This window comes from Oreochromis niloticus, linkage group LG23 (genome assembly GCF_001858045.2).
Source record: "Oreochromis niloticus isolate F11D_XX linkage group LG23, O_niloticus_UMD_NMBU, whole genome shotgun sequence".
In the NCBI taxonomy this organism is placed as follows: Eukaryota; Metazoa; Chordata; class Actinopteri; order Cichliformes; family Cichlidae; genus Oreochromis; species Oreochromis niloticus.
Window position 1 is genome coordinate 24651381 of NC_031986.2, and position 288358 is coordinate 24939738.

Genomic DNA, 288358 nt, shown 5'->3' on the forward strand with positions numbered 1-288358 from the left:
CATTGACTGGATGGGCTATTGCCCAAGTGTCAGATATAAATATTTTTATTGGGGCAAAATGTGACCCATACTTTGATGAGAATTTAAGGTGGATTCCTGAAAGATGGGGTTTATTACCTTTAACGGTACATATTCCCCCAAAAAAGAGTAGAATTTGGTTGAGCTGCTAGTTTATGTTGTACAGATTCTGCTGGTGATGAAAATTTCAACTACAGAATGTATTTTTTAAGTTCAGAGCTTCAAAACCCAAAAAGAAAGGGAAGGCATTTGGTTGACTCAATCAAAGTCTTTAGAAGAGGTCAAAAATTAAGTTTGCATAAACGTATGACACTTTGAGTGTTACTTAAGTGCTAATTAAGTATAAACATTAATTAGACAAGCTACTAACCCATTTCTTTTTTATCTACAGATTCTACTGGGTAAAATAATTTTCAAATCAAAATGTTTGATCAGCACTAAAGATGATGGAAAACTGCGAAGAAATGCATATCAGAAACATGGCCTCTAAACAGATATTCCATTGAATATCAGTTGTGACATCTCACAAGAGTTCTACCTTTATTTTGGATAATTATTGAATGGTTTTGGAGTAATAAAAACTTTGTTAAAAAGGTTACTGGAATATAGAATATGTTTCCATTCATTTCAAAAATCTGTTTCTGGAATTTGCGAGTCTTATTGTGGAACAAACTTTTATCAAGGCCAGAAGTGCCAGAAGTGCTGTACGGTCCAAGCCAGAAGTGCTGTATGTTGGTGTAGCTTGAGTGGTGTGAAGACATTTTCAGTGTTTGTCCAAAGTATTCTTGAAAGAGGCATAGCAGAATCACCCCCCAACCTTCATTGTTACTCATGTAAAGCTCCTTTTACCTCCTCTGGAGACAGCATTTTAACATTCAAGGTTGGGTTTATGTTCTACTCATGAAGAGTTTCAAGTGGCACCTACGCTAAATACTTGAGTGATAGCAGAAAATGACATCAGATGATGCTGCTTTGTAAAGGCTAGTAGGTTAAGTAAGTCTTGCACAATTTAGCAAACCAGATCCTCATTATCTTAGAGATAATTAATGAAGAACTTCCGATATTGATTGTTTTCCAAGTGGATTTTTAAAGATTTGGAAGAGAACTCTTCATTTCTGTCTGCAGGAGACTAAGTCTTCAACCACATATTATGAATATATCAACAAACATAAATATATATACAAGTTTTTGTGCAGGAATATATGAGGGTGTGTAGATATGTGTGGATGAGGTTGTGCGTGCACGTTTTTTCCGTCGTCCATAAATATTCTTATATTTAATTTTTTTGTAATATTGTGAATCTGTTTAGTTCTTCAGTTCCACTTTAAGTAAACAGGAAAAAACATACTCAAGCACAGCCACACTCGTCCACGATCATGTTTGGAACGTCGCGCTTGACGATGTTGTATTCGTCGTCAAAGTAGAGCATGGACATGGTACTAAGCTTTGTGGGGATGCAGCAGGAATTCATGGAGCCCGGACTCATCCCCCGCAAGCGGTACTGGTTCACCACTGCTGTGTGAAAGGATGAAGCTGAACCGGGGACACCGGCCATGTAAGCCGGACAATTCCCCTCACAGTAGTTCCCGTAGTAGCCTGACGGTGCAATGATCCAGTCGCTCCAACCGATGAGTCGGAAGTCTATGTAGAATTGCTGCCGGCAGCACAGGTTGCTGCTGCCGTCACACTCCAGACCTCGCTTCCGGATCCGGTGTTTGCTGTCAGCCTGCCTCGCCTGTACCACCAGGAAGGGCCGGTGGGACTCATCATTGACATTGAGCAAAATGGGCAAGACACCCTCTGCCTCACAGCCCTCACAGCGGATATCCAGGTTCTGTCGCCTGTCACCTTTCTCGAACACCAACCGGACAGCATCAGTCAGCATAAAGGTGTGCCAGCCACTGCGTTTCAGCTCCACTCGTTTTTCCACCAGGTTCCATTTGCTGCCAAGGCCAGGCTCCTGGTAGTACACCTTCACCGTAACCTTCCGCCTGGCACGCACCTCCAAAGGTGCCGGCAGCACCTTAAAGTAGAGCCATAGGGTGGCTTGCGCCACATACAGGTTCTGGTTCCCCTCGCTGGAGATCAGGAAAAACAGGCTGGACTGGGATGTCACCAGATCATCTAAGGAGCAAAAACACATCAGAGGTATTAACAATGATGTCAAGTAACTGTTCAGAATACGCCATCTGGAAAGACCACTGACGACTGAAAATAAAGTGACAACCAGCTCATGGGTAAATGTTTATATTAAGATATAACTCTTTTGCCCCATAAAGGCAACATCTGATGACCTCCCTTGTACCCTTAATGATCAGTTTTGACACTTCAGTATATATCAATAAAGAAGCACGAGAATAGGTTCTGGGTTTTTCCAAGGTTAGCCCTAGTAAGCTGTATAGGCAGATAACTTCTGATAAACTTCTGAAGCAGTCCTGAAGATGACAGAAGCTGCTCAGTTCAGAAAAGAGAAACAAGTGTTTCCCCTGGATAACAAGTATTATCCAAGGGGAAAAGAGTTAGGGTAAGTAGCACAGATAATTCGGACTGTGACTGGAATGGTCTAGATATAGAAAGGAGAGGGATAAGTTAGTTTGGGACCTAAAAAAGCACCTCACAAAAGCAAAGGCTGAAAATAAAATCATATGTTACTAATTTAGAAAATAAAATCATATGAAGCCTGACTGTCCTTACAATGAGGCCTGAGAGAGCAATACACGTCTATGAAGCCTCAGGAGACACAAGAAAGACTATCTCCATGGCATTAGCTTATTCTCAGAGACTGTGCAGACACTGCACATGGACACAGGTTTAAGGACTATTAGCTCATTTGAAGAACTGCGACTGAGAAATACAAATCCTCAAATCCCCTCAAACCCAGTGATACCTCTAGACAGATTAATACCACCGTGTTGCCCTTAGAAGTATTCCAAGTACTTAAACTACAACAAAATGCCAAGATTGTTTGGTCTGGGCTGCTTTGTATGGATTGCAATCCATCTCATTTATTTCTCTTGTGGGATTTATTCTGCAAGCAAGTTTGCCCATTAACGAAGGATAAAGTTTTGATCTGGAGCAGAGACGTGTAAATATCCTTTAAGTACTCTTGAGTAATTGATGGTGGAGTGAAACAGTACTCCACACTCTCACGACTAGAAGAAACGGTCTAATCAATCTACTGTGTTTTACATTTTTGGGTCATTTATCTTGAGATGCTTATGAAGCTTTCAGTGGCTGTTTCAAACCTAGAACTTGCAGCTTTGCTTTTATTTTAAATGCCCCAATGAGAAGCTGATTGACGGATGTCAGGTGAAGAAGCTTAGTGCCATTAATCAGGTCTGAACCTCCTGAACTCTGAGTGCAGCTGACCAGGATGAATTGAGACTGACAGCATTTAGGAGGCCACAGACTTCAGTGAATGAACCTCGAGAGCTTTAACCAGAAAAAAATAGAAGACCAACCAAATACCATGAAAGCTTCCCTGAACTGGATACAAGGCTTGTGGGTACACAAAACATAAATCTGAAACAGTGTCAAAGATGTTCTAACTCTACAAGCTTCGCCTCATCCATCTTGAGGCAAGGATATCTCTGAGTCAGCAACTTGGCTGTTACATCAAACACTGCCCACAGATTAGACTGCTGCTGTCACCATAAAAATCAAGGATGATAAAAGTGAAGTTTCTACAAAAGGATAACAAAGGTTAAGTTGAGCTCCAGGCGCAGATTTCACAGGTGGTGCATGTTCGTCTGTCACCACATATTCTATCAAGATGCTAAAACCCTCGGCTTGCTCACTTATTCTAAACTGTAGAGATCAAAGCGACAGCTAAAATGCCTGTGATGCAGATATAAACAAGCACTCAGTGGCAGGAGGGGTCTGAAGGGGCTGGCGTTGGTTTGGGGATGAGATCTACAAGCATTGTTAGATGAGCCAGCTGCGTTGTCTTTGATGGGACCGAGGAAGTCGTGGATTCTTCTGGACAAGATAAACCCAGAGATTAAAGGACTCTGGTATCAATACCAAGCTCGGCTTGATGGTAAATGCTTTGAAAGTGTCCAAACAGACTTATTTTAATAAACTGCTCATCATGCGCTGGAAAAGAAAGACGGCAACTGGCTCGGTGTTACATCTGGCAAATATTTATCATTTATTTATCTTACTTTCTCTGTGGTCAGAGCCACAAATGTTTAGTCAGGATTAAGAGACAGATGAATAAACCATGCTGTGATGTGGCAGTGGCCCAACTGTGCAAATTTCCAAAAAGAATTTCTAATGCGGTAACTAAAACTTCAATTCAAGCTAAAATAAGCCGACGTGACGGCATGTAACCACTTTCATTTGAATTCACTTATCTGCTGTTTTCCTGTCAAACATTTGTTGACACTGGACATTTTCTGAATGGTCTTTCATTTGAAATCTGCGGCTACAAGAAATGCTGACCCGCTTGTGGTTATGAGATCAGTGGCGCCAAAATGAAAAGAGGAAGATAAGTAAATCATATTCTTGGCGTCAAAGTGGTCAAACAACAGAGGTCTGTTAAAACTCAGTTACTTCTCCTTTTTTTAAAACAATGAATGACCCTTTGTGATTTATTATATAAAAATACTAAATGATCCAGATCCTAAAGTAGAAATTTTGAGCTTGTGCTTTTTCTGGAAACTCGTGTGTTTCAGCAACATGAAGTTTGTGCTTTAACAAAATTACACAAAATAAGATGTTGAAGGTTGATTACAAAATATTTTACTCCAAATATGTAAAAATGAGAAAAACATGGGCAAAAATGCACCATCCAGTACAGCAATTTTATTCATGTTTGAGGGGAAAAACTGTCAAATAAACACTATTTTACACATTGCTATTTTATGGAGGTCATTTGATATGATCCTCAGGTCCTCATAATGTACTAAAATGACCATCAGGCAAGACTTTTTGGTGCTAAATGTGTCAGAATTGAATTGAGTAGATGGGAAGGTAACATCTTGTATTTTGTAGCATGTGGTTAGAAATGCAACTCTATGTCTGCCACCAGCCTGAGGACTAGAACCGGCCCACAGACCATCTAAATCTACTAACAATGTCCTGAAAACAACCCATGAAAAACCAACCACAGACAGCATTGTGCCAAAGAATCTTAAAGCAAATGACTGCAGAGTCTCAACTGCCATTTACTTCAGTTCAATTCAAACCAGATTTATTCATATAGAACAAAATCGCAGCAGCAGTCACTTTAAGGCATTTTATATTGTAAGGTAAAGGCTCTACAGTATTGTAGAGAAACCCCAACAATGTGACGACCCACAGAGAAGAAACACTTGGTGACAGTGGGAAGGAAAAACTCCCCTTATGGGATTTCCAGGCTCAGGGAGGGGCAGCCGTCTCCCACGACCAGGTGGAGGTGAGGGGAGGAAAACAGGACTTGATTCCAGTCCAGCCTGTTTTATCACTAACCTGTTCAGTCATGCACGTCATCCAAATGGCAATATGTGAGATAATTTAAATGCTCATGCAGCATTTTGGAGAATGTTTTTGTTAGCGTTATTTGCTTGTGCAGTGAACAACTATTTGGTCTTTTGCTTTTTCTAAGTCAATATGACCTTCTAGAGTCGCCAACCCCTCCTCTGGTTGGATGTTAAGAGGTTAACAGTGACTAGGTTGCAAGAGTAGGAGCTGAGTTTGTTTTTTATTTTATACACATGCAGAAGAAAAACTTTAAAACTTCCATAAAGTAGAAGATGTTGAACTTCAAACAAAGTCTTTTTGGTGTTTTTCTGTTAAAAGCTTTTTTATTTGGGTGAATATTAACCTTTACCTTTACCCCAGTGACCTGGTGGACATAAAGAAGTGCAAATCTGTACTACAAAGTTGCCCCGAGATCCAACCATCAAGCTTAAGAGGTACATTGGTGCACCTGCAGGGGCAGCTATTGATTTTTACAGGACCCCTTGTTTCTGAGAGTGACCCAAATGTCAGCAGTGAGCTCATAAATACAGCAGCAAGTGAAGGCATCGCCACTAACCGAGCTCACACTCACAGAAAGTTAGCCTGAAAGTCAGAATCCAAACTGTGTGTCACTGTGACGCAGCAGCTAACAAACCAGCACCATGCACTCGGGTCCCTGTGTTTTTAGAGGCTGCAGTTAGATCTCACACACACACACACACACACACGGAATGATTTTTAATGGGGTGCCAGGCTGCAGGATTCAGCCCGTCAATCTGCATTCAGGCTGCACGACAACCAGCACAAAAGCTCTGACCTTATACTGAGAAGACTGATTCAACACAGGCCTGCTGTGTCACACACACACACATATAAACACACAGTATCCTGGATGCAGACACATGTGCATGCAGGCACTCACAGAAAAGCTGGACAAAAGCTCAAATCCTCCAAAACAGGCAGGGATAAATGACACTCAAACACATGATATAATCAATACACACACACACACACAGACACATGCACACAAACACAGAGACACTCTGAGTGGTGACTTGTTGATGTAGAAAGCAGATGTTTTGGAGAAGCGATGGCGAGCGCGCTGAGAGACACACGTGGGCGAAGCAGGTGGTGTCGTTGATCATTTTCAGCCCTGCTCCTTTCAAATAAAGCAAAACTGTTCCTGTGGGCCTTGTCGTCGTGCCATTTCCCCGCTGGCAGCCGCTCAGCGCCGCTCAATGCCAGCCAACTGGCAAGCGGGTGACGCCGAGGTGGAAGGTCTGCAACACAGCGGCCACAGAGAGAAACATCTGAGAGCATAAAAGCCTCTCAGCGGGGAGTGAAACCTCCGCCGACACCGAGCAGAGTTTACACTTGGTTTATTTTTTACAGGGAAGTGAATACAGCACTCAGATTTGGATTGTCCCCACTTTCTGTCACTCACATGAACGCAACAGCCACCAAACTCCATTCAAAATGTGCCTGATTTGTAATTTATCTGCCTAAAGAATCACAAAACTTTACTTAAAGTGTGCAGAAAATGCATGAAATGAGTTTTTAGATCTGGCAAAACCAGCATTTCTTTTGGTTTACTTTGAGACTGTCTACAGTGGAAACAGCCAACATGTGATGACAGCTTAACTGGGGTCAAAAACAGTCCCAAACTATCCCCAGGGGTTGATTCTAGAAAGAAATCAAGCTTCCCGATTCACAGAACAACTTCAGGTAGCAGCTACAGCTGGCCCCTCTGCTTTTATTTTGGCGGGGTTTTCAGGTCCTAGCACCAACATCTGTTCAACATCAGCATGTTCTCTGGGTTGTTTCTCACTCAGTCAGTATATAAAGACACACGCACACTTTAAACACACACACAGAGCAGCAGAGTTGGAGGAAGTTCAGTGTGTGTGTGTGTGTGTGTGTGTGTCTCCTGATCCTCTCTGCATACATCAAATATCAGCTCACATCCTGAATTTTAGGAGAACAAGTGTCCTGCCTCCTTTATATAAACCTGCAGCCATAAAGGTTCATCAAAATCTATTTTTTAAAGGTTTTTAAAACTTGGTGCTTTTTGTTGATAAATTTCTGCTATTTTCACACCTGCGTACTTTTAAAAAGTGTTAAAAAGAGTTAGTTTTTATAGGGAAATGTTTTAGTTTTAGGGTTAAAATCACGTTTTGTGTCATCTTTAAAAAAAAAACGTGTTGGATTTCACCTTGAACTTATTTTCTGCATAGAAACAAAAGCACAGATCCACCTCGGAGAGAAAAATCAAAGTGTTCTCTTTTTTCATAACTAAATAAAACAGGTGATCTAATTGGTTTTAATTAGTTTCAATTAAAAAAAAAATTTAAAAAAGCAAAAAAAACGACTTTATGATGAGAACAGTGAGGCGTGAGTGACTCCTCACCTTTCTCCGCGAAGCTGATGATCTCCGAGCTCTCCTCCAGCACCTCGTTGCTCATCGGATGCCCGTCCAGGTTGGGGATCTCCACCCTCCCGTCCTCTCGCAGCTTCCCGGCGTGCAGCTTCCGCAGGGCTGTCACCATGGCCGCCTTGGGGACCGGGTGCGTGATGTTGGGCCTCTCCCGCATCTGCAACCTGCTTAAGATGTGCCTCTTCACCGCCTCTAAGAAGTCCCCGTCGAGCCGCCCGGACTCCGGCTCCTCCGGCCGAGCGCCGGCGCCGCAGGACGCGCAGGTGTCCCGGGACGCCGTGCGCGCCTCCGCCTCAGTCCCAGGCGCAGCGGTGCAGCGGATGGAGAGGACGCAAGCCACGAGGAGTGCCAGTCTGAGGAGACAGCTACTCATTTTCTGTCTGAGGAGGAGCAGAAAAAACTTTTCTCCCTCTTTTTTTTTGTCACAGTTCAGATCATAAAGTTCAAAAAGGAAGACTGAAACGCGCTCCTTAAGCGCAGAGCAGCCTCCGCGCGTAACGGCAGCCCGCTCGGCTCTGATCACTGGGAGGTGTGTGCGCAGGAGACCTTTCTATCACATCGCTACCAGCAGCCTGTCATCAGTGCGGAGCTCAGTCCTCGGTAATCCGTTTATTTGGGGCAGTTTTTTTGTTTGTTTGTTTGTTTGTTTGTTTTTTTGGAGCTTCACCCGAAAAGCATCACGGTAATCAGCATCAGCCCCGCAGGAAGTTCCACGTATTCCACAGAGAGCGGAGAAGACGCGCAGAGTCCTCCACGAGCATCTTCAAAGTTCAGTCCGTCAGCATCACCATCATCATCATCCTCACTGTCTACATGCAGCCCTGCTCGTGACCCCCGCTGTGCTGCTGCTGCCGGAGTGCCGACGCGCAATTAAGAAGATTAAAAAGAGGAAGAGGAAGATGAGAGTGAGGCGTGCCAGTGAGCGCACCGAGCAGCGTTTCCATTCTGCCGTGTGAGCTTGCAGTCACCCAAAAGTTCTTATATACAGGAGAGGGGGTTGGGATGGGGGATCGTGTGGGCGGGGCTAATGAGGAGTCAGAGAAGCGCCAGGGGTGCTCACTGCTGAAAAACTCCCTGTGGGGAAATTAGCCCTAAAGGGAGGCAGACTCTAAAAACCCGAGCTGTTTACAGGTTTACACCACCCCTCTGCCCTCCTCCGCCCACAGAAAGCCACAGGATTCCTCGGTTGCTGAAGTAATCTGATTACCTGAAACAGCTGTGGGAAGGGCTGAATTGTGCAGAATTCTGAAGAAATGTGCTCTACATATGCCAAAAACTAAAAAAAAAAAAAAAAAAAAAAAAGCAGCTGAAGTTTATGGTGCTCACTTTATTTGATGTAAATGTAATAAAATGTAACAAAAATGTAAATGATGTATAATAAACTTATTGCACCTTACAAAAGGTGAGTTACAGTAAATTTGCTTAATGAGGAGATATCACATCAAGTTACAGTAGAGCAAAAGAAAATCTCAGCTACACTCAGTTTAGCCACTTTTATGTTTTATAAACATCGATTATTTCTATTCTATTTTTAGAACATTTTTGATATTTATATTATGTGTTTAAAAAATCTATTTTGTCACCATCGCGTGGCCCATACGCCACACATTTACAGGAACATGAATGGGACTGCAGGAGGCTTGGTGGCCTTATTATATCTAAATCTTTACACAGCCACACTTCTAAAAGTCCAAACACAATATACCTGAAATAATTAGCACAGAATTGCTAAATTAAGGTTATAAAGTTGCACATTGGTGGTCTTTGCCATTTCTCAAGTATTTAAAACTGTGTATGCAGATAAAAAGTATAGATAAATTAATAAGAAAGTGAACTTCAGGAACTGGAGATCAAAATGAATTAAGTTAAATGCCCTAATTTAATTAAAGAAGGGACCATATTAGTAAGTAGTTATTTGGATTAAATAGTTAAAACTTTTATTTTATTTTATGAAAGTTGTACTTTGTTTCAGTCGCCATGTGTCACTTTCTCTCTTTTTGAGTGATTTATTTTTCAATGATCATCACAAATTGTATTTGATCTGCTTGAGTTCAGCTCATTTATTTACTACTTTAAACACAAATGTTCAAATTGGTTACTTAGCTGGATTTGGTAAAAAGGATCTACTTACTTGGAGAATTTTCTTGTTATTGATAACCTCCTCTTTATGTTCTGGTGCAGGAACAATAGCATCTGTCAGTACTTTAATTGTAATCAAATGTTATTTATTGCATGTAGTCATATTATTTCAGTTCTGAAAACATTCCACTGCTAAATTTATAAATAAAACAACTTTTTTGCATGCTCATGTAGAGTTTAGATGTGCAGTATGACTGATTGAGTAACAGCTGCAATATTTATTCTGCAATGTAGTGGACTCAGAAAATGGAAATACTCAAAATGAAAGTACGTCAAAGTACTCAAGTACTTTGACGTACCTTTGTTTACATATAAAATACTTGTTGTTTGAAGAGTAAGAACATTCAGTGGACTTCGGTGTTACCCTTTCCTCTCTTCTAATACCACTTGTAATGCTTTTGTTTATTTGTCTATGCATCCTGTAGTCCGGTAGTGCTTCACCTCACGTGGACTTTTAAGACGTCACATCACAGAAGATTCCGCTAAAACACGACTACAGTTTGGTTTAATCATCCAGGAGCACACTTTAAAATAAATAAAACAGGGAAAACACTTTAACTTTGGGGAGGGTGTTTGCAGTCAGATGAGTACAAGGAAGAGGAAAAACAAGGGAAAATCACATAAAACATCAAGACCCAGCAAAACATAAAGTCTGGATTAAACTGTAATCTTAATAAGAGTGACAGAAGCCTGTGTTTAATACTCTCATACTAACTTTTAAAGTTTTTCTGGTGCATAAAAGGAAATTTGTAGTCTTTGCTTTTGTTTTATATCCTTTAAGATCCTTAAATCTGGCCTTTTCCAAAGGAAGTTTGTTATAAGCTGAACTCGAATCAATGCTCAGCCTTCAGAAAGACAACATAACACAGATATGTAATATGGTAATCAGTTTATATAACATTACCTTACAACTGGATAGAAAAATGTGACCAAAAGTATGGAAATACCACCATTTCAGTCGTACCATATGTTGTAGCTTTAATATAAAGCCTGGATTACCTTTTAATGTACACCAAATAAATTCCTACTCAAGTAGGAATTTATTAAATGTTAATGGTCCATAAAAGTGACTTTGTAGACACTTTGTTGTTTTGTGTCCTTTAGCTTCTTTAAAACGGTTGATTTTCAAGTTGAGTCAGTGACCAGCAGGCAAAAAACAACATAGATGGAAAAATGTTGACTTACCCTGATATTTCCTCTCAGTTGTATAGAAAAAGACTGATTTTATTCTTCATGTGTTATTGTTTCAAACTAAGATGTGACCACATACTTTTGGAAATTCAAACAAATGTTGCCACATGTATTAAAATAAACACCTGGGGTTATTGCAAGTGGATAAACTTTGACGTGAACGCCCTGAAGCACCATGGGAGCTCAAACCACAGCGTTACATTTTCAGCCAAGCTCATTTCGATAAGCCCTAAAAGAACATTCAAATAATCTGAGCGCCTCGCTCTTTGTAGTCAAATGGAACATGATCCGCAACAGCTCGTCCTAATGACACGGCAGGAAGTCCGGACAACAACATTTGTTAGTAAAACTGAGAACCAAATGAGCTCGTCACACCCCTTTACAGCCAGCACCAGCGAGATAGGCAGAGAGGCTGGGCTCAGTGACCTTTGACCTTTCAGCTGGTGATTATAACGAGGCAAAACAACCTGAAGAGCAGACACAGGTCCAATCTGCTTTTCCCTTTTTATCCTCACAGATAATGACCGCATGGATCATAATTTCTAATTAATATGAACTCTTAAATGTATTCTATTTTATATATCATAAATATGATCAAATAAAAGGTTAAAAACAGGTTTTACTAAACTTTGGAGCTCCATAAAGGACCAGTTTAATAAAGGTTGGCACTTAAGTCACTGATCTCCGCTCCTCCTTGTCATGGGTGAGGAAAGTAATGAAATGGCGCCATCTTTGTTCCAAACACTGAAACTACATCATGTATAAAATCTTTCAATCATTCTATAGTTTTGCACCGCAAGAAAATGTTCAAGCTTTCCACGTGGGTATGATTTTGAAATTTTGCAGCAGAAACCTCAAAAGTGGGATCTACTCTAGTGAAAAGAGGACAAAAGTTAAACAGTTAACATAAAATTGATGAGGCTGTGAAGGAAATTATTCTCTTTGTTCACAGACTGATTCACAGACTCACAGACTCCTCATTGTGCTTCTGGTTCTGGTTTGACATGTGAAAATCAAACATAGGCCAAACCTCTGATCATCACACAGGAAAAAAAATTATGTTTCCTTTGTGTTTTCATTTTGCTTTTCTGATTGTTTGTCTGCAGCTTTACTTTCCAGATGGAGTCTATCCCAGCTGTTACTGTCTGAAGATGGAGCACACCTGGACAGGTCTCCAAGCTAATCCAAGAAACAAAGAACATTTTTAGAGAAAAATGTGTTTCTATAACCTTTCCAAAGGACTTTATCCTACAGAGTTTAACCAAATGGATTCTGCTTTGGTCCTGAAGATTGATTGGTGGATGGGTGATCATTTGGCTTAGCCTATAAAACTGCATCTGATGCTATAAGTTAATGCTGCAGCATTAAATCATATAAAAGTTTTAAAGATGTGACTTTTAAAACGTTATATTCCTGTTGGTTTTATTTTGTAACATATTGTTAAAAAAAATTTTGCCCTCATAGTGTAGTGATTCAGTGCTGGGAGGAGACATAAATCCCCTGGAAGGGGCTGAAACAGGAAGAGCATCCGACATAAAACCTACTGTGGCCCGTGTGAATCAGGGAGCAGCTGAAAGTAGCTTTCTGCTTGCGATAATTGATCGTTGCAGTACCTCCACAGTCCAGCAGAGGGCCATGGCACACACTAGGAGAAATTCAGAAACTGAACTTTTTTTTGTTTAAAACCGGGGTCACTGATTTTAAATCTATTCTGTTTTTCCTCTGCAGGAGACGTCTGATGGTATCATAAGCATAAACTAAAATCCTGAAGCAAAGCAGGCCACAGTCCTCTTAGTTTACAGAATAGTCAGAATTGTTAGTCCTGTCTGGGCTGCTCATTGTTCTTCTTTTTTTGGTTTAGAAACAAACTCCACACTGCTGTAAAGACCTTCACATCATATTTGTCCCTGTAGGTCAAGGGGTGTTGGGAGATTTGAAAAATATAAAATATAAAGTCATCAGAGGTGAAGGGAACTGAAAGAAAGCAGCTTTTCTTCATGAGTTGTGGACATGGTCCCAAAAGAAAAAAATGTGAGGTTATCCAGCTTAATGATTACTAGATTGTTTTTATTTATTTATTTATTTTCTATTTTTAAAATTATTCTAATTTCATCATTTGTTCCCCTCCTGTATGGATCACAGTTAGTTCACTGCAGTGATCTAAGAAGGGAACAAAACAGTCATCATATTTATTTGCCTTTTTAAATTTCTGTCTCCCCTTTCTTCAAGTTCAAAGGTCACAAATTTTAGTCAACTGTATGTAGAACAAAATTAATGAAATTTAAAAAAAAATAAAATAAAATAAAATAAAGGAAAATGTAAAGTAGCTCAAAGGCAGTAAATCACAAAAAAAAGGTTAAAAAAAAGTTAAATATGATATATGACATTTAAGTAATAGCAAACACAAAAACTAAATAATAAAATGATCTAAAGCAGATTTATGGAAGCGCTTTAATGTAATTCCCATATTTAGCGCTTCAAAAGTTGTATGTAAAAATAAATCAAACTAAATACAAATATATATATATATATATATATATATATAGTAGTAAATAAAGTGAAGTGTCAAAGTGGCCTATAAAAATGTTACTGAATGAACTTTTGTGGATTCCTTTTTTCTTTCAGTATCAATAAAGACAGGGAATTCCGTGACGTCACATCCTGTAGAGGACAGGAGGGTAAAGGTAGGAGGTGTCACTCTGTGTCTGTTTCCGGGTTTCTCTGCTAGAAATAACAGGGACAGACATTTTGTGGACATTCTTTGAATCGTATAACCTTCAAAGATGATTAATAACATGTGTTGGTGTTTGTTTAGCGGGTACAGTGGTGAATCAGTCGCCCTGGTAATATTTGCGCGTGCGCTGAGCGGCCGCCTGCGTTTAGCTGAAAGAGTGGGTCGTCCTCGCGAACACAGACGATCTTCGCCGAGTCCGTGTACAAGGTGGGGCGCACACTCTGCTGGAGAACTTGTAAAAGTTGTGCGTGAAGCGGATTTCTGAGTGAACGGCAGGAAAACACCTAAGCAGGTGAGTGAGTGGAGTCCGACCGTGCTGTTAACCCCGCCACGGTCCGCCTCTGCCCCGCAGGCAGCGTTTTAAAGGCGGATTCTCGCTCAGCTTCCCCCTGTGGAGGAACAGAAATCGTTATCTGTCGCTGCTTTACGGGCAGCAGTGAGTGGCAGCGCGACCGACCAATCACAAGAGGCCTGGCCGCGCCTGAGGCCAATCAGAGATGACGTTTGAGGGCCGGGGGCAGAAATCGGGAAGAGCAGAAGTGTCTGTTTAGTGTCTTGTTTAGACTTGTTTCCAGCTGTTTAGGGCAGAGAGGAAGCTGAAGTTGAGTGTTGACAGGAGCACACATAGTTCCTCTTTGAGCTCAGCCAGCCGTGTTATTAATCTATGGCTAATTTCGGATCTTATTTACAGCTCCAGCTTATCTCTGCCCGCATGTCGAGCAACTGGAAAGGTCACTGGCGAGAGGGTTTTTCCACATACCTCCCATACTTATCACTCACGCAGGGTGTACAGACCTGTATCACTCACACCTGAAGCTAACGACCCTTTTCCACTGCAGGAACTTTCCCCATGAACTTCTAAGGAACTGGCCCTGCTCTCCTCCTAGTACTTTCCAGCAGTGCAGACACTTTCAGGGCTGGATTTTTAGCCCTCGGTGTGCTTAAGGGGGCTCTACTTTCTGTCTGATGTTAGAGCTGATGTGACGTTGTCACCGATCACAAATGTTGATCACTTATTTGTCCAATCCTGAATCAGAAACTTGGATCTCATATCGGTGACAATCAGTCGATCTGTTGAGTTCAGTTCTGCGATTTTTCTGTGTTTACAACACCACAAAGCTGTCACAGTGTGAACAGCAGACTTTGTAAGAAGCAGAGCTTTGTATAGGGGTGTCAAACATAAGGCACTGAGGGCTAGAATTGGCCTGGCAAAGGCTCTAATTCAGCCCCACTGAACATCTTTTGGAACAAGTGAAGAAGGGCATAAATGTTGGACTTGTACCTGTATTTTCACAGGTTTTACAGCTTTTCCCACTGATAAAGACCTCCTCGTAGCCATTCACGTGACACCAGAGTAAATAAGTTACAAATAAACAGTTAAATGTCAGAATTTCAGATTTCTTTCAACACTTCTTTATGTAGAAAAACTGAGACATGTTGTTGAAATTGCACTTCTTGTTTCTTAAATTAAGATATCTCTAGGATTAAATGTGTGCTTCAGCTTATTTAAACTGACAAAAAGGGGGAGTTTCTCTGAGCCGGCACACTTAAGAGCCACTGTAAAAATGAGTTTGACATTCCTGGTCTAGAAGAACGCGCGTTCGATGTTAAGCTGCGTCCACTCAAGCCGCTACCAGTAAAGGCGAAGGAGACCACTGATTGATTGGGGGTCTCCTTGATTAATTTAAAACTAACCCATGAGTATGTTGTTGTTGGCTATATGCGCAGATATCTTGGGTCATTTCTGATTGATGACCAGGAGTTTTGCGTCAGAAAAAGAGCGAGAATATGTGAAACAATAGACACTGCGTATTTAAAGCCGGGTTCACATGTGCTGTATGAGGTGCAGACTAACGGCAGTTTGCATTTCAATCGATTTAGACTCTGACATTTCTGACATGGATACCTGGAGACCCAATGGTTTGAAGTCCATCGCCCGGTGCCGATGTGTTGTGGGTGCATTCTAATGTAAGGTCTTCATCGATGAGTCCACATGGTGACTAAAAACAGGATTGTACGAGGACCTCTGCATGGATCCTCGCACTTAACTGCGAAGACGAGGACCTCGATGTTAAAATGTCTGTGAAAACTGTAGCATGAACAAACCAGGAGATTTTTCTTATTGAAGAGTTCTTGAAACGTCTTCATTGCTACCAAACCATATCGTCTTTGTGTCAGTGCCTCGAACGTAAACTGAAGCACAAGAGGAACGCAGCAAGGCCAATATCTCTCAGAAAGATAAATATGTGATTATCTCAATCAGCTGAAGAATGGAAAGCATCCTGTTGTTTCCTCTGTCTGCTCATTTGTTTGGCACCTGAAAAACTCGCATTACTCACAGTAAGGTTCTTATTTTTAGAAGACACTTTGTTAGAAGACGTAGCTCCATAATCACAACAAACCAAATGGCAAAATATTCAGATATTACCGCCCCGCCACACCAAATCTGTAGTCTTCACTAAATTAGGTGTAAATGCAGCTTCAGCTCACATAGTGATCGAAGTACATTTATCACATATGTGTCTAAGCACACACAGAAGCACCCAGACTTTAATTTTCAAAATAAAAGCATTAACCTCTGTATAAAACCAACAGAGGATAAGCATTAAATTAACCTTGAGAAAATATACGCCTCGTGTTTGTAGCAAGCTAACATGTAAAGCCTTCAAACTGCTGACTTAAACCACAGACTGTCCGTCTGTGAGGATATGAAACAGAAAAGCGGAGTCACTCTGTACCAGTTTATCTTTGGATCTTAGAGGAAAGCATAAAAACTCAGCTCTGTGTTTGAATTTTTCTGAATCCTCTAGAGCAGAGGCGTCAAATTAACCATAGATCCTGGTCCACAAACAGCCCAATTTGACCTAAAGTGGGCTAGACCAGTGAAACCACTGCGTAACAACCTGCATTTAAAGGGAAAACCTCAAAATCTTTCCATGTTCAAACGTGTAAACACTGCAATAGTTACACCCTTTTTGCACACGCTCTTTTCTACTCTGTAATATTCTTGTCAATATTCTTGATATTCTTGATATATATGTTAATCTATATGTTAATATATGTTATATATGTTAATCCTTGATATTTTTAATTGAGTGATTTATGTATATTAGTGCTATTTCATAAATTTGTAAAATCTGTAACATATTGTATTATTTAAATAGTTTAGTCTGTTACTTCTTGATGCATTCTCAATCATCCAGGAAAGTAAACCTCCAAAAGTTGAATCTGTTCATCTGGACGTAGCGTTTTGTGGGAGAAACGTTTCGTCACTCATCCAAGTGACTTCAGTCACTTGGATGAGTGACGAAACATTTCTCCCACAAAACGCTACGTCCAGATGAACAGATTCAACTTTTGGAGATTAGTCTGTTACTGTTACTGACTTGGAGCAACTGTAAGACACATTCTGATTCTGATAATAACAAAGTAAAATATACTGGTTTATGCCACTGCTTTAAAGCTGTTAAAGCTGATTTTATAAGTGAGTTTGTCATAAAACAGATGATGAACAGTATAAACTAAAACTAAGCTCAATCTTCAACAACATGTCTACATATTCATGACTTTGTACTGTTATTATACATTTATTACAGTCTGCAGGTCACAGTGGAGAAGCCTTAAACGTTCACATGTAGAGCAGGACTGTAATTAAAGCAATAATGCTCTCATTTTTGCCTTTATGCACATTTCATTACTTCCCCATCCTTAAAAGGTTGAAATCACAACTTCACAGTGATTAATTTCTTTAATTTTTTTTTATCTGAATTATATTTGAAGATTCCAGGAAATCCCCTTTATTAAAAATATACTTTCTTTTGACTTTTTGCCAAGTCTTTCCTGATAAATCATATTAAATCATGATCCCAATATTTGCCAAAATAATTATTTAAGCACCGTGTCCAGGTCTTAGAAATAGTAGGTTCCTGGTAGTCTTAGGCATTTGTGCTGAAGAGAACTTGGCTTCTTTTTTTTAAGGTTCTTGAACATGGTTTTCATCTCATTGAGAGGTTTCATCTGCTTTAAAAGCTGATTGGGAGTTCCAGGTGTTCACCCTACAGTGGAGTCATCTTGGAGGTTGTCCTATGAGTTGTTGACCCATCCTGTTGTCATCATATGAGTTACTAAGGCGTGAGTGGTAGTTGAATCACCTGGTAAAGAATCTCAAGACCGCGTCACACCTTAATTATACTTTTGTATTGAATCTATGTAGATCCTGTGATGCTGCCTGTGCACGTGGCCAACATCATCTTTGCATTTATATTTGTGTCAGCGTGTAGTTGCATATCTAGGAAGGTGTACATCATATAGTGGCTTATAGTGTTGTGGTTAACAAGTTTGCCTGACACATGAGAGATTCCCAGTTCAAGTTCAGGAGGAGACGCAAAGCGCTGTGACGATTGTGTCAGGAAGGGCATCCAGCATAAAACACTGTGCCGAACCAAACATGGGGGGGTTTTTGTAAGTCCCAAAATGAATGTGTGAATCTTTTCATGTCCTTTCCTGCTGACCTCTGCTGGTCTCTACAGGTCATCAGAACTCAAGAGCAGAGCTGTGAGCCACCTGACCTAGACCAGAGTCATGGCCTCTGGTAAGAACAAAAACCAGAGCTCTCTGGTTCTCCACAAGGTGATCATGGTGGGCAGCGGCGGTGTAGGGAAGTCAGCCCTAACCCTGCAGTTCATGTATGACGAGGTGAGACTAGAACTACATTTTCCATCAGCCCTTCCCTCTGTGCTGTTTCTTCTCCTCAGTCACTCGACCCTTGTTTTTGCTCGCAGTTCGTGGAGGACTACGAGCCCACCAAAGCCGACAGCTACAGGAAGAAGGTGGTGCTGGACGGCGAGGACGTGCAGATTGACATTTTGGACACGGCGGGTCAAGAAGACTACGCAGCCATCAGGGATAACTATTTCCGCAGTGGCGAGGGCTTCCTGCTCGTCTTCTCCATCACAGAGCACGAGTCATTCACAGCAACGTCGGAGTTCAGGTCAGTGTGTGAGTCTTCTTAACAAGTCTAGCCACGGGCTTTTAAAAGCAGAGGTACATTTTAATAGTTTTATGTCGAGTAAAATCTCCACAATAATACACAACAAGGCAGTGAAAATTACTGTTTAAAACATTTTTAAAAATTCAGCCTTGGGAAAAAAAAAATCATTCACATTTACATGTTGACACGAAAACTGAGCTGTTAAACTCAAAGGAACCACACACAGATCGCTTTTAAGTCAACAAATTCCTCCCATTCCTTCCCATAAAGGCTGGACTTTAGATTAAGCGCAGCAGACAGCTAGCAGCTACAGTAAAGAACTGTTGACAGCTTTCAATAAAAACTAGAAAGGCAAACTTTAAGTCGTAATACAAGTTTAAACAGGTGAGTGATTAAAAAAGAGGAAATCACTGCTGTACAGCTGTTGTGACGGGGAAATGAGAGAACAAAAGGTGTTTGTTGTTTTGCTTGCTTGCTTTTTTTGGAGAAAGCTGTAAACATGTTTATTTCTGTTGTAAATTCAGACATTTTAACGTGGGAATCTGTGGAGATCAGTGTTGGTCAAGTTACTTGAAAAAAGTAACTAGTTACTAATTACTGATTACATTTCCAAAACAGTAATCCCGTAACTTTACTGATTACTTATTTTCAAAAGTAATTAGTTACTTAGTTACTTTTCAAAAACATGATTTACAACCTGAATACGTAATAAAGCAACAGACCTTTCAGCCCAATTCTACTTTTTCTGCATAATCCATCATATAAAATCTAATCAAATGAAAAAGCCTCTCTTTAAAACTTGTTTTAATCTTTTAACTTTATACACATTGCTTCAAGCAAAAATTAAATTATATGCAACAGTCTTTGACTTGAAGACATTTGTTTAACATTTAAAACTATTTTCTGCAAATTCCAGCGTGTAAAATAAAATAATGTTTTGTGTTTACACTCTTTCAAATAGACGCACGTAAAACACAGCAAAAAATAAATAAAATGAAAGATTCAGCGGCACTAAGTCCTGTCGCTCTTAAATCTATTGTCGCCTGTTTAGCAGGAGTGGGGCGGGTGGAGGGTGGCATGGTGCCGCAGTGGTCATGTCAGCAGGGGGATCCGGGGCTTTCTCTGTGAATTTCACATTCCTGTGGCGGCTCGCTCAGATTTGTTTAATTTTAATTTTTAAAAAGTTTAATTTTTCACTGCCATGGGCGTCGCACGCGCTTAATGACGTAAGCGCGACAGTTTAGTAACGCGGTAACGCAGCTTGCTTACTGGAAAGTAACAGTAATCTAACTACTTTTTTGCAATAGTAATCTTTTGTATTACTCGTTACTTGAAAAAAGTAATTAGATTACACTAACGTGTTACTTGTAATGCGTTACTGCGCATCTCTAGTGGAGATTGACTCACTGTTGGACCCAGCCTCTTGTTGACATTCTAAGAACTGCAGCTTCATTTTCTACCACCGATAAAATGAGAATATTTACTTAAACAGACTAATGAGGGCATCAATATTTAATAGTCTTTGAGGAGCATTAATGTAGAGTGAAAATCTCTCTGGTATTTTCAGGGAGCAGATCCTGCGGGTGAAAGAAGAGGAGGCCATCCCTCTCCTTCTGGTGGGGAACAAGTCAGATCTGGAGGATCGGCGGCAGGTTTCTGCTGAAGAGGCCACGGCAAAGGCAAGCGAGTGGGGCGTCCAATATGTGGAGACCTCAGCCAAGACGAGAGCCAATGTGGACAAGGTAGAGAAGAAAAGAAACAAAACGAGCTCTGGCCTTTGAGACAGTGCTTTGACCAACAGTTAATCCATGTAATCTGTCTGCAGGTGTTCTTTGACCTCATGAGGGAGGTCCGCAAGAAGAAAATGTCTGAGAGCAAAGACAATGGGCCGAGTGGCAAGAAGAAGAAGAAGCACTGCTGCGTACTCTGAGCTCAGCGGCAAAGCGACGGTGTGCCAAAAACCAAAGAAAAGGAAAAATTCTCTGAGAGAGACTGAAGCAGCTTCAGATGAGCAGCTGCAAAGGCACTCGATGCGTTCACTCCTCACTTGCCAAACACAGAGCACAACACTCTTATTTCTCTTCTTCTTTGGCGTCTGCTTGTTCTCCACATGATACTACTTACTCTTTGTGCACAGCTGTAAATGGCCCAAAGTATGTGGACACGTCTGCTATATGTCGGGCATTAACGTGCTGCTAATGTCAGCATCCGAGGGCTGTGGGGCAGATTGAAATCGTGCTTTATCTACACAACAATCAGATTACTTTAAATCTCCTCACTGCCAGCTGTGTCCACAAACATATGGCACATGTAGAAGACCACAAGTATTTTTTTTTTTTTTTCAATAACAGAAGCAGGTCCGTCAATTGTTTGTAAAACTGGAGTTCACAGGAAGCACACAGTCTTTTTATGTGGAGAACAAACAGGTCCGTACACTTCAGAGTGCTGTTCTTTCTCTCAAATCTGAATTTTGTTACTTAAACTGTGTTCTGTACTCCCACTTGTTTTAAAACCTAATTTTTCTCGTTATTTAGCTCCTTTGTATGTCTGTTTTCAGTATTACAGTATCAGACATTCCTCATATCTGATTATACCACTTCCAGACACTCCTTTTGTAATAAGCTTTCACTTCCTTTATGAATAAAGTCATAATTTATAATCAAAGTTTCAAAGGGAATCAGCTCTTTAAATCATTGTATCATCTGCATATACTCTAATTAATTACACGTTTAGCTCGATTAAAGCTGGAATGTGTTTGTTGCTGTCGGCTTGTAGATAAACTCTTCTTAATGTGATAATAAAACAAATAATAAAATTTACAGTGTTTCCTTTATTAAAAAAAGAGATTAGCATAATCATAGCTCCACGTGTAGCACACGGTTATATGTCAAAAGTCACTGATATTTAGTTTTCAGTCTTTGTTTCTGTCCAAAATGGTAGCAGAACTGTACAACTTTGCTTGTTTGTTTCTTTTAAAGAAATGCTTAAGTCAGAATAGAAAATAAATAGAAATATTTTCATCTCAATCAGTTAGTAATCAGGTATTTCATGGATACCTGGATGTTAAACTTTATTGTAACACCGGGGAGAATGACCACATCGGTCATTTCATTCGAGCTGAATGAGTCTGGACAGGTTTTGCCTCTCAGTGTTTGTTTGATTTTGGAAACTGAAGGAGCATTTGGACCTGAAAACATAAGAGTCAAGCTGTGACGTTGACTTTTTAAGATAATCTAGGCAGTGTGTGGTTAATGTGATCAAGGTTGAAGCATATAGGAGTGACACCCAACTGTTGGTAACAGTGAGTGCAGTGAAAGAAGAGGAAGATAAGATTTAGAAAGGTTGCACTGCCCTCACTAATGACTTTTACATTCTCCACAATGTTCTGAAGTGCTTGAGTTGAGGGAAACTGAACTGTGACCGTGTAAAATGAATGTATAAACAGAATGAAAGGATCTAGAAAGCTCTGTTTTTATGTTGTTCACATTAAAACATAGAAAACAAATCGAATGTTTAGACACACTTTGGACTGAAGAGGATAGCATCATTAGGCTTGTTATTAACACTTAGTTCAAAGCCTACATCTCTATATGAAGGTGCATCAGTGCTTATGGAACTGGCAGGTTGCTCATCTGGAAAGGCACCATCAATGCTGAAAGGTGTGTATATATGTTTTAGAGTGGCGTACGTCCGAAACAGTGAGCCGCTGCGTCTATGCGCACCGCATTCTTGTTAATTAAATTAAATCTACTTCATTGCTCACAGTCATTTAAGTGAAGACAGAGCGGCTCAGCTGTAGATTCACATATGGGAAGTTTGTCAAAAAGCCAAAGTATATGCATCATGTCTTGATGCATTCTCAATCATCCAGGAAAGTAAATCTCCAAAAATTGAATCTGTTCACAAAACGCTACGTCCAGATGAATATATGCATCATGGCATACATACAAGGCGTGGCGTCTTGGTCAGTGGGAAAAAATCTTAAACAGAAGTCTCAATAACATTAAGATTAATGTGATTTACATTAGGCCGTGGACAGCTACAGATACCTTGGTGTTCATCTGAACAATAAACTGGACTGGACTCACAATTCAGATGTTCTCTACAGGAAAGTGCAGAGCAGACTGTACCTGATGTGGAAACTCAGGTCTTTTGGAGTGGAGGGCCCACTCCTGAAGACCTTCTATGACTCTGTGGTGGCCTCAGCCATCTTTTACGGTGTGGTCTGCTGGGGTGGCAGCATCTCTGCTGGGGACAGGAAGAGACTGAACAGGCTGATCCGGTGGGACTGTTCTGGGATGCCCTCTGGACCCAATGGAGGTGGTGAGTGACAGGAGAATGGTGGCTAAGCTGTCATCCCTGTTGGACAACATCTCCCACCCCATGCAGGAGACTCTGACAGCACTGAGCAGCTCCTTCAGTGGCAGGCTGTGGCACCCATGATGTGGGACGGAGAGATTTCACAGGTCTTTCTTCCAAATGCTGTCAGACTCTACAATATGGTTTCAGCAGATGACCACACACGTGCAGACAGACACACACATCCCATACACAACTGTAACTGCCTCATTGATGTGCAATATTACCAAGTGCAATTCTTTCCTACTATAACAAAGCATTTCATTCTGTTTTGTACAGTATTTTGTTCTTTTTTGTATAGTACTTTATTCTATTGTATATAGTATTTTATTCTTGTTGTATAGTATGTTATTCTATTTTATTCTTTTCATCTTATCTTATCTTATCTTATCTTATCTTATCTTATCTTATCCTGGAGGTGAGAGAGCCAGTTAGCTTCTGTAGTTTCAATGTTCAGCCACTAGATGGCACCCTGACGTCATTTTTTGATCAACACAACAATCTGAAGCAAAAAAGAAAAAAAAAAAGCATCATCTTCATTCTAACTGGAGTCTAACGTGTTGAAAATAAAAGTGGACAAAGGCTCAGAAATCAGCTTTAAACGTCCCTTTGCTCTTAAAGTGAAAGAACAGAAAGGAGTAACCATCTACCTCATGATATTAAAGATTTTCTGGTGATAGATTTCTGGTTTCAGGATAAAAATCGTGTTTGTTTTGTGTTGAAAGCAAATAGACATATTGTGACTGCCCAGGCATTTATTTAAAGTGCTGCCTTTAGTCACCACGTTTCTGTCCTCAAATCTTCAGCAGGTTAAAATTATAAACAATTTTGGTGATTTTCAGTCACTTTATGATCTGACTGAGCCTCGCTCAGACCTTTTAAACTCATAAGAGAGTCACTTGCACTTAGTGCAGGCTTCTTGTTTTACACCTTTTTTACATCTGACTGATGCATTTAGAAACAGCAGAGAACACCAGCCTCTTTGAAGAACATTGAAGTGGACATTAATTAAGATTATTTCTCTGTAAATTCTTCAGATCATGAAATCAGAGGATGGCTCTTAAAATCCAGTGCAAATTAATTAGATATTCTTTTTAATTAAGGAAAATAAGCAATAAAATTATTTTAAAGAATTTGCGTATTTCAATATTTTTGCTTCATTTGAGCAAAGACTACATGAAATCAGAGGGTGATTCCTAATACAGAAAAGATATTCAGGTTTCAGAAGAAGGAAAAATCAGGAATAAATGTGGTTTAAATAACATTACATTTATCAAATTTATTTAACTGAATTTGAACAAATAAGTTTAGTTTAAATTTGTTAAAGATGCTTAAAGCCAGATTTTTTTTCCTCTTAAAAATGCTCCCTCCAAAAAACACAAAAAGTAGGTTAATAAGATACATTTTAAACTAAGTAAAAATACAATCATAAATTTTTAAAAAGTGTAAAATTTAGCAGAGAAAAAATGTTCACAAGTCTCTTAGTGTCCAACCACAGCTTTTGAATCATGTTGAAGCTTTGAGTCGTTTTCATTGTCCCGACTGCTTGTTGCCTTCAGACTCTCTAGGTTGTCATTTTTACTGAGGTTATTGAGTAGTTCAGAATTAAACCAACATTTCTGTAAACTTTGGTATCAGTCTTAAATTTTTGATGGTGCTTTTGATCGAGGTTATAACATAACTGGGGGCTCGTCCGGGTTGTTTTGGACTCTTTTAGTGAGAAGTTTATTTGAGGTTCATTTGATCTCCATTGAAGCACTTGTTTGTCTTGTGTTGTTGTTTTAGTTCATGGGTTTGGCTATCTTGGGTGGAGGTAAACTTTCACAATAAACTACAGCTCACAAGTTCAGTTTTTAAGCCTGGTACACCACTGAGGACTGGGTAAATGAAGTTAGTTTAACTGTTTTTAGGTGTCTTGGGTTGAGATTTGCTCAAAGTTAAAGCAGTGATACTGAATTTTATTGGAAATTCTGAGAGCAGTTTGAGATCATTTGATAGTTATGGTCTTGTGGTTGCATCAGGGAGACCTTCAGCTGAACTAAAGTGGGCTTTAGTTACAGCTTTGTGGTGAGGTGAGTGTTTTTGTACCACAATCTTTAGTGTTTAGGAGAGGTTGGTGACTCCTGATGCTGCTCCTGCTCCACTTGCTGCCTGGGTGATGGCAGTAACTGTGCTTTGTGTGCGCTGAGTCACACTTGTGAAGACCATTGAATGGGCATGGTTCCACATTTTGTGGTTGGCCACTAGGACATTTGCGTCACTGAATTTTGTTGATATGGTAACTTGTTGCGGTACAGGACAATGGGTGACTACTGTTACTATCAGTGTTGGGACTAACGCGTTATTAAGTAACGCGTTACAGTAACTACGTTATTATTGTGGTAACGAGCACGGTAACTAGTTATTATGCCAAAACCAGGAACGCGTTACTCGTTACTGGGATTTAGATAGGCTCGTTACTCGTTACTTCGTGTGGTGGATATCGCGGAGCTTCCACAGATTCAGTAACATTAGCAAGTGGTGGAGGCCAGCAGGTGGATGAAGGAAAAGGGAGGCAAGAGGAGAGACCCGAAGCGGCCGCTGGTCCGCGTGTCAGGTGAACTGAACTTCAGGTAAGAAGTTATGACCTGCAGTCTATCTGGGTCAGATATAAACCAAGTTTAGGTGGAGTTTGTTTTCGGTATGCTGACATTTTCGTACTGCGTGCTAGCTAGCATGACGGAGTTTCTATACAGGTGGGTGGGTGCTATGTTACTGATGTTGAACTTTATTTTGTTCATACGGTTAATTATTAGAGTTGCCAACCGTCCCGTAAAAAACAGAATTGTCTCGTATTCAGAGAAAATATTACGCGTTTCGTACTGAGGTGAAAAGGAACACAGTTTGTCCCGGACTTCAGCTACAATGAAAAAGACACAAAGCTGAAGCTGCACAGCTGCCTCTTCTTCTCTCATTCTCTCCCGTTTCTACTTCAATCATGAAACTGATCAATGATTAGCTGATCGGCTTTTCTCTCTTGTTTATTTATCGCCCACTTTGCGCCAGAAAGAGGAAACCAGCGGATGTCGCGTTAAACAACAGCAGCACGTTTAAGCTTGATCAGCTGTTGTTAGAATTTATTTAATATTAATTTCTAGTATCAGCTGATGTTTGCTGGAGCCACAGCTGTAAAGCTGCTGGTCATGATATCGGTTTGGTTATCTGGTGAGAGGGAAACATGCAGATGAAACCAGGAGATGTCCTTACTGAATCATCAGAGCTGAACAGGTGATGGAGAAACAGGTTTACCTTTTAGGTCACATGAATGAGTTGAAGGGAAGTTATGAACTGTTTCTGAGAGACAAATAACACCAGCATCCTTTTCTACGTAGCTGACAGCTGGTAACTGTGCAGGGGCGGGTCTAGCAAAGTGTTGCCAGGGGGCCAGGTAGGGCATTAACAGGGAAAGGGGGGCACAAAGAAATACTTTTCTTTATTATTCTCATTTAAAATGTCTCGCTTTTAAAAAAATAATTATCTGAGTCTTACAACAAACAATTGATAAATTGATACATATATACCATCAGAACAGTGTACATCACTGTCACAACAGTGTTTGTTTTCATTCAAAGGCTTTATGATTTTTCCTATAATGGTGGGCCGGTCTGTAGTCAAAATGCCCGGGACGATTTTTTTGTCCCAGTCCAGCCCTGGATGCAGCTCATCTGCAGTCTGGTGTTACCTACATCTTCCTATTCAGAAGGCAGAATTTCCAAGTTCTGAGTACAATCAAAAGCACCACGACTGCAGTTTTTGTGTTGGATGTAAAAAGCAGGCTAGAATCATGGCGGCGGTCAACGACGGTCCAGGCGTGGGATTTCTCTCGTGGAAATGTGCACATTATTTTTTCCTTTCTGTTGGTAGGTGGCACAGTGCACTTGTGGCAAGTAAGCAAGCTAGAAGACTGACAATCTTGCTGGGTATCCAGTTACGGAAGCAACACATTAACAAGAGAATTCTGAGTAAAATCAAAGTTACTTTCCCTAGTAACTAGTTACTTTGAAAGTAACGAATAACTTGAAGTAACTGAGTTACTTTTTTAGAGAAGTAACTAGTAATGTAACTAAGTTACTAATTTAAAGTAACTTACCCAACACTGGTTACTATTGTGTGATCCTCATGTATGTTTAGTGAAGTTTGAGACTCTTGGTTTTGCTGTGTGCTCCTCAGACATGCTCAAGGATGACCTGCTTCGGTGTCTTAGGCTTCTTTCCAGGGTTACAACATGTTGTCCCTGTTGCTCTTTCAGGTGACTCAAGAGTGGCTTTTCCTTCATTTCTTTAGGACTCCTGGGGGAACCTTTTTTGAGGGGAAGGTGTTATGCTCCTCTGCAACACCTACTTTACACCTGACAAAGTGTGGATCTCGTCATGTGGTCTTTTATCTTTTGCTTAGGCAGTTAAATCCTTCAAAATTAAACCGTTTCTTCACCTTATGTTGGGGCGTTTGAACTGGGACGTAACACTTCTTCTGAAAATAAATAAAAGCGGGTTTAAAAGTCTCTGCTTTTAACATTTTTTGTCTTAAATGACCAAAATAAATCCAAGTTAAAGCTTAAAGTGAGTTTTTTTGTCTTTGAAGTCACAAAGACTTGTTACAGTCGTAAAACATGTTTAGATGTGTTACAATTTCAACATGTGTAGCACCGCATGAATGAAGGAATTTAGGTTAAAGACGATCATGATAAGATTTTTTACCTTTAAAGTAAACGTGTGACACCTGACAGGTGAAATGCAGCTGTCAGACCTGTTTCCTGTAGGTTCGCTGTGACAGCTCAAAATCGTGGCTCCGTCTAAAAGCTGGGTACTTTGACAGCAGCGTGTCTCTAGTTTGCGTTTTGTAAAAGTGAAAGTAGTTTTCCCACCGTGGGATTGATCCTTGTTTCCTTCTTTGTGGTGTTTTTGGTTGAAGATTCATCTTCATTTAAAACACTTTTACCTTAATTCTTAAATAACCAAGACAATAGTTGACAGAAGAGTTTGGATCTCTGCTCTTATCACGCGCCGACTAAAGCTGCACAACAACAATGAAGGACGAACTCGTCCAACCTGAAACTCTCCTCCTCCTCATCATCATCATTAGTCATTCTGCTCCCTGACCTCTTTCGTTTTCTTTGGGGTTTATTTAACGTTTGTCTTGTTGTTTCTGCTCATTTCATGCAGCTCAGGTTGTCAGGTTATGTTAAGAAGCTTCCTCATTCAGGCTGCATACATCGAACATCTCCAAAAAAACAGAAAACCCTCAGTTTATCCTGTCGTATGCACTCTTATCATTATAAATGGTTAATAACATGTATCTGACAGGTTAATTTGACAGCTCAAAGCCACAAAATATTTAAATCTGGGTTAAGAAGGTGAAAAGTAACGAAAACCTTGATATAATCAGCAGATTTGAATTAAATTAATTACTTAATTTAAGTCATTTTAAATGTAAAAAAAAGTTGCATATAATCACTGCATATAATCACATAATATAATCTCTGTTTCAATATCTCTGTCATATGTCATGCAGATTTTTTTTGTAATGTTTTTACCATGTGAAGTGGCATTTTAAAGCAATCAGAAACATCTCTGAGTCACTTACAGGGTTAGATTAGATAGAAAGATAAGATCTAGGCAATGTTTGGGGTTAAATCTGAGCAAAGGTCATCCCTTTCTTTTTTGTTTTTCTTTGTGCTTTGTCCTCATTTCTTTTTGTCCTCGTGTCTTGTCTTTAAATTAAGTTAAACACAAGATAAAAACAGAAATATTAAAGAGCATCAAACTGCCTGAGCTCTGAGAGAGAGAGGTGAAATAAATCAGAGCTGTGACTGACAGGCGTCCTCGCACATGCATCAGTTTTTAATCACTTCCTTCCCCTCTGTGTGACTGAGTTTCACTGTAGCGTGTTTTTGGCTGCGGCTCAGATATGAGAAACATTAAAGCACAAAGAGATCCAGAAAACAAAGACACAATAGAAGCTTTGTGTGAGTCAGCGCCAGGACGAGCCGGCAGAGCTGCTTTCTGCTTTAAAACTCTGAGACTGGAGTCTGAGCTGCAGATACAGATAAAGTCTAAACATATAATCAATACAGATAAAATTGTAGAATCTGGGCAGCTCAAAACATTTCAAACACCGTGTGCTGTAAATCCCTGTGAAATGTGACTTGGGAAGAGAATCTAATAATAAAAAGATGAAAATATGGAATGAAAGAATGAGAACAAAATGCTGAAACCGGAGAAGGGAGGAGTTTGGGATTGATAAGAGAACCAAAACATTTTGCTGAACATGCTGTTTATATCTTAAATATGACCCGGTATGTTCATTAGGGATATCCTCTCTGTCTATGACAATTTAAAAATAGATAAATAAATAAAATGGTTCCTCTAAAGGTTTCTAGTTAGTGGCGTAGGTTCCTAAAATCAAACATACCAAGTTCCTCTAAAGGTTTCTAGTTCCTAGCAAAAGGTCCTACAGTCCAAACATACTGAGTTCCTCGAAAGGCTCCTAGTTGCTGGGGTAGGTTCATATAATCAAAACAATCCAAGCTGTTCTAAAGGTTTCCAGTTTGTAGGAAAAGTTCCTGCACTTTCTCTAAAGTTCTCTGATTCCTAGGAACTATTCCAAAAGTCAGAACATATCGAGTTCATCTACAGGTAAAATGGTCCTGCAGTCAAAATGCATCTTTATATCAGTTCCCACTGAGTCATAATAAACATGGTGCTTGCTGTACTCACTCCAGAGGAAACAGCTCTGAAACAGGTTCTACAGGTGAGGTCTGTGTGAAGATGCAGCCCACCCCAAAATTGACTGATAACTCCTAAGTAGAGGGTAGCCACTAATCTAGTATAGGCTTATTCAGGTTTGAGGGCTTGTTGGATTAATCAGTTAAATGACAGACAAATTAATGGCAACAGTCAATGCCTCATTACAAGCTCAAGCTTCTTAAAGGTGAATATTGGCTGGATTTCTAAAAGGGGCAGCTTCAGGAAACAATTGTTGAACTTTTAAAGCCCCAGCTAGCATTTCTGCTGTCTCAAGCCAGCCTGAGATAAAACCAGAGCCTGTCCTAATTGTCTGTGGCAGTATAGAGTGAGCTCACATCCATAATCCTCTTACAGTAATTCACCTGCTGCTGAGCCGACACCACAGCCGAGCAGGCAGAGCTGCGTGGGACGGACGGTCCTCACTTCCACAGATGGTTTTCCAGCTGATTTTGTGACTGTTTCTGGACATCCAGGACCAGATCCCGAGGTCAGGCAGAGATGTTAGGCGGAGATGTGGTGGCCGTGTGGGAGGTGGCTTTGAGCGACGGTGTTTATAGGATCGAGTTCGCTCATGGCACCACCACTGGAAAAAGGATTGTTTTTGTCAATGGAAAGGTGAGATCTTGCTTCTTTCTGTTTCTGGGAGAGCATAGTGGGGGGTTCCCAGTGTGTTTTGGCCCCTGACCAAATTTTTCCCCTAGGTTGTAAGCCAGTTTGTGCATTTTGTCACCCCTCATGGTGATTGATTTGAGAACTACAATTTTATCAGCTTAATCTAAAATAATTTTAAAGCCCATGCTGACTTTAAATGTAAAAAATAATATGTTTTAAACAAGTATTTAATACAGTTACTTAATGAAGCCGGAAATACTACAGTTTAAAATACTTTAAAATGATTTAACATTTGACTAAACTGGCTACAAAAGATACTGAAAGTACCAGTTATTATAGATTAACAGTTGTCAGTAGGGCTGCCACAAACGATTATTTTGATAGTCGACTAGTCACCGATTATTTTTGCGATTAGTCGACTAATCAGATCATGCATCCATTGAACGTAAAACGTACAGCTTATTGCACCAGCATGCATCTGCTCTTATATAACTATCATTAGCTTACAACTTTAAGTGTTTAAGGTATGTGCTAACTAAAAATGAAGACAAGATGATAGTTTATTAAATTTAAATGAAATTTGCAGATTGTTTTGGTGGAGTTTAATAAACGCAGCCGTCTGCTCCTTGCTATCTAAAATATAACAGGACACCGGAGTATATTCTGGAGCATCTCACACTTCTGATAATCAGGTGTCTGCTTGACGTTTATTCAGCTGTGTAAAAACTATAACTTTCAGCCAAACCGATTTACTCATGAACAAATAAAATACTGAAAAAAGCCAAACAATAACATTTTTAAGTTATCTAAGTGGCTTATATATCATGTTTAACCTGAGTAGCGAAAGATTTGCCGGGAGTCCGGTGTTCTCACCGGCTCTAGTGAGCCTTGCCCCCGGCTAGCTATGGAGCTAGTGGGTAACAGACGTCTCCGAAAACGTCGGAGCGCTTTTGCAAATATGTGGTGTCTTGATAAACTGAGCAGATATTTGAAGTTTACACAGTTACATTCTCGCCTGAAAATATGTTAAACGTTTATTTTGTGACCCAGAAAGAATAATAACAGTAACATTAAAACTAACTAGCTGCCGCCATTGTTGGAAACTGAGCTGAGCTGCGCTATGAATTCTGGGACAGTTTCTTCTTCTTCGGGGTTTAACGGCAGCTGGCATCCTTGTACATGCAGTGCTGCCATCTTCTGTTTCAGTCCGTTATTACACTCTTAAATCCTACTACTTATTCCTGCATCTTTTGGGATCTTACAAAGCTTCAAACGACGCGTCGACTATTAAATTAGTCGTCGACGATTTTGATAGTCAACGTAATCGTGACTAGTCGACTAATCGTGGCAGCCCTAGTTGTCAGTAGTATATACTTCACCTGGTTAACTGTAACTGGACCAAACAAAGGTCATTTTCTTCTTTTTTTTTATTGGTGCATTTTATTCTGACAGTTTTACTATAACTGTTTTATTCTACTTTGCCAAACAAATGCGATGAAATTTGTGAAAATGCAGTTCAACAAATGACCACTAAAGGCAGCAGTGAGAAAGATCTGATTGTATTAAAGACAAATTTGGAAAGGTCCAACTTTAAATAAAATGGAACATGATACATGTATATATATATATATATATATATATGTATATATATATATATACATATATATATATATATATATATGTATATATATATATATATATATATATATATATATATATATATATCTTCTTTTAACACATAGCCATCAAACATGCAACCTGTGGGGACTGAACTGGTTCTATACATGATCCAGTCCAACCCTCTGAACAGCTGTGAAAAGTGTGAAAATTTCAGTAAATCATTAATATCTTTGGTTCATCGATAAAATGTATTGCTATTCCAGCAGGGGGCGGGCAGGAAAATTGGTCATATCATTCATATTTTTGTGCCTCCAAAGGTGCTTGAAAAACAGTGAGATCTGAATCTTCCAAATCCTGATGTTATCGCGTCATTTGAAGAAGTGAGGCGTGAGTTTAATCTACAGAGAAAGCTTTTTCAACAGCACATCAGCATAATTGAATTAGTATTTCAAATGCTTGTTAAAATAATGACTCCAAAGGATTGTTTAAGGCCTCCAGCTGATAAGCCAATCTTATCTGAATCAGTACTTTTAGTACTTTAAGCACATTTCATGCTGATGCATGTAGTACTTGTTTTTTGTGTCACTGTGGTAATAGGCTTAATACTTCAGTGAAAGGCCTTCCATGATCATTTTGTCTGTATTAACTTGCCCAAAAAAAGTGAGTGTATGAAAGCAGAGCAGCAGGTGTTCATTGAAAGCAGCCATGTCTCCTTAACAGGAAGTCATCAGAAAAGACTGGATGTTCAAGCTGGTTGGAAAGGAAACCTTCATGGTGGGAGGTGCGAACACCAAAGCCACCATCAACATCGAGGCCGTGAGCGGTTTTGCATACGAGTACTCGCTGAACATCGCCGGGAAAAGTCTGCAGAAGTTCATCGACAACAGAGCCAAGACCACCAAGACCTGGCTGCTCAAAGTGGGCGGAGAGGACTACAGGGTCGTCCTCGGTGAGCTCACCCTCTCAGGTTTTTACATGCAGCTGCATGCTGTAGTCCGGTGTTTGCAGGAGGAAATGTAGGTGAGGACGGGCAGTCTAATCTGCTCAGGGTGAGGTCAGTGTAGCTATCTTTGGAAAGGAAGCAACCAGCATCAGCCTAGTTAGACTACCAAAACGTAACGGGTGGATTAAAGAAGACCTCAAATGGAAACAGAGAACCTGACGGTAACTTAGGAAAATAATCCATAAAGTCCAACAAACATGGAAATGAGATGGATTACATCCAAAGGAAAATACGTTAAACTAAATGATACAGAAAAGTACTGTAAATTATTATTCATTATTAGACACACAAAAACCGACCAAAGAAAAATAGATGCAAAATGACCAAAACTCTCAAAATGAACCCCAAAATGACCAAACGAAAGATCAAAATCAACCATTTATGATCTAAAATGACTAAAATCGAACACAAATGGAAATGCATCATGAGCAGAAGGACACCAAAAAAGATGCCAATCTGTCAGAAATAATGCAGAACAACCCAAACTAAATGTCAAATACCTCAAACGAGATTCACAGCTGTAAAAATGAGACATAAAAGAATCAACATAGTACAGCACAAACTGACCTTGAGAAGACACAATGAAATAAAATGCAATCCAAAATGGCTAAAATGAAACTTGTGGAAAATGACCAGAAGCAGCAGTAGGTTTAAAAGAAAAGCAAAACTATCAAAATTACACAAGAACATTTGATTAAAACAACAAAAATGAAATGCAAAAAGACTCAAGAGGCCCAAAATGTCCAAGATTAGATGTCAAATTACCACCAAAAGACCAAAAATAGCCCAAAATGACCAAATTTAAAGGAAAATGACCACACTGCTGAGAAACACTGCTGCGACCACAGTTTGGTGTCTCTTCTGCAGGAATGATGGGGAGCCTTTTACATATCTGTGCCAACTGCTTCATAACTTGATCTCAGACATTGATCAGCTGCGTGTTATTTTAAAGAGGAAGACCAGCCACTGGTGTAGCTAAAACAAACTAACCATCTATGTTTGTTCTTTCTCACAGAAAAGGACACCATGGACGTTTGGTGTAACGGGCAGAAGATGGAAACCATGGTGAGTGCCACTGGTGAATACTCCGAGACACAATTTCCTGAAAATAAACGTAATCATATGATGTAACTGCTGATTTCAATAAAGGAGTGGGAAACTGTGCTGTCAGGTTTGAGGCTACAAAGAAAACCAGGGAGGGAACATTAGTCTACATGGCAGGGGTAACTCGGAGATCTGTGAGGGCCCCACTAATGCTGAACAATATCTACATGTGTAGGAGCAATACCTGCTGCCAGATACACCTGTTTCAGGGGAAACAGGTGTATATGTGTGTATGCCATGATGAGTTGGTTAGCTGTGTGGCTAAAAGAAGAAGTGAACGTGTTCCTGTATCAACTTCTCAGAAACATTAGGTCGAAAAAGAGCGGGTGCTTTTCAAAATAAAATACATTTTAAAGAGATTTGTGATCCTGTAGAAGTTGATGAGAAAACAGCCCTCGCGTTCCCTTTACTTATGACCCCAGGAAACACTTTCCTGATGCTGTTTGGAGGTGATGTTATCGCTCTCACCATCACAGCTCATTAGCCAATGAGAGCACTATTTATTTAATTTTCAAAGTAGGAGACAAAAAAAGCAATAAAGTTATTGTTTTTCTTTATGTTGTTGTGATAATCTCCTGATTTTTCAAACTAAAACTCCTAGCGCCTTTTTAAAGCTATGAATGCTGACAAAATAAAAGACTCCACTGTTTCTCATGTCCTGTCCTCAGGGAGAGTTTGTAGACGACGGCACAGAGACGCACTTCATTGTCGGCGGGCACGAGTGCTGCATCAAGGCAGCGAGCGGCGGGCAGAAGAAGAGCGGCATTGTGCACTATTTACTGCTGGATGGCGAGAGAGTGGCAGCGTCCACGCAATAGAGCTCCTCTTTCAGACGCTCTTTGTGCTTGAATGCAGCGGCACAGGATGGAGACCTTCTCCTGACAAACTTAGAAGCAGATCTGTTCCTGGAGATGTGAAGAATAAACTCCGGCATGCGCAGCTCGAGCTTCATGGAGGGTTCTGGTGACGCTTTTATTTTGAAGGAGTGGCTCTTGTTGCGCAGCCTCCACGCATCAACTACCTTCCTCAATGCGTGAAGCACGCGGCAGTTGAGTCATAGGAAACTGGAACAAATATGTTTCGAAGTTCAAAATAAAAGTGTAACAAAAAAAGGTTTGTCTTATTTTTATTATCTAAAGGTAGTCTGTAATATCAATATCAGTGCACTAAAGATTAAGGAAACTTCAACTGAAGGAAATGCAAATAATGATTTTAATGTCTCAGTTTGATGTCAGCGACAGGCAGAAATTTTAACTAATTTTAAATATTTAACTTTGTGTAATGAGTTTTCTTTACGAGATATAAAAATCTTTGTAAATAAGCGAAACAAAAACAAAAACCCTCACAATTTATGGTTTGTAAAATGTGACGACGTTTCAAATATGCAGGTGTATCTTTCTAATTTGTCCTACAATTGAGATTTGGACTGAAATAACTTTAATGTTTTGGTCATTTTTTTATTTTTTTCTGATAAAAGAATGAATGTATTTGTTGGGAAAGCAGCTGTTAGACTCACAGACAGTAAGAGAAGTCATAGAGCAACAGCTCTGTAATCTTTATTTTTGTATTTTTTTTCTTTTTGGTGAGAAACAATAAACCCTCAATAAACACATGTGACTGAGCTGAAATCCCTGTAAATGAAATGTGAATAGATTCTGCAAACTTTGTAAAAGTTTGGGAAACCCTGGTTTGTATAACATGTAATTGAACTGTTAAAGGATGTTTGAAAGCTGGGGAAGTCCTGAAGGTGTTTCAGAATCATCAAGTCTGATGTAAGGAGGACAACCACCCCAAATGAAAGATGGCAGTTGTTGGCCTACCTCCAAAGAGCCAACCGAAGTCACCAAACTTTTCAAACAGATTTTGATAGTGCCCCTGTGACTGTTCAAGTCAAAGCTACAGCTCCCTGTGCAATGATACAGAGAGGACTACCCAAATAACTGCCTGCAGGTATTCCCCAGATGTCAGCTGACTGGTAAGACTCACTTATAGAAGAGCCTTTTCTACAAAAAGTAATGTTAGATCCAATATGTGACTACAAATGTCAGTTATATCTATATGGCACATTTAATTACATGTAAACTCAATGTGCTTACCATAAAAGATTAAAAAAAAAAATGATGCAGGAAAAAAATGGACGACTGACAATTTTAACAGAAGATCTTCTAAACTTTTTTTTTAAATATCTGCCTGGGTGTTTTGAGAAAAATAAAATAAAAGAGAAGAATGAAAAAAGCAAAAATGATAGAGATCAATATTAAAAAAAATTGAAATTATATCCCATTAAGTAAACTCTTGCTGGTGTATTGAGGTCACTGATGAATAAGAAAAACGTAATTTTTCTCATACTTTACAGAAAGAAGAGAAAAAAACAATTTCTGAAAAAATAAAATTGAAATTTACAAGAAAATGATTAATTTAATGGAACAAACTAAAGTGTTTATGAGAAAAAAGTGTCATCTTCGGACTGTATTGTTATAGCTTTTAAAAAAAATTAAATAATGATTATTATATTTGGTTATTATTTACAGTTTTTACAATAAAAAATAATAGTCATAAAGAAAAGACAGAAAAAAAAACTAAATTAAAATTAAATTAAAGAACAAAAAGGAACAGAAATTAATGACTTAAAATCCCTCAGCTACACTTTTTACACTAATATACGGTTTCTGCCTGTTTTATAAGAGAAAAAACTGTAAAACGTTTTAAAAGTGTCGCGTTTTATTTTGAAAGTATCGCCAGAACTCCGCTGCGCGGCGCGTACAGCCTGACGCTCCGGGAGGAAGCTCTCCGGCCGGGATACCGCAGCTCCAGTCTATACGGGATGGACCTCACCGCCACACGGACAGGGGGCACGGCTGAGTGTTTGGGCGCCGCGTGCGGGACATACTTGAGAGATACCTGCTGTTCACACACCTGGATTAACTTTAGAGGCGCGCAAGCTCCTGTGGAGTCCAGCTGTTGGGGGTTTAATCCGGACAGGTGGACGTTATTCAGCCAAGACAAAAAAACAACAGACGGACCGGAGCAGGCATCCTAACTACCCCCACCTAACTGTTTACCAGCCGGGTACCTGCTCTGATCTTGCCTGCTTCTGAAACCTCCTCTCACGGCCTCCGACCCCCCTCTGAGTTGGTGAATAAAGCCGACCTTCACACTTGGAAATCGGTTACTTTTTCCTTACCTCCCGCTCTCTAAAGCTTGGAAGCTAGTTAGCTTTAGCCGGCTAGCCTAGCCACCTAGCATCAAGGCCGTTTTCTTTTTTTATCCTCCTGCTCCTCTCTGATTAATAATCCTTTTTTAAAGTTTAATCTAGCAACACCGGGGCGAGTGTCGTTTTAATCCCGCACGGACTGCGGGGGGATATGGGGAAGCGGCGCTCAGCCTGTCGCACATCTGTCACCGCAACGGAATCTGGAAGCGGGACACCCCGAGAAACGGCTGCCTTCACCGGACAGTAGGAGCAGCGTGTCCGGTCCCCTCCTCTGGAAGCTGCTCTGGAAGCAGCACTTCCATGAATTTCTCCAGGCATGTAGAAGAGTTTCATCCCTCCCTGCTGGCATAAACCTTGCACCCACACTGTGATTTAAATTCCCCGCACCTCTGGAGGTAAACAGCTGGACTATGAGTGTGCTCTGAGGCTGCTGGAGGTCACAGATTTCACCTTCTTCTTCTTCCTCTGCTGCTTCAGCCATGAACTACCAGCAACACCTTGCCAACTCGGCCGCTATCCGAAATGAGATCCAGAGGTTCGAGTCCGTGCACCCCAACATCTACTCTATTTACGAGCTGCTGGAGCGGGTGGAGGAGCCGCTGCTGCAGAACCAGATCCGGGAGCATGTCATCGCCATTGAAGGTAGGACAGGACCCGGGGGATGGAGGAGGATGGATGGATGCTGGTAGTATGTGGGTGGGTTGGTGAAAGATGGGTGACAACAGACTACATTTCCAGCCCGGAGATGGTCTGTTAGATGTTGCACAATCCTCCTGAATTGTTGGTGGGAAAGTTTATTTAATGTTCCCACAGTCTTTTTTTCTTCTCAGGAAATCGTGTTCAGGCTGTGAAAGCTGTCATGTTTGAGTCCCCCACATTTCAAGGGGAAAACAAAGCAGTTATCACACCCTGAGACACTCATTAAAGAGTCCTTATGAACACAGAGTAACACTCTTTAAAGAAGATCCTGTATGGTTCTAGAAAACCTTGTTAATAGTAACACCTGTGGGTGTGGATTGAATTACAGGTGGCGTTTTGTTGCTAGTGTTTGGTCTTCACTAACAACAAATATAGTTTTTTTTACTGTTGGATGTATGTTGTACGACATCCAACATATTTTGTCTAGATTCTTTAGTGGAGGGGATGTGTCACCATGGCAACCAAGAAAACTGAGGTCTAAAACCAGTCCAAACTATTTTATTTTAAACAGCGAAAGTTTGTTTCTGCCAGTAAAATAGGGAAAATGGCCAGGGAGATAACTCAAAATTTTGAGCTACTATCACAAAATCCTAAGTAAGTTATCGTAGAATGTTACTGATAAAAAAGTTGGAATGTTATTATCTCAAAATTTTGTGTTTTATCTCCAAATTCAGAATTATTATTGCAACACTTTAAGTTCAGAATCAGAATCAGAGAAATTTTATTAATCCCAGAGGGAAATTGAGTTGTCATAGCAGCAAATATACAACAAACATTAAGAACTCATATAAAATGAGTGTAGAAACAGATATTGATAGAAGTTGTTTTCAAATTTTGTACTTATTGTCTCAAAACTTCAGGTTTTTATCGTTTTTGTCTGAGATATCTCAAAATTCCAAATTACTTTCAAGTAAATTGAAATTTAGTTATTATTAAAAAATGTTTTTATCAACAAAGTTTGAGTTATCACAGAATTTTAAGTTGTAATATCAAAATTTAGAATTAAAAACTGAGCATCTCAACATTGTGAGTTATTCTCTTAAGGTTTTAAGTATCTAAAAATTAGGGGTTACTTCTAAGCTAGGATTTTGAGTTATCTCAAAATGTTGGACTTTTATCATAAAATTTCTGGGTTCAATCTTAAAGTTTTGAATTACTTATGTTGATATTTCAAGTTACTTAAGTAAGTCAAAATTTACATACATACTTGAAAATCAAACGTTAGTGATTCCCTTGACCATGAATCCCTTCAGCGTCCAAATGTGGACATTTTCACCCTTTAAAAGTAGAAAATACTAAGAAGAAGAGGAAAATTGGGGGAGGGACTTTATGAATTTGGGGGTGGAGTTACATTAGAGTTACATTAGTTTACAGCTGCTAAATTGTAAATGATCAGTTGAATGGAGAAAATTAAAGTGATTTGGTGGTTTTTGTACCTTAGGCTTTTGCCAGTGATTCAGTGGGTTTTGTCCCAACTGAACTAGTTATCGAAAAGACGTTATTGATAACAAAGCCTTTTGTTTACATCTTCTTTGTGTTTTTAGTGTTATTATCATAGTCTGAACACAAACCTGACTCGGGTGATAAATAAACTTGCTAGCAGTGATCAAAGAAAGTGATAACCTTCGAGGCGTTCTTGATGGATCTGGTAGTTTGGGAACAGATTGATTCCTCGTAATTCACAACATCACCGGAATTACACTTTTACATAACGGCTTCATAACCTAATCCCTCTGTCAGATTAGCAGAAGACCAAAACAAATGTCCCCTGTGCTGAACAGCTGTTTCAGCCTCCATAAGTACAAGTGTCTCAGCATTGATTTATTGATCGATATTGATGGGGAAGCAGCAACAATCTGACATGATCCTTTCTCCTTTAAACACAAGAGATGGTAAGAGCCAGATGGCTGCTGTTTGGTGGTTAATCCAGTGAATTAACCACACATTGGTGCAGAAATCCTGTAATTCCAGCTCAAACATAAGCAGATATTACATGGAAACAGAAACGATCTGATCAGAGAGAAGCAGCTGGAATTCAGAGATGTTACAGCTGGAAGTGAAACTCTTTCAGACCTGAGAAGTGGAGTTTCTGCTTGCTCCTTTGGGCCACATGATGAAGGAAATGATGCTGAGGATGACGATATGAAGCTACAGTCATTTCAAGGAAAACAAACTGATGAAATGTGAAAGTAAGAATAACGATGGAATCTGCTATTGCAAGTAAGATGATAAGATCTGACGCACTAAATAAAATAACAACAAAAACAAATTGCAACAATAGTAGCGATAGTCATAGCAATATTAATAAATAATCTGTAATGACATACATTAAGCAGAAAGGAACTAATGATGTAAAAAAAAAAAAAGGTAAATAATTGAAAAAGAGGATTTACAGCTGGTTAAGTGTTTTTCAGTGTGATTTTAAAGGATCCTGGCAGAGTAAAGGGATTACATCACTCATGACATTTAAAGATAATAACTGTGCTGTGATTTCAGGTGATTTATGGGTAAAATAATCACTGACAGGGACGTTAGAAGCAGCAGAAAACCTCCCGCGGTTTCCTCTCAGACAGTTACTGCTGCTTGTTCTTCTAATGAACACAGCAGAGAGCTCAAGAAACAGCAGCCATGTTTAAAATGCGTTCAAAATTTATTCATCTAATTAAAATTCACTATTTGCGTTGATGGTCAATAAGGCAAACCGATGATCACGTACATTTACACGTGTGGTACAGATTTCTGTTTCTCACGTCTTTCATGTTTTTGCCTTAAAATGAAAATATTTGTGTTGGATATACGTCTTTCGCTAGCTGCCTTAAAGGCAGAATTACAGCGCGTGAATGTATGGCTGATACAACATACATGCGCAGTGAGGATAATTCTGATCTATTCCGATTTGTTTCTCAGTAGTTTCTTTAGATCATGTTGTCATGTGTTGCGTTTTGAGATCTTTAAGCCTACTGAACTTTGTCAGGTTCTATTTTAATGATTTATTGATTCAGCCGCTCTGACAGTAGTCAGGCTAGTGAAATTGAACTTGAAATTGAGCTGTTTAAAAATGTGACTGTTAATTAATTATAACATGGAGGGCCACTATGTTTTCACATAGGGCCGGGTAGGTTTTATGCTTTTTTTGGATGATTGTCTTTGTCGACCCACCCGAATCTGGCTCATTTGTTTAGGGTACATCACTTTGTTTTGTGGGCTGTTTTGCTTTTCTAGGGCCCTGACTTCTTATGACATGTTTTTGCATTTATCGTTTATGATCCATTTAACTTTTGGCCTACTCACTTTTTAGCTTTTTAGGATTTTTATTTTTATTTTTGTAACCTTACCTTATTTTGGGCTTTATTTCTTTGCCAGTCTTGATTTTAAGCCCCACCTTCTTTTGGGGGTTTCCCTTTTTTCTTGACCCTGCCCACTTTTGGGACTACTTTCCAAATAGACTGTTAATGTGTATGCATCCAAAACCCAGTCAGGCATTACTCTTACTAAAGAGTATTATTTCCAGCACCAAAAAAATCTGTCCTTTCCCACAGTCACTGATATCTGTATATATTGAATACTCAGAGGGTGAAAAATACTTTTTCTTTGCACGCTGTCTATCTGTTGAGGCTTCAAAAATGTGTAACCCTGATCTGTAATGTTCTGGTAGTTTGATCTGAACCACAAGAAGAGGAATGTGAGATGTTCTCCAGCAGAAAATGTAACAGAATTTGAAATAAAGAATATGTTGAACTTCTCTAGGCTTCATTGTGTTTTGAAAGCTTACCATTGATGTGTTTTCTAACAGAATGTTTGACGTTACAGTCCAGCTGTGCTGGTAATAGTTCAGGATGTCAAATCAATATTGTCACTTACAGAAACGTGCAGTAATTGTCTTATTTCTTTCTTAGGCTTGTTATTTCTCATAAACCTGGCCTAAAATAAATGGGCTTTAGTTTTTGCATTTCTTGTGTATATTGGAGGATTTTGAGTCAGATTTGAGTCTGAATTGAATCATTTAACATCTGCTGCGGCCTTTATAGTCAGCAGCATGGGTGGTTTGGGGATGCTAATAGTTCAGCAAGTCAAATTAGTATTGTTGAAATAAAAGTATCGTAATTATGCCTTATTTCTTCCTGAGTATAGTTGTTTTTGTTAAATTTGGCGTAAAATGAATGGGGTTTGGTGTGTTTTTAGAGGATTTTGAGTCAGATTTGAGTCTTAATTGAATCATTTGACATCTGGACCAGCTGAAGTCCTTATAGTCGGCAGCACAGGGCTGGGGGTGGAGGCATTCAGCGGCCTCGCAGCTGTCAGCTGAGTAGTCCAAGCGCTGACTCGCTCCTGCTCTGTTCACTTCCATTTTGCCTGAATTCACACGGTGACTCATGCTGGAAATAACCCAAAACAGCAGCAGCAGCACTGTCATCCTCTGTCTCTGCCTCTCGGTGCACATCTGGACGTGTCGCTCAGATTCATGTCGGGTTACATAAGCTCTCGGCTCCGGAGGCTGCTGTCCTCGCCGCTCCCGTGGGCCGTGACTCGGCCCAGTTACGGCGCTCTGACTGCACGCCTCTGCGGGGGCTCATTTGCATGTGAGGTGTGTGTGAGGATGGATGGGCAATGCCCTGCCAGCCAGGTGACACTGACCCACTTTCTGTGTTTGGCCTCGCAGCTATGGATGCATGAAATGAAACCAAACCCACGCTGTGAACATCCTTCACTTCATCCTCCCACAGCAGGAGAGCCAGCGTGGAGTGGAGGTTAACCAGCATCAGAGGCTTTACAGAGTCCCACTTAAAAGCTGTAAAAGAGCTAATTAAGAGCAGAGAGACACAGAAACTACAACAAAGAAGAGAATAAAGACTTCTTTGTAATCTTTGAGTGTTTACGTGAACCTGTGCAGGTTAAAGTCCTGCATCAGATTCAAACAGTGATTCATATATTGTGGAATTTACCTGTCGAAGGTGAGCAGAACAGTTGCGTGGAGGAGTTCAACAAGCCTTTTATTTAATCACTCCTGCTCCTTTGTCTGAGTGCTTCTCCAGTAACACCGGCGTCTACTTTCTGCCTCGGGCTTTTGTCTCACTCCACCAGCCTGCGGTCAGCGAATGCACCGTGTGACCCAGTTAGCCTCACCACGGTGTGTTTGCTCTGTGTTTTCTCTCTTCAGTTATTACGATTGTGCCCACGCAGCACTCATTCTCATGTTTCAGCCATTAGGACCGACTGTGACGCAACGCCCATCCCGCTCAGGGACGAGCGGAGATAAAGAGGCGAGCAGGGTTTGGGACTCAGCTAAAAGAAATCTCGCAGGGCTGCCAGGGGGTGAAACTGACACCAAGCTGAACCTAAGCATTGTTTTTAGTCACCTGCTGCCAGGATGGCTGCAGATGATGATGGTCATTTTGGTCTTTGTCTGTCATCAAGCTGAGAACATTTTCCTACAGTTTAGCTTTTAGCATAGTTTAGCTTAATTTGACCTTTTATTAAAAGATTAAAATCACTTTAGGCTAAAATGGCAGCACAGTAATGAGCCAGCAAGGACACTGTATGCTAAAACCAGAGGGAGATGAAGAAAGAAATGTGAATCACATGTTCTGTAATGTAAATAAATCACGGTTTAAAGCTAAAAAACAGACTGCAGCAGGAAATCCAAACGGTAGAGTAGCTGGAAAACTTCCAAATATCAGCACAAGGTCTGAGAGACACTTTCAGCTTTTTTTTGTTTTTTTTTTTACTGCATGTGGAAATTTTTTGGTGCCCCTCAAAGAGGGTTTAGAAAGTGACCAATAAAAAAGAAAAATTATATAAATACAGCTTCAGATCACCTTTTAGACAACGACTGGGCAATTCATTTTGTCAAAGGGGCCACGTGAGAAGCTGGAACTATTGTAGAGGGCCACACCAGTCCCAGCTTCTTATAGGGACCATTGGGAAAATGATTTGACCACCTGTGTTATAGGGTGCTTTTGGTTGATGATAATGACAACCAGTGCAACTAGTAGTTGATAAATTTTTTTGCTGGCAGAATATTAATGGGTAATCATTATGAAAATCAAATAACTGATTATATTTGAGTAACAAAAGGTCAAAGGTTTTTCTCTCATGTTATTTTTTTGGTGTGCTTCTTCATTGGTAAGTTTTAAAGAACCCCACCCTTTTTTAAATATAAAGAGGCATTTTTGCAAGCCTGCCTTATTTAAGGATGTTTATGGTCCCACCTTCTTTTGGGGGTTGGCCTTTGTCTTGATCCCGCCCAATTTTGGGTCTACTTCTTCTTATATTACAATTGGACCTCTTATTTTCTGGCTGCTTCTGTTTTACTGGGGTCCCACTTTCTTACGATGTTTGTTTTTCTTTTATGACCACACATTCTTTTTGGGCTACTCCTCCTTTTTGAAGAATTCCACCCTTTTTATTCTTATTCTTGGATTAAAAACAATGTGAAGCATCACCTTAAATACATACAGAAACACTTGACAATAATACAGGGCTGTTTTAAGCCACCATATGCTCATAAAAAAATTAAATGATTGATCTTCACCTTCAGACTACTTACTAAGGTATTTTTGTATGATACTGATGGCAGAAATACAACAGTTATTTGATTTATAATTATATAATTAGTTTATTTCCCGAATTTTAACAGGGAACCATTTAGATGATTAAGTAGTTGTTTTTAAGATAAAATGGAGAAGAGTTTTTAGAGTCTGTCATGTAAAGATTTGATGATTAATGCTATATCAAACTTCTGTTCTGTGTTTTCTTACATTTTCTAGAGAAATTATCTGTTAGGTGACTGATTGTAAAGTAATCTCCAAAGTGAGGGTATGTGCGTCGGTTGTTTCCTTGTTTGTTGACGGTAGCACTTTTCTGTAAAGCTCAGTGAGCGTAACTCTGGCAGATGGTCGATCACAGAGTGGCGTTGATTGTGATGTAATACTGTGGCTGATTGACGGCCACTAATAACTGTAATAAGGAGTCACGGGATGCTTTTAAACGAGGCTTTTAGCCATTGCATAACTGTGCCCGCTGACCGCCGCTGAAGTCTGTCTTGAGATATTACGCCTCAGATCTGTGCACCTTTTGTCCCCCCCTCATAGCTCTGGCTCCACCCCTGCTGACTCTACCAGATTAGGGCCAACTGCTGACATTATGTTCTTGTTTCTTTTTTACCCACATTCATTTGTTTTCCTGCTTTTCATTAGGATTAATGCTTGAGGTGAGTCATCATCAGTGGAGTGGAGCAAGCGCTCTCAGTGGAGGTGGGCGGGCACTCAGGCAGCACAAACTGATAATGTGCAGCCATCGGGAGCATTTAAAGCGATCGATACGACACCTGAGGAGAGATTTTTAAAGGTTTGATCCCCCCCTTTCATACGTGGAGCGATCATGAAGGATTATCTCAGCAGTTGTGGGGGTTTATTTCTACTCTTGAGCCTCCATCTGCTGAGATCAAACTCAATCCAACCTGAGGATAGAAGCTTTGCCCACCCTCTTCCAACAATCACACAGACATCTGTACTGTGTGTTATGTAAAAACAACAACAGCAAAAAAATCCAGCTGCAGATTCAGACTCTGACAGGTGGAGCTGCAGATTTAAACTCCCTGCCAGATAAATAAAACTGGACATCATGTAAAAGATTTATTTGACTGTAGAACAGCAGATCTCTAACATTGTCCTGCTTTGGTTCTGTAGTTTAGCTGTGCTTTTATTTCAATGCAGCCAAAACAAGCTCAACATTACTGCTCAGTCCCACTCATACTGGCTCTTACTCCCCCTCTCCAAAGCAGGTCATCCACCTCAAATATAGTACTCTTGCCTGAAAAACATACCTGTTCAGATAGTTTCAGTTTTAATGCACAGTGTCAGTTACCCAACCTTACCATTAAAATATTTATTTATTTATTTATTTTTTTAAAGATGTAGTTATATAAATTTCCTTCTTTTAGTAAACATCTTATTTCTGGATCCCTCTAATTTTCTAATTCTTTGTCTACAGTATAGTTTTTATTAGTGACAAGATTCACAGATTTATTAATTTTTTTTGTTTGTTTTGTAACTTTGTTTCCCTCTGGTCCATTACGGCCCCACCTTCTTTTGGATGTTGCTTGTTTTTTTGGGGGTTTTTTTGTTGTTGTTGTTTTTGTTTTGTTTTTTTACTCCACTCAGTTTTGGCCTTGTTTAGGGTATACCACCTTATTTAGGGTTAGGGTGTTTTGCTTTTCTAGGTCCCACTTTATGGTGTTTTTTTCCCCTTTTTTCCTTTTATGACTTCAACTAACTTTAGTACACTTCCTTTTTAGCTGTTCAGCTTTTAAAACCACCCAAACATGGTTGTTCAACACTAGGCTTACCACAAAATATAGAAGTTTCCTACACCACAATAAAAGCAAAATAATAAAACTTCTACTTCTTTCACCAAAGTGCTTTTATTTAGGGCTACCCCAACCTCATTTCTCCTTTTTTCTGGAGATTTGTTTTGCCTGTATCCTATTTTTTTTCTTTTACTTTTTAAAAGTTTTTATAGAGAATAATTTGTTTAGGCTCCACCCTCTTTTGGGAATGTCCTTTTTCTCTTCCACACCTAATTTGGGGAGTAACTGTTTTGTTAGAACTCCAGTGGCCTGTTTGCTGACTTAAAGCTAACGATATCCAAATACAAAACCAATTTCAGATTATTTTGTGTGTATTGTTTATATTAAGTCCTGATAATGTAACATGGATTTAGTTGATGGCAAGGCTTCCTGAATTCACCTGTGTAGCATAAGAGTGTGCCAATAAACATCAGAAAATGTGGCTGTTAACTTTATCTTTTTGAAAACTTAAACTCTTTTGAACATTTTGTCTTGAAGATGTTGTTTTTTTAGGGGCCAGTTTCACCAAATGTGCAACATGTAAGCTGCAATAAGTCATTTAAAATTATTTCCTCTCACTTTTGCTGACCTGATTTCCAAAAACAGGGACCATTGTCGTGACCTGTGCTATATCTACTTTATCTTAAAATGAAGCCAGGTATAAATAGGCGGTTGACACTGAAATGCTGGAACAAACACAAATGTTTATCCCGCACCGATTCGTGCTGTGTTTTAAGATAAACAAGTTAACCAGGAACCCCTAGCAGGTCCTCATGGTCATTAAGCCCGGAGGATGCTCTTATTGATCGGTCTGCAGAGGAAGCATCTCAGGGAGGCGGGGAGTGGAGGGGGGGATATCGACTCGGGAGAAAATGTCAGAGCCGTGCCGTGGTCTGCATCCTACTGTCAGAGATGGATTAACACGCATTAGGAAGATAAATATCAGTTCAAATGAGCTGCCAGTCCAGCTGAGTCCAGACCTCCCTGTAGCTGGCCTGCTCTGATTTGAACCCTCTGCAAAGATAAACAAGATAAATTACGAGGGAAGCTCCTGTTGCAGCTGATTAATCTGGCTTTGAAGATGTAATTTCATCTTGTTTCGAGTCATTTTTAATGTCTTTATGAAGAACAAATGATTTAGTTATGGGGTTGTGAAAACTTCAGTGTCGTTATAGCCGATGATTCCCCCTGCAGGAATCGTGGGTAGTTCGGCTGGATTTAGCCGAGCTGTTTGAATGCGTACACAGGGGATTCCCTTGGGTTTTTTTTACTGTGGAGGTTTTATAACCTTCACAGTGTTTCAGTTTGGTTTTCAGTATCACAGTTAAATGGAAGCTGCTTTTCTCTGGATTATGGTGATGTTAGCGTAAAGTTTATATGATCACATCGCTAAATTTGCAGCGCTAAGATTCATGACAGACCTTAAAGCACTTACCTGCCGCTTCACATCGTGTGCTTGGCTTGTATTATTCTTATTTACTGGACCATTGTTACCATGTCCTCACATTATTTCCTGACCTCCATCTGTCAGAAAAGTGTGGGAAGTTATTTTCTTCTGTGCCAAGATTTGTTCCTTCTGTCTGTCCTGAAAGCTCACGCTGGATTTGGAGAAAGGGCGTTAAATTGTGCAGCTTCCTCCTCCTCAGTTTAAAGTAAATCTTCAGCAGATGGTCTCACTGATTGAATTTAAGGCTGAAAATATTCTGCCTGAGACACTCGCTTATTCTGATGATTTAGGTTCTCACATCTTTATCATTGTTTGTTTATTTTTCCCACTTCATCTTCTTCACGTTTGAAGACTTAATTATTTGTGCTGGCTGTACTCATGCCTGTCTGTCTTATGTAAAGTTGGCTATTGATGTCTGAAACTTTGCACAGCTTTGGACGACAGGATGGAAATGTGCGTGGAGATTATTCACCGGTCTGCTGTAAATCACGTTCAAGTTATTGCGGCTTAAATGCAGATGAGGTCTAAAAAGGCCAGTTTTTCTGTTCCGAGTGTTTCCATTTAGATGAAAATCCAATAAAAACTGTTGGACGGTAACAGGTTAAACATCCAGACGGTGGCGTCTCTCCTCATTTGCTGTAATTGGGCTCAGCTGAGGGAGGGTCACCTGTTAGCGATGCTAAAAATACCCCCACTGTCGTTCTGCCTGCCTGCCTGCAGGGCCCCATTAGGGTGTGTGCTTATCATCCATCCCTCAGTGTGTGTGATATCCAAACACATGACTGCACTCGAATGCAGCGGTGCTTTACGTCAGCTGTACGATAATCCGCCACTGTTGTTGTGTTTTAAAGGCAGGAGAGGCTCTAAGTTGTGTAATGAGAGAGCCCCGAGGAGCTACAGCCTTTTATTATACAACAGGACAGATTTAGGTTCAGGAGAACCGACTTAAAGATAAAGTTTGAGAATATTTGATTGAACATTTGCTCTATAAAAAGGAAAGTCAAATTAGAGGTTTGTGCAGTTATAAATCAGTCAGATCTGAACACAAACACATGAAACACATTCTTAGCTTCAGTTTGACTCACACTTTTAGAGGAAACCTCCACAGAAGTCAGAGAAAAACCTTCCTGATATTATCTGTTTTGCAACTTCAGGCCAATATTGACTGTTGATTAGATATAAACCTCATCATGAAGGTTTCATTAAAATCGTGCTTGCTCTGTATTCTAATAGATCTGATTTGTATAATGCTTGTTTTTACTGTAATAGAACAATGACATATAAAACAGTTAGTTCAGAATCTTCCAGTATTACAGCACTTAAATGCTAGCTGTCTGTACATGTGTAGATGTAGACTGCTAAAGATGACTCTCTCTTGCTTGTATATGACCCCAGAATAAAACTGGCTACACCCAGGGCGAGAAAATCCCAAACCAGAAAGATGGATGGGTTAATCTCAGAAATCCAAGACTAGCTGCTTACCATCACTTCCATTCTTTATGCTAAGCTACGCTGACTATCTGTTTCCAGCTTTGTACTTAAGGTTGCCCAGGCGAGCAGATTTTGACTGTTCAAGCCTAAAAACAAACAGATGATAACAAAAAGAAAAGTTTTACATTTCAGTGTTGTGGCTTTTTATAATAACAAATTAGAATCATTTCATAACTTATGCAAAAACTCTGTACAACCCAACACATCTGTCCAGCAGAGAAACATCTGTTCTCTCACGTCAGCAGTTTATTTCAACCTAAAAGTGTCAAGTCTGTTTTATCTATAAAGGTCAACATCACATGTTAGAGCTAGAGTGAAAACAGGATGGCTACCTCCTTGCAACTAGGAAAAACCTGTGCTTTCATGGTGATTGCATTCATTTTTTTTTTTGCATCTAGTGACAGATTGAAAGTAGCTGCACTGACCAACTGGTTGCCCAGAGGTTGAGTGTGCACCACCCTCAACCACGTCTAATTGCAAGGCGATTCCACAGGTCACCTCAAGTGAGGCAACCTGTCTCTAGACAACTGCAGCTAGATTCAGATTGAATCACTCTCAGACAGATTGGCAAATGTTTGCAAATAACTGCCGTCTAATTGATAAAAGCAGACAGATTGCCAATATGATGCGGTCAGTCTGAGTCAATCTGCAGTGATGATCATAATTAGTCTGCAACAGAGGTCTCAGCTCTACTGTTTGCCGGCTGGTTGTGTCATTTTTCAGTTAAATTGTTGTCCCGCTGTGACTGCATGACTATTTGTGTAGGAATCTGAACTTCTCTTTCAGATTGATCAGGCTGGATTCTGAATATAAGCAGTCAGTGTGAATTTCTGTGTATGCAGATGACAATAGATTTGCAGTTTCCAATGATTTGTCAAAGCTGACACAAACAGATTGCATGTAATTGCCAACCTGACCTCATTTAGTTACAGACTGATTGCAGACGGATTTTGTGTTGTTGCTGTTTTACCAAAGTTGCTCTGAAGATGCCAGCTGACTGCAAGTGGTTGCAGACCATGTCCTCATCTTTGAGCAACCATGTCAAAGTCAGCGAGATTGTCTGACTGTAGCGTAAAGGTTCAAAGTTCATCACAGGCATAAAACATGAAGAAAAATGTCTGTATATTTAAACAGACACTCAGAAATAAGACCTAACACTCTGTTTGTAATGCTGAAACACTTTAATGTTATCTGACGTTTGCTGTGCTGGTTTTTACTACGTCCTGTTTTACCCTGTGGAGCCATTTTAACGTGGTGTTTATTGCATTTTATTTATTGATTTATTTTTATTTTCATATTTTTGGTGCAGTAATAAAAACCTGTAACCCTGTGGCGTGCGAGCTGATATAGGACAATTTTAATGGCACGTTAAATCTGTGGTGGTGACTGATGTGGGAGGTTTCTGACAAACATGAAACTGCACTGGAGGATTCCCCCCCAAAAACACTGAGCTGTTTCTTTACAGTGAAAACACTCGAGTTGATTCTTTTCAGATGGGAACAAATACAGTTTTTATTTTCAGCCGAGCTCGTGGGGAACACACAGAAAGAAACAGGAAGCAGAGAGATGAGTGTTCAGGGACAGACTCTTCTCTGTGAGTCCCTTCATCACTTTGAGTCTTGACCTTTTCTCTGCCTTTAATCACAGCCTCTCTGCTCAGCCACAAAGCACTGCGAACACGCCGAGCCGTGGCTGGTTACTCGATGTTTTCAGGTGGAAATCTGAGTACGACGCTTCAGAGCTGCTAAAAATGTGCAGATATCTGTTGAAATTTGAGGGGAGGCCGAGCTGCGACTCACCTTTTTGTCTGAGCTTTTCAAACCTGATGTTTGTTTGTTTGTGTCCTATTGGAGATGTTTTGGCTGATCGCCGTTGGCTCGTTGTCCCTTCTCTTTGTGTAATCTGTGTCGTCTCATGGGGACCCCCCACCGAGACACCACTGTTTGTTTCCTATTAATCCTTCTGCTTGGTCGAATCAGAGCCTCCGTCCACAGACTTTCCCCCTCTGACCCCCCTTTTGTCCAGACCAAACAGTTCAGGGGATGAAGGGTTAAACCAAGCAGAGCTGCAGCGCATCGCTGTTTCTGAAGATTTCTGTTTACAGCCTTTAAGCATGTAAAAAGGTTATTAATTTCTTTCTCTAGGATGATGATAAACAGGTTTTTCTGTCAGTTTTCTGCACATAAATCAGCTGCACGCAGAGTCTTACAGGTGGGCCTATGGAGTGTTTACCTTTATAGCCATTTATCTAATAGCATATATTAGTATCTGTGCTCCTCTGTCAGTCGGTCTCCCTCCTCTTCACTCACAGAAACAGTTTTAATGGGTCATTGTGTCTGAATAATGCAGAGCTCGGGGCTTTGCTGCTAAATTTGGTTCAGCATCTCCTCTGTGATAGGCTGATCTATATCTCCCAGTGCCTTTCGTCTTTCTTTCTTTAAAAAAAATCCATTACCCCTCCTTCAGTCTTTTTTTTTCTTTACATTTTGTCCTCCAAAAATGCTTCCTGCTCTGCTCAGTGTGAGGTCAGAGGTTGCTCTGAGTCACGGCTCAGTCACTATGCAAGCAAACATCAGAGGCCGGGTGTCACCGCCTGGAGAAATCCTCCGTGTTCAGACATTAAAGTTGAGATTTGGATGCGTTTATCTGTGCAGAGCTGCTTTTTCTGTGGTTGGGAGATGATTTGTGCCTGTAGAGCTGCATAACAATGAGTTCAACACAAACCCACTCATCTCTGCACTGCTCAGAGGGTTTGGAAATTTGCATGTGTTGCGCTGATGACTCGGACACAAATTGTAACCGGAGGAGGAGGAGCTCTCCGTCTGACCTGCATTAGGTCGTAGAGCGGTGTCTGACCTGTCCATCCTGCTCCTTTCCTCCCTCGGGAGTTGTGGTAATGAAACCGTGCCTAATCTCTGTGTGACCCTCACAGGTCAGTTTGAACAGGTATTAGAGGAAGATTTTCTTTCATGGTAATCAAACGTCATGTTCAGCAGCATTAAAGACTCACCAGAGAGCAGGCCCCAACTTTTTTATTAAGGGACATGAACAAAATAACCGTCACGCCTTGTGAAGTGTCCCCATTTCTTTTCTCATTTAGCTGTCACACTTTGGGCAGCCCATTTATGGCATTCAGAGCTACGCTGATACCTCACACAGTTCAACAAAAGGGCCTCGCTGCCTCTGGTTTGTTCTAGAAGGTATGTTTGATTTCATCTCCTCCCATCAGATGATGCAATCAAGTCCAGGCTTTGTCCTGCTTGTTGTCCTATTTGCTGACAATCTGCCTCAAATGTGTTTGGTTCTCATAATTCCTGCCATCAACTGCTCAAACAAGCTTCAAGAACAAGTCACCAAGTCATTAATAATGTTTTGTGTAGTTTTATATTGTAGTGTTCATTTACCGTAGCCATAAAATCCCAATGCACACTTGGAGTTGCTTGTTGGTGCATCTTTAGGGAACCACAAAAGGTGTGTCATGTGTTCTGATTTGTTGCTTAGGATCTTTGGGTTCATGAACTAAGTGATTCACAGAGAAAATGTGTTAGATATCTAACATTAAGTCAGGCAGGCTGTCTCAATGAGAGACTGAAAAACCTGCAGGTGAGAGGCAGATGCACGAGTGTTTTGCTTTCATGAATAGATGAATGCTCCAAATTTGTAGCTGCTTCTTGTAATTTCCTTCTCACCTGCATCCGATCTATCATTTTAAGGCCTCTTTGAACTCCCTTGAAACCTATCTGCTTGGCAAAAGGTAAGGCAGGAATTTCTTTCTGCAGAAATAAAAGTCAAAGACAAACTCTGAGTCAAAGATAAGCTCTTAACACCTTTTGAAATCAGTTAGATGAATGCAGGAGAACATGATTTGTTTGATTTATCCTGCTGAACTGAAAGCAGCTTCTGTTACCATCACCATAAAACCGGAGCCTCAGTCTGATTTTTTTTTTTTTTTTTTTTTTGCATCCCCCATCATTCCCATGAGGAACTGCTCACTTCTCTAACAGTTCATAAAAAAACCCACAGACAAGGTTTACGGCTCGTCTCACGGAGCTTCCTCATTATGATCCAAACTCACCACAAATCAGACAGGAAGTCCCCGCATGAAACCATTGGCTCAGACTGATTTGATGGCATCTAAAATCACTCATATCCTCCAATAGGTGTTAAATGTCACCACAGTGTCCTAAAGATGGATTTCATGTGTAAAACAAACACTGATTTTACACTGGCACTGATTGTTTATTTTGAAGGCCTACCAACAAATGTATGCTGGCTAAGCAATTACAGCTGGAAACGTATGCTTTTGGTATTAGTAGCAGCAGAAATATGTAGTTTTTGAAGGTACCATCAGCTTTGAGCCATGTCTCTCATGGAAAGTAGATTTTTAATCTCAATGTGACTTTTACCTGGATAATAAATCTTTTCATTGTACTGATTTAATTTGATAAACAATACAGTGTTTGTATTTTAATTGAACAAAACCAGGAAATTGAAAGGAACTGAATGAAGAAATTGGATGAAGGAATAAAAGATGGATGTAATCACCGTGTCCTTGGTCGGTGCCATTTTGGTGTTTTGAAATTTAGAGCTAAAGAGCCATAGTTAAATGCTTTTTGTCTTTTTTGACTCTCGTGGGACAAGAAATTACACAATACACATCAGATATTGCTCAGGAAGACTAGAAATTCAAGTCAATGCAATTTTATTTATATAGTGCTAATTTGCAACAACAGTTTCCTTAAGGCACTATATATTGTATGGTAAAGACCCTACAATAATACAAAGAAAACAGGAGAAATCCCAACAATCATATGAGCCCCTATGGGCAAGCGCTTTGGTGACAGTGGGAAGAAAAAACTACCTTTTAACAGGAAGAAACCTCCAGCAGAACCAGGCTCGGGGAGGGGCGGCCATCTGCTGTGGCCGGTTGGGGATGAAAACTGGCAACTGAAACCGTAAACTCATCAGCAAAGTGCTAATTGAGGTAAAAGTTGAAGTACGATGCTGAGTAACCCCGTGCTGGCCATTAGAAAGACTGTAGGTTCACTTTTAAGATCTGGAAAATAAAATCTTTGCCTAAAAGTTCTTAAAGCAACACCAACAGTCTTCTAGGTTATAAAGATTAAGTCTAGCAAAAATGTGATCACGTAGTAAGTTCAGAAGTGTCCTAAAATCTGATGAAGTTTTTCTTTTTGAAGGAAAGCTTAGAGACTTATAACAGGATTCCTACTGGTTAGGGCGAGTTAGGCTTGTTGCTCTGAATATAATTAAAACCAACTGAATTAAAAGCCACAAAAGCAACAAAAACCCCCAAAGTAATGCACAAACTACTTAGAATCAGGGATGAGGTCATAGATCATGTTTGGGAAGGTTCTGTTAAAGTCAGTCGACGTTAGTTTTTAGTTACCTGTGGAAATAAATAATAAAGTAAAATCATTGTTAACATGTTTTTAGTCTGGGCCTTCTTTAGAGATTAATCCAACTGGTTGTTGCACATTTATTGTTTAAGCTTGTTTTTGGTTGTGATGCTACTCTGGATCCATATTTATTCCCAGATATAAAGTTAGTTAATTAACGCTGATTACCTTGGGGCCGTCTTTGGTGGTGAATCTGTCCTTGACTTGTCATTTTATGGATTCTTGATGAGTTCCTTTGTGGTTACAATGCTGTTTCAAGTCTATGTTGTTTGTTTAATAACTGGTTACTGACGAATGCAGGAAAGTAGGTCGAACACTGGATCTGTGGCTGGCAGGGTTAATGTTTGTCTTTGTACGGTGTGAACAATAACCGTCTAGCTTTCTGTACGTCTATGATGCGGAAGCAGCAACTTGTATCTGTGCAGCTGTGGCGTCCAGCTGCAGCGGGCCTCTATACTATGAAGGAAGCTACAGACACTGACCTGGCCAAAACAATGGCCAAGCCGAGGCCAGGTATAAAAATAGGCTGCCTGTTCATGGGCTTCCTGTCCTCTGCTTAACAATGCTCTGCACATTTTTAAGCCTTGTTGGCATGAAGCAGTGACTTTAAAATGAGACTCCTGACATTATAAACTGCTCCCCGCGAGAAAAAAAACTCAGTAAAGCTCATTAAAATCAGAGAATACTGAGTTACAGAGCGAATCAGAGCAAGTAGACGAGGAAGATGTGGATGAGCGGACACAGCAATCCATCTCTACCCAATTCCCAGGGGTGGGTGATGTCACTTCCTGCTACATCGATCTCTTCTGGTAAGGCGCAGTGCTCTGGAGACCGAGTGTCGGCGTGAGGCTTTGATTTTTTTTTTTTTTTTTGGTCCTGCATGATTCTGAGGCGTGCAGCAGATGCTTGGGAGACCCTCGGGGCCTTGCTATGTTCACCGATAAATGATTTATTGCCTAATTAATCTGACTCCTCCACCACTGCCATCATCCAGCCTAATTAGACCCTTGTACTGTCCCTATGAAGGCTGAAGGTATCCAAGAGGTGCTGATAAGACCTTCTTAATTACCTTTATTTGAGTAGTATCATATTTATCTTAAATGTACCCATTTGTTATTAAATGCCAATATTTTCTACTAGTTTTGCTTAAAAATGTATAAACTGGAGACCAAATAAAGTATTTCATGACATTTTTGGAACATTACATAAATGTAAATTATGTAATATGTTTTAGACATTAAGCCATCTAAAAAGAAACGTTAAAAATAAGGACACTATGTTTACATTTCTCTAAATCTGGCTTTTTATTGTTGACTTAAAAAGCTGGATATGATCTCAGGCCAATATAAAATATGGATGTAACTTCCAGTGCTGGCAGGGTTAATGTTTGTTTGTAAAGTGACCTGATCTGATTATACTGAAGTGTATAAGGAAATAATACTAATTTGGACTTGATTGCACAGTAAACACTCTCAGTTTCAAGTTTCAAGTCTTTTTGGCTAAAGTTGAGTTCATTTTGTTAGTCCAGACTTGTTATGACTGGTTTGAAAAGGTTAAGCTGATGGTGACCAAAGCGTTGAGCTCAAGGTTTCAAAAATGGACATTTTAAAACCCGTGGTTGACATCATGGTGACGTGGTATGTCTTTTGTATAGCCTGCTGTAACATTTAGGCTTGACTTCTTGGCTGTCTGTTCAAACCAAATTCAGCCACAACAACAAGTCTTTGACATGACATTAATTAGTTTGGAGTCCACTCTATCGTTAATAACAGCTAGACATAGTTGTTGTTGTTAAGTTGAAGGAGTTGAAAGCTGTGGAAATGGTTTTGACCTTGACTCACTGACTCAACCAGTGAATGAGAACTTATTTGGATGGGAGCGTATCGACCTTAAGACTTCATCTCTACTGTATTCTTAGTCGGTTAATGAAAAAAATTGAGCGTTCTGCTTTCAATTTCATCTAGAAATTTTTACTAAAACTGTCACGATAAAATGGGATTGCCATCGACTCTGCAAAGCTTCATTACCATATGTGCATTGAACGAGAGTTCTGTTTTCTGATTGCTTTTGTTAGGAAAAATGGCAGAACAATGCACGCAGAAGATTAGCTCAGACAGCACAATAGGTTTTACAGTCCCCTCTGATTGCTCATATTATTTAAAAATAGGATAAAGTCAGCATGATGATCAGACCTGCAGCACAGTGGTGACATTGAAGCTGAGAATGCCTGAATCATCTTTTCTAAGGGTGGGTCATGGTGTCCTTCAAAGGGATGTAAACCTGACACAAAGAACAGAAAGTGATTTTACAGAGTCTTCCCCATCTGTCCTTCATCCAGAAAAATCAATCGTTCCCTCAGTGTCTTCAGAGCACGCTGCCTTTGTGCGAGGTCACCATCTGGCAGGAGTGGCTTCTCTGCTCTGAGAGGCTGAGTGGATCGTAAAACCTTCATAGAACAGGTGGATCCAGTTTGGTACTTCCTGTGTGCTGAGTTTGCCTTTTCAATGCCGGTTTTACTCTTTTAACCTAAAAGCCTGTGAGAGCAAACATGCCATCAGCCGAAGATATCCTGTCGCTGACCTCTGACCTCCCTGTGCTGCTGAGGAAGCATATGTCCCATCACTGATCAATAACAATCTCATCAGGAGACTGTTGTTCCTCTTGTACCAGTATTTACGACTGCACTCATTCATGTAGACGCAGACAGGTGCATTGTTTTCCTTGGATTGTATTTAAATCTGAATAGTCAGTAACAGTGGTGCGTAATACTTTAAAGAGAATCAAAGTAAAGATATGAAGCAAGAGAACTCTAACAAACTCTAAATACAGTTAATCAAGGATATCCAGATATGAGATGTAAATCACTTAGAACAGGAACCAAAAGAATCGCTTTCATAATAGTAAAAAGAAACATTTTTGACATTTCTGTAGAAGTAAATCAAGTTTTATCATTGTTTCAGAAGAAGAATATTTATAGATTGCCACAGCCATGTTGTTTTTTTTAATTGACTGGCATGTAGGTTAAAATCGATTTAAAAACCCAGCAGAAATCATGGATTTATGGATTAGCACCAAAAATATCTCTTTTAAAGTTTGTTTGTTTCAGCAAGAAAACCTTCACAAATCAGTTTCTATTCCTTCAGCACTGTTCAAAATATCTGAATTTTGAAGTTTATCATCCATCAGTATTTGGAGGTATATTCTAAATCATCATATTTGATCCATGAACAGCAGAAATATTTAAATTATGTGACTGTCTGTTTCCCTGAAACCAACTTAGATCAAGTACAAGTTTGAATTGAATGTTCCAGGTTTTACATGGCCAGTAGATGAGACTCTTCAGCACAGTATAGTAGTGTATCATCTACATCAGGGGTAGGCAACTCCAGGCCTCGAGAGCTGGTGTCCCTGCAGGTTTTAGATGTGTCCTTGATCCAATCACAGCTGATTTAAATGATTAAATTACTTCCTCAACATGTCTTGAAGTTCTCCAGAGGCCTGGTAATGAACTAATCATTTGATTCAGGTGTGTTGACCCAGGGTGAGATCTAAAACCTGCGGGACACCGGCCCCCGAGGCCTGGAGTTGCCCACCCCTGATCTACATATAAACATATGTAACAAGTAAGGCTACGTTCACACTGCAGGTCTTAATGCTCAATTTCGATTTTTTGATCAAATCTGATTTTTTTTGTCTGCTTGTTCACACTGCAAATAAAATGTGACAGCAAACGCGCTCTAGTGTGAACCCTCAAAGCGGCCCGCATGCACAAAAGAAGACGTCACACACAACGCGCTCTGTTTAGACCCAGACCAAACAGTATTGTTTGACTGATGGCCCTTAATATAAAGACTTGTTTTGGACTTTACCTTTCCCAATTTTGCTTTAAGTTGTAAAGTTATTTTGTTATTTACATAATAATGTAAATAACAAAATAATGGTCCTTATTGCTGTTTTAGAGAGGAGCGGTGTTTCAAAGGATAGTTGCAGACTTCTGTCAGAATCTGCAGATTATACAGTACAAATAAAATGTTCACGTTTCTCCAACGTTGTCTTCCCAACAGTTTCACTGACATCTACACTGGATGGCCAGGAAGCGTTCCGATGTCTTATCGGGTGCTTCTCCGGAGCTGATAATTGGCGTCTGTCTTGTGTCAGTGACGTAAAAGACGGATTTAATGCGACATGACCGTTCAAACAGCAGTCGCTTTCTAAAACATCGGATATGTATCGGATTCAGTACCACATACGAAAGTGACCCAGGACGGATTTGAAAATATCGGATTTGTGCTGTTCAACCTGAACATGATCGGATATGGGTCGCATAGGGTCAAAAAAGTCGGATTTGATGCGCTTTCGCCTGCAGTGTGAACATAGCCTAGTTTACAATGAAACACTGTAATTAATATAAGTGGTAAAAAGAAATGTCCTAAAACAGAACCTTGTGGAAGACGAGTAGTTATCAGTTAAGTATTTGAATGAATAATTCACTGATAACGTTTGAATTAAAACCAATGTATTTAAATTTTGTGTCAGTTTTGATTTTTAAGAAATCCACAAAAAACCCAGCACAGTGTTACTTTTCTTATCCAATGCACTGTTCAGAGCCAAAGTCATTGCAGAATCAGGACAGTAGTTCTTATTGGGCTCAGAATGTGATGCTAACACTCAGGTAAACAATACTATTTGGAAATTGTTTTGTATTAATGAAGGTTTCTGTTTTTATTATTAGCCATATACTTTCCAGTAAACTATAATTTCATTAACTGAGCAGTTTGAGTCAAAGAGGAAGCAACATTGCAGAATATAGTATCCAACTGTGAGGTTTTGAACGTACTGTATTCCAATTTTTCATACTCGATGCTAATGTATGTCATGTTTGCAGATGGATGTTAGAAGCCTGGGTCAGCTGTTTACCCACCACAATAACCTTGTTTTTTATGAGAGCATTCGGGATGTAAAGCAGCATGTGTGCATATTCTTGACTCCTAACCCAGAATGTGGTGTCAGCATCCTGCAGCACTTTTAAATGCCACCATATCATGGTCTAATTCATTGTGACAACGCAGTTTAATTAGCTTTACGTAACCTTAGACCGCAGCTTTATTTATTCAAGAAGCTAAATATGCCTTAAGTGCTGTAAGTGAGCAGATTTTGCTTTGTTGTTTCCACATACATGAAGACGGAGAGATGGTAGGTCTCACAGTCGTTCTTGGCCCTGGTGCTGCAGTTCCATACCCGTTTGAAACTGCAGACTTCTCATCACATTCAGCATGCGAGCCACATGAATGGTTTCATTTTAAGTGAGGGATTATGAATCTGCCTCTGCTGTAGCTGGACAGGAGCTCTGACCCCTGCAGCACCACAGGGCCTCAGTTTTTGGCAGTGTCACAGAGCTTCTGGCTCACTGAGGCTGTTAATGCTGTAAGCTGGTTTACATGCAGTCATTGATAGAGGTTTGGACAGAGGCAGAGACCAAAAAAGACCAAAGTGAGGCATATGGATGACTTTAAACCCCTCAAAACTCAGTTTGAAGCACTGTAAAATGTATTGCTGACCTCTGACACTTTCACCCTTGATCTGTGTTGCTGTTTGGATGATGTGTGTGGCGTCTCTGGATAAAAATAACTCGCAGTGATCATAATGCCGGCAGCTGAAGGTTTGACAAAGTGTGAGTCATCCTGAGAGCTGCAGGGCGGCCGAGCTTCGATGAGCAGAGAGAGAGAGTGTTTCTTCAGCCATCAGAACACCGATGCACTCGTCTTTACTTCCTCCCCTTCCCTTGTCTCTCCTTGTGTCCTTCATTGCTTCCTCTAATCGTTTCTCTTCATTTCGCCATTTCCTCCAATTTTCCTCCAATATTTCCTCTCCCTTATCCCTCTCCTTGTTTCCTTTGTTTCCTCTCCTCCTTTCATTAATTATTTCCTTTTATATTCATATTTTTCTTTATTTCTTTTAGTTGTTTCCTTCATAATTTTTTATTTCCTTTTCTATCCTTTTTAATTTGTTTTCTTGTTTCTTTTTCTTGTGCCTTTGTTTCCTTCATTCTCTTCCTCAGCTTGTTTCCTTTATTTCCTCTTTCCCCTTTCCTTCATTATTACACCTCCTTTTCTTGTAGTCTTCATTACTTCCTGGATATTTCTTCTCCTTGTTCTCTTTGCTGTTTCCTCTTCCCTATTTCCTCATATTCTTGAGGAATATTCAGGAATATTCTTGTCTTTTCCTCCCTTTTCTTTCTTTTTGGCATCTTTTGTTATTTGCTCTCTCTTTTCTGTCCCCTTTTTGTGTTCTCTTGTTTTCTCTCCTTGTTCCTTCTCCTTGCTTTCCTTATTTGTTTCCTTTCTCCTTTCCTCTGCCCTTATTTCCTCATCTCCTGTTTCCTTCATCGTGGAGACAGTGTAGGGTTGTGATGAAGAAATGTGAGGATGAGGAGTTAAAGCTGTGAGTTGAACACGTCTTGTTTTGTGGTTTTATTGATGACGTGGAGCTGCGTCACTCCATAAGAGCTGTTTCCTCTCTGAGCTCCTCCAGGAGCCTCCTCTGTCCTTGAGGAAACATTTGAAGATGCTGAAAGGATGCTTCATGATTTCCTGTCCTCGCTCTTCATCGCTCTCCTCTGTGATTTTATGATGACTCAGCCTCCGGCTCTCTGTCAGTCTTTTATGGATGAAGCAGTTTTTCAGCAGAAATTCCCGCTGCGTCACACCGCCCCCCCAAAAAATGTTTCTGCATGGGAACCAAAAAAAGAAAAAATATTCATGAGATCAAACGACTGCAGGAAATCTGAATTCAACCTGACTTTTCATCTCCTTCATCTGACAGGAAGTAAAAGAAACACCTTGCCATATTTCCTTTGTTTCCTCTTCATGTCTCCATAGATATATCCTTTCCTCATTCCCATCATTTACTTTCTCTCCTCTTCTTTTGTTTCTTTGTTTTTTACTCTTGTTTGTGTCCTCACCTTTTCTTGTGTCCTTTACTTCCTCTCTTTATTTCCTTTGTCATTTCCTTTTACTGTACCCTAAGTTGTTCCTCTGCTTTCTTTCTGTGTCCATTTCCTCTCCTTTTTCCTTTGTTGTTTCCTCTCCATGGATCCTTAGTTAATTGCTTTCCTTATTTCCTCTCCTATTTGTTTTTACTTGTCATTTCCTATCCCCGTCTTTCTCTTTCTCTTCTTTCCTTTTCCTTTTCCTGTTCTTGTTTCCCATGTTGTTTCCTCTCCTCATTTTGTTTCTTTTGCCATTTCCTCTTCTCTCCTTGTCATTTAAATTGTTTCCTTTCATTTTAGTTCTTGTCCTTGTGTCCTTTGCTGTTTCTTCTCCTCACTTTGTTTCCTTTGTTTTTTTCTTTCCTCACTTTGTTGTTTCCTCTCCTTCATTTCTCTTTCTACTCTATTTCATCTCTTTTCTTTATTTCCTTCATTTTTTCCTCTGTTTCCTCTTCTTATATCCTTATATTCTTATTTTGTTTTCTTGATTCCTCTCCTCTCCTTTGTAGTTTTCTCTCCTTGTTTCTTCGTCTCTTTTAATTTCCTCTGCTGTTTTCTGGTTTCCTCCTCGCCAGGTTTAGCTTCTTTTAAGCGGCTATGAAAGGCTGTAAAGTTTATTTTCTTTAAAAATCTTCATAATCGTTTAGAGTCAGGAATTAAATATTGACGAATGGTGTTTGTGTGAGCGTGGGAACGAATCAGCCGTCGCCTGAAACTCAGAGAGATGTCTGTGACAGAAAGCTGAAAGTTTGCCTCTGCTGAAGAGGAGCAGAGGTCTGACATGAAGAGGGGATGAGGAGGACGTGAAACAACAAGGCATTCTGGGAGAAAATAGGCCTTGTGTGAAAGGCAGCTTGTGTGGGAAGCCCCGAATTCCTAAGTTGACTCGAGAGGAGGAAAACCAGCATCTGAGGACGGCCACACAGACTCCGTAGGACTGGAGGCATCTTGAGAAAAGCAGAGTCTGTCAGAGTGAGTCCATAAAATATTTAGGGACAGATGTTTTGATCAGAAAACAGCAGCTGCCTTAGAGGAACATCCACCTGCCAGCGAGCGCTGGAAGGAAACTCAGTTCACAGCTCCGACTTTCTGATGGGAGAAGCCAAACTGAACAGCTGATTTAACAGCGACAGACATGATAAAAAAACCCACGGAAACAACCGCAGACAGGAAACGCGTATCCAGCTGCTGGTTCTGTTTGAACTGCAGAAAAAATATGGCCAACATAAAGGAATCCCACACTGACCTCCTGGGCGAGTTTACCGTTTCACAATAGAGAATACTTATAGTACCTTATAAACCAGTGGGTGGATCTCTAATAGTCTATAGAGAAAAAAACAAACAAGAAATTGTCAGAAAACATCAAACTGGGCCCACACTAACAGGCCAGGGTAAAGGTAGTCACTTCAGTCATTCACACCAAAGCTGAGAGAAGTACATGCCCACTTTCTGATCTCTGGGAGCCTCATCCCTGCTCGTCTCTTCTTACGCCTCGTTTCTACCAGCATCTACTTGTTTTGCTTCTGTACCATCTCAACGTGGGTGTGATTGTTATAGTAAGGCAGCCCGAAAGTCCTGTGGCATCATTTTTAAACGACACAAACACAACACAACAATGGAGGACATCGAGGCGATGCTGTACCTGTCACAGAAACGACCTTGTCGCTCGATCAGTGTTGGTTTGTGTGTGCAGTCATTTTCCTCATTGTGTGGTTCAAAAATGGCGGCTTTGATTCTTGTGAAGGAGTTGCTCTCATGACTCGTCCAGAGACATCACTTCCCGCCCAGTCAGATTTCTCCAGTCTGTTGATGTCACGTTGTTATCGCGACTCGCTTGCTTGGAACTCCATCCGTGTAGGGACTAACAATGTCTGGTACCACCTAATAGAAAACCTAAAAAGTGAGTTGAGTAAAGTCGAGTAGGTGCTAGTGGAAAAGGCAATAGATGGTCAATGGTTTAGTAACTTATACAATGCTTGTCTACTCAGTTTGAGTACTCAAAGTACTTTCTTACTACAAGTAGAAGACGACTACTTGTAGTAAGAAGACCCGCTGTAGATTATTTCCTCTATGATTGGCTTTAATATGAAGCTGCTTGTCTCTTCTTGGATGGTCAGTGGTTTGGTACTTATAGTTCTTGTCTACTCAATTTGAGCTCTCAAGGTGCTTTCTTACTAGACATAGTAGTAGTACTAGTGATGCTATGTCTGAGAAAATTGGCGTAGTTGCCTTCTAAGTCGCCCTCAGGGTCTCACCCTTGTACATGTAAGAATATAGGACCACATACTTCTACATGAAGGTTTTATCGCTCCCAGTGACCCCTCACGTTATGCTTAACTATCATCCCTAAAACTCTGAGCCTCTGTGCTGATATGAGCTTAAATGTCACTGAAAGTTCAGTTTTATGCATTAAATATGTTTAAAAATATCCAAATGTAACCTTACAGATTTATCTGTCAAAATTAGCAGTAATTATAACTAGCACGCAGAGTTTATTGCTGCTTTAGGCTGAAAACTTTTCATCATTATAGTTTCATAACACTGCAGAGAGCGAGAGTGACTTTTGACCTAGGCAGACATCAGCCAGTTGAGTTTGTGCCTCGAACCTTTGAGCCAAACAGACCCTCGATTCTTCTCTGCAGAGTCATTTCAGGAATGATGAGCAGAGCTGCAAGAATCTTTCCAAAAACCTCTTTTGGTCACCACGAACGAAGAAAAGACTGAATGTTGATCTCAGAGTCAGAGGAGCCCTCCGGCATCTAAATGTTCCCAATAACATTCCAAAATACGGAATTCATAATTAATGAAAGGGGCGTAAGCTTCCAGAATATCCTTAGAGAGGGACCAGGATTACTCTGTTATCGATACGAGGACTTGTTTTTTGGGGGAAGTGCTTTGTGAATTTTTATGACTCGGTGACCAATATTTCCACCACGACGGACGACACTTTGAACCTCTGAGGGAGCAACGGGTCGTCTGGAATGGGTGCTACAGTGGCGTACTGAGGCAGAATTAAAATGAAAATAAATACAGAGCACAGAGAAAACTTGTGGGAATAAATCATGTGTTTATGAGATTGAAGTCGTAAATTTACCAGAAAAATACTTGAATATTAAGGCCTCAATTTGGGGGGGAAACATCCTCACGATTCTCTGAGATTAGAGTTGTAAATTTATTAGAATAAATTTGAATATTCAACAAAATTAAAGTCCTAAATTACAAAAAAGTAATATTTTCTATGAAATTTTTTTTTTTTACAGTTGTAAACTTGTGAATAAAAATGCGAGTCCGCTCTGAGTTTAAGGCTGAAAATTTCTAGGGAAAAAAAGCCGTTAAACAGCTTGTAGAGTCAACTGTAAACACTTTCTGATCACCTGTTTGCTCAGGTATCGAGTGGACGAGCAGAAACAGGTGTGCATTTGTGATTCATGAGAGTGTGCGTTTGAGGTCGGCCTTTCATGTTTGAGTGTTTCTATTTGTTTCATTGTGTGTGTGTTTGTGTGTTTGGCTCAAGGCTGTTACTGTGATTCTGTATCTGTCGCTCTGCATTTGCACTTATTCCTTTCTCTGTGCGTGTGTGTGTGCGTGTGTGTATGCATATGTGCTTGGGTTTGTTCTTTTCTCTGTCACTTGTGATTCACTCTTTACAGAACAAGCCTTATCCTGCTTCACCCTTTTTTCCCTTTTTATAGCAAATGTTGTAACTCCTGTTTTCACTAAAAGAAAAAATTTCCACCTTAAAAAAAAGAACACTCTTTGGGTATAGATGACTCGCTCTGATTGATTCACATTATCCTGTTGAACTAAATTATAAGGCTATAATCAGGTTTGGACTGTTGTGGACCTGTCCTAATTCACACCAAAATCCCATTCAAAACCTCCACTGAAAATCTACAGTTTTAACTCACAGATACAAATATTGTCCAGTTTGGCCTGTGAGATGATGCCATAGCTAAACATACTATTATTTGGAGTCATTCAGTGGAATCATGGGACATGCATGAGGCCATGGGAGGTTTGTAAATAGTGGCACCTGTCTGCTTTGTTCATGCATGATTCAGTGATTGTAATGAGTGGGCTGGTTTCACTAGTCTTCACTAGAAATCTGTCACACATAGGAAGTATTGCTTAGTTTGGACTACAAAATGACAGGATATCTACAACTATGTATTCTTTGAGTTGTTGAGTGGACTTCTGGGAGATGTAGGAAGTCAACAGATGAAAGGTTTGAAGGTAAATATATCTGCTGAGTTCCTTTTGCTTGATTGAGCGATCATACAAAATCTATTTTAACACCTCCACCAACACCATCGGTCCTTTTAACTGTCATATGGAACTGTTGCCCAGTTTGGACTACAAAATGATGTAAATAGGCTAGAGTAATCTTTGGGTTGTTCTGTGGAATTCTGGGAGTTGTAGGCAGTGACCAAGTGATTTGGCACAATGATAGGATTGTTCATACTTGATTCAGTATTGTGCAGTTATGCCTGGGATAGTTCAAAACCTCCTTTGGTAATCTGCTGTTTTTACAAACAAATACAAATATTGTTAATTTTGGAAGAGGAGAAGAATTCCTAACCAGAGCACACTATTCTTTGGGTTAATAAAGGGAATTTTGGGATTTGTGGGCATTAACTAGGCGATGCAAAGGAATGATACACCTCTCATTGTTTTTCTCCTTTGTGAGGTGTTTGTTGCTGTGAATTGGCACTATATAACTAACATTAAATTGAATTCATACATGGTTTAGGACAGATGATGAATGAGCTGATTTCACAAAATCCCATTCAAACCCTCCAATGGAAATCTGCTGTTTTAACTCACTGATACACATACTCTTCATTTTAGCCTGTGAAATGATGTCATGGTTACACATACTATTATTTAGGTCATTCTGTGGAATTCTGGGACATGTAGGAGGTAATGGGAGGTTTGTAGATAATTGTACCTGTCAGTTTCTCCTTTGTTCAAGCATGATTCAATAAGTGGGCCGATTTCAAACAAAATCCAGCTCAAAAGCCTCCATGGACTAAGAGAAGATGCCGTAACTAGACTACAGCATTCGTTGAGCTGTTGAGTGGAATTCTGGGAGCTGTAGGAGGTCAGCTGGTGTTAACAGGCACATAAAGCGGGCACATTTTAAAGCTTTACAGCCTCGTGAAACCGTCAGTGCCTGTTTAATGAGACACATGCTGGTGCTGAGTGCTGGAGGACACTTTGACCCGGTGCAGGATAAATATTCCTACATCTTCTTTCCCACCAAAAGCTTTTAATGATTAACCAGCACAGAGGAGCCTGACCCAGTAAATCAGAGCAGAGTCACGGCGCCCTCTGCAGGCCACAGCATCCAACTTCCACCTTACAGCTTTGTCTTATGGGAAAAAAAGTGTCATGCTTGACCGTGCGGTATCACTTTAAAATAATTGATTACAGTATTGAGCAGACATTTTATGGTTTACCGCCGATATTGACAGTTTATTTACATTTTTGTGGTGTTTTCACCCTGAAATAGTGTAAAATGTCCTGTAAATAGACTTAAAACATCCACATTTTCTGTCTGGGTGTAAGTTTTGGGCTGCTTCAGAATCTAAACATCATATTTTTCATATTTGACTTATTTAGTTTCATATTTTTAATCCCTTTCAATCCAAAATCTGGTGTTATTTAAGCAAAGTCCTTATTGGATGTGATTCTTGTGGAAGTTTATAGCCAATATTTTTAACACATTGAGTTATTGTGACTATTAATGCCATAATCTCACTTCTTTACTTATTTCAAGACTTTAAGATGTGTTTTTTTTCATATTTCACAATAATTTCATCCTTCTTGTGAGAAAAAACAGCTTTAATCATATATAAACTACAAGATACACAGTGTAGTGTTTTCACAGTGCAGCAGCGCCCCCTGCTGTCAAAAAAGCTCACGTCTTCTTCCTCTCACAGCAGATTTCAGGCTCTGTCTGCTTCTGTGGATTTCTTTGGTGTCACGGCTGTCGGCTCGTGTTTTCCTCGCCGTCACTCACAGCTTTTGTCAGCCCTGAAAGACGATAAAGAGTTTCCAAAGAGGGCACGGCTGCGTTTTTGAGGAGGAGAGCCCTTACTGAGCATGCCCGGGATTTGCTTAATTTATTTTTAAGTAAGTCACAAGAAAAGGGAAAGAAGTTAGAAAAGAAAGCTGGAGCTGGAGGCAGTCTGATGTGAGAGGTTCTCAGAGCGTCTCTGATGATGAAAAGAAGGTCTGAGAGGCCTGAAAGAGGAGCCACTGAGAGCAGAGCCACAATAATAAGACACACAGCACAGCCGAGGGCAGAGAAATAAAACAACCAATGTTAGAGACTAAAGTGATGAAGTGGGTTCAGTATATTTTATATAGGAATATTTTTTTGTCATACTTACAGGGTCTCCTTTATCTGTGACAGATGTTCTTAAATGTTCTGATGTCATTAAGGAAAGTTATCAAAAATTTTCATGAAAAAACAATAAAAAAAAAAGATGATGTGAACAAAATGACTTTTATTTACACAGTCCCTGTCTGTTACTTCTTGCAAAACACGTCCCTATCTTACAGCATGATTTTAACACAATTACACTCACCGAACGACTGAGTGATGGTAAAGAGTTTCCAAAAAGGGCACGGGCGAATGTTAGATGAGGAGAGCTCACCGAGCATGCCCGAGAATTGCTTTCTTTTCTTTTCTTTTCTTTCTTTTTGTTTTTAAATAAATCACAAGAAGGGGAAAAGGTCGAAAAGGAAACGAAAGCTAGCCATATATATGGCTTATTCACACCAGCCACTTTATTAGGTACACATGCTAGTACACCAAGGCGGGCCTCTTTTGCCTTTAGGCCTTCTTTAATTCTTCATGGCATAGTATCGCACAACTGCTGCACATCCCAAAGGTGCTCTGCTGGATTGAGATTTGAATACAGAGAACTAATTGTCAAGTTCAAGAAACCTGTTTGAGAGGCTTAGGTGTGTTGTCCTGCTGGAGAAGCTATAAGCAGATGGATACAACTGTGAGCATGAACGAGTGGACATCGTCAGGCACAATACTCACGCAGGCTGAGGTTAAACGATGCTCAGTTGATGCTAAACCTTTCATACAGGGCACGAGGGAGCCATTCTTTCATGTTGAATATCGCACATCAAGACCAAGTAATGTTTGTCCACTCCAATGTTGGTGAGTCTGTGTGAATTGTAGCCTCAGTTTCCTTTAAAAGGAGTGGCGCACATTGTGGTCTTCTGCTGCAGTAGCCCATCTGCTTCAAGGTTAGATGCTCTTCTGCATACCTTGTTGTAACAAAGAGTTACTTGACTGCTATCTGGGATCAATAAGCCATTTTCACTCAGAGAACTGACACAACACTGAGATGGTTGTGTGGGAAAATCCCATCAGATCAGCAATTTCAAACATGCCAAGTTCAGAGTCACTTAAATCGCCTTTCTTTATAGTTTTGATGCTCAGTTTGAACTTTAGCAGTTCGCCTTGATTGTCTACATGCTCATATATATTGAGTTGCTGCCATGTGATTGGCTGATGGCATAATTGGATTAACGAGTTGATGGTGTAACTAAGAAACCGATCGCCACCAATTTACAATTAGGTCCTGACAGTCAAACAGTTTTTGATCTTTTTTTTTGTTTTTTGTTTTTTTTTGTACTTCCTAGCTGCTGTTTCACGTTAAATCTGACGTGTAGATGTTTGATCTTTCACATACTTTGTGCTGAAGCATCCAAATTATTTAGATTACTGAAGTGTCTGAAACTATATATATTGCCTACACCTTGAAGTCAACACCAAGCCTGTAGTGTTAAAAACTATGTAATTACAGCACACTACTTTCTATTCTCTTCAACACACCAATCGACCAGTTCCTGTAAAACTGATGAAACGCAGCAGGAGAAGTAGCTTTCATGACAAATTCATGTTTACGATTAAAAATACCACAGCGGCTCGGTCACTTAAAGGTTAAGGGAGGTTTTCAGGAGGGATCACTTCCTGAAAATGACATTTGAAACCAGGCAACAGACACAAACATTTAAATATGTAACGGGTGATTAGCTGTAATGCAAAAACTTAAGAAATATGACTCATCCTGGTTTTTCAGCTCTGATGAACTACAAATGTTACTTCATTAAGGTACCACCTCGTATTCTTTTATGGGCGAACTGTAAGACCCGAAGAGCCCGAGAGCTGGGCTTAAACATCTGCACAACATCATCTGCAGATGTCGTGCATCGTCCAGCGGCGCGACCACCAGGAATCAGCTTGTCACATGTCGTGAATGAAGTTCGGCAGAGAATCAAAGGAAGTCGAGATTTCCTCACTTCCTCTCTGTGCTTCATTCAGGGAAGTGGTGTCTGTTACCATGATAATAAACTACAATTGCCGTGACAACCGCAATGTTTCACCACAACAAGTTTCAGTGAGCGACCGCAGAGTCACGACTGAGTTTTATTGACATGCTGGCCGAGTTTATTAGAGCAGAATCTGACACAGGAGCAGAAAGTGGAGCTTTATGGACCAATAAAATAATAAAGACATTAAAACAGCTCAGCAGCCTCTGTTTACATAAATCAAGCAGTTTTTGAGTGGACCCTGGCACAGTGACCTGAGAGCTGTGCTGATAAAACAGCAAAGATCAGTCAGTTGAAAGCTGGACAGCAGGTGGCAGTAGTGAGCTGCGGTGCGTTCGGTATGGGAGGAATGCTGGGAATTTTCTGTGTGTGTGTGTGTTTGGGTGGATGTGTGTGGGCACAGAGTGTGTAGATACTGAGAGTTTAACAGACACCCAGAAATCAAAGGTTGAAGTCCTCAAGTACTCTTATATTTCTGGTATTTAAAGTATTTTATTACTGAAAAATATGTCACTGTACTCAAAGAAAGGATGTTTTAGTTTTGCTGTACTTTACAGAGTTGGGATATTTTCCTACAGGGATACTTTAATAAAGATCTAAGGGTTATTTTGATTGGCTAAGACAGAACAAAACAAGACATCTGATCAGGCCCAGCAAGACCTGATCAGATGTCTTGTTTTGTCCTAAATCCAAAATGCTTTAATTCTCAATTTCTTTTGTGTAAAACTAATAAAAATGCAAACATTTCATATCTAAAAACCTGTAAAGATAAAAGTTTGATGAATTGTTTTTGCTTATATTAATGTTTAATTGAGTCAGGGTTCCTGTACAAAAGACTTGTGGGCCAAAAGGCTTTAGTTGGTTTTAAATAAATGGGAAGTAGGACTTTCCCTGTTACTTTGTCAGACATTGCAGTGTAAATCTGAAAATAAGGTGGCCTGGATGCTCAGATCAGATGTACCAAATGTGAGTGCAGTGCTTATGAAGCATGGTAAATTTTGTACAGACAGTTTTTCAAACATTGAATGGGAATCCAAGGCTCGCAAAATTTCAAAATCTCTGGTAGCCCTTCGGGCAGGCCCTCTTCAGTTTTTGGTAGCCCAAAATAAATTTAAGTAGCCCGAATAAAAAAGAGAGCAATTTTTTTAATGTTTTGTTTCCTTTACAATATTATACATTAAAGTATAATATTGTAACGGAAACAAAAATTAATCAGAAAGTTGTTAAAATACAAATCACAACAACTGTATAAAAATCACAGTCATCAACTCAAATACTTGTTTCTAATTGAACAGAAATTTCTATGAACTTGTAAGAACTGTGTAGAACATGAATCAGTCTGTGTCAGATCCTGAATCTGAAATTTCCACTGAAGTCAAGGGTAAGGGGTGAGTGGAACCAAGATCGAGGCCATTTGCTTTTTGAAGTTTGCAAAGACTGCTAAATTTTGACAATGGTGGTTCACTCTTTGCAACATAGTACGCTTTTGAAAGATTTTTCAGGACTTCTGCTTGTGCTTGGTTTATTTTTAGTATGTTTTTTGCAATTGCTGTTTGTTCTGGGAAAGATATTGCAGACTGAGCAATAATGCATTTCTTGCATTTCTCATGGGTTCTGATGGGGTCTTTCTTAAAATTACTGGTCCCAGTAACAAAGGCGCTTGTCGACTCAAATGAAATGAAACTCACAACACACCTGGCAGAACATGATGTTATTTAGCTCGTCATATTCCAACCACAGAAATTCTTTTGTCCATGAAACCAAAAAAGCTGAGCTTTCTTTTTGCCTCATAGTCTGATTTGTCATAACTTTTCCGTTTTGTGGTAGGCTTTTCATTGGCTGCCCCTTCTTCACCCTGACCTGTCTTATTTGGCTCAGCAGAACTAAAATACCTGCATAAATCCTGCTGCTTTTACACACGTACTTACATAACGGTCAGCGATTCTCTGCGCAATCAACCTCTTACATGTTTAAGCTTGCTGTGGGAGATTTCACTTGTCACGTTTGAATAGTAGCTAATGAGTGATAAGACGATGTCAGAGGAATTGGTGCGCAATTAATCGTCACTCACCAATCAGTGCTGCCGCTCTCTACACACCGTTCGCGCGATCGCAAAGTGAAAGTGAAAGCAAAAAACAAGCGCAAATTCAAACGCGATTTCAATATGTCGTATATTGACAGTGGCTCATCGATGCCAATGACATAATTACTCAGCTACATTTGCGAAAGAATGCAAAAGCATTGACACATATTTTCCCTTCCTATGATAGCCCGACGGGCAGGGCTGAGATAGATTTTGGTAGCCCGACTGGAAAAATCGCTAGCCCCGGGACGTCGGGCTAGCGATTTTGCGAGCCCTGGAATCAGTTCACTGCAGTCCTAAACAATGGTCCAGACCTCTGAAAATGTTCATGTTTGAATGCAAAGTTCCAGTGAGTTAGCCTACCCAGAACACATGCTACCAAGGACCTGTTTGTTTTAATGTTCAACTGGAGAAACAAACCAGTCCCTAATTAACAGTTGTCTTTGTTCAGTCGTTGCTTTCATGAAGTTGGTTTTACATTTTCACTCCAAGTGGAATCTGCACCGAGCTTTGGGGATCCTAAAGTTTAAAGAAAGAAAAAAGTTAGAATGTGCATTAAATAACATTCCTGTTATATTTTTGTAGTAGTTTTCTGATAATGCTCATGCATCAACTTTTCAGGGCAAACAGGGTAAATTCATGTATTAATACTTTGATGTTTAGGTCATTGGTGTTGTGATCTTTTGATACTTCTGAGCAGAATTTTATGAAATTTGGTGGAAAGGTGGAGGAAGATCCCATTAAAATTTAGAGTGGATACAGATTAGATTCTTTAAATTTGCAAAATAGTCCACTGGCTTTTGTAAATTATCCCTGTCTACTAATTAGTATTGTGTATGTGTATGTATTTTTGTAACTCTTTCCACACAAGAGTAAAAAATACTAACTGTGAACAGCCCTGTGTGTATTTGATGTCTGCAGGGAAACTATCTGACTGTCTAATTATGTAAAAATGTTGTCACCAGGCAGCAATGTTGCTCTAAAAGTTGCTGAATTAATCAACTTTTCTGCTGCTGTTAACCTGACCAGATCACAGTTTTCTGATGCACGGTGCTCTGTGATTGGTGGGAACCAATTAGCTGCCTGTGATCCCTGTCACTAACACACACACACACACACACACACACACACACACACACACACACACACACACACACACACACACACACGGGACTATTCACAGGCTCTGAATAATTAATGGATCCCCCTCTCTGCTTTCTAATGATGTCTCTAGGGCATTTATTACATATGTATGTGCATGTGTGCATGTTATGTATGTGCCTCATGATGCACAGCACGCACTCACACACACACACTTCCTGTGTGACATTTTCTCAGAGAATCCCGAGCACGTCTCCAGAGTCTCTGCTGAGTTTCTGCAGCACACACTCGCAGCGTGATGAAGAAATGATCTCTTCTCTTATTTGTCTCATGGTGTGTGTTTGTAACTTATCTAACTTATCAGATCAATCAAGAGTTAAATGTTAGGTGTTTGAAAGGGGCAACAATGAACAGAAACAACTTTTTCACCGTTTAAATAGTTCAGCTTTCTAATTGTAGCGTTACTTTCAGTCTCAAAACCTTTAGCTTACATTTTAAATATCGGACTTCCCACTTTAAATGTTTTCTTTTTTAACATTTCAACATTTTCAACTCAAAATATTTAAACTTTTACCTCGTAAAATGTGAGGACATTTCTTTTATGATATTTAAGCTTTTTTCCCCCAAATAATTATATTTTTCTCTCTGAAATGTTTTGATGCTCATGTAAATATGTCATCATTAATAAAAAGAAAACACTTTTGATAGATCGCACATGGATTTCTGGAGGCTCTTAACTCAAACCAGTTCTTCATTCCCATCCCAAACCTCAACGTAAAGAAAGAAACCACCAAATCTTATTCTTTGGGAACTTTTCACATTTTAACTTAAAAAAAGAATATCAAAATACTTGCAAGCTTGTCAATTAGCAGGACGGAGCTTTTCATGTATTTTATAATATTTTATTGGTTGTTGTAGCTGTTTTTGTATTCATTTGTCATTCAGACATGTCTTTAATCTAAGAAAATGATTCAGAGGACATCACTTTGGTTCTTTTTTGTCATTTTGAGTTATTGTTGTGGACCAATGGATCATCAATAAATAGTGGTTACAGCTTTTCTCAATAGCTAAAGATATTTTCCACTTCTTATGCCAGTTTCCACCTGCTCCTCTTCTCTTTATCTGGGATTAGTGCTGTTATCACTTCACCCCCAGCTGCCCCCTTCTCCTCCTCATCGTCGCCCTCTTTCCTGGTCTGCCTCCTCCTCCTCCTACTCTTTGCTTCCTGGCCATGAACCAATCACCAGCCTCGTTGTAATGCAGCATAACATCAGCCCAGTGTCTGGTTGAGCAGCTATTGTAACCAGATTAAAACACATTATGTGCGCACTCAAACCTCTCGTGGGATTATTGGACATCAGCTGTCTGCGGCCCCCGATCACTCCCTCACACTTACACACACTTGAAGGTGTGTGTTTCAGTTGTGATCTTTAGTTGTTTTCAGATATTCATGAATTCATAATCAGCTGGGCTCCATCTGTGCTGCAGCAGCATCCCGTTTCACTGCCAGTTTTATGCCGTTTATTGTTTTGTTTTTCCACAAACATCTGCTGGTCATATCTGATGCGTTTTTCTCATTGTTTTCCATCTCTTTAATGTTCATTTTGCTCTTCTGTTTATAAGAAGTTGGAAAATTCCTCAAAAACAAACCATAATCAAGCCAGTTTTTCTTCTTTCTTTTTTTTTAAATTGTGAGTTATTTTTTAAGCTTTAAATACTATTAAACTAAAGTATTGGTCTGTCGTTATTCTATAGCCTCTTGTCAAAAAAGGCTATATTTTAACTTAAAAGTGATTAAGTAGTCAATTTCACCCAATTTTGTAAATTCAGAGTAATTCATTTTACAGCACTACTTTCTGTTATTATAATGTTACTTGTTGTCGTCTTTGTATCCCACCAAAGTTGAAGCTTAATGTGGACTTGACCACACATACTCTTAAGTCCAGTTTTGAACCTTCTGTAGCTTTATAGCCACCACCATGTTTCCTTTGTGGAGCCACAAGTGACCATATATGTGTAGGACTAAACTGTCACATAACTTAAACTAGCCTATTTAGGATGCTGCATCCGGAGCACAGACTTATTGGACTGTCTGTTAGTATAATTAACCGCACAGTAAGCCAAATTACTTGTTAGACAACTGGATTCAAAAGTGCTCCAGAAGGGACAGACCGAGCATACACTTTGACGTTACGCTGATGACATGATTCAGTTTATTACCAAATCCCACAAATCGGTTCAAACGTGGTCCAGGTCTATTTCTGTAAGTCAAGGAGGCCACGCCCCTAATAATACAAACTGTTAACCTTAATACAGTTATAAAAAACTTCACTCTCGATATAGTTGTTATGAAGGGGAAAATTATGGAGACCAGCCTCTAAACATGTTTGTTGGACATTTTAATTTCTGTGGGGACACACTCACCATTGGAGCTAGCCTCTTGTGGACATTAGAGGAACTGCAGTTTTTGTCTTTTTAATGAGAAACATTTGAGTAAAAGCACAGGGATAAAGAAAGCTTGTGTATACGATTTGACGTCAGAGACCACCGTAGCTTTTTAATGGTTTGAGGTTGGTAACCACATGATCCCCATGTCTCTTGGAGAGAAGCTGCCCTGTGTGTCTGCACATGCTCAGTGAGCAAACACACACACACACACACACACACACACACACACACACACACACACACACACACACACACACACACACACACCCCTTTCAGGTGCCAAGCCAGCCGTGCATCGCCCGGCCCCATCCCATCCCCTCTCATTGCCCCTCCATTTGCATCTCCATGGCAACAGACTGGGCGTCTGGAGCGTGGGGTGGGGCAGGTTTCTCTTCTCTCTCCTCGTCTCCACATTTACTCCATCTCCATTTTTGATTTGCATAAATCTGTTCAAGGTCACCTGTGAGATGGGAGTCTGTGTGTTTGGTTTCCTAATGATGTGGGAACCAAAGAAAGGAAATCCCCACGCATCATTAAAGCTGAGAGGGCAGGGTCTACACACAAGTGCCTGATAATGTCATACATCATATTTAAAAGCAGTTGGTGTTCAGAATCATTTTGTTTCAGAGTCAAAACTGTTTCCTCTCAGCTGAGGACGCCCCGTTTCTTTGGAGTGAGGTCAGAATCTGAGCCACTGTCTGTGTGTTATGTGCAGTAGGTGGCGCTAGAGTAAGCCTCCAAGGAGCACTGGTCTGGCATCTTAAAAAAAATCAATATCCTTAAGTGGATGCTCTGTTTTGATCATTTTCACCAATTTCTTTGCTCTTTCTGACAAGAAAGTGAAGCCGCTCCTCTCCACCAGACTCCATTCACAAAAACAGGAATTTTACCTCACAACAGAATTTGTTTGCCTACTTTTGCCTTGATTGTTTAGTTAGCTAAATTATGTGAACTTGGGGTTTTAAGGAGATAGTTTAGATCTGAATAAATGGGTCAAAAACAAAAATGACAGCAGCTTCTGTTTTCTTTGAGGAAAAATCAGTTTTTGTGAATGAAGTCTGGTAGGTATGAATAGCATGATTTTTTTTTTTTTCTCATTGTGTGTTATTTGTGTGAACTTGTGTGTAGCTTAATGTATACCTCCACAGTTGTTCTTATTATTCAAACCTATTGTTATTATTAACATTTAAACTTAATGAAAGAAAACTGGAATCTGCAACACAACACGCTGGGCTGATTTATTTCTCCAGATGTCTCCACATGCGCAAAACTTCATTGTAATTTGTCTGATTAAAATTACTAATGCAGTTTATCCCTGTTTGCAGAAGCATGTTGTGACTGTTTCTCTTCTCTTCTCTCTCCTCATGTCCTCCTGATGTTGGCTCACCTGTCCACCTCCTCCAATCACAGGTAAGAGAAGTAACACTGCGTTTAGTTGTTGGACGTCTCTGTAGCCTAAAACAGGACTATGTCTCCTTTATTTGCTGTTTGACCTTTGACCTCTGTGCTGTTGAGTCATTAAGATTTTAGCTGTTGAAGCTGAGTTGGCTTCTTTAAGTGAAGCATGCTTATGAGTGTGCAGATGTGCAGCACCTCCTTTTCCTCCTCCTTCCTCCCACCAGAGGGGGACACTCCCTGCCTGCTCCCCCCTTTCTCTCCCTTCTCCTCCGCCCCCCTCTGCTAACTGACCCATTTTCCCCCGTCTCCAGGGGTTGAGGGAGAACGTGAGGCAGTAAGTGGAAGGGAGGGCGTTGTACCTCCCGCTGCTCCCTAAGTCTTTGATGCAGAAGAAAAACCCTGAACTCCTGCAGGATGAGGAAGATGAGCGTGTGTGTGTGTGTGTGTGTGTGTGTGTGTGTGTGTGTGTGTGTCATGTTTGATTAGAGTGCTCCCCGCTGGGTGTTTGCTAAACATGATTGTCACAGGAGCTTGTCTTTAACCTGTTGTCAGGAAGTGTAAAACTAATGTTCTTTTACTGGCTTTTTCACACAAATACAAATAGACCAGCGATTTTCCCCATCATTGCACACCTGATTGTTTGCGTTAAAGGTATAGTGAAATATATTTTAAGATTAATTAACAGGAAGAAAAAAAGGATACTGTACTCATAAATGTCCTGTACTGTACTCAGTGGTATCAACAGCAGCCTTACTTTGGGATATCCTCACTAACGTGACTAATGGCTGTCATCAGTCAGATGATCTTCTCTGGCTAATTGACCTGCGCCAGACTTCTTTTACAAAGTTTACTCCCTCTTTCAGACTAAATAAAGGCAGAGGCTCTTACCTCAGCTGTCAATGCTGGGTGAAGTTATGGTGTACAGTCTAAATTTAATATTTTTGGGTGATGTTTTGTCCCACAGCGGCAGGAAGAGTAAGAAAACAGAACTGCAAGCGATCGTCTATAGACTGTAACTTTAGCAGGTTTCTATCCAACTGGAACCTATGTGTACCTACAAACTCCTAGTTATTATTATTATTATTGTTATAAAGCATACTCAAGAGTTATTGTTGAAAACTTTTGACACTGTGCCCATTTTTGTTTAAATTTTCACTCTGTAGGCTTTAGGGGGCTGAAGGCACCCTGGTCTAAATTAAATTGTACGTACAGGAACTTTGGGGGCGGGCCTTGCAGCTCTGAATATTAGTTGTGAGCATTCAAAGATGTTCATCAGCCTTTTATAGAATGCCAGATGTTTTCTTGGAGACAAAAAAATACAATGATGAAAAAATTAAAACTGAATGCAGATTGAATTTAAACAGCTATGTTATTGATTTTCATTCATGGTAAACAGTTTTTATACACCGCCTCTGCTTTATCAGCTCTTCTCTGACAGTTTAAAATGATTCGTCAAGCTGAAATCCTCCACCACAGTTCAACATATATTTGCAGTTTGATGAGATCTGTCTAGCGTTCCGTATCGAGTAAACGTCTCCGGCTGTTTGAGTCATTTTAACACGTTTTAAGGGCCGAGCAGTTAATCCCAGAGACGGCCGACTCGACTTGAGATACAGAGGTGTGTGTTTCTCCCTCGTGGAGGTGCGGCGTGTCAGACATGCTTTGGCAGTGTCTGCAGAGCTGCATACATATTTCATGTGATGCAGCCAGAGCGTGCCGACACAGCAGATGGATGCTGGGATGGTCAGTGAGCAGATACACACCACCTCTCTGTCTCTTAGTTTACCTCTGAGCTTGTCTGTTCCTGATGTATTGATCAGTATCAGTGCTTTAAAATGAGCCTTGTTTTATAACTTTATGATTTATGCATCTGTACTCATGTAACGCTCGCTGAGACCCAAAGTGACTGAAGTGACTGGCTGGTAGATCAGAGTCTCTTAGTACATTCAAATGACTGCTATTAGTGTTAAACTATATTATTAAGACTTCTTCACACTAGATTCTAGTGTGTTTATATAAAACCAATAAAATAAATGGCCTGATTCTGCATCTGTGGGTGTTTATGTCATTTCAGGATCAAGAATTGGAATTATGATCCATAGAAAGATTCATTCTTCCTAAGTGTTGCTTAATCGTCTCTATTAAAGGGCGTCTGCATGCATTTAGAATTGAAACATCTAAATGTAACTAAATCTAAAACTAATATAGCTTGAAAGGACACCAGCAGGGTGTAGCTTTGGCCTTTATTAAACTGTAAATAGTTGCAGGATATCAGTGAGTAGTATTTTCCCAATAATCCCAATAATCATGAGGGCAGTTGCTCAAAATCCCTTGTTAGAGAGCGAGGTTGGACGGCACTTTAGAGCGGATTACATCGGCACTCACTGCGTCTCCAGAGACCTCAGAGAAAACTAAACATGTGTAAAGTCTATATTAAATATAACCTATAGCTGTCATCCTGTTTCTAAGCCACTAAAATAAAGAAAATAAAGTGAAATTTGCCTTGAAGAAAGAGGCGTTTCCCCAAAGGTGCTCCAAAACCATAAGGAAGATATGAATTCAAGATCTGTTGAAAACCCAGGAAAAAGACGTGTGTGTAGTGTCATAGGAGCAGTAAAGTGTTTCTGAAGAGGTGATTTCTATTCATTCAAGGCTTCAAACGTTATTTTAAAGCTTTTCCTTTGCCTTAAATGCAGCAGCAGAGCTGTTTCCAGACACTTCTTGGTAATCCCATTTAACAGCCATGTCTCCATCTTTTCCTCCATCGGTTTTCAGTCTCCACCTGCCGGCTGCAGTTGACCCCCGGTTAATCCCGCTGTGCTCGCAGATCACCATTTCAAATATCCAGCTGCTTTGTGTCTCCTTCTATAAACCTCGCCGCAGTGACCCTCTCTGATGTGGCGGTGTTTGTCCGCGCTCTTGCCGGGGTTGGGTGCTGCAGGGCCCGATAAGGGCAGTGGCGGCGGCGGGGTCCCCAGAGAGCCAAGGACAGATTAAAGCCCTGCAGACCTCTGCGGACGCTCAGATTCCAACTTTACTGCAAACAGCCTGCACCAGGAAGCTTAAACTCACAGGAAAATGAGAAATAACCTTCCTGAAAGTGTGCCGGCTATAAATCCCTCTCACTGGTATCTGTCAGAGGTCAGGACCCCACACGGGGTCACCAGATAAATCTGGGAGGTCACGAGATGATTAACGAGAGGAAAGAGAAGACAAATCCTCACACACACACAAAAAACTAACAGCTCATTTTGGAGGACGTCGAGATAAAGCAGCCTCTTACCGCAGACAGCTCTGATCTGTTTCTGATCGAGCTGATCGATTGGAATTAACACAGCGCTGACTTTGACGAGACCTTGTCATCGTCCTGACCAAAAGCACCCACCATCTAAGTGCCCTTGAGCACTCTTTTACCTGCAGAGGGTAGAAATAGATGGTTCCCCCCCCCATAATTTCAGTCTTTGTTTGCTTTCTGCTGCAGACTTTACCTTTTAAGAGGGAGGGCACCCTCAAAGGGAGAGCGCCTCACTGTGTTTGTACCAGTTATTGAGCCAGCAACCTAAAGCCTTTAAAACCTATTAATTTGAAAGCTGCATTAGTTTCTGGACTTGATTTTCTTCCTCATTAAAGTCTTAGAAACTCACGTTAGTGTTCTGGGGTTAGAAAATGATATTATGGAAGAAAAACTGATGAGTTAGGTTTGGGTTAAAATGCATCGGTTGCCACATCTTTTAAAGATTGGTTGCCATGGGGACCCCTCCAAAGACGTTATATTCTGCGCACAAAATATCTGAATATCTGGATTAAGGTTGTGAAGCATCAGTCTAAATGGAGAAGCTCAATTCTACTGCTTGTATCCGCGACCTGATGGGCGAGGGAATGACTGTAGATTGACCAAAGTCGACAGATTCAGCTCCATCTTCACCACAACAGATTACTACACAAATATACTTACTGTTGAAATACACTGCTTATACAGCTGTGCTCATGGACCCAAAAAACGTGACATTTTGTGTCCATGAACCGAAGCTCTCATGTCCAGACCAAGGTCTGACCTCATGGTTGCCCGATTGAACGAATAAATTGATTGCAGGTGTTGAGCTGAGTTGTACACAGACTGTCCCTCAGGACAGGTTGCTGTTTTTTTTCCGGTTTGAGAACCAAACCTTCAGAAACACGAGGACTCGCTGGTTGTTGGACTAATGGAGGTGCTGACCATCTTGACCGTCATGTCCATTGCGTCAGGTTAACAGATTAGTCTGTGTCGTGATGTTTGTGGCGGTGTGGCATCCAACTTCCGCCTGCTCGGTGACAAACCTGCAGAAGACGGTTTTCATGTCTCCACCTGCTGTGACAGACTTCCCCGCCAGAGTCAGGAGCCGCATTGGTGGCTGCGACATCACTCGAGTTATCTCACATCTGAGTCCGAGGCTGCGGCGGGATGAAAGGCTGCGAGGTGTGTTTGATGTCATGGAGGTGCAGCGTGCGTTGGCGTGTAATTTGCCATCTCGGCGTGGAGTTTGTTTCCACCTTCCCCCTCCTCACCTTGATGCATGATGTTTCCAGCTTCGTGTGACGACTTTACCCATCTCCGTCCAGCTGTTTCCACCTGTGCTTGAGCAACGGCGACCCTCTGTGTCCATCTGTCGTCAGGTGGAGGTGCGTTTGATGTTCGGTGTCTCGTTAGAGGGGGGAGGGGGCACATTAACCACCTTTATGTGCTTCCCAACCGAAAAGTGGAAGGAGAAAGTTGCCCTCGGCTGCTCGTCTAATCTCGATTAATCCCACTAATCATCCACCCGGCGTCAGAGGCTGAGGCCTGACGGTGAGGAAGAGGAGGGTGAGTTAATCCTCCCCCGCACTCCTCCTCCTTGGAGATGAAGGGAGGCACTTCAGAGATGAGAAGTCGTGATGAAAGAAAGCGCTGAGAGAACGAGTTTCCACTCAGGATTTCGCTTTAATTTAGAAACTGATCAAAGAAGTGCAGGTCACGTGACAAACAGCAACTGCAGACCCACTTCTCACTTCCACCTTAAATATTTCAAAGTTGGAGCGGTGATGGAGCTGCACATGCTCATAGTGTCCCTGGGTCTAAACACAGGAGGACCCCCTAAACACAGCATATGTGTAATCTTTGCTGTGGGGTACCTGAAGGTAAACAGTGTTTTTAAGGAGGATTTATTCTTTCAGTCTGCTCTTTTAACAGCCCAGAAGCCCGCACCTTCATATTTTTCCAGTGTGCAGATCTATGGAAGCCACTTCTCCATCTTTTTCGTTTCCTCATAACTTCATAGGTTGGGGATATATCCAACCTAAAGGCAGAATCACTTCCTCAACTCCACTAAGGCTGAACTCCTTAGTGTGTTATTACTGCGATCATCAACACGAGCCCGGTGTTTCAGGGACTGTAAAACAGGAGGGAGAAACTCAGATCTATGTTGGAATTTAGTGGTTCCTCTGGAGATGGAGACCTCTTTCAGACTTTTCAGTTTCTGCGTCTTTATTTTTATGTTTCTTGCTTACTGTTTGGGATTAAATCAGTGTACTCTCAGGTTCAATTAAACATCACTTAAATGTTTGTGTGTATTCCACCGTCAGAAGCTCCTCTTTCTGCTGCTTCTTCCACCTCAAATTTGATTTTGTGCCCCTCTGGGTGCAGCTTTTGCCTCCATGGCTGCCTGGAGGCTTCAAAGAGCTTGACAGGCAGAGAGGAGAAAGAGGAGGCTCCACCCCTGCTTTAGAGGAGGCGGTGCAGACGGTAAAACCAGAGCTGGAGTTTGCTCTCGCGTGACCCCGCTACTGCCCCGCTGACCTACATGTAGATCAGAGCAGGAAGTAAAGCCACAGTTTAGGGTCATCAGGTCCTCAGCATTTATTTTAGGAAAGTTTCCAGCCTGCTGCAGGGAGAACATGACAGAAACCCGCTCCAGAATATAAAATCCATGCTTCAGTAGCCAAAGTATGGAAGACTGAAACTGCCAGAAAAAGAAAAAAAAAGTCAATTATCAAAATAATAATAAATAATAATGTTGCTTAATAAAAATAGATAATTAAAAAACAAAATAATTGCAAGTATGGTGTCATATTTGATATTTAGTTGAATTTGCATATACATATACATATATATATATATATATATATATATATATATATACACACATGTATGTAGTTTTTTTCTAACTCATTATTGCAAAAAGGGCACTCTACTTCAAAGGGTTATGTAAATAAAAGAAAAAAGGGAAGAAAATCCAAATTTAAACAGGAAGGTAAATAAATGCAAGTAATATTTAAAATGAAACGCATACAGAAGCAAACCAAATCGGAAGCATTCATTTATGTGAAATTTGATAAATTAATGAATAGCCATGAATGTTTTTTAATTTTTTGTTGTTGTTGCATTTATATTTGTTATTTATATATTCATTAACACATTTATTTTTTATTTTAGTACTTTTGGTCCTCCATAAGAAAATCTTAATGCCATCCTATTTGTTTTTCATATTTCAGGACAAAAGAATTGTATTACAAAAATAGAGATAAACAAGCTTCAATGGACAAACCAATAAAATAAACACATAAACAAAATAGTGAATAAGTGAATTGAAGCCTAAAATGTCAATTAGTATATTTTTTATGAATAAGCTGTTGCATATATATATTTTATTACTTCATTCTTTCTTTCTAATTTGGGATTTTCAGTCCTCCTTAAATGTGTTTGAATGGGTGAATAAATAAACTGTTTGTACTTAAATTTTCTTTTAATTGGAATTTATTTTAATTTAATTGAATTTTTTTTTTTTTATTTGGGGGGGGGGGGGGGGTTGTTTTTATTTTGGCAGCTTCAGGTCTCCATAGGTTTTAAGCCATAGTGAGGAGAAAATTGTCCTGCTCTGTGTTGGTGCCGCTAACAGAGCCTCTAAAATAGCCCAGGCTCTGCTGTAAGAGTAAATAATAAACACGTGGTTTAACACTCCGGTTCCTGTGAGTATTCCGCTCCATGTTTTCCCATCATCCTTTGCTGCTGCCGCTGGCCGGTGTTGAGTGTGTGTCTGTGTGTGTGTGTGGAGCGGAGATCGCTCAGAGTGCAGCGGCGGACGGTGCGGTGGCTGTCCAGTCCGGTGTTTACTGTCAGCGGATTAAAGTGTGAGCGGAGGTCCGGGTCCGGATCTTCAGCTGGAAATTCAGCGGCATTTGGAGCACAAGTGAAGCCGGTTTGAGGAGCGAGAGGCCCGGCTGGCTGCTGCGCGTCGCTGCGGGGGATGTGCGTACACAATGGGAGACGGTCCGGGACTCGAACAGCGTCTCCCCGCCCGGTTTGGTTTGTAAAGACACCGCAGCTGGAGGCGGGACTCAGCGCGGAGTGAGGACCTCCTCTGACCGGGCAGGACGCCTAAGACGCCGGGCTGAGCTCAGCTGTGAGCCCCGTGGGAGCCGCGGAGGACGCGCCTGCGTGTCGTCAATCCCGCTGGGATGAACCCCGAGTGTCTCCTGCGTTCTAAACCGCTGTTTACACATCTGGATGAAGAGGAAAGCCTGGGTTTGGAGCTGGTTTATGGAGTTAATGCATGTTAGTTTACTGGATTTACCCGCAGACCCATCAGCAGCCTGCAGAGGTTAGTGCTCAGAGGATAAAACGAAAGGAGCAGTTCACAGTTTCCCTTTGAATCCGAATATTTTAAAGTAAAGGAGCAGTTCACAGTTTCTCACATGAGCTTTGAAGGAGGCGATGTACCTGCTGGACAGTAGCAGCTCTGAGAGGATGGAGAGAGGAGCTCCTCAGAGAAAGACTGTGTACCGGATCTCCCTCACGCTGGTGAAGAGGGAGAGCTTAGAGGATGAGGGGTCGGTGCCCCGGCGGGCAGAGAACCCAAAGGTGGGCGCCTTCAGGCGTGAGGGGTCGGCAGAGGTGCAGCGGGGCGGTCTGCTGGAGCAGCTGAAGGAGGTGGAGGACGAGTCGGAGGACTTTTCTTCTTCCCACGGCTACATGCGGAACTTTAGGACGTTCAGCACGGGCCAGCTGGAGCTCGGCAGGCTGAAGATCTGCAGGAAGCAGCTGCTGCAGCGGGGCGCCAAGGCCACCAGTCCGCTGGCGGAGCCTGGGCAGGAGGAGGGCGGCGAGCGGGAGGTGGAGGAAGCACCACAGGCGCTGGTGGAGAACGGTTGCGTTGGCGAGCAGAAGAAGAAGCTCCTGAAGGCGAAGAGCGTTGAGGAGCAGAGCTCGGAGCCCATGAGCAGCGTCGGGAAGCTGACCCACTCTAAAAGTAACGGGACGCCGTCCACAGAAGGCCCCCCGGAGACTCCACCTCCTCTGAAGCGCCCGCCCGGCCTGCTGCGCCGCAGCTTCAGCTTCAGGCACTGGAGCGGTGGTGAGCTGCTGCGCCTGCGGGCGCTCTCCAAAGACAAACACCACAGCAGCTCCGGCTGCATCGGCCAGGACGCCGCAAAGGATGCCGAACCGGCTGCGCCGCTCCCCTCAGCCCGCCTCCTCGACCCCACCAGAGAGAAGAGCAGGACACTGGAGGTCGGCGCCGTCCTCAACAAGACGGACTCCATGTCCGAGCTGAGCCGCTGGGAGAGGGCGCAAGGCAGCAAGAACCGCACACTGGACAACAGCGACCTGCTGCGGCTGGCGGCAGAGAAGGACGCTGCCGGGGCAGCAGGTGGAGGCTTCTTGCTGCGGGGAGGTGGGGGACGCTCCAGCGAGCGGCGCCTGGTTCGCTTCTTCAGCGGGATCTTCTCCAGGAGGGACGGTGCTTCCACATCCACACCGGTGGGGAGCCCTAGCACCAACAGGTCGCTGCGCCGCAGCCGGAGGATGGCGCTGTCACAGTCCAGCACGGAGAGCATGAACGGAGGCAGCACTGACGGTAAACACACATCAGCTGGGTCACCTGACCACAAGGGTTTGAGTGTGTGGATGTTTGAGTGTGAAGTGTGTGTTTGTTTTAAACAGCAGGGTGGTGTTTGGTTGAGACTCTGCTGCTGTTTGTCTTTCATTACTGGGAGCTCAGTGAAATCAACACGAGGCAGAGCGCCATCACCTCCATCCAAAGGATGGTGAGACAGAAGCCAATGAAGGGTTAAAAATGTCAGACAGGAAGTAGGAACAGGGAGCAGTTTGACTTTTATCTGCAGCATCCTCTTTCCATGGAGAGGGGACGAGTGGAAAACATGACAGATGAGAGGAAGTGCATTAGTTGTTGTTCTCACAGATGGATGTTTTCTCCATCAGCCTCTGTCCTCTGTAGAGGAACCTTAAAGGCTCCATAAATGAGTCCGTGCAAGACCACACAGACTAAACACAGAAACAAACACATAAAGCAGAAATCATTTGTAGCTGTCTCGGTTTGTTTAGAGGCTTTTATTCTGAAGGAGCTCTGTTTTGTCCTGCTCTTAGGGTCTCTGTGGCCTTTCCTCAGGCGGGGGGTTCTGCAGGTCTCTCAGAGGTAGACTAACAGGTTTAGAGTCTGATCACACAGAGGAGGTGGGGGTGGGTGGATGGTTGTGGTGGTGGAGGGCATGGCTTCACATGTTTGAGATTCCTGAGGCGTTAACCCCCCAACCCAGAGAGCTGCCAGATGACGGCGTCTGGCAGGTAAGCTGTTGTTTCTGCAGACGACCTGTTTGTCCTGAGAGACGTCCTGAAACCGGGGGGGGGGCTGAAGTGTGGCTGTTCACACCTTCAGCAGTGTGGGAAAACCTTTCAAATTAAAATAACTAAAGGCAGCAGAACAATTAAATGCTGCTTTTCTCATTGTTCCCTCACATTTTGCAGATTAATCAAGAAAATATCTGTCAGCCCAATTTCTTACTTTGTTACTTTTTCTCTTTCATGTTCACACTGACCAAGAAAACCTCAGCAGGGAGGCCTTTATTTTGAAGTTCAACATTCAACTTCTGTTTCTTTTGGTTTTTGAATGACTTGATTCTCTCTGCTGGCAGCGTGTTCAAAGGTTTATGCCTCCGCAAGGCGAAGGCAAGCCAGGCTTTTAACTCCTAGTTTGAAGGCACAAAGCATCGTGTTTAAAACGCTGCGGAGCATTTTAACAACGGCTCCTCACCGCAGAGCGCACACACTCTTACGGCTTGTGTTTAACATGCTGCGCTCGGCTTTCAGGCCAGCGTTCTGTCAGTTTTGAAGTTTAAAAAAAAAAAGGGCTCAGTGTTCCTATCAGAAACACCGGCGTGCTCTGGTGCTCATATTGGTTGTTTAGCATGCTGTGCTACACAGTAATATTAACAATTTAATTTTATTTATATAGCGCCAAATCACAACAACAGTTTCCTCAAGGCGCTTTATATTGTAGGTAAAGACCATTCAATAATAATAGAGAAAACTCCAACAATCATATAACCACCTATGAGTAAGTGCTTTGGCAACTGTAGGAAGGAAAAACTCCCTTCTAACAGGAAGAAACCTCCAGCAGAACCAGCTTCAGAGAGTGGCCGATGATGATGATGATACTAATAATAATAATAATAATAACCAGGAACAGTGCATTTAAAGAAAATAATCCGTGTTGTTTAATTTGGCTAGACTCTTAGGTCTAAATGAGCCTCTAGCATCGACGTACGTGCTTCTTGTTGGGTGTTTGGCTTCATTAGCTCCACATTAATCATAATAACCAGAAATGCTGTAAATGATTTAGAAAATAATGACGAGTTGTTGGGCTCTGCATTCTTTTAGTCTGAGGTATGAAATGTGGTGTAATGTTAACTTCACAAGCTCATGTTACCTTTTTTTAAGATTCCATGTTCTCCGTAGTAATAATTTTAATAAGAACAATAACTGTAATTAGTGTTTAATAGTTAGGAAATAATGTGTTTGGACGCTGTGAGCGACAGCTTCCTCGTCTTGCTCTGACGTGCCACTCTAATCTCTGTCGATCAGTTTTGCTTGTCGTTTGACTCGACACCTGTATGCGCTTACCTCATCCTGCTGCTGCGTCCTGATTGGCTGATTTCAGAGCACCTATGTTATTACTCATCAGTGTACAGAGGGGAACTTTTTTTTAAATTTTTTTCCGTCCGAGGCGAGGGATTGTTGTCTGATAAAGACGGCCCCTGACCTCGCTGTCTTAATGGACTCGACTGGTGTGTGTGTCTGTTGGGAGTAAATGTAGGGGAATGTGTGTGTGTGTGCGTGCGTGCGTGTGTGTGTGTGTGTGTGTGTGTGTGTGTTTGACCTACATCCGCAGCCATGCAGAAGTAATATGGGCTGTAAAAATGCACACACACAGTCTTGGATGCCAATTACTGCGTCTACGTTTGCATCAATTTATCTGCTTTTTCTCAGAGACTCTTCTTCTCTTTCTTTATCTTCCCAACACACACACACGGCTGCACACATACAGACACACACTCGTGATTCTTCAGCAGCTGAAGCTCCTCCAGATGAATCGAGCTGTTTCTCAGTTATAGCTTTGATCCTCCTCTCTGCTTTGCCTCCATACATAAACCTCACACACACACACACACACACACACACACACACACACACACACACTACAATGGGTATAATAGGGAGAAAATCCTATTAGAGGAAATGCTGCAGGGAGCAGAGATGGAGGGATGATGGAGAGACGACCCTTCTCCTTCCTTACTTCCTTCTCCTCATTTCTCCTTTTATTTTTATTTTTTTCCTTGCTCGTCTCCTTCTCTTTATTTGACATCATTTTCTGTTTCCTTCCTTAAAGTGTCACCTGTCCGCTGTCCTAACTTTGCCTTGTTTGTTCTTCATTTCTTCATTCCCTCACCTTTCCATCCATCCTTGTTTCCTTCTGCCCTTGCTTGTTAGTCTTGTGTCCTCCTAATTTAATTCTTTCTTGTTTCCTTAACTCCTCCTTGAATCTTTTTCTTGTTTCCCTTTTATCAGTCTTCCCTTCATTGGGTCCTTATTTCCTTCTCTTTTCACCTCATGTTTTTCATTCCTTTATCCCTCCATTTGTCTTTCCTTGACTCCTTTTTCCCACCTAGCTTTCTTTCTTCGCTTGCCCAGTTTTTTCCTTTTTTCTTTTAATTTCTTTCCTCAACTTTTTTTTCATGTCCTTTTTTTCTCCATCCTCTGGTCTGCTTGTTTCCTTCTCACTGCCTAATTTCCTTCATCTGCTCCTCTTTCCTTTCTTTGACTCCGTTTTCTTTCCTTCTTTCCTTTCTTCTATTTATTGTGTCCTTGCTTTATTTTCTTTCCTTGCTTCCTTCCTTATGTTCCTCTCCTTGATGAGTTTAGTGAACTCCAGACAGAAAGAAGATGTTAGATTTGATCCCGAAAGCTCCATTTACTTCATTTGTCCATGCTGAGGTCAGTTCACAGGCCATTCAGTCTTTAAAGTTGGCTCAGTTTCTTCTCACTCAGGTCCAATAAAGAGCAGTATAGTCCATGACACAGCTACACAGAGCAGGTTTAGTTTGAGTTTGTTCTGCAGAGCCGAGGAAGCAGAAGTGGGCCAGATGCTGTCCTGGTTCTGGGTCTCCGGCGGGGACTCTGGCTGTATCATTACTGCAGGCGGGTCAGGCCAGCGGAGCGTGGTGTGTTAAAATAACCGGACCTGAGTGTGACTTCAGACCGCGGCCTGGAAACCATCAGCCTTCTTTATTTTTAACAGCACTCGCACCAGAGTCTGTGAGGAAAACTGTGCATTTAACAGACAGGACTCTCTCGGTTTCACAGCTGCAGAGACGAACTCTTCCCTCTTTTCTCTGCAGTGTTTTTAAATAACTGCATAAGCATGTGACAGAGCTGTTCGCTCATTAAAGAGCTCGGAGATGCGTCGATGTTGTAACCTCGGAGTTTTCACTGCTAACCCTTCAGTGTTAGAGCAGCGACGCCTCGGCCTTCTGCCGCTCCCTCCTCGCTGGCAGCTTATTAGCTGGCTGCTGTGTCGCCTCAGTGCTGGAGGTTGTTCAGGGGTCAAAGAGCATGTGTGGGAGGTCAGTGTGTGTGCCTCCTCCTGCTTCTCCTCCTCCTCACTTCCTCTTCAGAGCCAAGTCGGCCCGTGTGGCGAGGCTTTGTGGCCTCTGTGAACAGAGCCGTGAAGCAGCACGGTCCACCTGTGTGCAATGAAAACCATCGATCACAGAGCTGACAGCTGATTTGCTGTTCAAGTCATTGATCGTGTTAGTTTAAACCAGACGTGACCTGAAGGTCCTGTTGATGTTGACCATGTTTGCCTGGGTCAATATCAGCCTGGTCTTTTCCTCACTGAGCAATATGACCTATTAACTTATTATCGGCATGGGATCAGCAGATACCAAAAGCTGAGGTGTTAGAGATGGAAAAAATCGGAGCTTTGCATCCCTAACTTAAGCATATAAAGCCTCAAATGGTCCTGGGCCCGGTCACACTGCAGTCTTTATAAAATCTCGGTTTATCTCTTACTAAATTTAACGTGGCCTTCGTCACTTTAATGGTCAATATAATAAACGTCTAGACTCTAAATGGTTAATAAAAGATCAGTAACGGTTTTCAAATGGACCAAAATCCAAAGGTCATGGTGCTTGGTGTGTTCCTAATATTTTGACTCTCTAGTATTTTAATAGATGATCATTTTGTGTTAGACTGCACACTCCTCAGGCTTCTTCATATCAGTTACTGGCTGAGTGAGCTTAGCTTGTTTGTGTCCTGTAGTCCACGACTGGCCCAGTGACATTGGCATGCCGGTTGGAGTCCCGCCCCTCCCCTCCCTGCAGCTTACAGCTCTTACATAAGGCTCAAATCCATCCGAGGACGCTCGCTGTTATGCTCTGAATCACCCCTCTGATACGCAGCATCAGCAGCAGAGCGAGCCAAAGTTGAGATGCGCCCGGGACGGCGGTAGCGCCTGATGTAACCACACTGAAACAAACGCCGCCTCCTCCTCCTCCTCCTCCTCCTCCGTTCTTTAGAGAACAAAGGGAGCAGAGCAGCCGAACTGATGAGCTAAAGATGCTAATAAACCTGGAATCAGTTTACAGACTGATCTGTGACTCAGACCAGCTCTTTACTTCACCTCTCCCTCCAATGCTTTTTGTCTTGAGTTAAATTTGGACATTTTTTTGTCTTAGCACTAAAACAAAGAAAGTAAATAAAACAGTTTGTGTTCCTTTTCATTAGTCTTCTATCTTCCTGTCAGAACACACCCAAAAATGTTGTTTCCTAAATTCAGTACAGCCTTAACAAACTGAAGTGGTTTCTGGAAGGATTCTTGTCAAACATTAATAAGCGAACAGATTTTTATTCTGTAGTCTGAGCCCTCACGTGAGTTTAAAGTTTAGTGTCTGTATCCGATTGTTGCCTCCCCTTGGTCGATGGGATCAGGAGTGTGTTGGGTGTGTAGTTTTCAGTAGCTAAAAATAAGAAAAGCCTAAAGATGAGTCATTTTGTAGACAGACAAGTGGATGTCGAGAGGGAAGCAGATTCACACATAAAGATGGAAACGTGGCTTTTTTGGCAGAGTGCAGAGTGTTTTGACCTCTGTACAGAGTGACTCCTGCATGTGGATTTCACTGATTGTTGCTGTGGATGATTGCTGATGGTTATTTGTGTGTTTCATCCTTTGGCTTTTCATTTTTGTGACAGATCCAGGAGAGAAGGACAACTGCTGCCTAAGCGAAAACCTGTAGTGATCCCGTATGTGTCAGGAGTATAGGAACAGTTGAGACGCATTTTCTCTAAACACCGTATGAGTTGATAGTCTAAATATTTTGTGGACATAAATGTAGTCACTGATGATGAAAGCATGAACAAGATCATGACTGCGTCTCCTAAAGTCTGCATTCCTGTACATCTAAACAGCGTGACCTTGGCCTAGATTACTTGAGTTTAGTCACCAATGGCGAACCCTTCCACACCTTTTTGAATGAATGAAGACCTACTCAGAGTTGGTAGGAGCAGGTCGGGGTGGATGACGTGCGTGTTCAAAACACAATAACTCTCACCAGAGACCAGAGCCTAAATCCTGGTGTCTTTTCTGAGGTCCGGGCTGTAAAAGTGTCTCTGTGAAGGTTTGGAAAAGGCAACGCTTTCATCGTAACCTATTTGCAGTCCCATCAAGAGGATATTTTGGGGGGAAATGTAGCCTGATGCTTTTTTTGAGGAGATAGAGGTGAAGGAGGAGGACGTGAGGAGGCAGTGGGAAAAATCTGAGTGTAAGAACATGTCAAAGTGTGTCAGAGTGAGAGTTAGATGAAGGCTGTTTGTTTCCAGGTGGAGTTCCTTCCCGCCTACACTTCTGTCTTTATTCTGCAGCCTCCGCCTGCAGTCTGGCTGATGGGGGTGAAGGTATTATGTTTGCTCTGACAGCCCTTCAGTTAAAGAGCTGTTTCACTGTAGAGAGCATTTCATTACAATGAGAACACTGATGCACTTCAGCCGTTTAATACCTGCTGTAATCCTCGACTGTTAGACAAACATGTGGTGTGTTAATAGGCTTGAGTTACGTCTTTCCAGTCCTTATGTAAAGATTATTCAGGTAAACTGAAGCTACTGTAGAGTGTAAGCTCAAACTGCTACTTCCCTTATTTAATGAGCAGCTTTTGTTAATGTAAGAGCGAACACTCGGAGCCTTTTACAGCCTCTCAGACGTGTTTGTTTCTGTTTTTGGGTCTAAATGAGACATTTGAAGCCGCCACTTAGGACAAAACTTCATGATCAGATTGAAGAGACATTAATGGATGTAATTATTGATATTTCACTGGGACCTTAAAGGGTGGTCTGGGTTTATTTCAGCCTGATGTTTCGCCTTTTAATGAGGGAAAAGTTGATGCAGAGCATGCTTCTTTGTTGTGGAAATCCAGGGAAATGAGGAGTCGTACAAAGCGCTGTATCTTTGGGCTGAAAGCATAAGAAACCTGCATGCTATCCTGAGCCAAAGTGGTCTCATGTAAGTAAAATACTCACAATTATCTGCAACGTGCAGCAAAATCAAGTTTTTCCAGGTTCAAACAATGAAAATAGGATAGATTTGGAGACATGAATCATGCCAAAAACGACACATCGACACCTCAAAAATCCAATATTTTTACACTCTGCATCACACACAACCCTCTGAAAACCCAAAGTCAACGGGCAGCAGCCAAAATCATGTTTGTATTAAAATATTTCCAAAGTTTGTCGAGCCACAAATTTGACTTAAACCTTAAAAATCCTTTTTTTCTTCTTTTTTTTGCCTACAAAATGTTGCATTACAAAAACCATCTGCCAAAAATAAACTGTATGGAGTAACCAGATCATGTAAAAAAAAAAAAATAAAAAAAAATCTCTGGGCTCTTCAGCTTAACTGAGGAACCATGATTGGTCGAGCTGTGACCTACAGTCATGTGACTATAATTCTCTAAAAACTCTGTTAGCTCTTTGCTTTATTCAGACAGACACAAGGAGAATCTGAGTGATGTTGCTGTGACCTCACAAACGCCGGCGTCCTGCACAGACGCAGCATCATCACTCTGATTAAATGGACTCCTGACCGAGTGTGTTTCAGAGTGTGTGTGCAGCAGTTTGTAGCCGGCGGTGTGACGGCGGTTTTATTTGATTTGAGATGAGGATGAGAGCGGCCGGCGTGCTGCCAGCCAACCAGCACTGTGTGTGTGTGTGTGTGTGTGTGTGTGTGTGTGTGTGTGTGTGTGTGTGTGTGTGTGTGTGTGTGTGTGTGTGTGTGTGTGTGTGTGTGTGTGTGTGTGTGTGTTGGGGGATGGTTGTGTTGGGCTGATTAAAAGGCTGATATTTGGGTCAGTGTGTGTTTGTGTTAAGCCGGTGACGGTGAGTCTGACGAACACTGCTTATTGATATTGAGTCTATTAATGGACTCTGTTCATCGATTAGGACTTCATTTCATCGTTGATCGGCTCACCGATGACACAGCTCTGCCTCACAGCTCACTTTCACTGTGTAAAGTTACTTTTTAAATAATTAATTCACTTATATTCATGTAATAATTCTCCACAGTGGGTCTCTTGGTGATTTCCGAGGTTTCATGTTGGACATCTTCAGATTTTTGAGGCCCAAGCTGACATTTATATTAAAATCAACCAACATACGATGGTCTTCCATATCCTGTCTGATCTAAATGAATGGCGAGAGAGCCTAACCTTCATTTCAGTGGTCACTGAGACATAAAAACTGCATTTATAGCACCAGAAAGCTTTAAAAATATCATCAGTCAGCCCTGAAAACAGCTGCTGGAGGCTTCTCTCCTTTAAATAATGCCTTTGTCCAACGAGACGTTCCAAGACGTTATTTTGGACGCAATCTGGGCACCTGAAGGTCAGATTGGAGAGAAGCCACATTTGTACCTGTAATTACTGACGTTTCATTGTTTCAAATCATTTCAGTTGATTTCAACCTTGTGTTTCTCCCAGTAACGAGTCTAAACTGGAACGCAAACCTCTGCCGTGAAAGTTCAGAGAAACTAGGAGTGGTACAAATGTTTGTCAGCACAACATCCCAAGATTTATACTTATATTCCTGGACGTGACGCCCCTCCCCTCTTTTATCAGCAATTTCCATCAGTCTGGGCTCATATCTACTAGAAATGGAAGATTTTCCAGGTTTAAAGCATGAAAAAGTCTAAATTTATACACAGAAGTTTCTTTTTCTGGCACACCTGAATCCCAGGACCCACCAGCAGGAGCTAGAGGCACATTTTGTTTTATAGCCACAAGCTTTCCAACCTGCACAAACCTTCTGTGTGACCTGCAGCAATCAGATTTAACCTTTTAACCAAAATGAAATTGCTCGACACGCCTTATTTAAAAATCTGCCCTAAATAAACCATCAGCTGTAAAAAGATCCTGCAAAAAAGAAAGAATTTTGTGGACTTCGGTGCAGCTGAGAAGTCATGACTGACAGCCAAGACCAACTGTCACATGACAAAAAATCCGTGAATTTTCTGTGCACCAGGCTGTGTTTACACACTGTATTTTAAGGAGGTATTCAGAGGACGTGGAAGTGAGAACAGAGCAACTAAAACACCTTTTCCCCTTATTTGTTTGCATGAGCAACACTTTTTATCAATGAACTGTAGTTCTTCCAGTTTAGAGGGTGAAAAGTTCACATTTGGAGGCTTAAGAGCCAATGAACTCCTTCATGGAGTCTAAGCTGAGGGTCCGGGTTGTCCAAGTATCTTTGCTCTAGCAGTGAAGGAAGTGCAGCAGGTGAACATCTGTCTGTCTGTGGCTCACATGCAAAGGTTCGTAAGCATGTGATCAAACCACAAAGAGTCCGTTGGACAGTTTTGCATAATTTCCCTGCTGCCTCCTCTGAGCGCAGGTCAGAGGAGACCCTTCACAGTGTCGCTGTGCTCCTCCAGGAGCGGCTCCGGTGATTAGCTCGCTCTGCGTCTCCATTTCTCAGGCGTGAACACAGCTGCCCTGTCAGAAAGAAACGCACCTGCAGGCGCTGCATCTCTGAGACTCGTTTCACTCCAAAGCCTCGCCGTTGGGTCCCCGTGCCAGCAGCTCCGCTATCGCCGTGGTGACTTCCTCTTTGCCCTCCTGTGGCCTCGGGGAACAGCTGAGTGAGTGGTTCACACACAAAGCTCTCTGTTGTCCGAGGCTCTGCAGGTTTCCGTGCCCTGAGTGGAAACCTCGGTGTTTTAAACCCAGCCTCTCTGCGATGGATCTGCAGACCCCCAACCCCCTCCCCATCCCCGCCATTTCAAAGCCACTAATAACACCCCCAATGCAGCATTGGTACACAGAACTGAGCAGCTTTGACAGGTCTGAGGTCAGTGGAGGAGGCCGGGCTGTAAGTGTAGATGATAATGATGATGTTGGAGGACAAACTGCTCGTATGTCAGCATATTTCCTGCTTTACAGTGCTGATGAAGGCACATTCAGTGTATTTAAAGCAGCGCAGCAGTGTTGCCCTAGGCGGACTCAGTTTTCTTTCTCGTCTTTTTACAAATTATTAAACAAAACTAAAGCAGTGACACATAATCACACAGATTCAGCTGCAGACACAAAACAGGATAAGGCGAAAGATCCGATTCTGTTTCTTAGATATGAAACTTTAAGCTTTTATTGGTGTGAAATGTTGAATACACTGCAGTGTAAAAGCACAATATACTCTTAAACTGATTTACATTTTAATGTTTGAATAATCGGATTTTCCCAGCCGGGGCAACACAAACACATTTCCATGTAAAGTGATCACTGAGAGAGAAGGTTTGAGGCAGCAGGACGACTTCTAGTTATTTCTGCACGGGGAGCAGTTTGAGGATATTTTAGCAACGATCTGGACCGAAGGATCAGATCACACCTTTGTTATCATCCCTTGGCATCCTGAGCTTCTCCGAGCTCCTCAGCCTCTCCCCGGGAACACACCGGGAACGAGTACTTGGCCATCGAATCTCTAGCTGTTTGTGGCTGTGTCCGCATCAGACTGTACTCCAGGCTTCAGGCACCGGGTTATTTTGAGGTTGGCTTGTGTCAAAAATAGACCCAGTGCTGTTTCCAGAAATCAAAGAGTTGCTCTGGGTCTTTTCTAAAATGTGGATTTTGTTGAAGCCTCGCCTGGAGTGAACTTCATCAGTGCTGGTGTCTCAGTGATGTAGCACCCACAAACTTTGGACTGTTGGTAAAATTTGGCGACTTGTAGAGACAACCAGAATGGTGGGAGGTTCCCAAATTAAACTTTTCTCAACTAACAATTTGTTGATATACAAATAATGGAAATCGAAAAAATGCTGAACATGCACTAGACGCCAACCATCAGCTGCACAGCAGTGCTCAACGTGCGAATCTCGTCTCTTGTGCCTTCGATCTTCGGTCACTCTTGAGAGCTCGTGGCCATCGGTGAGCGTAGAAGTTAAGATCAATGGGTAAACTGAAGCTTTGTACTTGAGCTAAGCGCCCTATACTAATAGAATATATTTTCAGCGTTTATCTGAACCTAGAGAGAAAACACTCTGAGTTTCAGAGTTAACACAGCTGCAGTCTAAGGTTAACTGGGCTCCTTACATGCTTACATTCTCCTTCCATGATTCATGATACCAGTCATTCCTGAACGCCGGCTTTATTATTTTCAGGACTTTAACAGTCTTCGACTCTGCAGGGAGAAGCCAACGGCATTTCTTCCCCCCATGCACGATCATGTAAATCATTCAGTAGCAAAGTCAGGCCTGCCGTTTGCTTTGCGTCCTGCGTGTTTTTGTACATTTGTAGAAGTTTTGTCAGCGTCAGCATGTGACAGAAAGCATGTGGGCGTTTTATAAAAACCAGAACCGGCCTCTGTTCCCGCTCAGTCCTCTCAGGTTTTCCCATCCTGCTGAAGCTTGTCGTGTGCTGACCTCCGCCTTTTCTACCCTCTGAATGCACGTGTGTGCTTCTCTATTCAACTCGACAATGTGTGTGACATGAGACTTGGGTGCTGACATGAATACTGAGGAGCTACTCACACCAGAAGGCCACCGGGGTTGGAGGTCAGCTCCATCTAACCCCTGTTACTCTCATGAAGTGAATAGAAATAGCGCTTAATAGAACTTAAACTGTTTGCAGTAAAAGCGTTGAGCTGCTGAGCTGTAAAGATGGAAAACTGCCTGTTCATGACTGCACTTCAATCATAGAGGTTGCTGGTTCAGTTCTTGGCACCCAAAGGATGATTTTAAATATGTCAGGGGCTGAAGAAGTGCCCTCAAGCAAGGCAGAATGACAGATTTTTTTGCTATAAAAGTTTCCATATAGTGTATAACGTTTTTGGCTAAATTGTGGTTGCAATATAAAGTGATCTGAAGTGTAGATTTAAGTGAAGGTGTTGAAGAGTCAGTTGAAGATAAACCTTTGAGTCTCAACCAAATGTGTCCCTCAGTTTAGTCTAGTTTTGGTGATGGTGATTACTGAAAGAAGGAGAAGTGGTTCAAATGAATTTGATGTAAAAGAGTTTCAGGGCAGACGGATTCACATCAGAAGGAGCAGAAGAGTTGAAGCTGAAACTTGAAAGTCAGCTTGAAGAAAATATTTAATGTCAGTCGAAGTGTTTGAAGGAAGTCAAGATCACAGCTTTACGAGGATTATTGAAGGTATGTGAAGGGGCAGTTTAAATGATCGTGATAAAGACTGTCAGTAAAGAGGTGATTAAACTGAAAGTTTTAAAAAGAGCTGAAGGGTCTATTGAGGTTGAAGTGTCAGCAGTGAAAAAAGGTGTGACAAAAGTGCTTTAAAGAGTAATTTGAAGTTTCAGGTTAAGTAAAATATCAGGATAAAGTTAGAGACTGAGAACCGAAAGCAGCTGAAGCATCAGTTGAATCTGAATCTCTGAAATTTCTGAGTCTGGAGCCAATGCTGGTCCCTGTTTATATACGAGACTAGCAAAGTGTTGTTTGAAAGGAAGATCATTGCTAAAGGAAGTTGAAGTGGCAGGTCAAATGGATGTGATGAAAGAGTTTTAGGGCTGATTTCTATATTAATAAAATTTGAAAGGAGTTGAAGAGCATCTTAAAGCTGCGTTTAGTTGTTAGCAGTGAAAGAACTGCAAGTGTTGCTGAAGTTTTATAGGATTACTGAAGGAAGTTGGAAGTTTTAGTGAAGAGTTACAGATGCTTCCAGCTCGGATCACTTCCTCCAATCAGGATCAGTTCCAGATAACGTACTGAAAGGAGCTGAAGTGATTTAAGTATCAGCATCTGAAACGTTGATAGGTCGGCCATAAAGCGACACATCGACATATTGAAACACCCCTGGTCTGTTCAACCACATCTGATCAAACAGTTGCAGGTTTCCCCTCAAACATTTGGCTCGACGACGCCTGGAAGCTTAACTTGTCTTTGTTTACAATCTCATCAGCTCTGTCCAATCACAACACGGCCTCTTTGTCTCGACTCGTCCACGGTTGGTCGCCTGCCATCCTCTTCCTGCCGCCACTTCCTGGTTTTCCCTCAGGCAGCTTTAATCAGATCGTGTGTATATATATGTGTGTGTGTGTGTGTGTGTGTGAGTGTGAGAGAGAGAGAGAGAGAGAGAGAGAGAGGAATGAACACACACATCTGGAGGAAATACTCACAATACCAGGAGATTTGTTTTTTTAATAAAAACCCCACAGTCATTAATCTCAGGTATGAAGGTTAAACACACACACACACATTCTCTCCCTCTCTCTCTCTCTCTCTCTGTGTGTGTTTGTATCAGACTTTATCATTTTCAGTGGCGCTTTAAAGTTGTTTTCTCCTTCATTTCCCCCTATCTTTCCTCCTTTTCCTTCCTCACATCCTCTGGATATTGCTTATCTATTTTTATCCTGCTTTGGATCTCAGGAGAACTGTTTTCTTTATTGTAATCAAACACATTTTTTTCTGTAACTGAAGGCTGTTTGGGCCAAAACCAACAATGTAAAAGCTCCTGATCTCAACATCATTCAGTCAGACTGGATTACATGTAGAGACAGAAGACCAAAATTAAAGTAAAAACAAAACAATGCGAGATGCCAGCCTAAAGTCAAGTCCAAAAAAGCAGACTTAAACCAAGCAATTGTAGAATTCAGAAAACACTCAAAAAGCAGTTGCCTCAAAACAAAATAACGTCAGAAATCAGAATAAAACCACTCTGTAACCAGTTTAAAACAACTTCAGAATAAGATCAGGAGTCAGGCTAAAACAACTTCACAACGGGTAGCTCCACATGTTTTATTTGGCAATTCCTAAATATTCCTCAATTTTTTTAGGAGTGCACAGAGGCATTGGTGTCTTCTCCTGGATTCAAACAGGGGGATCTTTCGCTTGTTAGGTGAATGTGTAAACCACTACACTATGGAGCCACTTGTCAGAAACCAAACTAACCAACCAACCAAAACCAGTGCAAATCAAGTCAGAAAACAGAACAAAACCAGATTAAAAGAACTTCACAAAACATCAGAAGCCAGGCTAAACTGGTGCAAACCAAGCCCAGGAAACAGTTTAAACCACTTTTAAAAAAAAGTCCAAAACCATGTCAGAAACTAGTCTAAAACCAGTTCAAACCCAGTCTAAAACCAAGCCCAAAAATATAAGTCATAAAATAACTGTGGTTATTTTGTGACCACACAGCGATGTTGTCACAGTGCCACAAGCGGGTGATTCTGCAACTTAGCAATTTATGACCAAGTGATGTAATGTGTTTGCAGGGAATGCTTCTGTGTGTTATATATTTAGGTATCCTACAGTATGGATGGTTTTTCCTGTGAAACTCTGATTTACTGGCTCAGGATCCAGTGTGGGAACACCTCCTATCCTTCCTCCTTTCCTTCCTCACCACCATCCTGGGGTTTTATCCAGCTCAGAACAGGCTTTGGGGGTGACCGCAACTGCTCCGCATATACTTATGGCAAAGACTCTGTTACCTCTCTTCTTCCTACATCCCTCCAGTTCCTTCATCACCACCTTCTCATCCTTTCTTTGCTTCCTCTCCCACCTCCCTCTATCTTCCCTGCTCCCACGCTCCTCCCCTCCCTCCATCCTCCCCCCCTTTAATGATCTCTTTGGGATGGCGGCAGCAGCAGCCTGCAGGCCCGAAACCTGAGCAGTCAAACTCGGGGGATTTTGAGCTCAAATGAAAAATGTGGAAACCCTAAAGCACCTCTTATGAAAGCTGTCGACTCTGCTGACTAACGAAGAAGAATTCATCTGAATCTGCTCGGTTTTTATTAGAAAATTCAGTGGCATGTCCCTTTAAGAGTGGATACATCCTGCAAACACGAGGAATAACTGTTTGTTTTGGAAAATAAATGTAGTTGTTCATTGAAGGACAGAAACAAGGTGTGTGTGTGTGTGTGTGTGTGTGTGTGTCTGCGTGTGAGCAGGTGTGTCTTTACCTGTCAGACAGGTTTAATTAGCAGTGACACATGCAAACACACAGCTGTCCTCACCAAACTTACGAGTGAGGGTTTAAATTCAAAAGCAGGTTTACTACTCTGACACTTTTGAATAATGTAGCTCATCACAGCTGGAAAAACAAACGGAAACAGAAGCACGTGCAGGAATCCATCAGCAGATATCAATCCAAACTTTATACGTACAGGAGCTTTAACACAACTTTAAAGGTTTAAATTTAACACACAGCAGCAAATATCGGAAAAAATATTAAAAACAGCATTTAAACCAACAATTGAGTTAAAATACAGCCAATAAAACACTAGAAATATTTAGAAAATATTGCCTTTTCTTGACATAATTTGAATATATCATCTAACCTTGCAGCCCCTTATTTCCCAGCTACTTTAAAGGCTCATAAAGCCAGTTTTTAGAGACGTTAAAGGAGCTGTAAATAGTTCTCTTTTGCGGCTTAATTTCTGCCACATGTGGCTTCATTTGTCACTAGAAACAGGCTTTTAGTGGGTCTCCTGCAAATAAGGAGTATTTACTGCCAGTTATAGTTCCTGGATTAATTGTTTGGTCTCTGTAACAATGCTGGAAAACAGTGGAAAGTATTTTCCTGCTTGGTTTAAAACTACTTTTTAAAAGGTTTATTATCAAATAAGACAAATAAAAATCAGGAAATGCCACAGACCTGTGTATAAAAATGGAAGTAGCCACTGTGATGCAACCTATTGGTTTGCAAAGCCTCGATGTTAGTGTTTTGGTGGTCGTGATATTGTTGGGGGTTTTTTGAGCCAGAAGTGACCATTTTTTTGGATAAGCTGTCCACAGACTTCTTGGAAGGTCTGTTAGTGAAATTAACCACATCTTAATTAAATGGCCTGATTTATTAATTACTTAAAACCGTTTTGGTTTTAACCAGATTGTAATAACATGGTATCTGTCTGTGTTCACTCTTAATTTGTTACATTTAGCGAGGCTTATTTCTTTAATTTAGCTTTCTTTTCCCTTATTTTGCTCTATAGGAAGTTTTGTTTTGTAGTTTTGCTTTTTATTGAGCCGAAAATAAGCTTGATAAATCGATCACACCTGGTTATCTTGCTTCTCTTCACCCCTGCAAAGCTGGGGTGGTACATATTTAGGGTGGCTGAAGCTCAGGAGGTAGAGAAGGTCGTTTACTCATTAGGTTGGTGGTTCAACCCCTTATTACTGCTCCAGTCTGCATACCAAATATACCTTATGCAAGATACTAAACCCCAGGTTGTTCTCTGATGAGTGTGAATATGCATGAATGTCTGATAGAAAACATTTAAGCATAGGAAAAAAAAGTTATTATATGAATGAGGCATATTGTATAAAGCACTTTAAGTGCTCAGGTAGAGTAGAAAGGCGTTTAAAAAGAAGTTGTCCATTGTCATTTACCATTAATTGGGGGTTGATCTGGGAAACTGAAAAAAGTTAAGTAGATAAACTCAAATGCTACTTGACTGCTTCTCTTCACCTCTGCAGACCAAGGGTGTTACATTAATTGGGGGTTCAGCCGGGATCGTGATTGATCCCATAGAAAAACTGAACAAGGCAAGTAGCTGTAAACATAGACTTTATTTCACCCTGTCCAAGGAAATAAACTTACCTGTTATTGATCTTCTTGCTCTTATAGTGAAAGCCCAGTCGCTGCTAACCAGGTAGCCTGAGTCCTTCCTTTCATTCAGCTGCCTCTCTGGATACCTGATTTTAAAACAGTATTTCCCTGACACCAGAAAAATTGAACTCGGTTGAGCTAATAATTATCAGTGAGTCTTCTGGTTGTTTTCTTAATTAATCCATAAGTTGGTTAAAAACCCATTCTGAGTTTAGTTTTGTGGTTGTTTGGTTTTTATTTATGGCTAGATTTTCCCACAATCTTTCCCTAAAGTCATGTCAAACCAAAGCTAAAATACAAAAAAAGTGCTTCTGGGACACAACTGTGTATATAGAACAATCTGGGCAAGAAGAAAATACTGGAGCCGGTGCTGTGATTTATGATGTTTTTAGATTTATTGGGTTTAAACAGGGCAGGGCTACAACAGAGAGCTCATTTTAGGCTGTGTTTAGTCCAAACATTTAAATTTTTGGCTGCAGTTCTTTGTTGAATCTGATGGCTGAACTCCAGATGAAGTCAGAAAGACAAAGATGATGGTGCAGACAGCAGCAGGAGGAGGAGAAGAAAAATGGCATGAAGGGCGAACGCTGTGATAATCTGATGTTGTGTGTGACTGATGAGCCGGCGCTACTCTGATTTGTCACAGTCAGACGACGGTTTAACCCCCAACACACACACACATACACACTCCTATAGACATGTACACCCTGCCCTCAGGCTACAAACAGCGCTCCACCCATGATCCCCGCGGTGTGTGCATGTTAAGACAATGGTGTCATTAGTGTATTTGCAGCAAAGATTATCTATTCATGGCTGCTTCACCCATTTTCAGTGTGGCTTAGAAGGAGTTTCAGTTTACGAGTCTCATTCTAACGCAAAAATCAAGCAAACAAGCCTCACATAAACAGAAATATCAGTTTTCACACAGAATAACCTGATAAATATAGAAAAAAAACTTCTGGTTTTTAATCTTCACTCTAATCTGACATGAAGCTGGGGAAGAACTCCACAGAAGGAGGAAATATCGTGTGATGAAAGCGTGTCAGCGTCCTGTCGAGTAAACAAACCACACACGAGTTTTGTTTATGAGTGCTGGTGGGCTCGTGGGGGACGCCAAGTCAAACAAACAAGAGACCTAAGACTACAGCAGACGCAATGTTTCCACCTGAAGGAGCGTGGTATGGAGGGCCAACACAGCCAGAATCAAATATATGCCCAAAATGCCTGTCCCCCGCCCCCCTCACACACACACACACACACACACACACACGCACGCACGCACGCACGCACGCGTGCGCAGTATTTTGCCAGTTTAGGCCCTCCGTACATTGGAGAGATTACCTGGGTACTGATGGCATGTTTGTCATTGTAAAGCTTTAGAGGCTTTTATTGTGTAAGTGGATTCTGAGCTGACCTCGGGGTGTTTCCCAGCTGACGTTAAAACTATAATTAACACCGCCGCCATCAAAGGCATCACGTGTGGTGTTTGACAGCTCGGGAATGTGACTCCATGAAAAATCTCCAGTGAAGATAGATTTACATGCCTGAAGTGTCAATAAAGAGGAGCATGATCAGCAGGTTAAACCTGGGTTCAGTCACAGCTATTCCTTATTAACAAGCTGGTTTTTCTCCATTTTGTGAAAAGGCAAATAAAAAAATTGGTCTGTCTTTTTTTTCTTCTTTTTTTTGTGAAGGGTTTGGTTTAATAAAGCTGGCGTCTTCACAGTCTGGAAGTGAAAATCAGTTTTCAGTCGTCTGTATCAGCCTCTTAGATCGGCTGCTTTTTCTTATACTTATGTAGCACTTAATTAAAAAAAAGAATGCAAAACAAATCCGTTTATCAACCAAATAATCAATTATTAAAACCAATTTTAACCATATTTGTTTTGTTTCACTCCACAGTCAGAACAAATAAGCAAACAAGCAGCAGCTGAACAAACAAACATGCCAGACTTCATCAGAGAAACGACTGAAATATTGAACTTGCTGACCTGTACGACCAGTTAAAAAAAACAGTCATATGGAGGACCCAAACTTTCAAAATAAACATTCAGTAGCAAAATAAAATGATAGACTCCTAATTAGAAAACATAAGCAAACGTAGGCATTTGCATATGCTTTCTAAATGAAAACATTTCATATAGTGTAATTTATCTATTTTTTGTCTAGGCATCTTTTTACTCTGTATTCAAAAAACCTAACTGCAGTCATTTTTTTCTAAAGCATAAAAAGACCTTTGAGTTTGTAACAGAAACAATAATAATGAGGCTGTCGTGTATTTGACTGTGAATACGTCAGGTCTTATCGACAGCATGAATCAGAGTAATCAGTGTACGCCGGTGTTTTGACGTTGGTTGTTTGGTGGCTTGACAACATGTTACATTCCCGTTTGTGAGATATCATCGTGCAGGAGCGTTTGTATTTTGTAGCTGAGGCATGATGAGGTGTGGCGAAGCGTGCAAGAACAGTACAGCAACGTCACATTTTTGCCATCAGAAGCTACTTTCTGGACGGCTTCCTCACACGCTCACATTCCCAGCATGCTTCAGGGTGCACGCCACTAGTTTGACATGAAGCTTGAGCTTCTTGTGATGTCACCATGATATTGGTTTGAGATTACTCAGTGAAACCAGGTTACGACATACTACAAAGCCAGCACCGAACTGGCTTTACTGGTCACTGTGTGCTGACAAAGCACACCTAAGTAAATGTGCAAAGCCTGATTTTGGTGGATTAGCTGTATTTACTGTGGCTAGCATAGCATGTGGACTAAGAAAGCAAATAAACCTCTATAAACACATCAGACAGCTGGGTTGCAAAGTGGCTTGCAGAGTTCAGAGAATGTTTGAGAATCTTACTTTTTAAACATTTTCTTCAGTGTCTGAGCTTCTCTGAATCATTCAGCTGAAATGAATTGAATAACACCTCCAGAGATTAAAGAATTAAATCCGTGTTGTTGTTCTAATAGTTTTGTAACCTGGAGGGCATGAGATTTAAAATGTTTTGAAACAGATTTTTATTTGTTTCAAATAATTTTTCAGGCATTTACTCATAAATATTTTTTACTTTTTTTGGGAGGGGAAACCACATTATACTTTAAAAATATTAGTATTTATCCAGTGAGTTTTTTCTTATAATAAACCACCAGAGAAATATGATTTAAAACCATTGATTATACTGCTGTGTAGTAACAGCAGCCAAAACCAAGAAAATAGGGTTGAACTTTTTGCAAAATATGTTTGGTGTGCTCCACCTTTAGTGGTTTGATTTCCTGTTAAAACCTAGTCCAGGCTGACTGACGTCTCATTTGCTTCTGAACCTGAACAAAGGTCTGGTGGGCGTGCTCAGTAGCCTGTGGGCGATGTGCCTCACACATGTTGGGTCTTGACCTTGATCGTCTCTGATGGAAACAAACTAATCTGCATGTGATGAAGAAACAGCTTATTTAAAGAGAATTTGAATGTTCAAGTGTCACAGCTGCAGCAATTTGGTGCCAGCATCGATCCGGGCCAAAAGCCGCCGGGTGTTGGTGGGTGTTTGGCATCAGTGTGCTGTAATTACCAGCAGTTACCAGCCAACTGAGGCCAGGTTTTGGCTGACCAGTTTGTGCGGGTAGCGAGTGGCGGACGGTCATTTAGAGGTCGAGTCCGAGTCTGGCTGCTGGCAGAGACGATGAAGTCTGATTTTATGACCAGCTGCTTCGCCGGCCGCCGTTTCCTGCTCTTTACAGTCCTGACATCATGCTGGACTGTTTGGTTTCACATTTATATGATAAACACAAAGTCAGGCAGCAGCCAGTTTAACAGAAATACAAATTAACAAATAACCAGCCAGCCAAGTCCTTCGTCTTAAAGACAGTGAATCATGGAAGCTCAGGCCTGCCAAAAGAAACAAAAGAAACCATAACAATGAGATAAAGTGGTCCATAATAGTTTAAGATCATAGTTTTACTTTTCATTTCATATTTCACTGTCAGCATTAGGAGCAAAAACATTTAATGTGACATAAAGGAAAAATTGAGTTAAGTAAAATAAAGTGAAAATTATAATGAGACACAATGAAAGATGAGATAATGTTTTACCTCATTCTTTAAGCTTATTTATACACTTTAATCTAAAGGCAGGACATTTATGAGAAAAAGTGAAAAGTAAAATAAAATAAAAAATTTCAGTACACACATCTTTTAGTTGGAAGTCAGTAGAGCCCTACAAAAAACAAAAACAAACAAAAAACGACAAAAAATTTAACATTTTTGTCATTAAAATTATTCAGTGTAATAGAGTTTTATTTATGTTGCACCAGATATTGGGATATCTGATTTGGTACCTGCATATTGCATCAATTATATATGGTTTTTGTGATTTGATAGGTTGTTAGGTAACGAGCCTACAGAATACAAATTATGATATTAAAACTCCAGATTTGTAAGTATCATCTGCAAATAAAGTGTCAGTTATAAAAAAAAAAATTACGAAGTTGGGTATAAATAAGGGAAAACAGCCATCCCAATAGCCAAATAAATTTGTATAATTTAAAATGGAAAAAAAGTGGATCATTAAGAAAAATGATTATTTCAAACATAAAAATGTTGAGTAATTTTTTTTTCTTTTTTTTTTAACCTTTTCTTTGTTATATGATTGGCACTGATGGGCTTCCATATTGTCTGACTTAGTATTTGTTTTGGGGGTTTTTTTGTTTTTGTTTTTTTTCACCTCTGATTCTTGATGAGGAAACAAGCTGCATCTCTGTAACAACAAAAACATCACAGGGACAGATCTGACACTGGGTGAGGTTTTCCTGCTCTGTGAGGCGTCATCATTGTGGCGGCGGCGGCACACGACAGGCCTGAAGTAGCGGCGGCGCGTGTTCAAACACAACACAAAGAGCTGCTGTGTGTGTTAGAGAGAAGTGTGTTGGCCGGTTGCCAGCTGCTGTTTATTGCCTCTTTGCTCTTTTATCCGTCCTCCTCGATGCTCCCTCATTTTCTTGCATTCTTCATCTGTTTGAAGCAGCCTCCCCCTCCCTAACCTCTGTGCCCTCCTCTTCATCAGTCACTGCATTTTTCCTGTTGTTACATCATCTGTCTCTTCATTTACTCTCTCTTCTCCTGTCTCCGTCTGTCCATCCATCCTCTATCCCTCCATCCCTCTGGCCTGCTTCCAGCTGTGCTGCAGCAGCTGTCTTGTTTTTCTAAATCATGTAAGCTGATTTAGTTTGAGATGAAAGCAAACAACACAGAGTGTAAAGTAGGAGTCTCAGAAGTCACCAAATCCATGGTTCGGTTTAGTCGTTGGATGTTTTGCATTGAAGGTTTAGTTTTAGAGCTTTTAGACCCTAAAACAAAAGAAATTTACTGAAAAGAAATTATGTTGTCTTAATTATGTAAAATTGATTGAATCAGTTGCATATTTTTGTTATTTAACCTCCTTATACAATAGCATAAATAAATACTCTGCTATACTGAAATTTCACTCTCCAAAACTGGAGCACAGGCTTCTTAAACAGTCTTTTAGTACAATTAGTCACACAGCAACATGTTTATTTCTGCTTTTATATAATTTGATATTTTCTAACACTGGAGTCTGTGGGGATTGACTCACTTTTAGAGTCAACCTCAAATGGACGTTGGAGGAACTGCAGGTATTGGCACCTTGACCTGGGATTGGAGCTTTGGTCTTACCTGTAATTTTACAGTGGTTTGAAGTTTTCAGCCTACTTCATATATGAGAGGTTTTAAAAATGATTGTTTTCACTGTTCTTTGAAACTTTATAGATATAGTTAAGCACTTTAGTTAAGCTGCAGCTAATAATTACTAATTAATCTGCTGGTTGAAGCTCGTTGGCCTGCATATTTCTGGCTCCAATCCCCAAATCTTTGACTGATGTTCTCCACAAACTAATAATAGGAAGAGATCAGGGTTAAAAGAAGGTCCTCAAAGAGTTTCTGGAACAAAACAAAGACAGTGCAACAAGTGTTGCTGTCAGCGCTGTGATTTATGATGAAGTAATATTTATTAGTATTACCTGCTTCTGGAAAACGGTAGAGTGCTCCAGCAGAGAGCTGGTTTTAGTCTTTGTAGAGGCCCAGGCTCTTTTTGTGTTGCTAGTTTATTGAGTCCAAACTTCTGAATGTTTAGTTGACTGAAGCCAACATCAATTCCAGATGGATTACCATCCGAGGCGCACCTCATTTATACCCCGACTGTCTCGCTTTGTTGTCCCTTCTGAGCAGATCTCTGCCTTTTTATAGACATTTGGAGCACGCTCAGTTTCAGTTTTGTTCCAGGTAACTCGTCCATGTCAGCCTCAGTCTGGACTCTCAATGTTTTGACAACAGGCTGATCTCAGTTTGTTCTCTTAGAGATCATTTAAGCACAAAATCTCCGTCTCTGTGGATAACGTTGAGCTGTAATCTTAGCACTTCTGTTGGTGTTAAAATCCAACACGAAACGTCTAAAAATTAAATAAAGCCCAGCAGCTTTTATTTGCCTCATTTTGTCCTTTTTTAAAAACTCTACATTTCCCTTTTAGTATTTTTCACTGTGCACGTCTGAAACCCTCAGTTTGGCCTCGGCTGCGACTCGGAGACCTTGTTGGAGCAGGTTTTCAGATCATAGAAACCTGTCTTTGTTATCTTGTTTTCTGCTGTTGTGTCTCTGTCGCTATGTTTCTGTCTTCCAGCTGCCTTCATCTAAACACACTGACGTGGTGTGGCCTTTGAAAAGCACAAATATGTCTCTCAGTTTGAGTGAATATTTAGGAACCGAGGCTGAGTTTAGCAGTTTGTTTGCTTTTTGCCTTCAGGTTTGCATTTTTCATTGATTAAAAGATTTCTGGATCAGGTTAAAATGCCTTTAAAGTCCGTAAAGTTAGAGTGGAGTCAGCATTAAGATTTCTTATTCATTAGGTTAAGGTTCGGGACCTGGTTTCAGCAACTGTTTATAACTTAGTTTAAACTACTGGTTACATAAGCTTTTTGCAGTTAAAAGGTAGCTCCTACATCACTGCCACATTCAGGATCAGTACCAGCACCAGTTTTATTTTGTACATTTGTGAGTTTATTCTTGTAAATGTACAACTAATTTTCAGAAATTTTCCTCAGAAAATCAAGAATTGGGAAAAATCTTTTAGTTTATAATCTTGTAAAGTGGTGAGACCTTTTTCTTTGCAGCTGAATTTGGGAGTTTATCCTTGTAAATATTTGAGCTTCATTCAAATAATGTTTGATTTTATTTCTACTTTATAGAAGTTTGAAATCATACAGTTGTAATAAACAGTTTCTGAAGGTTCATTTTTGTTAATTTATTGCTTTATTCTCATATTTTTTTCCTCGTAAATTTACAGGGAAAATGTTTGCCAGTCCAGACTATTCGAAAACCTAGATTAAAGATTTTAAACTAGCTCATTTTAGCCTGCGTGGAACCCAATCCTGCTCAAAATGTGATTTAATACTAGAACTACAAACAGCTTAAACTCTACATAGGAATTCAAACATCAGACTCACAGAGATTACTTTAAAACTAACTGGTAGGATGGACATAAACGAAAGTCTGCAGCATGTTTAGTTTGATGTTAAATACAATCTAGAGTAAGTAAGAAGGAAATAATCTGTTACTCAATCCAATCATTTCATCAGTCTGAATCCAGGGAAAGATCTTGGATCCAGTTTCATGGTTTCGTTTAGTTTCTTTCAGGTGAAAGCTGTTGGAGTCTGCAGATTTTATGTTTAAGGGACTGTAGCTTGTATTTATGATAGCTTAAAGATCTTTAGTTCTTTGTATTCAGGATCTAAAATCTTTGGTTCTGGTTTAGTTCTAGAGTTCCTGAGGTACAACCTCCTCTTAGAGATGATGTTTCTTGCTTTATTCCTTAAAACTCTGATACTTGGGGTTCTTTAAATAGACTTCAGATGTTTGAATTATTGAAGAGACGTGGCTTCTTGAGAGTTTTGTGTTGAAAGTGTATTACCAGAAAGCTAAACGACCTTGGCTTCTTCATGTTGAAGGTCGGAACTGAAGGTAAATGTTGAAGTTAAACAATTCCTCTTTATAAAGAGAAACAAAGATGTGTCGTCTCATACGTGTTCCCCATCGTTCTGAGGGAGAACGGAGCATAAAAATAGAAACAAACGAGTGAAATGAAAGAGAATTAATGAAGGAGATTATTCTGGAGAGCGCCAGGAGTCCTGACGCCTCACTTTGAAGGCCTCCTTCCTTTCTTTCTCTGCACAGAGGGATGGAGTGATGGAGGAGAGTTTTAGTCCCATGACGCTCGCTCTCATTTCCAAGTTTTTCCTCCCTGAGCGATGACGAAGCAGAGGAGCTCTCCATTTCCTTTTCCCATGGTCTTCGTCCATCTGTTTCACTCCATCTGTTGTCTTTTCCCCTTCGTATCTCACCTGTTGTCCTCTTCTTTTCTCCTCCGTCTGTTTCTTTGTTTCAGGTGGAAGAATAACATGTTTTTCTACTCATCCTTCAAATGTGATTGGGTTAAAACATGCAGTACATTTAGCATTTAATCATTTCCCCCTTTGTCATCTGGTCCACCCTTTCTTTCTCTTCCTTTGTCATATTTTATCCCATTAACAAAAAAGAGCCTTGACACTTTAAAATAAAGCAAAGTCTGCTTGTGTCGCATTTTCACAGTAAACCACATAAACCCAGTATCTTAACAAGGTCAAAACACATGCTTTTACAACTTAACCATTATTACATCATATTATTACCATCATTATATTCCATTACATGTTAAATAAGGCTTTCTTTTTTAAAGCGAGGTCTTGAAATGAGTGAGGTCTTTCATACTCCATAATCTGGAGTAATTTGTAATCAGTAATCAGAATAAGTGATAACACACCTTCCGGGCTCCTAGTTACTCTTCGGGACTATAAAAACTAAACTATGAATACATTGTACTTACTTACCAGATAAATCCACGAACCCATCTCATAATTTTGACAATTTAATCTCAGATTTTTGACTTTCTACCTTTATCTGATCATTTTAGCTTTCTAATCTCAGAAAGTTTGAGAGTCTTGGAAATCAAGAATGTCGACTTGCTACATCAGAAAAAGAACAAAATAAAGTGTCCTGTGGTGGTATAAACCTTTCACTCTGCCTTTAAGTGGGTAAACAATAAATCACTTAGTGGATGTTTGCTTTTATTGAGTGTGAAGCTGTAGTGGAGGAAAGGAGGCGTGTTGGGTTTCTAATTCATGACCTAATTTTGGAGATTCCGCCTTCATGTAGTCGGGCCGTGATGGAGTTGTATCATCCACCCACAGCAAGGCCCTCTGTCTCCCTCTTCCTCTCGGCCTCGTAAATACGACACGTTGACGGATTGATTGAGTTCAGGTGTTCCTCCCACACGCTCCCAGATGCTTTCGCTTCATCTCATCTGGACTTTCCCTCTTTTTGCAGCGCAGATTCATTCAGTCGGCATTTGTGTTTCTGTTTCTGTGACGACCCCTCGGCAGCCTGGAAGCAGACTAAAAATACCAGATCGTAGCTAAGGGCGATCATCATAAAACACGGCAAAGCATCATCGTGATGCAGATGTTAGTCAGTGGTCTTCTCAGGCGTAAATAAAAGTCCCAAATCAGCTCCAAAGGTGGATCAGTGCAGCCTGAAGCCGTAAATGTTGAAGTTACGGTTGAAAATCGCATTAGGACAGTTTAATAATTTAATAACAGTTTAAAAATTCTGTGTTTTATTAAGAGGATGAAAACCTGTCGTAATTCGTCCTTTAAACCCGGCCTCACCTCCCAGTTCAATCACCAGCTGATGCTTCATCAGCTGCTAACCATCTCCTCGCTTTGCTGGTGCATCATACTGGGAACCAGCAGAGGGGAACTGGAGGGCTGTGATGGAAAACAGGAAGCAGCTGGGTCAACATCCTGCCTGGCAGGGAGGGAGGGTCGGCCCCGACACAGGCCGCCGTTTGTTGGGTGGGTGAACAATGTCCCCCTCTGTGTGCCCGCCGACCAATCGAGATGCTCCTCTCTGGATGGTTTCCAGACAGATGAGATGTTGGCAGCAGCAGTTTGGGCTCATTAAAGGGAGGAAAGAGGAGACGTCAGGATGCTGTGTGGTGGAAAGTCAGTGGGTTTTAAGCTAAAATGAGGAGATTAAAATTCGGAATTGAGACAAAAATGTAAAAAAGAAACTACATTAAAACATCAGAAACCAGCTGAATCAAAAGAAAATACATTTATTGAGATATTTATTAGATTTTTGTCAGTCTTTTTCCTCCATAGGGAGCATCGCACACTCTGCACGACCTAAAAATGATCCTCCAGGTAGTGAAAACTGTCTGTGTGAGTCTCAGGTATCAATGCGTTAAAAAACCAGTGTTTCATGGGGCTTTTAGCACTTCCTGTCTGTACTGTGCAGTCTGAGGGTCTGCAGGCTGACACAGATTGCTGCAGATGAATTAGTAAAGAGGGGCTGGAGGATAAGTGGCTCTGGCCCACTGGCCTACTTAACGCCAAGCCCGAGGTGTCTCAGAGTCCGGCAGTGTTAACGGAGCCTGCGGTGGGATGACTGCTACAGAAAACATCTGGACGCCTCATGTTTTCTTTTTTATGAAAGGCGTTCATCACAATTACTGAAATACAGCTTCTTTAATGATAAACTCAGAGTCAGAGGTTAAAGGTCGCACATCTCTATGCAGACTGAAGAGATTTAAAGTCCCCGTATGTGACCACAGACATGTTAATGTCAAAGTACTGAAATTAAGTTGCATAGATAGAAATATTTTTAGATTAAAATGCCAATTATGACTTAGTTTCAATATAGATGAAAATATAGATGAAATTAAAATGTCCCAATTTGTGATTTCAATATATGAAGATGACATAATTATGAAATAAAATCAAAATGTTGAGATTGTTCTGATCAAATGTCAGGATTGAAACGCTCATGAGTTTAAATGTGACTTTAAATATTTAGATTTTATTTGTTGTATTTTATTCAGTAAAGTTTGTTTGAGGCTTTGAAACGTTTTCTATTTACTTGATAACAGAACTTACGGAGCTACAGCCCCATATTTAATACTTTAAAGGTGTGTTAGAATACCTTTACTGTACGGTTTTTAGCTGACTGTAGAAAACACACAAACCCAGCTCTCTGTAAGAGGCCACATTCTTTCAGTGGGAGGGCCCAGATTTGGTCCACGGGCCTGTGTTTTCTCACTGCTGGTGTTTTGTCCTGTTTAATGTGTGTGTGTGTGTGTGTGTGTGTGTGTGTGTGTGTGTGTGTGTGTGTGTGTGTTTTTGTTAGAGAGCCGTCTGTGCAGTGTGAGTGGAAACGACCTCCCTGATAATACCAACATTATCACACTCCAATAACACACACTCCAATGGTTTGACATTGTTTGGCCTCCGCCCTCCTCATTTCCCATGACCTCTGACCCTCGCCACCTCACATGGTTGCAGGAGTTAATTTGTGGGGAACCTTTAGAATAATTTAGAATACAAATATTTTCTCATCTACTGATTTTGTCTTTATTTCCTGATTCTAACATTTGATTGATTGATTCTGAGATTAAAGTGCTTAAAGAACATATAGATTAATGTAAGCTGATCTCCCTCTTCATGGACTTTTTGTCTTATCAGTTTTTATATAGTGTTATTTTTTGGTTGCTTTTAACTTCTGTATTTTCTCAGCTGTGGTTATAATTCATGGTTCTTCTGTACCATGACGGTATTTCTGATCGTGTTCAGTCTGCTGCGACTTTCGGCCTGGTGTTGGTCGTCTGTCAGCTTTAACAAGCCTCTTCCTCCTGTTTGTCACCCTTGACACCACTGAGGAGGAGCTGATTGGCTGCCTCGTTACTCCATCAGGCATTTTTAATTCCATTTTTCCCCTGAAGGCATCACATGTTCCTCACAGTTTAATAATATGTGTTTTTTCTCTCTTTGTGTCTTTCAGATGCGTTTGTAAACAGTCAGGAGTGGACGCTGAGTCGGACGGTGCCCGAGCTCAAAGTGGTGAGTTCAGAGCGTTAAAGGGGAGGGGTCACCTGTCCAAGAGTTGAGCTTCAGCGGGATGACGCACCGCCAAGGACATCATTTCCTGCCAAAACTTAACAAAAATCCCAACAAACAAAAAATAACTAATTAGATAAACAAATACACAAGAATTTCAGAAACATTATGTTTAAGAAATTTATTTTTTAAATGTTGAGATTGAGTTGCTGCCCTGAACAGCAGCCAATGTAAAAGTGCTCTAAGTATTTTATTTTGAAGGTTTAGTTACTTCTAAAAACCCGACCTGGACTTCTGTCTCATGATTCCTGACCTGCAGGCTCTTTAGGACACTACAAGAAGTGAATACGTGAAGATAACCGAACAGATGGACAATTCTGATCATTTTAACTTTGAAGATTAAATAAAGTAAAATAAAATAAATGAGGGATGTTAAAATTGTGAGATTAAAATTTCAGAAGTTAAATGTTTTGAGATAAAAGTTTAAAAACATGTTGAAAATGTAATTCAAAAGTAAAAATGATTAGCTGAGATTAACTATGAGGTCATGTCAAAATTATGAAAGTAAAATGTCAAAGTTGTGAGATTAGAACATCAAAATTCAAACAATACATCACAACCATGAGAAGCAAACTTTAAAAGCAAAATGTCAAAATAAAGTCAAATATTTACGTTAAGTATAAAAACTATAAGACCAAAATATTTAACTCAGAGATAAAAGTAAAATATTACATTTTAAAAAGTAAAATGTCAAAATTATGACATAACTTAGAGACTAAAATAAAAAAAAGCTTTAATAGCACAGTATTAAAATTAAAAGATAAAAGTTAAATATTTACATAATATATAAATATTTTAAGAGTCAAATGTCAATATTATCATATAACTAAAATTTAAGTTGAGATTATTATGGGCCTAACAAATAAAAAATTGAGAGTAACTGTGATTCATGTTTCATTTCTGCTGAAACATTTGTTTGTCCACTCACAGAAACAGTAACAGCTCCATGTGCTTGAATTATATCATCTTCACCAGCAACACTAGAAAACTTTTAAAACCAGTATGAGTTCCTGTTGATGGAGTGATTACAGTCTGCTGAATGTTTTAGGAGATGCTAACTTCCCTTTTGTCTCCCCCTCAGGGCATTGTGGGTAATCTGGCCAGTGGTAAGTCAGCGTTGGTCCACAGATACCTGACGGGAACCTACGTCCAGGAGGAGTCACCAGAGGGTAAGAACATCATAGCATGTCTGTCTTTGTTTGGCTGGACCAGCTATTTCTTCTTCTTCTTTTATTAAAATGGCAGAGCAGTCGTCCGCCTTCTCAGACCGAATCACTCTAAAACACAGAGGAGAAAATAATGAGCAGATTAAACGTCATTTAACGACCTCCTTACAGCACAGGCCTAACCAGCAGAGCGAAAAAAGCTCCTCAGTCAAACTCAGAAGCTTCTCCAAGTCGCATTAAAAAGAGATTTCACTCCAGTTTTGGGAGAAAGCTGAAGTGTTTTTTTGGGTTCAAATAAACATTTGCAGAGTTTGAGATGGAGCTGAATCATCGCAGGAGGCTTTAAATGATCAGATCTGCTGGTTTAATGCCGATCTGTCAGCCTGTTAGAGGGAAAATATATCAATACAAGCAATGAGTGACTGAAAATGAATACTAAGTGAGATGAAAACAGCAGAAAGTGACATTAAAAAGTCAAACTTTTATTAGATATTTGTTCTACTTACTGAAAAACCAACAAGTTTGACCTCTTCGGGGCTCAAGCGTGGATTTAAAAAGTGAAGAAGTGATTCAAGCATAACGTCGCGCTCAGCTGCTTAATATCTGAGAAACAGTGAAGACCTGAAAGGTTAAACTTCTCTGCTGGCTGACCCAGAATCACTTATGAAACTTTAAAGATGACTTTCTGTCTCAGGGAAAAGATGAAGCCCTACTTTCCTCCAGTGTCTCAGCTCGCACGCCCTGCAGGGACGGCCATATTCCTCATGTAATATTAAAGCTGCCCTCACACACACTGTTACTGTACAGGACGGCAGCGTCCTCAGGCACAGACCCACTTTACTAAACCCGCTTTAATATTTCAGCACATGAGCTGTTTCCTCTCAGGGATCCTGCACGCACAGCCGAGGCACTTTCTGCTCGCTTTCCTTTATCAATCACACCGACAGACGCTGCAGCGCTTTTACTTTTCATTCATTCATCCTTTTACTGTCCAGAGAGGTGGTGCACCGAACTCACAGCTCAAACCACTGGTGAGGAGCTTTAAGCTCGAGTTTAGTTTAGTTGTTTAATTGAAGCAAAAACGCTTCTTTATTCCCTCAGAAAAAAACAAAAAAACTGCATCTTTCTGATAACTAACAGGGGGCGACACCTCTGCCTGTATAAAGAAATCAATGGCATAGTATGGAGGACCAAACTTGCCAAAATGAGCAAACCAATAACACAAATTATGCCATTAAAATGCACCTATAATGATATTAAAAATTGTGTCTTTCACATGAGACATAAATGTTTTTTTTCTTATGTATTATTTTTTCTGTTTTCTGTTTTTATTTATTTATCTGTCTCTATTTATACAGAAGTACGTCATTACGTTTAGAACTTTTAAATTCAATTTGCAGCTGTATTTATTTACTCATGTTTATATTTATTTTGCAAGTTATTTATTTTTATCATCAGTGTTTTTTATTTCTTTTTTAATTTTGGCAGTTTTGGTCCTTCGTGCATAACTAAAAATATATATTTATGAAGCCTGACACCAAGTTTTAAAAAGTTTTTAAAAGAGCTAAAAGAAGCTAAAAGGATGAAAATCCAACAGTCAAATCAAAATCAAAAGTTTATAAAAGCTTCAAATCAAGTCTGAAAACAGTCTAAAACTAGTAAATATATAAATAAAAAGTCCAAAATAAACTCTATGGACCTGGTTTGGGTTATTTAAAGTCCCCAAACAAACACAAAAGAATTTAAAACAAGATCATTTATTATTTCATTTCTTCTTTGTTACTTTTACCTACCATGATTGCCTGAACGTTTTATTGTTGTAAATGTTGTTTGTTTTTTATCTTTTCACTGTACATTTTAGTCCAAAACCATTTTCCAAAATTAACAAAAAATGCCAAAAATCAGTTCAAAACCACAATCGAAACACAAGTCTACAATTAGGCCCAAATTCGTTGACATCAATTTGAAAATTAGTCTAAAAACGTCTAAAATGATGACCAAACTCCAAAATCTACTCAAAGCTGCCCAAAAAGCGTCTAAAACTAAGTCTGAAATCAGTTCTTACATGGTCCAATTTAATGAACCCAAAATAAGTCCTGAACACCCCAAAACAAAGTCTAAAAGCAGTCAAAAATCAGTCTAATATATTCCAATATATATTTTCAAAATTCGTGACTATTCTAGGATCTCAGTAATGTTAGCATATTTTTAAAGAAAGTTTTATTTTCTTCACTATTTCCTTGTTCTTGTTTTAGTTGCATTAGTGCTCAATACCCTCATTTTCACTGTCCTTTCACATTAAAAGCTTTAGGTTGGCTGACCAGATGAAACTCCGTTACTTTAAAACCTCTGCAGAAAGTTTTGAATTTTTCAGTCTAATTAAAAATACTGTGAGCTGCTGAGCAACGCACATAGCTGCAGCCAGAAGTCTTCACACTGAAGAGAGTCAAAGAAGTACTTTGACTACTTTTGAGGGTCCGCTGTGGAGCTGCAGCTAATTACCCCCTGCCGACCTCTTTGTGTATTTAAAGCCTTGAAAACCATCAAACATGGTTTATTTGGGAAGAAACCTTTGCTGCTTTTGTTATGTTGTTATGTGGGGACCCACCCCGAAATCAGCCCGCAGACCAATTTTAGCTGCCGGTCCCTCTGTGGAGAGACTTCGAAGTGTGGGAGGCAGGAAGAGGAGGAGGTTTATTTTTTTAATTTAATACGCCTGCAGAGAGGTTGATCGAAGGTCAGCTGATAAGAGGGGACCCCAGGGATTACATTAAAGCAAAAGAAAAAGAAAAAAACTACAAGCAGAGCAAAAACAGCTGGGAGAGAGTTGGTGGCGATGGGGAATCCCAGAGCAGATAACTTCACGCTAAAACATGAGAAAGTCTTCCACGGTGGTGACGTTCTCCTCAGTGTCATGCTGCTAAATGCCCGGCGGCCTCCAGCCTTAATTACACCGCAGCGCTGCCAAAAGCAACACGACACGGCTTTTCGAGCAGGTCCACATACCACATTCAAACAACGGCTCCCCCTTATCTTTGATCGAATTACTTGGCACCACTGCCCGTCGAGGAAGCGGCTATTCAGCTCCAATTAAATTTAAAAAAAAGGAGATAAAAAGCTTTTCTGAAATAGTTGCATAACCACAGAGAAATAAAAGCAGCCCAAGGGGGAAAGCTGTTTTGAAATTCCTCGGATCTAAAAATATGCCGGCTGCCTGGATTCCCATGGCGATTGATTGGGAGCGGAGTTGGTGGCTTGCGAGCGGCGAGGCGACCGCAGGGCCACGAAGCCACCGACCAGAACTATTCTGAGGCTGCAGGCTGGAGCCTCGCTGCTGCAGAGGGAAAAAAAGCTTCATCGCTGACTCAAAAACATGCAGGTTGCCCAGATTTACCTCTGTGGTGCGTTTAAGGACTGTCAGAAATCCCTGGGTTTATTTCTATTTCTAAAGACTCTGACACTTTTCAAAGAGTGAAATCCTGCAGAAGCAGCACTGATAGTTTGAGAAAGAGTCCGACTGAGACTGTTTGTACAGCAGCACATGGGATCCATTACAACAGGGAGAGAGAGGGGAGCTATGGTTGGGAAATCACCCACAGCCACCAAACTAATGCTGCTGACTGTGGTTTGAGGAGCTGCCACTCTCACAAGCAGCCAAACATCATTCACAGATTCTATTGTTCTCGTGGCTTTAACGGAAAAAGAAACACTGGGAGGCATCAACAAAGTCTCCAGTCCAATCTTTCCAGAACAGTCATTAAGTTTTATTTTATTACTCTATTATTATTTTTGTCAGGTTTACACAGACGTGTGGAGAGGCAGCTTTGGTTCAGTCTGCTGTTTGTCAGAGAAGAAGGTGACACCCTAAAAGTTTAGTTTGTTATTATTTATTCTTCAGTGATCGTACCAGAAGGAGCAGGAGTACAGGTCTGAACATCCAGTCATGAAAAACAATCTGCAGGTACAAGAAGTCAGCAGAGTCTCAGCATCAAGGAGTCATAGAAGATACAAGTGTATTTAAAAACCTCAGATTTAATCCTGCCCATAAAAACTTTTCTCTTGCCACAAAGGGTCACCACAGTGGGTCGCTCTGCATCTTTAATTTGGCAGATTGTTATGCTGGGCAACTTTCCTGGCACAATCTCAAACGGGATTAGTGTCTCCGGCTGGAATCTAACCAGTGACCTCCAAAAACCAGATCACTAAATCAAAATCCCAAACTGAAAAATGTCCAAAATTTACAACAAAACCAAGTCAAAGTCAATTTAAAACAGTCCAAAATGATTCAGATCAAGTTCTTAAAGAGTCCAAAATCAAAGTCTTGAATCAACTCCCGTAGTAACTGAAACAGCCCAAATCTAAATCTCCAGCAAGTCTAAAACGATTCAAAACCAGATGACTGTAAGTCACAAATCAAGTTCAAATGCTGCAAAGCCACCTCCCAGAAAATTTCAAATCCAAGTCCAAAACATTCGACAAGATGTCCAAAATATATTCCCAAATTAATTCCAAAACCAAGTCCAAGTTTTAAAGGGCCTCAAACTAATTTTAAAATAATTTGAACCCACAGTCCAAAATCAAAGTCTTAAATCAAGTCCCAAATAACTCAAACAGCACAAAACTAAGTCTCCAGTAAGTCCAAAACCGTTCAAACACAGACCCAAATCAGAGGACTAAAGTCCAAAATCTTGCAAACCATGTCCCTGAATAGTCCATAATCAAATTATAGAATGAAGGCGGTTTTTAAATGAGTCTAAAAGCAGCTTAAAGTCAAGCCAGAAAAAGCTTTTTTTTAAAAAAAACATAAATAAATAAAAATCTACTCCCCAAAACACCAAAACCACAACTCAGAAAGTCAAACTGTCTAAATACAGTCAAGTTCTAAGTTCAAACAACTGAAAACTAAGTACCCTGTAAATCTGAAACAGTCCAAATGCAATTCAAAACATTTAGGAAAAAACATAAAGAAAAAACTCTGAAATGGTCCCAAAACATAGTTCATAATGAAAACAGTCTAAAGTTGATTTCCTGCTGTCATTAAGTATCTTTAGTGTAATGCTGGGGCGGGGCAGCATGTTAAAGCTTTGTGCTCAGCTGGCTCTTCCAGATCATTACTCATACAGAGAAAACACATTCAGCATGTTACAGAATGGCAAAGAAATCCAAACGTCTTCGTTACGAGATGTTCAGCTCCAAGTTTGCTGAAAGTGATTAATGTGACCTCAGCAATGATTAATGACTCAGCGTCTTTGTATAAATCTGCTGTAATGAGGTGGTGACCCTGACATAAATGAACCCAAATTCATGAAGGAAAGCGGTCCATCCTTCCTCTCACCTCTGTCCTCTATCCTCCTCTTCCTCTCTGAGCTTTTCTCGTGTTTACGTGTTTGTTTATTCACTGCTTTGACCTCCACCTGACTGCAAATGAAACTGTGTACAGTTCTTTACTGCTCTTTCTGCTTCTTCTTCTCTCTCGTGTCCTCTCTTTGAACCTCTCTCAAACATCTTCCTCGCTGTCTCCTGGTTGGACTGTGCATGCATTAACTGTGGCTGCATCTTTGATGTTGTTTTGCTTTTTGTTTCCTCTCTTTCTTCCTTCGGGGCTGCTCTTGTACAATAGCTGACGTGGATGCAGGTAACTATCCTTCCTCTCTCCTTCACCTGTCCATCCCTCTATCCTTCGATCCATCGCCTCATTGGTTCAGACAGCAGCACGTTGAGATCGGCTCGGGTTCAGCACCGCGTCTCATCTCTGTGTCATCAAACAACCGCCAAACATCACGCTGCACGTCTCCAGGGATTTAACTGCTTCATCTTTTTCACTGCTTCATCTTTCATTTTTGTTTTTTGTTTTTTTACATGTTTGTACAAATAATTTCATCAAGTCAGATTTCAAACGTCTGGATTATTTAACGCTTCCAGCTGCTGAACCTGAAGCTGAACTCGATTGGCTGCTGCGACTGAATATGTAGCTCCGCCCCCTCATTATCTAATCATATTATTTCTCGTCTCCATCCTCATCATGTTCACCTGCTTCACTGATTTTCTTCCATCTTGATCAAAAAAAATGAACGATCTTAGATTAATTTCAGATCACTAGTGAACCATTTTTCATGTTTAGTAATAAATCAGTGTTCACTTTCCTTTTTCTGCCTGTTTAAACTCCAAAGGATTAACTTATGACTTTTTATTTGTCTTTAAAGAATCAATAAGTGATTCTATTAACCGATTAAAGAGAAAATCGTAACACTAGAGACTTTTCTTTAAGCGCATGTGTGGATCAGTCAGCTATGTTTATGATCCTGTTTCGTACGTTTGTTCCTATAATGGTGCAGAAGTAAAATGACTAGATGGCTGTATCGATCAGTGAAGACATTAGTTACATGTTAAAGGTATTAATCAGTTTATTAAGCTGGGCTCATCGCAGAATGACCACACTGTAAATAAAAGATGGACATCCAATGTCATAAGTTGTGTTGATGCACTCCTCAGAAGCTTCGAGGGCTTTTATTGTGAAAGGCAGTGGCTGCAGGAAGCCCCTCTCACAAAAATCAGCTCCTCTTGACAAATATTTAACGTCAGGGTAAAGAAAGGGCAAGTGATGGAAACATGTCCACTTCCTGTGCTCGCCGCTCTCTTAACATCTAGTGTGTCATTACTGCAGCTGCGCTGGCTCGGCCACGCCATCCCAAGATCAGCTGATCCAGCTGAGAGAGAGAGAGAGCCCGAAATAACACCGGCGACTTCCTGTAAATGCTGAGGAAGAGACGCTCGTTCCCACAGTGACTTGCCACACTGCTGTTTATATATGTGTCAGAGTGGAGCTTCTTAAAGCAGCAGTAAGCCTGGAGATGAACGGTCAGAGCACAACAAAATGCACGAGTTCAGGGTAGAAAGAGACAGAAACTGTTGGATCATCAGTGCTCCTGATGAGATGTTCCAGCTCCTCAGTCATCTGCAGGCACCTGTCACAGCAGAACATCAGGTGGGAGCAGGAAGCTCCTCCTTCTGCCCTCCCTGGACTTCTGACACTGTTTGAAGCTGGTTTTTAGAGCAGTGTAAGGCACTGAGAGGCCTCCGTATCACTTAAATGTGGTCACAGTCACAGACTGTACATAAAAGATGGCTTACCTGTTTTGTTTTTTTTAACCCTTAGTATTTTTCGCTCTCAGCTGCTGGTCATCTCCCTCATTCCTCCATCTGTATTAGTTTACTTTCCTGTCCAATCACCTCCCTCATGTGTAGCGTTCATCATCTCACACTCGATCAGCCCGATCGATCGCCGATTGGCTCCACCTCCCCATAGATCAGAGCTCCTCCCACCGCTGGCATCGCTGTTAGTAACCTGTGTGTGTCTTTCCTACAGGCGGGCGCTTTAAGAAGGAGATTGTAGTGGACGGTCAGAGTCACCTGCTGCTTATCAGAGATGAAGGAGGCCCCCCGGAGGCTCAGGTGGGTACTGCACCTCCTTCAGACCAGACCGTGAGAACTCTGTGAGCCCAGAGGGCCCGGCATTTTTGTTAGGCTGATATTTGAGAGAAATAACGATTTTATGCTTTAAATAAAGTTTGGATTTACAACCTTGTTTGTTTGTGTGTGTGTGTGTGTGTGTGTGTGTGTGTGTGTGTGTGTGTGTGTGTGCAGTTTGCGTTATGGGTGGACGCAGTCATCTTTGTCTTCAGTCTGGAGGACGAGATCAGCTTTCAGACTGTTTATCACTACTTCAGCCGCCTCGCCAACTACAGGAACACCGCTGACCTGCCGCTGGTGCTAGTTGGCACACAAGGTACTACACACACACACACACACACACACACACACACACACACACACACACACACACTAGCCTCTGTATAAACACCAAATCTTTGTATTGTTTAAAACTCTACTTGATGGGGTTTATTTTTAGTCCCTAGCAGGAAGTGTAGCTGTCGCTTTCTCTCTGGACAGTCTGCTTTTCTAGAGCTTTGCTACCACCTAGTGGTGCACAATCCTAATTGCAGCTGTAAACTTGACTTCATTGCCTCTGATTAGCATTTTGTGGCTGCTGTTAGTTTTAAGTTTTCTTTATTTGTATTTTATGCACTCATAAAAGTATTAGAAAAAATGTCTGCCCTGCAAACTGCCGTTATTCTACATCTTCATAGATCCAGATATAGGAACCATAAAACTGAGAAGACAGCAGGAAAACATCAGCAGATTTGTAGAGTGTTTAGGCTGAATGCTGGCCGAGCCGCGCGTCAAAGGACATGAATAATTCTTTGTCGTTACAATTTTGCCTTTATTATCAATCTGAACTGAAAGTTATTCCTCTTCTTGGACATTTTAAGGCAGCATTTTCATTTGTTTTACTCTTAATGGATGAGTTAATCCAATAAAGTAATGATCTGATTAATAAACAGTTGAGTCAAAGCTCACCATGGTAACTGATGCTGCTCCTGACCTGGTGATTTTATGTTTGGGTTTAAAATCATCTGGAAGCAGCACATTTTCACCCCTTCTTTTATTTACAGCATGATTTTAATAAGCTTGATAAAGGTTCTCTGCTGGAGGAATGTGTTTTAACATGTCTGATTGGTGTAGGTGGCACTCATAGGGAAGCAGATAGCCCGCCTTAACAAAGAAAGTTGACAACCACCATCATGATACCTGTTATCTCCTGCTGGGGTTTTAGGTTTTGTTGAGTCAGCCAAAAACCAATGAAAGCCTAGCTGTGTCGACGACTCTTGACTCTTGAAGCAGAGTCGTGCTGTTACTGAGCTGAAATCGTGTATGTAAAAATGTATTTACAGTCTCACTGAGTTTGTCCCTGTAAGCTGCAGGCGGAGAGAAACCAGACTGTACAAATATTCTCCACAAACAAGCAACAATAAAGACCCAGTGTTTGTGTAATCACTGAAATCCTCTCAGGACGCCGCTCCCACATACTGATATTCATTTACAGCTGCAGTTAAAGTCACCTGTATAACATCTGCCTGCCTATATCATCCTTTTTTCCTGGTGTTCACCTGAAAAAACCAACATGAACCCATGTTGAGTTTAACAGCCAGCACATCTAAGAGTTGGTTCTACATTCTTTAGCAGATAAATAGTTAAATAAAACTCCTCCACCAGGTACAGTGATAATAGGAGCATTTACTCTGACACACTGTGGTCCCTCAAACATTAAAACATGTGGAGGAAATGTCTTTAAACACAGGACAGGTTCTTCATGTCACCTTCAGTGATATCTGAGTCATTTTAAAGTAATTCTAAGTATGCCTCAGTGTTGTACATGGAGGCGTTCATTCCTTAAAGTGAAATACACCCATATAAATAGTTACAAATATTACTAATAGATGTTATTTGCCAGATTTTTGCATGAGCCGTTGGAGCTGTTGTTACTACCTATTTTGTTGCACTTGGAAGTAGCTTAATCCAAACATGCTTATCACTCTCATAACCAGCAGATGGCGCCAGAGTACTGCTGAAGTTTTCCTCCTTAAAGTCTGGGCTCTTGTTTTATTTCACCTTCATGAGCCACAGAGCTGATGTGGAGGCGTTCCTTCTGAATCTACAGGCCAGAAATCTAATAAAATACATGAATGAGTCAGTCTTACGGCTTTTATTATATTTATGACACGGTATATACCCACATTTGGGTAAAAGCTGGAATAAAAATAGGTTGGTGCCTTTGAGTTTCTTTCTTTTACTGTAAAATGTGAATTTAAAGTTAGACTCAAGCTCTTTCTTTCTCGTTTCCCTCTCAGACGCCATCAGCTCGACCAACCCAAGGGTGATCGACGACACCCGGGCCAGGAAGCTCTCCAACGACCTCAAACGATGCACCTACTATGAAACCTGCGCCACCTACGGCCTCAACGTGGAGCGAGTCTTCCAGGACGGTAAGCAGCCATCTGTCAGGGAAAAGTGTCCAACACGACCAGGAAACCAGAGTCCAGTCCTCTGGGAAGGTGACATTCCTCCCCGGCACACTCCCTCCTCCTCCTCCTTCGACGTCCCGGCCGGAGCCATTCGGACGCTCTTAATCACACGTCAATTAAGACTTAAATGGACCCGCTCAGCTATTTAGCTCAAACCGAACAGCAATTAAGTTTTATCATAGCGGGGGGAGGAAGGTGGGGGGCTACAAAAAGAGACGATTCCCCAACGGGATTAATAAAAGAATCAGACATTACAGCGGGAGGAAGGACAAAGAGGAGGAGGAGGAGGAGGGTGTCCGGAGCCGTCAAGGTCCTGACTGACCCAGACACTGCATGCACATCTGCATCAAATGAATGAATAAATATGTGATCTGATCTGTGTCTAAGTCACAGTGACACAAAGACAGAGTGTGTTTATGTAGGTAACTGACAAACAGTTTAACAACCTTTACTGAACAAGAGCAACCTGTGATTTCTGAGGGTGGATTTCTTCTGTTTAAAGTCATTCTGGGGTGTAGTTACTGGGAAGAAGCCATAAAAAGTGACGTATCTTTAGTTAAGTCCCAATTAGAAGGTTTGAAGCCCCCAGTTTACAGTGTTGCCTCGGCCATTCTTCACTTATTGGTTCATAGGTTCATTGCATCTGAAGGCCCAAACTTATGATGCCCCCTCCGCCATCTTAAGTCATTTGGTGCAAGATGTTTGGTTGAGTATTAGACTTTCTTGGCCCAAACTGTGATGCGAGTCCTGACCGTGATTTTCTTTGTCTTTGTGTTTGTGATTGTGTCTGAGGCAATTTCTTGGTGATTCGTTTGATCTGAAAGCCCCAATTTGTGATGCTCCTTCTTCCACATTTAATTCTTGTGTCCATGAATTCATCCCGAGTTGTTTGTTGCTGGATGTTTGATGTGGTTTGGGACTTCCTTGGACTGAAGCCTCATAATCTGACCTCTGCCGTGCTTCACGTTTGGGTTCATGAATTCACCTCAAGCCACCTGGCACGAGACTTCCTCGCTATGGAGGTCCAGACTTATGATCATCTCATTACTGAGTTTCAGTTCTGGGTTTGTGAAGTCGTCTTACATCATTTGATAATGGATGTTCCAGGTAGGAGCCAAGAGAGCTATTTTTGAAAAACCACCTACACCTGTGGTTTCAGCTTTTTGTCCTGCCTCCTGCTCGCTCTCCACATGTAACACCTTCATTTATATTTCCAGTGTGAGGCTGCATCGAGACAGGATTTCTGTGTGAAAGTGTCTAAAGACATCATAATTTATTTCTGCTGCACCAACAAAGATTTACCAAACTGTGAACTGGGCCCTACAACATGAGTACGCGTACCCAGTTATGTTTCACCACTGCTTGTGTTATGTCCCAGCAGCAGCAGTAGTAGAGTGGACCTTTACCAAATAACAGGAATCTTAGGTCTGCCTAAGACTGAGAAGTCTTTGGGTGATTGGACTGAATCACCCAGATGATCGTTTGTTCAGCTTTCTGACATCACCAATGAGTCATGAAGGCCTTTAGCTGCTATTCTTTTACCCATCCTGCTTTGTGCTGTGTGACTGCAGTGCTGAACCTCTTTCAGACATTCAACAGGAGCATTTTCAAATGTTTGATCGCTCTGAATGCAACAATTTTAGGACAGAAAGACACAAATTTGTGAAGCCGAATCATCAACAGGAGCAAATAAAAAAGCGGCAGTAAGGTTTCAGGAGAAACGTTTTTTTTTCCTCTTATTGCAAATGGTAAACCCTGCGGCTCATTTTTCACACTCTGAGAGCACATTAATAAGAAGAGAGGCAGCGGAGACGTTAATGAAGCGGCGGGCGGGCGACCGGTCGGCAGGCGCGGGGTTAACGGCTGTAATTAGAGAGAGAAATGGATGACACGGACTCTGCGGTTAATTAGCAGCGACTCTGACGGCCTCTGGCTTTCGTTCGCGTCCACCTGAGTTTCACTTTGAGCGGGTCTGAGCAGATTCTGCCGCTCAGGCTCGGTTTACAGGTTTATAGGTTTGCTCTCTGATGACGACGAAGAGCAGAGAAATCTGTCGTCCGCTTTACGATTGTTTAATGATTCGCAGCTTAACCGAAGCCTGAAGCAGACATTTAACAATCAAAGTCACAGAAATAAAAATATGTCAAGGTGAGGTAGATAGACTGCATGTTAGTGCAGAAAACTTCATGCACTGAGATGGAGCCGAGATGTTAAACACTTCATTTTCAAACTCGTGATTCTGGATTTCAGAGACGTTCTCGTCAGTGTTGACCCGCCCACAGGTGACCGACCATGCTGTGATATGAGGCTGAATCCAGAGCTAACCTGATGATGGTTTAAGGTGGAATGAGCGTGATGAAACATGGCGTTTGATTGCTTTGTTTTGATCCTGGATGCAGATTTTCACAATAAAAGCCCTGCTAATGATTTGAGGGCATTTCATATGTAAATTTTAGCTTGTAGTCATCACACAGGTGACACGATCACCTCTTAACCTGTTTTCAAATGTGTTTGTTTCATATCTCCTACAGATTTTAGGCTCATATATAAACTTTACTGTAAGGAAACAGAAGTTAAGCTGAAAAAGAGGCAGGTGATCCCCTCTGTGCAGCGTCACCTCATTTCAGGGGAACTAGGAGTATTTCTTACATCTCTAAGTTTCATGCTTTTGCATTTATTTTTAATAAATTAACTCAAAACAGACAAAAATGTTGGAAAGGATATAAGAAAGTATCATCAGTTTCTTCTTCAAATCAGGTTGAAATAGTTTAACGCTCAGTGCAGTTCATCCATGGGGACTACTTTCTGAGGCGGATGAAGTCCCTGTAAAGTGCAGCGTGTGTTTGTGTGTGATGAGACAGCATGTCCAGAGAAAGAACAGACACAAGTCTTCATCTATCATCTGTGGGCGGTCATTGCTGAGTGTGTCCTGCAGGGGGCAGTGCAGCAGCAGCAGAGGCTCGCTGTGAGCACAGGAAACAGTCGAATCCTCAGAGGAGCGAAACACTGCAGACTTTTAATTGTAAGAGAAGAAGAGCTGCAGTGTGTGTGTGTGTGGTCGGCCCAGGAGGAAGCTTTCCACACTAAACGCTGCCTTATTATCCTCTTAATTATTCCACTGTGTGTGTGTGTGTGTGTGTGTGTGCGCGTGTGTGTGAGACACTGTCTCCTTGTATTCTTCTCGTCATTATCCCAAATTAATCAGTTTTCTAATCACCCAGCAGAACGATGCAGCAGCCTGCAGCTCTGAGTGCGTGCGTGTGTTTGTGTTAGTGGGTATTTATATTTTTACTGTGTGTGTGTGTGTTTGTGGGTTTAAATGTGAGTCCGCTTTAACTGCAGTGTGTCGGTCAGATGTGTGACAGATGGCTCAAGTGGGGTTGTCAGCTAAGAAGGTTGGTGGTTTGATTCTTGGCTGTTGAGCAAGATGCTGAACCCTGAGTAGCCTCGATGTGTGTCAGTGTGTGGATGTTTATGGGAAGAAAAATGCGTTCATTTGTGTGTGTGTGTGTGTGTGTGTGTGTGTGTGTGTGTGTGTGTGAATGACGCTTGTAGTAAGAGTAGAAAAGCACAACATAAGTATAATTTACCATTTAGAGACAGAGAAGAAGACACACAAGCGATAACAGCAATAGGGACTTTATCATTACTATTATTATTATTATTATTATTGTTATCATGGGTTTATATGGGGTGGGGGCACCTTTTGGCTTGTCTTTGGACACACCCCTGTGTATACGTTATGGTGTGCATGTAAATATTTAGCTTATTGTGTGACCTAAAATCCTGCTGCGGTCGAGCTGATTCCCGGTATCACCTGTTGGATCACTTGTTTACAAAATAACAGCCTGCACACAAACAGGAAGTTGGTGAAGAAATAATGTCTGAAACCTACTTGCATTAAATTTGTATAGTTTTTTTTTTTTTTTTAATTTGTTGCCTTGCTTTAATGTAGTTGTTAATTTAAACTAGTTGAGACGTCATCTTATCACCATGAAGTGATTATACAAAAATAATACTTCAAAGTTAAAATTATTTACACATATTTTAAAAATTAATCACACAGGAAAAATACTTTACAGTATATATTACACCTTAAATAAAAAAAACCCTACGTAGCAGATTTTCTTAAATGCTGAAAGTTTTGAATGGAGTTTGGTGGGAGATGTTTGTGCTCTACATACACACTTTTCTTCACCGTATTCTTACTTTCGTGAAATATCTGTTATTGATTGATTGATTTAAAACTGCAGTGTAATAGCTGTTATTGGAGGCTGATTGATGCATTTATTTATTGACCGATTTTGCTTGTACCCGCGCCAACTTTCTTCTTCTTCTCTGATTTAAATGACATTTTGCACACATATCGATGGAGGGTGAGGTCACACTTTATGATCGAGCTGATGTTTCTGAGCGTATCGATTGCGCTTTAGTGACCTTCGCTGCGTTTCCAGTCGCCATCGATCGCGGCCGGTTGGCCCAGTGATGGAGTTGGGGGCGGGGCTTTAATTACCCAATGCTCATATTCGGCTTCATAGTCAGCTGGAGCGTCATGGCGACAGGCAGAAGCTTGCAGTGCAGAAATGCTGATTGGCACTGATTTGTCTTGATTTGTGTGTGTGTGTGTGTGTGTGTGTGTGTGTGTGTGTGTATGTTAAATGTAATAGAGGCTTTGATGAGTCGCAGCGGCTGCACTGAGATGAGGAAGTTGCATGAATGACCACAACATTTAGCATTAAACATAATTGGCCCGCTTGTTGTAATGATGTTTTTTTGAGCTAGGGAGGGGCGAGGAAGAGGAGTAGGAAGGTTTCATTCTGTATTTTATGCCGTTAAACCATCATTTTACTTTATTTCAACCCACTGAAGCTTTGATGAACCTGAAATTTTAACACATAAGAATATCATTGTGTATGATTATATATGGATACATGTAAGAATGTAAATGGTTAATGATCCAGTAGATCCAATAATAATCACATGTGAACTGTAGCTGGTTCATTTGGGGCATTTTAGCTGAAAAAGGTTACTTTTAACAGTTTTTATATTTCTATAAAAAACAATAAAATTCTAACAATTTTGCAGCAAAAGCTTCACATTCAAGTTAGAAATTTAGGTTCCCTGATGTGGTTTTATTAAAAAATTGGACTAAAGTGTCTAAGTAATGTTAGAAAGTGGCTAAAATGTTTCTCATAAATGCTGCAAACCGATGTTTTTATGTTTATTTGTTTATGTTTATGTTTATTTTGTTCTACTAAAATTGATTTACCCTCATTAAAATCCAAACAGTATTCACATCTGAGAGAGAACCTGTCAGTTTTTGACATTTCAGCTTCTCTAGCTCAGAGGTTTCACCTCCTGAGGTTGGTTATATTGAAACATTGGACCGGTCAGTGCTAGAAAAACCTGCCAAAAGATTAAAAACCTTTGTGTTTAAACTGCATGTCGTCTTTTAACCAGAATTACTTTCATAGAATGCAGAATTACATTCACACCTGAGCTGGAACCTGTTTATGTTTCTGCATTTTAGCTCTAAAAATTACACAAAACCATTTGGACATTAATCATATAGGAAACAATTTTAAACTCCAAGTTTTTTCTAGTATGATGAAATTATTCCTAAATATAATAAGATTTTGTAAATGATGCTGTTAATAAGAAATAAAATTGGTTAAAATTTTTACCATGTTTTAATTAAAATTGTTAAATTTTAGCGCCAATCTGAGTTGAAATGATGTTGAATCAACAGTGCTCTGATCCTTAGTCGTCTTTGTTTTCTGCTGGGCTTCAGTGTGTGTGTATACGCATGTGTGTGTTTAACATGTTTAACGTGTAATTTGCTGTAATGGGAAGTGAAGCCTGGTCCAGTCAGAGAGGGGAGGGGTAAGGGGGGGTGACCTCTGTGTGAGGGATCGAGGGGGGAGGAGCACAAGGGTGACAGCCCTGCACTCCCTCGTCCATCAGCGCACTAATTTAATTAGCCTAATTACACCGACGTGAACCCCAACACACACACGCGGGTCCTCCTCCTCTTCTTCTTCTTCTTCTTCTTTTTGGTCCATGTCAGAGTGCAGACTGAGGACGCTTCGTTAGCGCTCACTAACGAGCTTTAATGACCACACGCGCTCTGTCAAACAGTCACTCAGAAACATTCCAGCGATATAAAAATCACATCCAGTGTGTAAATATTCACACACTGACACCACAAACACACTAATCTGCAAAGAGCCGACTTCACAGTTTTTATTTTTGGGTTATACTAGAGTAGCTTTGCATGATTCACAGTTCAAAATAATCCTTATTTATCTTACACTGGACCTTTATGCAGCTCCTCAGTTCATCCTGTCAAACAACAGCAGACGTGCTGCACATCAGATTTGAAAATTCAGGGTTTATAAAAGTAGTCAGTAAACCGAAAATGACATTTACACGTGTGTCCACGGTGCCTTTGAAACAACTGGATTTAAACCTTTGCAAAAATAGCATTAAAAAAGTCTCCCACCTGAGCTCAAGTGATCAGGATTTGAACATGAATGGTTTCTTCCTTTGGCTGTTCTTAAATAGTCAAAGTACTCCTGAATAAAGCTTTACTTCTAACAAACACATAAACATGAACAGATAATTTTCTCATTTGACAAACATCAAACCAAAGTCAATTTCCTGTTTTGATACTTTAGGAAAACTGATCTGGATTCATACTAGAATTTCCTGGCTTTTTCCTCCAACCATGAGCCACCGGTCCAACAAGTTTGGTGACATTTGGCTCAGTATTTTCTTTTTTTAATGTAACCTTGAAGCACCACACGTTCAGATAGCACACCTGCAGCAGCTGCGGTGTTTGACTTTAACATGTAAAGAGTGAAACGCTGCAGTCAGCTCCGCCCCCCTCCCCTTCATCTTTATGTGTGAGCTGGCGGTGCAGCCCCGTCATAAATCTGATCAAAGGGGAGACGTTTCCATTAGAAGAAATGGCAGCTTCTCAGAGCAGAACTGAGATTGATGGATAAAGTTAAATTGCATTAACCGTGCAGTTTAAATATTTAGCGCAGCCTTATCATAACTGTTCTTAACACTTAAAGTAATATACAGCCTGCCAGGTGCAGGACGGACACGCTGACATGCATGCGAGAGGCTCAGTCCTCTTTGACTTTCTCACTCTGGGATTCAAACTTTGTTCTGATCAGGGCCAAAAGTGTAACTGGAGCTACATTAGCTGACCACTAGTCACTATCAGTACATCATTACCAGCAAAAACTCCAACAAATGGTGTTAGTAAAAGCTGGAGATGTTTAGCTTTTGGACTGTTGCTCAAACAAAACAAGAAATGTAAAGATGTTAAATGATCCGACACTTGAATGATCTATTTATTTTACCCTTGTCAAAAAAAAAAAAATCTGTTGGGATGGATTTATTAATTGGATGAACATGAATACTGGACGATCTTTAGCCGCCATGAACCTATCAAAAGTGAAACCACATCCGGGAACTTGTCCCTGTATACCAAAAATAACTGAAATAAGTAGTAGGAATTACTAATGAGTGTTTTGCCATTATAAATATTATGTAGCAAGGAAGTGCAAATGTTTAAATCTGTTAGAACGGATGCTAAAAAAGTGTTTATCCTTCCTTTATGTCAGCACAAACTCCATTGGAGAACAGAGCTAGTATTTGTCTACTGATTTTGCAGTGTTAGCACGTTAATGTTGTTTTGATTGTGCAGCTGATGCAAAACCAGAAGAAAACAAAAATGTGTTGGTGAAGAAGAAGAGTCATTCACATAAAGACAACAGTGAAAATCTCTGGTGATATGAGATGATTTGAGAACTTCAGAATCTTTTCACATGTTCCAGAAACTGATCAAAATCAGATAAACTGAAGCTGAGCTGAGCTAGACCAGGGGTGTCAAGCTCACTTTTACAAAGGGATACACTTGAAAGGTAGGAGGTCCGTCCATCCATCCAGGAGTCTAAAAGTCCATCCCCACTGTCCTGGACGATGTTGCATATCCCAAAAAGGCCTCAGTAAACGAACAGTCGTTTATCCATTAAACAATTTAATCAAAAAATTATCAATCTTTTATTTTCTTTTTCTTAAAGGCCTGAAAATTAAAATCAGATTACTCTGGGTATTTTCAATAAAATAGTAAAGATAAAGGGATCTTGACCTTTTGTAGTCTACATGCAACATACAGATGAGGCCTCTAGTGTGACATGAATTGACATAAAATCTAAAAATGGCAAGTCTGCAATTTTTTAATACCTAAATTGATCATTAGGCTGGATTAAATCTGCCACATGGCTGGATTTGGCCCCCAGGCGTTGAGTATGACAGATGTGATGTAGACTGTACTTTGTTGTAATTCCAGTCTGCACCACAAGATAACAACTGATACGATATGTAACCTTTATTTAATCATGCAAGTTACACACACTGGTAAATGGGTGCCCCCTGGTGGTGAAAGTTTGTTAAATTTTGCAGAGGACAATTACAAAAGTGTTCTTATCAAGGAGAAACTGTTGGTGCAAATTCAGTAGAAAAATCCCGTAATCAGTGTCAGACCAAATGTGTCCAAGCTTCATCAAACAAACTAATCACCGTCTCAGCATTAACGTTGATCCCGTGGAGCTAAAAGCAGCGATTTTTGATCAGACTCGCTCCCTTTCATCGTCTGTTTTTGTTCTGAATGGCTCCATCGTGCCGCAGAGGCTTCTTTTAAACACCTCCGAGTTTCTTCTCTCTCTTTGCTGCCCTTGGCTCGGCCCCGTGTCACCTGGAGGTAAATGTTTACGACTGGGTCCTCATTAACGAAGCCGGGGCCTTTAACGAGCCCAATTAAAACAATGGCTTCATCTGCGAGAGCATGAAACAGGCCAGTGTTTATTGGAACAGAGATAATGGAGTCACTAAAGTCTTAACTCTCTCCTGTCTCCTGTCCAACACTCGGCTCCTCCAGCACATCATCAGACAGACACAACAGTTTGATCGCGCCGAGCTTTGGTGCTGACCTGCTGGGACCAGATTTTAGTGTAATTATTTACGGAGGCTGGTGAGACTGACTGACTGAGCGCGCTGTGTGAACACCACTCAACCAAAGACCTTTACTGTTGTTTTTGGTTTGAAAGGACCAGGTTTTCCTCCAGGAGGTGTAAAGGCCTGTTGTCAGAAAGCAGAAGAAATTTCAAAAAATTTAATTAATAGTAGAAAAACAAAAAGACGTGATACAAATAGTCGATATTTAGGGGAAAATCTCTGAAATTTTGAAATTTAATAATATAAGTACTACTTGATTTTTGTTATGCCATTGTGTACATGAACGCTATCCTATGTTTATTCCAACTTAATGTTTAACTTTTTCTAATTATATATGTCAACATTAGATTGCTACTGTCAGCCTGCATGTTAGAAAAACAGGAAGAGAACTTGAGAAATATACTGCTGAGTGCTAAACCAATTGTAGCCACATACAGCCTCAGACACACAAGCCTAGAGACCGGTTAATAGCTCCATGGCAACCATGGGCGGCTAGAAAAAATTGTGCAGTCCCCAACAGGTTGGCAAGTAGTTGCTAGAGGTTGCTGGCATTGCAGTTGCATCTACGGGTGACCAAACCATTTGCAATCAGGTTTTTGGTGGTAAAAGTTGCTAGCCTTCCATTTACACCACTTTTAGTGGTGTAAATCAAACTTCTGCTGATTCTTGAGGTAAAAACATTTCATTGGATTGAAGAGAGGTAAACTTTTGTCATAATGTAGCAGTACTTCGTCCCATCAGGGTGGTGCTCAGGACACCAGCTGATGTTGATGAAGACGTTCAACATTATAAATGAAAGAGTGCGGTTTAGTCTGACCACTGTGTGATTTGAAATCATAAATCTGACATTGAAGCCCTCCACCAGTCTCAACAGTGCTGAGCTGCAGTCATTATTCTCCCATTAGTATCCTAAAAGGTCCTCGTCAGTCAATGAGGAACCCTCCTCCCCCAGCCATTATGAACAGCCAATCAGAGGAGAGGATGCTTGGATCTTCCCTAAATGTCTCTTTAGGTATTGATTAGCCCTGCCTTAACCTGACTTGAGTTGTACTGAGGTTCATAAAAACATCGGTAGAAATGATGTTAAGAGACTCCGTGTGGTTATAATGTGGAAGAAGCCTAATTTAAAACAATGACAGAAGAATTAGAAATTCAAACAGTCATGTTTATTTCAGAGGTATTCTGGGTTTTAATGGAGAAAAGGTGATTTTTTTTCCCTTTTTTTCTAAATTAAAGTGAAGAAGAGGCAGAAAATGTAAATGGCTACTTTCACTGCTTTGTTTGTGGCTCCTGGGTTAAACCCTTAGCTGCTTTCAGACTGTAAAACGGCTCCTCTGAGCTTTATATACACTTTAATAAAACCACCAAACTGAGAGAGGGGCTGGTTACAGCTCAATAAAACCAGACACAGACGCTTTTTTTACATGATGCCGGACATGAACACACTTTACCTCGAGGATGTGATGATGACAGCAGGCAGTAGGTGGTGCTGATCTTTAAAACCTAAAAGGGGGACACCATGTTCGTCTTTGAGCACCGATATTTATTCTTTTTGCAGTCACCTCACTGGTTGTTGGACCTCACTGAGTGTTTCGGTATACTTTGGTCTGATTTGTGTGTGTTTTGTGTGTTGCAGTTGCCCAGAAGATCGTGGCCACCAGGAAGAAGCAGCAGTTGTCCATCGGGCCTTGCAAGTCACTCCCCAACTCCCCGAGTCACTCGTCTGTCTGCGCCACACAAGTGTCAGCCGTCCACATCAGCCAGGTCAGAGGTCACACAGAGTCACATTCGCATTACAGTCGTTTACAGTCATTACGTAGCACTGCTGGTTCAAGAGGCACAGTGCCACATGTTGTCAGCTAGCCTCTTTGATTGTAGTTGAACACCTTCACTTTGTGCCATTACACTAATTACATTATACAGAAGTTAGTATAATGGAGCTGATGAACTAGAAATCCTTCTTCTGATGGTTAATTTGTAACATTAGGTGTTACCATACCAGCCCTTAGAGTTTGAATGAATCAGCTGACCTGGTGAACTGTGTCTGAGCTGATGAAGGTCATGTGACGATATGAACAGCTGCTAAATGGGCTTTTTAGTGTGAGCCGCTCTCCTCATCCCCAACCTGTCGCAACAGATACCCGGGCCTGGTTCTGCTGGAGGTTTCTTCTTGTTTAAATGGAGTTTTTCCTTTCCACTGTCAACAAGTTTTTGCTCAAAGGGGGCCATCTTACTGCTGGGGTTTCCTCTGGCTTGAGGAGACTGTTGTTGTGATTTGATTTAATGAAACTGAAATGAATTGATTTAACTAGATACTAAGAGCAATAAAATCTTGGCAGTAAATCACAGCCTGTGTCTGCTGAAGTATGGTGAGATGAAGCTGAAAGCTCTGAAAAAAAAATCCTCAGTGGACCTTTAGTCTAAATGATCAATTAAACCAATCAGATTTTTCTAAAATAAAGAGACATTTGGACTCAGTTTTCATAGCTTTTAACAAAGACGCCTATATCAAAAATCAAACACATTCCTGGAGAACATGAACAATAAACAAACTGCTCCAACATCTGCCTGAACCACACTGTGTGCAGCTCGAGCTTCAGGCCGTTAAACGCTTCGATCCTCATCCTTCAATCCTGCATCGATTTCTCATTAAAAAGCCATCGCTCAGCTCCCGCGTCCCCCAAGAGAGTGGCGTTTATCTCTCCACTGTCCTTACAGACGGCCCTCTGTGCTTTCTCAGCTCTGTCTGATTACTGTCAAGTACTCCAGGAAACTGCACCTTAGCCAAGACCCCCCATTTTCAAAAAACTCTCAAACTTCATCCTAAAACAATATGACTCTGCTTCCTTCTCTCTCCTTTGATCTTTTCCTGCTTTTCTGCTCCTCCGTCCTTTCAGACGAGTAATGGTGGCGGCAGTTTGAGCGACTACTCGTCATCTGTGCCGTCAACACCGAGCACCAGCCAGAAGGAGCTCCGTATCGACGTCCCGCAGACCACCAACACGCCAACACCCGTCCGCAAGCAGTCTAAACGCCGCTCCAACCTCTTCACCGTGAGTCGCCATCAAACACGCAGCCCACAAAAGCCACGGAAAAAAATATTGCACCAGACTTCCGGTTATAGAGTTGTGGACATCATTTTAATGTATCACCAAAGCTTTTGCGTGTAAATTTTTAAAAAGAGACTAAATATTAGGAATCTGTCCAGGTTCAAACGTTCCCACTCACTGTTCTCATTATCACACCTGATTTTAAACCCAACAACAGTTTTGAAATACCAGATTTTTCACTATATGGGAGTCCCAGAAATAGTTTTAATAAAGCACAATTGCAGTTTGCTGCCCATTTCAGTTTTGCAATGTTAACTGTAACAGCTAATTTAGTGTTAGTTTTAGTCACAGTCTTTTGGCTAAAGCTAAATTCTTTTAGTTTTAAATAGCGTAAGATTATCATCGATTAAATCCAAAGTTGTTTTATGACTTCTGCTTTAAAGTGTAAAAGTCATGTTTTTACCGGTGACAGTTGTTCTACATGGTTACAAAAGAGTATTATTTTCCTCTGACATCAAATGTGAAGCGTGTGCGTGTGTCTACTCTCTTGTTCCTCCCAAGCATTTGATTGTTACATTTGCATGATGACACCCCCCCCCCCCAAATGCTGTTTGTCAGCCGCAGATCAAACGTGTGCTTCTAACCTCACCGCACAAGGATATTCCTTCTGAGTGGATAACTTCCCAATCATCCCGCCTTTCTACACAACTTAATTATTTCTGATTGGATCTCGTCTCTCCGGAATATTTTCTTCTTGTTTTTATTTGTTGACAAAAGTGTCAGTACAAAACTATGATGTAAATTATTCGTCAACGAATTTAACACTGCATCTCTATGTGGCAAAAATGACTTTTTTATCAGTTAGATAAAGCCTGGACTTCAGTAGTGATACATTCCATGATGTATTGATCCGTTTTAGAGCCAACTTTTCCACACACAGCTTTCCATAACAAAGCTCGTGAGGCTTGGAAGCACCTGTAGATCAACCAACCAAACTGCTTTGCGTGGTGACTTGATGGCTTGATGCACAAGTGGCTTTTCTTTTTCTTTGTCTGTGGTATTAAGAACAAACTTTACGTCCTCTTGACCTTATAAATGATCATGTTTACATGTTTAAAAACTCCCTAAAGTCGTGTAAAAAAGTCCCTCTTTCATTCTTTTTTTCTTTCCTACTGTAAAATCTTTCAGAGCTTCCAGTTTTAGCACATGAGATTCATCAACTGTTGGAAAATAGCTGGTGTGAATATCTTCCACATTTTACTGAGCACAAACTGAAAGAGCAAAGTCACAGACTGAAAGTAAACTATCATTATATATGCTGATGATGTGATGCTGTTTATTACAAAATTTCAATCAGTTCGAACACAGTCCAGTTTTAGGGGCTCCAGTTATCTGAGGTAAAGCTTTGCAGCTACAGCTGCACCTAATAAAACAAACTTTAATTCACCTTAATACAATTTAAACAGGTAAGTTGTAAAGAAATTCACCCCCTATCCTGTATGATGGGGGAAATTAGTTGTAGAGATCAAAACTGTTTCTGTAGCTGGCTGTAAACACATATTTTGGGTGTAAAGTCGGGTGTTTTAATATGCGAGTCTGTGGGGACTGACTGACTTTTTGAGCCAGCTTCTAGTGGACATCGAGTAGCAGCTTTTAGTACTTTAATGTCTAAGCCCAAGTTGGCCTTTGTTGTTTGATGACATGTTAAATGAATAATCAGTAAAAATCTCCAGTCGACTAACTGAATCGTCAGTTAGTCCCTTCTCTTTGAACTCTTCCAGGATTTTTTAGAATTTTTCTTGACTAAAGATGATTTAATCACTCTACATATCAGACATATCTGCAGTGGGTGTTGACTTTTACTAAACTGATATGTTGTGGTTTTTGCCTGATGTGTTGATACTAACTCTTCTTATCTGGTCTTCTCCACAGTCGAGGAAGGCGAACGAGGCGGACAAGGACAAGAAGGGCCTGGAGGCTCGAGCCGACAGCATCGGCAGCGGGCGAGCCATCCCCATCAAACAGGTGAGACTTCCTGTCTACTCTGCTCGCTCGCTCTGTGTGTTTGAAGCTTCGGCCTTGATTAACAGTGAAATCACACACTTGACATCAATTAGAGTGAGGGGCTCTCCTGGGTCCTCCAACCAGATCATTAGGAGAAGGAGAGGGACGGATTCGCCGTCACTCCTCTTTCTTCCTCCCCTCCCTCTGTTCATCCACTTCATCTCCCGCTTCTCTTCTCCTTTCAAAGCCGCTTCCTTTTCTCTTGTCGTCTTCTCCTTCCTGAACTGCTTGATCGCACCGTTTTAAAGGAATGAAAGAAGGAGAGGAAAGAGGCGATCGTCTCCACTGCGATATGTCCCTGCTGCGACGGCGAGGAGAGCACCTGAAGTGGCTCTTAATTTGTTGCAAACAAGCTCCCCTTGTGTGGAGCAGCAGAGAGTGAGGAGGGGGTCTCCTGACGAGCAAATCAGACAATTAGCGAGCTCTAATCGTGGCCTCTCGAGTCGCTGCCGCGGCCTCGTTTGTACTCTCCTAATGAACAAATCGCATCTCTGATTAGGCGCCGCCTCGACAGGAGAGAGCGAGAGAAGGGCTGCTGTTTGTGTTCGGGGTCGGTGTTTAAGAAACGAGCCCGCTGTGATCGCACAGCAGCATCGACAGTAATTGCAGCAGAACGTGTGAAAATCCCTCTTCAGCTCCCAGTGGCTTCAAATGCACCTTCGTCGTCTTATTCTTTTTCTTCTTCTGTGGTGGTAATGCAGCGGTGGATCTCAGCAGGCTGTTTGAGCGCCAGAAAGACGTTACATTATGTCGTTAATCATCTGAAAATGGAGCTCAGCTGAAACGTGCCAGGTTTCATTTTTAAACGAGCACCTCATTACGTTCACACAGATTATTCTGCTGCTTTAGTTATGCTGTGTTCAGGTCATGTGGGAATTATGACTTCTGCTAAATCACTGGTTACTTCATTCCAAATTAAATTTTTATTTATTTATTTTTTTTACTTATCTTTGGTTTTTCAGTAGATTAAGGTCAATCAGCTGTTGTGTTTCCAGTATCCTCACTAAGAAGTTATTCTACAGTAATTATCTGAGATCCTAACAGTACTAACTGTGTGTGTTATCAGACGATCATATAACTGGTTTAAACATAACAGTGGCTATATACTGTGAGGAAAAACTCAATTAAAAAAAATGAAAACTCAAAGATTAACAACAAATTAGATTTTCTCACTATGCCAACTTTTTTTAAGCATCTTAAAAATTTAGGAAAAAATTATATTCTCTTGACTTAATTCAAATTCAGTTCAAAATTAAGAATTTTATGGAACAAAAACACGAAAAAAAGATAATTTACTCAAATTAAAATTGAAGTGTCAGCGAGAAAATGTATAATGTATAATTTTTGGTGAAATTAAAAAAAATAAAATAAAAAGGTGTCGACAGCACAGATAATTAGTAGTCGTTCAAAAATAAAATAAATAATAATAATAACTAAAATAACTCTTGAAGCATTAAAGAAATTTAAAATCTCAATTTTGAGAAATATTGAGATTATTTCGTTTCTTCTGGATGCTTGATGTGGATCCAGAAATATTAACATGTAGTGAACACGTGAAACTACAGATTTCATCAGGTGAAGAATGTTTCTGTTCGCCTCACATCCTAACCTCACAGTCAGAGGACCCCTGTTCGTTATCCAAATTCATGCTGATAAAGCTGGACGCAGACTCCCCCTCCACCTCCTCCAGAGCAGAGTGAGAAGAGGAGGAGGAGGAGGCGCTGCGAGGCTGAGCGCAGAGCTTCCTCCTGTTGTATTTTTTGGAAGTGGACGTTAATTGATTTGATGGTTCCCTGTGGCTGCTCTCGCCTCGTCTCCTGCCTGCTCCTCAGTGTCGACACTGGCTCAACACACCGCTGACCTGCTGCCTCATTACACCGCGTGTGTGTTTTAAATGCAGGGTGTGTGTGTGTTAGAAAAGAGGCTGCTTTTCACATTCAAGGTTCAACTACCTTTTCCCCATTATCGCTCCATTTGCACTCCATTTTACCTTCTGTATGTGTCTCTGTATCTGTGTGTGTGTGTGTGTCATTAGCATCATACTCACACTTGTTTTTAATGAGACTCTCTCCCTCACCTTTTAGTCTCCAAGCACGAACCCATTATTTTCTCATCCAGGTCTTTTACTAAAGTTATTTTATTTGCTTGCACCTTGAAATGTTCAGTATTAAAAAAAGCTCATAAAAAGAGAATATAAACAGGCTACATTAAATTAAACTGCACTGATCAGCGCTTAAGCAAACTGATGAAATTAAAAATAAAACAAAATAAAATTAAACTACCATCTATTGACCTGAAATGTGCAAAAATTGGCAAACTGTGTGTAACTAGTAGAAGCCACTATTCAAATTCTGCATCGTCTTTTACCCATAGAAGGCGACTTGCTGGCTCCACAAATTTTCATGACAAAAAAAATAAATAAAACTTTTCTAAATAAAAAAAAAAACAGTAGCTTTTATCTTAATAACCCAGAGGTGTGACATTACCCATTGCTTTATAAAACCTCAATTATGACTATGATCATGTTGATGCTTTGGATCCAGAAGTGAACATATTTGGATGAGAGGGTGGGGCGCTTATAGCTAATGCTAGTTAACCTGATTAGCAAGCTCTATTCGTAAACTATATAGACACAGGAACAGATGATAGTTAGTTAGTGAGTTGTTAGTAATTAACTTGTTTACTAAAATGCTACGAATAACTGCATTAAAAATCTCCCGAAAGGACAGACTGAGCATAAGCTATCACTATATGCTGATGATGTAATTCTATTTATTACAAAACTACACACAACAATCCAAACACAGTAACATTCACCCTCTTTGCAGTCATTATGAATAGAACACAAGACATTTTTTGTAACAAGCTGTAATGTTTATTTGTGCTGTCAAGTTAGATATTTTTAGATATGGTGATTGCCTCAGTTTTGGAGCCAGCCCCTAGTGGACATTAGGGAAAGTGCAATTTCTGGTGCTTAATTTCTGTTTCTTTGGAGGTTTAAGCTTCGTCTTTAAGAACGAAGCAGTTCACACCATTCAAATTGCTGGTAAAAATTATACAACATCTCTTTCACTGGCTGTGATAACTTTTCCTACTTTAAATTAAATTTGTCAGAGACATTTTCAGTCTGAAATCTTTCTGCAAAACCCATCTTCATCTCATGACCACTAAACTGGCCTCTGATTAACATTGTACTGTCGAGGTAGAAGGCAGCTGGCCTTAAAAAGCAGCATTAAGGTCCTCACTAAACAATGACAATCTGAAACTGAAGCTTCATAATAAAAGTTTAAATGAATAAACCTTTATTATGTTTGCTGCTCTGTCAATCAAACAGGAAGAGGGGGGGACTTTAATGTCTTCTTCTTCTTTAGAGTTTCTGTAGAATTTCTGGAGTTGTAGCTCTTCTCACTGTCACCAGGCACCTTCTTCTTCTTTCCACTTTATTAGTGTCACCTGTGTATGTGTTGTGCCTGAATGTGTGTGTGTCTGAGCCACTTGTTGCCCGCCCTGATCTCATTAGAGCGACTCTTAGCGCGACACTCGACAACTCGAGGTGACGGCGGTTCACTTCTTAAAGGGGAACGCCTTCGTTAAGAGAGTCCAGAGCTCATTAAGACAACACACATACACGCACACACAGAGACAGAGGCCAGGTCACTGTGGCTGTAATGAGAACAGGGCGGATCTCGACTCTGACACTATTAGCCAATACAAATTTACACAAACACATAAACACGCTGGTCATGAGTAGCATTCACAGCAGCGAAGGTTTGTCTCTAGTTTTTGTTTTTCTTTTCTGGTTTTCAGTGTAAAACAAAATGACACAAAGACTGTCAGTAAAAGTAAAGACACTTGGTTTGGTTTCATGAGACAAAGAAAAATGGCCCATTTTTTTCTGATTGATCCAGTGATCAGTCAGGTAATCAGCACACAGTAATTCTAAGACCTTCAGTTTCCTTTCTAGAAGTTTATCCTCCTTTCTGACACTTTGACCAAAATGTATTAATGGACATCATGTTTTATTCAGTAAAACGTAGAAATAAAAACTGAGCCGTTTAACTCATCAGGAAAGGGTTAACTGAGGACAGAGATCGAGGCAGTCGAGGGCTGTTTTCTTCTATACAACCAGAGGTCTTTAGGTTTAGGTTTCAGTTTTATACTCTCAGAGGTGTTGTTATGTGACGTAGCTTAAAAATGCTTCAGTTAACAGACAGGCTAGCATTAGCCTAAACAAAAACAACTTAGGGTTGTGATTGATCCCTGAAACTAAACAAACCCTCCATGAATCAAATATTCTGCCCATTTTGAACATGGTTTTTCTTGGATAGTCAAATTTCCTGCTACGTTTAAGTGTACTGTAGCTGCTAGCTTCTTAAGCTTAGCTTGCTTGCTAACATGATCTCTGTCTAAATCCTATACGAAGCCACGTAAGTGTTAGGTCCCTGTTATACCCGCCACATTGGAAGATGGTGACAGCTGTTGTCTTATTGAGCTGTTGTCTAAAGCCGGAACAAGAGGACATATAAACTGTTCCTACTTCTTTACTTCTTTAAACCACTGAGGAGTAAACCACTTAAATATGTTTGCAAATGCAAATGAAGCTCCAGAGTGGTGCGTTCAAATGTGGTCTTATAACCTGGAAACTTTCCAATCCATCCGCTCTCTGTTGTGTAATGAATATTTGATTTAATAATGAACATGTTTATGCTAATGAACTCTCTGAGGGATCACATTCACGTCTGCCACCTGCACGATGAACCAAAGCAGGAAACACATGTGGCGCTGAAGCTGAAACCTCCTGCGAAGATGCTCTGCTGCGACTCGAAGCCACAGAGGAAATGCTGGCTGTACCAGCACCCGATTGGTCGTTTTTTTGGTTTTTCTTCTTCTTCTTCTTTCTTGAAGTGAGCGGATGCGTCCAGCTTTGTTTACAGAGGCTGTTGACGGCGCAGGGCTCCTCCGACATCTGCTCCACGCCGCTAATTAGCCGCTAATTACCGGAGAGAGAGGGAGAGGCTCACTCATGTCTCTGTCAAGCGGCTGACCGAGGCGCTTTGAAAACCAACAATCTAACAAATTAATTTCCTTCGACACAGCAGCCGAGCCTCTGGGACCGGACACACTGGAGAGGTGCTCGTTGTTGGGGTTTTTTCACCTCTTTTTTCCATAAACCTTTATTTACTTTGGGAAGGTTCATTGAACTCCACATTTTCCCCAAGTCCCAGCTCAGAGCTAGGGAGGACAAACACTGCCAAAATCAAAATCTGTGCCCAGAAACTTCTCAAAATTCTCAAAACTTTATCTAATTTAAGTTTTGAATATTTCTCTGGATCCTTTATCTTACTTTATTCATGAGTTTCACAGACCTCTATCATCAGTATGATCTTTACCTTGATTAAAAACTTCAGGTAGAAGAGTATGGAGGACTGCAGGTGCCAAAATCAATAATAAATAATAAAAAAATCACTCTATTAAATGCATCAAAATAATAAATGTAAATTAAAGGTTGATAAGTTGATTATCCTAATTTAATTTGCCTTTACATTTATTTATATTCCTTTATTTACTTTGTCATTTATTTAGTCATTAAGGAACTATAAGGGGATGCAAAGAAAAAGCAAACTGAAAGTAAAATGAAGTGAAATAAAAAAGTAAGGAAAATGCCTGAACAGATATTGAAAAAATTAATAAATTGATGAACAAGTAATTATTCATTCAGCTGAATTCCCAAATTACTGTGTGTTAATTTGCATGTTTTCTTTGCTAGTGGCTCTAAAGCGGCCTGTTAGGACCACATGTTCACTAACTGTAACTCTCAGGGCTTCTTCTTTTTCTGCATTGCATTGCTAGTTACAAAGATTTGTGATGTGGACTGTATTAACATCTAAAATGATCTCTCAGAGAGAAACTTAGAAGCAACAGATAGCATTTTTCTTTGTGCGTTCATTTATGTCTATGTCAGCTACCTTCCGGTCAGTTGAATATGCAGATCCACTGCCATTTACTTGAGATGTCCTTCCTGTATACAGAAATCCGTCTCCCCAGCAGTGTCTCTATCAATATTTGACCTTTGTGCTGCATTTTGTAGTTTTAATCGTAACTCTGTCAATATGAAACATTGTTTTCATGTTGGGTGCCTCATCTATCTGATTGAGATCACCTTTTTGCACATCTGCAGATGACTCTTCCAGACTTCCTAAGATATCTGGCGTGTTTGTTTTCCCACCTAGAGGAAACAGATGTGTAAAACTCATATTAGACCTCAGAACTCTCCAAGCAGGACGTCTCTACTTCAAACTGAGCTCCAAGTATGCAGCTAGAAATCTTACAGCCTCCAAACAGAGCTCTGGCCTGTCCGGCATCCGTACTTTAGCGCTGATGCTTTGTAGAGGAACTGTTAATGGATTCCCTGACCTCCACTGAGACGACCTCCTCCTGTAAATGAACATTTTGCATCTCCTCCTGAGCTCCACTTGGAGTCTGAAGTCTCAAGGCTTTCGGATGGCGCTGCCTTCTTCCTGCGAGGAGCTGATTAGTGTCGTGCTTGTAATTGCCTCTCGCGGGGTTGCAGACGAGCACGGGGCTGGGTGGTTTTGACAAGTCTACTCGTCCCCCCTCGGCGCTGGGCGCTTTGTAAGGAGTTAAATTGGATGGTTAATTCGGGTGTTATTTACCCTGTAATTCATTAGTTTCGCCCCGCCATTGGCAGCGGGCAGGCTGTAATTTCACGCTTCGCAATAAAAGATGTCTCATAATCTGCTTCATTTAGCAGCCAAAGAATTTAATGAAATTAACTGCAGCCCTAATTAAGACGGTGAATATTAAAGACCTGCTATCAAGGCTTTAACGAGGGTGACATGATCCGCCTTCCGCCGGATTGGAAAAATATCATTTCCCTGGGAAAGGTTGTCACCGCTCGGAGCCATTTTGGCCATGATGACATTTTTGTCATGCACACTAACCCCTGGAAATGAGATTTTTCGGGGGGTGGTGGCGATGGGTGGAAGATGTGTTGGAGGGATGTCTCTCCCTTTTTAGTTTGAGAAATAATTAAAACAAGGAACACAGGCGTCAATCAAAGAGCATTTTTAGACCGTGCTCATTACGCCGCTGCGTGGCAGTCTCCATGGAGCACTCCCGAGTTTTTGTTTGGCACGGAGGTGTTGCTCCGAGCTCGCTGGAAGTGTCCCTGTGGTCGCTTTGTTGTTTCACACCGTATGAGAGTGTGTGTGTTTGGGTGTGTTGTTACACTTATTTGATGAAAAGCTGGACAAAAGTGCCCGGCGGTGACCTGAGGGGCTCTCGCAGAGGAAGAGGAGTCATGTTTCCTTCACATCCTGTCTCTCACCGAGCGTCGAGCCGAGCGAGGGGCGAGGTTTTTTATCCACTAATGAATTGAGACTGCTGAAGTAAGGTTTGGATAATTGAGTTTCTAATTAATTACCCAGAACTCTTATCAGATAAATCAGCCCCTCTTCAGCCCCCCTCTTCTTCTGTGGTGTTTTATTTGATCTGGTCTGCGTCTTGCTCCCCTGGGCTTGCCCTTCACTGTCCTTGCCTCATCAACAGTGACCTTGTCATGGAGCCTGAAGCTGCTGCGTGGCTGTCAGTGTGTTTTGATGGTAGTTATGGGGTTTGCCCTCTGCTGTGGGGATTTTTTTATGATTTTTACTGTTTACTTCGAGGCAACAAATCTTGTTTTTTAATTCCCGTCATTCTTTGTAGTGATCAGGTCAAGAACCACATGGAAAGAAATGAATCAAAAGAACTGGAGCTCCACCAGGGCCGTTCAGTCCCCTTTATTTGTTGTTTTAATCATGGAAAATAAATCTGAATAACTCTGCATCCAGAACACTCACAGTTTAATTTGATTTTAAGCCTTAGTTTGTGAAGAAATAATCATAAATAGGGTCTAGGCTGAAAGATGAATATTAAATCAATTTTAAGGGCAAAAACATCAACCTGTGGACGAATCTGTGGGAACAAAGTAACAAAATGCAAACTCCATGTGGTGTCATTAAAAGCCCCCCATACCCACGTTTCATATTTTATTTCACTTTTCACTGTCAAATAAAAGCCCCAAAATAATTACTTTAACTTTTCTCAACACAAGAAAAAACCTTGTCCACACTAAATGCAGGCATTTAACACCCTGTATGTCAATTCTCAACCAAATCCTATCATAACTAATCTGACTTTTATGATCACACTTTTGACCCTTTGTCTGGAAAAAGTAAAAAAGGCTTGTTTTTGTCAGGTAATGACTGATGTTTGATTCATATTTAGTTTGAAAACTGGAAATACATTAATACATTGCAAGATAAGAGAAAAACACAAAGAGAACAGTAATGGAAGACTACCTGCTAGCATACTCACATTAGCTGTACACTTTCTAAAAACCAATCCCTAAGCCGTTCGGGGAAATACCTGGGGGGGTTAAGCAAGTTACCAGATAGGAATTCCAGTGGTTAATGTTGATAGGTAGTTCAGGCATATAGTTAGGATACCTCCCTTTGCTGGTTTTAGAAGCAAACCCAACTGTGAAGAAACCCCAGGGTAAACCCACGACCTGCTGAAGAGGTTATATATATTTTCTGGCCTGGGAATGCTATGGGATTTCCCAGAACGAACTGGAAAGTGAAAAGCTTGAAAGAAGGATCTTTTTAAAATCTTTGATTAGCCTGCTGCCCAAGTTCAGATAAACCAAAAGCGATGGATGGATTGAATTCCAGTAATTCTAGTATTGGGAGCCACGAAGTTCAGTGGTTGGTAGAGCAAAATTACTTTTTGTGTTGTTACAGCTTAATTTTCCATCTTGGTAGCACAGATGTTTAGATGTTTTGTCGTTGTTTACACTTTTAATGACAGTTGTCAGTGATGCATCATATTTTGGAGGGAGAAAAAAGATTTGAGTTGTAAGAACTCAAAGGCGACATTGTCTTTAGTAGAACTGCAAAAAAGTTCCTACATTCAAAAGAGCCTAATTCCAGGACGTAGTGCTTGCACTTTAAAGTCATCCATAAAGACATGATCTTTAGTTTTGGTCCACCCGGATTTTCAGATTCGTTTTCTAATCTGTGACAAACGGCACCAGTCTACTCTAAATCACTGTGAAGAAGCTCTACCTACTTTGACCTGCAGCAGGGGGGTCAAAGAGCTTTCAGTTGCTTCCCACAAAGAGGATATTTACCTGGAGTAAGTCAGACAGCATCGGCCCCTTTCCTTTATTTTCTCTTTTTGTCTTCTTGGAGATTAGAGGAGTGAACATTTCACACTCTGTCCTCTTGTCTGAGAGGATGATAGATGACCTGCAGACGCTGCTCAGGCTGGATCAGATGGCCACCACGATACAGAAGGGATCCCTTTCTCGTCACCCCCCTCGCACTCCTCTGTCGGCAGGGGGTGACACCTCTAATTTAGCCTCCTGCTCTCGGGGGACGTTAAAGAACAAAAGGGCCTTAGCTCCATAGAGATCATCCTGTTCTGTGGAGGGTTTGTCCACTGATATTGCCTCCCCCGTATCTCCTCCAAGATCCGCTGTCACACTCTTCAGGAGGCCCCGGTAGAGTCCATTGTCTGAGCAAAATAGGGGGGTGATTGAGTGATTAGAGAGTAGATTAGTCTGTATCAATAGGCAGGCAGCCTCCAAGAGGAGAAAAGTTTCCTTCTAATTTGACTCACACAATGGAAGAAGGAATTATGGTTCATGTTACTGTTCATGTTCCTCAGTTTTAGCTTCAGACAAAGAGGTAAAAGTTGTGTCTTGTGAGCACACCTTTACGCCTCAGAAATCATTTTCTGTGCAATATGTTCCTCCTCGAACATGCCGGACATGTGACAGCTGTGGTCTTTAATCAGAGACCCTCAGGTATGAGCCTTTCCGATGCGTCGTCTAACGAATGACTTCATCTCTTGGCTTCCCCCGAGCTAGCGACCTTTTCTTAAGCACTACCGCACAATACTTCAACCGAGGCAAAGAAGTGAAGGTAGCGAGTGTCTCGGGGAGTTTTGTTTTTTGGGGGGTTGTCTGTCTACATCTATTCGTCTATCCATGCTTGTTTGCTTTCTTTCCCACTGAAACCCAACACAGACCCTTCATGCCCCTTTGTTTTGTTCTCCAGAGAAGAATCCTCATTGATGCCCTCGGACGTTTTCTGTTGCTTAACAAATGACTTCATCTTCCCGCTCCCTGGAGCTAGCGACCTTTTCCTAAGCACTACCCCACAATACTTCACCAGGGCGGAGAAGTGCCTCAGTCGGAGGGGAGAGAGTATATCTGAGGATGTATTTATCTCCCCACATCTATTTTCCAATGTGGAGACCTTGTGAGCTGTCATAGCTGCTCCCCCCTCTCCTCCTCCTGAAGGTAAAATAAGTGTGTCACTAAGCTCGGGGAAGTGAATAATGAAAGATATTACCCATCATGAGGATTTCAACGTGGCGTTCAATTAGCCTTCCTCTCGCACAAACTGATCGCTTGTCATCCTCAGGATAGATGGACAAAATTAATCCACTGACGTCTCCCTCCCCAAAACCCGGGTTTGGGTGAAGGTCTGTGAAAGATGTTAGTTCATCTCTCAGTTTCGTTTGGTGGTGATCAACCATCCACCTCTTATCGCTCCATTGTCTTGTTTCAGTTTACTTTCTCTTTTGATCCTGTATTGCAAAAATATTTCACTTTTTGTTTTAGGATTCAGGTAAAATCTTAAAATGTAGATGAAAGCAACATTTTTCCCATTGATTTTTAATTCTTTTCCTCCATTATGCAACCAAAACACATCAGAATACATTTTTGATGTCAGGCAGTGAAAATATCCACAAAATTAATTATACAGAACAGCTAGAGGATTATTTCAGGTAGTAATGATCTAACTGTAAGCCAGAGAGGATAAAAACAGACTGAAAGGCAGAAAACAATTTCGACCCTTTAAAAGCTAAAACTGGGGCTTTGTAAGGAATTTCTGTCCATTTAAATGGACAAAAATTCAAAAGCGGGATTAGATTCTTCTGTTCTTACACTTTTACACTTTAAAATTGAATATTGCTCTGGAATATATGTATTTTTTGTGGAAGTTATTATTGCTTTCTTTTTTTGTTAGCAGGGATACTCATAAATGTATGGACAAAAAACTTTTTAACAAAGGTTTACTTGGCCCCACAGGCGGAGTTGATCTGGATCTAGCATTTTCTGGAAAGATTCAGGACAGAGTTTTCACCTTTGTCATGTTATCTTTATCAACAACATATCAGGTCTCAGATGGTTAAAGAGGCGTTGGCCCAAATGGTCTCTGTCGAATCCTTAATCCAGGTGAAGGGCATGACTTTTCCAACCAATGAAATAAGAAACAGCTGAGCAGTTTATATGCTTAATAAATTGTTTCCTTCCACTTAATGTACAGAAAACTTTTTATTTCAGAGTGAAAAATTCAACTGAATCAAATATAAAGACCATTAAAGAAAACCTTATTTAAGCTTCCAGACATTCACATTTTGGACTCAGACTCTCAGAAAATCTCCAACAATTGTAGACAAAATAGATCCAACGCATAGTATCCTTTATTTTTTACATCAGAACTCTAATAAAGAACTGAAGGAAAGGACACCAACCTTTGCAACAAGCTTGATGTTCTGAAGAAACAATAACTAAACAGCTGAGCTTTTTGAGGATATAGCTACTTCTAAAAACTAACATCTGTATGAAAATAGCTGCATCCACCATCTCCAAAGTCCACTGACTGCCTTCTTAAGCCTTAAAGTTTCTAATAATTCAGAGGTTTAGTCAGTTCTTGGTTGGTTACTGCCACAGGTTCTTTATTCCTCTTTTCTTTCCTTCAGCATCTTAATATATTATGTTAACAATCTTAAAGTTTGCTTCAAATGATTATCGCCAGTGTTTTCTTGTCAAGGTGAGTTTACATGAGTGACTCTAATTTCAATCATCCGTCCCTTGACAATAAAAATCCCTCTTGAGTGTTGAGACTGTAGATTTATCTGTTAAATGATCCGTCTGATGGATTATAATTGAAAAGCCCGCACCACAGTTATCTGACCTGAAGTCTTATTGGATGATGGTCGTCATGTAAACACACGTCCTCTCTGGCTGGCTGGCTCTGCCGGGAAACACGTTGGCGCTCGCTCACTAACAGGCAGTAATGGATGATCAGCTGGCCTGACAGCTGCACGGCTGCCGGCAGCTTTCACTTCAGAGCAGCGGGAAGCTCGTCAAGTCGTGTTTAGCGCACCGTGGGGAAGCCCTGTTGTTACACACACGCATACACACTGCTCTGTTTCACTTCCTCGTGACATGAGCTGAAATTAGTGGAATCACTGCTGTCGAGTGTCTGTGGGGAGTTCACTGTCTGTAATACCAGCAGGACATTCGAGCATCTATTCAAGGGGTGGCTGATATGACCTAAATTATATATCACTGTATTTTTTGGGGTTTTATGGTGATATAATTATAAAATTTAAAGGAATGTTCCACTCAAGACATGCTTCTATTTCTCTCTATTATGTGTTTTTGGGCTCTAAATCCTGACAAATGTAGGTTAATTCTCATTGTTAGCAGTAACAGCTTTTAAGTATCACTTGATGTCTCAGCTGACAACAGACTGTTAATAAGACATCGACATAGTGAGCATCTTAGCTTAATGTCCATTGTCATTTTGGTATCTTGTAGCCAAAATGACGCAAAAGTAGAATGTCAAGATGTCATAAACATATTTATTTCTGCTGTAAAGTTGGTCATTTTAGAGTCTGGAGCCTCAAGTGGACATTAGAGGAACTGTAGCTAATTTGGCTTGCTGTGTTGTCACACAATAAAAGGCTTGTGTTGTTAATGGCACTAACAGACCATCCAAGAAGTCAGTGCTCAAGGTTTGGTGCGGGAAACTGTAGAATTTGATTTTCCCATGGTCCTACCTACCCCTTTGCAGGCTTCCTGAAGTTGGCCGATCAAATTAAACTTACCTGTGTTTGTCTACCCTCTCCAGCCTCTTTTCCAAATATGTTCACTTCTGGCTCCAAAATCCAATAAGGCTGTGGACAAAACACTAGCATTGGGAATTTAGATTGGATCTTCTGAAAAAAATGGGTAAAAAAGGGGTTATGTCCATTTTTTTTTTTAAACAGTCTCTAAATGTAAAACGGTGTCCTACCCAACCTTACTATCTGTGTTTAGTTCACTGTCTGTAACAGAGGTTTATTATTTCATTAATACAAAACTAAAGGCCCTTCTGGGATATTTCTAGTTTATATATTTATTATTTTATTTTCTACTTTCCCTCTGGTGCCATCCTTACAAGACAAATTTCAGTCTAATATATTACTCTTGAAAATGTATTTTAGACCTTCCAGGGTAAAAATTAGTCTCCTTTCTTTCATAGCTCGCCATCTTGTCCTTTCCTCCCCTGCCTCTGTCACTCTGAGACGTTTCTTCATGGCATTATGTCACCGCCAATTACACTGAATGCTCCATCACTGGCGGCGAGGGTCACCCCGGGCCTGCCGCGCTATCCCACCACTACTGACCGCCTTAATGAAAGCTGAGCGGCCGGGGCGCCAGCGAGCAGGCTTCTGTCCATCAGCCTGGCCTGTCCGTCTCACTCCCCACTTCCTCATCTTCCTCTAACTCCCCTCTTCCTCCCTTCACGGCTGGACTCTATTAATACCCTCTGTCGGAGTGTTAATGTTGTAGAGGTCCAGTGAAGTGACACGCGTGGCAGCGCGGCTGTAATTGCTAATCAGCGGACAGTTTTATCCCCCCTCTCCTGCACTTCCTCCTCTTCCCTCTTCCTCCTCTTTTTTTTCTGCTACTTTCTCCCATTTTGATCCCGCTCTCTCGCCTTCTCTTTGACCTTCCTGCTCTCTCTCTCCTAATGAAGTGTGGGCGGTGAGCGGGCGGTCGCTTGGCCTAAACGGTCAGTCAGCCGCAGCTGATGTGCGTAGGAGAGAGAGTGAACAAAAAGATAGTCGGACAATTAAATGAGCGCTGATTTCCTTCCATCTATTCACATCCAGCTCCTCTCATCTCTGATCTTTTAAATGTTGTTTCTCTCGTTTCGCTCATTAGCTTCACTCAGCCGACTCTGGACGTCATTTAGCTGCAGCGTGCACAAAGATCGAGGAATCGAGAGGCTTTAAAATGCACAATTAAGACTCAAAAGTGGACAATAATTTCCATATATTTTTTGTCCACTTTTGAGCAGAGTTGTGTTTTTTACTCTTTTTGGTTCTATATGTGAAATCACAGAGATATTTGAGGCTAAAGTGTGCTTATAGTTTTGTTTGTTTGATATTACCAAGGACTGGATCACAGTCTGATCTTAAAACTCGTAACCATTAATGCATACACACAAATCCCCCCCAGCACGAAAAAGCTAGGTTTTCCTAAACGAGTCCCTAAATATTTCCATTCATTTCCAGCAAGACTTCACTGTCAGTAACTTTCTATTGGGATTTCTTCCTGCTCGCTTTGAAATCAAAGATTCTTTTTTCATTGACTGAAGAAAACTACCATGTAAAGAGTGAAATCTCCTGTCATCAAACCACTAATTTCTTTATCATCACCAAATTTAACATTACCAACTTATTTGATGGTTTCAGTCTGTTTATTTCTCAAAATGGTTCTACTGTTCACCTTCAGCTGTTCCAACCTTTCCATTAACATACTCATTACCTCCAATAATATCTCTACAAAGCTATTATATATTTTTAATGTCAATAAATGAAGAAAAGAAGTGACGTCGTCAAAGTATTTTATTAACCGATTGCCTTTTAGTCAGGTTACAAAAATGGTGCACCACCAAAACAACACCAGAGCTCACTGCATGACAATTTGGGCCTCACTTTGGGTGACAACAGCGAGCATAAACTGCCGGTTTGGATTGTGGCATCCGCCCTGTATGTACTTCCACTTCACCATAATGGCGCGCCACAGCTGTTCTTCTTTTGCTCTGACGGTGTGCTTGGGAGCTTGACGGCCACTTTAACCAGAGCTGGTCGAGCTCACCAAGGCTGCAGAGCTGCCGTTCAAGACAGTGACAATGGAGTCCATCTGCATACTGGGGAACTTACTGGAGAGGCTGCGGATTATCATAGTGGAGTTCAGAAATTTCTTTTGCAGATGATGATGTTGTTTGTGTTCAAAGTGCACAGCTGCATTGAAAGGTGTGTGCTGACAGTGAGTGTTCATCTGTGTGTTTTCTGCAGGGCATGCTGCTGAAGAGGAGCGGTAAGTCCCTCAACAAGGAGTGGAAGAAGAAGTACGTGACGCTGTGTGACAACGGCCTGCTCACCTACCACCCGAGCCTACACGTAAGACACATACACAAAAGCACAAGCACAAACACATACAGCCACTGTGAATGCTTATTAGACTGCAGCGCTCTGCTAGCCTGCACTGACCTCCATCTATCTGCTGCTCTTCATCTCTCCCCCGCGAGTGTGTGTGTGTGTGTGTGTGTGTGTGTGTGTGTGTGTGTGTTGATGGCTTGTGTATTAATTAGGACTCGTCATCTGTTTGCCCACGTCGGCGCTGATGATGTGAATATCATCTGTAATGTCTCTGCTAATTGCCCCAGCTCTCTGCCCTGTTGGCACAATATCCTGCCCCCAACGCTGCTTTATTATCTCACACACACACACACACACACACACACACTTTTTTGTGTCTTTCACTCTCTCTGCTGCTCATTTCCTCTCTGTCCTCTTGCTCAGTCTGAAGTCAGATTAAATGTATCGCCTCTGACACATTTTCGCCACATTTTTGTTGTGTAATTAACGTTTGTTTGTCTTTGTTTTTTGTTTTTTTTTAAAGAATTTTGGCCACAAGTGCATAAAAATTTGTTTTATTTTGACTTTTTTCTTTTATGTTAAAAGGTACACATACAGTTGTTTTGTGGAAAAAGGTGCAAAATGACAAGTTTGATCATAAAAATTAACACAAAAAGCATTTCAGTGTGTAATAGTGTTAATATGGTTACTTTGTTTTCTTTCTTACTTTTTCTGAAAATGTATTCATTATCTTCTTTAATTACATTGATCGTATTTTCCATATGGGCATTCTTCAGTTCAAGATGACATTTTAAAGTGGCTTAACTAATCTGTTCATCAGTCCAAAACTGGAAGAATTTTCTGAAACTGTTGTAAATAACAAAGAAAAGAAGCCAATTTCACATATTTAGAAGCTAAAAATCGCAAATTCTAAACTAAACGTAAATGAAATTAACTGATTATTTAAAAAAATACAGTTTACAGTGGTCCCTCGTTTATTGTGGGAGTTACATTCTAAAAATAGCCTGCGATAGGTGAAATAGCCAAGTAGGCAAGTTTATTTTTTTTACAATTATTATACATTTTTTAAGGCTGTAAAACCCCTCACTACACACATTATACACTGTTCTCAGGCGGGCATGAACATTTTCACACTTTTCTCTCATGTTTAAACGCCCTCAAAGTTCAAACCTTCGTAGAATAATATGTCCAGTATTATAAAATGAAACCCCCGCGGTTGCCTTTGACGGTGCAAAACGTTTTGTCGACATTGTTGTGTTTGTTGGAGAGAAAACTTACAAACATACAGTACAGCACTTCAGAGTCACACTGCTAGCAATCGAAGAAATTTGTCAAGTTGGATGCATTCTGAACTGTACAGGAGACACGGCATGAGGTTGACTGACACTGGTCTACAGCCAATCAGCACGCAGAACACAATGAGCTGTAAAAAAAAACAAAACCCCCCCCCAAAATTATGCAAAATTGCACAAAAAAATCAACGAAATAGCGAGGCCGCGAAAGGTGAACCGCGTTATAGCGAGGGACCACTGTATCTCTTAAGAAAGGGTGATACTTTTGTTTTGAATTAATAAAGGAATACATTTATGAACTGCACGGGAGGTGACAGGATAAGTTTGGGGTGGTTGGAGCGGTTGGAAAATACTTGATTGACCACTTGATAATGCTGGGGTCACTACAAGAGATGGGAGTGAAAAATACTGTGGAAAAAATGAGTAAAGGACTCTATAGACATCTGTTTTAGAAACATTGTAATTTAGGAGTATGCTCTCTTTCTTTTCATCCTTGCTCAGTAATTATGTGTTTTGGATGGTTTTTTGGACTTGTTTGATCTGGTTTTAGCCTTCATTTCACTGATTCAGGGATGCTTGGACATCATGTTTGATCTCTTCGGGAGTCAGATTGTTTTGATGATAATTGATGGCTTGTTTTGTGCAAAGCTGATCAGAAAAGCATGAAAGGTCCCCTCCCTGTTGCCTGGATTTTCTTGACACCAACAGACAAAAAAGTATCTTAGAACCTGAAAATATTTGTTTTAGGTTGAAAAATGACCTAAATGAACAATGAATCGCGCATTTTAGAAGTTGCAGATTATTGTCATGCTTTTCTTGACTAATTGACTCTTGGTTTCATCTGCAGAAACATTAAATCACAAATGATTTGCTCAGACATATCCACACTTCACCAAACTGCACACGTCCATCAGCCATTAGAGCAGCTGATGCAGTAAATTAGTGTTAAAACTCATCACTTAACACATCAACACACACAAACCCCCTCCAGCACCAAAAGCCAGGTTTTCCTGAATGCTTTGCATCTGCAGCTCCGGCGTCAATTAACGTGTTTGCGGAGGCTAATCGAATGAAACTCAATCAGTGCCACTAATTGCCCGACTATGTGCAAAGAAATCACATTAATGCCGCTAATTGAGTGGATGGCAATAGATGCCACCTAATTGCCAAGAAAAGTCTAAAGAGGAGAAGATCAGGCCAACAAAAGGCGAGAGAGTAATTAATCGCCTCTTGTCTCGATGTGATTCTGAGCAGTGAGTGTTGTTAAGAGCAGAGATTTTTTAGAAATTCTTGTTCAAGAAAGAATGATTAGAAGTCAGTTTTTCTTTTCTTTTTTTGTGTTCATAAGCCTGAAACTAAGGCAGAGAGCTAACCAATGCTGAGTGAACACAAGATAGAAACCAAGATGGTCTTAAAGAATTCATTTTTAAACGTCCCAAATCCAAATGTTCAAAACGAGATCCAGCAGTAAAAGTAATAATAGATTAGAATTAGAAAGTTTTAACTTCAGTGATCTTAAATACACGTTCAGTTTTTAGCCTTTAGATAATAACTTGAAGACACTACAAATTTCTGTCCATTGAGATAATTTTGCATTAAAAGCAATGTACATCTACAGTTTACATATCAACAGATGTAATTTATAATATTTACCATAAAAACCTGTTATGTAATGTGTTTAAGTTCGTTTAGGTTTTAGGTTTGAACATGGACTATAGATCTCTTCAGGTTTTTTGACACTGGTTTCTGACCTGGCTTTGGACTTGTTCAGGTAGGTCCTAGGCTTAGTTTTAAACTTATTTAAGGCAATTTTGTGCAATACTTGGTATTGCACCGATTTTTATACTTTGGTTTCGACGTGGACATGTTTAGGCTAGACTTTGCACTTCTTTCTGACCTGATTTTGGACATGTTTAGTCTGGGTTTTAGATTTTGTTTGTGACCTGGTTTTGGACCTGTTCAGCCTACTTTTTAGACTTGGTTCTGACCTGGTTTTGGTCATGTTTAGTCTGGGTTTTGGACTTGGTTCTGACCTGGTTTTGGACCTGTTCAGGCTAGTTATGGAGCAACTTTGTACTTGTCTTTGTAACTGTTAATAAATTTGGTTTTGTACCCACCATCTCTGCACCTTCATCACTTTCTCCACATTTTCAGTCTGATCGCAGAGCTTCTTCTTCTTCTCCTTTATCTGCTGTTGTCTGTTTACCCATCGATCGTGTTGTGAAGTAGCTCGCTCTTTATGGATTCATGTTTCCTTTGCCGTCAGCAGTATCCAGCTCTCAGTTCATGTTGCATTTTTCACACTGATGCTGCCGTTGATGCGTCCATTTATACTGACTGCACGCAAACACACACACTCTTAAATACACTTTCTTTCTTCCGCGCTCATAAGCTGACAACATGTTCTCGTCCTCTCTCACACACACACTCGTCACCACCTGCTGTCGGTTTGTTTGGTCGATACACACATCCGTCCTGGACGTCGCTGCATGGTGTGGACGATCGGGCCGATGATGAAAGCTCTCAGATGCAAATGGAGACTCAATTACCTCGGTCAATCTGTCGGAGGGGTGTGTGTGTGAGTGTGTGTGCATTTGTGTGTGTGTGGAGGGTTTACCCAGCGGGCCCCTGGCTCGAGGGCTCTCCAGTGGCTTGTTAAGACGCCGTCGAGAGCACTTGGCTTTGAATTGGCCTTTTGTCAGCCGAGCTGCCAGAGGGAGGCGGGAAACACTGAGAGAGAGTGCGTGTGTGTGTTATAAATGTGTGTGTTATTATCCAAGTCTGTGCAATAACAGCAAACCGAGGATGCTTGCTGAAATAATGCCACGAACAGTTTGTATTTAACAGTAATTATTTCAACTGTATAGAGCAGCTCTAATGAAAGCTGTAGTGTGTCAGAGATGAACACAACATTGACGAAAATGGGGAAAAATAAAAAAACTTTGTTAGTTTGTGTCATTGAAATCCAACACTACAGGGTTTTCTTCATGTTTGCACAGACATTTTAACTAAATTACACACATTAAGGATGTGAGGCAGAGTTTTTGGTACGTTTTGAGCAGGCTTTGGTTGAGTTTAGGTGAGCAATCCAAGTGGAAAGCGAAAGTTTTCATTTTTTTCAGGTAAATCAAAATAACTTCATGTTGCATAGATCAGGTATCTGCTTTGAGGTTGGATTTCAGTCGTTACGTTGGACTGATTTTGGGCTTGGGGTGCGTCTTTGGAGTGTTTTTAGGTTTGGTGTTTCCCTTTGGTTTTGTCTTAGTTTTAAATAGTTTGTTTTGGCTTTTATTGCTTTGCTTTCCTGGCCTAAATTGTTTTAGGCCAGTTTTGTATTTGGATGGGTTTTGACCTTGATTGGTTTGGACATATTTTAAACTGGTTTTATAAACATTTTGCAGTTTGCTTTGAACAATTTTTGTGGCTGTTTTGACCTACATTTAGACTCATTTATTAGCTTGGATTGGGGATCACTTTGGGTTGATCTGGACTTGTTTTGTCCTGTTTTATAGTTGGGGCTTGGTTTTATACACATTTTTTAAATTTGTAGAGGTTCACTGGCTGGATATTCTCGACTCATTGTCCTGCTATGGAACATCTGGATCCATTAGATAGTTCTTTGTAATGGTAAAGAATGTGAAATAATTATTCTTTCTTCAGATAGAAAAAAAAATACTTGTAATAGCCTTCTTCTCCAAACCAACACTTATTTTCCAAATAATTCCCCTTCTCTATGTCTTAAAAAATATATATCAGACTTTCTTTTTAATCCACAAGCTTTGTTTCTCATCACCACCTTGATCCTGAAGAGGAGGCCGACCTCCCAAGGTGCCGTGCTTCTCTTGGGTCACCACTGATTCTCCGACACCGTCAGAGAGGTGGGGGTGGTGAATTTAACAAGCGCCTCTCGTTCGTCATTAAACACCACTTCTTGTCTGATCCATCCGGTCCGGACCGGAGGGGGGCTCCTCGCTAGAGGGGCTGCCGAGGCCCCTGACAGTGGTCGCTCTTGTTTCAGGCACATTTGTGAACGGACAGAGCCAATCAGAGTCCGAGTGTTGGGCCACTTCAGCGCCGCTTTAAGGGATTAGTGTTGCTTTGTTTCCATTGTGTGTTTGAGGGATTTGGGAGGTTTATTATCCCAAATAATCCCACTCGTGTTGATGAGATCTCTTACACGCACACTTCATTTTACTTGCTTTGTGTTTTGTGCTCTAAGTGTTGTCCCATGTGTTTATTTGCTGTCAGTGGGCCTGCTTAGTCAATGATTGCATGTAATTACGTTTTTAAAATTCTTTCTCTGGTTTAAACGGTTGTAAAATGTCTGAATACTCGGACGAATAAAAATGGGTTTAAGATTCATGTAGGTTTAAAGATTACGGGACTTCAACACAATAAGGTTTGAATGCTGCCTTCTGTTTGTCAGGACTACATGCAGAACGTCCATGGGAAGGAGATCGACCTGCTCAGGACCACGGTGAAGGTGCCGGGGAAGAGGCCACCGCGCGCCGTGTCCACCTGCGCTGCCATGCCGAGTCCCAAAACCAACGGCCTGACGAAGGACATGAGCAGCCTGCAGCTCGGACAGACTTCAGGTGAGGCCTGCAAACTGACACCTGAGAGCGTCTGTATCAGACCTTCAAACCTTTAAACCATAGGTATAAGGGAGGTAATCTTTGTCACACCCCTCCTCCTCTGTGATTGGACGGCAGTGATTTACCTGAAATTCAACATTTTTTTTACTGCTGAACTCCCGTTTAGAATTCATCATCAGAAGTGCATGCTCTAACATATGTAATTTTTCAAAACAAAAGCAATAATTACTTATAAGGAATTTACCAGGATGCATTTAAAGCTTCAGGTTTTCAAAATAAAAGTTTTCTATTTAGTTTGTTGCAACTTATGTTTTCAAAAATATCCAGTCCTGCTATCAAACATCCAATCAGGAAGTCCATTTCTTATAGTTTAAAGTAACGAGTCTTTACGTCAATTTTCATGTGTATATCCAGGTTTAATGGTTAATTTGTGAAATTATTATTAATCACTGTAATTAAGTAAGAAACCTGTTTAAACTCCATCTTCATGCGTTTAGATGTCTCATTTTATTTTAAACATCCAAATCTTTCTTGTAAAATGATACGATAACAACAATAAGTTTTCACATTTATCCAACATTTATCCAAAAAGAAATTCGCATTTATTTTGTAAAAATGTCTTTGAAAGGCTTAAGTGTAACTGTCAGCGTTCACACGTAGAAACCAACAACGTGTTTGGAGGTAAAAACGAAGTGTTGTGTTAAATAACAGAAAAACTGAATCAGCGTTATTGAAATGATGCAATAAAAATGAGCAGAAATATGAAAACATAAAGGAGTGAACATGAAGTCTCGCCTCCACTCAGCAACGATTAGCCCATCATCAACACACTCGTTCCCTAATTGTGCTTCTAATCGCCGCTCTCGCTCTGACATCATAAACACGAGCGTTGTTTTGTTCGTTCTGAGTCAATAAAGATTGATTGAAAGGAGGAGGGGAAAAATCTGCAGTTCAGCCTCGAAGCAAACGTGTCTTATCACCTGAAGGAAGACGTCGTAAAACAAAAGGTGGAGCATAATCCTGCGTGTCTCACACACACATAAAATCAGCGCTTATGAGGCTTAAATCTCTCTCTTTCACACACACACACACACACACACACACATACACACACACACACACACACACACACACACACACACGCAGGAGGCCCGAGCTAATAGCATGAATATTCAGTGAGCTGTACTCCATGTACTAATTATTGTCATGAATATTAATGCAATCAGAGTCCTGGCTCCATTCAGCCAGCACCAAGAAATGAGCTGTAATGAGAGAATGAGGGAGAGGAGGAGGAGGGTGGGGGTGACTCACCCTGCTGCTGGACCACACAGCCTCTTGCCGACTCGAGGGTTTGATTTAAGCAGCCGGCTCGTGAGAGGCTGCCTTTTATGGCTCCCTCGTGTTTCTGTGTGAAGTAAATGAGAGTATGTGTGCACGCCAAGGAAGGAAGAGGAGGTCTGCAGATGATCTGTGCGACGCTCCGGATGTTTGAAGCTTAAACAGCAGCACGGGCTTTAAATGTGATTCTCTGGTCATGAGAAACGTGCTCAAGTGTCAGTTTTCTTCAGTCAGCTGGTTAAAATGATCAGAACGCTGAGCTAACTGTACATGGAGCCCGTAGTTACTGCTCCCAGCCTGTAGAGGGGGGCATGACAAATTAAATCCAAAAACCCCACTTCCTCCAGTGACGGAGTCCACAAACAAAAGGACAGCTATGTCCATCTTTGTATATTCAGTATATTGTATATTCAGTGTATGGTGCTATCAGCAGGCTTCCTGTCACTGTCCAATCAGAGGAAAGAGAGCTGTTAGGGAGGAGGTTTCTTAAAGAGACAGAAGCTAATGCAGCTTTTCTCACAGAAGTTATGAGTGATAAGTGAACACTGCAGGTATCTGAGTCTTCCTTATATGCCGCATTGACGTCTCCACTTTGTGTTTCAGGCTCGGTGACTAGCAGCTCGTCGGTGTCGCAGATGGCGAGCGGCGTCAGCTTAGTGTCCTTCAACAGCCGCAGCACGGAGGGGATGCACCAGCGCTCGTACTCCGTCTCCAGCGCCGATCAGTGGACCGAGGCCACCGTCATCGCCAACTCTGGAGTCAGCACGGGTCAGTGACCGGCATGCTCACGCAGAGTCATGTGATCCTCAATTAAAGTGCAGGCCAGGTCACACGAGAAGCTACACACCTGGGACTGAAGGCCCTAGTGTGGAGCTACGCGAGGGGGACTATCATTTGTCTCCCATTGATCCAGCTGCCAGACCTCTAATACTGCCTTAACTGTTTGTCAAGCTAATGGACTGTCTGTGTGTGTATGTTGGTGTGTGTGTCTGTGTGTGTATACAGGTGTGTAGGACTTAAAGTGCCATATTAACCTAACACACACACACACACACACACACACACAGAGCAGGAAGCTGAGACTGACAGCTGTCAGGCTGTGTATGAGCCTGATGTTAAGCTTGAGTAGCAGCTCCTTCTCTGGGGCCTCCAGCCTTCCTCAAATAACGTTTAAAGCTGTGAAACGCTCTCAATGGGCTCCCAGGGGCAACACACACACACACACACACACACACACACACACACACACACACACAGTTTCTATAGGTGCAAGGGCACGCCTTTAAACTCCTGTGGACCCTTAAAAGGTAATTTATGCAAGAGTAAGATATTAATTAACCTTAAAAATGGTGATGAAGTCATGAATCCTTCTGTCAGAGATCTGAGAAATGTTACAGATCTTACAGCAATATCTGAAAAAAATAATTGGGACAAATGTTATTTTATAAAAAGAAAATAAGAGAAACCTGGTTTAACTTTAAGTTTGTGACAGAGTTTTGTGGTTTTAGCTTTAAATTAAGCTAAAAATTCATCTGAACTCCTCTGCTAAAAGTTTTTTTTTTCTTCATATTTTTAAATGTGAAAAAAATGTCTTCGAAAGTCTAAGAAAGTAAAACTCCCAACATATGTGGATTATGGAAGCCTGAATGGGCCATCATAAGAAATTAAGAAAAAAAATTAACGAGTAGTCAAGACTTACATGTGTGAACTCATCACTCAGTTCTCAAGCAGCGTTGAGGCCAAATAGTAGGAAATAATTGTAGAGAAGAAAAAAATGAGAAAAACAAAGATATTACATATTAAATAAGCTAATGAAAAAAATAAGTAGTAATATAACATCTTAAAAATACAGAAAGGAAATTAAAAACAGAAGTAAATAAACTGAGAATCTTAAATAAATAGAGGAAATACTGCAAATTCAATCATTTCCGAAATACTCCTTTGTTTATATTTTATTAGGTGGGGTCTGCCCTCCATAGATCAACTGTCAGAGTTAATAATAAGCAAAACTGCTTAAAACATTTGTGTTAAACAGTGCTAAGAACTTAAAAGAAAATAAATAAAATTCTGCAATAAATAAATACTAAAATTAAGATTTAAACTCATGAAAAAATTCAATTTCTGCTTCTTCTTTGAGTTTTATTAGGCACGCAGGTGCTTTGCCGCCACCTTCTGGAGCATAAAACAAAGAAAAGTTTGTAGTCTTTGGACCTGCTGCTGCTTCTTCTGTGGTGGTTTGTGTGGTCTGATCAGCTGGTGTTTAAACTGTTGATGAGGGAAAATACACCACAGAAAAACAATCAGAGTTGGACTGAGAGAGAGAGTGCAGCGGGAGGAGGTGGTTGTGGGGGGTGGGGGCAGCGGTGGTGGGGTTTGACGTGGATGGAGCGCGGCTTGCAGATGGGAGGGCCGTTAATCCACGGCGGTTAATTGCGCGCTCGGGGATGGCATCTTGTCAGCAGAGATAAGTTGTCACATTTTCCACTTGAGCTGAGACTAAACGATTGTAAAATAAGTTATGGCCGTCCTTGGGGCTGTCTGCCGTTCGGGGACGCGGCGGCCAGCAAGCGCTCGACAAGATACGTTTGTGTGTGTGGTGTGTACACGTGTTTCCATCTGCACACACAGATACACACCGCGCCCGTGTCAGTGTGGCCGCCGCGCCGTGATATTGATGGAAGCTGAATGTTATTTTATTCCGCCGCTAGTCACAGCTGTCAGCAGCCGGCATGAAGAGTGGAGGGCAGAGAGAGAGAGACTCCACTCACTGTGCTGATAGCCTCGCTCACCCACAGGTCTCAGCCTGCATGTCGACCTGAACGGGATTCAGTATAGTTTACTTTAATCCATTTGGACCCCGTCAGTGGTGATTCTGGATATTTTATATACGTATTTCTACATTTACTGTTCTGCTTATAAAATAGAACAATTGAGGTGTGAGGTTTTGTGCTCAGATTTACTCAGCTGCTGTTCTGTGCCAAAGAGTTTTGCCACCATGGATATTAAGGTCATTAGTGAAGTATCAAAGGTAAATGTGCAGCAGGATCAAGAGCTGAAGCCAGAGTCAGAATGAAGAGCAGGGAGTCCTGTATCTGATGGTCTGGACCTCACACAATCCTGATCGCAATATCAGCAGTGTGAAATTACAAGAAGAGACAAAAGACACCAGTTTAATCCCACTGATGAACTTCAGCAATTCCTCCAAAACCCATAAATCAACTACAAAACCAGGTCTAGAGTCCAAAATTAGGCTCACAACCAACCCCAGAAGTTTTTTTTTAGGGTACTCAAAAACTAAATCAGAAAACTTCTAAGTTCTTCCAAACCAGTACCAAACCAAATGTAATTCAAACCTAATTTAACCCAATGGAAAATCTATTTTGAAAGTAGTTTTAAACCAGTTTAAAAGAAAGTCCCAATAAGCCCATTATCAAGTGTAAGAAATAAGTCTGGTGTAACATGAATAAACCAAGACCCTGAGGCTAATTTAAAGAACTGTGACAAGCCCTCGAAGATTTTAAAGGCAGCATTAAAACAAAACAAAACACTGAGGTCAAACCAAAATGAAACCAGTCAAAAACTTAATCCAGAACCATCTTAAAACCTGTCCAAAGTTCTCAGCAGATAAAACAAGAAAGGCCACTTGTGTATTAAACTTACAACTATCTCAAATTATCTCTGAATGTTTTTCTCCACAACCATAAACTTCCCCTTTTAAGACACTGCAGAAAAAGATGGATGCCTCGACCTATCCTCCACCCACCAAAAAGCTCTTGGGTCTTTAGAAAGCAAAACCCCCAAGTAGTTCTGTTTAGTTATATTCGGCATCAGTCTACAGCAACAGTTATTTTACTGTTGGGTAAAGATCCTGCAGTATTATAGTAAGAGAAGCCCATTGATCCCTTATGAGCAGTATGGCAACAGTGTAGAGTTCTATTTGTGATTTTATTTGGTTAAATCACCAGACACGGGCCTGGGAGACTCCGTCTGCTCCAGTCCCAGCATCTCCAGCACCACCAGTCCAAAGATGGAGCCGCCGCCATCGCCGCATGCCAACCGGAAGAAGCACCGGCGGAAGAAGAGCACCAGTAACTTCAAAGCCGACGGCCTCTCTGGTACTGCGGAAGGTAACGCCATCTCCCCTCCCCTCGCCTCGCACTTTCCCCGCCTAGTTCTTAAAAAATACATATGAAAATATCATCTTTAAAACTGACCTGACCTTTATTTTCTAGTTTTCAAATCTTAAATCTCACTATTTTTGTAAAGTTTGTGTGTTGATGCTATAATGTTCATAGTGACATTAGTAGATGTTATTTGGGACCTAGGCTGGGAAACGCAGTCATGTGATTGTCTGAGATTTTCGACCTCCTCAATGAGGAAAGGATCTCTTCATCCTGTCATTCTCTCAGCCCTTCATCTCTTCACCCTGTTCAGTCTTCTTCTTCCTCTTCTCTGTAAAGTCTGTGGATCAATGAGTGTGTTCATGCACAGCAGTAACTCCATATTAGTAAATTCAACAACAGCTGAAAAACCTGCTTTCATATTAATACTGCAGACATCAAACATCAAAAGCATTGTCGTTGGTAATAATTCAGCTGCAGATAACCTGATGAAGCTAAAATTGATCAGAACAAATCTTAAAGACAGTTACAAAAAGCCAATTAGAGACCTGGTTACTGGCAAATGGCTAATTTTGGTAACCCTGTATATTTTTATGTGACAGGTTGGCATCATTGAAGTGCATGGAGACATGGAATTTGTGATGTGACCGCCGCCATTTGGGCGATCATTGTTGGACAGTTGGAGGAGCAATTCCTTCAGCTAGATTGATTTGTATGAAGTTAATGTTTGGACTTGGGTTAGATTCGATGTTGAAATTTTTTATTATGGTCAAAGATTTTTGATTTCTTGGGGGGGCGTTGGGGTTTTTTTTGTTTTGTTTTGTTTATAATAGTCAGTAGAACAAGCGAATTAGCTTGAGTCCCTTTCAGGGACTTCAATTAGTTGAGGTAAAAGGTTGTATTCAGTTTAGGAAAAGTTGCGGAGGAAAAGCTGATCGTTTCTGCTGAGAGACTGGATCCAATATTAATTTGTGTAGCAGCGTCATTTTCAGTGTTTCACACTAAACACGGCAGAAGAAAATTCTTGGTATGAATAAAGTGGCTGGCATAAAGGAAAAAACAGAATAAAATATTGAAATATGCATTAATGACCATAAATAAAAAACACAAAATAAACTTAAATATATACATTTGAAAAATCTGCTAAACATCAACCTGTGTTTGTTTCTTTCTGTTTATTTTTGGCACCACACATGTATGACCTCCACCCGCTGCTGTATCCTGATTGGCTGATTCCATCCTAAATTCCTCCTCAGTTTATCACCATTATTGATGTTTTTGTGATAATTATCGAGATCTTTTATCACACACGCACACACACACAGTAGCTCGTTGAACAGATGTGGCGGCAGCGGCAGATGTGTAATGTTCGCCCCTCCATCAGCGAGGCATCAAGCAGCTGACAGGACAAGTGGCTGTCTGAGTGACGGATCGACGCCGCATCTGCCTTCATCTCTGCTCATTTCCATCCCTTTATTTTCCTTTATTTCCTCACATCCACCCTCAATGCTTCCTTTTTCGTTTTCGGTCTCCCCTCCTTGTTCTTGTCCTCATTTCCATCTTCTCCTCTAATCTTGTTCCTCGTTGTTTTGTCTCATCTGTTTCATTCCTCCTTCACTCTGTTTTCCTTATGCTTTACTCCTCCTCCTCCTTTTTTTCCCCTCTGCGAGCGTTTTATTATCACTTCCTCTGACCGCCACTCGTTATCAGACGCTTCCCGACTCTCATCTCGCCCCCACATTAGTCAGCCAGAGAGGCTTAAGTGAAATATTATAAATAATCCAGTGTATTGAAATCTTTTATCAGCTGTGTCACTTTCATTATTCAATAAGCGATTAGTAACAGTCTTCCCAATTTAGCCATTAAGCACTGAGCGTGCTCGGCCGGCCGCTGGCTCACCGCCTGTCACGCCGGGCGGGCGTGTGAAGTATCTTCATGTCAGAGCGAGGCCTGGCGTAATTCATGAGGGGGAACCGCCCTTTGCGGCCGAGCTCCCCCAGGTAGGACCACACCAACACACACACTCAGAGATTCTCACCCTTAGCTTGCTGCATCAGTGGAAGTTCCTGGTGGTGATGGTGATACTTCTACCCACCAGTATTTTTTGTTTCAGATGGGGCTTTTTGTGACCTCTGGCCAGACTAATGTGTGTGACTTTTTAATGACTCACTGACCTGTAGCACCACCGTCAGGCCTTCAGACAGGTTGCTTCTGTTCGGTCTTATATCGTTCCTGTTTTCACCTGGAGTTGGACTTCATGGTTCATGAGGATGTTTTACTACCGTTCTGACGGATTTCAGTCATCTGTTTTGACCAAGTCTTGGTTTTATTGGTGTACTGACTGGGACTTGTCAGATTCGTGAAGATGTTTTGACTTTTTTAAAGGTATTCTTGCGTGTCATCTTTGGTGTAGGTCTGGTTCATCCATTGATTCTGACTCACTAAACCCATGGGATAGGATAGGATAAACCCATGAATGGGTTTTGATTTTCACTTATCTTGATTTTTAAGGGCATTTTTTTAGTGTGTAACATTTGGTCTAGTTTAGTTTAATTAATGCATTCATAGTTTATTGGGTTGGGATTTATGATAGTTGTTTCAGTTTTGTGTTTTGACTTGGTCTTGGTTTTGTTGGTTTTATAGGTGTACTGACAAGGACTTATCAAGTTCACGTCGGTGTTTCTACTCTGACATTTTGGATTTTTGGATCAAACTACGACTTCATTTGTGCCATTCTTGCTCATTAGCAGTATTTTGGTTTGTTTTCACAAGTTCACAACGCTTTTTTGATTCAGACTTGGTTTTGGCTTATTGTCTTTGGTAGAGTTCTTGTTCATCTATTGATGATATACTTCTTTTAGCCTTCAGTTTTAAAAATTCTTAGTTTTGTTAGTTCTATACGCATTTTCCTTGGTATGTCAAGTTTATATGCATGTTTTGACTTATTTTGGTTTTAACTTTTATTCTTATTATAAATGTAGCTCTTCATTTCATTTTTACTTGTGGTTGTCTTTGAATTAGTCCTCTACGTTATACATGCTTCCCTTAGGGAGTATCCCTTAAGCATAACATACATTTTCACTGCTATGCAGATGACACCCAACTTCTATCCATGAAGTCAGATAACACACAGCAATTTGTTAAAATGCAAGAATGTCTTAAATACATAAAGCTCCTCACACACAAGGTCTTAAATAATCAGGCCCCATCTTATCTTAATGACCTTGTAGTACCATATCACCCTATCAGAGCACTTCGCTCTCGCACTGCAGGCCTACTTGTTGTTCCTGAGTATTTAAAAGTAGAATGGGAGGGAGAGCCTTCAGTTTTCAGGCCCCTCTTCTTTGGAACCAGCTTCCAGTTTGGATTCATGAGACAGACACTATCTCTACTTTTAAATTAGGCTTAAAACTTTCCTTTGTGCTACAGCATATGGTTAGGGTTGGATCAGGTGACCCTGAATCCTCCCTTAATTACGCTGTAATAGGTCTAGGCTTCTGGGGGATTCCTATGATGTGTGAAGTGTTTCTTCGTCAGTAACCTTTTTCACTCAATATGTGTTTATACACCTCGCAGCATTTAATTATTAGTTATTATTAATCTCTGGCTCTCTTCCACACCGTGTCTTTGACCAGTCTTCTTCCCCTCACCCCCAGCTGGTCATGGCAGTTGGCCGCCCCTCCCTGAGCCTGGTTCTGCTGGAGGTTTCTTCCTGTTAAAAGGGAGTTTTTCCTTCACAGTGTCGCCAAAACACTTGTTCATAGGGGGTCGTATGATTGTTGGGGTTTTCCTTTCCTTTTAACTCAGTCCATCGTCTGTCTGGTTGCCTCTGGTTGTTTTGTTGGACTTTACTCAGGCTTCTAGAGACTTTTCCTAATGCTCATCAGTTCTTGTTTTGACTTTTGGATGCGTCAGTTTTGCAGTTGTTTGGAAGTGGTCTCTATTGTTACTTTTAGTGTTTATCTTTTTTATTTGGATGTGTAAAGATCACTGTGACTGCTCTGTGAGTCTCATATTAGACCTAACTCAGTGTTTCATTCAAGTCTGTGGTCTCAACAGTCACCTGTGTGCACTCTCTGTGCACATTGTTATATTTCCTTTCTTGCCCAGTGTTGCTTTGCTCTCCTAGCTGTAGAAACACTTCTCAACAACTGTTAGGTGAACATTTTTTGTCTTCTTCCAAAAAATATCTCGACTTCTGAATTAATATTCTTGCGATCTTCATGGCACCTTTTCTGTTGCCGGCTCTTAATTCTTTATAAAACCCTCTACCAGGGGAAACAACATCAAACCACACATATCTTTGATTCGCTTTGAAGAAATCCTCATAATGAGAGCATGAGTGGATCTGCAGCCCATACACACCTGTCTCAGGTAAACCGCTGCTGATCACAGCCTCGACACTGGGCTGCCATTTGAGCTTTGAAAGTTGACCTGAGTCTCTTTCGTTCAGCTTCAAAAGTTTGAAGCTGAATCTGTGGCCACATTCCTGAAGTTTAAGTTGAGAAATGGTGGCTTTGATTCCTCACACGGAAAGCTCCTCACAGCTGATGTTTAAGGTGTGTGCGTGCCTCTCAGATCACATTCGTGTGTGACGGTGTCTCAGCTGAAGAGCTTCATCTCATTGTTGTCAGGTGGTCGATGCACCTGCAGCACGCCGCTCTCTGACTGCTTCATCAAGGCCTTGAATTCCTTTAAAGTCGCAGCTTAATCAGAAAGGTGGGCTCCGCCCGCCGTCACAGGTCAATTAGGGTCAGAGGGGGTCAAACAGGAGGGAAACAAAGAGGGCCTCTGTGGAGGAAAGACCAGGTGGTCCTGCAGTTACTTGTCAGTCACTTTGCTTTAGTCTCTCTCAGTTTACACAAACATGTTCTTGTGTTGTAAAGCACTTTTTTTTTTTTTACCTGTGAAAAGCGCTATATAAATAAATTTTACTTTACTTACTTATAAGCTTTTTAGACAAGTTGGTGAGAAACATTTACAAGCTTCGAAAAGGGTAAAAAGTAAGAGATGACCAATCAGAAAACTTAAATAGTTTTCTGATAAAGCATTTCGTTGCCTTGTACTTGTGACATGTGCTATGACAATAAAGTTGAATTCTATTCTATTCTATTAAATAAAACCCAAAATAAGAAAGCAAACATTCTTTCGAGGCTCAGAACAGTTACATCAGCATCATTTGGTCTAAAAACTTTAAAAAATACTAAAACTTCAGGTTTTTGTGGTTTCCACTTTGCTCCAGTTTTGTCCATTATACAAAAGAAATATCACTTTAGATTTTCCCGAAACTCACTACTAATATCGAGTTCTGTTTGCTTTACTACACCCTGCTAAACGAAAGAAGGACAAAACATCAGAAAGTAAGAGAACGAAGAAAACAAAAGCAACAAGTTTTTACAAACTTCCACTAATGTACGATTTTTGAGATCAGCGATTTCCAGAGAAACTCTTGCTGCTGGTTCCTCCTCAGATCGCTGATCCCCGAGGAGATGATCCAGCAGGCTACACAACATTTTGAAACCAGTTTAAACCATGAGTTGACTTAGGAGGCCAATAATATCTGAGTTAGACTGAGAGGGAAAACACTTCACGTCCCCCTGCTTTGAAACAAAGCTCATGCTGGAGTAACAGGCTGGACATTCATGTAGGTTCTACCTGTTAACGTGAGTCGTGGCACATGGATGTGAGTGTAGTGACAGTTTTAACCAAGTCCCATCATTTTGTGGTGTCTTATGTCATGAAGCTGCTTCTGCCTCTTGACTCATTTTTTAGCTTTTGTTTTTTTTCTCAGAGCCATGACTCTGGTCTCTGCTTCAGCCTCTCTGCTCGCACTCTCGGGGCTCCAACCTGTGACCTTTTTAACGCGACCCTGATTCATTCCCTCCATCACTCGCCTCGCCTCCCATGGCAGATCGAGGAAAACAAAGCGGACTAACATTTAAAGTGTCAGCCGCGGCTGTATTTCATCCTCTGCAAATGTTGCTTTGGTGGCAAATGCTCGCGGTAGCCCCAGGGGGGAGTGAATATTACAGAGTTTGCAGAGGTCAAAGGTCACAGAGCTCAAACCTGTGGAAGAATCAGAGCTACAGAATCATGTTAAAGTTCAGTGTTTTTATCGTCCCATCATTTGTTGGCTCTTAGGTTTGATTTAATGCTTAAAAAAAATCACATTATCACAGTTTCATACCACATATTTTGAAGAATGTTGCCTTTATATTCTGCTAAAGGTGATTAACTAAAATAATTAATCATATCTATGAAATAAGAGATTATACTGAAAACTGTCTAATGCAATTTCAAAGTTCAAGTTGACTTTTGTTTTATTCTATCCAACCAGCAGCTCACAATTCTAAAAAGGAAATAAAAGTTCAAACCTTGCACATCACACTGATATTTCACTCTAAATTGCCCGCAAATAAGTTTTCTGACTTTCTTGGTTATATTTTAATGTGAAAATTTGCAGGAAGTGTTGAGTTGTAGCTCAACATCATTTGTTTTTTTGAGGCTCTTGTTGTTTGACTTTCAGTGGGTTTAAAGTGTCATGAATATTTTTAGTTTAGTTATTTTTTTTATCAGATAAATGTGAGCAGAAAATTTTTTTGATCGACATCTTTTGATTTTTTACAAGTTCTATTTTTTTTTTATTTGTAGTGGATTAAAAATGTACTCTGTTGATTTTTCACGGACTTCCATCCCTTCATTGTGCTTATTGGCTCCTCCCACTTCAGCACCGAGCCACACCCCCTCCATAGCATCCTCTGCACTGCTGGTTTTGATACCTGTCTCTCTTTTTCTCTCCCTCTTCCCCTTTACCTGTCTATGTCTTATATTTGTTGTCTCATTCCTAAAATCTGGCCTCACCTCTCCTTTGGTCCTGCATGTTTCATTCCTCATTCATTCCTCTTCTTTTGTCCCTTGTCTCCTTTGTTCCTGTTTGGATCTCCTGTTATCTCTTCTTCATTCCTCTATCATACCCACTTGACCCGCTTTTGTTATTCCTTCATTCCTTCTGCAATCTTCCTTTGGGTCCCCGTTTGATCTTCCTTCATACCCACATTATTCCTGTTTCCTTCCTCGCTGCCGTCTTTTCTCTCTCTTCCTGCCGTCGGGGGATGCAGCCAAACGTAAAGCTTGGAAACTAAATCGTGTCTCTAGCCTTCGCAGCATTTACACCAACAGTCTGCAGAACTCAGAAGGTAAAAACAACTGCTGCGGTGGGAAGGACAGATCCCCAACTGACCTCCACCCTGACCCTCCCACCACTGCAGGGTTGGAGCCCCCTGTGCTGGAGATTTGTGCTTTTGATTCCAGGAATGAATGAGTTGGTGATTTGCAGAAAAAGACGATGAAACTGGGTTTGAGTCACTTACATGTTTAAGCAAGCAGCACTGAGACACTTTTATAACATGAAGGCTAATTCTTTAATGAATCATCAACCTCAATCAAAGAGGGTAAATTAGTAATATTTATAGTATTAGTATTATACTAGTATAATATATAGTAATATTAAATTATACACCTTTTTTTACCAAAATTAAGGTCAGCACAGAGTTTAACGCTCATCATGGACCATAACTTGAAAGTCAGCTGCTAGCCGAGCTGTAAACTGAACATGGATTGGTTACTTCTCTGTAGCTGAGGTTGGTGGTCCGGTCAGAGACGTAGCCAATAGATACGTCTGACTGAAGACAAAATATTAGCAGGTATATTTGTTTATTGGGAAAGGTCCTCTAGCTTTATTACAAAAATTATAAGTAAAGTAAAAACTTTAAAGAACAAAAACTACATATTTGCTTCGCAAGAATAGTTATTTGTAAAAAAGGAGCCTAGAAGTTATTTGAATGGTTAAAAATGAACAGTTCTCTGTTCTGGCGGCAACTCTAACTCTGTAAGTACCTTCAGTTCTTAGAGTTTAAAAACTTAAAAAAAAATGATATAGTTTTAAAAGAAACTAAATATGTTGCTGTAGAGGTAAATTTTATGGATTTATGACTCACATAGTCAGTTTTAAGGTATTTTTGCAGTCAGTATGGGATGTTTCCCCAACTTGGACTCATAGTCAACCTTCCCGTCCACTTTATATCCATGTACCACAGGTTGGAATTGCCATTTTAAATCTTTTTCACCACCTCTTGCTGTCTTGGCAGCTGTCACTGCCTCCTGCAGTTTGGATGGGTTTCACCTCTTTTTGCTGCAAATCATACAGCCAGTTCTTTCTCAGTGTGTCCATCTGTGTTTGGTCCAGTGGAGAAAGCATCTGTCTTTCCCTTCCCCTGTATTTCTTTGCCCCACCCACCTCACCTGTGAGGACACAGCCAACCAAACAACCCCACCCTGGAAGCATGAGCTGTACAGGTGATGGTACACCACAATGTGATGTGCGTTTTGTGCGATAGTGTTCCCCAGCATCTTCTGGTGTGATTTCCTCCTTCACGAAGTGTCTCCTGTGGTTCTGTTCCTCTCCGTCTTCTGCTCAAGAACAAAAAAATAAAAACACAGAGCCACATATTTCTTTCTCTGAGCGACTTCTGAACAATCGGCTGCAATATTTTCCAGGTTATTAATGTTGTAAAAGGCTGCGAATAATATGGGGAGTAATGACCTGTGTCGCAAAGCAATACTGTGTGCGGTGACATTTAAGGCTTTTAATTTGTGTTTCCCGAGGCCCCCTTTTGTCTCCCTCACGCCTCCCCTCTCATTGCACCTCCCGTCCTCCACTCTCAAACACACATACACCTCCCGCTGGGCCGCCTCAACACCTCACATCCCGGATGGATCATAGGCTTGTATGCATGTCCTGCCCCCCACCCCCACCCTCCGCCAGTCCCCACCTCCTCCCCCTCTTCCTGCCGCCATCCCTCCCTGCGTCTTGTAAATGCTGTATATTTGGTTTGTTCTCTTTCTGCCGTTAAAGGTTGCCGGTGTCAGAGTTCACAAATTGCCTCGGCACCACCTCTCTCTGCGCGAATGTCACCCACAGTAGCCGAGAGCGGTGGCAGTAATTACCAGCACAGCGCGGCGTGGTCGGCGTCCGCGTGTTTGTGTGTGTTTGTGCTCTTGTGCATACATTTAGACACACGCAACAGCGAATGGAGAAAGAAAAACAGAGGCCGAACAGGGCAAGAAAAGAAATCAGGGGGACTTTTTTGAAGATTTCCTAAGAGGATTTAAAATCTCTTTTTATAGCTTAAAGTCACATTTTCTTTCATTTCCAATCTGAATGAGCAAATTAAACTGTCAAGACAAACACGCGATTTTCTAGAAAATTCTTCGAAGAATAAGCTTGTTTGTTTTCGCCTTCAAAGTTTGGGGTTTAAAGTAACTTTCACAGCTAAATGGTCCTTAAAGCGGTTAGAAAAATGAGAAATTACCCAATCCGATGTGCTTGGAAGCTCCAGGATGATCTTGGAGGTTGATTTTAATCACGTAAAGCAGTGTTACCCATGAACGTGCGATGAAAGAGCTTTAGTTATTTTTAGTGGATTGAACTACTACTGTAAAAAGTATGAAATAAAGTTGAGGAAAATAAATTCTTAAAAATTGTTTCCACATGCAGCAGTTACTCATCAGCAGGATGTGAAGCTGGCATGTTTTTTTACTTTTAGCTCCGTATTTGGTCTCCTCCACTTCCTGAGGGAAATATCTGGCCTTTTTTCTGCTTCATGCTGCATGTTCTCCGACAGCTTTGGACACATTTTGTTCTTGATTTGTTTTTAGACACTTAGTTTTATTTTTTGTGAAGATTTATCAACTTTACTTGTCTCTTTTTACACTTTCTAGTCATACAGTGGTCCCTCGTTCATCGCGGGAGTTACGTTCTAAAAATAACCTGCGAAAAGTGAAATCCGCGAAGTAGCCAACTTTATTTTTTACAATTATTATAGATGTATAAAGCTGTAAAAGCCCTCACTACACACTCTTTTCTCAGACAGGCATGAACATTTTCACACTTTTCTCTGTTGTTTAAACATTCTCAAAGTTTAAACCTTGTAGAAAAATAAGTGCATATTATAGAATGAAACCAAAGGCACCTGCAGGTGATGACGTTTTGTCGACATTGTTGTGTTTTATTGGGGAGAAAACTTGCAAACATACAGTACAGCACTTCAGAGTCACACTGCTAGCGATCGAAGATTGATTTGGCAAGCTGAACGCATTCTGTACTGTACAGGAGGCACGGCACAAGATTGATTGACATTGGTCTACACCCAATCAGGACGCAGAACACAATGCGCTGTAAAAAAAAAAACCCAAAAAACTAAAAGCATGCAAAATTGCACCAAAAAAAAATCTGTGAAACAGCGAGGCCACGAAAGGTGAACCACGTTATAGCGAGGGACCACTGTATTGCTTTGACATTTTTTTGTGTTAACTTTCTGGACATTTTGTTATTTTTACCTTTTTTTGAGAAAGTTTTTATTTTTATGACACTTAAGTAGTATTACATATTTATTAACATTTACTAACACTAACAGCAATTTCTTTATATTTTACAGCAATTTTAGTTGTAGTACAGAGATTTTTATCATCTTTTTCCAAGTTATGTTGTCATTTTATTCCTATTGCTTTTTTCATATTTTCTAAAATGTTTCTTAGGGAGTTTATTCCAAACTAATATAAAATAATATTGGTAATTTATTGATATTTTCTTATATTTTTAAAACTTGTTATATTTTCTCCTTTTTTAGAAGACAATGTGAACATTGAACACTTTTATTATCCTCTGCCCCTCGGCCCGTTTGCAAATTGAAGCTGCACATTTTCAGCATTAATTAAGCTTCATTAATGTTAAAGGTAATTAATTTTAGTCCTTGCACTTACATTTTACTCCTAGCTCCTCACCCTGGATATAAAGCAGCTAAAAGCTCCACGTTTCATGTTTGACCTTTTGAATATAGTTTCCGTTTCTAGTTTCTATCATAATATAATCCGGTGAATATTTTTTGGTCTCCACCTCCTCCTGAGCTCTGACATCCTGTTTCTTTTAGCTGTTGGCTGCTCAGAGAACTGAAACTATGAGCTAAAAGAGACTAAAAAGCTCCTCAGAGTCATTTTTCTACCTTGCATGCTTTAAGATTAGTGTTGCTGCTGAGGTCCAGGCAGGGGTTTCATAGTAAAAGTGGGTGGTGGGAGTGGTTCTTTTCCCCCCTGATTTTATTCATTAGCGGGTTTAGAGCGCTGGGTCAGCGTGCAGCATTTAAATCCAGAAACACCGTTTAATTTACGCTGCAGAGAGGCAGAGCCTTTCTGGATTGTTGGTTTCCATAATTGTCAAGCAGCCTCCACCCCTCCCCTTCCCCCTGAAAACAGAGAATCATGGGAATTTAATTATGATGGGATTCTGGCTCTTGACCCTGCAGGGCTGAGGCGGTGCTTGATGGGTGAGCCGTCATTTAGAACGAAGAGGCACCCGGTGTTCACCCAGGAGCTCCGAACACACTTCCTCCCTGCATTATGTACAGTTTGCCCTTCATCAGACACACTTTCATACGCAGAGCTTAGACTTCTTCTGCTCTGAAGATAGTCTGATGATGGTAGCAGCCGCTCTGAAGTCACACAGTGTCCCTGTAAATCATGAAGTCTGACCAAGGGCAGCAACAGATGCTCCTAAAATAAAACTCATGTTTTTTATGCAATCAAGTTAATAATCAAAGGTCAGTAAGCTCCAGGCTATGAATCAGGATCGAGCACTGTGTGAAACTCTGGATGTTTTTCTATTTTTTTGGAGGTTTAGTTTACTTTAAGTGAAATTATTTTAGGTGCTTTAGCTTCAATATTCCTCATGATAATCTTGTGCCCTTTTTCTATTTTTTTTTTTCCTGTTTTTTCGGAAAATTCTTCTTCTTAGACACCAAAATAAAAATTTTTCCATACATTTTATTTATATTAATGTATCTTTTAAAGAAAAGTAAAAAAGTTATTATTTTATTTTGACACCTTTTTCTGTCATTTTGTTTTCAAATTCTTTCAATTTTTTTATTTTTCCAATTTTTTGTATTTTTTAGAAACATTAGTTTGACCAGTGTTTTCTTTAGCCTTTTTGTATATAATTTTACAAATTTTGTTTATTGATGTTTATTAATATAAAGTAACTGGACTTTTGGATTTTTTTGTCTAGCTTTCTTTAGATTTTATTTATATTTTTCAAACAGTTTTCAGACATTTGTGGGGTGAATTTTTCTTTCTTTCAGCTGCTTTTTGAACATTTTATTATTCTCAGCTCATTTTCAGTTTGGAGCTGCAGGTTTTAATTAGGCTTCATTAATGTTAATGTTGATTAATTCAGTCGCTTCCTCTAAAAACTTATTTCTGGATCCTTGCCCAAAAACATCACCTGGAAAAAAGCAGCTTGAAGATCCACTTTGGTAAAAAAAAAAAAAAGTCCAGATTTGACATTCTCAGCTTTTTTCCACTGTGAGAAAACCTTTTATTAAATATTTTCCTTCACAGTTTGTCCCTCTCGTTTCACTGCTTTCATGAGAAAAGTTCAGTCTCATCATTGTTTCTCTGAATCTCTGCGCTCAGCGGCTGGTTTACAGCACAGATCGGTTTAACCTTGAGCCGTTAGCCAGCCCTTGTAAACAGTAGTTTTAATTAACGTCAGCTCATCAGGCTCGGCCCGTCAGCCGCCTGCAGCAGCTCACAGATGACAACGATCCTCAGTTATCTCTAGTAGAGAAACTTTGGAGAGCAAAGGTGTTTTCAATCTCTTCATCTGGAAGTGCGGGGCTTTCTCAGCCCGCCGTTCGCCTCGGGGCGCTTCCTTCCATCCTTACCTTCCGTCCTTCCTCTCCTCGGACAAGGCCATTGATTATCCAGAGCAGAGCCGGAGGGGAGCTTCGGCTCTGCTGCTCTGAGACGATCCCAATTAGCCAAATGACTGGAGTTGAGGAGGAGCAAATGGTCGTTCCCTGGCGGGCCGGCCGTGACCGCTCTCCGACTGATTAAACCCCTCATCATCATCATCTTCTTCTTCTTCTGCTGCCGCCGCTCGTCATGAACGGCTGCTTCCAGAAACCCTCGCCCGTGTCGTGAGTGATTACCGAGCTCACTGCTGAGATTTTGTCTGAGCCCGACCCGCGCAGGTTTGGATGGAGGAAAGCATTTCCGGGTGACACCAGCAGAGACGGAGGAATCCTGGGAATTATCAGGCATGCTGGAGGCCATCCTTTGATTAAGTGATTACCCGGTGTTGCCTCCTCTTCCCTGCTGATCGGGGTTAATTGTAAACAGAAGCTGCTTGTAGTCTGATCTGCTGTGGTGATGATACTCAGCCCCCCTCCCATCCCGTCTGTGCGCCCTAACGGTTTCCAAATGTGGCCAATGTGTCAACGAACAAATGTGAACATCTGTGGCGAGGCATGGAAGCAGTTGTACAGACACACTGAGGTTTTTCAGCTCCACAAGGAGGTTTACTCAGAAATCCAATCAAATTTTAACACAGAGCTCCTATTACTGACTTTTCTAACGGTTTCTACTCACTTCATCATCATTTAGGATTTTCTGTTTGCTCATGTTTGCTAAAAACTGCAGATGGAAACATAAAGATGGAGATCTGAGGAAGACTCCAGCATGCAGCTGAAAGCTCACCTCATGAGTCATCTGAAGTTTGAAAAAAGCTTTGAAGAGCTAAAAAGTAGATCTTTACTCAAGAATTAATTTATGTTTATTTAACAGGAGGTAAAAATTGGTGAAAGTTTTTGAGTCTAGTCTGAATATCCTGTTTAGTCTAACGGTCGGTACATATTGACGTGGCTCAGTCTGTTGGATCAGTTAGTGTTTTAAAGATCAGCTGGAGAGGTCTGTTGGTTACCACTCATTTCTGGTATTTTATGTATTTTAGCTGTAATTTTCTTTCCTAATTTTGTGACTTTTTTTGAGGTTTTTATACATTGTATTGCAGTAAATCCCATTAGAACTGTCTCAGTGTGGAGACTTTATTTGAATTTACTAAAATGTGATTTTGAGTGAACTGTCCCATTAATGTGTGACTCTGCAGACATGTTGTCAAACCTTGCTGGTGCTGCTTTAAAAAGTGTCCTCAACCCTGAATCCAAACACACACAACAGGCTCACACATACTTGAGGTAATTGGCTCTTGATTGTCCCATTAACCTCTGAGGGGGTTCTGTGTAACAGATCCATATCCCCCCCCCCCCCCCCCCTCCCCCTTCCAGCTGGCCCTGATTGTAATGACTGGCCTCTCCTGCTGACATGTCTGCAGAGGAGAGGGCAGGATGGTCCAGGGACCCTTAATTTGGGTGACATCCTGGCTGCAGGGGGCGGGGTCATGTAGGTCAGTAAAACAGGTGTCCTGTCAAGCAATGTGAGAGAGAGTTGGTCGTTACAGCCCCTTAGCTGAGCATCCACACTTTATTCCTATTTTTAAATTCTGCTTAGCGACTGTTTGATGACGAACCTTTTGAATCAAAATAGTCAGAGTAAGGTCAGGATGTGTTTTCATCTCTCTCTCGCTCTCTCTCTCTGTCTCTCTCTCTGACAGAACAAGAGGAGAACTTTGAGTTCACCATCGTGTCGCTGACGGGGCAGACGTGGCACTTTGAAGCCACTTCCTACGAGGAGCGAGACGCCTGGGTTCAGGTCATCGAGAGCCAGATCCTGGCGAGTCTGCAGTCCTGCGAGAGCAGCAAGAACAAGGTGAGCCGAGTCCTCCTGGAGCCTTTCAGTCTCTTCATAGCGTCATTTTCACATTTGTCCACATCAGGACCAACAAACATGCGAAATCGCCCTTTAATGCACACAAACACACAAACGCGTTCACTCACATAATTAGAAAATAGCAATTACTGTAGCTCACATCGAGCCTCAGTGTTGCCATTTTCCACCTGCAGCAGGCGGCTGCGTCTCATTTGAGGCCTGATGTGTTTACGCCTCAGGCTCTCAGCCTTTTTATTGCCCTCCCACCCAAAAAGAAAGAAGAAAAAAAAACGCCAGCCCCCCCTCCCTTCACCAATTCCATTTGTGTATCGTGTTGTTCCTTCGCTCTCCGACATCGATGAGCATAACCCAAAACAGCAGCGACTCACATCTGCTCAATGTTTTAAACATTTTTAGCCTATTTCAGAGACCTTGCTGTCAAGAACACAAGAGTGTGATCAGTGTTTAAATCCTATTTTTTTTCTCCCTCAAACTGTAAAGTAACCATATATTCAAGAAAAGAAGCGAGCCAGAACTCTTTTTTTTTTTTCTTCTTCTTTGTTTCAGTCTCGTCTGACAAGCCAGACAGAGGCGATGGCTCTGCAGTCGATACGAAGCATTCGAGGGAACGGTCGCTGTGCCGACTGCGAAGCACCGAGTGAGTACAAACCACCCACGGTGTCAACAAAACCTTCACTAATGCAACCATTACCCTTTAGTTTACTTCCTAAAAATAAACCAAATAAACCATCAGACTGGTCAAGAAAGATGATTCTTAGGGTTCACACAAGAATGACTTCTTAGTATCTTCTTAATGGTCTGAGTTAAATTAGACTGCAGGGATTAATTATGTGTAGATGTGACACCATCCAAGAATGGATCCAGTTATTTCAAGGAGTTGCATAATTTCAGTCCAATTCCTGAAACTCCCTCCATCCTTCAGGTTGTTGTCCAGGATTTTCAGCCTCTCACTGTCCAACTTAGAGATGCGATCTCTCCCAGCGAGCAGGCCAACATTGTGAGCTCTTCTCAGATCATAATTCTTACAAATGCTCTTTTTGCCAATTTTTGAGACAATAGGAAGGAAGAATACAGTAATGGCTACATTCTTTCTTTACCACATCACATTTAAACCAAAACCAAAAGAAAGAACTTAATTGCAGATATAAAATGATGGAGGTCATTTCCAGTTTCGTCCATTTGTTCTCAAATTAGATTTTTCTGATTTCAGTTAATGATTACAGACTAAGAAGGTCTGTAATGATGACCAAGGTCTAAACTTCTTCTAGCCTTGTTAGCCACCTTCTACATACAAATAAAGAGCAATGATTGTCCGGTGTTGGCTTTTACCAACTGTTTAAATTGCATCTCTTGATCTTCCTCTGTAAACACAGTTTAAATAGATAAACTTCCCCACTGACCTTTAAATTAAGGTTGTTTATCCAGAATTCTTACTTTTTACTAACCCTTTTAGTAATCTTTGTTTGTTATAACATATCAAACAATTAAACCGAAGTTCTTTTTTTCCCCAAAAAGGGTATATTGTCTATAATAGAGTGAACTTGTCTCCTTCAGACCCAGACTGGGCAAGTCTGAATCTTGGGGCCCTGATCTGCATTGAGTGTTCGGGAATCCACAGGAACCTGGGCACTCACCTGTCTAGGGTTCGCTCTCTAGATCTGGATGAGTGGCCGCTGGAGCTCATCAAAGTGATGTCGGCCATTGGCAACGAGCTGGCCAACAACGTGTGGGAGGCCAACGCTCAGGGACGCCTTAAACCTGGACCGGACGCCAGCAGGTAGGAAATGTAGAAAACATCTAAGGAAAAGAGTTTGGCTCCACTGGGAGGTTAGAATTGGAAGTGTAGTCTGAAGAAATGACGAGATTCTAAAGATGGGTGTGGTTGTTTCTGGTGTAGCAGGAAGTGACAGGATTACACCGAAGCTACAGGGAATAATCTCTCATAAACCTCCATTTTGATCAGGTCAGGGCAGCAGTCCTGTTGCTTATTGGTTGAAAAATGCTATTGTTTTTAAATAAATAGTGAATAGATGAGGACCCAGACATGAGCCTTGAGGAACGCCATTTCTAAAACTGTCTCCAAGAGAGAAGACATTCAGCAAAAACTTTACTTCCTATAAAGTGAGTCACTGTTGTGTTAGATCTTAGATCTCATTTTTTGTATATTGAAAGTTGGATATCAGTGCAGTGCTGCCAGCTGCAGGCAGGGAGCAGTGTTTCCGTGTGTGGCTTTGCAGGGTTCACACTGAGTGTGTTGGTATTGACAGAAATGTCACACAATAAAAAGCCCACCTCTGTATGTGCGCTGTCTTGTAGACTACAGGGGATAGTAACAAATCGGTGAACTTCAGCGTGACGTTGGTGTTGATCAGCATGTACCTGCATGTTTGTGTGTGTATGTGTGTGTGTGTGTGTGTGCTCGTGCTGTGTAATTATCGGATGCTGCAGCCCTGGGAAGCCAGCAGCCATCATAACAAATTAGAGCTGACTGCCATCCGCATGAAGATCGACTTCCCCGTCCTCCCCCCCTCCACTCACCCCCCTGACGCTCATTAGTCAACAGAAGCACTTTATAATTACTCCCCTCCAACACACACTGATGCACACTCACTTATACATACACAAACATTTTTACCCTACATGCACCGAGACAAAACAAATACATGTAAACAAATGAATATTACAAGCGGTGTTCCTTTAGTGAGTCCAGCTATCTGAAATATCTTCAACATGCTTTCCAACTCAAGCAGCACAACAACTGTATGAAAACTGTACACACAGCTATACTTTCTGCTGTGCTCTTTTGAGATTTAGTGCTTTTGTCACTTATTACACGTCCTCTTAACAAAGGTTTAAATGTGTCAGACTTAATTGTATTAATTTCAGAGAACATATAAATTCCTCATCGTGGACTCATCATCCTAATCAATTAAACATAAGCTGAGCTGAAACTGCAATGCAATCACAGTAAAATAAATAGTTTTTTTTTTCTAGTTTATAGTTTGGGGTTTTTTTCTGCTGAAAACAAAAGCAGGCAAAAATATTCACACAAGATCTTTACAGCCTAGTACTTGAATCTCAGGTTAATGTGCATGAGAAATCAAATTTTCAGTATAAAAACAATGTAAACATACTTATAATAATTTTTAAATAAATACATTAAAGCCAAATTAATATCAGTAAGAATTAAAGTGATGCGAGTGAATACAGCACTTAAAAATATGTATACAATAAATAAAAATCCAGGTTAAAGTTGGACATAAAAACACAAGGAGATGCCTGTACAGTCGATATATTTGAGTTCAGCTTTACGACTGTATCTGCTTAGCTGAATACACACAACACAAAAACACACACACTCACTCGCTCACACTGAGCGATCCTTGGGTATCGACGTGCCATTAGCCCTCCTCCATCAGGGCACTAATGCTTTTATTGTTGCTCATGTTCCTATTTATTTATGAATCTGAAGCATGTTTCCCCCTGAAGAGATTAGAGGAGGAGGTCAATATTATCTCAATTAACCCGCGACGCTCCACTGCAACTCCATCTCTCTCTTCCCCTCTCCCCCATCGCTGTCCTGTCGATAGTATTTATCAGTCCATTCCTTAAGTGGCTCGCTGTTTGTCGTTTCCCCTCCATAAATCCTGGTTTTCTTTCTATCTTTACCCCTCCTTCTCTGACTTTTCCATCGTTTCTCCACCTCTGACTGCTATTTTTTACCCTGTGACTTCTACACCTTCTGTGACTGGCTTTATTTAGTCCTGCATTTCACCTCTAAGATTACACAAAGGCTATTTTAACCCTCTCGATGTTGAAGCTGGAAACCTGTTTTGTTGTAGGCACTCCAAAATTACTTAAGATTTAATTATTAACCCTCTAGTAAGACATTCACCTAATAATTGTTTATTTTCCTGTGGTATTGTACTATTAGTCTGAACAAAACAAGCAAATGAAAATACACTTTTTTCTAAATTATAAGTCAGGGTGTTGTGTGAAATTTTTACACTGATAGTGGCTACTATAAGGTTGTTTAACGGCATCTGTGTTTCTAAATCCACACCTGAATCTTTCTTAAATGTTCTCACAGGTTTTTTAACTTATGTATATAACAGGATGTAATTGAAGTGCTAAAATGCTGCCTTTCTCCCTCATCATAGTAGTATTTATCCATGGAGGGGTCTCTCACACGTACCCTGAGACACAGTGGGAGGAAGGCGTGGCGCTTTTATGACAGCTTTATGGAGTGCCAGTGACGGTCTATGAAATGATATGTAGAAGCTGTGTCACCGAGGTTGCATTCACTCAACGCCTACTGCTCCTCTGAAATTACAAACCATCGTGCAAGACGTCAGCAAGCACCAAAACATACTGGGGTTACAGGGACGTAACTGTACATACAAACCAAGACAGTCACACTAAAAACACAAAACTTGTGTGGAGGGGGTTAAAAAAACATCATATGCTATGCTAACCATCAATGATATTTTCTTAGCCTGTAAGAGAGTATCATCTGCATATAAACATAGTAGAAATTGATAATTACCTTGATTTGTCAAAGGGTGGTCTTGCTGGAGCCACTTAACATTATGTTTTATTCCTCTGGGCACCCATTTAGGTTAAATTTTTAACTGTTAGATTTTAATAGAAGTCCACAATAACATAAGGGAGAAGCTATTGAGAACTGGTACATATTTGCCTTCTCAGATCACAAGATTCTGGCACAACTTCACTGCATGGAGAAGAGCAAACACCTAAAAATCCTGAAATTCTAACATTTGTTCTATGAAGAAGAACTTCATTGCTTGACCAACATGTCCTGGCCTGTAGCCTTCGAAGGAAGAGTCGATCAGATTAATGAAATGTTGTAGTTAAACTGTTTAACTTCAGAAAATAGTGTAAATGTGGCCAGATTTGAGTTAGACTCAAAAGTAAATAAACCTAAAATCGACATGAAGATGAGAACTTGTGGAGCCCCACTCTGCTGTTGACATATTTACCATTTTTGGTGTGGAAATGCATTTACTTAAATCGTTCAGTGGCTTAACGTCCTCCTGCATTGTGCACTAAATTACTGCAAATATGTGAAAACATCATCCAAATCATAAATCTCTCCACATTCAACAAGAACCGTGACTAAAACCTGTGTAAAAGAAGAGGAATTGGTTGAGAAATGAGACAAGGCCGGCAGAGGCTTTGTCCAGGCAGCAGGAGGGATGGGAGGGAGAGTAAGGGAAGAGGAGGTTGGGAGGGGAGGCTGATGGATGGAAAAATGCCCTCCCCTCGTGGTCTCTCAAGTGAGTAATAGAGGCCGAAATTTCATTTTGCAAGTGGCTGATTTAATGATCCAAAGGGTAATTAATGGCCTGATTATCTTAATGTTAAATATGGCCAGCAGCAATTACGCTGACCTCCTGTCTGTCAAGGTCTGGCCCCCCACTCTCGCCTCCCAATTAGGTTCTGTTTGGAGGTTTGGTGGGGGGGGTGGAGAGGAGGAGGAAGAGTGAGAATTAGAGGAAAGGAAAGGAATGGACGGAAAAAGAGGAAGCGTGCAGAATGGCAGAACAAGAGGGAGGTACAACGAAAGGTGAGGAGAAGATAGGTAGAAAACAAAGAGGAGGCAGAAATTTGGAGGGAAAAAAGAAGTGATGCTGGGAGGAGGTTGGATGGATGAGAAGAGGAGGCGCATTAGTATGACCGTCAGTATTAAACTCCTCCATTTTTTTCTCTCCTCCCCTCCTCTGTCAACTCCCCCGGTGGACCGGAGGGAGGAATTATGTTCGGAGAGATCGCGCCTCACCTCCGTGGCGTCGCCCCCCCATCCAATGAGATATGTGACAGGGCCGAGCCCCGCCATCTCCAGCTGTTGTCATCATCTCTTTATCTTCCCCGGTTCGTCCTCCTCTCCGCGTGTCTGCCCACAGCGACGGCCAGTCCAGGTCTCATTAACATCAGCGAGTCGCGGTGAGGATGAGGAGCGAGTACTGTCGCTGCTAATCGTTTTAGGGCCGGAGCTCATCGCGCCGAATGCAAGGTCTTGCCACGCCTGCTCAGCACTTCAATGCTTCACAGTGAGGGGAGATACTTGTTGACGTGCGTCGCTCGCAGTGGCAAAGAAGGGAACGGGGCAGGGTGGGTACAGTGTGGATGAACACCAACTGTGCCAGCTCTGCTGCGCCAGAGGGATCCTGTTAGAAGTATTTATTTTCTTGCCGCTCACAAACCACAAAAAGGCTCAGTTGTCCTCTAAACGTTCCCATTAACCTCTGGCTGCCCCGCGGTCAGCCGTCATCACCTCAGCTGGCGTGGTCGCCCGGTGCCACAGCCCAGCTGAGGCCACCGCTGAGGGGGCTGCTAAGTTTGGGCTCTCTGCCCATCCCGGAGCACCCACAGGGGCCTCACGGGCTCCGTCGACACTGCTGCCGCAGCACCCTGAGTCTCCGGTTCTCGGCGCTGCGGCTCATTGTTTTAATTACGTGTCGAGTGGCGCATCAACACCAGCACCTAAGGCCTGCTCGGGCTCAGCGTGTTAGCAGGCCTGAGCGGACAGCAAGTGACAGCGCCGCTAATCCAAGCTCCTGGCCACTGGACAGGGGAGGTGGTTGCCGGCAACATGGTTGGCGGCCCCCTCTCTCCCCCTCCACCGTTACTTCTCTCACGCCAACTGCTGACCTTTGGCAGTCTGTCGCAGAGGGTCAGCATCTTCCCCTGTTTATGTGCACACACACACACACACACACACACACACATCTGAGCATGCTCACAGCCTGTGTTCATTGTTTCACTGAGATCTTCTGCTGAGATGGAGATGATAAACCAAACGCTGTCCAGTGCTTCTAGTCAGTTACCTGCAGCCGTACTACCAGCAGTATATGCGCCTCTGAATCATGAATCATGGTGATATCAAGGATTCAAACAGGTTTATTATTACTATCAATTCACTGCTCGTTAACAGATTTTTTTAAAAAGAGTTTACGTCTTGCTGAAAGCCGTCACATCAGTTTTCAGTGTGAACAACAGGGGGAGGCAGAGGTATGTAGGTGCTGGGGAGCCACACCTTAATTAGACAGCAGAAAAATGAGCATGAATGAGGTCGGCAAAAGGATGAACTCGCAGGGCCATGCATCGCGGTGCCGCCACGCACTTAACATCGGGGCCCGCATGACAAATGCGTGGCCAGTAATAATTCAGCAGCAGGTCTGTCGGCGCTAGGAGCCAGGAGAGGGGAAAGAATAAGGGCCCTTTATGGGAACAGATTAGTCTTGTTCCCCCCTAAGAAAAGGCCAGCGCTAACAGATTTAAAATTAGACCGGGGGCTTTTAATCTGGACCGGGGTGCAGGTGCGGCGGGCGGCCCGACAAGGCAGCGGGATTGGGCTCAGGGGACCAGATGGGGCGACCTGGAGGAAGGGGGCTGCCACATCACAACATAATTGCCCCCCAGGGTCAGAGCCAGTGGTGGGGAGGAGGAGGGGACAGCCCTGCTTCATATTCCATAAAACCCAAACTGATATCCTCCACTCACACACACACCTCCCCCCCCCTACTGTGTGATCATAACACAGATTGGACTGGTGTGATTTGAGATGGACACGTGCAGATCAGATGGTGATACAGGATGATTCGAAGTTATTAATTACAGCCAGTCACTGATGGAGGTCCTTAGCCTCCCTCGGGTCTCAGAGGTGTTTGCGGCCGCCTCATTTTAATTCATTTCGGCGGTTCATGCATAAAAACACAAAAGATTATTGAATATTTCTATTATTCATCAGCTCTTTTTAAGGAATAGAGGCAGTTTGAAATTTTTATTTATTTGCTAGCCTCATTTTGCTACAGAAACTGCTGACTGTAGAGTACTGATGAGGTGAGGGGCTCCAAACAGGGCCGAGTACAGCCTGCTCTGTTAGAGTGGACTTTTGGCCAAAGTATATGAGACTTCAGTTAAAATGTAGCATCGATTTTCTGAACTAAACCCAACCCAAACCCTAAACATTTGCCCATAGTTCAAATTTTCTCTCATATTTAATTAGTTTACCGCAGTTTTTTTGTTACTGTGTTCAGGTATGAATACCTGGAGACAGGTAGTTTACTTGTCTGCCCTTCGTAAGTAATAGGATGAACTGACGGGCTGCACAAAGATCACTTAGAAGATAAACAGGAGTACTTTGAACCCAAAATCAAAGCTACTTTAGTCTAAGAGCTGTGAATGAGCAGAATAGGTCCAGTCACCAAAGGTAGTGGATTAAATGTGTTTAAAGAATGAGGCATCACACCTCCAACACTGCGTTTAGTGAACACCCGGATTTGCCACCTGAACTACAGCCGCCCTATTTAACATGCATGTGGGCAGAAGTGTCAGGCCTGAAATAGATGTCACCATGTCTCCCATGAGGCCGGGCTCACACTGTATCCGTATGCATGCGTGGGATTATCTGCATACATGTGTGCTCGTGTATCCATGTGTGCAGATCGAGCCGGGCTCTGTTTCATCTGCAGCGGATAACTAGCTGATCCCGCCTGCCATCATCTCTCTGCTATTATCTGCAGCCCCTGCAGATTCGAGGCGGCCCCATGGCCTGCATGTTAAACAGCACACACACACGCACACACACACACACACACACACACACACACACACACACACAGAGAGGAAGCAGGAGAGCCTCCTGACAGGCAGGGCCAGTGCAAACGTTGAAAAATAATTGGCCCCTACATTCTAATTCATCTGTAAAAGGGAGGCCTTGATTAAATTAGTCCTAATAGACATTATTTTGTACATGACTGCCCCGCCGCTGTTCGTAACCGCGTCCCCCGACTCGCCTAACAAGCCCTCCAATTTACTATTGACATTAAGCCTGCTGACACGAGCCAATCACCGGACCATTCATCGTTTGTCATCGCGGCGAGGTTATGCTAATGCGGGCTAAAAGCACAAACTAAATGCACATTCTTTATGCCTGAGTCATCAGATTAACCTCACTGTCCTCTGCCCCCCCCTTCCCTGCCTTATTTTAATAATGAAGAAATAAATAACGCTCGGTCCGTCCTCTCAGCTCGCCGGATTCTCTGGGCTCCTGCTCGCCATAAGCCAGCGGGGGCTGGCTCCTGGAGCAGAAATGAATCTGTGCGCCGTCGGTACGAGTCCCCCTTACTCTCCGCTCCCCCTCCTCCCTTTGGCTAATTGGCTCAGTCGGCAAATTGCTCATACAATAAAGAAAAGGGAGAAAGGGGGTGGAAAAACTCGAGGACAGAGTTCTCCTCGCGTCGGCCAGTAATGTGTTTGGATTGAATGGGTTCACTGCGAGCTGCGGCCGGCTGGTAAACATTTCAAACACTGAGCCATGACGAGACACTTAAGAAAAATTTTATTTGCGATTTGTGCTAATTCACACATCGTGTTCATATCTTTTAGAAGGAAGTGATTTGTCTGTGGTTTTCACTCATGCATTTAGTGAACGCATTTTATGCCTCGGAAATGAAAGCAAAGCCCAGAAAAGAGTACGTTGTTCGGGTGAGGAAAAGGGTTGGACATTTGTCCAAGAATATCTATTAAAATACAACAGACTTGTTCAATAATAGAATGGTATAACTTGTTTCCATCAGTATTCCCACCAACAGAACACTGAAAAGACAAATGACAAACCAACCATATTCCTCAGATATTAAAATCTGAGGAGTATAAAATGGACACAGTTACTGTGACATCACCTACTGCAGTGGGCCCCAACCTTTTTTGCGCCACGGACCGGTTTAATGTCAGACAATATTTTCACGAACAGGCCTTTAAGTTGTCTCGTATAAATACAACAAAATGAAACGATACGACCAAGACAAAAACTGTGGTATTTTGTAAATATAAAAATAAACACGAATTCACTGTTTAATTGTGTAAGTGTATTAGCAGCGTCCTCCTGAAATGCGGCAACAACATTGAGAGTAACATCCTCCTCTATGCCCCTTAATGCTCTCTGGTACCTATGGTAATGCGTAAATATTTATTTCAAAATAAGACACACAACTACAACACGGGAAAAGACTCAGAGAAACCAAGTTAATGATAAAAACCCTGAAAACCATAAATTTCACACCCAAGCCTCAACTCTTGCGGCTCGGTACCAAATCGGTCCGTGGCGCCGGGGGTTGGGGACCACTGACCTACTGGTTTAAAAAGTCCTGTTTTAAAGTCTTGATCACAGCTCCTTCCCTGAGACCAATTAGTAGCCGTATTTTAAAGGGTGGGCGGTGCTCTAAGTCCTAAGATTTCAGTCACCGAATTGGGTCACATACTTGTTGGGACAGTCTTTCAGTACAATTAACAGCACAGCAAGCCTTATTATTCATCAGATAACTACATTAAAAATGTCCATAGACAGATAGACATAAACTATCACTATATACTGATGATGTGATTATACTTTTGATTTATTGATTACAAAATAACACATCTAGTTAGAAGCACAGTTCAGACATTTCAGTTAGCCAACGGGAAGCCTAGTACAGCTAGCCAAACTGACCAAACCGACCAAAACTGCTTTGTTTTTTTGTAGCAGGCATTTTTGGACATTTTAACATGAGTCTATGAGGATGGACTCACTTTTGGAGCCTGCCTTTAGTGGCCATTAGAGAAACTACATGTTTTGATAGTCACTTATCAATTATGTATTTTAAGAAGCTGCAGCATCAGTTTTGATTTTCTGTAAACTTAATATATTTTTTCATTTGCTGATCAGAGTAACAGGACACTTAAAACAAAGGTATTTAAAGCACAAGTTGGTGTTACCTTATGAAAGAAGTTAAAATTAAGCTTTGCATCTAAACTGAGTCGAGCCTGACACATACAAACAGACCCATATCAGATGATTTCAGATACATCACTGGCCTCAGAAATGTTGCTTCAGCTGAGCTGTTGCACCATTTAAATGTCTATTAATGTTTAATATATGTATTTTTTGATCAGGCTGTTGTTTTATTTTGCACATAATGATCATTTTCACAGTAAAACCCCTGTTTTAATCATTAGCTGCCTTTTTCCCCCCTCTGCTGCCTCCTGTGCTACAATAAAATCTCACCTTGATGAGTTTTAAATCGAGCTCCTGATTAATCTGGCTCTTGGCTTTGTCCTGTCCAAACCCTGTTACTGCGTTAAAACCCCTCCCCCCCTTTTGTGGTCAGACAGGTCCACTCATCTGCATCCAGCTAATCAAGTAGAAAATGTCAATGGCTTCCCCGGCCACGAGGCCCAAGCCTTCAGGGTCACCGCTGCCACTGCTGAGGCTACTTCCTCTTTTGGATCGGTGACAGGAGGCCCTGAAATTCCCACAGAGGAAGCCTTTGTCAGTTTGATGTAGACACCAAGTCAGGTTATTCCTAACAGGAGCAGTCAACATTGAATAGAGCATCCATGTGTTTACATGCTGTCGTTGTGGTATAATTGTAACCTGTTTAACCCTGTTAGGTCAAAGTCAGTAATAAACAGTGACCCTATTCTTAGTGGGGGGTTTGTTTTGGGGGAGGGGTTTGTTTTGGGGGAGGGGTTTAGTTTGTTTTTGTGGTATCCTGATTGCTGAGACTTGGGAGAATTGTTTTAAAAGCCAAAAATCTGAAATGTTAGCCTAGCGATAGGAGTATGTAGACGTCTTAGAGTTAATATGACAGCGTGCAGGCTTGTTACATCTTGATCAAAGAACCATTTGTCCAAATATTATTTATTTATGAAAGAATCAAGAGGTTTAATCTCTGTCTGCAGACTTTTGATTCAGATAAAACATGTATGCTCTTTAATTGTCAAAAATACTGAATATAAATATATGAAGAATGTGATCTGGACAAATTCAAGGCATCTTCACATGTGATTCATGGCCATATCATCGTGATCTCGTCAGATCTGAGAGAAACTTCATCTATCTGTGAACCAAATGGGCCAGACGTCAGTGCCAAAAAGGTGCTGTTATAGCCCAGATATCGATTTTTTGCTGGAAATTGCATTTTAAAAATTGTGAGAAGTCTGATATTTGAGGACAAGACAATTACCCTTTCACAGCTTTGAATATGCTATTAAAGGGTAAGGAGTGTCTTCTCCTTGGATTAAAGGTATCTTTGGGAAACTTTCCCAATAGGACTAGTGTTTTCCTGAGAATAAGGAAATGAAGCTCATGTCAAAGTTTCGTACATGGTTCAGAAACGAGTTAACATTCCTGATTTGTTCGACAGCTACAAATTAAGCAGACTTTGTTCTTGTTGAGTCATCCTGTTTCTGATTTATGATCTACCTCCAAGATGGTGTCGGACCGATTTGTTTCCATTGTCCAGTTCTGGTCATGACGAGCTAACGTTGATGCATTCCTGGACTACTATCATTGTAACATGCAGTGGATTATCAGTTTTCTTTTACACTAGAGAAGACGCCCCTGATATTTTTACCTTCCTGCTGTCTCTCACTCCTTGGGTCTCTTCCTTTATATCTGTGGTTACTTCTCCTTTTCCACCTCTTTTTATGAAAACTCCCCCTTTCCTCCCCCCTTCAGTATCTGTGCAGCATCACTGGAGCATTGCGTTTCACCCCAGAGATCAGCTTCCCATCGGTTTGCTCCATTTCTCCTCCACCTCTTCTCCCACTCTTTCTCTCCTCATTTGCATCATCTCTGTCTCTCCTGTCCGAATTAACCCCTCCATATCTGTCTAATACAGTCTCATGGCTGACTTCAGCCCAACTCACCCCTCCCTCCCCCGCACAGAGACCTTTCTCACCCCACCACCCTCCCTTTAATTATCTGTGCCTATCCAAGGGCAGCTAACGACCAGCTAGAAAGGCTAATTGATTTCAGCCTCTTCTCTTCTTCTTTCGTCTCATCTTCTCTTTTCTGCTGTAAAATAAAACAAAGCACGCACCTTTTCTGCATGGATTTAAAGCAGTATTAGTGGCTCATTTTGCTCCTCACCTTGTTAGAAGCCCCTCCATTTGACGGTGATTTATCTTAAATGCACATTAGGTCAGGCAGCTAGCTGATGCTCTTATCCACGCTCTATCTATCTATTAATCTATTAATTAGAGGGCTAATTAGGCCAGAAGAGAAGCCACTGACACCATGTCACTCTTAACCCCGTTTCCTACCGCTCATTACCACACACACACACACTGACACACGCACACACACTCTGTAATTAATGACGGGCTTTAACAGCAGCGTGGTGGCTCATACATCTCAGCTCCTCTCTGCAGGCTGAGCTGAGCTGGAGAATCCTCTTTTTATCTGCATTTAACTTTTCTTTATTTTTACTTCATGCATGAAAAACTCAGACAGGACTGTTAGATATATGTTTAACCCCCTAAGCCCTACTGGGTTGGACTTTTTGTGCTTTACAGCAATGTAGAGATTCACAAAGGTGCTGGAAACACAGGTTTTGGTCCACATTAACATGATAGCGTAACACAGCTGCTGCTGATTTGTCGGCTGCACATCCATGATGAGAATCCTCCGGTCCACCTCATCCTAAATGGTTAGCCAGTGTTTTTCCAATCTTTTTTTTAAAATTTTAGTCTGAATTTTTCTGTTTAGCTGACAAAGGGGGCACCCATTTGTGGTCTTTTACTTCTGTACTCCACCTACTTCAGGGTTTGACATGCTCTGCTTTCAGAGATGCTCTCGGTGGTTATTTGAGTTACTCAAAGTTTGAGTTATTCTCCTCAGACTTCTCTCAGAGAAATGCTGCTCACTGGGTATTTTCTCGTTTTCAGATCATTCTCTGTGAACCCTAGAAGTGGTTGTGTGATAAAATCCTGGTAGTTCAGCAGTTTATTAAATGTTTGGACCAACAACCAGGTGGAACTAGGTGTGTTCAAGGTGGAAATAACATCTCTTCCTCATTCTGATGCCCCGTTTGAACATCACGTCCCCTTGACCATATCTACCTGAATACATTGAGTTGCTCCCGTGTGATTGTCTGATTTAGATATTTGCTTTAAAAGCAACTGGTGAACAGGTGTATCGAACAAAGTGGGTAGCATATTTTAGTCATCTGGCATCCAGACAGTATATTTGCAGAGGGGAAGCCTCAGTGAAGCCAAAACAATAGAACAGTGAAAGAAAAGATAGCAAACAGTGACAGTTTAGCCCTCAGGACTGTTTGTGGTGATTTTCTCGCTGGTAGAATTTGAGACAGATTAGAAAGGAGTATTGACTTTGAGTATCAAAGTTTTTTGTTGTTGTTTTTTTTAAGTTGAAATGGCCTCACTTCTGGTTTTGTGAGGTTCTAAATAAAATTAGTCGTCAGATTAATTTTCTACTTGTTCTACCCAACAAATATAAATATAAAAGAGGATAAGATACATTTTATTTACGAAAGGAGCCCAATTAAATAAAAACAGGAAAAGATGAAGATTTCAGTAAACTTGATGTGATACAGAGTTAATAAGTAGAAGTCTTTGCTCTTGCTTCCATCAACTGGATTCAAAGTGTTCATTTCTGCTGTTGAAGATCCATCGGGCTCTTTCTGGTGTCAGGTCTCTTCAGGTTTTGTTTGGTGGTAATTATGGTAATTAGCCCGGTGTGATTATCGGGGTGTGTGTGCTGGTATTCAGCTCTCTGTCAATGCTGTGTTGTGGGGTCGTGGGCAGATGACCCTCTTAAACACACACACACAGAGCGGTGGGGGGGCAGCTGGTGGGACATCCAGCGGTGGTCGGTCACTCGGTCGGGCCTCTGGCTTTGGCCGGGCAGGAAACTCGGTGTGTATGTAAACACAGCAGGACAAAGCGGCCGCTCAGGGGGAACATTGACTCACACACTGGATACACGCACACACACAATGAGAGGTCTCCAGAGCTCAAACAACAGACAGGAAATCGGAGAAGCACAGTGGGCCCAGTGTGGCGCCCTGAGTGACCCCCAAACAAAATCACATTCTGCCCCACTGTCTCCAACAGAGACCAAGACCCAACACCACAACACAGCCGCTGATGGAGCTGTCAATCAACAGGTCCACTCAGCAGCATGCAGCAGCTACACTAAGACACAAAGCCTCTCGAAAAGTTTATCATCCGTATAACTTCAGATTTTAAGTTTCCATCAAGAAAGTTGACTCTGCTGTTTTAATCTTATGTTTTTCACTGCTAGCATCAAGACAATCCAAAACACTAACTTAAAGGTTTTTATTTAAATCATTTAATTGTGATTGCCATGTTTAGCCAAAGGGATTCTTTCATTTTGACCAAAAAGACAGCAGGAGGTGACAGAGTTGAAGGTGCTAACTTTGTCATTGTTAGTGACCAGGATGGACAGGATTAGAAACGAGTACATTGGAGGGTCAGCTCAGGTTAGAGAGGTGAGGCTGAAATGGTTTGTACATGTGCAGAGGAGGGAGGGTGGATAATTGGAACTGCCAGCCCAGAGGAAAACAGGAAGACCTCAGAGAAGATTCATGGATATAGTTAAAGTGGGTGAGATGGAGGCAGATGATCTGCTGTAGCGAAGCCAAAAGTTGAAGGAGTTAATGTTACCAAGTCACACTGCATTTTTTTAACTCGAGGGTCAAGACATCATACCTCACTGGTCACATTTCAATAGTAGTAGTAGGAAAAAAAAGGTTAATTTTACTCCATCGTACTACCTAAAGTACAACTCGGTGCCTGTTTTTTTTGCACTTTAAAACAGTGCTGACAGACAGAGCCTCGTCTATTCTGTGTGTGGCTTATTTAGCAAGTCACAGATGCACAACAATGGTCATAAAGAGTAAAACTTCTACAGTTTTACACTCGCTGGATTGCAAATCAAGTCTGGTGTGACTTCTGCAACTTTCCAATTTGGAAATTCAACTTGATGGAGCGTTCTCACTGAAAATTCCAGCTTTCCAACTTGTATCTGGTGTTTGTAGCTTTGTACTGAAAATCTAAGTCGTGAGAAGATTTGAAAACCTTGTTAAAAACTGCAGATTCTATTAGAACAGGACATCTGAGGTGAATAAAGTCTGGGATAAATTTAGATGCTATAGCTTTTATTAAGAACAAATTAGCAGACCAAACCACAGACCAGTGATGCCATGCCCAAAGCCATAATAAAAATTAAAGTAGCATTACAGCAATGAAACGGTGAAAAAATGAACCACACAAAGAGATAAACAGGGACAGCCCACATGAGATCCTGTGAAAACGGCATAAACTGAAGGTCAGAGTCGTGTTCCTACTAATCGTCCGACATGAGCTCATTCAGGAGGAGCTCGAGTTTGTGTGAACAGAGCAGTGAGGACAGTAGAAACAGTAGATGCATGAAGGTTTGTTTCCTCTGGCTGGTGCAGTTTTTATCATTTAATTTAACTGACTGACACACACAAACACACATTATAACCCCTCTGGGCTCTGCTTGACATACTTGCAGTGTGTGTGTGTTTTCCTGTCACAAGTGATCTCACCGGGACTCATGTTTAATTATCTACCCAGCATGCCTTGGTGCAGGGGCACAGCTCTTTGTCTAATGGGATGTGAAAAGAGAGACACACACACACAGATTAACACACAAAATATGAGCACGTACATTCAGACACATGTTAACACATAGTGTCACACACACGCACACACACACACGCTCTGTGTGGTTAATTAGTGCAATTAGCCTCTCCACTGTCCAGAGCTGTGTGTTTTCAAGACTCGTTAGCTCGTGATGAAGGAGAGTCGCTGTTTACTGCGACACACACACACCAAACACGCAGCCAAACAAACAACTACACATATGCTAAACAATAACCGAAACAAGCGACTCATACAAGTAACAAGTCAATAAACTCACACGCTAAAAACTCTCCAACCAAAACACAAACCAACAGGAAGAATAAAATGCAAAATCAAATGTGCAGTAAACAAACCAAAGAACAGAAGCTCAACAAATAACCAAACGCATATAAACATACTGTGAACAAACTACCAAACACTCCATAAACAAACACCCGAACACACCGTCAATAAACCAGCAAACAAAACCTCAATAACCACTCAAACATAAAGTAAACAAATTCCAAATACATAATAAATAGACCACCAAACAAACTGAAGAACCAAAAGAATGCTAAAGAAAAAACAAAGAAACAAATAGGAAAAGATACAATTCAATTCTTATTTATATAGTGCTAAAATCACACCAGCAGTTGTTTCAAGGTGTTTTATACTGTACAGAGAAAACACCAACAATCAGATGACCTTATTAGCAAAAACATGGTGACAGTGGGAAGAAGAAAACCCTTTGGACAGGAAAAAATCAACAGCAGTACCAAAATAAACATAGATTCTAAAGGTTCAAGCTTCTACCGAATAACCAACTATATTCAGAACCAAAACAAACACAGTAAACACATCCAGATCTGTGTGCCTGAGGTGACCACATTCTGTCTTTGACATCAGAAAAAAAAATGGCTTAAATTAACTGTCTGGAGCAGTCTGAAGTCCGGCCTTTTGGCTCACAGGGATGACTTGTGCATACACGCCGAGACTTTTTTACCAACGTGGTGCCGGTGCTCAGACCAGAACCGGCTACACTTAAAAGCACTGGTACAGGCACCAAATTTGGCACCACTGACAAGAGTGGGCTTTATACCCCAACACCTCACTGGGTTGTCAAACCTGTTTTGGTTCTCAGGGGGCAGTAATACAGAACTGAAGCTGTGTTGGTGAAAAAAACAGGTACAGGTTATCTAAAAAAGCAGTGATGCTGGTATTTCAAGGCAGTACATTGATATATATATAATGTGTTTGAATGTAAATGACATGTCATTTCAGGACATGTCAAGGACACCATTGGGTCAAAATACTGGTGAAGACCTGCTTCAAATAATACAAAATCTGTCGTGCTTCTTCTTGAAGCCATTCAGAAAAGAACAGTTTGAGTCTCTTTGAGCACCTAGGCTTGAGCCCTCTTCTTCTCTGACTCACATCGGCTCTCTGCAGCCCCTTAGCAACTCCGGTGGCGGGGGAAGGCATGCGTTTCCTGGGTCCAGTGGCCTCACATTTCCTCCCCGTCCTCTGGAGGACAGAAGGCCAGAGCCCTGCTGAGCACACACACCAACAAATATAGGCAGACACACACACGCAGCGACACCTCCAGGCTTTGTCCGGGGGCTGTCGGCCGTAGTCTGGAGCCCAGCCTCCCTACTCTCTCTCTAGGCTGGGGCAGGAAGGGAAAGCCCCCGGGACATTCCGTGATGCTAGCCACCGCCACCACACCCCTACACACACACTCACACTGGTATCCAGGAAGAGAGTTAATGAGATTCTGCAGGTTCCCACACTGACTGAAAACTTCTTTTTAAAACTTCTAACGCTCGCTGTTCCCACAGTTTGTCTCCCATCAAGCCTCCCAGCATCCCCACTTTACTCCACACACTGCACCAAATTTCATAATCACACAGATTCTTCTATCAGGAGACGATGGGTTGAGTCAGAGTTTAATAGGTGACTTAAGTGTAGAAAGTGCCGTAATCACAGTTAAGATCCAAGAACTGTTGTAGGTCCAAGGGTGAAGAATGGAAAAGCAAAGAAAACAACTTTGTTTGCATGATTGTGTGCAGAAATGGTGGTTTGTGAGAGATCAACAAGAGGTCTGCAATAATTTTACTAATGTGACTCAAGTAGAAGAGGCACTGAAATTGTGATTCTATTTTCTAATCTGTGATGTTTTGAAGTGAAAGACCTAAAGAAGCAAGAGTTCCTGCTCAAAAAGCAGGTGCATAGAGGCCAAAGTGACAGATGAGTTGGGTTAACTCAACGTAAAGTGTTCCTTTATATACTCTGTCATTTTAACTTGGTTGGTTGCTTGAGGGTTGAACCTTGAACTTGTTAGAGTGCCTTTGAACGTGTAAGCATTGGATCACTGTCCATGTATAAAGAGATTTGTTTGAGGCCCATAGCATGTAGCTGACAGCTGATCACTCGAAGACACTCTGGTTGCATATTTTGTGCCCCATCATCTATCAATCAGCAACATCCTTCACTCATGCTGGCATTCACATCAGTCCTTTGCCTTGCTGACTAAAGACTTCTCAGTTATAAGTTGGTAGTCGATGAGCGTGCAAACCCAAACCAAACAACAGAAAGTCGAGGCTTCACTATGTTACTATGGTTATGGTTCAGTTCACTGTTGATATCAAAAACTACCTAACAAACAATAATCAAAATGAATCCAATCGAATCTAAACAACAGTCAAACCAAATTTAGATGAACGATTATTTGGGTGCCAGTAAAAAGTGAGTGAGGCAGTAGGAAGAGTTTTTAACCTCTACTCTTTCTCCATTTCCTGCAACCTCCCATCTCATCCCCTGAAGGATGTGTTGTTACTGGATGAGAATAGAGTAGAGGGGCAAGGGAGGAGGGGGGACAGCTCAATATCTCTTCCCCCAGGGCCGTTCTGCCCCCCCACACTCCCTGCTCTCTGTCCTCTCTCTGGACTAATCCCAGCAGGCTGAATGAGCTGCTGTTTACACGGAGGGATTAGAGCAGAGATTAGAGCGATCAGAGCTGTGGATTAGACAGATCAGCAGTTAATAATACTCGATTGGCGGACAATGCATCCACATCCCTTGGCCTTTTACCACGTCTGTCCCTCTGCCTCTCGCTGTGTCTTATTTTACACTCGAAGGAGGGTTTAAGGATCATTTAGGGGCAAAAAACGCTTGTTTAGTTGTTGTATTAAAGCTAAATTTACGTCCAAATCAAAAGCAAAAAAGTCTGTTTACAGCTTCGTTTCGGGCAGCAATATGACACTTCATGCTACAGCCATTAGATAGCTGTCAGTCCTTAAAGGTGTCTGTTTCTGTTTTCACCATCAGGGAGGAGCGTGAGCGCTGGATCCGGGCAAAGTACGAGCAGCGTCTCTTTCTGGCGTCGCTGCCCTGCACTGATCTCCCGCTGGGCCAGCAGCTGCTGAGGGCAACCGCTGAGGAGGATCTACGCGCCGTCGTCCTCCTGCTTGCTCACGGGTCCCGACAGCAGGTCAACGAGACCTGCGGAGAAGGAGATGGACGCAACGCGTTGCACCTGGCCAGCCACAAGGGCAACGTGGTCATCACGCAGCTCCTTATCTGGGTAAGAAAAAACAGTGCTGGTATTCCAGTAATTCTGGGCTTTAATGACAGGAGATGATTGATCACTATCCCTCTCTCTGATTCTTTCTGCAGTACGGCGTCGACCTGATGGCAAGGGACGCCCACGGCAACAGTGCAATGGCATATGCTCGCCAGGCCAGCTGTCAGGAGTGTGTGGACACACTGGCTCAGTATGGCTGCCCAGATGAACGCAACCCCCTAATGGCCACACCCAACCTTTCGCGGCGCAACACCAATCGCAACAACAGCTGCAGCAGCGCTGGCAGTGCCGCGCTCATATGACCAGACAGTTTCCTGCGATGACTCTGAGAAAAATAAACAAACTCCGATTTGGGAGTATCCTGAGCGTTTTATTTTGGGAACCACTACTTTAGCTTTGCCCACTTCACCTGACAACCACCAGTAAACTGATCACAGGTCAGTGGTTACGCTGCGGCCAGGCGTCTGTTTGGGAGAAGAAGTCTAAAGCATGCTGGGAAACATAGCCCATGATAATCAAAGCATTTTGGGAAATGGTCACACGACTTGTGCAGGTCAATGAGTTATATTGTACCTCATCGCACAGCCTCAGATTTCACACTACAAAGGCCAGTTCCCGCTCAGACTCAACAACAAAGTGAACTCAAAGCATATCATCTTCTGTCCACAACCTGAAACTGTGAGATCAAATCAACAAGAAGGAAACTGAAGTCTTCGTATCTTCTTTGAGGCAGCCACCCATCAACATAATCTTCATTGCAAATCTCTTGAGGACTCTTTACGACCTCTTCACCTCCTTTCAGCTGTCATTTTTTAAATTTTCTGCAAACCAACTGGCTTTACACATTTTTGTTCTTTTTTTTTAATGTGAAAAAAATCTTGATGTTAAAAAAAAATATCAGCTTAGAGGTAAAACATAAGTGTGATAGATCGCATGTCCTAGACACTTTTTCTACTTTAATTTAAGGCATTTTTCTCGACTGTGTATATTGTATCTCGATGTGCATTGCTGGACCAATGGTTAAAAATGCTAACAGGGGAAGGGTTTTTGTTTTTCCATTTTTTAAGCTATCGGGTGTATAAAGTCATTAAGTGTACAGAAGCTCTTGCCAGGCTCAGGGACTGGGGACTGTCGATCGTCAGCGCTCATTGTCTTTTTTCCCAGCGAGTTCTTTAGATGAAACAACCTGTTTTCACTTCACTTAGTTCAGACTACATTCAGATTTTTGTCAACACTCAAGTTGCTCAAAGTTGCTGGCTTCACTTAATTGGTTGGATGCCTAAGGCAGCTAACCAAGAGATTGATTGGTGGCCCTCTGGCAGCCACTGGTCACTGGTTAGCAACTGGTCGCTAGAGGTTGCTGGCAGTCACTAGGTGGTTGCAAAGAGGTGTACAGTGCTGTACTGAAAACCTTCTTGCAATTGCTTGGAAGACTCTCCTTGTCTGCAAACACTGACCAACTACTTGCCAAGCGATAGTAAAACAGCAAAGGGTGCGACAAAAAGCTGGAAATGGGGACCATTCGGCTTCAACGTAAAAGTTGCACTTTTTGAAACATGTTCGTTGCTTTATCCATTAATCACCATAAGAGCAAACTGGTCGATCGAGCGGTTGAACATTTTGCTGTATGTTGCCGATAGTTTGTGGCACAAGGTTTATAAATTTGGTTTGTAAATTTGGTTTGCCATCCAGATCCTGGCTCAGCTTGGAATTAACCTGCTGATGAGCATCTATATGTAGGATTTCAAACCTTTTCTTATGCTAAAGGTTTTATCGTCTGAACTGAGTGAACTGTAAGCATCTTAAACCCAAACCTGGTTTACATCCTGATGAAAAAGCATTTAATCTGAACTCTGTCCCTGAAGTTAATTTTATTAATGTAAAAAAAGTGGACAAGATACAGAAGCAGCTGTCGGAGCAAAAAAGGGAAATTATTGTCTTCAGGTGTTTCTATTTTTCTTTTTTCTTTTTTTAATGTTTGCTATCTGTCCAGACACAGTGATGGGGAGACGGTTGGTGGTCCCTGCCATCACCGCCACTTTTTTATCTATCCCGTCCAATCAGGCAGTCTCCCTGATCTGCTCAGCGAATCACTAAGAAGGGCTTCTTTTTCTTCTTCTCTGGTCTGAAAACGTCTTTGTTGTAAATAATCCTCCTCTCTTTCTCTGTCGCTTTCTCTCTTTCATTCGAAGCATCATGTAAATTAGAGAACACAGGAAGTACTTAGAGTATGTGAGGTTGCAGGGTGGAAGTGGTTTATTCTAATGTGTTGTAGTATGGTTTTGGCTCTGTGCTTAACCATTCCGGAAGGAAGGAAAACCTTTGCAGGTGTCTAAACCTGTGGTTCCCAACATGAGAATCTTTACAGACTAAAGGGTCAACGGATGGTTTACAGCAAAGGAAATCAGAAAATACAGATCCAAGTTGCTTTGTTAATGAGCAAGAACAAACCCAAAGGGAAGCTTATAAAAAGTCTACATCTTCTCAAATTTAGGTCTACCCTGACTTTAACAAATGTGGTAAAAAATTAAGTTAAGACACAGTATAAAAGTGTTGAGTTTACATTTGGGGGCATTTGGGGCCACAATAGCACTAGATGTGGTTGAGTTTGAGTCAGGCTCAAATCTGATTATTTAATGAGCTTAGAAAAAGTCTACATCTGGTGAAGTTTTGGTACATAATACTCACTAAACTTGAATACATTTGACTCAAGACCAAGTGTAAATGTGGTGGTCAGCACTACCACCAAGGTTTGAGTCATAATGCAGTCAAAATGTGGATAAATTAAACTCAAGATCAAGTTTAAAGGCTTGATCGTTGACCTTTGAGCTTAGACTGTTACCAAATATGATTAAATTGGGCAACATGTGATCAACATAGAGTCTGGACACAAGACTATAGTTTATAAGTATTCTAGTCATAATCAAATTGGGTTCACAGTATTAACCAAATCTTTACATTTCTCTAATGGGCTCAAAAAGTTTACCAAGACTGGGAAAGATGAAATCTGGTAAACTCTAGCTTAAGTCTAAAGCAGGTTGAATTTTGTTCCAGAAAAAGACCAAACAGGGTAAAGCTGAAGCCGAGTATAAATTTAGTCAGATTTTAGTCTACAATTTAGAGTTTAAATTTAAGGTCTACTAATGCTAAATTTAGGGCAATATTTTTACCACATGGGGTTATATTTCAAGACTGAGTCTAAATGTAGAGAATCTTTGGATCAAAACTGAGGCCAAGTTTCAATGTAGACCAGATCCAACGATATGAGAAAGTCATGGCCAAGCCCTAAAGAGTCTTACTATCATGCATGGAAAAAATGAACTGTCATAGAGCTAAAAGGAAAATATCATTACCTACACTTATGAAAGAACATTCAAAAAAGTTAATCTTCAGTATAAAATTCCACATTTCCCAACCCTTTACCACTTGACACTTCATTGATAATGAGAATATTTTAAAGACTCTGATACAAACACATGGACAAAGACAAACTGGACAGTGGACGGCATACATTAAGACTACCCTGAATGTTTACGCATGTGATTACATTTGTCCAATAGGTCTGCATGGCCATTAACTCTTAGACAAGATGAAGTTTACTTCATACTAGCCCTTATATTTTAAAATCAGCATGAGCTAGAAATGTTGGGAACCACTGGCACAAAGGTCCATTTGGATTTAATGATAGGGTTGCAGGTTAATTTCAGGTGTTTTAAAAACCCCTTTCTTAATCTTGGCGATATCGATTTTTCCGTTGGTTGTTGAAATGTGTATAATGAAGGCCTTCAGATGAAGATAGTTGGGGAACTAGTATCCCAAACTCAACATTTATGTGATGATTCAGACAGTATGCTGCTCCTCAGCTCGGATCTTCAACTTTCTCCTGTTTCGCCCTCTAATGTAAATGTTGCTGCAGCGGTTGAGTAGCAGCTCTCAACCCGACTGTGTATCCAAGCAATATTCATAAAAATCTTCACACTCACATCCTAACTTTGTATACTAACATTGCTTTAATATTCACATGAAAACACAAAAACACACTGTAGAAATGGAAGAAGGATCAAAAAGCAAGAAACAAATGTTTTTCTATCAACATGAACACATTTGTCCTCCTTTTGCCTTTTTTGTTTTTGCACGCCTGCCTTGATGTTCCTAATTTTTGTTGTTGCTATACGTGTCACGCTCCATTTTCCTTACCAGTCATCTTCAAGATGCCGTTTTATTTCCTCTAAATGACAAACCAAGAGTTAAACTATTATTTTTATTGGATGATTTTAGTTTGTTTTCATATCTGTCCCATCCCACAGCTGTCCAGAAACAGGACAGGGAAAAAAGACGTCCATTTATTTATGACAGAAATGCACTAATTTACTGATTTACTTCATCTATCTTAAACACAACTCTTTCTACCATCTTCCTTTATGTTCTGTCATTAACTGACATTGGCTTTTTCTAAGCGGTGGCGGCTTCAGGTTGTTTCCTTCAGAATAAAATTGTATTTATTTTATTTTAAAATCGTGTGAGCAGAAAAATTTTAAGTGTAATTAATAACAATGCTAACTGTAGATAGTAGTAAACAAACTAACAAGAGCATTGCGCTAGAGTTTCCGTTTACAAGCGCTTGTTAATGCAACTAGAGATCAGTTAGCTGGTGATAGCTAATAGAGAGGAGGTGAACATTAGTTGTCACTTTGCTGCAGATTTATGCTCATTCAGGTTTGAGACTCAAAGCTAAAATCGAAAAATTGCCGAGTCATCTGTCACCTAAGCTAACACCTAGCAGTGAGCAAGACAGCATTGTTTTAGGTTAACAGTGCATTTCCCCTTCTAAATATTAATGAAATAAATAGTGAAATAGGGATAGAGAAACAAAACATCGAGACTCATAAGCTGTAGATATGTTAACTGAACTAAGCTAAGTGAGGGGAAGAGGGGCATAAGCTAAACTTCCCACCATAAAAACGCAAACTGTGACAAACATTGTTTTAAAAAAGATTTTCCCAGCTTCCAAGTAAACAATATAAGTAGTCATTTGCTTTCCATTAGAAGCTTAGCAGAACATGAAAACAATATGTGGATAATAGAAACATGGTGTGAAGAGCAGCTAGCTAAACTCTGCTAGCAGAGCATATGGGGTGCTGTATCTCCTTGAATATGAAGACTTGACTCTTCACAGATGTTTCTGTTGTTCGCGTTCACATTTTCTTAGTCTCATAATTGAGGAGAAAACATGGAAAATATCTGTTTTTGTGTATATTTTGAAGCTAAAACATGCTGTGAAGCTCCAGCTAGCGGTCAGTTAGCTCAGTGGCCAGTAGCATGGCGCAATATGTTTCCTAGCTAGGATCTTTCGGCTGAAGCCGCCTGCGTGTAGATAAATTATGTTATGGTAACTACGTTAATATGTCTGCACTGCTCTCGCCACCACCGACACTTGTACATAGACATCAACAGAACGAAGAAATAATATGGTCAATGTCTAGTTGTGTTACCTCATGTAGCCTCCTTAACCCCACCCAACTGGGCTGTCCACTACATTATTTATAAATGCACCCCTCGAGGAAGACTCGGCCCCCTTAAACCTACATTTTTGTATAATTTTCTCCATCCACTTTTTATTATTGTTGTTCTGATTTATCATCCAGACACATTATTGTTCTTATTGTCACTGTTAATCTAATAATTATTATTATTGTTGTTGATGTTGTTGTTATTATTGTTATTGAATTTTTGTTTGATGTACAGTACTGTTGTATGAAAATTCTACCTAATACAGAGTCTTCTACTGTAATGTGTCTCTTTTCAATAAAGACAAGAATAATGCTTCTTATTATAACCTGAAGTGTGTGTGTGCGTGGTCAGTGTTTTTGAAGTGGATGTCTTCGATATTTAGGCATGTATTTCATATTCTGTTTTCATTTCCTGGTCACACCTGTGGGAATTTTACTTTGGTTGATGTTAGTTTTCTCTCTTTGTGGTGTAGGAAGTGGAGAACGAGCATTACCACAATGTAAAAGTATACATAAAACCACATAAACCACTCTGATGTGGTACTTTACAAAGTTCATTAGTTCTGGTTAGCTCACAAATCATTAAAATGATGAAACAAGTCAAAGTTTAAGAATTTTTCTTGGTCTGAGTATTTCATAAACTGCTAATCTAAAGAGATTTTGCCCCACAACCATCTCTGAGGTTTGCAGAGAATGGGCCAAAAGAGAGAAAATGTCTAGTGAGCGGTGGTTCTTTGGGAGAAAATATCTTTTCCCAGGTTAGAGGAGAATGGCCAGACTTCTTTGAAGGCAACAGCAACTAAAATAACCACTCATTGCAACCACAGTATGTAGAAGACATCACTGACCACACAACATGTAGAAGCAGCAGAAGACCACAGCGGCTCACAGTTCCAACTTGACAATAGAAGATAACAATAAATGTTACCTGGTCTGATGAGCCTCAGTTTCTGCTGTGACATTTAGATGGAAGGGTCAGAATGCAGTGTTAGATTTACACCAAAATGAGGCTTTACTTCTCACCACTAAGGCAGAAATTTTTCAGTTGTTGGATATGTACCTAATAGACTTTTTAGCAACTTTCGTCCATTGTTACAGGATCTTCATCAGCAGGTGACACTCAAGCAAAGTCTCTTTTTGTTTATTTTTACTCAAAAGTCAAGCATTGTTGAAACACGAAATTTATTTATTATTCTACAAAAACCTGACAATTTTTGAATGATTCAAATTTAAAATTAGTGATTTTTTTAACTGGAGTTTGTAAAGAGAGACTCAATCATGTTAAAAGTTTTAACTTCGAAAAGCTAAAGTAAACATTTTCCAGAGTGTTAAAGATTTAGAAATCTATATATTTGTTGTTTTGTCATTATTAGAAACTCACTTATTTGTTTTCGGTTATTGTGGGATGGAAATCTAACATGAGAGAAGGAATGGGGTTGTTTTTTTAAGTCCTAAAAAGAGTTTTTATTGAAAAAGAAAATCTAAAATTGGGGATTTTTTCAGTGGGAGTTTTTAATGAGAGAATCTGTCAGCTTTTCCAAGGGCTTCTGGGAATCGTTTAATTTTATTGTCGTGGCTGTGGACAACAGAGAGGTGACAGGAGGCTCAGGGATCTCCCTGTGGTGACCATCACAGAAGAAGAAGAAGGAGAAGATGCGTTTTGGCCTCTTTGACGTCAGGATTAATCAGCAGGAGCTGAGCTGCAGCCGGGCGAGTTGGTGTTAATTCAGGGAGGCGGGGGTAGCTGGGCTGAGGCCGATCCCCCCGGGTCTCATTTATCAGTCGCCTGCGACGGCTCGAGTTGATTACAATTTGCAAAAAAGAAAAAAAGTCATTAGAGTCGCAGGCAGCGCTGACTGTTCACACTGTGCAGGGTCCAGTCCGGATTTAGGTTTCTGTCGCGTTACTCTGAGCTCACATCTGGTTTTTATTGACACTTAGAGTCACATTAAATCAGAATTCCTCATCCACAGCTCTGACGTCACGACAATCTACACAATTCAGCAACGAGTGAAGACAGAGCCTTTACCTCCTCGCTTATAACCAGGGTCCATGTAGAAACTGTAGAATTTAAGCGGAAAGCTAACGTTAGAGCAGAAAGAAACTAGATTTAAAGATGCAGTCATTCATTTAGATTTTGCTAAATTGCTAATTGTGGGTGAGATGATGGATTTGATTTAGGCTGCTGCACATGAGAACATTTTTTCTGGTAAAGAGTGTGACGGTGCCAGTATTTTGAGGAGTAAAAGTGTCGTAAATGCCCCTTGAAATTTCCCGCATTTCTGTATAAAAACAGACTAAGTAAACGTTAAATTACTGTAATTTCACAAGTGAAAACAACCCGAAGAACACTTGTTATTTTCTTCATTAAGAGTCTGAAATGTGCAATAAATTTTCATTTTATCAATAAAATATAACTGAAAAGGCTTCAACATCAAAAAACATCACGGACATCTGTATCCACATGTTTCCTCTTCTTCAAGCCACCCTTAAAATATTCCCCTTCTCAGATCATGTTTATAGATATGGAGATTATTTTTTTAATGTGATAATAGGCCTAAACAGCGCATGCGTCAGTGCGCACAGGTGCATCTACATCCAAACTGACTCCTGAGTTTCACTCTGAGGATTTAATTTTGTTTAAGGTAAACTTCACAGCCAGTCAGGACGCAGTTTCTGAGACCAGGCGAGGACGTGAGGCCTCATGCCGACCCCCACCCCAGCCACCATCGCCGCCACGCAGGCACGTGCTGCTGGTGGGATGACGTCACGTTCAGGTGAATTTCTCCTCTTTTTTTTTGTTTAGCCGCTGATGTTTTAGGATAACAAAAATTTGTTTCCCGGAATAAAATGAACATGATGGAAACCCACGTGACCACCTGTGCTCTCGGTGGAGACGCCATGGCGCGCTCCCGTTTGCCTGAAACTTTGTTAATCAGCTATGAGAACGCGCAATTCAGTCCGCGCAACAGGCTGAAAACATAAACACACAAGTTTAACGACATTGTAATACTGTTTTCATTTTTTAACAATTAAAATTTAAAGTGCACTCAAACTGCAGTTTAAAGCTAATTATAAATAAATAAATCTTTATCCTAGTTTTTCTGACTCATTTCAGCTTTGTTGCGTTTCCTTCATGTCTGAAATCAGTTTTAAGGCCTTCAGAATAAATAATAATAATAATCCAGACATTTATTTTGTAAAAAATACAAACTTCCGGCCTTGCTGTCATTGATGATGTTGGTAAAAAAAAAATGTCCGTGTTATTTATTTATTTAGTTTAACTAAAGTGGCAGGAAGATGAAGATGATTCCCGGGCATGAATGGAGACACTGCAGCTGTTCAACATCTGGTCATCTTTTAATTCACACTTTAATTCATCTTTTTTTTTTTGTTTCTCGTCACAAGTTTTGTGTAAATAAATTAGCAGCTTCATTCAGTCCAAACAAACAGAAACACACGACTCATCTGCTTGGTCCCGGAAGTATGTACATGTGTGGGTAGGAGGGGAGGGGGTGTGGGTTGATCAACATGTTGCCGAAACAACCCGTCAGTCTGAGTCTTCCTCCTCCTGCCGCAATTTTCTCTCTGTCTCTTCTTTTGTTTTTCAGGTGTGCTTTTGTTTATTTATTTTTAACTTCCTGCAGAGAAGAAGAAGTCCGGAGTCAGCCTCTGCAGTCAGTCGGGTTCCTACTTTGTGGAGATGTCCTCAGTGTTTTATGATCAAACCAACTCCGTTCAGAAAAAGCGGAATTTTCTTGAATCGGTGCCGCAGTTTGAAAAAAAAGAAGAAAAAAAAATATCGCACCTCTTTAAACAGTGATGAATAATAATTATTTTCAGATTTAACTTTTTATTTTTCCTGATTTCTCACTTCAATGATGTAAAATTATTTTATAAAAATCAAATGAAATGTAATAAAAAAGATAATTATTATCGCAAAGATATCCCAAAGGTAAAAGCGCTGCAGTGAGAAGATTTTTACAGATTTTACTTCATGAAAAATATTCACGTGATTATTTTGAATTATCCTCCTTTATGTTTGAATTTGTCACATTTTCAGATCAGTTTTATTCACTTCATTTGATATTTTTTCTTTTCTCTAAGCTTCGATGAAAGAAATCTGTTAAAATAGAAACTATAAAAATAATAAACCCATCACATTAAACTCATTCACGTTTCTTTCTTTTCTTTTTTTCCTTTTTTTAATGAGTTCTGCGATTTTTGAAAATCTTGAATCCGGTATTTTCACAATAAAACAACACCTCCCCCCTTAAACGCGGCTCGCGGCCTCTCAGTTCGGCCTCGGTCCTCCCGCTTCTTCTTCTACGGTCTGGCCTGCTCCATCTGCTGGTGCTGACTCCTTATTGCGAAGCGGCTCACGTGCACGGGGATGGGCACCACTATTTTGGGGTTCCGGGACGGCTCCCCGGACTTGTTGTTCACGTTTCCAGCCTTCACGCGTTTCCACTTCGCGCGCCGGTTCTGAAACCAGATCTTCACCTGCACTTCGCTCAGTTTGAGCGCATGCGCGATCTGGGAGCGCTCGGTGAGGGACAGGTACTTCTTGCAGTGGAACTCCTTCTCCAGCTCCAGCAGCTGCTCGCTGGTGAACGCCGTCCTCCTCCGCCGGTTCTTCCCGCCGCCTCCGCCCCCCGCACCTCCTCCTCCCGTCCCGGAGCCGCCGGGGGCCCGTGCAGGTGCGGACCTTCATCCAGACCTCCCCCTCCTCCGTCTCCGTCCTCTTTGTGGCACATGGAGGTGAGGTTGTCGTCCGAGCTATAGTCCAGGTCGCTGTCCATGGAGAAGCTCTCGTCCTTCCGGCCGCACTCCTCCTCCTTGGAGTCTTCTTTGCTGTGTGCTCTGACTGTGAGGAAGAGGAGGGACACACAGCATCACCAGTGAGACCAGGACAAAACCAACGAACTTTATTAGTTTAAGGCAGAAACAAAAGTGACAAAAAGTCACCAAAAATATTTAAACGTGCTTCTTCCGTTTTCCCCTCTAATTTCACATTTTTTTCCTTTAAAAAAAATTTCAGATTATTTTATTCTGTATAATGAATTAAGCGACCCAATAAAATAATTTTCTCTCACAATCTGCACTTCTTATTCATCGCAAAGTTTAATTTACAGCTATTAAATGTAAGAAATGAGCAAAAATGCGCATTTAAGATTTCTTTAAATGCTCCGCGTGTTTGGAGGGAAATCGATTAACATGCAAAAGCCAAAAACTTTTATATTTTTCTAAATATGTTAAGAAGAAAAGTTCTGTGAGAGATATGTTAGGAGGAGGTGCTTTTAGAATAATTAAATATGAGGTTAGATTTACATTTTTAAGGCGAAACTGTGACGTGTGGGAGCTGAAGGGGTGAGGAGGGCGGTGGCTGGATGGGGGTGGAGGTATGTGCGTGGTGGGGTTAGGGGTGCAGTTGTCGTGTCTCGTGTCAGTATCCATCATGAGGTGAGTGCGGCTCCAACGAACGCGCTCTGCGGGGATTTTTTTATTTTCACGCGTAATTACGCACGGAGCGTCTCCGCGCGGCCTTTCCCCCTGCGCCTCCCTCTCAGCGTGACACTCTAAGGTGTCAGAGAACATCACAAATAAGGGACCCGAGAGGGAACAAATGTGTTTGTTTTATATGAGGAAGCAATAAAAGCGGTGGCGCAGGATTTTTTTCCTCCCCTGTCAGTAAACATTCAAATCAGGATGATTTATCGGCGAAGACAGAAATCAATCAGAATAATTTCAATAATTATTCAAGATTACCCACATGGATCCTACTTTTATAAGAATTGTGAAGTTTTTTTTTTAATTAATTAATTATTGTTGTTATTATTATTATCATTACTTTTAAGGCTTTAAAATGTTGATTTGCAGAAATTAAAAATGTGCGCTGGGCCTGCGAATAATTCCCGAATAATTTATTTTGAAAACGCAAATAAAAACGTTTAAAATCACTGAAGAAAATCAGATTTAAATCTCCCAGTTTCTTTTTGAAAATCCTCGTTAAGAAGCAGAAAAATATATATATATTTTTTTTAGTTAATTTCTTGCTACAATAATACAGATCAAACCTGGACGGTTTTTGTTTAAACACGTGAAACTCTGTAAACAATGAGGAAATATTCTTGCGTTTCAGCTTCATTTATTTCTCATCATAGCATCTCATCAAACGAACTAAAGTCTTTAAAATTAGGATTGTTTTCCTTCACTGAAATCAGATAAAATGATGAATTCTTCAGCGGGAAACGGGATGAGAAACCCGCCTACCTGTGGATGCCTGTACCGGCGTGTCCGTGTCGTGGAAAGCCGGCAGCGCCGCAGACTCCTTCCCCTGCAGGAAGCTCTTTCCGTCCTCCGCGTCCAGCCGCAGCTCCTGAGCTTTGTCGAAGACCGCATGCAGTGCCTGAGATCCGAACTTCCTGGCTGCCTCCTGGTGCTGCTGGGATGGGGAGAAGCCGCCGGGGAGCGAGGCCATGAGGGTGGAGGTGAGCGCCATGCCCTGCGTCAGGCCCTGCGTCAGGCTGGAACAGAAGCCGCTCTGCAGGCTCGGGATCTGGGGGTGCGGGTGATGTCCGGTGGGGAGCGCCTGTTGGAGGCCCGGGGGTGGCGGTGGGGGCGGCTGGAGCACCACCGACCGGTATGGCATGAACATCGGGTACCCGGTGTAGACGAAGTGTCCCGGGCTGGGCTGAGGAGGCCCCCCGATCAGAGAGTCGATGCTGAAGGCGGTGGTGCTTCCGAGTGGCCGCTGCATCACCATGAAGGACGGACTGAACGCTGCGCTCATATGAACGACCGCTGGAGCTCGGAGGAGACCGGAGAGGAGTCGCTGCGGGCGGAGGAGCCGCGGGGGTCACCGCCGTTGTGAGGAAAGCCCACAGAGGCTCAGAGGAGCGATAATCCCAGCAGAGAAGAGCATCCCATCAGTGCGGCGGAGGAGAGAGAGTCCCTAAGAGGAGCCGAGGGGAGAGAGAAACACTTCTTCCTCCTGATTTTAGTTTCCACACAAAAATCAAAAAAGAAAACGAGAGAATCCACTGTGCGTGTTTCCGCTCCTCGCACTGACTCACAGTGCGCACCTCAGGGTCCCGCGCCACTCCACTTCAACTTGACCGGACCCGGTGTCACAGCAGCGGGCTCTTCTCCCTCACTCATCCGCTGACACGGTGTGGGTTTGTGTGTGTCCTCGATGTATGTGTCTGTAAGCGTGTGTGTTTTTTCACCCACTCGGCGCGCGTCCAGCAGTGTTTTGGATTTAAATTGCGCTCCCCTCCGTTTAATTGCGCTGCCTTCTCCGAGAGGGCTCCGCCCCACTCCCCGCGCTCTACGCGCTGATTGGCTGGCTGAGATGACGTGACAGGGCGGCTTTGGTATTCTGGATGAATGGCAATTACACAGAGTGGAACCTCGGGCCATTTAGGCCCGAGAAAACACATCATTGTAAATAATAAGCTACAGATACAGATCATTTAAAAATCCGCATAAATCACCAGATAATAGTGATCCGGCCAATAATCGGAGCTCCTGAGCTGCAGGATTTATGTGCACAGTGATGTTTAGAGCCTTTTTGTAGACACAGAGGAAAGATGCTTTAGTTCAATTCATTTTTTTTCTTGGACATTCATCAGAGTGTTGTAGCTGCTTCATGTTCCTCCTTGAAGGCTGGACAGCAGGCTTCTCTGGCTGAGAGTTCAAAGCCTCTTTGATGGCTGACATTCACCTACATCTGTGATGACATCCATCCTTTCATAACCAAATCATATATGTTCGTTTTTAAACATTAGATGGCGGAAAATTTCCTTTTTTTCTGTGGAGGGTCAGATCAGACTGCTGGCATAAAGAAAGGTTTTCTGTAAAGTGTGCTAAGAATTCATTTTGTAATTTGTAGTTTCACCCGATGGCGGCAGTCTTGTCTTGCTGTTTCAGCACCTAAATCCAGACACTATGATACAGAGGTTTGTCTGTTTGTCTTGTTGTCATATCACACTGTAATGCTCCAGCACCTTATCACCAGGTTTAATGCAGAACAGCACACTGAAAGAATATTTAGGACTAAAATATTTTTTATTATATCTTTTAAGAGGTCATAAACTTTCATCATTTGCAGTACATATATTCAAGACTAAATAAGCTTAACGTGATGCATTGTATTCATAAAATGGATCATACAGTGTAGTGCTAATAATCCCAAAGAGTTTCGGATGCATTCAAAATTGAGGAAAACTGAATAACTATTAGGTCCACATCTTTTTAATTAAATTATCAGTTCTGCAAATAAAGATATACATAAGCCCCCTGATAAGGATGAACCATTTTTTAAACACCAGCTCATTTAAAAGTTAAACCATAGAATACAAATTGTTTTTAATTGTGCATGTTCCCACTTGGTGATTAGGTGAATATCAAGTTATATGCAGATGATGATGATTTAAATTACAATCCTGCATGTTTGCACACGTTTCAATAAATCAGAGTATCATCTGCATATAAACTGACATTTACCTTAATTCACACAGAAAGCCCCCACATAGAAAGCTGTACAATTTAAAAAACAAACAAAAATAGAGTCGTATATGGAGCTTTGTGGAAGACCACCACTTAGTAAAGTAAAAAATAACAGAATATAAATCTTAAATCCAACTAACTGCGATTTTTGATGCTGTGCTCCTTTAAATGAGTGTTGGCAGAAACTAATTTTCTTTCTTCTCCTCTCATCACAAACAGCTTCTTCCCCTGGACCATTCAGACTGTTAACAAACACTATTTCCCCCACACCCCACTACCCGCCCACTCATGTCACCAATCTGAGCCATGGTCTGAGTAACCCTCATCACTCATGTCACTCACGCACTACTACTACTAATTTTGTTTCATTTATTCAGGCCATAGCTGTGGGAACATGGCTCACGTAGGTGGTGCTGTGAGTGACCCAGTATGAGTTAAGTAGCACTCTCAGCACTCATATGAATAAGACCTGTATAAATGATAACTGCTCTAAGTTGTACATTTGTCCTTATATTATTGTGGTCTTTTTAAAAAAGATTAAATACTTTGTATAAACACAACTCTGAAAAATAACTGACAAAAGCTCAATTAAACTTTATTTATTAATTTTTAAAATGAGCAGCTTTTCATGATTCACCAGGTGGAAGCACCTCCCACAAACAGGACTTATATTCATACACATTTTCCATCTATTTGTATAGTTTCAGCAAAGTGATAAAAGAAATGCTGTATATACAAGTTTTAAGTGCAAGTACTTAAAATTATAGCTATGATATTATTATATTACATGTGTTGGAAACAAACGTCCATGCAAACAGAGACATTTCTGTATCATTGTTTAAGTGTTTGAACAGCGAGACAGCTCCGCCACCATCTGGTCAGACTGTGAATTATGACACTTCTAGTTATAATTTCTATTGAGCAGTTTATTAAAATTGACACTGTTACACATAATTTAGATATTTTTTTTTTTAAAGCAGAACAACATTAAAGACAAAAAGTTTGAAGAATAATTGGATTGATGGGTGAATTGTTAAAAGAAAATAAAAGAGCAGTCTCTTTGAAAGGTCCAAATAGCTTCACAGCCCCTTGGCATTGATTTTCCTAGTGATGAATGTGTTTTTCTAAATGTATTCCCACATTTAATGTTTTGTTTGTCTCACACTTTGTTCCAAAATCTCTCATAAGTGTTCATTGTCCTTATTTACTGCACCCTGGAAACAATTTTTTTTTTTTTTTTTTTTTACACATATTTAGCATAAAACAACATGAATTAATATCAGAGTGAGAAGTTTTCATTTCAGTGCATCTTTAAACTAAATGAAGACTGACTCAGGTTTGCTCTGCCTCCTGTCTGGCACCTCTGGTTTGAGCAGTCATTAGTTAATAATCAGAAAGGTCAGCTCCTGTTCAGACAACAGAGAGTTTCTTGTCATTTACCTTTATCTGAGAGAATGTATACCTAGTAAATCATCCAAAATGTTAATGATGCAGACACCTAAATAAATGCCATAAACCAGATGTTTCCAAACGTAAGAAAAACATGAATCACCCAAACCATTAGCCATAACTTAGACTGACACACACATTTTTCCTCCTTTGTGTTTTTGGCTTGTGTTTTATGATCTCTTGGTTTGCCGACTGATTTATAGCTTTGGGTGGGTAATGATGGTTAAGATTAAGCCTTTAGCTACCTCTACCAAGGCCCATTTAAATTCTCCTTAAAATCTTGGTTATAACTGACTAAATTGACATTTCTCTTGTGGCTTATGACTCCACAAGGTGCACAACTCTTCAGGAACCACTGCCTGTGCAAGTCCACTTGATACCTGCTGTTGTCACCTTTGCGAATGGTGGCATGGACCAAAAAATGACCTCACATCCACTGGTTTTGTTTCAGTGGGTCGTGCGTCTCTCAGGCTGAAGACAGGAGTGTGTGATTGTGTGGTTTTTAGCACCATTTCAGTGGTACTTCAGATTTATGAGGAGAGAAACGCTTCAACGGCTTGGAAAGATGAGACTTCTGTTTCCTCAGTACCAGCAGTGATGCAAAGATTTTTTCAGCTATCATTCAGAGATGGCGTTCTGGTGTGCCCCCGGTGCTTGCGTAAATGTTGATGTCAGTGTTTGCATATGGCACCATCAGTGGTTGAAACATTAAATATGCCCTTTAAAGATTCCTATCTAATCCCTTATTCACAGGGGTTTGCACTGTATTTTTAATCTGGCAGATTTTTACTCTGGATGCTTTTTCATGATGCAACCCTAAAGGGATTTGCATCTCCTACTGGCCTCAAACCAGGGATCGTTCACGTGTGAGGGAAATGTATGTAAAGCACTACATTATGAAGCCAATATTAATCTGCCCTTTAAAGTTAGTTTGGACCAGCTGAGGGCTTCCTACTGGTTAACACCAGTCTAACCAAACCTACCCAAGGCCCTTGCTGTTTGTTTAGCTGCTCAGTTACGAAAACTGAAGTCTGGTTATACAGACGTTAGTAGCTTATAAACAAATATGTGAAATTAGACGTTGTGTTAATTTAATCGAAGGATCTTCTAAAGCAGGCCTTCATTTAGCGCTTTCACATATCATCCTGAAATCTGGTAGTTTCATCATTCACACTGGTGCAGAGTCAGTGTAAAATAAATAAATAAATACAAAATGTATACATTTAATGAGACAAGTTTCTCATTCAGTTTAATCCATTAATGATGCTTCTGTGCTGTCTGCGTGAGAGGCTATTAAGCATTTAAATGACAGACATGTTAAAGCCTGTAAACACTGTAATACATGCACACTGGAATCCATATTTCTGTGTGTTAATCCTCTGAATCCTGCCATCAGCGCCTCTTCCATCTGCTTTAAGTTTGTTTTTTTCTGACTCGTCCTCTGGCTCGTGTTGTCGTGGCTCCTGATGAGGTCTGAAGTCGTTGGCGGAGCGATTATCCCGCGATCCATCTCCTCCAAAACACAGCTCTAAATCACAATATTTGCTCGTGCGCCGGCATCAAGCTCCCTTCTAATGAATCCTGTAATGGCTTCCTCATCAATTAATACGAAGCTCGTCGATGCCGCCGGCGAACACACGGGCCATCTTATGAATCCCGGTGACCCCTGACCTCCTGCGGATCTCCCAGTGGACCCTCCTCTCTTCTCCTAGGCTGAGTCAAGGGCACTCCCCCTCCTCCTCCTTCCTCCTTCCCTCCCCTTCCTCCTCCTCCTCCTCAGGGTCACTGGGACACGATCTCATTAAAGGCGGCCTGATCTGCAACTGCAATGCAGACATTAAATAGCAGTATTTTTCAATTAGGGCTGACAAATTCAATCAAAATTCCATAGATTAGGATGAAATGAGGCATGGGTCATTTACAAGGGAATTTAATTGCACGGCCATTAGACAAATAGTACAGCAGTCTCTGTCTCATTATCAATCACACGGGGGCATCAATAGTAAAAGGTTGGAAGGCAGGAAGGGAGGGGGGGGGCCGGGGAGCATAGGTGTAAGTGCCCGTGCACGGGGAGCGTGCACGTTACGGCTCTGCCACCACCGCAGAGCAGCTAATAAATACCCTCTTTTGTACTTATAAATTATCCAGTTTAATTAACAACATGGATTATGATTGGACTATGATTTAATTAAACCTCTCCTGCATGCAAGTCGAGCACCACGACCATCCATTATGGGCCTGAGGAGGAGGTGGTGGTGGTGGTGGAGGGGGTTGAAGGTGGAGGAGGCAGGGGTTTAGGGGGGAATGGGGGCACTGCAGTAAATGAAGCTTCCTCTAATAGGAGCTGCTTACCTGGTTGGATCATCAGTTGCTGCAACAAGCAGCGATAATAGACCTGCGAATGGCCGGCGAGCATTTACCGAGATAAACCAGTTTGATGTAGAAGAAGAAGAACAGCCGACCTCAGCCCCTCCACCCTTTGCACCCAACCATTGCCTCCCCCCAGCATTTAAATAGAAGCTAAATGGCACAATCTGAGAGAGGTTGCTGATATTAGCGCCACATGTTGTAAAGTGGAGGGGATGTGGCGGGAGAAGCAATTACAATGAGGAGCAGAGCAGAGGAGGAAGCAGATGCACAGATGAAGGGTGCAGGGGGACGCCGCCCAAAGCACCGCCCGACACCATTCAGTCAGAGTGGAGCAGTGTGGCCGTATCAACCTTTTTGTCAGACTCTAAATGCCAGGCCGGATTTCCTCACACGGCGGAGGAGCAAAGAGACGCCATCAGGAGTGAGAACTGCAGAGTGAAGACGAGGCGAAGGCCGTGTGAAGCCCTGAGTCTGCAAAACGCAGCTTTCAGGACCAGAAATGTGGAGTTTAGTAACATCTGAGATCCTCTAGAGTCTGTAGTGCCTTTTTTCTAAAGGATGGCTTTTATCATGACCAAATCTGACAATTTCTAGCCTGCTGTGGTACGGTGGTTAGGGTGGACGAGTTGGGTGAGACAAAGATCGAGTTGGATGTTGATTTCTCCTGATTTTCTCCTGTCACCAAGGTTAATTTGTCTAGGTGATCCCTTACAAAAATAGGTATCAAAGAGGAAAACCCGCCCAATTATTCATAGGCTTAATATTTCATTATGACCCTGCTATCGGATGGTTTCTGCAGGCTGAAGATCAGCAGCAACTTTAAGGTAACAGTACATAGACAAGAGGCTATCAAATACCTCAGAACAACAGCTGCCCAGCTTATTATAAACACTGCTGTAATAAATGCACTTCGGTTTCGAAGCTGACAACTGGTTGCTTGCAGACATTGCAGGCTATAGTTGCCAAGGTGACCCTCTAATGTATTTACTACCAGGTCACGTGTCAACCAATGATGATTTCAGTCGCTCACCTGGAAGTAGAGAACAGTTGATCTCTGGTCCTGCTCACCTCATGAATCACTTTCAGTGTGGATGTAGCTTTACTTCACTTTACTGTCTTCCTCCTATTAACCCCAACCAGTCGTGGCAGATGGTCGCAACCCTGAGCCTTGGTCTGCCAAAGGTTTCTCCCTGTTAAAAGGCAGTTTTTCCTTCCCACAAGTGCTTACTCATGGGGGGTTGTATGATTGTTGGTTTTTTTCTGTACTTCTGTAGGATCTTAAACTTACAATATAAAGCGTCTTGAAGCAGATGTTTGATTTGGCACCATGTAAAGAAAGTAAATTTGAACAGAACTTCAAATTGTCCACATGACTGAGCTGTCACTCAAAGATTAGGTTAACATTAATGGGGTAATTCAAGCTAATGGATCTTACTGGGTTCAACATTTAAATTTCAGTCATTTTGGACAGACAAAAACAAATTGTTGGTTCTTAGTTTAATTAGTGTATATTCTCTGCCCTCAGAAATCCAACTGAAGAACATTCACAGAGAATTAAGTTGATGATCAGGTTCAAGAGATTAGTAACTGTTTCTGTTTTCAGACTTTAAAAAAAAAAAAAAACTTTTACAAAGGGAGAACTCCCAGAATTTCTCAATGGTCTGCATCACAGCTAGAGTAAAATGCTTAAAGTTTAAGGGTGATCGACACCAACGGGCGGGAAAAAAAGCCTAATTTTTATTCTAAAAAGCACCAGAATCCCTCCTATGAGGTTCAAACTCGAGTCTGAGCTGCTCTGCTCCCAGATCAATTAACATTTAGGACACTGATTGGATTTTTGATTATCAGAGCTGAAAGGGGCTCGATTGATTGGTCGCCGAGGTCGCCCCTGCCCTGACGGCGGCTCATCCAATGAGGAGGAGGCCTGATGGGGATTGAGTTTCTTAAGTATCTTCTGGCAGCGAGCAGGGTCAGTATTGATCGTCACGCTGCAGAAAACCTCCAAACAAGTCGTTTGTTTAATATTCGCATCGAGCTCAGAGAGCAGAGGGAAAATCAGCTCTGTGATGCACAGGAAATCAACAAATACTCACAGGAAATGACCAAAAATGCTGCTGAATGATAATTTAACATCTCCACCAGGTATCTGTTGGTGAATTCTCTGAATTTATTAATTTATTTAGAAGAAGAAGAAGAGATGTGCTGTTCAGAGCTGTCAAACAGGATTTGGAGTTCTTGGAGGGCCAGTCTTTTGTGGTGGTTCATCAGTTTTCATGTGGATCGATTCGAACAGCAGCTCAGAAGAAACACAGACATTGTGTTTCTTGGGTGTACAACTGATTGTTTCTGTTGGTCGATCGGCTCAACACTATTATTCTTAACTCACTCCTCTTCCCATGATGCCCTCTGAATCTTCTCGACCTCGTTTTTAGTCTTCCTCAGTAAATTATCTTTGATGTGTGCATGCTTCCAGTTTGGAATAACCTCTATTTTTTATTTACTGTGTAATCATTCAGGAAAAGAAGTTGAAACCAAATTTATCCTTATGTGGAAATTATGTAACTTTTTTTGTTTTAGATGATTTTTTATAGCTGGTATATGAACAGTTTGTAACAAATTTGGTTGTCTTTGAAAACTTGTGGATTGATTTTAATGTGAAGTACTCAGGATGAATTTTACACCAAAACTGGGGTGTCTCTGGTTTCCAGCGTCAACTGTAAGCAACAACAGCTGACATTAGCTTAGAAATAGAGCTCAGTAATCCAAAACCATTATTAAAAATACAGTAAATCCCAACATTATTCAAGCTAGTGTCAGCTGAACTGTCGCACAGAATTCATGCTATAACAAAAAAAAGCAAGGTTCATGTGAAGCTAATTGAAAAAAAATAAAATAACCGAGGTGTCTGAATTTTCTTTGTTTCTTCCTACAGGAGTCGACAACTATACAGTTAAACATCCAGCTAAAATGCTGCCCTCTTGTGGTGAAAGCATTTCTTAATTTTGAATCTTTGAAAAATGTGGTACAAATAAGAGGCCAAATATCTTTGATTAGACTGAGTTTGTTGTGTTGTTGGTTTTTGGTATATCATCATCAGAGGCATCTCAGAGGTGGCAGAGCTGACATCATGATCACATGAAAAGTATCTTTCCATACGGGGACGCCGTGGCAATATCTGGCTTTATGGGGACATTCCCAACAGGAGTCTTTGATAATCTTTTTGATAATTATGTTCATGACTAAAAGCTCATAATCACTGTCTGGGAGAGTCCTGTTTCTTCTTGTTAAAAGGGAGTTTTTCCTTCCCACTGTCGCCAAAGCGCTTGCTCATAGGGGGTCATGTGATTATTGGGGTTTCCTCCGTTTTCTTTCTGTTATTGTAGGGTCTTTACCTTACAACATACAGCACCGTGAGGCAACTGTTGTTGTAATTTTGCACTGTATAAATAAAATTGAATTGAACTCCAACCTGAAAACACAGTGAGCCACCTTTATTAATTGTATGATGAAACACTTTGACAAAAATGGAAGAAAATCCACCAAATAAACTTAAACTGCTCCAATTGAAGTCTAATTAACCCACAGTGCCCCCTGTAGGATGACAGAGAGCTTGGAGAAATAGACGTAGACTTCTCTGCCTCTGTCTGAGGGCGGTTCCAGTTCGGTAATAGCTGTGGGAGTTTGGGAAACATCTTGCTGTCTCTTCGGGGCTTTGAGTGAGCTGGACCCGAAAATGCAGACAGATTAAATATGGAAGCCTGGAGGAGTCGAGCAGGGGGGTCGCAGACGGTTAAATACAGGTCTGGGAGTCTGGGAGTGCTGAAGTAGATCTTAGACTCTATCTTTCTGTTTTACTCTTTGATTGTGACAAAAAATCTAGAAAGGTTTGGAGCTTTGTATCTTTGTGATGACATATCTCTGCAAATAAGAGCTGTTTGGATTCTGAATTTTAGCTTTTAAAGAGGAAAAAACAATTTAATAAAAAACAGCCAAATGTCTTTTACCATAAATTAAGAACAAAATCGGAGCAGAAAGTTTCCAGATCAGCGGGCGTCTTGTTTCGACCTCAGTGCTCGTCCTCAGGCAGCAACAAACTGGCTTCGTTTTAAACTAATTACCCACAATGAGCCGTTTGACATGCAGAAAATATGAATAAAATGACTTCTTGAGGGAGTTTGAGAGAAACCAAAGCCTGAAATGAGTGACAGTGGTTCAAAGTGTAAACCACTCTCTGCTGCAGCGCCCCCTGCTGTAACAAAAACCTTAGAAATATCTGCATAGCACAAAGACAAATCTGAGGATAACTAGCAAGTTTTTGAAATATGTAAAATAAAGTAAAATATGTAAAAACGTCAAACTTGTAGCTGAACTCTTCACTAAATGTTTAGACATCCCCTGCCATAAACAATGACTGAAAGCACATCAGTGTTTATCTCCTACTCATAAAAACAAGTCTTTAGGAGCAGAAGTTAAACTGGCAGATAAATGAAGCTAGGGTTAGCTGGCTATGTGTTACACTGGCTGGGCTGATGCCAGAGTATAGAGACCAACTTTAAAACTCATCTCACTTTGCAGTTTTATGAATAACATGAAAAACAAAAAAAGAATTTAGAGGGTAAGTAACACCCAAGTGCTGCTAGCGTCCACAGTTTTTTTAGATATCAGTTTCAAATTTTGTGTGATGTAGATACCAATAACAGCTGGAGCTGATGAAAACTGGGCAAGGTGCTAGACCTTGGGGGACATGTGTACCTAGGGTTGCTAAGCACCTTAACCTACATTGTTAGCGCCAAAGTTAACCATGACAAAGAAACTTCAAGAAATCATACTGAGTAACATATCATATGAAAGGGCATGAAGAGAGCTGCACAACACACTTTTTATTTTTTCAATCCAATGCTGTATGATATCACAATGATGCCATAACAGGCTCCTGTCATCATGTTGTAACAAAAACATCATAAAACATCAAAGTTTTAGTGTAGCTGTGCCCTTTGGAGGGACTTTGTCTTAGATATGTTTTTGTCTCTCTTGAAAACAAGAGCTCACCCTCATTGAGACTACCTGTTTAAATTAAGGTTTTAGTCTGTATATATGTATTATGTACACTGCTCTATTAGGTGTTGCACAGCATATGTGACATATAATAGTGCATTGTAACTGTGGACAGGACAGCTAAGTGTGTGTCTCATTTTTTTGGTGGGAACGAGCAAATTTAAATTCAAGTAACCAGATGATTTTTGCGTGTTTATGTTTGAACATATTGTAGCTCACGTTGTTCTAGTTTTCAGGGTTATAAGAGCGTCAGCACGTCTTCAAAGGAGAGTGATGATCTACAGAAAAATGCATGTGGAGGTCTGTGACAGCTGCTGGTGGGAGTTTCGAGGAGACTCTGCTTAAGTTTTAAGTCAAACTTAAGCAACTTTCTAACCCTCACTGCAGCAGCATGGAGCAGGTGTGCCTGCACCCTCTAAAGACTGTCATTACCCACAGAAAGCAGCCGTCCCCCCTCTTTAAGCATGTGAAGGCACCCAGCCTGACCTTTCACCTCTGCCCAGACAAACACGCAGGTAAGTATACACTCCCAGAGAATCGGGGGCGACCGCAAACCATCCAGACGGTCAAGGAAGGAAAAAAACAACAGAGGCTTCAGACGAGCTAATTAGATCTGTCGAGATGTTCACCTCCTCTCCCACACTCGGGCTAAAAGAGACTTATTTAATTATTACAGCCTTAATTACTGCTGGTACAATCACCCAAATAGGATGCGAGGAGACGGCGGCTAAAATTGGGTTAGAGCTGCCTCTGGTTTCCTCTGGGTTCACCGTGTCGGCTTCCATTAGTGACATGAAGGAACGCCGCAAATCTGCCCGTCTGCTCTGCTGCGAGGGAAAGACGAGGGCGAGAGCACCGTGCGCCTTCTCATCATGAATGAACGCCTTGTCTCTGAAACGCCTCTCCTTTGGTTTTCTCACAAGAAACGTCTCATTTTAGCCTCCCCACAGCCCCGCAGGTTTAATGTCTTTATCGCCTGCGTGTGGTGTGTTTTCTCCTTGTTGGATTGTCCTCGTTTGTCTCATCAGGATGAACTCAGACATGATGAGAGGTCACTGATATGAATCCCAGAGTGCCTGTCAGCCTGTGCTCAGGGATTTCTGCGTCATCGTGAGAAAGACTGAGTTTAAGTGGTTTTAGTTATTTCCAGTATTTCTTATGTCCTGCAGTCATACATATGAATATCATCATTGCAGCAACTGAGGAAGAAACTACGATGGCTCGAGGATAAAAACAAATGGATAAAACATAAGAAAATAAAAAAATTAGCTTACACAGCGCCCCCTTATCATGGGTGGTTCAAAGGGGGTTAACAGTGTCCCTTATACAATTTAAACAACATTACGTTTGACGAACTCCCTCTGGGCAATTCATCAGACGATCCTCATATTTAGTTGGTCTTATTACCTCTTAACCTTTCACTGAAAGGCAGGTCTGTGGGGAATTTCAATGTTTTAAATTTTATGTTGTTATAATTGACATACAGCGCACAGCCAAGACGAAAATAAGCAAACAGGTAAGTCCTTCCATTAAATCATTATGGTGGTGATTGATATGTTTCTTCTCAGCAGGTTATTTGCAGTGAATGAGTGAGCTTCTGATTTCTTAAACTTGTATGTGTATCTGTTTCAGAAAGGTCGAATTGTCGACTTTTACCAAGCAAAGAAAACAACAGAGTCCTGAAACTACTAAAACTGGACTGAGAACTGTTCAGTGCATTATTAAAATGTGATAGTTGTCAACCATCATCTTGGAAGAAAAAATGTGTTTGTGGAAAAAAAAAAACCCTTCAATGATTGTGAACACTTAAAAGTTTAGTGAAATAAAATCATAAATATCAATATTAGAAGTCACGGCTACGTTTAATAGTGGAAGTAAGAACGTTTCCACACACACTATCTGTGAAGGCTACAGAAAACCACCTATCAATGAGGCTAATTAGAAAAAATGCCTCAGTTTGCCAGAGAGCATGCAGACTGGACTGTATGAATAAAGGTCATTTGGTCTGATGACTCCACTTGACGCTTTTCTAGAGCGATGAGTGCATCACCGTAAGAAAAGAGGTGGATGAAATGATGCATGCCTGCTCTACAAGCCTGTGGAGGCAGTGTTATGATCTGGGGTTACTTCGGTTGGTTCAGTCTAGTTTCAGCAGCATTACATGCCCATAAAAATGAGGTCAGCTGAGTATACTGAATACTCAGGTTTTTCCATCAGTGGATTTATTTTCTTCCCTAATGATTAGGCTAATTTCAAGATGACAATGCAAGGATTCATCAGGCATGAGACATAATTTTCACAAGTGATTTGGCCACCACGGAGCCCTGCCCTTAACCCCACTGACAATCTTTGGGATGTGCTGGAGAAGACTATATAAAGCTTTCTGTTTCTCCCATCATCAGTACAAGAGCTTGGTAAAAAAAAATATTAATGATAGAAATAAATGTGACATTGCATGAACTCGTGAAACAATGCCACAGCAAATGCACTCTGTCATATGTGTTCAGCTCCAGACTTTATATGAGACAAGAGTTCAGGACTTCACACATCTTCACACCAGTATTCAACGATAATACTTTGATTTACTTCCTGTAGCAGGTTTATCACATTTGTGCCACAGTTGTTGTGAAAGTTCTTCAGAACTTTATGATTCTTTAAATTTATATTGTGAAAATTGTGAGTTTTTACTGAAAGCCGTGTTCTGGTGCTGAATCGCTGTGAAACAGAAGGCTGATGTTTAGGTGCTGGTCGTGCTCATAAATACATGAAATAAGGCGCTCACATTAGATGTGGTGAAAATGGTGGTGCAGGAGAACAGCTTTCACTGCAGAGGCACTTGCACTACTTTTCATGTATGTACAAAAATGGGAGTCTGATGTAACATCCCCAGACGTAAAAAGAGTTGTATCCAAAACCAAACAGGAAGTCTGCCATTTTGAACTGACCTTGTAGTTCTCATGCGATTTTTGTATTTTCCAGGTAATGTACTTTTACACACTCCTCCTAGAGAATCATTCTATTATTTGCAAAGCTTTTGAGTTTTCACTGGAGGGTGTCTCTGTGGTAGATTGGTGAAATATCAGGCTACCAACCATAAACATTGTTTAAAAAATTGACTTTGGGATTAAAAAAGGATTTTCTGAAATTTTTTTTGAGAAATTGAGCTTCCCTTGAAAAAGCAGTTTGACTTGAAGCAAGTTTGAAAATAAAAGCATACATCGAGTAAATCTATAAAACCTCTGAGTATAAAAAAATTACAAATTCTTCTGGAAACATTAAAATCCTGATGTTTTATTTGTGAAATGTTTCTGTACACATCAACAGGTCAGGCTTGAAATGGTCACTGTGTGAATGAAATCAGCCTGGGCTCATTAGAAACCCTGGATTTCATCAAAAGCTAAATTCAAATCAGAGCTCCATTTTCTGCTCAGAGCGGTTGGATTGTTTAGGTGTAAAACATTTCCGGTTGAACTGGCTGCATGCTCGAGTCTCTGTGGTTTTCTTCTCTGAGCGGCGAGCTGAAAGAGCTGTGACAGATCGCTGGCTGAGCATCAGGCAGTGTTTAGTTCTGCTTCGTTGTGTCAGGTAAGAGCCTGTAATGAGAGTTGGGAAAGACAGAAGGCAGAGAACGACGTGGAAGCTCATGGAGACAGACACTTTTTTTCTAAGCACAGATTAAAGGATTAGTCCATCATTTAAGAAAAACATTAGCACCATCACTGTCAGATTCAGTACAGAAATAAGATAAGGAAGAGGTGATGAAGATTAAATTTGAGACTATATTTCTCTCACGTTCTTTTATTCCTGATTATAGATACAAATGATAGTAGTGAAGTTAAGTGTGTGAAAACAGATGCTGACCGAAGCACTGTACCACTGAAAGAGTAACATATTTAAAAGGAAAGGAACATAATATCAGAACTCTGCATGGTATTAACAGCAAAAACATCTACTGTTGCACAAAGAAGAGTTTTTTCTATAATTTAGGAGTAGCTCCTGCAAAGGCCTGACCTCCTGATATTTCTGTCTGGACATTGAGACAACTAGAAGCTTCTCCTCACTAGACCTGTGATCTTGTCTGAGTGTGCAAGGTTAAGATATCAGAGAAATAAGTATGTGCCAATTTAGATATTGCTAAATCCGTGCAGGGAGCCAGTGTGAGGAAGCTGAAGTGTGGTCTTCCTTGCATGTTGACCCTGATAGGACAGACTGGAAAGAATGTTCATGTTGTGTTTTTGTCTTTGAGTCTGTTAAATCTTCACCTTCACATGCACCCAAAATAGAAAAAACTTAGGTTTGACAACAACAGTTATTTGTGTCGTCTTATTTTTGGCAACTCCCTCTGCAGTTCCCACAGTGGATCATCTGCCTCCATTCAGGCCTTTTCCAATCCAGTGTGGAATTATTATGATCCACGTATTGTGATTTGGCGAAGATTTTATCCTTCCTAACTTTCGAACTTTTCCCTTGCTGATGTAACTTTCCTTTACTGTCCACTGGTGTGTAGTACTAATGGCTGGTTAACAGCATTTATTTGTGTATCCAAGGAAAAGGTGATATCAGTGATCACTGCCACTATCTACTGTGGCCACTTTGATCCATTAGACAAGCCTAACTCTGAACAACACTGGTTTTATTAAACTGTATGGTGTATGAGGTCTTTCTGTATCCCATGCACTGCACAGTTATTTGAACATTTGGTCAAGTGTTAATAAAATAAGAATAATGTGTCTATTTGTGAAGCATTTCTTCATTCCTTACACTGTCCTGTACACAGTTACAGGAACACGGGTATTTAGCTGTGCACTGTCTGGGACATATAAATGCCCCAGACAGTGCACATTCACAGGAACGTGGGAACGTTTAAACAACAGTCCCTGAACCTGATCACTGACATGGCATTATTAATCACTGTAGTCTTGATGACATGTTATTAGCTAATACTTTATACTGGAAACAACATTAATTTGGTCACAACGTGACCAAATTAAGGATTTAAAGTTACACAGTCATGTCTTGAGTCTTTGCCCTTGTTTGTCTGAGAGTGTTCTCAAACTTAGAACGATTATATTATTAAAAATTATTAAAATAAGACAACTATAATGGAACTATATTAAGTTAAATGCAAAAATTTAAATTGAATAATGTTGTCTAGATTTACAGTGCAGGAGAGTGAGTTCTTTGGACCAGTTAGTTCTTAAGGGTATCTCTATGAATTTTCCTTTTTGTATCAGGTTGTACTACTGTAGATCTTTTGTAAATTGTGCATCATGCCTGCACTGCATTTTGTCTTGAGAAAATCACATTTTCAACAAATCTAAAGAAGCAGCCGAGGTTTTAGAGGTTTTGTTTCTTGGATTAACCTGTTGCTGGGTTGTGTGGTGTCCTTAGCTTCTGTAGTTGTGTGACTGATGGTCTGAATGTGTACATATCCTGTTAATGAGGTGGCGTTGGTGGTTTGGATTCAGAGAAGAGACGCTGCAGAGGTAGACAGAGAGAAGTCAACAGCCGCGTTAACCCCTGGATGTTTGATGAAGCGGTGAGCGCTAGCTTCCCTTCGCCGTGGATCCAACATCATTAGCCCGGAGAGAGACAGTATGTTTCGGCCCGCACTGCCGGTAATGAGCCCTCGCCGATCATCCCTCACGGCGTAATTAGCGGCGGGCCCGGCACTCGGGTCCCCTGCTCGCCGCTAATGGAGTGAACAAGGCAGAAAACGAGCGCTATTAAAGGCTGGACATGAATTCTAGCTCACCACGTGAAACTCTTGAAACATAATCATCATTCAGCGCAGAGACTCGGGCCTCCTCTGGATCGCTGCCTCGTCTGCCATCTCCAATCAAAGCGGGATGGATTGGGACACGCACGGTGAGACCCCCGATTCCTGTCTCCAGGTGTGAGACTTCAAATCTGAGTCCGAGTCTCTTTAATCTTCACGGACAGGAAACATGATGGAGTCATGTGGCTGTATGATGAGTAGAAAAGGAAAGGTTTTTTCTGTTATCTTTGTTGTAGTTTGAGTTTTATAGGATTTAGTTTTTATTGTGCCGGCTGTTTGGAGTCATGTGGTTAAAGCTCAGGAATCATCTTTAATTGAGTTTTGGGATTCTTGATTGACCTTTATTCTCAGAACACAAGCAAAACAATAAAAATACTCATATTAGGGTGCATTTTAACAACTGCTCAGCATTGTGTATGAAGAAAACTGACGGCTCCACATTTCCTTAGTCTCATTGTCTGTTGCATATGAAGCTTTGTTTTTTCTAACTATTATGTTTCTTTTTGTAAGATTCAATCACACTAAAACAGTCTGATATGCAGATTGAGTGAAAATAATCAAGTTAATTCTTTGTTTCCATAATTACAGTGACCAGCTGTTATCGGGCTGGTGAGGTTCATTAAGGAAACAAAACAAAATGAGATTTTTTTTTTGTGTCTAAGATGAGCAAATATCACATGAATGTTTTGTCCCCCAGATGATCCTCAGAAAAGTCAAAGGTCAAAGCCACAGCACCTCGATTTTGTGTGTTAAATATGACACAGCAATGCTGTCAGTGTGTTTGATGTGCTCATGGATGTCACCTGAGTGACAGGGGGGCGGAGACATGTAGTGGTCGCAGCTGGCAAGATCAGGGAGGCTATCGGTCGCCTTATCAAGCAGGCAGGAGAAGGAAGGCAGGGTCAAGGCCAGAGCTGATGACAGGAGGCAGGACCAGGCCTCCATAACAGCTTATCCTTTAGTAACAGTAATATGAATAGGAATAATAGAATATCTACTAGATTTAATTAGTCGTTTCTCCTATAAAATCATAATCAATGAAATACTGAATTGACTGGATAGAATTTGAGTAAATTCAGGCATTAAAGACATTTCTCACAACTTGTTGAGAACTTATGGACTTCAAAAAATGCACCTATATTACTGTCATTTATTAAATGCATATTCTGTAATGTAAACAATCTAAAAATCCTTCATTTATATTTTAGTAGTACAGGATACATTAAGGATGAGTTTGGTGTATGTGTTTCTCGCTGCATATATGCTTTTATTTGTATTTTCTGTATACATATAACTTGTGTTTTTACGGTATAGTCCTTTAAACACAGTAACACACACACACACACACACACACACACACACACACACACACACACACACACACACACACACCTTCATTCTGGATCAATTAGCGTTCGGGGGAGCAGAGAACAATTAGCCAGCTGGCTTTTATGAAACAAAGCAATTAATGTTACGCTAATAAGTCAGATTTCCAGCAATTCCAGATCATTCGCTAATCATTCGCTAATTACGTTGACGACTCTTTAGTGCATCGGGTAATGAGTGATTAATCGGACAGATTTGGAGCTTTAACAAACTCCTCTGAGCTGCTGCTGCTACTGCTGCTGCTGAGACATCAACATCTGGACTACATGTAATTCAGTTTAATGACACTGTAGCCTATTATAGGACGTGCGATAATGCAGAAATTAGGGATTTGTATTCATTGGGTGTAAATATGAGCTGTTAACCTGCTGGCTGATAGAGGAGGGAAAAGCTGAATATATTGATAAACAGTAAATGTAATCATGCTAGCAGTCAAAGAAACATTAACATGTCATGTTGCAGGATTTTCTTCTTTTTTTTGTGAAGATATCAAATCCAATGTATTAAAAACAACATTTGTCCCACAGTAGCTGCAACTAAACATCAACAGACATATTTGTATTTTAAGCCATAATGTCTTTAATGTAAACCACTGTATCTTTATTATTGTCGACTTAGGTTACTGTCCCAGTAAATGTGCTAATGTTGCTCCCCTCTGGGGATTAGTTGAACTTGGTGTTGAAATTTAGATGAGGAGTACTCCTTCTCTTGCAACCTCCCCCTAAAGGACATGGTGATCTGACAGGTGAAGCTCCTGCAGGGGTGGATCCTCCTCCTCCTCCATCCCACTCCTCATCAAACCAGGAAGAGATGCTGTTGGCAGCTCCAGAATCACAGTGGTGCTTTGAGAGGATATGGATATGAAAAGATAAAAGCTGGTTTAAAAATTTGAAAATCAACATTTAAAAACACGTTACTATGTAAAAAAAAAAGTAAATATTTAATGACAGAGGTCCTAGGATGGAGCCTTGGGGAACTCCACACCTCATGTTTGTCTCTTTGGATGCTTTAGAATTTTTTTTGTAATTTTACTTATAAATGGAAGGTTTGCAGTTGTTTAATTTAAAACACATAAAAGCATAAATTTTATGTCACGTGTCAGAAGGACTGACAATCTTATTAATTGGTATCTATACCTCAGTCCTTCCACAATTCACAACAATTGGTATAGCTTTTGTAGTACTGGTCAGATTATAGTGAAACTAGATTTTTCCTGGCTATGACTGTTTGCAAGCCACCTTGACTTATCAATGGACTTTTAATTCTCAGACAAAAAATGTTAATAAATTCTTTCCATAGTTCATAAAATTCCAATAATCTGGCTTAAAGTATTCACTTTAGAATATCCTGCTGTGTTTCTGCCAGGCTTCTTCTAACTGTAGTCTGAATTAAAACTCTGGACCATGTTTGGGGTGTTGGTCTCTTTTTTTTTTAATGCAATTTTGCAGTAAGTAGTTTGGATTGCTGTGTGTAAAAAGACCGTGGTGCCATGTTTTGTTGAGTTCTAGGAATTTTACATATGAGTGGTTGAGAGATATGTGTCTTTGTGATGCATCTGTATACTTTATGGACGAATCAGCATGGTGCTCTTCAAAATGTGGAGTCCAAAAGCAATTGTCAAATGACAACTTTAGGATGAAAATAATGTAGTAGATAGTAGTAAACCTTACAAGTCTAACTCTTTTTTACCCAGTTGGTGCCAATGAGAAAAATACTGAATTTTCAGAATCACTAGCATTGGTGTTGAGAAAGCATAAAAGCTAGAAAATACCCTTTGCTTCAGATGAAACTAGTCTGCAGAACCAATCCTGCTGAAAACAGGTGAAGGTGCCATTAAAAGGCAGCTGTTGCCCCCTCAATTACAGCGTGGAGCATTTGAGGTAATTGGTGTCCCAGCGAGCGAAGGTCAGGGCAGCTGGGGGCTAATCACAGACCTCAGTGGGCAGAGGAAGGTTTGAGATTTTAAGTTGACAACATGTGCATTTATGGCCTTCACTAAAAACAGAAGCCCATGTCATTGCTCACATAGCTGCCTTCACGCGCACAAACAGGACTTGACAGCCCACAGCCAGCCTTTATTCATATCTTTATCTGAGATCCAGGAAATGTAACTGAGGCTGATAACAAAGAGAATAGATTTCATAAATCTGTGGGTCTTAAATCTTATTCTTTTGTGTGTTTTGTTTGAGTTGTGGTACTACAAAGAAATTCGAGTCTATCAGGACATTTGTAGCCATTCAGGTTAGTCCAATTTTGTTCAGACTAAAATATAACTTGATGACCCACTATTCCTCTGTGGTGCCACAAGATTTATGGTTGTGGTTTTGTTGAGTGAAATATTTTAATAATTATTATTTAGATTTTTGATTATATTTGACATGTGGTGACCTAAGAAATAAACTGGAGCGCCAATGATATAAAATCATGTAAATATAAAATCTTTAATGTGGTGCCAGTGCCCATTCTAGAACTGGTTTCATGGATTCCATACCATAATTACACTTTATGGACAAAGGTATTGGCCTTAAACTCAAACTGGCCATGTTGCCTTTACAACATTTGTGAAAGAATGGGTTGTTTTAAAGACCTCACTGAATTTGAGTGTGGGACTTTAGGATGCCTCCGTTCCAACAAGTCAGTTTATGAAATTTATTCCCTCCCAGATATTCTAAGGTAAACTCTTAGTGGTGTTATTACAAATTGGAAGAATTTAAGAACCACAAAATTTAAAGTGGGGCCACCAAGTGCAGAGAGACATAGTGCGTGAAACCTTCTCTGGCATTAACTTTAACACAATAACTGTGTGCCAGGCATGGTTTTCCATGGCAGAGCAGTAATATGTTGGTGGCTGAGTACTTTTATCCATACTTTTATCCATTTTCTCACTTAATACTCAGTTCTCAAATTTCGAAATCTAGTCCAGTTCTCAAAAGCTGCAAAGGCAGAACTGGCTCCACACTGGCTCAGTGCTTTTTTTTTTTTTAATTAAAAAAAAAAAAAGAAGCATTGAGGCCCTGGGATTTAGCTGTGGGGAACTCCACATCTCAATTTGGTCTCTATGGACCAAATTTACTTTGGTTCTTTGGTTATTTTACTAACAGCTGGGAAGATTTTGGGGGTTTGGAGTTAGTAATCACTGATACGATACATCAAAATTTCTGAAGACAGTTTATGAAGTTCATCACATTTTATTGCAAGAGAAATTCTTAACAAACCCCCAAAATTTAGCAAGAGACAAAAATAACTTTTCTTCAGTTCAATGAGATCGATTAGAATTCATATTAATGATTCTGTCCATTAGCATAAAACTCTCTTTAAAAATCAAATTAAAATGTAAATAGTAAATGAAAGAGACTTCATGATGGCGTATTTCATCAGTTTTAGCCGATATGGAGTACAAGCATGAGCTGCGTGGAAACACAGTCAGCAGAATGATCACTGTAGTTCAGTTTTCTTGGGTAACATAAAGCTCCTTTTAAGTCAAAATAGATACTTTTTTAGACTTTTTAGGGGTACACAGAAACCCTGTTTGCTATCAAAGACAACGTCAGAAACAGAAGCTGATAGTTCTGCTGATGATGGAACCATGGTCTGACTAAAGGTGAATGAATCCAGACCAAAAACGGACCCAAGAAGGAAATGACTCTCCTGCTGTCTGTCAGAGCCTCTTCAAGCTGGTTATGATGCAGTGGGAGGGAATGCCCCTGAACTGAAGGCCGCTGTGTGTCATGGTTTCTACACACCCGATCAATCTATGTTCCCCAGCTTACATTTACAGTAAATGAGGAGAAACCCAGATGCAATTCACAAGACATTTACAGCAGGTCTCCTCCTTATAGCTGCATGTTTATGAGGGAATATTTAACATGTCACTGTGTTCAGTGTGACTGTAAAAGAGCAGGAAATCCCTCAGAGCATTTATCCTGGAATTTGATGTCACTGTGAGCCCCCCGGGTGGACCAAGAAGACCCTCACTTTGTAAATGAGGTTGTCAGAGACTAAGATGAGGGCAGAGGCGTTGCACCAACATACAATTCCAACAAACCCCCACAGACTGTGAGATAAAGACAATAAAGGAGTCCAAAGGCAACAAGGCTGAATGTATAATCAGAGTATTAATGCAGATTTTGTGCGCACCTACTAATGAGGCCACACTTGTGATGTTGTTGTGAAAGCCAAGCAAATTTTAGCCAAAATGTGAGAACTGTTCATCCAAACAAATTAAATTTGACAGAGCCTTTCCTCAGGTTTCTAGTGATACACCTGATAAATGAAAAATGGAGTGGATGAATAGTTTTCAGGAAGAAAAGCAAGGAACATGCATCCATTTCCTCTTCTTCATCTGAAGCTGACTGATGGTGGCAGCAGGTTCTGAATCTTTGGGCTGATGCCCGGTCAAACAAACTGGATAAGAGACTTAAAAAGTAAAAACTGTGAATCTTTGTCTGCCAGCACGATGCTCAGTGTGTGTTCTGACCTCTTAATAAAGGAACTAGAGTTCGTCTTCAGGGCTCAATAAAGCTTTATTTGAATATGACACACATACATACATGTATGCTGAGGCCAGTGGAGAAAACAAAGAGTTCAGAGGGCTGTGAACTGATGAGCGACCTTGATGTGTCTGCAGTCACTGATTATCGCTTCATATGGATAAATGTGTGTGTGTGCGTGTGTGTGTGTGTGTGGTCTCCTGTGGGACCAAAACTGGAGCAAACAGCGCGGCGTCTTCCTGCTCGTGGCGTCTTTCTTAGGTGAGGAAGGCGGTGGTCCGGACACTTTGTAGATAATTGGATTAACAGCGAGAAGCAGAAAAGGTGATGGAGTTTATTCCGCTCAGTGAGCCCACCTGGAAACAGAGGCAACAAATCTTATTCTGACAAATCAGTGTCGTGGAGAACAAGGAACCAAATGCAAAAACCTGCACTGCACTTCATTTCCCCACTTCATTGCTTTTATGAAGCTTAAGTGTCAAAAGCCAAATGTTTGGAGCTTCAGTGGAGTCTCACTGTGATCATTTTAAGACATGATAAAGACCTCAGTTTGAGTTAGGAAACAGCAGCACTTCTTTTTATTGTCATTATAATAGAATGCATATTTAATGAATTTCATGAATTTTTCATTTAATGAATTTGTTGTAGTTGAAGTGTTTTACATATGTGAATAAATATGCTGACATTATCTTTCTGTTGTTGTTGTTGCTGCTTTTTTAAAATGTAAATCAGTCCTGAGGTTTGCCTTTGAGATGAGCCTCGTTTTTAAACTGTGATGATTTAAGGTTCTGCTGTGGTATTTTGGCTTTAGCTTTAAATCTTATAAACTATATATATAGAAGTATGGCTTCACTTGAAATTAGACTTTGTGAAGTGCATTTAAACTGTGGTTAGTTCACTTACAGTTGGTTATGTTGTGATGCCTTTGAGTGCTGATTGGTTTGCATGCCTTACTTTTTGCTGTAGTGTACTGCATGCAGTATACAGATACTATGTCCGTCTTGCTCTACTGGTGCACACACTTTTATTTTGAAAGTTTAAGTGCTCCTAACTGATACTTACCCAGTTCTTTCCCATTTGGGGCAGGTGGGGAGTATCCTATCCTTCAAAGTAAAAATTTAGTCATGATAATCCTAAAAGCAGGAATGAGCTTCCTTCTCAGAGACAGGGTGAGGAGCTCAGTCATTCATGGGGAGATGACAGTAAAGCCTCGTCTCCTGACCAAGATGCCTCCGAGGTGAGGTATTTTCGGCATTTCCAACTGAGAGGAGGCTGCAGGATGGAACCAGGACAAGCCGGAGAGATTATTCCTCTCAGCTGGTTTGAGAATGCCTCGTTGTTAGAGAGAGGTGTGGGTCTCTCTGCTGAGACTGCTCCCCCCATGACCCAGACATGGACAAGCAGCAGATAATGGATAGATGGATGGATGGAGTGAATGAACTTTAATCATGCAAATATAGCTCTTAATCTTGATTAAAGGATCTGTTCATATAAACGTATGTTTTTCTTGCAATCACAGAGGATTTTATCACAGCAGCGTAATGTTCAGATATCACCTGAGTGTTTAACAGTCTAACTTTCAAAACAAATCAGTGGGTTTTGCAATGAAATGGAAAATGCACTAATAGTTCACATTTACATGGTCTTCCATGGTCACAAGGAAATGAAAAGGCCAGTGTCACTGTGAATTATGTGATGGAATTATGTCCTTTCCTTTCAAAGAAGCTCCAGTGTTTTCTCTGCTAAGGGGGATAATAAAGGAAACATTGAAGCCACCTCAGCTTCCTAAGCAAAACTAGTCCTTCAACCCTAAGATTCAATATGAGGCTGAGAGATGTGATCATGTGGCCTGATGGACACGCCCACTACTTTGTGGTTTTGTGTGTGTATGTGTGTGTGCGCGTGTTTGTGAATGTGTGTTAGTCCTTTGGGACCTCCTTTTGGGAAGTGGGTCAACCGCTTGGCAAGGCATGCTGGCTCGTTAGCATTGAATGTAAACACACACACACACACACACACACACACACACACACACAGAGCCCCTCTGGCTGTAATTGGCAACAATGAAAATTACACACAGGCTAATTAGCAGCTCCTTGACACAGGCAGGAAGCTCGGTGTGTATGGATGAACGCACACTCATCACTAACTGCAGCATAGTTTAGAGACAACAAGGATTTGCAGACACTCAGCAACACCTGCTGACAGCGAGGAGGTCCAAACACCTAAAATCAAATTCATCATGAGCCAGAAAACAAGCTAATTTTATTTAACTTTGATAAATGTGTCACCACGTCACATCACTCATAGATTCATTCATTTTAATACATCTCTGTGTGGTTTACTTAAAATGCACACTAGGATGTGCACATGTTTGAGTGTCCCCTGTGTGCCCTCTGAAATCTACACATATGCATATCGGTGTGTTCGTGTTTTAGGAGGAGTTTAAGGAAATCTGAAAAACAGCTTCATGTCATCAGATGTGTGAAGTGTACTTTCAGCATCTTTATGAAACAACTGTTATATCTGTTCTAGTCATACTCAAATGAGCTAATGAGGTCTTCCTCCAGTTTATCTGCTGTGTTAGAGCACCCTCCAGTGGCTACTGACAGCTCAAAAAGTTTTGAATGAATTCTGATAAAACTTTGGAGACTGGGGTGGTGTTAACAATCCATTAAAATTTGGTTTACATCCACCGAGGTCTTCAAGGTCAGCTTAGTGAGTTATTGTTTGAGAATTAACAAAAAAGCCTCATAACGCAGAACCTATGATTCTTACAAGTGTGGTGTGAAATGTCACCTTATAGAAAGTCCCATAGAAAGATTTAAAATATCATGCAACATTTGACCTCTGACCTCTTTTTCAAGGTCAATGATTGAGCTGAAGGTCAATAATCCTATATACAACTATTTAAAACAGTTTCTTACTGCAGGCTTGTAACAACATTAAAGCATATAGGGAATCATATGTGCAGATTCTAAATATCATGTCATTTTTTACCTCTGCCCTCAGTTTTACATTTCACATAAGCCCTTCTTTTAAGACCCCAAAAAGCATTATATCTTTAAAGAAAGTATTATCGATAGAGAGAACGAGCTAGTTAGTTATAAAGATACTGTAATATAACATATAATAAGCTCATGATAGCAATGTCAAGTAATTCTAATGGTGACTGAGCTATTAGTCCCATTTTTTTGTTAGGGCTAGCCTTAAATCTGCTCCTCAGTCCTTCCACTTAATGTCAAATTCTAAAAATTCTTCTGGGACTGAATTAACAACCTCCAAACCTACATCACCTTGGACCATTGCGCTATCCCACTGCAGGACTTGAACTAAGAACAGTTTGAATCTTCAGTGGTACAAAACTTACATTTTGAAGACAGATTGACAAAGATTGCAGAATGAGCATTTCATCATTTTTATGAGACGCCTCAAAAATTCTAAATTTGTCAGATTGTTTCAGTCGAGATGCAACGTTAAACTTTCAACCTTTCATTATATATTAAAAGCCAAAGACAAACAAAAAATCTAAAGTGTTGTGAGAAGCTCTGTAAAAACTTGGTCCAGTAAGTACTCCTTTTGTTTCTGCTCTTCTGAGCTTCAGTGTTCTCATTGGCATTAGGAAGTCAATTTATTATCAGTTTATTTTCCACAAATAAATAAGCAACAGAAATGAATGACATTTGTTCTGATCTTATTCAGCTTTACAGATGAAAACCACACAGTGACATTAAAAGTAATGTATTCATTAGAAATTATAACCACCTTGATAGTCCTTTTCATAATCAAAGTCTTCCTCTTCATGGAAACATATAATCCAACCTTGTCATTTGTGTTTCCACATCCATTGTTCATAATATCCAGTCATCACATTTCCAGTAAAGAGCAGACTCCTGATCGTTTGTATTGTTCTAAGTCTCTGAGTTCTTATTATCAGAACTTTCACTTCTTTAGGAGTTTTAGGAGTACCATTCAGTCTTATCATTACTTTGCAGTTCCTCAGTCATGGTGCTTGTATCTTGTTTTGTTTTCTCAGGCTGCGTGCCTGTCTTGCAATTTCAGCAGTTTTTTTCATTAAATGTTCGTTGGAAATACACACCAGTCCTATTTAGCTTCTTCAAAACGGGCTTTGTTTTACTATCTATGCGGAGCGTGTGACATGTTGTGATATGATGACTCTGAATACTCACATTCTTCATTTGGAGGAATTTATCACTTGCTGTTCAAGTGTTTGCAGCTCCTCTGCTGGGGCATCTTCACGTCTCTACCTCTGCCAGCTGTTGTTCTGGTGTAGGTTCAGTGTTACATCTCTAGTCCACTTATGATTAAATATTCATTCTTGTGTATTGTTCAAGGCCCTCGATTCGCTGTTCCAAGCCGTCTATTTTCTTGTCCTTCTCCTTTATCAGGTTTTTTTAGTTGTTTTATCTCATTTGTTAGGACATGCAGTATACCTTGTTGTTTAGCCACTTTGCTCAGTTCGTCCAAAATGAAATTTGGCGATTTCCTGATCTCCTCCAACTCCTCTTCAACTCATGAGTTTGCTTTTTTGGTGGCATTTTCAGATCAGTGAGATTGCTATTACCTTCATCAGCGCTGCAATAAAATATCAGTGCATGGGCTCAGGAACACTTCCAGAAACCAGCATCTGTGAGCAGCTCACTGTATTAGTTGTTTTAAGAAACAACTAAAAACTCATCATCTTAGACTTGCTTTTGTTAAGTCTTTTTTTTAGTGCTCCGTTTCTTTTATTTTATTGTGAAGCACTTCGTTATCCTTGTCTTGAAAGGTGCCATATGAATAAAATGTTGCTTACTCCTCAGCTACGACCGTCCCCCATGTGGAAGTAAGCTGGAGGCTACGCACCCAATCAGACATCAGGCTGAAGCCTGGCTGCTCACTAAACTTGTGAATGTCTGAGTATTTTCTAAATTCTTCTTCTGTGCGTCTCTAAGAGGGGAAGATTCTTATCAAACGCCACACAGACTCACAGAGGCCCCAAACAAGACTCTGAATCCAGGATAAAGAGGTTCAGTGAATGTTGTGCTGAAAGTGTGGAGGTGGATCAGAGTTTCAGAGGAGACTCTGTAGAAGGACAGAGTGCCAGAAGGACAGTCCACATACACTGCTACTCTGTTAGAGGCAGAGGAGGAGGAGGAGATGGATGTTTGTCTGTTGTTGTGTCTGACAGAATGAGGACCATCATCTGTACAATACAAACTCCAGGACTGATCATTCCATCCAAACAAACAATGTTTAGCATTTTCTTTCCTTCTGATTCTTCTGTAACTCACTGATATATAAACGTCTCCTCTCCACTCGACCTCCCAGTAACAGCGACCAGTCAGACCATTTATACACAATAGCTGAGGATGGAAGTCAAATCTGTCTGGATGATCAGGATATGACTGATCCTCCTCCACACGTGTCACCTTCCTGTTGTTGTCAGACAGTTTCAGTTTTGTGTTCACTGTGTTTGTGTCGAATGTGAGTTGACAGGAATCTGATGGAGAGAACAAACACAATCCAGCTGCAGTTATTGATCCATCATCTGTTCATTGATTGACACTTTGATGATGACTCCTGACATCAGAGATGTGAATGAGTGATGTGACTGTTTGAAGATGGTTGAATGTGTGCTGCTTTGTTTTCATGAATCACATTAAAAACACACTTACACTTCCTCAGACCTGGTCTCAACCATCGGACTCCAGCAGGCTCCACCCTGAAAGGAGGAGGGGGGTCAGACCAGCACAGTCTCTTTCAGCATGCACACATGGACATTACATCGCTCTCATACACATACTGTTAGACACTGATGAAGTCTGTATGACAGAAAGTGAAAGCTTACATTGAAAGCTCAGGACACTGGATGAGAGACCCTGAGTTAGATCAGTCTGGAAAGATAATTAAAGCCTCATTATACTGACTAATACCAAATTTAAAAAGTTCCTGATCAAAACCTCCAAAAGTTGATTTTGTTCATCTGGATGTAGCGTTTTCAGTGGGAGAAATGTTTCAACATTTTCAAACCCCAAAACACGATGCACCAAAAATATGCAAATTATATGTTGCATGGTTGGATCTTAAGAAGAAAAATTTTTTGATCATGCAATTTATTGAAAACAACAATTGCTGCATATTTCAGAGTGGCATTTTATTGTGGGCAGTCTAAGGCACACCTATGCAATATTCATGCTTTCTAATCAGCACCTTGACATGCCACACCTGTGAGGTGGGATGGATTATCTCGGCAAATGAGAAGTTCTCACTAACACAGATTTAGACAGATTTGTGAACAATATTTGATAATAACGGGTCCTTTGTGTATGTAGAAAATGTTTCAGATCTTTAAGTTCAGCTCATGAAAAATGGGAGCAAAAACAAAAGTGTTGCGTTTATATTTTTGTTTAGTGTATGTTGTGTAATAAGATTATCATTTGGTTGCCTTAAGTTTAGTTATGTTTCACGTAGGTTTTCTTTATTAGTCTGTCATGTTTCTTGTCCATGTTGTCATGTCTGCGTTCCATGCCGTTTCCTGTTTTATTGTGAAAGTCCCTGTCCTATGTGCAGTGTGTCTAGTTTTGCTTCCCCTTGTCTTGTTAGGTCTGATTTGTTCCAGCTGTGTTCCCACCTGTTCCCCATCCCCCCATTATCTGATTGTGTACTAGCCCTCTGTCCTCCTTTGTTCAATGTCAGGCCATCTTTTGTCTTTTGCGCCATGTTTCTGTGTTCCAGGTATCTTTGTATCCATGCCAAGTTTCATGTTTTTGTTTTTTATGTTTATCTTTAGTTTCCTCAGTTTAGGTTATTGTTTATTCTTGTCTTTGTTTGCCTTATATATTACTTTGTATTTCTTCATCAGCCACATTAAACGGCTCGCTTTTTGTTAATACTCAAGTTTTGGTTCCACATTCCTCTGTGTCTGGGTTTTGGGTCCACTCTTCACAAATTCAAACAGTCTGCTTCGGCTCACTGTGACAAATGAATTATAAATATTATATCGATATTGGTCTACTTAGTCATAAAGTAATAGAAAAATATATATTGCCAGTATAAAAAAAGCTACACAGAGAACTTTCAATCCTTGTTTGTGCAAAACAATCAAATAAAAATCCTAATGTGATATTAAATAAACCATTCTAGCCTCATGCACAGCAGTGTGTGGTACTAAAAGTAAAAAAAACAAAACAAACAAACAAACCAGTGTTCATTTATTTAACATTCACACTAATATAAGACTTGTTTTTCTTTTATGTGGCTTGGAGCAAAATTTAAAAAAAAAAAAAAAGCTCCTTGATGTGTGAAGAAATTTTTCCTATTTCCTCGAGTGTCTCTTTCTCCATTGCCAGAAACTTTCACTGCCAAAGGCCACTTCATACCTGAGTGTGTCCAGTTGGAGCAGCTTCAGCTGCTTCACCCCTGCCTCTCCTGGATCATTGTAGCTCAGGTCCAGCTCTCTCAGGGTGGAATGGTTGGAGTTCAGCGCTGAGATAAGAACAGTACAACCTTCTTCTGTGATCAAGCAGCCTGACAATCTGCAGACAGCACATGTGACAGATACTATAAGAGAACAGTGACGCAGTCAAATAGCGAGAAACAACACCTCCACAAAACAAATATGTGATCGACTGAAGCGCAGAGTTTGCTTTAACAGAGATATTTTGAGCTAAACGTTTATTTGTTCAATTAATGAAACTATTAAAGTAAGAATTAGGATAAGCCCTACACAAAGTAGAACTGATGCTCATATGAGTGTCATTAGTTTTGTAGGGATTTAAGCACTACTTAAAAAGTTGACCAGATAATTACTCTCATTAAAAAAGCCTGGTGTAAATTACTGTAGTTGATTCTGAGGAAAATGTGAACATCTGTAATAAGTTACATCAAATTAAAAACAACAACAAATCGAGGCTACACAGTCTGTGTGAAAAGAAATCCTCTTATTAGATAAAGTTTTAATAATATAGCATAATATAGCAGAATAAATCAACAATAGCCCTGGTTAGCCATGGTTAGCATTGAATATGATTTAAATGGAGTTTATATGCAAAGTTTGAAGAATCCTGACCTGAATATTTCCAGTTTACAGTATGGACTCTCTAGTCCACCACACAGTGTTTTCACTCCCGAGTCCTTCAGGTCATTATCATTCAGGTCCAGCTCTCTCAGACTAGAGGAGTGGGAGCTGAGAACTGAGGATAGAGTGTCACAGATTCTGTCCGAGAGGTTACAACCACTTAGTCTGTTGAGACAACAAGAGGTAAAAAAAACCCAAACAAACACACAAACCAAAATAAACAAACAAACAAAAAAACTTTAAAATGTGCAGTCTATACTGATTATTAACTGTGCACATGCTAAATCCTTGCTGGTCTATTCCAAATTCCAAATACCCTAACCCTAACCCTTATTTATACACTTTGTGCATTATTTGCACATAATAAAAATTATATTTTTTAACATCTGACTAAATCGCAGTGACGTATTTATGGTCATTTTGTACTTTATACTTCATTTTTATTACAATAATATTAGCCCTCTGGGGTCCAGGGTATAATTGGCCGTTGTTGACTACTTTTGATTTTACCTCTATATTTCACCTTTAAAAACTGTTTATCTTGCCTTGGTTGGTATCATTATTTTCAGCACAACCTCAAATATTTGAAATTTGAGTTATTTTTTACTATATTAGCACAATTGATCTAAATTCAGACAAAAAATTCAAAATCTGAGTAGAAAAAAGTTATATTTTTTACTGTAAAACCCACAAACATGTTTAACGAATCATTTTCATAACTTGAAATGCAAATAGAAATTGTACATTTCTAAAAATTATGCACAAGTTTTGCAAACAAAGTTATATGGTACTTTTTACCTAAAAATGCAGCCAAGGCCTCAGGCGTTTTTTATATAACCATTTAAATCTATTTACAAAACAATCATGTGTGCTGCATCAAATAAGAAGGCACACAAATTATTTGTGCCAGTCCAAAAAACTAGTTTGTGTTCAGTATAAGACAGAGGAGAATACCACAGGCCTAAACCCTGCAGGTCTGACAGCAGGAGGTGTATCAGCCCTGTTTTCCATGTGGGAACAGCGTTTACACTGGAATCTGCCTTTGATGGCTTTTTTGGAGCAAATGTGACATTCAGCAGTATAACTGACACAATACAAAACAATAACTACACAACACACTAACTACAGCCTCCAAACACGCTAAACGTCACTAATGTCTCACATATGAAAACTCGCTCTCTCTCTTTCTTTCGCTCGCCCGCTTTCCGTCGCGGGTGTCACTCCTAAAACTTCCCCTTCTCCCTAAACAACCAAGTGCCGCATGGTAAACTCTAACACCAATAGGGAAGGGGTGTTTTTTCCTTTTTTTTCACTCGCAAGTGGCGAGTGTTTGCTAGCGCTGTCTGTAGAAAACGCCGTTTTTACCGTTCTTCCTGCTGTAAACACCACTGTTTTGTTCAGAAAAAACAGCACGGTGGCACGGTGGTTAGCACTGTTGCCGCACAGCAAGAAGGTCCTGAGTTCAATTCCACCATCAGGCCGGGGTCTTTCTGTGTGGAGTTTGCATGTTCTCCCCGTGTTTGCGTGGGTTCCCTCCGGGTACTCCGGCTTCCTCCCACCGTCCAAAGACATGCAGCTTGTGGGGATAGGTTAATTGGATAATCCAAATTGTCACTAGGTGTGAATGTGAGTGTGAATGGTTGTCTGTCCTTGTGTGTTGGCCCTGCGACAGACTGCTGACCTGGCCTGGGTGTACCCTGCCTCTCGCCCTATGCCAGCTGGGATAGGCTCCAGCGCCCCCCGCGACCCTGAAAAGGATAAGCGGAAGCGAATGGATGGATGGATGGATTTATTTATTTATTTATTTACCCATGAATAAGTTTACTAATAATGTTGGCTGAAGCTAACAGAAGCAGTCAACAGAAACAAATAATAGCGCTGTTTTAACGTCACCCTCCTTCAGCTGTCAGCAAATGCACCCTCCTTAGTGTGCTGGAGCGGTTTACTCAAATAACAGAAAGAAAGAACGGCAGTAGCCTATGTTCAGAAAAAACAAAAGCATTTTATCAAATAAAAAACCCCACAATGGTGGGGAGGGAAACAAAGAGAAACTGGCTTATTTTTTCCACTATAACCATGTTTACAGGCAGTTCCAGTGTTTATCTGTCTTACACACTCGACCAAACAACTCCTCACTGAGGTAACAGTCTATTTCTATCTGTGCCTTCTCGTCCAGTGTGCAAATTTGGCAATTACTTTGTCCATATTTGGACTACTTCTGTGTTCTAAACGCGCAAATCAGTATGTGCATCATTACATTGCTCCGCCCATCAAAAAGTCTGCGCATACGTGAATATATCGCCTGCATCGGTTGGAAATTTTTTTACATATCACCCAACCTAAGCATGTTCTTTGGAAATAGTGGTTCAAAGTAATGCAGTCCACTTTCAATCCTCCTTGTCCATATCATTAAAAGCAGCCAAATATAGTAATAAAACATTGGCAGCTTAGTCATTTGTAAAGTAGTAAACCAGTAAAAAAAACAACAACAAAAAAACAAAACAAACCCCTTCCAAAACACTTGGCATGGCTTGTTATCTAGAGGTAGTGGGGAAAATATGAATCCTCAAAAACATACCCTCTGCTTATTCGGTTCACATTTATATTCATATTCATATGGACAAATGGGCTGCATGAGACTACGAAGCTACAGATTCACAAACCCTTCACTTATTTCTTGTTCACATTCAAGCAGAATTCCTATAACGAGCTAAATGAAAAAGGCTACTTTATGTGTGACTGTAAGAAAAACTTTCAAAAATCATCTTCCTCTATCAGACACTTTGGCTGCAAACAGCCTCTGCACACCTGAGAGTGTCCAGTCGGAGCTGCTTCAGCATCTTCACCCCTGCTTCTCCTGGATTATTGTAGCTCAGGTCGAGCTCTCTCAGGTGGTAATGCTTGGAGTTCAGTGCTGATGTCAGAGCAGTACAACCTTCTTCTGTGACTGAGCAACTTGACAATCTGCAGACATGACAGAAACTATTAAACTATTAGAAAAAAGTTGAACTGGTGCTCATGTGGTAAATGGTAAATGTACTGGTTCTTAGATAGCGCTTGTCTACTCTACCTGAGCACTCAAAGTGCTTCATGAGTGTCATTTCTTTAATTAAAGAGAAAAAAAGATCCTAAACAGACCACATGAAAAGAAAGTAGTGAGAAAGTCCTGATAATTTAATATGTAATATCTAGGATCTCAACTAGAACAATTTTACACTTGTCATGAAAAATTTGAAGAATTGTAACCTAAGTTTTTCCAGTTTAGAGTGTGGACTCTCAAGTCCCCCAGACAGTACTTTCACTCCAGAGTCTTTCAGGTTGTTGTTACTCAGGTCCAGCTCTCTCAGACAAGAGGAACGGGAGCTGAGTAGTGAGGATAGAGTTTCACAGATTCTGTCTGAGAGGTTACATCCACCAAGTCTGAGGAGACAACAATGGACAAGAAAATAATAATATGTGAACTGTACAGCATGAACTTTTGATTATACATGGACTATATAAATCATCAACTTAGCACATGCTAAATCGTTGCCAGTTTACCCTAAGAAACCCGATGACATAATGAGCTTATACATTAAGTGCAGCTTCTAATTGGCACATAAATCTTACATCAAACTAGACAGCACAGAACTGTGCTAAACAGAAAAACAAAAACAGTGTGTTTAAATCATGAAAACTTTATGACTTACAGTGCTATGCTGGAGCATTTAATCACTGGCAGGAGCCTTAGGAAAGCCTTCTCTGAAGCAGAGTATTTCTTCAGGTCAAACACATCCAGATCTTTTTCTGCTGATAATAAGATAAAGACCAGAGCTGACCACTGAGCAGGAGACAGTTTATCAGCAGCAAGACTTCCTGATCTCAGGGACTGTTGGATCTCCTCCAATATAGAATGTTCATTTAGTTCATTAAGACAGTGAAACAGGTTGATGCTTTTCTCTGCAGATAGATTTCCACTGAGCCTCTCCTTTATGTGTTGAACTGTTTCCAGATTGGTCTGTGAGCTACATCCTGTCTGTGCCAGCAGCCCGTGTAAAAGACTTTGATTGGTCTGAAGTGAAAGACCCAGGAGGAAGCGGAGTAACAAGTCCAGGTGTCCATTTGAACTCTGTAAAGCCTTATTCACAGCACTTTTGTACAAGCAAGTCTCTGCAGATTCTTCTTCTTGCAAATTCTGGGTGGTTTCCTGTTGCTTTTCCAGTAAATTCACTCCAGAGTTGATGAAAGTCAGATGAACATGAAGAGCAGCCAGAAACTCCTGAACACTCAGATGGATAAAGCAGAACACCTTGTCCTGGTACAGTCCTCTCTCCTCTTTAAAGATCTGTGTGAACACTCCTGAGTACACTGAGGCTGCTGTGATATCAATGCCACACTCTGTCAGGTCTGATTCATAGAAGATCAGGTTGTCTCCCTGCAGCTGCTCAAAAGCCAGTTTTCCCAGAGACCCAACCATCTGTTTGCTCTCTGGACTCCAGGGTGGATCTGTCTCCATTCCTCCATCATACTTGACCTTCTTCACTTTTGCCTGAACCACCAAGAAGTGGATGTACATCTCAGTTAGGGTTGTAGGTAGTGCTGTCCTTGTTTCCTCTCTTCTCTTTTTCCCCACATCCTCCAGAACTGTAGCAGTGATCCAGCAGAAGACTGGGATGTGACACATGATGTGGAGGCTTTGTGATGTCTTGATGTGGGAGATGATCCTGCTGGCTTGCTCCTCATCTCTGAATCTCTTCCTGAAGTACTCCTCCTTCTGTTGGTCAGTGAACCCCCTCACCTCTGTTACCATGTCAACATACCCAGGTGGGATTTGATTGGCTGCTGCAGGTCGTGTGGTTATCCAGAGGTGAGCAGAGGGAAGCAGGTTCCCTCTGATGAGGTTAGTTAGCAGCACATCTACTGAGGTGGACTTAGTGGGGTCTGTCAGGATTTTAGTTTTGTGGAAGTCCAGAGGAAGTCGACACTCATCGAGGCCATCAAAAATAAAGACAACCTGGAAGTCTTCAAAGCTGCAGATTCCTACTTCTTTAGTTTTGGTAAAGAAGTGATGAACAAGTTCCACCAGGCTAAAGTTTTTCTCTTTCAGCACATTCAGCTCTCTGAAAGTGAATGGAAATATGAACTTGATGTCCTGGTTAGTTTTGCTTTCAGCCCAATCCAGAGTGAACTTCTGTGTTAGGACTGTTTTCCCAATGCCAGCCACTCCCTTTGTCAACACTGTTCTGATTGGTTCATCTCTTCCAGGTGAGGCTTTAAAGATGTCTTCTTGTCTGATTGTTGTTTCTGGTCCATCTGGTTTTCGTCTCCTGGATGTTGTTTCAATCTGTCTGACCTCATGCTCATCATTGACTTCTGCAGTCCCTTCTGTGATGTAGAGCTCTGTGTAGATCTGATTCAGAATGGTTGGATTTCCTGCTTTAGCGATCCCCTCAAACAGACACTGGAACTTCTTCTTCAGTTGAGATTTAAGATTATGTTGACAAACTGGAGCAAATCTGCCTGAAAACAGACAATTTGTTACCTGATTAAGTTATATATTAAATATCCCACCATTTAATTCTTCTAAAGAATGAGTGTTTACACATGTGCTGGTGTAATCCTTCAGACATTAGTAAATGTCTTAGTATAACCAGCAGCTTATATGTTTAGAAAAATCCTCTTACTGCTCAGCAGACGGTCAGCCAGCTCATACTGCTTCATTCCTCTCAGAAACTGCAGTGTGATCTTTATAAATGCCTCTCTGTTGCTACTCCTTTGCTCTTCATCCTCACACTCCAAAATCTCCTCATCCTCCGTCTGGCAGTTTAAGCATTCTACATAATCTGGATACAGAACCGTCTGGATCTTCTTTAACTCATTCTTCACAAAAGTGATTATTTTCTCCTCCAGGAGCTGGAACAGAAATTTATATGAATGACTCAATAAATCTGAAATCATAGATACAAACATCAGAACCATGTTGAAAACAATTACAATCCAGCTGGAATTAAAATCTGTTTTATTTATACATCATTCTAGGGCTTCATGTGGTGTCAGTTTGCTGTTTTTAGATCCCGCTTAAAAGCTGAATAAATTAACTTTAGACCTTGGTGATGGAGGAAAATGTCTCAGGGAATGTTAAGATTCCTGCTGAGCACTGCAGGTCTGCATACACCATTTCTTTTGTTTTGCACTCAATGCTGCATTCATGTGGGCATTCACACCCATCAATCTGGGAAGAGTTTTAAAGCAAGTTAAAAACAATTTGAAGGCCATCATCCTAAAGATTATTCACAAGTGGAAAATAATCAAGTCGGCTGCTAATCTTCCAAGGTGTGGATGTCACGGCAAACCTGGTTAGACTGTACAATTCTCAAAGAAACAGCAAAAAACCACAAGAGCTAAAGAGTTGAAGTTTATGACAGTACATTTACAAGAAGGAGAAACAAATATGGCTAGTTTAGAAGGATTGTCAGGAGAAAGCTCTTCTTTCTGAGAAGAAAACAGAACATCTTAGGTTTGTAAAGCTGCATCCAAACAAACCACAAGACTCTGAATGGATGACACCAAAGTGGAGACCTTTGGTCATACCACACAATTTTGTGAAAACCAAGCACAGGATCAGCACTAAGGAGCCGAACCCCAACCCTGAAAAACAACCAACTCCCATAATCCAACCTCCACTAAACTTTACACTTGGCACAGTGCAGTCAGACTTTCATTCCCAGTTGCTTCCACTTTATTATAATACAACTTTCTGTAACGATTTAAAAGTATTTTTTAAATAAAACTAACAAGTGGTTTAGAAATATTAGAGCTTGAAATACAATTTTAAATAAAAACAATGTAAATACCATACAGTTATATTTTTGCTGCTGCACCATCTGAATTTTGAAGCCATTTTCAAAAATAGTCACGCTTTTTACTTCGGTGTTTGGTTGTAAGAACATGCATAAAATTTTTAAGAAATGACCGTGAACAGATGTAAAGTACTGTTTGTATATTTACAGACCATAAATATGGAGTCCAGGTGTGTTTGATGCTGCTGGGGAGGCTGATCACTGGGAACCTCTGAGGTCTTCTGGTTCTCTCTGTAGAAAAATCATGAAGATGAATAAATAAGAGAGAAAAAAAGACTTCTCAGAAAAACTATTTTACAATCCCACCTTCCTAATTAAGAGGAAAGGAAAACCATGTAATCATGCTTTACCAGTGTTAGAAATTTTTACAGTGATGATTTGAATTTGTTTTAGCTTGATTACCAGCAGCTAAGACAGATGTTCATATGAGACAGAATCACGGCACTGATGGACTTCTTTGAGACATTAATAATTGATTTGTGGCTACTAGGTGCAAAATACACCAAACTGACTGTAACTTTCCCCAAAATCTCTAAAATAACCTGTGGGATGCACCAGGGACCAATTTTAAACACTGCATCTTCTTGGATCTACCTCTTACCTCTTGGAGACATCATGAGGAGATGTGTCTATAGTTATGGCACATCTTTCTGTGGCTGTCTCTCCTGATGACACACAATCAACCTATTCCTTTTTAACTGTAGTTTAGTATCAATGCTTGGACGTCACAAAACTTTTTATTACTCATCTGAGATTACATTCGAATCATAGGTTTGGACGTTTAGAGAAAGAAAATTAAAGCAAGTCTCTTGGACTTTACCTAAGCCATCAAGAAAGAAACCTATAAGTGATTTGTGGCTTAGATTTTAACTTCAAAGGCTGCCAGTAAAATGGCAAAAGCCCCATAGCCCTTTGTTCTGTGCCTAAATGGTGGGGCAATTAGGAGCAGCTGGTTAAAAAAAAGGAGTCTCCATTGACATCCAATTCTTAATAGCAGTAAGGGCTGCCTCCACTTAGCAAGACCTGATGCCACTTGAGTGGTTGCTACCAACATCGTTTCTGAGCCAAAGTACAAAGTTTACACCTGCTGGACCAGCTTTCTGACAGAAAAGCCTCTTACATCAGTGGTTAGGTTTTTGAAAGTTTACTGAAAAAATAAACATATATACAGATATAGATTACCTTTCCACAGCAGAGTATTGTCCTTTAAAATTAGCACCAATACTCTTTGACCAGTCACTCTTTAAGGACACACAGCTGGGTTCAGGTCCAGGTTGGTTCCTGTGAATAATGATGGAGCAGCGATGTGAGTGCTGAGCTGTGTGAGAACAGATTATCGTATTATCGCAGTAGTAGGGATTTAGTTGTTGAACCATGGTAAAGCATTATATTCATTATTCATTTAAGTAGGTCATAGGTCAAGTTACTAAACATTCACACAAAGAGCACACACATAGAATTGGAAGAATAGGTCAGAGATGTATGTGAGAAGCAGGAGCGACAGAAAGCTGCCTTTAGTGGGATAAGGAGTTGGTAAGCCAAACCCAGGAGAATATAGTGTGCGAAGAAGTGGGCAGCAAGGACACAAGATAGGGAGGCAGGAGATAGAGAGGGATCACAAGGTTGTTGATGTCTGTGTATAAATGTGTGCTGCTGGGACGGCCCCAGCGGATTTTGATGTTGGATGCTGAGCTGTGAAAATCCCCATGTACATGTAATAAAATTAATTGATTGTTTATCTTGAGAAAAGACAGGAATGGAATATTACACTGTTTCATGATACCTTATATTGCTGATTTATAAAGAAAAACTGTTTGCATAGAATCATGGCCCACTTTGTCTGATTAGGGAGAACAAAACATGCTGTACAGAAAGCCAAGGTCAGAACTGAAGCTCACTGAGGCTACGTCCACACTAGCCCGGAGATATTCGAAAACGCTCCCCGTCCACACTAGTGTTTTCAGTCGTTTTCACAAAGTTGCGCGTCCATATTGAAATGGCCGAAAACGCTTATGTTCCAGTACTGCGCATGTGTGAAACGCAAGAAGATTTGACCTGCCTCATTTCTGTCTGCCGCTTATTTACTTCCCGACTCATAGAAACGCCGCGGCAAAATGTTGAGGAAAAGCACCAAGTTTTTTAAATGGACTAACAATGAGGTGGAGTTGTTGCTGTGAATAACACAAAAGTACAAAGTTGCAAAAACGAGTTAGAATTAAAGAATTTGAAGAAAAGCTATCTGGAGAATGTACAAACTGATATTAATCTTTAATAGGACTGTCAAAATTCAGCGCAAACAAAACAACTGCTGTATAATGCCGTCCACTATCTGATCTTAATTGGTCACATGACTAACATGCGTCATCGTTTTAGAAAGTCTGCGTTTTCGAGTGTCCACACTGTGACGCGAAAGCATCATTTTGAAATGTATGCGTTTCTGAGAGCGTTTTGAAAACGCTGCACTTTCCATCAGCGAAAACGCCGTCTCAGTGTGGACGGGAGGCCAAAACGGAGAGAAAACGATGGACATAGCCTGAGAGGGAAAGAAAGAATGTGAATGTTTAGGTTTTATGACTCAGGTGGGGGTTGAGGCTATAAGAGTGTGTGTAACTGTCAGATACTTCAAGATCTGCAGGACCCCCTCCTCTGCACATCTCCCGTCCGGCGATTGTATTGCTCAAAGAGTTTGTACGGAATAAAGAGAATTGTATTGATTAAAGAGATTGTTGAGTGAGCAGTAAAACACAGAGTGTTGTTCTTCCTTCAGCCCAAAGATCAAAGAAATGTTTTTTTAACAGTGTTTGAAAGTTTACTGAAAAAATAAAAATAAATACAGATATAGATTACCTTTCCACAGCAGAGTATTGTCCTTTAAAATTAGCACCAATACTCTTTGACCAGTCACTCTTTAAGGACACACAGCTGGGTTCAGCTCCAGGTTGGTTCCTGTGAATAATGATGGAGCAGCGATGTGAGTGCTGAGCTGTGACATGGAGAAGAGTCATGGAGAGTTACAGATGGTCATCTCACCTCTGAGCTTTGGTCTGGCTCTCATGTTCTCATAGCAAAGTGTGAAATGGACACAGTGCACACACAGCGCATCTATTACACGCTTTGTCGTGATATTGGGTTGTATCATAAGTGAAGAAAAGCAATGCGAGGCCTCACTTATAAAGTGCTTTACAAACCTGAACATCACAGCTAACAGCTGGATTTTCCTGTATGTGTGCATCTAGCCAAACAACAAAGAACCACTTACTGCCAAACAGACAGACATTAAAGTGGATAGTATATCCTTGATTTCTAAACATAAAACTGTTGTTGCAGCCAGGGGCAACTGATAATTTCTGATAGGTTTCTATTTGGCAGTATAAAAGGGATTTGTTTTAAAGCACTCATTAGATTCAATAATACTTTGCACAATAGGAAAGTTCAAAGAACTCAGTGAAGATCTAAGGAGAACTACAGATTTACACAGATAAATCCCAACAGTCATATGACCCCGTATAGGGAGGCACTTTGGCGACAATGAAACACCATCAAGTAGTTCATTTAAATCAGACACCAAATTGTTTGCTATCAGAGTTCATGTTACTATCAGCTTACCTCTCTGCAGCAAAGGGTTGTTCTTTAAAATTAGCACCAATACTCTTTGACCAGTCGCTCTTTAAGGACACACAGCTGGGTTCAGCTCCAGGTTGGTTCCTGTGAATAATGATGGAGCAGCGATGTGAGTGCTGAGCTGTGACATGGAGAAGAGTCATGGACAGTTAGAGATGGTCATCTCACCTCTGAGCTTTGGTCTGGCTCTCATGGTCCCCACACAGAGTGGTTTTAGAGGGAGGGACTCCCTCCTCTCTGTCCTCACACTGATCCATGCTGCTGAATTCACATCCACATCAGCTCACACACACTTTCTACCTTCACCTGCAGAGGAAACACAAATCATTCATGTGCACATCAACTTAAATCCTCCTGTCATGAAGCACAGCACACATGATACATTCACTTTAACTGGAAGCTCCAGTCCATTTTCAAACACTTGATAACTGTTTCAGTTGATAACTGAAAGTATGTATTGCTCTTTTTTTTTTTTGAAGGACATGCTGCAAACCATGCTGAGTTTTCTGGTAAAAGCTCGGAATTACATTGTTGGTGTGAAAACCTTGTATTATGTCATTTTATTTAATAGACTCAATTACAGAAATGAGAACAAATTGTCTCTTTATCTTAATAAAATGCCCCAAAATACAATTTAAAACTGGTTCTTTTCCAAGTTGATCTGTAGACACAACAGTGGTTCATCCCTTGGGTTAGATGCCTTTTTATGCTTGAATGATTCGTACGTCAGTCTTCAGTGGCTTAGCAAACAAATGATAAAAAGATATTCTTCTGAAGGCTCAGGTACAAGAACTGGACTGAAAATGAGTAAAAAGTAGCTAACGTGTAAAGAAGAGCTTTCAAAAGCCTGGAGAGCCATTGCTCAAGAACACTTTAAAAAAGTTGATTCTGTTCATCTGGACGTGGCGTTTTCAGTGGGAGAAACATTTCGTCACTCATCCAAGTGACTTCTTCAGTCTCAGCTGACTGCAGGTTTCCCCAACCTTATAAACAGTACATTTGCATAAGGACTGAAACTAGCCCACTGAATGAACAATCGGCTGTGAGGTCAGCTCCTTAACCATTAATATGTAATGCATATTATGCAAATTGTCATGACCATTGATCAAAGACCACTGATCAATGGCCATGAGTACCATTCACAGAGAGTTCGAGAATGTCTGCAATCACAGCATTGTAAGATGGTGAAAGATGTACCCTTAGGCCCCCTCCTCGATTTAGGGCGGCCTAAGGGTAGTGACAGATGTTCCATGTCAGCTGGTTTCACATACTTATCTCCTGACATCCACCAACTCAAATTCATCCGATTAAACTACCAGGAAGAGAAGCACATAACCGTATTGGACAGTAATGGCTGTCACATTTAAATCCTTAACGTGATCCAAACTGCTTCTGACAGTTAAACAGCCACCTACCACATTTATCAGTGACTGCAGGGAGGAGGGACTTGCCACTCTTCAGTTTCTACAGGACTTGAACGCATGATAAGGCAGGCTGGGACTTGCTGGGAGTCCCCTCCCTCCTTTTCAGATCAACTTCACTGAGACCCACAAAATGCGAAACATGCCCCATACAGATGAAAAACTACAGACACAGCACAGACATTTCTCCTGTTTGCTCACAGACAGTCGCGGATACGTCGTTATGTTACGGAGCAGCTGCAGGGATTTATTAATCAAATCTGTCTGCGTCAGCCTCGGCTTGTCCCTGTACTTCCTGTTCAGATCATTAGGATAAAATAAATAAAGAGACATTAAGTCTTGTAAATCGTTATCGTAACTACTGCGAGTTACAAACGCAGAAAAGGTTTTAAGCTTCCTTAGTTTTAATAAAAGCAGTCCGAGGTTCTCCAGCGGCCAGCCAGCTTCTTCCCGTCTTCCCAGATGCAGCTCTGAGTCCGTTAACGCCAACTGCGCACAACTGACGTGAGCTATCGAGGAAAACACGACAGACTGATCCCTTACCTCCTACAGGAGACACATTTCTGTTCAATGAGCTCCAGCGAAATGAAAAGAACCAATCAAAGAGGCGTTTGGGGGCAAACCCCGAACCATTCACTTGTATGGCAAGCCATTAGTGCATACACTCGAGCAGAGCTGCGCCCAGTCCGGTAGCGCGCACGTTGTCCGATGCAACCAACCGAGTGGGTGTGCTATGACGTCTCCCTTAGATTTCACAATTAATTTTACAGACTGTAGCCTTTAAACTTTCACCTGAAGCATATACATTTTTTTTTAAATCATCCAAACGTTTAAAGAAATACAGAGAAGATTGATATGTGTGCAATAGCTAGATAAAAATATATATTAACAAGATAATATGTAATGTAGAATTTGTTTTCTTCCAATCGGTACCCCAAAAAGAAAAAAAACACAGTACAGAATATGTTTATTTTTATATTTAACAGCATTCACAATACCATTAATCATAAACAGAGTTCTTATCACTTTTCATTAAATGGGATTTACAATGAGCTGCCATTGTATAATGAATTAATAATGTTAATAACCAACCATAAACAGCTGGTATAACAGAGCTCACGTCCACAGTTTAGCTAACAGGTTTTGTAGAATTCTTATTGTATTAGCTTGTTATTTTGAACTTAGAATACCTGCTTTCATTTAAAGTAACCCAGCATTACAGATATATTAGGGCATTTTTTAACCACTAAATGAAAGCAGAGACTTTAGTAGGTCGTTTAATCCTAAAAAAACAACACTACACCTGTTTTAACATAACAGTCAAGTCAGTCATTGCTTCTCAAGCTATGTGAGGTGCACACATCATGCACACATTCATATCAGGTGGATCTGACTCACTTTGACAACAGAAGCTTCACATTAGATTAAACCTATATAGATTTCTTCTTACAGAGGTGGATGGTGGCTATTGACAGACAATAGTGACATAATTAAGTGCAATCTGATTTCTTTTGCTTGTAAACAATTTTATACTATTTTCACAGTGTTAGTAAAATATCAGACAACTTTTTACACAAGCGACTGCAATAAATTCACACCTTGCAAATAAATGGAAGATTGTCAAAAGGTGATTATTTATCTGCATTTTCACGTTTGCCTGAAACATCAAACATTACTTTGTTGTTCCTCTTACCACAGCCTTTTAAATATTGTGGCACTAAAATAATCAAAACATATTTGGATCTGTGCTGGTATATTCTATGTCACGAGTTAGGGAGGACTCAGGCGCAGACGGGATTAGATCCAATAAAGCGGTTTATTTACAGGTCACCAAAGTGCAAGCTATATACAAGTGAAGAGGGAAACCACAGGGTCAGGGTCCAAAAAGCCAATTGGGGAAGGGGAAATCCTCTCACGCTCTCCCACACGCTGTCACACTTGTACTCCACACAGGAAAGGCAGTTGGTCCGGGGAAACTGTTCACAAAAAGGATTAATCACTAACGCGAAACTCTCAAACTGGAAATTAGCTCGTAAGACGAGAAGTAATGCTGACTTGTCTCACTTAATCATCCAGCGAAGACCCGTTCTGCTTCCCAGCCTTAAATATCAGAGAATTCTCAGCTGAGTAATTGAGAACAGCTGTGCAGACAAGGCAGGGACTTGCTGAAGGCTCCTCCCAGGCAGAGTGTCGACAGAGGGAGAGAGAGACAGGCACAAAACAAAAACAAACCAGTGAAGCCCTGTGGGGCCAGCCGGGCAGACACAGACACGGGCAGACATTCTAAAAATTCTCTTTAAAAACTAATATTTTCCACAAACTCCAACAAAGGTCCATCGTTATCCAGGGTACGTCTCTTTCCACCCTATTCACTTATCCTTCAACGTGTCATCAGGTCCCTCTATGACCATTTCCATGAATAACAAGTGAAAGTCATTCTTTTCCTGCACTTAATCATTTTAAGCTAAATGCAGAAAATCTTTCTGTCTCATGAAATTGATTATTTTGGATTTCCACCTGCTTGTTGCCCTTTTGTTTCTGCCTGTTTGAGTTTCATAATTTCATCAAATACACCCAGCCATCCCTGTCTCTGTTTCTGGTTATCGAAGGGTATCTTCACCTCTCATCATCAGTTCATCTTCAACATCAGGCTCACCTTCAACTACTTTTGGGCCATTCTACAATAACAAGATATTTTTTTGTCTCATCCATATTTTTTTTAAACTACAATTCAGCTCTCAGGAAGCACTCAAAGCTGCATTTTCACATGTCCCTACTTCTTGAAAAAATAAGCTATCAATCCACTTTTTGTTTTGATTTCATTAATATGAGCTTCTAGTAATTGTGAAATAGCTTTTGTCTTTAAACATCAACATATTTTAGAGAACAGTAAGCATGCACTGCAAGTTATTCCCCACAAGATATGTACATCCCTGTTATTCAAACCTATTAGTCTGGAAAATTAAAACAAAAGTGAGTGAAAAACAGAAATGAGTGAGCGAGTCACATACTAACATGATGGGTTAACCATCATGTTAACCATAGCACGTGACTTACTTGCTAACACTGAGATATTTTTCAGACTAGACTGAGTGTGTCATTCTAACTAATGTAACCCTGTTATCCATATTTCCAAAATAAAACAAATTAACTTCAAAGTACTTTTCCTTTATCAATAGAAGTACATTTATTTTTGATTTTCACAGAAAATTATTTAACACATCTAACATCTGTTTCTGAATAAACACTAATACTGATGTGCTACCTTGTTACTTTTACTTACAGTCCTGTTGTCATACATATAAAACATTACAGACATATGAAATATTATTTAAATCACATTTCTTGTGTAAATCCACTCTTGCTAGGAGCTAACTTCCTGTCTTGCTTCCATTAGAGCTGCCAAAAATGACTGAAACACCATATGGAGGGAAAAAGTACATTAAACACATGAGCTTTTTTTTAAAACCCTTTTTTAACCAAAAATAAAAAAACCCAAACAAACCAACAAAAACAAACCACTGAAATAAACAGAAATAAAACATTTGGATTCATTTAATGAGCTCAGACTTGTTCGAGATGCAGCTGAACTGGTTCAAAACTGAGCTTTGGTGAAACACAACATATTGATATCCACTGTGAAGCTTTAATAAGAAATATGCACAAAAATCTGGAATAATCGTTATAATGAACTTCAACTGATTGAACTGATGAATCTGAATATGTGATAGAGACAGAAATATACAGAGTGTTAATCTAACAGGAGGACACTCCTTAGGCTGAAGTACACAGACTTACTGAGGAACCAGAAAATAAAAGTCTAAATCCAGGATAAAGAGGTTCAGTGAATGTGGTGTTGAAGGTGTGGAGGTGGATCAGAGTGTCATCAGAGGAGACTCTGTAGAAGGACAGAGTGCCAGCAGGACAGTCCACATACACTGCTACTCTATTAGAGATGGAGGAGGAGGAGATGGATGACGAGAAAGTGAGTTTTCTGTTATTGTGCCAGACATAACGAGGACCATCATCAAAGCAGCTCAGACTCCAGGATTGTTCATTCCTCCCAAACAAACAGTCATTAATGTTTCCTCTTCTTGTGATTCCTCTGTAACTCACTGATATATGAGCTTCTCCACTCCACTCAATCTCCCAGTAAGAGCAACCAGTCAGACCATCTCTACACAGCAGCTGAGGCCAGCGATCAAATCTGTCAGGATGATCAGGATATGGCTGGTCCTCTTCCACATGTGTCACCTTCTTGTTGTTATCAGAGAGTTTAAGTTCTCTGTGTACTGTGTTTGCGTCGATTGTGAGTTGACAGGAATCTGATGGAGAGAACAAACACAATCCAGCTGCAGTTATTGATCCATCATCTGTTCATTGATTGACACTTTGATGATGACTCCTGACATCAGAGATGTGAATGAGTGATGTGACAGTTTGAAGATGGTTGAATGTGAGCTGCTTTGTTTTCATGAATCACATTAAAAACACACTTACACTTCCTCAGACCTGGTCTCAACCATCGGACTCCAGCAGGCTCCACCCTGAAAGGAGGAGGGGGGGGTCAGCCCAGCACAGTCTCTTTCAGCATGCACACATGGACATTACATCGCTCTCATACACATACTGGTAGACACTGATAAAGGAACAGTCAAACATTTTGACTCATTCAAAATGGGACAATATGCTTCAGTTTTAATGTTCCTGTATAAGACACTTTTTCATTGTTTATGTTGACCCCTGACTGCTTTGTTCTCTATCACGTTTGTGGTACATTTATATTTTTTTCATTTGTCATTTTTACCTGCATGCGTTATGAATTTATTTAGTGATGCTGATATTGCTGATATATATATGTCAGCAATATATATATATAAATCTGTTTCAAGAATCCTGATCAGCTTCCTCAGGTAACCCCCTATGTTCATCCCTGGTGATATGCCCTATACTACACTATGTGGTGTTTGACTTGTTGTCATGATCCTGGAGCTTTGATCAAGAGTTTTTAGAGGTTTTTGTTTTAAGACAATTATTATTTTTTATTTAATGTTTTTTTGGCTTAATTATTGTTTTAGTTGATTCATGTATCTTGATTCGATTTATATTGTGGTTAGAGCTTATTTAGTATAAGTGCTTATGTTATTTTATGTTATTTTTATTATATGCAAGCTTTTCCTAGTATTTGACTTCCTGTTTTATTTTGAAAGTTGTTTTCTTTGACTAGCACTCCCCTCCTCCTTGCAAAGAGGAAACATGGGTCTGGAAATTCATCACTGTGGCAGACCTTAGCTGGCAATTCTCTCGACCTCTCTGCTTTTTTTCTTCTGCTACTCTTTGGATGACCTCTGAAGAGGTCCTTCTTCCCTACTTTGACTACAGCAGGGTTTCTCCTCCAGTGCTGGTTCCACAGTCAGTCTCTGGAAAAGTCCCCCAGCACTGATCCACCTCATGAACTGCCATTGTCTTCTCTCTAGCCTCAGGCTGCCTAGGCTATTTTCTTCTGAAATGTCACCTACAGTCCTTCACTATTTGTGGTTTTCTTTTGGTAATTTTCAGTGTAAGTTTTTTTTTTTTTTTTTTTTTTTAAAATAACTTCTCTTTATTAGCTACAATTGTTACTGGTTATTTTCAAAAATGACTTAACAACACTTTTTCTGACCTGACAATTGTACAATTTGGAGTCTTAAGCATCTTCACACCAGAGTCCTCCAGGTTGTTGTTACTCAGATCCAGCTCTTTCAGAGTACAGGATTGGGAGCTGAGAACTGAGGACAGAGTTTCACAGCTTCTCTTTGAGAGGTTACAGCTACTCAGTCTGAGAAGACAATAATGGACAGAAAAATAACATGTTAAAATATCTGGTCTGAACTCTTGACGTCCAATATTTTCTATATAAAATATCTATACATGGTGAATTATTGTTGGTCTTTTCTAAATAAAAACACAAAAAACCCCTATTTATTTTCACTGCAAAAAGGTACTATGTGAATCTAAACTGTGAAAAAACAATTCTATATGGAATAGCTTTAGTTCATAAGTTCACAAGTTCAGGCAAATAGATCATACATCAAACTACAAAGAACATAATCCAACCTGAGTGTTTCCATTTTACAGTCTGGACTTTCCAGTCCAGTCAATAGTAGCTTCACTCCAGAGTCTTTCAGATCATTGTCACTTAGGTCTAGCTCTCTCAGACTTGAAGACTGGGAAGTCAGGACTGATGAGAGAACTTCACAGCTTTTCTCTGAGAGGTTACAGACATTTAGTCTGAAAAAAAAAAGAACAAGTACAGAAGTAATACTGGTAACAATTTGGGGTCACGATTAGATTTAGCAATATTTAATCTCATTTCAGGACTGGTTGGAATTTTAATGTTAATATTTTAAACAGTTTCAGAGTAATATTTAATATAAATTAATGCATGTGGAAGAACGTCTCCTCATTAGCCATGACTCCATGGGCTTATTTTATTTTAAAAAAATATAACTTTATCTGACCTGAGAGTTTCCAGTGTACCGAGTGAACTCTCCAGTGCAGCAGATAGAAGCTTTATTCCAACATCAGTCAGGTTATTGTTACTCAGGTCCAACACTCTCAGACTAGAGGGCTGGGAATTGAGCATGGAGGACAGAGCTTCACAACTTCTTTCTGACAGACTACAGTCACTTAGTCTAGAATGACAAATAACCAAGTGGAAAGAGATTAATGTTTTTCTTGGAAGATATCAGTGTATGATAAATGATATATACAACTTTCAGTATACATACAGAACTTTGTTGGAAGCCTTGACCACTGGCAGCAGCCTCAGAAGAGCTTCTTCTGAAGCAGAGTATTTCTTCAGGTCAAACACATCCAGATCTTTTTCTGATGACAGTAAGATAAAGACCAGAGCTGACCATTGAGCAGGAGACAGTTTATCTGTAGAGAGACTTCCTGAACTCAGAGACTGTTGGATCTCCTCCACTAGAGAATGATCATTCAGTTCATTCAGACAGTGGAACAGGCTAATGCTTTTCTCTGCAGACAGATTCTCACTGAGCTTCGTCTTGATGTACTGAACTGTTTCCTGATTTGTCTGTGAGCAGCTTCCTGTCTGTGTCAGCAGACCACGTAGGAGACTCTGATTTGTCTGTAGAGAAAAACCCAGGAGGAAACGGAGAAACAAGTCCAGGTGTCCGTTTGAACTCTGCAAGGCCTTATCCACAGCACTCTGGTGGAGAAACTGTAGTTTAGGTTTATTAAATAATTTAGACCACTTGGAGATTGTATTTTGGTCATCCAGCAGATTAACTCCAGAGTTAATAAATGTCAGGTGGACATGAAGAGCAGCGAGAAACTCCTGAACACTTAAATGGACAAAGCAGAACACATTGTCCTGGTACAGTCCTCTCTCCTCTTTAAAGATCTGTGTAAACACTCCTGAATACACTGAGGCGGCTCTGATATCAATACCACATTCTGTCAGGTCTGATTCATAGAAGATCAGGTTTCCTTTCTGCAGCTGCTCAAAAGAAAGTCTTCCCAGAGACTCAACCATCTTCCTGCTCTTTTTATTCCAGTGTGGATCTGTTTCAGTTCCTCCATCATACTTGACCTTCTTCACTTTGGCCTGAACCACCAAGAAGTGGATGTACATCTCAGTCAGGGTCTTGGGCAGCTCTCCTCCCTCTATGGTTTTCAGGACATCCTCCAGAACTGTAGCAGTGATCCAGCAGAAGACTGGGATGTGACACATGATGTGGAGGCTTCGTGATGTCTTTATATGAGAGATGATCCTGCTGGCCTGCTCCTCATCTCTGAATCTCTTTCTAAAGTATTCCTCCTTCTGTGGGTCAGTGAACCCCCTCACCTCTGTTACCATGTCAACATACCTAGGAAGAATCTGATTGGCTGCTGCAGGTCGCGTGGTTATCCAGAGGCGAGAGGAGGGAAGCAGGTTCCCTCTGATCAGATTCGTCAGTAACACATCCACAGAGGTGGACTCTGTAGGGTCAGTTAGGTTTTTAGTTTTGTGGAAGTCCAGAGGAAGTCGACACTCATCCAGACCATCAAAGATGAACATAACCTGGAAGTCTTCAAAGTTGCAGATTCCTGCTTCTTTGGTTTCAGTAAAGAAGTGATGAACGAGTTCCACCAAGCTCATCTTTTCCTCTTTCAACACATTCAGCTCTCTGAAACTGAATGGAAAAATGAACTGGATGTTCTGGTTGGCTTTGTCTTCAGCCCAATCCAGAATAAACTTCTGTGTTAAGACTGTTTTCCCAATGCCAGCCACTCCCTTTGTCAACACTGTTCTGATTGGTTCATCTCTTCCAGATGAGGCATTAAAGATGTCTTCTTGTCTGATTGTTGTTTCTGGTCTGTCTGGTTTCCTGGATGCTGTTTCAATCTGCCTGACTTCATGTTCATCATTGACCTCTGCAGTCCCTCCCTCTGTGATGTGGAGCTCTGTGTAGATCTGATTTAGAAGGGTTGGGTTTCCTGCTTTAGCGATCCCCTCAAATACACACTGGAACTTCTTCTTCAGTTGAGATTTAAGATTATGTTGACAAACTGGAGCAAACATGTCTGAAAAGACAGTAAATAAGTTACATAAATCAATATTATTTAATTTGAAATGTTAGATAAAACGTCTTATAACTTTTTATCTTTTAGGAGGCAGAGCCTTGGGCTTTCAGACCCCTCTTCTGTGGAATAAACTCCCAGTTTGGATTTGGGAGACAGACACTACTGAATTCTCTACTTTTAAGATTAGGTTTATAAAGCATATAGTTAGGGCTGGATCAGGTGACCCTGAATCCTCCCTTAATTATGCTGCGATAAACCCCCTGGTGTTTTTTCTTCACTCACCTTCTTTCATTCGCTATGTTGTTATACCTCCCTTTGCATTTAATCATTAGTTATTATTAATGCCTGGCCCCATTGCACAGCTTGTCTTTTGTGCCGTCTTCTTCCCCTCACCCCTAAGCAGTCGTGGAAAATGGCTTTCCCTCTCTGAGTCTAGTTCTACCAAAGGTTTCTTCCTGTTAGAACTGATCTTTTTCCTTCCCTTGTTACCAAGTGCTTGCTCATTGAGGGGTTTCTGACTGTTGGTGGTTTCTCTGTATTATTGTAGGGTTTTTACCTTACTATATAAAGTGCCTTCAGGTGACTTTAGTTGTGATTTGGTGCTGTGTAAATAAAACTGAACTGAATTTAGTTCAATCAAAATCACATTTTATCTCTCAAAATGGTGAAATTGTGGATATTTGTTGGTCAGTTTCATTCATTTCATTCCCCTTAAAAAATACATGTTTGAGTACACACTGTCCCATACACTGAGATAATAAATAATTTAATTATCCTGCAGTTTAGAGAAATCGTCTTACTGCTTTGAAGATGCTCAGCCAGCTCATCCTGCTTCATTCTCTTCAAGAAGTGCAGCGTGATCTTTACAAATGCCTCTGTGACGCTCTTCCTCTGCTCTTCATCATCACCCTCCAACATGTCCACAATGTCCCTCTGACCCTCTAAACATTCAAGGTCATGTGCACCAAGAACCCCTAGGATCTTATTCAGCTCGTTCTTCACAAATGTCAAAATGTTGTCTTCTAGCAACTGTAACAAAAACAGAGGTGGGAAGTATGTGTTTTGTTATATATATTATAATATATATATTATATATTTCTTCTCAGATTTGAAGACAAATATCTGAACTTTCAACTCCTTACAGGCTCTTTGCTTTAGATTTAAGACATTTGAGGGAAGCTATGTTATATCCTATCATATTCGCTTGTATTGTTTTATTATGACATCAGTATGACATGAAGTCCAGTTTGGTTGGTTAAAAAAAATCCCTTGAGACCTACTTTACTTTTATATTTATTTAAGTACATTTTACATTTTGTTGATTTCACTCCTAAGAAACTGAATCAGTACTTCAACTGTTGGAGTCATATTGTTAAATGTTGTCATTGTGTTACTTAAATTTGTAAGTCTTAGTTCAAGCAGCATGATGAAAGACATTCCTTTGTCTCTGACCACCTCTCCAGCCAGTTTGTTGGTGGAGGAGGCTGAAGTGTTTTATTAGTGACATCTATGTGAGGGTTCTGTTTGTTGCTTAGTAAACTTCCTGCTTTTATGATCCTTTTGTGGGCAGGAGGTCACACAAACGCACCCCCACACACAAACATACACACACACACACACATTCTCGCACACGCATACACGTGCATACACGTGCACACACATACACACATAGTGCCTTATCTTTTGTAACCATTGGGGGGTTTTACAATGGGAGGTGCTTGTGTGTACTGTAACTGTTTTCAATAAAAGGCGTCAAGCGGAGGCCTAAGGTGGGGTCAGTCTGCGGTTGGATTCAGAGCGCTTTTCTAAGACACCGACAGGGGCCTCTCTTGCTAGCAAGTAAAATCGATCGATTACTGATTGTCTTGTTTCTTTCGTTAACGAGAATAAGTTTCTAAACCAGCGGGGCCTGTGGAAGCGCAGACCCAACATCAACTTTCACCAAACACTATTTTAGTACCTGTACTTCTACCTAAGCAATTGTGATTGAACAGAATACTATATGAATGACTCAGTTGGACTGAATTCATGGAGCCAAACATCATGTCCATGTTGGACACTAAGACAATTCACTGGTCTACAACGTGTACCATGCAGATGATTTTGAATAGAACAAATGTAAAAGGAGTTGTTGTACATGTACAGACCACAAATATGGATTTCAGCTGTATTTTATGCTGCTGGGCAGACTGACCACGGGGAACCTCCAGGAACTCCTGGCCCGCACTGTGGAGAAATCATGAACAATCTGTTTACATAATCTCTCCATATTTTTAACTTTTTCAAAAATATTTTTTAGCACACTTTTTTGTGAAGTCAGAAATTAATCAAGCACAACACGGAACTTTTTGCTTTTTTGCTAAACAGTAAATTTCAAAATTCATGGTTGACAAGAACAATTATATTTTAGTATGAAAAATATTTTGATTAAAGAACTTTATAGAACCATAAAAACATCATTAATTTAGGGCAGCTGTGGCAAAAACACTTACATTGGGTGGTGGTCCACTAAATTTGTTAGTCACTGTGCATCATTTGGTTCTGTGCCTCCAGGAAACTTATTTTAGGCAATAGAGGGATTGTTTTTTTTTTCTACAAATGGTACATGGTTTTTGTTTTCGCTACTATAAGATCAATGTTGGGGAGAAACGGAATACATGTACCGGTGTTCTGGGAATCTATCCTACCTCACAAACCATCCTACCCGTTGTTTCTGTGCAAACGCTGTGCATGGGGATAACGCAAACCCTTAATTTACATCATTTTTTTAACCCATTGTGAATATTTCTTATGGTTATGGTTATGGTTAGGATTAGGGGTTGGATTAGTCAGAAGTCGTCGGCAAATTATAATACGGGTAGGACGATTTGCCAAAGTAGGACTGTTTCTCAGAACACCGGCGTTACATATTTAAAATACAAAATATGAGTAACTGTATTCCGTTACATTTACTGGTTAAAATGGTGATATTCAGAATACAGTTACTTTGTTGAAATAAATGGATTACACGTCTTTTCCTGTTTCATATGTTTGGCTGTTCCCTCTCTAAGTTTTTGGTAATTCCACGTCGGTGGAAACCCAAACAAAACACACATTAACAGGCTCTAATGCCTGTGTCTCAATCTCGCGGCCCATAATGAGGTGAAGAAATATTTTTTTGTAAAATTATTATTCAAAAATTATTTAATATGAAGGCAATAGGCAGAGTGTTACAGGCATAGCCCTAAAGAATGTGGCCTCATGGGCAGTGTAGTCCGTGCTGCAGCGAGAATGGACTGCCATACCCGTTATGTGTCTGTGAGCGTGAGGGAGGGACACAAAGGAGAATCGAAAAGTACGCGCTGTCACAGGCCAGAAATGGGAGATGGAGGCATGTACATATAATAATAAACACTGCAGCCAAAAAGAGTGCCTGCCTGTAATCTGCTGTGGAATACATTTTAAAAGTAACCTTCCCAGCACTGAATAAGATATAACAACCACCGGCTATCAATCCTGGCGATGGGTTTTGCCAGGGCCTCTGCCCTTGAGTGCTGCCCGATATACATTGCACCAGACCTCTATGACACCTCCTGTGGGTGGTGGGCCCACGAGTTTTCAGCTCAAAGTTTTCTTGGGAATCACCTTGTTGGTGCAAAAGTAATATTTATGTCTATCAAACTGTGTTATCTGTGGCATTTATTACAGATTCGACAAAAGAAATGGAAATAAATTACATGGTTTTTTTTGTTTTTTTTTTACTAAACTGTCTGTTATTTGTAGACAAAACACTGGTTCACCCTTAGGTGCCTTTTTATGCTTAAGTCATTTATAGGTCAGTTTTAACTAAATTAACAAACTAAAAGAAAAAAATTAGGTGAAAAATAATCCTGTACAAAGACTGGACTGAGAATAAGTGAAAAAACAGCCAATATCTGAAGAAAAACTTTGAAAGAGCCTCAAAAAGCCTGGAGAACCATCGTTCAGCACCACGCTTGTAAATAATTACAAGAGTCCGTAGAAACAACATATATTAAGAAATGAGGAGTGGCGTTCAAACCTTTGCACAGTGCTGTAAGCGTGAAAAATAGTGTGCTGGATGCATAAGTTACATTTAGACAGACAGATTACCTCTCTGCAGGAGAACGTTGTCCATTAAAATGAACCTCAAAATCCTTTGAGCTGTTGCTCATTAAAGATGCACAGGTTGGTTCAGGTCCACATTTGATTTTCTGATGGATTCTGAAAAAATATTAAAACTTCTTCATTAAAAATGTCACCGCACATAAATGGATGATAAAAATAAAACAATTTTGATAGTTATATTAATTACATTTTATCATGTGACTGTCTTTGTTTAAATTTTGTAATGATACCCTTGGACCGGTCGCTCTTTAAGGATGGACAGCTGGGTTCAGGTCCAGGTTGGTTCCTGTGAATAATGATGGAGCAGTGATGTGAATGCTGAGCTGTGACATGGAGAAGAGTCATGGACAGTTAGAGATGGTCATCTCACCTCTGAGCTTTGGTCTGGCTCTCATGTTCCCCACACAGAGTGGTTTTAGAGGGAGGGACTCCCTCCTCTCTGTCCTCACACTGATCCATGCTGCTGAATTCACATCGGCTCACACACACTTTCTACCTTCACCTGCAGAGGAAACACAAATCATTCATGTGCACATCAACTGAAATCCTTTCCATCATGTGTGCTGTCCAAGTATCAGCTGCTTCTTTTCTGCTTCATCTCAGTGTCAGCTGAATGCAGTCAGACAGCAGTGTGAGGCAGAGGAAGCTGCCATCAGTGGCTCTACTTCTACTATCAGTCCGCTAGATGGAGCCATGAAACACACACGATGCATTCACTGACACATTCGCAGATGTGATTTGTTTTCAGTCTATTAATATTCAATTAAAGTTGTTCAAACACGGCTCGAGTCACAGAAACCGATGGAGACACGGGGGAACATCATGTGACAGAGTTTAGTTTTCTTCTTCAAACGGCTTTAACAGGAGTTTTGACTGATTTTGGGATGTTAAGTACTGCATAGTCATCAGTTATTGCAATTTTTGGGTCAGATTACTATTATTTGCGTCATACTTTTTGAATTAAACATATATTTTGGAATAATTAATTTGTTTTTCTGCATTGTTTGTTTGTTGTATAAGGTACTTTTTTCATTTATGTTTTATTGGTTTTCTTTTTTATACAGGGAATACAACAGTACAATTTAATAACAGAACAACATTGGGAAAAACAAAAACAAACAACAAGATTATACAAAATCAGGCCTTCCATTTTGTATGTAGTTCAACCATTTTGACCAAGATTCTTTAAAAAAGTGCACCTGTGACTTCAGTCTAAAAGTTATTCTTTCCATAACAAATATAATGTATATCAAATCAGTCCACTCATTTGTAGTAGTATCTTTACTAAACCAACGATGGGTTTTTAGAAGCCACCAACAGCACATTGAGCAGATATTTATCAGATTTACACAAGTTAAGACTCTCTAAGTTTCCTAAGTACAGTACAGTGAAATGAAATTGTTTTTTTTTAAAGACTGTGTCCAGGACCTTATTTATTTCCTTCCAAAATGGTGCCACACGAGGACAATCCCAAAAAATATGGAAGTGATTTGCTACTGCGTGCCCACACAGCCACCAGAAGGTTGTCTGTTGAGAATCTTTGGATTTCTGTGCTGGGGTACAAAAGTAACGAGTTACATTCTTCCAGCAGAATTCCCTCTATGAGGGGGAGCTTGTTACTGACAACTGCTGCATACAAATTTTATCCCATTCCTCTCTTGATAAGGTTAGATTGCCCTCTGTTTCCCATCTTGTTTTTACATTTTCTCTATCATGACCCTTTAGATTGGTCAGTGATCAATATAATTTTGAGAGTTTTTGATAGGGTGCATCCTTATATGCATTCTCGAATATATGAATAATTTCTTCATTCCCCATCAGTAACTGGGGATGATTTAATTTTTTTATTCAGAAAATCCCTCAGTTGCAAATATCTAAAAAAAAATCTTGATTTTGCAACTCAAAATTATTCCTAAGGTCCTGGAAACTCATCACTTTTCCCTCTTTTAAGAAGGTACTGTATGTGGCGAGACGTTTATTAGCCCATGTTTTAAATGTCAAGTCAATCTTACTAGGCAAAAACTCTGAGTTGTATGTGACCCACCTAGGGGGTCCAGCCCCCTGTTTAAATTGATACTTTTAAAGTAATCCATTCCATGTCTTCATCAAGCTTATTATCCAAGGGTTACCTGGGTCTCCCAAACAACTTGACATTGAGAGGTCTCCTATCAGTGCCCTAACAGGAAAGTTACCGCCCAAGGAGTGCTCGATTTCCTTCCATCTTGAGCGATACCCAGGCTTACACCAGCCCACCACTGGCTTTATTTGGGTTGCCATATAATAGTCATGCAGGCAAGGAAGGCCTAGTTCTCTTTTATCTTTGGGAAGTTGAAGTGTTTTACACTTAACTCTTGGCTTTTTACCCGCCCATATAAATCTGGAGAAGATTTTATTCCTTTCTGGGTTTTCTATAGGAACACACTGGAACAAGTGTAACATCTTTGGGAGCGTATTCGTTTTTGTGCTATCCATTCTAGAAGAGATGTTTAGATAAGGAATTAATGTCCATTTACTAATATCTATGATAATATCTTTTATATAAAGTGGAGAGTAGTTAATTTCTTCCAAACTAATTAGATCCATTGATAAATTAATGCCCAAATATTTAATAGTTTTTTTGTCCAAACCTAATTCGTATTTGCTGTGCAAATTTTGTGGGGGACTATAACGACTATTGAGAACTTGTGTTTTTTGGACATTCAGTCTATATCCCAAGTAGGACCCATAATCCCTTAGAACTGACATAAGCTCCGTAAATGATTTGGTAGGGTTTAATAAGTAAACCAAAACATCATCTGCAAACAACGCCAATTTCTGCTCACTTCCAGCTATATTAATCCCTTTTATTGTGTCATTCTGCCTAATCCACTGAGCCAACGGCTCTATAAAAATAGCGAATAAAAGTGGACTCAATGGGCATCCCTATTTTGTTGACCTTTCAAGCTCGAAAGCATCTGAAAGTTCACCACTGATCTTCAATTTTGCGGTTGGTCTGGTATATAAAGCCCTCAATATTGTAATAATCGACCCACTAAACCCAAATTTAAGCATTACTCTGAATAGAAATTCCCATCTCACAGAGTCAAAAGCTTTTCCAGCATCTAGACTCAGTAATATTGCCGGTATTTTATTTAAATTAATGTGTCTAGTAATTAAGTTCTCCTAATAATATCGTGGGTTTGGCGCAACCTAACAAAACCAGTTTGATCCAAATGTATTATTTTTGGCATGATCCCTTTAAGTCTCCGTGCTATGATTGATGTAAATAATTTCTAATCTACATTTAATACACTTACTAGTCTATAATTGGATGACTCTAATTTGTCTTTACCATCTTTAGGTATAATAGAAATTATAACTTGTTTCCATGAGAGGGAAGCTTCTCCCTTTGTAAGGACCCAATTAAATGTTTTAAGTAACACCAGTGTCAGAGCGTCTCTCACTTTCTTATATCACTCTGCAGTAAAGCCATCTATACCTGGAGCCTTATTTGCCTTGAGTTTACCAATCACCAAGTGAAGTTCTTCCCTTGTAATTTGCTTCACTAAAGATTTATTTTCTTCTTCCGTAGGTTTTGGGAGGGAGGTCTAACATGTCAAACAAACTCTCCATTTTTCCATTATTATTCGTGAGTGGTTTGAATATAGTTTTTCGTAATATTTCTTAAAGTAGTGCCTAATTTCCTCTGTATACTGCATTTCCATTTTGGTTTCTGGGTCTCTTATCCTGTACACTGTTCTATCTGCTTGTTGCTTACTTAGTCTATATGCCAATTGTTTCATATATTTAGTTCCCCCCTCATAATATCTTTGTTTGGTCAACATTAGTTTTGTTTGGAAAAATAGAAATCAATTTGATTTCTATTTTTTGCAATTTTTAATTTTGTCTTAGTATCAATAATATTTTTGTGTGTAGCCTCTAAGTCTGATAGTTCCGACTGCAGCATCTGAAGTTTTGCAACTTTGGATTTTTTAATATTAGAGGTTATAGCAATAACTCTTCCTCTCATCACCGCTTTACAAGCATCCCACAATATCAGTGGGGATATCTTATCTCTATCACTGAACTCCAGGTACTCGGTAATGTCTTTTGTTAACTGTTCACATGTCTGTTTATTCAATATACTAGAATTTAATTTCCAGTTAGTAATTCTTCTCCTTTGAGAAAGTTTTAAAGCTAAATATAGAAAGTACTTAGAAAAAGATTAAAAAAAAAAAATCTAAACATGTACAGGATGTCAGGACCTTTAGACTAAGCAGGTCCAAACTTGTAGACCCACATAGTAGAAAGGTTATTCTCTTCTTTCTTCTCAGCTCAATGGTCATTTTTACCTGTAAATTTGATGCTTGATAGATTTTTTATTTTCATTTCTAAACTTTCAAGTGTAAGACAATTGGTAGTTGGTTGGTGTTGAAAACATCCCCTTTCCTTCTGTTTTTGTTAGAATGTTTTTCTGCAGTTCCAACAGGGACAGTATTTTCTTATCTGTTGGGAGAAGCTGATGAGCATTGTATTTATTTTCATGGGTTTGACTGCTTTGTGTCGGTGGCTTAAATTGCTAATTATTCTACTAAAGTTGCATATATAAGAGCACAGATTCAGTTGTAGACAGATACAGGTCAAGCGTGCACAGACATGCACTGTATTCGAAGTTCAGTCAGTTTTTAGTCATGTGATCTGGATCCTCAGTACAACTGTAAGATGTCTATATGACTTGTGAGACCAACTTAACACTTAAATCCTTCTCATATTTAATGTCTTCAGTGGCTTCTGCCAAGAATTTCCTGGTAATAAGTGCCCAAAACAATTTTGAAGTACAGATCTATTTAGGATGTATAATTAGCCCATCCGGGATTAATCAGTTGATGAGTTATTCTTAAGTAATGTTTCAGAGAGCAGGGAAGACATTTTCTTAGCATTTACACAACAGCCACAGTAATTTAATTATACTGTCCTTCCTTCTCTATCACAAAAAATCCTCATATTTAACATCCATTACTGTCAATATTAATTCAACATTAACACAATTTAGAACACAAAACTTGCTGATTGCAAACTCAATAAAACTGCAGCATAAGTTTGCTTTCTTGCATTATTTGTGCTTGGAGGAGCAAAGCAAAAGAACCAACAGACAGGCATGTAATGCACCTACAGCACTTTTCTAGTCTTAATGAACACTCAAAGCACTATTAGGTACAAGTCCCACTTTATCCAGACATTCTTGCAACACTTTATCTCTGTTACTTAAAGGACCAATTTTAGAATCGCCAGTTAACCTGACATGCATGCTGGAGAGGTTCAAACATGCAAACTAAACCCGGAAAGGTCCCAGACAGAATTTAAACCACAGACCTCGTTGCTGTGATCAGTGTAATCAGTCCACAAACACTGAGTGCTTTACCACAGAGCACCACCATGTCATCCTGTTTCAGATCTCATGTCTGTGTCAAGACACTCTCAAGGCACCGTGTGACTTTTGCATGAACTCTGCTCCTCATGTGCACCGCATGTGATCACTCCTACTCTGTTTTACTATTCCACTGTTTGAAGATTTCCCCATGATCTTTCAAAGATCAGCAGTGGTGCAAACATCAACAATATGAGTGAAAGTGTTAACATTGTCTCATAAAAGAACAAAATGCACACAGACATGGCATGTAGAGTTTAGAGACCCCCTAAACACACCATAGTGGTGACAGCATAAAATTTTAGAATATTTTCATTTTGTTTATTTTGAATCAGGTTTGGACAAAGACATTTTTCTGCTGCCAAAAACAGGTCGAATTATCACGACCAGTATGAAAGGGTTAAAGTGTCTTCCACTTTTGTTTCCCCCCCGTAAAAGCGTCATTGTTCTGACATGTTTTTTATTGTGCAACTGCTTTAACTTTTAGTTTTTTGGCTTTGTTTTGGACCAAAAACTATGAACTTCTAATGCCATCATAATAGCAAGATTTCAGAATATTGGAGCACATAAATAAGTAAGTCGTACTTTTGTAACTGGTTGAAGCAAAAATTGTCAAAGCACAAAAAGAGAAATATTCAAAAAAGGCATAAATACTTCAAGAGAACAGTGAAGAACAGGAATTGAGTAGATGTTAAGTTATAGAAGCAGACCAGACATTTCTAAATAGAGCACAAACTGCCTCGAACATTTTGATGGAAATGTGAATCATTCTCTTCAAACTCACACAAGATGTCAGACGAGCTGCTTAAAGGTCGCCTCCTTCTCGGGTCCAGCTGTGAGTCAGTCAGCGTGATGTGTGGAGTGGCAGATTTCTTTTGTTTCTGCTGGAATTAATCTGAACAAAGCTGGTGTTAACAAGAAAAACAACCATTACCATCACATGGAGCTTCACATGAAGAGGATCATCTGACAGCAAGTCCAGGAAAGTGAAGTGAAACTTTACAAAGAAAGAAAACACACAATGAGGAGCTTAGGGAGAAATTGTGAAAGAGGAAAATCAGGAACTGATCAGTTTGAAATGTTTGAGGTTTTACAGAAATCTGCATTTCTGTACTGTTATTGTTTGTACTGAACACCAGAGGTGTGGACTCGAGTCACATGACTTGGACTCGAGTCAGACTCGAGTCATTAATTTTATGACTTTAGACTTGACTTGAAAAAATGTTCTAAGACTTGTGACTTGACTTGGACTTTTACACCAATGACCTGGGACTTGAATTGGACTTGAACCGGTTTACTTGAAAAGACTTGATATTTCACCCCAAATCTAAAATTTAACACGCATATTATATAGAAAGTGTGCACCATTAATTCAGTTCATTCATTCATTTATTCAAACCACACTCCGTACGTATGTGTGCGTGAGCTGTAGCACAGCCAATCAAATTAACCAGATTTTAAAAACAAACAAACAAACAAAAAAAAAACGCTCAAAAATGCTGCGAGTAGTTATTTTTTTTCAGGTACATAAACTATGAAGTAGTCAACAAAAAACTGAAATGCAATATGCAAAACATGCAAGAAGAGAATCACAGGCAGAGATGGAACAACTTCCAACTTTGTCCGACAGTTGAAGTTGCATAATGAATGGTGGTGCTTCTCTTTTGCTACGATGAGATAGCTGACTTCATCTAACTAGCAAATGTTGTCCAGGCTACGTTGGTGATACTGTTTTTTTTACTGTGTATGATATTTTTGTCATGCGATTTTAAAGCCGGTCCTACAAGCGCATCCAAGAATAACATGCAGCTTATCTCAGAACTGTCAGTGAAAATTATTCTTGGAGCTAAGTTTAATTGAGCTGCATTTTATAGAGGTGCAATTTCACAATTTGTGTATATTTTCTAAGTTCAGTATTTCATCATGTGTTGAGAAAAACAGATTTAAAAATTGCATGGTCTAATATTTACATTTAGCATATAACTGCAACATTCTTTTTTTTTCTTTTTTTTTTAAAGACTCGAAAGGACTTGAAATTCAAAGTTTCAGACTTGTGACTTTACTCGGACTTTTACACCAGTGACTCGACTCTGACTTGCCTGACATTACTTGAGACTTGAATTGTGACTTAACGATAAAGACTTGAGACTTACTTGAACAATGACTTGGTCCCACCTCTGCTGAACACATCCTCCAAAAATGTTCTATTTATATTGTGGTGTGACAGGATACATGATGTTTGTCATTTGACAAAAAATTTGCCATGTTTTTTTTTTATTCTTTATGTTTTGGTGTCTGACTGTGATATTTTTACCTGTAGTTCCTCTCTGTGACCACACGAAGGCAGTAAACACAGTTTCTCCCTGCTGACGTCAGTATTTCTATCAGTTTAATATCTGCGTTTACATACTGTAACATTACCCCACTGAAGAACACTAGTGTTGAAACACTGCAGTAAATGTGTCATAAAGACAGTATATTGTATTTGAGTTGTAGTTACTGACAATGACCAGTGGAGGGCAGTGAATGGTCCATTTCATCCTCAGAAATATGAGGCTGTTGGTATCAGTGTTGTTGATGAGCCATCAGTACAATTAAAACACAATATTAATATAAAATAATTTGATAATTTAAACACCCATGAAAGAATGATTAAAGTAACATCATGTAGTTTGTTCATTTATTTATTTGTTTAGTTTTAATAACACAAAAAAAGCTCCCTGACAAAATGGGAACACATAAACAAAGTTCCTTCAGAGATGGTGGAAATGATCATGTAATGTTGTCTTCACGAGTAAGCGAACAAAAAGAGATTAAAAACATCTAATCAGTGAAAGAAAATCCATAAATCAGTAAATAAAAAAACTAAAACATGTAAAACATGAACAACTCGAAGTGTTGTGCAAACACAGACAGAAACAGTTCGACTTACAGGTTTGTATGTGATATTTACTCAAAATAAGTCTAAGGTTAACGGTGCATGAATATATTTAGCATTAGGGTTCTCCTTCAAAGTTAAATGAGATATTAGTTTTGTTGGAGCTTCATAAAACAAAAAAGTTTCACTGTTGTGAAACATTTAAGACTCGTTTTTTTATTTGGACACTGAACAGGCTCATGATAAAACAAAACTGAAGTCCAGAGAAACAAAATAATGTGAAAATGTTTTTTAACAGTTTGTTAATTCATCATTCAAGGCACTGCAGCTCAGTGATTCCTCCTTGATATCACAGTTGGTCACCTCTGTTTCAGAGAAATACAACATATTGATATTTACTGTGAAGCTTTGAGTGGAAAAAGACAGAACAACAACATATAGGTCCTGGAATAATCGTAGCTTCCATCTTTAAAGGACTGAAGGGGAAGACGTTTACAAGGAATCATTTAAAACAGTTTAAAACATCAACTGATTGAATCCATGAATCTGAAATTCCGAGTGAAAGAGACAGACAGAACTATCTGTTCAACAGTCAGAGTGTTTCTCTAACAGGAGGACACTCTTTACACACTAAATCACAAATTTAGGCTGAAAAATTGTACCTTTTTTTTCAAAAGCACTTTTAAAATTTTTGAATGCAAACTTTATTTTCCTTGAAACAAGGAAAGAGCAGTTTATTAATCTTTCATTGATGGAGTACCCTCCAGGTCATTGTGAAAATTAAATCCTGTTGAATTGTACTGTATTTCTTTCACTTGACAGCCAATTATTAACTATACACAGACTTTGATCTAACTGTTGTGCTACATTAAAATATATTGCACTAAATGATAATGAATGTGGAATTTTATGATATTCTGGACTTTTCTTGCTTTATTTTCTCTTGCTGGATGTTTAATTTGAATTGAATACCCCTACCTCATCCTAAACTGTACACAAATTCACTGAGGAAGTAGGAAACAAGACTGTAAATCCAGGATAAAGAGGTTCAGTGAATGTGGTGTTGAAGGTGTGGAGGTGGATCAGAGTGTCAGAGGAGACTCTGTAGAAGGACAGAGTGCCAGCAGGACAGTCCACATACACTGCTACTCTGTTAGAGACAGAGGAGGACGAGGAGGAGGAGGAGATGGATGTTTTTTTATTATTGTGCCAGACAAAATAACAACCATCATCTGAACAGCTCAAACTCCAGGACTGATCATTCTCTCCAAACACACAGTGTTCTCTGTCTCCTCTCCTGTTGATTGCTCTGTAACTTACTGATATGTTAACTCCTCCTCTACACTCGACCTCCCAGTAACAACGACCAGTCAGACCATCTGTGCACAGCAGCTGAGGCCAATAATCAAATCTGTCAGGATGATCAGGATATGGCTGACCGTCCACCAGACGTGTCACCTTCCTGTTGTCTTCAGACAGTTTGAGGTGTGTGTGCACTGTGTTTGTGTCGATTTCGAGTTGACAGGAATCTGATGGAGAGAACAAACACAATCCAGCTGCAGTTATTGATCCGTCATGTGTTCATTGATTGACACTTTGATGATGACTCCTGACATCAGAGATGTCATGTGACAGTTTGAAGATGGTTGAATGTGAGCTGCTTTGTTTTCATGAGTCACATTAAAAACACACTTACACTTCCTCAGACCTGGTCTCAACCATCGGACTCCAGTAGGCTCCACCCTGAAAGGAGGAGGGGTTTAGACCAGCACAGTCTCTTTCAGCATGCACACATGGACATTACATTGCTCCCATACACATATTGTTAAGTTTTTATTTTTTAATTTTAAATTGCATTATTTAGTTCATTTAAATCAAACTGAGGTTCATTTTCTCCATTGGAACAGTCAAACATTTTGACACATGAAAATGTCTCTAAAGTCCCTTCCTGTGGTTGTTTTTTTTGCTTTTATTATGTTTCTTAAATATAACCTAGTCAAATAAGTTTAGATATTGCATAAGTAATCAGATTTTCAACCTGACATTTTGGTATATTTTATTACTGATTAAATGAATCAAGAAGCCTCTCCCTACCTGAGAGTTTCCAGTCTCAGCTGCTCTAATAGTTTTACTCCTGCCTCTTCTGGATGATTGTAAGTCAAGTCCAGCTCTCTCAGATGGGAGCGGTTGGCCTTCACAACTGATACCAGAGAGGTACAACCATATTTTGTGATCAGGCACCCTGTCAGCCTGAAAAAACAACATGTGACAGATACTGTTAGAAAACAGCATGGCAGCTAAATACAAAGTGTATTCTTTATATGGCACTGTTAGGAGAAACAAAGTCGCTTTGATCTAGAATCTAACGTCACCAAGAGCCAGATCATTTGATGGTCACGAAAATGATGAATCTAAGGAGAATTGAATTCCAAGAAAACCCAAAAAATCTAGTAAAGAAAAAGCAACATGCTAGTCCATTTTGCTGAAATTTCATTGCAGTAACTCAAAATGGTACTCTGTAGTGTGCGCTTGAGAGCATGTCTGACAATATCAGGTTTTAGATATTTGTTCAGGGGGATCTCCTCCCAGATCTGGACCAGGGTGTCACTGAGCTGCAAGTCATGGTGCCGTTGTCTTGCTTGTAGAGGTCCTTGCATCGCTCAGTGGATATGCCCCCCAAGAATATCACTGACACAGCACCAAAATGATCATGCTGAATGATGTTACATGCATAATGTTCTCTGTCATTTCTACAGACCCCTTTCATGGATTTTACACTTGCATAGGGAGAACTTGCCCAATCTACAAATACCAATCGGGCTTCTCATGCACACTTTGTAGGTTCCAATTTGTTCATTTCATTTATAGTAAAGCAGCTGAAACAACAACCCCCTCTGCTACTTAACTGACCTGGATTCTGCTGTACTCGAGCAGAGAACTGATCAGTATTAACTAGTTCATTTAGTAGGTCTGAAAGCAAATGGTACTTAGACAAAAGAGGTCAGTTTGATTTGGTGAGAAGGCAGTTTCCAGAATATTTAGGACACTTCTCAGTGTGCAAGGGACAAGCTACAAACCAGAACAGCTCTTCAGTCTCTCTTCCTATCCTCAAGAAGTAGACTGACTGAACTCAGGGGAATTGAATCCAGAGAACAATCCAACAGGAGTTGGTAAGAGTGGGTTGGGCTGGCTTAGAGTTGGTTCCAGTTGATCCAGAGTAGTCTAAACAGTTTAAGTACGGAGCTTATTTGTAGAGGAGAAAAGTGTGTCTGCCAGAGGACTCCAGGAACCATGCCTGCCACTGAAAAACATTGGTTGATACCACTCATATTCACACTCACACAAGCAGGGTAGAGAAAAGTTAGAGCAGTAAGGAAGAAAGAGAAAGAGAGGAGGGGGCTATACCTGGAGGACAGGGTAACCATGAGAAGTTGTACATTTTAAAATCGCTGACCTGAGTGTTTCCAGTTTACAGTGTGGATTATCCAGTCCAGAAGACAATATGCTCATTCCAGAGTCCGTAAGGTCATTGTCACTCAGGTCCAGCTCTCTCAGAATAGAGTATGAAGCGCTGAGAACTGAGGACAGAATTTCACAGCTTCTCTTTGAGAGGTTACAGTTGCTCAATCTGATTGGAGAGTAATGAAAAAGAAAAACATAAATCGTCTTACCTGAATTCTTGAAAATACATAACAGGGCTCTAGAGTGCGACCAATTTGGTCGCAAATGATTGCGGTGTTAAGCGATGCGGTTGAAAAATTTGAGTGCGCCTAACTTTTGTGCCGGTGCGCCCGTGGCAAAAAGTTATTCTAGAGCCCTGCATAATCTATGGACATTATCATCCCTCTTGCATGCCAAGTCCTTCTCAATTCACATAACTGAGAAAATGCTAATGATGAAAAATGATACTCGGTGCTGTACAAATGCAAATAGAATGGTTAAGTTCAAACTACTCCAGACTTTGCACATGTAAAGAACAAAATATGTGAATCTAAATATGGCATTGTAAAATCGAAATTATTATTTATGGAAGGGAAATTGAAACATTTGGCTGATAGGCACATAGATCTGACAAATATGATCTGACCTGAGTGTTTCCAGTTTACAGTATGGAATTTCCAATCCAGCCAACAGCAGCTTCAATCCTGAATCCTGCAGTTTATTGTTACTCAAGTCTAGAGATCTCAGTTCACAGTCTTCTAATTTTAGAGAAGAGGATAGAGCTTCACAGCTTCTATGTGACAGGTTGCAGCTACTGAGCCTGAAGAGACAACAATAATAAAATAGACCAATTCAGTGCAATTCAATTCAGCTTTATTTATATAACAGCAAATCACAACAGCAATTGCCACTTTTATATTATAAGGCGAAGACCCTACAATAACACAGATAAAACAGAGAAAACCCCAACAATCATATGACTCTCTTTAAGGAAGCATTTTGACGAGAGTGGTAAGGAAAAACTTCCTCTTTTCTGTGTTTTTTTTTAAAAGGAAAAACTCCCTTTTAACAGAAAGAAACCTCAGGGAGAACCAGCTAGAGATTGATAATAACAAATTATTAAATGCAGAGTGGTGTATAAACACATGATACGTGAAAAGGGTTGAAAGAAGGAGAAACACTCAGTGCATCATGGGAATCCCCTGCCAGCCTAGACCTATTGCAGTGTAACTAAGGGGGGACTCAGGGTCACGTGATCCAGCCCTAATTACAGTGGCTTGCAAAAGTATTTGGCCCCCTTGAACTTTTCCACATTTTGTCACATTACAGCCACAAACATGAATCAATTTTATTGGAATTCCACGTGAAAGACCAATACAAAGTGGTGTACACGTGAGAAGTGGAACAAAAATCATACATGATTCCAAACATTTTTTACAAATAAATAACTGAAAAGTGGGGTGTGCGTAATTATTCAGTCCCCTTTGGTCTGAGTGCAGTCAGTTGCCCATAGACATTGCCTGATGAGTGCTAATGACTAAATAGAGTGCACCTGTGTGTAATCTAATGTCAGTACAAATACAGCTGCTCTGTGACGGCCTCAGAGGTTGTCTAAGAGAATATTGGGAGCAACAACACCATGAAGTCCAAAGAACACACCAGACAGGTCAGGGATAAAGTTATTGAGAAATTTAAAGCAGGCTTAGGCTACAAAAAGATTTCCCAAGCCTTGAACATCCCAAGGAGCACTGTTCAAGCGATCATTCAGAAATGGAAGGAGTATGGCACAACTGTAAACCTACCAAGACAAGGCCGTCCACCTAAACTCACAGGCCGAACAAGGAGAGCGCTGATCAGAAATGCAGCCAAGAGGCCCATGGTGACTCTGGACGAGCTGCAGAGATCTATAGCTCAGGTGGGGGAATCTGTCCATAGGACAACTATTAGTCGTGCACTGCACAAAGTTGGCCTTTATGGAAGAGTGGCAAGAAGAAAGCCATTGTTAACAGAAAACCATAAGAAGTCCTGTTTGCAGTTTGCCACAAGCCATGTGGGGGACACAGCAAACATGTGGAAGAAGGTGCTCTGGTCAGATGAGACCAAAATGGAACTTTTTGGCCAAAATGCAAAACGCTATGTGTGGCGGAAAACTAACACTGCACATCACTCTGAACACACCATCCCCACTGTCAAATATGGTGGTGGCAGCATCATGCTGTGGGGGTGCTTCTCTTCAGCAGGGACAGGGAAGCTGGTCAGAGTTGATGGGAAGATGGATGGAGCCAAATACAGGGCAATCTTGGAAGAAAAACCTCTTGGAGTCTGCAAAAGACTTGAGACTGGGGCGGAGGTTCACCTTCCAGCAGGACAACGACCCTAAACATAAAGCCAGGGCAACAATGGAATGGTTTAAAACAAAACATATCCATGTGTTAGAATGGCCCAGTCAAAGTCCAGAGCTAAATCCAATCGAGAATCTGTGGCAAGATCTGAAAACTGCTGTTCACAAACGCTGTCCATCTAATCTGACTGAGCTGGAGCTGTTTTGCAAAGAAGAATGGGCAAGAATTTCAGTCTCTAGATGTGCAAAGCTGGTAGAGACATACCCTAAAAGACTGGCAGCTGTAATTGCAGCAAAAGGTGGTTCTACAAAGTATTGACTCAGGGGGCTGAATAATTACACACACCCCACTTTTCAGTTATTTATTTGTAAAAAATGTTTGGAATCATGTATGATTTTCGTTCCACTTCTCACGTGTACACCACTTTGTATTGGTCTTTCACGTGGAATTCCAATAAAATTGATTCATGTTTGTGGCTGTAATGTGACAAAATGTGGAAAAGTTCAAGGGGGCTGAATACTTTTGCAAGCCACTGTATATCCTTTGTCAAAAAGGAAAGTCTTAAACCTAATCTTAGAAGTAGAGATAGTGAACTATCTCTACTTCCAAACTGTTAGCTGGTTCCACAGAAGAGGGGCCTGAAATCTGAAGGCTCTGCCTCCCATTCTACCTTTAAACACTCTGGGAACCACAAGTAAGCCTGCAGTCTGAGAGCAAAGAGCTCTAATGGGGTGATATGGTACTATTAAGAGAAGATGGGCCTTAATTATACAAGACCTTGTATGTGATTATAAAGATTTTAAATTTGATTTTGGATTCACCAGGGAGCCAATGAAGAGACTCAATATCAGAGAAACATGCTCTCTCTTTCTAGTCCCTGTTAGTACTCCTACTGCATTTTGGATCAACTGGAGGCTTTTCAGGGAGTTTATAAGAAAACCTGATAATAACACATACAATTTTGTGTTCTGTTAGAGACAGGCATGTGTTTAAAAATAATTGATGATTTCATGATAACTTACAGAGCGTTTTTGGAGGCTTTGACCACTGGCAGCAGCCGCAGAAGAGTCTCCTCTGAAGCAGAGTATTTCTTCAGGTCAAACACATCCAGATCTTTTTCTGATGACAGTAAGATGAAAACCAGAGCTGACCACTGAGCAGGAGACAGTTTATCAGTGGAGATACTTCCTGAGCTCAGGGACTGTTTGATTTCCTCCACTAGAGAATGATCATTCAGTTCATTAAGACAGTGGAACAGGTTGATGCTTTTCTCTGTAGATAGATTCTCATTGAGTTTTTTCTTGATATATGTTTTCTGGTTGAACTGTGAACTACTTCTCAACCGTGTAAGCAGGGATGCTAGTAGAGTCTGATTGGTCTGTGAACTTCTTTCGGTTGTTGTCAGCAGGCCTCGTAGGAGGGTCTGATTGGTTGGCATTGAAAGACCCACAAGGAATCGGAGGAACAAGTCCAGGTGTCCATTTGGACTCTGTAAGGCCTTATCCACAGCACTCTGGTAGAAATGTGTTTTTTCAGACCTACTGGAGATTGTTTGTGCTTCTTCCAGCAAATTGACATCAGAGTTGATGAAGGTCAGACTGACATGAAGAGCAGCCAGAAACTCCTGAACACTCAGATGGACAAAGCAGAACACCTTGTCCTGGTACAGTCCTCTCTCCTCTTTAAAGATCTGTGTGAACACTCCTGAGTACACTGAGGCTTCTCTGATATTGATGCCACACTCTGTCAGGTCTGATTCATAGAAGATCAGGTTTCCTTTCTGCAGCTGCTCAAAAGCCAGTTTTCCCAGAGCCTCAACCATCTTCCTGCTCTCTGGACTCCAGTGTGGATCTGTCTCAGCTCCTTCATCATACTTGACCTTCTTCACTTTGGCCTGAACCACCAGGAAGTGGATGTACATCTCAGTCAGGGTGTTGGGCAGCTTTCTCACCTCTGTGGTTCTCAACATTTCCTCCAGAACTGTAGCAGTGATCCAGCAGAAGACTGGGATGTGACACATGATGTGGAGGCTTCGTGATGTCTTGATGTGAGAGATGACCCTGCTGCCCTGCTTCTCATCTCTGAATCTCTTCCTGAAGTACTCCTCCTTCTGTGGGTCAGTGAACCCTCTGATCTCTGTCACCATGTCAACACACTGAGGAGGGATCTGATTGGCTGCTGCAGGTCGTGTGGTTATCCAGAGATGAGCAGAGGGAAGCAGGTTCCCTCTGATGAGATTTGTGAGCAGGACATCCACTGATGTGGACACTGCAACATCAGTCAGAAACATATTGTTGTTGAAATCCAGAGGAAGTCGACACTCATCCAGACCATCAAGAATGAACATAACCTGGAAGTCTTCAAATCTGCAGATTCCTGATTCTTTAGTTGTGGTTATAAAGTGATGAACAAGTTCCACCAAGCTGAACTTTTTATCTTTCAGTACATTCAGCTCTCTGAAAGTGAATGGAAATATAAACTGGATGTCCTGGTTCGCTTTGTCTTCAGCCCAGTCCAGAATGAATTTCTGTGTTAAGATTGTTTTCCCAATGCCAGCCACTCCCTTTGTCAGCACTATTCTGTTTGTTTGATCTCTTCCACTTGAGGCATTAAAGAATTCTCCATGTTTGATTGTTCTTTCTGGTCTGTCTGGTTTCCTGGATGCTGTTTCAATCTGTCTGACCTCATGTTCATCATTGACCCCTGCAGTCCCTCCCTCTGTGATGTAGAGCTCTGTGTAGATCTGATTTAGAAGGGTTGGGTTTCCTGCTTTAGCGATCCCCTCAAATACACACTGGAACTTCTTCTTCAGCAAAGTTTTAAGATCATGTGTACAAATTGGAGCAAACATTTCTGAAAACACATAAGAAACAACTTAAGTTATTGTACAGCAAAGAGGAAGTGATGAATACACTAGCCATCAAACACCTGGGTAGTAGACAGATGTGTGATTACTGAACTTATGCACAAGCTTCATTTGTGTCTTCAGCTTCCAGAATCCAACCTGCAACCTTTCACTTGCCAAGTAAATGTATAAAACACTACACTATGGGATTATTCTCTTGAACTATTAGAAAATTTCTCATTTTTCCAGCAGATAAGATCTTTAGAGAAATACTCTTACTGCTCTGCAGTCGGTCAGCCAGCTCTTCCTGCTTCATTGTCCTCAGGAAGTGCAGTGCGATCTTTAGGAAGGGTTCTCTGCTTCTCTGCTGTTCATTCACCCCAAACACTTTCTCATCCTTCTTCTGACTCTCAAATGGTTCCATGTAGTCTGGAACCAGAACTCTTTGGATCGTCTTCAGCTCATTCTTCACAAAAGTGATAATGTTTTCCTCCAGTAGCTGGAACAGAATACTATATGATTCACATGATCATACTGAAATCTCGGAGCCAAAAATTGGATCAATGTTAGACACACTGTCCTTACACTAGTCTAAAAGATGCAGCATAGAGATCACTGAGAACAAAATAGAAAATAGCAAAAGTAGTTTTTGCACATGTACTGACCATAAATATTGAGTTAAGTTTTATGTGGTGATGCTGCTGGCCAGACTGATCACTGGAAACCTCTGAGCTCTCCTTGTTCACCCTGTGGAGAAATCATGAAGACTTGGCTCATGTTATGCCTCTCCACACAAAAAAAAACAGAAATAAATTAAAACTGCAAGAAGCGATGAAACTGACTGTGCCCATTAGATTGTGTATAAGAAAACCAACTACATCTTATTTTGCTGTATATTGTCTGGATCCAAAATTTTAAATTTCATATGTGATTTTATCAGTTAATATTGATTTCCCGGTGCCTGGAGGTAACATTAAGCATTAGCTAATATTGGCTTGTAGATGTCTCTGGACTCAGAATACCATCTTATATGTTAAATTTGGGATAGGCTGGACAAAGTACATTTAAAATATGACAGTTTAATCTCCTCTGGCAAATGATCAAAGTTTGACAATCCGTCGTGGACATACCCTTCTATGAAAACTCAAAAGCTTTACAATTTAGCATCACCAAAGCCTTTAGATTAAGCATGTTGATTCATTCCAATCTCTAGGAGAAGTTTGATAAGTACAAGACCAGAAAATGGCAAAAATGGAACCAAAACTTGCATCTTAGATTGAAAATGACTGACTTCCTGTTATGTTTAAAATAGTGCTGTCAATAGATAAAAAAAAAAATTAACTAATTAATCTCACAATTTTCTGTAATTAATCGCGATTAATCGCAATTACTTGATCAATAGCCTGGCTGCAATTACACTTTTTCAACTTTATATTTAAGCTTGTAACTGACATTTATGCAATATAAAGAAGTAAATGGAGAATAAACACAAAGAATGTATGCTTAAATTCAAAGAGAATTTAAATAGTTTTCTTCTGTCTTTTAGCACAGTTTCTCTCCTGTGAAATACAACTTTTTAAAAAACGTATATAGTAACAGTATACACTAATATATAATATATATTAGTGCTCTCAAACAATCACAGTTTTTAATCAGATTTATCACAGGGTTACTGTGGATTAATTTTGATTAATCACAATTAAATCTCATTCATTTTTAATCTATATTAATTGCATTTCATTTTGCATGAGCAAAAAAAGCAACATCCCCGGCTAAGGTATGCTTCGCGTCAATGTGATATTTTAAGCTGGAAGTGCTTCGGTGAAAAGATAATTCCTTCTTGCACAATGTGCATAATACTTTATGTTGGTCGACTCTTCCATCTGGTTATTTTTTAATACTCAAATTTCCCATCGAGAGGGCCAATGTGTGTTTATCATCTTCCATATTGAGTTGATTGGTTCAGCTGCCCGTCACTACCAGATCAACTGCCCATTTGCACATGTACGAAGATAACTCTACTTGGGCAAACTGTCTGAAATGCGTTGACAGAAACATTTGAGGGATTTTGAAGCATTCTGCACTCCAGATGTGTTAATAGCATTAAATTTTTTTATCGCGTTAATCGTGATGACGGCTTAATCTGCGTTAACGTGTTAATTTTGACAGCACTAGTTTAGAGTATTGATCCAAAAGGGTTTTTTTCTTGAGCTATTACATCAGGCTATCAAATTTCATATATGCAGATGAAACAGTTTCGTGGATGCCTCATTGAGATCCTGTAGGTGGTGCTGTAAACCCAATTTAGCATCTCCACCATTAGGCCCAATTAACACAAAAGCTTCATCATGTCAGAGGTTTTAAGTTATGATTTTTTAAAGCTTTCCTAACTCCTTGACAACAACTTCTCCTGGGGAGTCATTATGATGCCACCAGGGCAATGAAAAGTTTTCATTTTCATCATCAATTTATTTAGACCACTATTGGGGTGGTTGTGATCAACTTGTGAAAACCCCCCCAAATATTCCTAATAGATAGCACTCTAACTATCGATCAGTATTGGCCAGTGTTGGGGAGTAATGGAGTACATGTACCGCCGTTACGTATTTAAAATACAAAATATGAGTAATTGTATTCTGTTACAGTTACCGTTTAAAAGGGTGGTATTCAGAATACAGTTACTTTGTTGAAATAAATGGATTACACGGTGGTCGTTTCCTGTTTCATATATTAGGCTATGCTCTCTCTATTTTTG

The 288358-nt window shown here is 40.7% G+C and overlaps 7 protein-coding genes and 1 long non-coding RNA gene across 18 annotated transcripts in view; 3 read left to right on the forward strand and 5 right to left on the reverse strand.

The window, feature by feature from the left end:
- The window catches only part of LOC100709201 (inhibin beta B chain), an 11963-nt gene extending 2894 nt beyond the window's left edge, over positions 1 to 9069 (reverse strand). The window contains exons 1-2 of the mRNA XM_019352244.2: positions 7868 to 9069; positions 1 to 2142 (exon numbers count right to left, since the gene is read on the reverse strand). The exon at positions 1 to 2142 is cut by the window's left edge and continues 2894 nt beyond it. Coding sequence (XP_019207789.1) covers positions 1367 to 2142; positions 7868 to 8267 — 1176 coding nt within the window. The 5' untranslated portion in view covers positions 8268 to 9069 and the 3' untranslated portion in view covers positions 1 to 1366. The remainder of the gene's footprint in view (positions 2143 to 7867) is intronic.
- A 4893-nt stretch (positions 9070 to 13962) lies between these two features.
- On the forward strand, positions 13963 to 21767 carry LOC100704913 (ras-related protein ralB-A). The gene is made up of 5 exons (XM_003454679.5): positions 13963 to 14250; positions 18488 to 18653; positions 18740 to 18948; positions 20516 to 20690; positions 20774 to 21767. The coding sequence occupies exons 2-5, from the start codon at positions 18540 to 18542 to the stop codon at positions 20876 to 20878; spliced, it is 603 nt and encodes a 200-aa protein (XP_003454727.1). The 5' UTR covers positions 13963 to 14250; positions 18488 to 18539; the 3' UTR covers positions 20879 to 21767.
- An 8509-nt stretch (positions 21768 to 30276) lies between these two features.
- Positions 30277 to 36052, forward strand: LOC100704643 (fas apoptotic inhibitory molecule 1). Its single transcript, XM_025902645.1, has 4 exons — positions 30277 to 30707; positions 33045 to 33273; positions 34343 to 34392; positions 35100 to 36052. The coding sequence occupies exons 1-4, from the start codon at positions 30591 to 30593 to the stop codon at positions 35247 to 35249; spliced, it is 546 nt and encodes a 181-aa protein (XP_025758430.1). The 5' UTR covers positions 30277 to 30590; the 3' UTR covers positions 35250 to 36052.
- Positions 36053 to 37176: 1124 nt separating this feature from the next.
- agap1 (ArfGAP with GTPase domain, ankyrin repeat and PH domain 1) lies at positions 37177 to 207325 on the forward strand. Of its 7 annotated transcripts, none has more exons than XM_025902795.1 (20): positions 37177 to 38040; positions 38123 to 38287; positions 114754 to 114812; positions 115951 to 116038; positions 121656 to 121670; positions 123402 to 123487; positions 123680 to 123821; positions 125785 to 125919; positions 136625 to 136752; positions 137886 to 138041; positions 139971 to 140063; positions 155313 to 155417; positions 161115 to 161283; positions 163225 to 163389; positions 166587 to 166748; positions 181246 to 181400; positions 181968 to 182058; positions 182976 to 183198; positions 201228 to 201483; positions 201576 to 207325. In XM_025902795.1, the coding sequence occupies exons 2-20, from the start codon at positions 38125 to 38127 to the stop codon at positions 201783 to 201785; spliced, it is 2601 nt and encodes an 866-aa protein (XP_025758580.1). In that variant the 5' UTR covers positions 37177 to 38040; positions 38123 to 38124; the 3' UTR covers positions 201786 to 207325. The 7 variants fall into 7 exon arrangements, with proteins under 7 accessions (XP_025758580.1, XP_025758581.1, XP_025758582.1 ...); XM_025902796.1 differs by having other exon boundaries at positions 37177 to 37959; XM_025902792.1 differs by lacking the exons at positions 37177 to 38040; positions 38123 to 38287 and adding an exon at positions 84443 to 86289.
- Positions 207326 to 210375: 3050 nt separating this feature from the next.
- gbx2 (gastrulation brain homeobox 2) lies at positions 210376 to 214425 on the reverse strand. Its single transcript, XM_019351764.2, has 3 exons — positions 213267 to 214425; positions 211702 to 211860; positions 210376 to 211660 (listed from the first exon to the last, which is right to left on the reverse strand). The coding sequence occupies exons 1-3, from the start codon at positions 213784 to 213786 to the stop codon at positions 211320 to 211322; spliced, it is 1020 nt and encodes a 339-aa protein (XP_019207309.1). The 5' UTR covers positions 213787 to 214425; the 3' UTR covers positions 210376 to 211319.
- Positions 214426 to 257549: 43124 nt separating this feature from the next.
- Positions 257550 to 258711, reverse strand: LOC109196998 (uncharacterized). Its single transcript, XR_002058330.2, has 2 exons — positions 258050 to 258711; positions 257550 to 257970 (listed from the first exon to the last, which is right to left on the reverse strand). It is a non-coding gene; the product is annotated as an uncharacterized LOC109196998 (long non-coding RNA).
- A 451-nt stretch (positions 258712 to 259162) lies between these two features.
- The window catches only part of LOC109196997 (NLR family CARD domain-containing protein 3), a 501803-nt gene continuing 472607 nt past the window's right edge, over positions 259163 to 288358 (reverse strand). For 4 of the 5 annotated variants that reach the window (XM_025902714.1, XM_025902713.1, XM_025902712.1 and 1 more), the window contains 10 exons: positions 268878 to 268976; positions 268676 to 268786; positions 266713 to 266791; positions 265366 to 265594; positions 262765 to 264565; positions 262495 to 262668; positions 262091 to 262264; positions 261657 to 261812; positions 260495 to 260541; positions 259163 to 260319 (listed from right to left, as the gene is read on the reverse strand). In XM_025902714.1, coding sequence (XP_025758499.1) covers positions 259769 to 260319; positions 260495 to 260541; positions 261657 to 261812; positions 262091 to 262264; positions 262495 to 262668; positions 262765 to 264565; positions 265366 to 265594; positions 266713 to 266791; positions 268676 to 268786; positions 268878 to 268976 — 3421 coding nt within the window. In that variant the 3' untranslated portion in view covers positions 259163 to 259768. Of the gene's footprint in view, positions 260320 to 260494; positions 260542 to 261656; positions 261813 to 262090; positions 262265 to 262494; positions 262669 to 262764; positions 264566 to 265365; positions 265595 to 266712; positions 266792 to 268675; positions 268787 to 268877; positions 268977 to 269060; positions 269119 to 288358 lie in introns of those variants that run through there. The other variant, XM_019351839.2, reaches the window with a different exon arrangement.
- Positions 276794 to 288358, reverse strand: part of LOC109196996 (protein NLRC3-like) — a 16122-nt gene continuing 4557 nt past the window's right edge. Inside the window, exons 3-10 of the mRNA XM_025902716.1 lie at positions 286269 to 286350; positions 285883 to 286102; positions 283781 to 285611; positions 281063 to 281236; positions 280430 to 280603; positions 279070 to 279225; positions 278672 to 278718; positions 276794 to 278504 (exon numbers count right to left, since the gene is read on the reverse strand). Coding sequence (XP_025758501.1) covers positions 277960 to 278504; positions 278672 to 278718; positions 279070 to 279225; positions 280430 to 280603; positions 281063 to 281236; positions 283781 to 285611; positions 285883 to 286102; positions 286269 to 286350 — 3229 coding nt within the window. The 3' untranslated portion in view covers positions 276794 to 277959. The remainder of the gene's footprint in view (positions 278505 to 278671; positions 278719 to 279069; positions 279226 to 280429; positions 280604 to 281062; positions 281237 to 283780; positions 285612 to 285882; positions 286103 to 286268; positions 286351 to 288358) is intronic.

Bases quoted from the DNA above. Each gene is read 5' to 3' on its own strand.
- LOC100704643 (XM_025902645.1), top strand. From the start codon at position 30,591: ATGTTAGGCGGAGATGTGGTGGCCGTGTGGGAGGTGGCTTTGAGCGAC. The intron at 33,274-34,342 runs GTGAGCTCACCC...TCTTTCTCACAG, and splicing joins GGACTACAGGGTCGTCCTCG to AAAAGGACACCATGGACGTT. The intron at 34,393-35,099 runs GTGAGTGCCACT...TCCTGTCCTCAG, and splicing joins GGCAGAAGATGGAAACCATG to GGAGAGTTTGTAGACGACGG.
- agap1 (XM_025902792.1), top strand. From the start codon at position 85,149: ATGTACCTGCTGGACAGTAGCAGCTCTGAGAGGATGGAGAGAGGAGCT. The intron at 86,290-114,753 runs GTAAACACACAT...TGTGTCTTTCAG, and splicing joins GAACGGAGGCAGCACTGACG to ATGCGTTTGTAAACAGTCAG. The intron at 183,199-201,227 runs GTAGGAAATGTA...TTTCACCATCAG, and splicing joins CCTGGACCGGACGCCAGCAG to GGAGGAGCGTGAGCGCTGGA.
- gbx2 (XM_019351764.2), bottom strand. From the start codon at position 213,786: ATGAGCGCAGCGTTCAGTCCGTCCTTCATGGTGATGCAGCGGCCACTC. The intron at 211,861-213,266 runs GTAGGCGGGTTT...TCTTCCTCACAG, and splicing joins GCCGGTACAGGCATCCACAG to TCAGAGCACACAGCAAAGAA. The intron at 211,661-211,701 runs GTCCGCACCTGC...CCGGGACGGGAG, and splicing joins AGGGGGAGGTCTGGATGAAG to GAGGAGGTGCGGGGGGCGGA.
- LOC100704913 (XM_003454679.5), top strand. From the start codon at position 18,540: ATGGCCTCTGGTAAGAACAAAAACCAGAGCTCTCTGGTTCTCCACAAG. The intron at 18,949-20,515 runs GTCAGTGTGTGA...TGGTATTTTCAG, and splicing joins ACAGCAACGTCGGAGTTCAG to GGAGCAGATCCTGCGGGTGA. The intron at 20,691-20,773 runs GTAGAGAAGAAA...ATCTGTCTGCAG, and splicing joins CGAGAGCCAATGTGGACAAG to GTGTTCTTTGACCTCATGAG.